General features: G+C 39.9%; 9 protein-coding genes across 14 annotated transcripts in view; 2 read left to right on the top strand and 7 right to left on the bottom strand.

The window, feature by feature from the left end:
- Positions 1 to 11,382, bottom strand: part of PLBD1 (phospholipase B domain containing 1) — a 58,518-nt gene extending 47,136 nt beyond the window's left edge. The window contains exon 1 of the mRNA XM_082635098.1: positions 10,872 to 11,382. Within this exon, the coding sequence (XP_082491224.1) occupies positions 10,872 to 10,971 (100 nt within the window). The 5' untranslated portion in view covers positions 10,972 to 11,382. The remainder of the gene's footprint in view (positions 1 to 10,871) is intronic.
- Positions 11,383 to 48,264: 36,882 nt separating this feature from the next.
- GUCY2C (guanylate cyclase 2C) lies at positions 48,265 to 163,104 on the bottom strand. Of its 5 annotated transcripts, none has more exons than XM_082635094.1 (28): positions 130,924 to 131,017; positions 130,313 to 130,491; positions 117,407 to 117,519; positions 115,995 to 116,059; positions 112,960 to 113,175; positions 110,499 to 110,620; positions 108,742 to 108,838; positions 106,615 to 106,732; positions 104,450 to 104,585; positions 95,638 to 95,723; positions 92,723 to 92,834; positions 86,308 to 86,389; positions 83,320 to 83,425; positions 79,439 to 79,501; positions 78,770 to 78,841; positions 78,206 to 78,310; positions 73,788 to 73,874; positions 72,524 to 72,656; positions 70,370 to 70,507; positions 69,476 to 69,564; positions 66,436 to 66,527; positions 63,919 to 64,077; positions 59,728 to 59,920; positions 56,176 to 56,350; positions 52,536 to 52,634; positions 51,914 to 52,008; positions 50,247 to 50,323; positions 48,265 to 49,132 (listed from the first exon to the last, which is right to left on the bottom strand). In XM_082635094.1, the coding sequence occupies exons 3-28, from the start codon at positions 117,473 to 117,475 to the stop codon at positions 48,958 to 48,960; spliced, it is 2,961 nt and encodes a 986-aa protein (XP_082491220.1). In that variant the 5' UTR covers positions 117,476 to 117,519; positions 130,313 to 130,491; positions 130,924 to 131,017; the 3' UTR covers positions 48,265 to 48,957. The 5 variants fall into 5 exon arrangements, with proteins under 5 accessions (XP_082491220.1, XP_082491221.1, XP_082491222.1 ...); XM_082635095.1 differs by having other exon boundaries at positions 130,313 to 130,466; XM_082635096.1 differs by lacking the exons at positions 130,313 to 130,491; positions 130,924 to 131,017 and adding an exon at positions 162,985 to 163,062.
- Positions 163,105 to 163,699: 595 nt separating this feature from the next.
- Positions 163,700 to 164,354, bottom strand: H4C16 (H4 histone 16; the record flags this gene model as incomplete). Its single annotated transcript, XM_082636130.1, has 1 exon — positions 163,700 to 164,354. The coding sequence occupies exon 1, from the start codon at positions 164,009 to 164,011 to the stop codon at positions 163,700 to 163,702; it is 312 nt and encodes a 103-aa protein (XP_082492256.1). The 5' UTR covers positions 164,012 to 164,354.
- Positions 164,355 to 166,357: 2,003 nt separating this feature from the next.
- On the top strand, positions 166,358 to 167,037 carry H2AJ (H2A.J histone). Its single transcript, XM_082635984.1, is given in 2 exon segments — positions 166,358 to 166,830; positions 166,833 to 167,037. Coding segments are annotated over 2 exon segments (441 nt in total). The 5' UTR covers positions 166,358 to 166,463; the 3' UTR covers positions 166,907 to 167,037.
- Positions 167,038 to 187,464: 20,427 nt separating this feature from the next.
- WBP11 (WW domain binding protein 11) lies at positions 187,465 to 202,931 on the bottom strand. Its single transcript, XM_082637082.1, has 12 exons — positions 202,751 to 202,931; positions 200,882 to 201,008; positions 200,329 to 200,360; positions 199,368 to 199,461; positions 196,114 to 196,310; positions 195,065 to 195,198; positions 194,656 to 194,855; positions 193,873 to 194,064; positions 191,485 to 191,589; positions 190,762 to 191,049; positions 189,654 to 189,836; positions 187,465 to 188,481 (listed from the first exon to the last, which is right to left on the bottom strand). Exons 2-12 carry the CDS (start codon positions 200,943 to 200,945, stop codon positions 188,048 to 188,050), a joined length of 1,923 nt encoding a protein of 640 aa, XP_082493208.1. The 5' UTR covers positions 200,946 to 201,008; positions 202,751 to 202,931; the 3' UTR covers positions 187,465 to 188,047.
- Positions 202,932 to 205,285: 2,354 nt separating this feature from the next.
- Positions 205,286 to 212,836, bottom strand: SMCO3 (single-pass membrane protein with coiled-coil domains 3; the record flags this gene model as incomplete). Its single annotated transcript, XM_082634434.1, has 2 exons — positions 212,813 to 212,836; positions 205,286 to 205,979 (listed from the first exon to the last, which is right to left on the bottom strand). Exon 2 carries the CDS (start codon positions 205,961 to 205,963, stop codon positions 205,286 to 205,288), a length of 678 nt encoding a protein of 225 aa, XP_082490560.1. The 5' UTR covers positions 205,964 to 205,979; positions 212,813 to 212,836.
- A 3,978-nt stretch (positions 212,837 to 216,814) lies between these two features.
- LOC309812371 (uncharacterized protein C12orf60) lies at positions 216,815 to 217,649 on the top strand (the record flags this gene model as incomplete). Its single annotated transcript, XM_082636101.1, is given in 3 exon segments — positions 216,815 to 217,141; positions 217,145 to 217,447; positions 217,451 to 217,649. Coding segments are annotated over 3 exon segments (726 nt in total). The 3' UTR covers positions 217,547 to 217,649.
- A 10,901-nt stretch (positions 217,650 to 228,550) lies between these two features.
- On the bottom strand, positions 228,551 to 232,260 carry ART4 (ADP-ribosyltransferase 4 (inactive) (Dombrock blood group)). Of its 2 annotated transcripts, none has more exons than XM_082636099.1 (2): positions 231,701 to 232,260; positions 228,551 to 229,299 (listed from the first exon to the last, which is right to left on the bottom strand). In XM_082636099.1, exons 1-2 carry the CDS (start codon positions 231,869 to 231,871, stop codon positions 228,568 to 228,570), a joined length of 903 nt encoding a protein of 300 aa, XP_082492225.1. In that variant the 5' UTR covers positions 231,872 to 232,260; the 3' UTR covers positions 228,551 to 228,567. The 2 variants fall into 2 exon arrangements, with proteins under 2 accessions (XP_082492225.1, XP_082492226.1); XM_082636100.1 differs by having other exon boundaries at positions 231,770 to 232,260.
- Positions 232,261 to 260,533: 28,273 nt separating this feature from the next.
- Positions 260,534 to 263,740, bottom strand: MGP (matrix Gla protein). The gene is made up of 4 exons (XM_082635645.1): positions 263,614 to 263,740; positions 262,130 to 262,162; positions 261,316 to 261,391; positions 260,534 to 260,911 (listed from the first exon to the last, which is right to left on the bottom strand). Exons 1-4 carry the CDS (start codon positions 263,672 to 263,674, stop codon positions 260,770 to 260,772), a joined length of 312 nt encoding a protein of 103 aa, XP_082491771.1. The 5' UTR covers positions 263,675 to 263,740; the 3' UTR covers positions 260,534 to 260,769.
- Positions 263,741 to 288,358: the final 24,618 nt, after the last annotated feature.

Genomic DNA, 288,358 nt, shown 5'->3' with positions numbered 1-288,358 from the left:
GTTCAAGTCCCTGGTTCCATGGGCTGCTGGAAGCCAGGACTGGGTAATTCTTCCCAGATGGCTTGACTTCTCCTTCTTCATGGTTGTTGCCTTTCTGCCTCCTCCAGCTTAAGGGGGGTCTCTTGCTTACTTCTTCACAAATGACATTAGATTCTTATTTTGCAGAAAAGATAGAAACTATCATCCGTGAATTCCTCAAATTCTTGATAATTTTGTGAACTGATCCTCACAACTCCTGTGTCCATCTCTCCCTTCTTGGTCTCCTCAATCCCTCTACCCGTGCTCTGGATCCCACCACTTTCCTTAGGTGGATCTCTCACTTTTATTAGGAACTTTGTTCCATCCTCTATCTTCTTGCTCCTGTACCCTAAAACTCTCTCTCTGCAGTGGCTCATTCCCCTTTAGGATATTAACGTGCTCCATTATCTTGCAGCTCAAAGCAAACCAACCACAGCAGCCCTCTCTGCATCACAAATGGAATCCTTTAATCCTAATGTCACGTGAATTTCTGAAAGCATTTGACCTTGGTGCCCACTTATTCTTAAAGCTCTTTCCTCCCATGGCCTCTGGAACAATCTCTCCTGAATCACCTCCTCCTTTGCTTGCCTTTTCCTATTTCTCCCATGGGTTCCTCTTTATCTTTACACCCAACAGCACAACGGATAACACCTTCCGGATGATTCCATCAGCACTAGAAATTAAAAATATCCAAAACAAAATTCATATTCTCTCCCAATCCATCCTCCATCCTCTGCTTTCTAGCTCTGTGATCTTTCAGCCTGAAACCCAAGTCCATCCAGGTTTCCTCTCTCCTGCATAACTCATGTTTAATCAAAACCTCCTAAATATCTCTACCACTAGTAAGTGCCTCTTTAGCTCTACATTTCTATGCTAGTTTTGGTAACACAACTAGTCTGAACTATGAAGAGGCTTTTTTTCCAGGTCTCTCTGACCTTTAATCCATTCTTCATACTTTGCCAGAGTGACCTTTCTAAAATGCAAAACTGATTTGTTTACTTAATTACCCCAAACCTTCAATGGCTTCTACTTCCTAGAATTAAAATTCTTTGACTTACCCTTTTGACATTCATGACCTGGTTTCTGCCTACCTATCTAGTTTCATCCACCACTCCATGCACTTTGTGATCTTGAAAGCACTGCACACACAGCTCTCCAACCTGTCATGAGCTGGTCCAGCACCTCTGACTTTGCATATGCTGTTTCCTATGTCTGACATTTTCTCCCTTGTTAAATGCCTAGCAATCTCAAAATTGCTATTTAAGACTCAGGAAGCAACACCCCCTTTGTAGGGACTGGCTTGCTCTACAAGCTCCATGTACCTTGAAAGCAGGTCTTCTTCCAGTTTTATCACATTGTAATGTAATTTATATGTCTGCCGCTGCTTCTAGCCTATGAACTCGAGGCCAGAGATTGTTTCCTCAGCACTTGATATGGTGTCTGACCCACAACAGGTGCTCAATAAACATCTATGAAAGGAAGGAAGACTTACGAAGAGACAGAAAAGAAAAAAGAAATGAAGAAAAGAAATGGTATGTAGTGCATTTATTTCTCTGCCTAAGAAACCACTGTACAGCTGCTCAGGTTAAAGACAAACTTATTAAGGTCATCAAAGAGGTGGGAGGAGGCCAGAATGACTCAGATTCTAGGCTGTGACTCAGTGGATGGTTGTTGTATCATCACTGAGAGAGGGAGCAGATGGGAAACAGGTCTGGGAGGGAATAGGAGTTTAGTTTTGGACATACGAAGTTTTTAGTGGTTAAGATACTATAAAGCTCAGATTAAATATTTATATATGGTTATCTATTTTCAACATTCAAAACTGACTCAGTATTTTATATTTTTTGATGCAAAGATTGTCTATGAAAGTGAGCACTAAAATTAGAAACTTAATACTAGAGCATCGTGGCACCTTGGCCTAAGAGGGTGATACACTGGGACTTGGTCAAGCTATGCTAATCAGCTAATGCTGATTATGACCCTTAAAGAATGATCTTGAGCGGGAAAGTCAATTCATGACCATATTGGTGGGCTTTCTTTAAAAACGGTAACATGGAAGTAATGGCATTGATAAACATAGGCAGGCACAGAATACTTGTCAACAGGCTTCTGGTGATGAATGAGTCTAATTGTTACTAAGTCAGTTGACCACAGTTGGACAATTGTGGGCATCATCCATAGATATGTCCTTTCTTCTCCTCCCAAATATAATAAGTATGTTTTCCAAACTGATTTTGGGACACAAATGCCACAGCCTCAGCCCCTCCCCAGATTTTCTCATGCATTCTCTCCCACCCTCACCTCCAGTGAGCTTTGTAGGAAATGAAAAAGGGTGGCTGTTTCACTGTTACTGGTACTACCTACTTTTCTGACCACAAATAATAAACTTCTGTAAATCTGTGCTTTTTTGACACTCATGTGCCCCCATGCATGGAAAAAAAAAACTTCTACCCAGTCCTCAAGAGAATTCAATGAGAAAAATTTACTGCTAACACACTGACCAATTTAGGAAATGCTTTGAGAATTAAGCCAAAATCTGAGTTTCTCCTGCTACCCCTAATTGACGTCCTCCATTCCTCAATGCTTTCTCCATGTATCAACTCTTCCTGGTTGCCCAGTCCCATGCTTTTTTCTGATTTTCTTAAATCCTCGAATAATTTAAGCCTTATGCTTTTCTATTTAAAAAAAAAATCTCCATGTTGTGAGGCGAATGGTGTGGAAAGGGTAATAGCAAAAAGGTAGAAAACTATCACATAATTCTAATCTGAATCTAGCTCGATACACGCTCTGTGAAGGCAGGGGCCACTTCTGCTTATGACCCTCTGTCCTGGGAGTGCTGTAGCTGGCACAGTAATGTTTCTTTGATGAATCTAGTTTAATTGTGTGTGTTCTTGACCCAAAAGTGAAATTTATCTGAACATTCACAGAAGTTAATCTAAAATAACTCAAGTCATGTGTCTTCAAGCTTGGGTAAGGAGCCTAGAGGACGTTCAGATGCCCAAGGGGCAAGGGCCACGTGTTGACATTTTCTCTAGAGTCATGAAAATGAGATTTAAACTTTTTTTTTTTTTTTGGCTGCGTTGGGCCTTCATTGCTGTGCGCGCGCTTTCTCTAGTTGTGGCGAGCGGGAGCTACTCTTCGCTGCGGTGCAAAAGCTTCTTATTGTGGTGGCTTCTCTTGTTGCGGAGCACGGGCTCCAGAGTGCAGGCTCAGTAGTTGTGGTGCACGGGCTTAGCTGCTCCGTGGCATGTGGGATCTTCCCGGACCAGGGATCAAACCTGTGTCCCCTGCATTGGCAGGAGGATTCTTAACCACTGTGCCATCAGGGAAGTCCCAGATTTAAACATTTTTAACATCAACATCCTTAGAATCAATGCACTTGATAAATATTTGTTGAATGAATGGGAATATTACTTTCTAAAAACAGAGTATTTTTCTTCTGTAAATAAAGATGAAAGAGGTCCCATCATTTTCCTATTTCTCTCTAAAAACCAAAACACCCAAATTGAATTTCTTTTATTTACCTGTTTATTCTAATATTTTCTGAGTTTTCAGTTGAAAAATAATTCCTAACCCTGTCTTAGAATTTGTAAAATAATCATAAGTGGCCTAAATCACTCTTTCCCATATTTGGAACCTAAGTTTGCTAGCACCTCATTTATGAAAGAGGAAGTAGTTTTCAACCCTGAGCAATACAATTTTTGCCTGATATAGTCAATCAGTTAGAGAAAAAAAGAAACATGAGAAAGCAGAGGCAGAATATGTCAGAGGAAAATATAAAAACAATAAAATGGCAACTTAATCTAACCAGATTGGTTTTAGCTAATAGTTTACTGACTGTGATTCTTGAATTGCGTTTCTCTTTTACGCTCAATGAGCATGGTCATTCAGGATCCCTCTGTGTACGTTGGCTTTGCACCTTTCCTTCTTCGAAAGAGCTTTCAGTAAATTGATACCTGGTTTTTAGATTTGCTTTGTCTCTTCATCAGAGTCATTAAGAATATAACTGATTCATGAATAATCAACCTCTAGGCAGCAAAACCGTAAGTAGGTATTTTAGCTCTCACTCCCTCCAGAAATCAGAGCCTGGGATTGTTGATGAAAGGAGAACTCTTTGGGGAAGTGCTCCCAGAGAACAGGAGTAGGGGGCCAGGAGAGTGAAACAGGGAGGGAGGGAAAGCAGGAGGGTGCATTTTGAGATGGTCCAAGGAGGTGTGCAGAATAAGCCTCTGAAGATCCCATCCCAGGGATGGAAGAGGGAGCATTTATCCAACTGCTCCCATCCTACATAGGTCAAAGGGAGTGTTAAATGAGGTGTTAAATCCTTCACTCTCAGGTTTGCACATGCTCCAGTGCTAAACAGTTATGATTTTGGAGAAGCTCTGAGGTAGAAGGCAGGGGGCTCCTGCAGTCTGGCTGAGGTGAGGTGCCTCAGCTTATATACGAGAAACTAGAATAAAAGGCAGGTGAGAAGATGTGAGGTGGGATGAATAATGTGCCTGATACACAAGGCAGGTTGAAAGGGATTAGTTTAAAAAAAAAAAAAAAAAGAGCTTCAAGGAAACAAAATACTAATACATAAAAATGCTGGAGATTTGCTTGGCTCTGGAATGATCTCTTTCCTTCATCTCCTAAAAATGTACCTATTCTTCATTGCTGGCTTAACTCAGAGTTCTTGCCAAAAGTCTTATCAACAGAAAGTCAACTTTGCCCCATTCTGATTCAGCACTCAGCTCACCGCTCATCTAGATCACTCTTTAGTTATATGTATTTGGTCCAATAAATTTCATTACAAACTTCTTAAGAATGAGGGGTAGCATCTTAAATCTCATTGTATTGGCTCCTTTGGGCTTAACACAATGCTTTATTATATGTCCACCTAAATCCCCAACTTTCACACTCGCTGGAGGGTCACCACTGGAGACAGATTCACATCACATCTACAGTATATTAATTCTTAATTTCTAATTGCAGATTAGAATTTTGATATCTTAGGTCTGGTTTGAGTAACTCGACACTAACTTATGTTGGAATTGTAGCTGTGTGTGCAAGACTGAAGGACAAATTTCAGAGCAAGACTGTCTCTCTCAATCAAGAGACTTTCACAATTTTCCCCAAGAAGATGATAACATATCTGTTGTCAATACAGACAGAGAGTTTCAAATTTTAGACTCAAGTTTCCTCATAATTTCACTACCTCTATTAGTTTCATTTTTTAACCACATTAAGTAAATTCCTGTTTCACAATAGTACAAAAAAACCTACATAATAACATTATTAATACATTTTCTAGCCACATCTTAAAGCCAAATTATCAAAAGATTGTGAAATATAAGTTGTAGGAGCAACTGGAATCTTCTCTATTAAAAAAAAAAAGGTGGTGGGCTTCCCTGGGGGCGCAGTGGTTGAGAGTCCGCCTGCCGATGCAGGGGACATGGGTTCGTGCCCCGGTCCAGGAAGATCTCACATGCAGCGGAGCGGCTGGGCCCGTGAGCCATGGCCGCTGAGCCTGCGCATCCGGAGCCTGTGCTCTGCAACGGGAGAGGCCACAACAGTGAGAGGCCCGCGTACCGCAAAAAAAAAAAAAAAAATGGATTAAAGACCTAAATGTGAGACCAAACACTATAAAACTCCTCGAGGAAAACATAGGCAGAACACTCTGTGACATAAATTGCAGCAATAGCTTTTTCGATCCATCTCCCAGAGTAATGGGAATAAAAACAAGAATAAACAAATGAGACCTAATTAAACTCAAAAGCTTTTGCACAGCAAAGAAAACCATAAACACTGTGAAAATACAACCTACAGAATGGGCGAAAATATTTGCAAATGACGTGACCGACAAGGGATTAGTCTCCAAAATATACAAACAGCTCATGTGGCTTAATATCATCAAAACAAACAACCCAATCAAAAAATGGGCAGAAGACCTAAATAGACATTTCTCCAAAGAAGACATACAGATGGCCAAGAGGCACATGAAAAGATGTTCAACATCGCGAATTTTTAGAGAAATGCAAATCAAAACTACAGTGAGATATCACCTCACACCAGTCAAAATGCCTATTATCAAAAAGTCCACAAACAATAAATGCTGGAGAGGGTGTGGAGAGAAGGGAACCCTCCTGCACTGTTGGTGGGAATGTAAATTGGTACAGCCGCTATGGAGGTTTCTTAAAAAACTAAAAATAAAGCTACCATATGACCCTGCAATCCCACTCCTGGGCATATATCCAGAGAAGAACATTCGAAAGTATACACGCACTCCAATGTTCATTGCAGCACTGTTTACAATAGCCAAGATATGGAAGCAACCTAAATGTCCATCAACAGAGGAATGGATAAAGAAGATGTGGTACATACATACAATGGAATATTACTCAGCCATTAAAAAGAATGAAATAATGCCATTTGCAGCAACATGGATGGACCTAGAGATTGTCTTACTGAGTGAAGTAAGTCACACAGAGAAAGAGAAATATTGTATGATATCGCTTATATGCGGAATGTAAAAAGAAATGATACAACTGAATTTATTTACAGAGCAGAAACAAACTCACAGACTTAGAGAATGAAGTTATGGTTATCAGGGGGTAAGGGTAGAGGGAAGGGATAGTGAGGGTGTTTGGGATTGACATATACACACAGCTATATTTAAAACCAGTAACCAGCCAGGACCTACCATATAGCACAGGGAACTCTGCTCAATGTTATGTGGCAGCCCGGATTGGGGGGTGGGTAGTTAGGGGGAGAGTGGATACGTGTATGGCTGAGTCACTTTGCTGTGCATCTGAAACTATCACAACATTGTTAATCAGCTATATTCCAATGTAAAATAAAAAGTTCAAAAAAAAAGATACCACATTAAAAAAAAAACTAGTATAGAAAGAGCACAAGAAAGTGTTTGAGTTCACACAGAGCGCTGTCTTCTTTTGGGTCTAAAACACTAAGACAATGGGGATGAGCTGTCAGAAGACTTAGTGAGTCTCAGAAAGACAGAAAAGTGTTGGGAAATTCTAAAGCAGCCATGGTTAATAAAAATTGCACTGTGGCAAAAATAATCAAGATGATTTCAGACAGTTATAACCCAGGAAAGTGTTTTCTGAAACAGCTGCTTAATGTGCTGGTATGGACCCCAACTCCCTGAAATGTTAGGCCATGATTAAGAAAAAATTCTGTTTTCATAACAATCCTTTTGCAATCCTTTTGCCTTATCAAGAGATCCACGATGCCTTTTCAGAGAAAAGCAACTCCAATGGCTGGTCAATTATATAGCCCCTACTATGTGCCAGGCACTGTTCCTCACAACAAACTTATGATATAGATATTATTATAATACCCATTTTACAGATGAGGAAGTTGAGGCATGGAGAGGTTAGATAATTGACCGAAGGTCATGTGGTTAGTAAGTATTGGAGCCAGGATTCAAACATAGGCAGTCTGGCTCTACAGCTTCTGTCTTGGAATTCCATCATCTCTCTCTAATACTTGACTTCCAAGAATGAAGACCTGCCATAGAAAGAGTGAACATATGGAGCAACTTCCTCAGGGAATCTGGAAATAAGAAAGTTCTCAGAGATAAAGGATCAATCGAGATTGGCCTCAGCCATAGGTCTGCTATATCAGTTAAGGAGACTGAACAACTCCCAGGACTCTAAACTCCTCGACAGCCACATAAAGGGATTAGCCTCTTTAGAGAAGCAATCTGTTAGTCTCATGTGGCACTGGTGAGTCATGGGAGAGTGGAAAAGGAGTTGGTGACCAGGTTTTTGGGCAAGCAGTGTCTGGTAAGGGGGACCCATGGGCTAACTGAAGTGTCCAGTCCTAGTGAGATGCAGATGAATCAGGTCCCCAGCCTAAGAATCCCTGATCTTCTTTTATCCTGTGTAGTTTGATTGCAGTGAGGATGTGCCTGGAGCAGGCTACACAAATAACCAGTCTGATAAAAATGAACAACAATTAGTATTCTGATGAACAGACGTGTGTTTATCAGGACAAATCAGCTTCCTTGTATCTGATCAGCTCTGGAGAACTGGAAAGAATGAATTCCTGGAGTCTAGCCCTGCAAGTCCCAGGGCCAGATCTGGAACCAGTTTTACCAAGGCACATGCCACCTTACGAGTCTCTTGGCAACCAACCCATCTCTTTCCCTGGTGACAACCTGACTGCGCTATACATACGACTTAGGAAAACTGGTAATTCCCTGGTGGTCCAGTGGTTAGAACTCCAAGCTTTCACTGCCAAGGGCTCAAGTTCAATCCCTGGTAGGAGCTGCAAGCTATGTGGCAAAAAAAAAAAAAGAAAAGAAAAGAAAAATTATACAAGACATCCTAAAAACACATGTGGGGCTTGAAAGTCTGGAAATATAAAGGCAATGCGATTATATGTCTGAAGTCTAATAGTTTGAAATATATGGCTAGGATGAATTGGTAGTTGTTTGCCGAGTTCTAGAATAATGAAACTACAACGTAACTTTCAAAAATTAAAGAAGTTGGTTTTGGATAAAGAGGTGTGTGTTAGCAGATATAAAATTCATCCCAGGGGGTTGAAAATACAATCCCTTTAGTGTTTATCGGGCACTCGTTAAATGCTGAGTACTGAGCTGGGCATTTCAGAGAGAACATGGAAAGCAAGGGGTAGCAAAGGCCCCATTTTCTGCCCAAAAGTTGTTGGCAGTCCAGCAGTTGAGGGTAAGACAAAGACCCCAAAAGCTGCACTAGAAAACAGGTTCATATGGGTGGAACAAAGGAAACAGAGACCGCATCTTTTGAGACAGTCGGGGTGGGCATCACCAGTCATTCCTCAATGCCATGATAAGACGTCTTTCTGGATTGCTGGGCACAATGCCATCAGGATCAGTTGCAGCAGAAGTGCCCTCACTCTTTGCCTTGACTCCCTCCACCTGGCATGGCTTCAGCTTCTTATTTGGGGAACTCAGTTTAAGAAGCTGTTTCTTGTCGGCTGGTATTTTCTTGAATAAACAGTGCCCCAGGGCCTCCCTGGTGGCGCAGTGGTTGAGAGTCCGCCTGCCGATGCAGGGGACACGGGTTCGTGCCCCGGTCTGGGAGGGTCCCATATGCCGCGGAGCGGCTGGGCCCGTGAGCCATGGCCGCTGGGCCTGCGCATCCGGAGCCTGTGCTCCGCAACGGGAGAGGCCACAACAGTGAGAGGCCCGCATACCGCAAAAAGAAAAAATAAATAAATAAATAAATAAATAAATAAACAGTGCCCCATCTTCAGAAAAACAATGTCTCCACCTCACTCCTCGGGCTGCCCCCTCACATCTACAGAAACATTTAAAACAATCCCAAGGGCTTCCCTGGTGGCGCAGTGGTTGGGATTCCGCCTGCTGATGCAGGGGACACGGGTTCCTGCCCCGGTCTGGGAGGATCCCACGTGCCGCGGAGTGGCTGGGCCCGTGAGCCATGGCCGCTGAGCCTGCGCGTCCGGAGCCTGTGCTCCGCAACGGGAGAGGCCACAACAGTGACAGGCCCGCGTACTGCACAAAAACAAAAACAAACAAAAACAAAAACAAACAAACAAAAAAACAATTCCAATAATCCAAAAGAAGAACAGAAAAGGGAGAGAAGATTCCGCCAGCACTCCAGACACAGAAGCCATTTCCATTTCCAGGGCGCTCCCTAGCCTGTCCCAGGTGTGTCCTAATGAGCAGTCTCAATGTGCTAAGGGGTGGCACGGGGACTTCACCACTTCCAGAATGTGCAGGCAAATCATGGGTCAGGAGCCTGGGATGGGTCACTTCTGAGCTCAGAAGCCCAGGCAGCTTCAAAGACTGGAAAGATTTAAGAATGGTAAGTGGGCAAGTTGCGAAAGCAAAGGCCTTGAAATCTGGTGACTTCACACACTTGTTGATGGAAGGTGGAGGAACAAGAACCAGTAGGTGCTTTTAGGAAGGGGTTGCTCTCCCGAACCCCACCCTAGTCTTGCACAAGGTCAGCACAGAAAAGGGATTAGGAAATAAAATGAAATGAATCCTCTCTTAATATTACTTTTCAAGTCTTTCAGGTTTTTTCTTACGTAATCTTGGTTTTACTCATTGGGAGTGAAAGTGACAAAGCCCAAACTTTTTTTTTTTTTTTTTTTTTTTTTTAGGCAAAGGGTCAGTGTCAATACCTGTAGGAATCAAATCGTTTTAAAACCTGTTTTACTAAGAGGGGAGTAGTCAAGTAAATGGCCTTTTGCATTTCAGCTCTGCCTTCATTGGCTGTGTATCTTTATGCAAATTACTGAAACCTCTCAGTCTCAAACTTTCTCATCTGTATTATGGGGATAATAAGCCTATTTAGGATTGTAGTGAGCATTATATGAAAGAACACAAATCCTTCCGCACGCTGCCTGGCACATATCAAACTGACAATACCAGGCTGCACTTCTCATCATTTTAAACCAGTCATTGTCAATTAAGGCAAAAAAAAAAAAAAAAAGAAAGTGGCATTCCGGGATCATACCTCTCTATGGTGCGAATAAATATATTCAGATGTCCTTTGGCTGACGCTTTTAGGACCAGCCAAGGCTTAGCAAAGCCAAGAGTCGTGCAGGAGCGAACCTATTTGTCTGCCAAGAATTCTGGCCAGCGCTTCTAAAGTTCGCAGAAGCACACACCCTATGCCCTCGTCTGGGGCCATACCCGAGCTCCAGCCGGGCTGGAGCAACCCCGGCAGAAGCGCGTTCCTTGGCGTCCACCCAGAAGCCAGACGGACACACCCGCGGGAAGTAAACTTGACCGGACTCTGGAGCTCACCGAGCGGCGCGGGCGCAGCGGGGAGCGCGCGGGCGTCCAGGGCCCCTCCCGGCGCCCCCCGACCGGGCTGCCCGCGGGACGCGCTGCTCACCTGCCAGGCCCGGCGGCACCACGGCGGCCAGAAGCAGCAGCAGCAGCAGGGCCGGCGGCGAGAGCAGCCCGAGGCTCCCGTCCGGGCTGCGGCGGGACATCGCTCGGCGGCCGCGATCTCCGCTCGGCTGGACCAGGCGGCTGTTGGCAGAGTGGTTCTGCGGCCGGTACCGGGGCGCAGCGATGCAGAGGTTGGGGCGTCCTTAACTTTCCTCTCTCATGAGCCCGGCCTGTTTGGGGCTTTTAGAGGCGAGGAAGGCTCACGTGGCCTTGAGGACAACCTTCTCCCTGTTGGGCCCCAGTCGGGGAAGGGCGGGTCCTTTCTGACCCTCTAGCGCCCTGTGGGCAGGGCTGGGACAGTTCCCCTCCTAAACTTCTGGGACCTGCCGAGGCTACGCGCTGCTTTCTCCTCACTCGTCGGGCGGTTTGGCGGCCCAGGGCTGGAACAAATCAGTTCATGTCCACACGGCTAGCCTCTAGGGCCGGCCACTCGTCTGCAGCAGCTGGGAGGAGACCCCCTGGCCGTGGAGAAATGCATACCCCTGCCTACACGCAGCTCCGATTCTTCGCCATTCTGGAGAGGTCTTCACTGGTCCTTCTAACTCCAGGATTAGTGCCCTTCCATCTCAGGCTGCTTAACCTAAATCCATTGGCTGTTGCTCAAGACTTTGGATCGTTTGCTTTTCTCTTCATTGGCTGGATCCACCACTGGCGAGTGATTCAGACGGGTCTGAAACCAGATATATCCCCAAACCCCCTGTGAAGTCCCCATTTCTATGCAGGATCAGTTGAAAGTGACATTGTGAAGTAGGCAAAACTATGCCTTGGGTAGCATTGTGAAGTTGGCAGAGGGTGCCCTAGGTGACATTGTGAAGTAGACACAGTTGTAGAGAATAAACATATGGACACCAAGGGGGGAAAGCGGGGTGGTGGTGGTGGGATGAACTGGGAGATTGGGATTGACATATACACACTAATATGTATAAAATAGATAATAAAAAAAATTTTTAAAGGAAGTTGTGCCACCCCAAATATTTCAGTCATGCTACCCTCCACCACCCTCCTTCACTTTATAACCCTTCCAATCCAAGAAGCAAGTGTTTGGATGCGATCATGTGTAAGATGCCTGATGCATGAGAGACACTCATTCATCTATTATTTAGTCATCAAATATTTGCTGACTTCCACGTTCCAGGCACAGAACAGTAAACAAGACAAAGTCCCTGCCCTCACAGAGCTTGCATTCTAGTGCAGGAAGCAAGTTATACATGTAAACAAATTAAGTGGATCAGGGTTTATCAGCCTCAGTGCCGTGACTTTTTGGGCCATGCAATTCTTTGTTGTGGGTGTGGTTCTATGCATCCTCTGGTCTTTACCCACTGGAACCTCCCTCTAAGTTGTGACTATCAGAAACATCTTCAGACATTGCCACACATTCCCCTAGGGAGCAAAATTGCCCTCAGTTGAGAATCACTGAATTCGAGGATGATAAATCTTGCCTTCTTTAAATTGTCAGTTTACATATCCAGGAGGGAGATGAGTAGCTAAACTCAGCAAAGCTGAGGGGAGGGGAACCAAAGAAGATGTTGACTGCAATGTTTTTATCACTTTGGTAGTAGATAGACACGTGTGGTTTGGGCTACTTACCACTCATTACCCAATTCCTATTACCAATTTTTCATGAATCTGGACCCTATTGGTTTTGAAGCTTCAGTGAGCAAGGGAAGAGATATGTTTCCACCAAGAGACACGATAACTGTTTCACTGAATTCGAATTTTAAATTTCTGCCTGGCCTTTATTGGGCTCCTGTGAAAGAAACGGGCAAGAATAGGATTATAGTGCTGGTCAGAGTGACTGAGCCCGACAATTGAATGAATATAGCACTGCTACTCAGCAGGAGGGGGCAGTAGAAGGAGCTCAGGGGAGTCCCTTGTACCACCACGTCCTCCTGAAAAGGTTAACTAACGTGCTGTGACCTCGCCTAGGCCGCCCCACCAGTGACTCAGGCCCCTCACTCCGATGGGCAAAGAACGCCAACCAGCTGGGATGCTGGCCCAAAGCAAAGGGAACAAGAAAAGAGAAGTCATGAATAACTAGAGCTGGGGGACCAGTTGTAGAAACAGAGACAGTGGCCTGTGTCTATGTTTCTTCCCTTGCTGTAACATATATGTGGTGGATTCAAAATTTTACAGTTCCAGAATAAAATGTACATCATGTAAATTTGGTTTTTGTCCAAAAGGTATGATTAACTTAGCATTCAAACACTTATCCATCGATGGTAGAAATTTGAGAATACCAAACTTAAGGTTACTCAGTCTCATTTGGGCTAAATTCTAAGCAAACGTCACCTCCTCCTTATTCTTTCCCCCTTTCCTGAGGTTGATCGTCATTTCAGGGGCTTATGTATTGACTGGGCATCTATTCTGTGAGTCATCTTCTTGGCTTGGTGGCCTCCAGTGAGATGAAGTTCATCTCTTCCGTCCTCCTTGTGGTACAGCAGTGGCAGGAATCCACTGTTGACATCTGAGGCTCTTGGCCTCAGGTCTGGATTCCTATGTGCTCTGTGTATTAGTTAGGTAATGACAAATAAACTCCCAAAGTTGAATGGAGTAATGCAACCAAAATGTATTTCTGACTCATATTCCAGACCAATGTGGGAGTTGCTTAGTTGCTGGCTTTCTTTCATGTAGAAATGTAAGAATCCAGTGTCCTTTCACCTGCGGTTCCACCATTCTCTAAGGCAGATGTTCTAATGTTTCCTTGCTCATATAGTGCCCCGAGCGTCTCAATAATACATTCTTGGGGCTGCAGGCCCAAAGAAATATCTAACAGTTTCTTTTATTGATTAGTTAGGGCCAAACAATTTAGAAGTAGTAATTTACTCGGTGTCCCAGATGGTACTATGTTTTCCTCAAAGATTTATAATATCTCAAGTGCCCCCTTTAGTTCACTGTGGTATGTCCTAATGATAATATTATTTCCTGTGAATATTTAGTATATCCTAGGTACCCCTTGTGAATTCATTGTGGTGGTCAAACTGTATGCAGGAACAATCACTCGGGGTCTTGGAATGTTTTCTTCCAGCCAGAGAAGGGGAAAGAATATGGGAAAGTTCTCTGCTTCATTCCACTGGCAATGACTAGACATACTGCCATACCTAGATGCTAAAGGGGCTGGGAAATGCAGCCTCCAGCTGGGATGTCACCTCTCAGTACGGAAATAAAACACACATTTTTTTGGAAGTCAGCCAGCTGTTTTTGGTACTCTTGGCAACCTCTCCAACCAGACTTGGATTCTGCTGGGTCCTCTGGCTCATTATCAGACCCCTCTGAGCCCTGTGGGGCAGTGTGTGGAGTAGGGAGTCAAAGATACTCCGACTTGGTGTGTGTCAGTCAGCCTCCCCAGATGCCACCTTCGGTCATTGCTTGCCTACAACTCAGATGTCACGTAGGAGACATAACTCCTTGCAAGTTCATGAGCTACGTTCTGGAAAGTTTACACATAACCTCCTCTGCTCTGGTAACTCTAGACCTCACTGGAGTTTCTATTACCAAATGTTTCCACATCCTACCCCATCCATCAAATAGGCAACTCAACCGCTAGAGGAAGGATGGTGCTGGTCCTTGTATCAAACTACTGTGTATTTCTCTTAACCACTCTTCAAACTTTTTAGTTGCTTGGATAAGAGTTATTATACATCCTTATAAATTATTACCTTACAAACATTTATTATCTACTAAATACCTTATTATACGTCCTTATTCCAATTTATTGTTCTTGAATATACTTTATGGCCTTTTATTTCAACTGTGTCTTTTAAGTGTCCAAGCCAAGCTTTTGAATATTTCTAAACATTTTTCTTTCTCAGGGGCACAAACCTTACATTTTAATGGCTTTGAAGATTATGGTTTGTGTCTATGCAAGACCACAAATTTTACTCTTTGATCTTTTTGTTTTCTTCTTCCTTGAGCAATAAGCCTCAGCCTCTTAGAATTAACCTAGTAGTGCAAAATTTACTAAGTTAAACATGAATTTCTCAGAAGAAGAATGTGTAGGGTAATATTTTAGACTACTATTCAACTTCTCTTCTGTATATTTACTTCTGTAGTTAATTTTCCCTTTCTTTTTTGTTCTTTTCCTCCATTATTTTTGTGTGTAGGTTGTTTTGGTAGTTAAACTGATCATTTGGTACTTGGGGATCAGAATATTGAGTTCAAATTGCTGCAGAACCAAAGAAAAAATGGACATTCCTCAGAAATCCTGGGCTCAAGCCTGATGCCTGCGGAGCTTGTTTTGATGACTTATTTTTTTTTATTAATTAATTAATTTATTTTTGGCTGTGTTGGGTCTTCTTTGCTGCACACAGGCTTTCTCTAGTTGCGGCGAGCGGGGTCTGCTGTTTGTTGCCGTGCGTGGGCTTCTCATTGCGGTGGCTTCTCTTTGTTTCGGAGCACAGGCTCTAAGCGCATGGGCTTTAGGAGTTGTAGCACGTGGGCTCAGTAGTTGTGACTCGCGGGCTTTAGAGTGCAGGTTCAGTAGTTGTGGTGCACGGGCTTAGCTGCTCCACGGCATGTGGGATCTTCCCAGACCAGGGATCAGATCCAGGTCCCCTGCATTGGCAGGCGGATTCTTAACAACTGCGCCACCAGGGAAGTCCCTTGATGACTTATAATACAATTCTGTACTGTCTGCCTATCCTCTCTTCGACTCATTTGCTCATGCTTTATAAAAGCTGCAATCCATTATAATTTCCAGACTGCAGGTGTCTTGTAAATTGGGTACAGAAAAGTGGGGCTGCCATTGGTCAGTGACTGTAAGTCCACTAGCATGTCTTGGCTTTGGGACAATGGTATAGGGGTGAGATGTGAATCAAGCATGGGCTGACTGAAGCAGAAGGAGCAGAGGTTAAGAGAGAAGTTTCTGTACAAATTGAATACTAATTAGATGGTTTATTATTATTATTTTTTTTTCTACAGATGACAACTATACATTTTTTACCCTGCTAATAGGCATCTTGGTCTCCATCTTTACTTCCAAAGAGGCTGAGAAAGGCACTCCTGAATACTTTTGGGGCCAAGAACATTTTCTGCATTGTTTAAGGGATGTAATCTTTTTTTGCCTGACAGCTATTTTTTTTTCATAATTTCTCTTTTTCTACCTCTTTTCTAAATTAAATGGCTATATCCTGGAGTAGCTGCCACCAAGTTCCTCAATTTACTTTTCTTCTCCCACTCTTAACATCTTAGCATTTTCTCCTCATTCTACAGACAGAAGTACAAATGCCAAATAAAAACAACTAGCAAAACACAACCCTTTCTTAGTGGTGTTTAACCTTGACTACGGATGCAAAATATTCCCGTGTTAAATGTCCCTGATCTTCTTTCAGGTTATAAGGAAGGATTTAAGCCTGAATGGGGTGTAACAATGGATAAATGAAAAGTGCTTGATCAATATTTGGTGAGTCGAGTTTGCTACTGATAATTTTCAAATGAAGACAGTAAAAACACAAATCATAGGCAGTTAATTCTTGGAAAGTGGCTACAAATTAACATGTAAATATAACCCGGGGTCAAAACTCAAGATAATGCTACTTGGAAAAGATCCTAATTCAGTCTAGCTGAGTAAATTAGATGAACATCTCCTGGATACAGGGAATTTTGTTATAAGCTGTGCATATCAATCTTTCAGAAAACTGCAGTTTGAGAAGGGAGTTCTGAGGACTGTTGCCAAGAGAAATTTGAAAACTGTCTCTGTTGAGAAACACACACTGTCTGCTAGCTCTTTCAATTTAAAGATTTCAACTTAAATCAGAAACAAGAACCAGCACAACATGGAGTTTGAAAAATATTGCAGACCGAGGGGAAAGGAACATCATCCTGAAAGCTCAGATTTCTAAAAGCTACCAATTTTAGGAACCCAAAGGAATTTTAGGGAAAAAATTTAGCATATTCTATAGGATATGTGAAAATAGCCTCTCTTTACCAAGAGTAGAATGTTTATAAAGAAAAACAGGTTGAGAAGAAGATGCATGAGATGAAAGGGGAGATGGATAGGATAAGAAAAGGTTGATGGAAAACTAAAAATTTCATAGTAGAATTGATATTTCCATTGGAGGCTAATAGTAAAGAGCAGAAATTGACACTGTTGAAAACTGAGTCAGTAATTTGAAGGAAAAATTGATGAGGCCCTCCAAAAATAGAAGGAAAAGATAAAAAGGAAAAGGGATGTCAAGGTGAGAGACACAAAAGAATTTAAAGTCCAGCCTAAGAATGATATTCTTAATGAAGATTAAATCAAATTAAATATTGAATAGAATAGAAGCACTGATCAAAACACTATCAAGAAAACTTTCCTGAACTGAATAAACAAACCTTAGTGTTTTTTCCTGATACGATGTGATGGGAGGTGCACAACATCACCTATGTAGTAGTCTTGGCAAAAATGTTTCACCCTAAATCAAATCATGAGGATCGCATTTGGCTGGGGCTAGCTTCATGGGCACATGACGTGTTCAGTCAAATATACCCCATCTCTCAAGCCTAAACCCGTCAGTCTATGGGCCCCGGTCCTGGAGGTTAAACCTTTAGTTTTAGGCTTATCAAAACCTTTGCTCAACAAAGGTAAGTCTCGCCCTAGGGGTAACTGCATACCAACTATTAAAAAAATAGTAGTCTCTGAATTGGTACATAAGGGGGGAAAAAAAAAAGGAACTGTGAACGTTCCAGTGAAGGGAAAATGGAAAATGTTACCTGCAAAATAGTAAAAATCAGATTGACGTGGCCGTTGAATAATCATCTGCAGACTTTGTTGAGAGAAAAGGTTGTGACCATGAAATTTTATACTGAGTTAATTTTAGTTCATGTGTTATGGTAACAAATGTTTAAGGACTCAGAAAATAGAACTTCTATGAATCATTTTTGAAAGAATTACTTTGATAGACTCCAACAGACTGAATGACAGGTCAAAATTAAGAAGAATAGGGAAGCCATAATGTAAAAATTTAGAGAAGAATCTTTCAGTCAGTTTAATAACTTCAGCACCCCACATTTAGGAATTGAGTGGGTTCTGTATTCTCAGGTGGATTCTTCAACCTAGGCAGCAGCTTGCCCTTGCTAATGATTCCATTAGCAAGACTGTGTTTTTTTCTGCTTCCTCTTCTTGCCCAGTGACACAAGGTGTATTTCTCAAGCTGCATTCTTCACAGTACAACCCAGATTGAGTCCTTGCTGTGGTTGATAACTTGTAGGTGCTTTCCTGTTCAGCACTTGCTACCAAGTAATTTTGTTGAAACAGTATTTCAACAAGAATTACATAACAGAAGCAAAGTTGCATAAAAACCATAATGGCCATTTTCATCGCCAAATAAACTGAGCAATGATTTTCTGCATCCTGACAACTCCTCTTGAATGGTGCATCATGTTTTTAAAAATTGGCTATGAAAAGCCAATGACTCAGGGGCAATCTATCAGCAGTCATGGAGCTCATTCTCTTACTGTTCTTCTTCTAGGGAATGATCAATATTTTTAATTATGCTTAGGTAGTGTGGGTCCTTTGGCTGAGCTAAACTAGGATTCATGTTTGGATGTGTCTGGTGAATGCATGAGTCCACATGTATCCATCTACCTGAATCGGGTTGTACTGAGGAAGGAAACTGGAAAAGTAGGTTTGTGTGTGGGCACCTGGGGGAAAGCAGAGCAGGTGGGGAGAAGGATGAGGGGATGGAGAGAAAAGCATGGTGTCTCTTCCATAATTTGCCTGCTTTGTTAACTTGGTTTCAGCTTTTGAAAGAGAAAGGGGTTTCAGGCAGAAGCAGAAGAAACAGATTTCAAGGAGTTTTTGATACTTGGGGCCATTAGAGCTTTGTCCTGATGCCGGATGACAGCATGGGCCATGGAGTGGAGAAAAAAAGCGCGGCTTCCACTAAGTAAAAACTGCATGGGGAGCCAAACTGCACTGACACTGTTAAGATAAAGTGGATATATATGGAAACCCTACGGTAATGCTATGAAAAGAGTCCCACAATGAAATAGTTTAATATCACAGACACCCGTTTGCAAGGTTAATGAAAGAATAATGGTGACTGGGGGGAGGAAGGGAATCAATTGCCAATTGTATCATAACCAAGTTTGTTTTACTGTATGCATATTTATATATACATTGTTATATACCCAAATGGATATTATTTTTAAATGGGGTTGGGGAAGCGAAGCTGGCTAAGCAAAGGAAAGAAGAGGGAGGGGTATGGGGACCTGTGTATGCATATGGCTGTTTGGCTTTGCTGTACAACAGAAACTAACACAGCATTGTGAAGTAACTATACTCCAATAAAGATGTATAAAAAAAATTATGTGAGCATATATATATATTTTTTTTTTTTTGGCGGAACGCGGGCCTCTCACTGTTGTGGCCTCTCCCATTGCGGAGCACAGGCTCCGGACGCGCAGGCTCAGTGGCCATGGCTCACGGGCCTAGCCACTCCGCAGCATGTGGGATCTTCCCAGACCGGGGCATGAACCCATGTCCCCTGCATTGGCAGGCGGATTCTCAACCACTGCGCCACCAGAGAAGCCCATGTGTGAGCATATTATAATGGATGTCTCTGTATGGTGGGCTTGGGGGTGATTTTTTCCCCCCACCTGTCAGTATTTTCCCAAAATTCAATGACAAGAATATGGCAGCTTTCTCATCTAAAATTTTAATTTTGCAATATCCATAGGAAATATCATTTTATATTAAAAAGTATTTGAAGGTGTCTTGACTGAACAAATCCTCTTACTAGATTCTAACTAGAATCAGGAGTTTTCAATTGGCTATTGTACACTTTGAAACATAAAGTATATTTCAGATCAAGCCTTTTCACTTTGAATAAACGCTTTAACAGTTCCATTCATATAATTTTCGTAGTTGTTATGCTGTTTTTTCAAAGCTTTTCAATTGCCAGAAGCATAAGTTGGGTGTATGAATCATCTAGGAAGCATTTTCAGAATAATCATGGTTGCTTAATGTCCTGCTATCAACCTGATCTTCTCTGGGCTGGGATTTCAAAAACCTCAGAAGACTTGAACTTCCCCTAGCCTGTGTTGTTGAAAGTTACCAGCCCATATGAGAAAGTTGAAATTTCATAACTTAGCCTTAGCAATATGACTCTATATGCCTTTCTATCTCATTTTATCTTTCCTGGGTGAACCCCCTCCTGCTTGACCACTGGATCTGAAATATCTTGCCCTTTCTTTCCATTTTTGATGAGATTGTTCTCCTAGCTTATCCCTTTCCTCTCTTCCTTTCCAAACAATCTATCATTTGAGGGTCAGCTCTAGGCCCAAATCAGACACCTTCAAATAAGCATTTTGGAACCCCTGGTAAAAAGTAAGTTTATGCTAGATACTGTAAGAGTCCCGGTTAGAAAGTTTGTGGCTACTGTCTTGGATTAAGAACTCACTATCTTGTAGTGGGATTTAGGTAAGAACACAAATCACTACAATGCAAGACAGAATAATACTAAGTGCCATGCAAGTAGGAGTTCTATGAGTTTCAGAGAGGGAGGAATGAGCTCTACTCTGAAGCTGCTTTCATCCATGTTGACCTTTACCTTCCCTGAACTATCATTGCACTTATTATTTATACCACTAATTTTGGCCCTTATTCTTTATTTCATGTGTGTTTTATGTGTTTGTACTTTCCTTAAACACCTTGAAATCAAGGGAAAGTCATAAGTGAATTTTGTTTGCCCCCAGAGTAGCCCAAAACAGTAGGGTACCTGGGTTGTATGGAATTGAATTCCAGCTTAGGTGGATTACATAACAGTGTGGATGACAGTCATGCAATCATTCCACTGGAGTAATGACTTTAAATGTCCCAAGCTTTAAGAAAGAGACCCCACTAAGTCTCTCCAAATAAACAATAAGCTAGGTAAAAGCAATGAGCTTGCTCTTTGATCTCCAAGATTGGTCCCTGGCTCTTCCTCTCAACCACATTTTGCTTCACTAGCTTCACATATGTATTTACATCCTGAAGCTCTTAAGAGAATGACACTCTGCCTTTTGAGCCATTCTGTTTTCCATCAAGCAACTCTTGTTGACACCAGGATCTGATGGCCTAGGGAAGGACTTGTTTTTGCTTCCCTTCTTATCCTTCTAACCTCCCTTATTCTTTTTTTCTTCTTTTGGCTGCGCCACATGACATACAAGATCTTAGTTCCCCGACCAGGGATCGAACCCGTGCCCCATGCAGTGGAAGTGCAGAGTCTTAACCACTGGACTGCCAGGGAAGTCCCACTTTATATATTTTAGATATAGGACTTTTACTAGATATTAGATCTGCAAATGTTATCTTGCCTGTCTTCATTCTTTTAACAGTGCCTTTGAAAGAGCAGAAAGGCTTAATTTTGGTGAAGCCCAATGTTTTCATCTAGAAGTTTTATACATTTAGGTTTTACATTTAGATCCATAAGGTTTATTCTGAATTAACTCTTGTACACTATGCAAAATTTGGTGAATGTGTTTCTTTCCTGCCTCCTTCCCTCCTTTTTCCCCTCCCCCATCCCTGCTCCCCTGCCTTGTTTGTTCATTTTCTTCCTTGCCAGCTCCTTCATCGTGGTTATGCCATTAAATTGTAATACATCTAAGTTCCTTTATCACTGTTGTTATTACAGCTTTAATCTGTCCTCCCTCCCTAATCCTGGTTTATAAATTATATATATTTTCTGAGTAGATGAAACCTTAACATGGTTCTAAAGGTCAGGACATAGAACGTTATACTCAGAGAACTGTCACGCCTCCCCTCCCTTCCCTTTTATCTTGCTCCAATTCCCACATGTTTTTTTACACTCCATCCCCATCTACCCCCTGTATATAACCAGTATTATTTGGTTTTGGTTTATCCTTCCTGTTTCTTTTTTTATAAATAAGCTGATATACCCATTTTTTCCTTTTTGCTTACTGAAAGATATCATACTAAATACTCTTTTACACTTTGCTTATTTCACTTAAAAATATATCCATGAGAGATGGGAACATATGTATATGTATAACTGATTCACTTTGTTATAAAGCAGAATCTAACACACCATTGTAAAGCAATTATACTCCAATAAAGGTGTTAAAAAAAAAAGAAATGCAAATCAAAAACTACAATGAGATATTATCTCACACTGGTCAGAATGGCCATCATCAAAAAAATCTAGAAACAATAAATGCTGGAGAGGGTGTGGAGAAAAGTGAACACTCTTGCACTGTTAGTGGGAATGTAAATTGATTCAGCCACTATGGAGAACGGTATGGAAGTTCCTTAAAAAGCTAAAAGTAAAATTACCATGTGACCCAGCAATCCCACTACTGGGCATATACCCAGAGAAAACCATATTTCAAAAAGATACATGCACCCCAGTGTTCACTGCAGCATTATTTACAATAGCCAGGTCATGGAAACAACCTAAATGTCCATCGACAGACGAATGGATAAAGATGTGGTACATATATACAATGGACTATTACTCAGCCATAAAAAGGAACAAAATTGGGTCATTTGTAGAGATGTGGATGGACCTAGAGACTGGCATATAAAGTGAAGTAAGTCAGAAAGAGAAAAACAAATATTGTATATTAGTGCGTATTTGTGGAATCTAGAAAAATGGTACAATTGAACAGGTTTGCAAGGCAGAAATAGAGACACAGATGTAGAGAACAAACATATGGACACCAAGGGGGGAGAGGGGGGTGGGTGGGATGAACTGGGAGATTGGGACTAACATATATACACTAATATGTATAAAATAGATAACTAATGAGAACCTACTGTATAGCACAGGGAACTCCACCTCGCTGTGCAGTAGAAACTAACACAACATTGTAAAACAACTATACCACAATTAAAAAAATAAATATATAAAACAAAGTAAAAAATAAAAAGAAGAAAGAGGAGGCAGACAGGGGAAAGGTTTTGAAGTTCCTCTGTCCACACAGTTTAACTCAAAAGCACGAGAATTCCATGCTTTATTTAGTTGAAAAAATTGTACTACTAAAAAGTTATTTGAAATTCATTGGCCTATTATTCAAATGATATGTAAAGAATAAGGTATTAAGTGATAATACAAGGATGAGGCAAAACTTTTGTTTCATTGGGAGTGGAATTTAGCAGGAATTGCTGTAGACAGAGTGACGCAATGTATCTCAAGGAACCTCCTGGCTGGGAGCCCAGATAGGCTACTACCAATGATGAAATTGCCTAAGTGATGTCACATGGTCCTCAGCTTTGATGGTGCAGGAAGTTGATTGTCAGCTAATAACAGATGACCAATCTCTTGAGGACTGCTTCAATTTAAAAATAGGAGATGAGGGACTTCCCTGGTGGCGCAGTGGTTAGGAGTCCTCCTGCCAATGCAGGGGACTCGGGTTCGATCCCTCGTCCGGGAAGATCCCACACGCCACGAGCAAATAAGCCCGTGCGCCACAACTACTGAGCCTGCACTCTAGAGCCCGGGGTCCACAACAAGAGAAGCCACCGCAATGAGAAGCCCGCGCACTGCAATGAAGAGTAGCCCCCGCTTGGCGCAACTAGAGAAAGCCCATGCGCAGCAGTGAAGACCCAACGCAGCCAAAAATAAATTAAAAAATAATTAATAAATAAATAAAATAAAAAGAGGAGATGAAAGTAAAAGCTACAATGCATTCATTTATAATAAGAAATAGGAAATTCGTGCAAACTGAAATACCCATGTTGTCGTGACTGGTACGTATGCTCCATATAGGCAGGCTAAGCAGTTGTCTTGAGATCCTGAAGTCAGAACAAAAAGAATTAGCTAGAGTGGGCAGCTGCCTGGTTCAGAACATGGACTCAATTTCCTGTTCTGATTCTTCAAAACCTCCATCTGTGTGATTTCTTAGGTTTAAAAATTCTCATGATTGCGGTTATTTGAAAGATGAGATCTCGGGAAACAGGGGTAGGTCTTAGGCAGATAAGCATCTAACCAGAATGTATTTTGGAATAGACACAAATATCACCTGCTGAGGTAGCATCGTAAGCGGAGGTGGTGTTGAGACGTCAGGGGAAAGAAATTAGCAAGGGAACATATACCTGCCAAATTAGTAGTGCCACGTCGGCTGTGGAAGTGGGATATCTCTGAACCTTTGAGAGCTAGATAAATCATATTAATATAAATTCAGAGTATTATGCATAGTATCCATTTACATAAAATAATTAAGTGTGGATGCATAAGTATGGATGTGTATATAAAATATTAGGAGCGGTTTTCCTATATAAAGAAACCTATGTGAAAACATGGGTGTTCTTTATTTTCTTTTTGCTTTATCTGTGATTTCAAAATTTTCTAGAATAAAAATGTGCTACTCATGCAATAAAGAAATAGAAAGTTAGAAAAAAGTAGCATGAGAGAAAAAAGACTGAATGTCTCCCACGTTCACTGGAACAGCTAATAGTAGTGTAGCTTGGATGGTGTTGGATGTGAACAGGTTAAGACAATAGGGAACACTAAGAAGGGTAGTGGAAAGGGGTGTGTTTAAAAGCATGTAGAAAGGGCCATGCTGCTGCACAGAAAGGAATTTCTTTTCGGTTTGGACTGAAAAACAGGAAGGGACTATTTTTAGGAGGAGTTTTAAATGCCCCTCCTGTTGGCAGAGCCAGCAACAAAAATATTTATCTTGCATAAAGAATGCACACATTATTTTTCGAGCACACTAGAGTCATTTATGGAAATCGATCATGTTCTAGGCTATCAAGCAAGTATCCACAACTTACAAAGAATTAATAGATCACAATAAAATTAAATCAGAATCAATAACACAAAGGTAACAAAAACCTCCCTCAAACATTAAAAAAATTTTAAAATACACATTTAAATAATTCATGGATGACAGAAGAAATCATAAGGGAACTTTGACAATACGTAGAACTCCGTGATACTGAAAATGCTACTTCTCACAACTTGTGGGATGTGGGCTTTTATAATGCATGTTTCTCTCAGCAAAGTTGTGGGGTGGAGCTTCCAATGTGTACTAAGGCATTTAAAGTAGGCCCATCGATTTCATCTTCTACATTATTTATATTTATGTGTGGAATGGTACCTAGTATATATTGCTTTGCCAAATTAAAAATGGCTTTTAGGGATGTCCCTGAAGGTGGTTAAGACTCCGCGCTTCCACTGCAGGGGTCACAGGTGCTATCCCTGGTAGGGGAACTAAGATCCTGCATGCCGTGGGGCATGGCCAAAAAATAAAAAAGGATTTTAATATAAGGGTCAATTTACAGACGTTAGTTTGATTTCAATTAGAAGTTATATGACAATTAAGTGACTGTTGAAGTTTTCCACTGGGAGCCAGGGTCGGGGTGAGTGTTCTCTTAGGACTCACTTCTAAGGAGTGTAGAAGCCTAACAAGGGTGAGTGAGTATGGTTGTATCCCAGATATCTTCCAGACTTTTTCAACAGGATTCCTTGAGAAAATCTAGCCCTAAAGGGCCAAAGACGTCTTTTGTATGTAATGAGTTAACCTGTCTCATGCATCTAGAATGGAGTTAGTTATGTACCATCTTTGGGGGAATTAAGAAAATAGTCACCCAAATAATTTTCTGCATCCTGTGATTTAGACGATGAACCCAAGTCGAAAAGGGCTGTGTGACAGTGGAGTAAATCCTGCTCTGGCCCTTCTGGGCCTTCATACCTCGGGTTAGCCCAGAGGATCTTCATCCTGGTTATGAGGCAGGTGACTGGGTAGTCAAGGGGAGCTAGGTGAAAGGGCTAGACCCTGGGCTGATGGCATGCATGCTTGAGAGACGCATCTTTGAGCTCATACCTAAGGTTTTTCCCTTGTCCTCAGGGCCACCCTGTGTCCTCCTTCAAAATCCTCTTCTTGGCTTTGGAGCCAAGTTAAAACAACCCAGTTCCTTGTATAAAAAAATAAAATAAAAAAAAGAGAACTCTACAGGACATAGGAAAGAATGATCACTGTCTAAGATTGAAATTGTAGCAAGAAAACAGAAACTTGGACACAACTCTCAGGGCATCACTTTTTAAAAAATAATAAACATTAGGAAAGTTCTGATTATATCACAAATACCAGTTCTAACAACCACCAGCATCACAATCACCTGAGATCCTTATCAAAAATACAGAGTCCTGGTCTCTATGACATCAGAGTTTCTACAGTAAGGCTTGGGAATCTAATTAAAGATGAAGAGCCACTGACTTAAGTAGATTTGTTGGGCATGTAGCAAAAGCCTTTACCCACAATCCTTGTTAGATCTTAATCAGGAGGCTCCAGAGTGGTTTCCTTTGATATACAGAAGACCTCTGCCATTTGTGGATTCGGTAACCATAGTTTAAATGATCAAAGACAGGTCCCAAATATCCATGACATGTAGTCATTAGGGGTTTCACTGAGGCACAAAGTCTAGATCAAATGGGAGGAAGTCAGCAGACGGTCCCAAAGACCCAGCATTGCAGCACGACTTTGTAATTCTCTTTGTTGGCATGCATTCTGTAGGAGGAATTATTTGCTAAAATTTAAATTATGATTTTAAGGATACACCAAGGTCTCAGGGCAGGCAGGAGTCTTTTCCGATCTGATAGCGAGGCCTTCACCCATTCTCCAGAAACTTCTTGAAGTTCACAAGTCTACTACTAATTGCCATACCATTGATTTTTTAATTTAAATCTGGATTCTATTTGCCCTCTGCAGTGTTTGGCTCAGGTGACAGGTCCCTATTTTCAAACATCCTCCTTTTTTGGTGTTTATGAGGCCACCTCTTATTTTCTGTCACTCATTTTCATTGACCTTCTGCTTCCTGCCTCTATAGGCAGGGGACCTCAAGTTTCTGTTCTCGTCCTTCATTTTCCACAGAGGTTTCATCTATCTTAGTGACCTTGTTGTGTGCTGGTCTCAGCCTATCAATAACCAATGTTATTGTTGTGGTTCTTATTATGATCTCAAGATGCCCTTCAGCAATAACCATCAGGAAACTCTGAAAAAAAAAATAAAGGCTCACTGCTTACAGGACCTAGAAATTACACAGCACACCTGAGGCTGCACAGTGTGATCACAGGTAGAGAAAGAGAGTTGAAAGCCTGGCATCCTGTTTTTACTGGGGTCTAGGGTAGGGGTCCTAGGGCTTTGCAGGCTCACTATTTATCAGTCACTTTAAAACATAAGAGCAGGAATTTGAAGTGTGGGAAGAGAAAAAACAAGTGGTTCCAATGGTCAGGTACTGAAATCAGTCAAGACCTCTAAGACAAAGGAGCCTCAGTGCAGGGAGGTGTCTGGCTCTTATCCAGTCATGTGGCTGGCGTGTGTTTATTCGGGATATCTGCCTTTGAAATGGTTGCCTCAGCAATCAAAGCGTAAGTCAGGCACTTGCAGTACAAAGAAGAAAAAAAGAAACATCTGTCAGGGTTTACACTACAGACCTCAACTAATACTTTGCAAATATCTTTCTAAGTTTACAGTAAGTGTCTTGTTATCATTTCCATTCTAGCATTAAGTTCCAATCTGTTCCATCATCTCCTAATTTGTTTATTCAATCATTTAAAAATATCTAACAAATAGTTTTGGCTTCCTATCATGCGCTTGGGATGTATTTGGGTGAATAAAACAAGGTCACCACCCTGCAAAAGCTCAAAAGCCATACTCAACATCACGTCTCCGGAGGTAACAGAACTTCTGTGTTCCACCAGGAATGTAATATCTTCCACTCATATTGGCGCAAAAACTTGGAGTTCCATTTGACTTTTCCCATTTCCTCATCCCCCAGTTCTAATCAGTCACTAAATCCTGTCGATTCTCTATTTGGATTTTCAAATTCTCATTGCTCTCATACCAGGTACATGACTCTGGTAACAGTCTGCCCACAGATGCTAAAAATGAAAGAGGCTTTTTGTTCTCTGCCATTTTATTGCATCTTCCTTGATGTAGACTTATCTTCCTTTGTGTCATTCTCTGATCGCCCATTACTTTACAAAAACCAGGCCAAAGCCATGAATGTAAAGTTCAAGGCCCTCTGTGATTTGACCCCATCTTCTTTTCACTCTCAAGCACTGCTACCACCTCTTACTGATTCCTTCAAACTGCTCCTCCCTCAGTCCTCCTCAGCTTAGGAAAGGGCCACTCCTTTCCTACGGTTCCTCAGGACAAATACCTTCAGTTGCTCGAATTGACCTTCACTCTTTTATCTCCACTTCTAAACTGTCAGCCAATCCTGCTGGATCTGCCTTCAGAATACACCCAGGATCTGACTACTTCTCATCCTCAATGCTGCCATACTAGGCAGATTGGATCTGGAGAACAGAAAGAAGATATCCAGCCCAGATAAATACAGAAGAAACTTATCTCTCTAAACTTCTGTATCTGCGTGACAGAAGAGTGAAGGAGGTGTAAGACAAAGGTCCTGCCTGCGAGAAACTTTTAGACCAATCAATGATGACTGTATATATATATATATATATCTCCAATATGACTAAAGAATAAATACAAGTGCCAAATGAGTAGTACTGAGAAGAGAGAGCGAATAATAACCCCAAAGTTTCAATTCCGTCATTGGCTTTGGTATCTGGGCAACCTATGTCCCAATACTGGCCTGTACTTTCAGTACTTGTGTAATGTTAGGCAAATTGCTCATCTTTATTGCTACAGAGTCTGTAAGGCAAGGATAATGGTTACTTAAGAGGTTGTAGTGGATTAAATTAAAGGATATCCCTAGTACCTATGTTTAACAAACATAGGAAAACTGAAGAAAGCTGGGGTTGCAGACAGAAATGGATGAGTTGGGAAAAGGCCTTTCTTTTTTTTTTTTTAAATAAGTGAATGATCTTTATTTATTTATTTATTTTTGGCTGCATTGGGTCTTTCCTTTCTCTAGTTGCAGTGCGCGGGGGCTACTCTTCGTCGCAGTGGCTTCTCTTGTTGTGGAGTACAGGCTCTAGGCGCGCGGGCTCAGTAGCTGTGGCTTGGGGGCTCTAGAGCACAGGATCAGTAGTTGTGGTGTGCAGTCTCCGTACCTGTGGCTTGCGGGCTCTAGAGTGCAGGCTCAGTAGTTATGGTGCATGGGCTTAGTTGCTCTGCGGCATGTGGGATCTTCCCAGACCAGGGATCGAACCTGTGTCTCCTGCATTGGCAGGCAAATTCTTAACCACTGCACCACCAGGGAAGTCCCGGAAAAGGCCTTTCTAATTTTGTAAGATCTCTGGAAAAAGGGAAATGGTTATCCCACAGTTTTAGATATCTTGTGGTTATTAGGAGGTTTTCCCCTTACAACTCCATAGATGGCTACTTCTGCTGAGTATCACCATTCTTCACAGAATGCTATTCAATTTCCCTGCTGGGCTTGACAGATTTAGAGACTTTGCAGACAGGCAGCCTTGGTTTCAAGCCCTGTCTCCACCAATTAGTAGTGGCAAGTTGTTGCTTTAAGTCCCCGGAGCCATAGTTTTCTCAGTTACAAAATGCAGTATTGCCGTGAAGCTTCATGAGATAGTGTTGATAAAGTGCCAGAGAGGCGTTCAAATTTCTATCTGATCTGCCATTCTTATGAGTGGAGCTGGACTTCGGAATCTCAGTTTCTTTTACCCTTCTCACCTAAAGCCTAATCATTTCCTATCTCCAGCAGCCAGCACTGTGCTACTTTTCAATGGATTTTACCCTTGTCCCCTGGGCCTCCCTGGTCACAGAAGTCTGGAGCAAGAGAGTCAAGAGGAGGAAGAAAAGAACAAGGATCTGCATTCATGTCTCCTGCAGGGATGCTCTGGTTCCACACTGGCTTTCATCCAGACTTGTGTCTAAATTTCTCTGCCTTGAGAATGAATAAAGTAAAAGGGGAAGGCTTGTGCCCCCCTTTTGAAATTATATGAGTAGCGCAGGATGTATCTATAGTAGGTCAAATCATGGCCCCCAAGATATGTCCATGTTCTGGGAATGTGACCTTATTTGGCAAAAGAATCTTTGCAGATGTAATTAAATTAAAGATCTTGAGAGGAGGTCATTCTGAGCTATCTGGATGGGCCCTAAATTCAATGACAAGTGTCCTTTTAAGAGAAAAGAGACAACGAGGATAGACTTGGAGAGAAGAGGAGAAGGTCAGGTAAAAACAGAGGCAGAGATTACTCCACCAGAAGCTAGAAGAGATGAGGAACCGTCTCCCTCGGAGACTTCAGAGGAAGCACGACCCCCAGACACCTTACTTTCAGACTCCGGTATCTAGAACTGTGAGAGAATAAATTTCTGTTGTTTTAAGCCACCGAGTTTATGGTTTTGTTACAGGCAGCCCTAGGAATCAGTGCAGTATCCAGTCAACGTTAATCAGAAATAATGCGTATAAGAACTACTGCTACTACTGTCTTCCATCTGTTGAGCATCATATTCACGATAGCAGTTTCTGGGAGCTGCAGGTTAGCTCCTAATTCCATTCCCAAGATGTCCACCCTCAGCAAGCCTGACGGTGATATAATTTAAAAAGACTACTTGGTCTTTGTCCCCTGTTCCTGGCACAGAGCTCCTAAAACCCTGAGAATTTCCTGAGCAGTAAGAGTATCTTTTGTATGCTAATGAGATGATCCAAGGCTGGGGGCCCCTAGATAGCTTCAGGATGAGGGCTGGTCACCAGAAAAACCAACCAGGGGATTAGAGGGTTAGAACTTTCAGACTTGCCCCTCCACCTCTGGGGAGAGGAGAGGGACTGGAGATTGAGTCTGGCTGCCATCTGGGTAGTAAGGAGAACCTGGTACAGTCCCTTCTAAGGAGATTCAAGAGTGGTCTCTGTTCTTAGTGATTCTAAATTAGAAGGGTGGGAGAAAGTTGGAAAACATTAGTTTGGAAAGTTGTAGCCAGGTGTTTGAGGAAACTAGAAGAATTCAGGATGCAGTCCAGTTTATAGGGAGAAAACAAAACCATTAAAGACTAAAATCTGATATCTAAAAAGGCGCAAAAATAATGTTTTTTCTACACTTGCCCCCATTTTTAATCAAAGATAATCAAAATAAAACTAATTTATTTGCATTAAACCTCATCTGATTATTTACATGAGTGCAGCAAGACTAGTGCTTGACCATATAAGCTTTTTAAAGACTGCTTTGCTAGGACTTTTTATAAGGAATAATAGATTGAACTCTTAAAAAATCTCTCCTGGTCAAGTAGCCAATCCAAAGTTCAAGCAGTTCCTTAAAGCTGTCTGGTCATATCTGAGTCTATGCATATCTCTCTCAAATTTGATACTCCAGTCAAAGCCTTGTTGATATAGTCAATATTTCCAACTGTGTTCTGTTACAAGGAGAACAGATTCTTACTGAATTTAGCAAATAACTAACTCTTTTGCCATGAAAAGAATACTTAACAAGTTTCCAAATTCTAGAGGGATTAGGTAGGAAGAAAAGGTAAATGTTTCATCTTTGTTTCCAAAGGCATATCTTACTAAATTCTTGATAGCTTTAAGAGAAAAGAGAGAAAGGTTTCCTTAAATCTGGAAAAGCAAAACATAAAAGAACGAGCAAAATTCATAAAAATTATAATCATCTTCATCATCTCATTTAGCCCCATGTTATTAATTCTTATTCTGCTTGAATTGTGTTTCCATTAATTCTAGAAATTTTTACCCAGTTCAGTTTTATGATCTTAAAGTGATCAGAAACCTATATTCTGCAGTACCTGTCAGAGTACTTTCTATGAATTTTTCTAAAGCTCAAATACCTTTGTAGGAACACTTTTGCAAAATTGTTATAGTAAACAATAATTGCCTGTAAATGACAAAAGGCTTAAAATGCCCATTGTTAAAGATCTGATGAAAGTTCATTATAATGGAATTGACAAGAAAATTTGGTTATTTCTGTGACACATAACATTTCAAGATAACTAGATTTATGACAGATAACGTTATGGCAGGACATATTTGAATTTTAGGAATTTTATACAATGTCCAGAACACTTATATTAGTAACATTCACCCACATAATATAACCTAAGGTTGATCATCACTTATTTAACAATGCTTCTCATGTACTTTAATATGCCAGATAAGTCTAATTAGTGTAACATCTCTCTTTCTATAAGGAGAAAGAATGAATCTTTTCAGATGTTCTAACTTGGGTTTTTCTAAGTTGGAAAAACCCAAATTAGTTCAAGGTCAAAAAGACATTATTTAGAATTTGAATTTTGGAAAGTTTGTCAAAAATGTTTTAAAACACTTGGTCAAATATAAGATCATAGGTCACTGTGAAACTATACTCAGTTATCTACTTAACCAAAGTGACAAAGACTTCAGAGGCAAATAAAGACAATTATACACTTCTGAGTAAAATTTATCTCTTTTCAATATTGAGAAGATAGGTTTACTTAAGTAATCAAAGATCCAATAATAAAGATAACATGAAGCACAGGAAATTATTTTGATAAAAGACAAAATCTTTGTTTTCTGGGTACGTAACTTAAAAGATAAAGAAAAATCTTTTACAATCTGTTATTATCAGAAGCAGACCAAAAGTCCAAGAAAACTTTGTAAAAAAGAGAAGACCAAATTATAATTTTGAACCAGCTTAATTTTGGTATGAAAGCTCATTTACTTAACTAAATTTATTTTAATTCATAGACTGTCCTGACTACACCTAAAATTTTTTCGAGTATTCCTTTTCCACAAACTTCCAAATTTTCTTTTTGCATACATACATTTTAGATTCATTTTTGTCCTATTTTTTCCCTTATTCCCAGCCAGGACAAAATTACTTTCTTTTCCTTTAACAAAATGCATTTCCATTCCTTATACCTAGTTTACTGAAAACACATATCTTTTCTTGTATATGGAAATGTTTTCCTTATTATTTTTAGTAGCTTCAATCACATATATTAGAATTATCTTTAATCCTTAGAAGCCCTTAATTAATTTTTAGTGAAAGCTAAGAAGTAAGCAACTGTAAATTGTCCTTTATATTACCATTCTGTGGCCTGGCAAATTTATACTTTTTGTAATTTCTGGAGGCATGCTTTTTTATAGTAAATTTCTCAGCTTGGCACAAAAGGTGTTTACTAATAGATCCAAATATGTCTAATTCCTCTATAAAAAAGGAAACAAAAAGTGAATAAACTTATGTCAGTAATTAATATTTCAGTCTTTTATTTAGAAATGATCTAAATATTCAATGAATTTCCCTCATTTAATTTAACTTAGCAAAGTTCTAAGGTTTTAGGTTATCAGAAAGATTTGGAAAAAATGGCTTAGAAAGTTTACCTAGAAACTCTTATCTATTTAATTTACTTGTTCTCAACATTTAGGTTAAGCTACCCACAAGAACTTCATGGGACATTAGACAGAGTCATCCATCATCCAAAGTTATTTTTCTGGAAGACAAATTTTGTAACAGAGATAATAGGACCTTATTTGATTAGTAAACCCAGGTAGAATAAAAATTTTACATTTAACATTGATAACCCTAAAGCCATGCTTGCTTTAATTAAACCAGCAAACTTAAACTAGCCTTAATACTGAATATTTTCCCAGATAATGTGAACCTGAAAAACATTTCGGTTAGTCGTTATTATATTTATAAGAATTTTTATGAATACTAAATTTATATAAGCACTTAAGCCAATTAAATAGAGCTCTTTTACAAACTATTAATTTTAGTAATACCATCCAGAGGTAGTAAATGCCACACATCTACAACACATAAACACAGCCAAACACAAAGAGACCTAATAGTTTTCATTTTACTAGTTATTGAAGAAGTTGGATCTAAGTTGTTGGGTTTTTTTTTTTCTTGATCCTAAGTTTCAAATGATCTTCCCCCCTTTCATTTTACTTATGATAAGAATTACACCCCTGAAGTTTGTGCTTCAACATTTACATCTCAGAGACAGAGGGAAACAATGTAAGTTACAAGCCTTTTAAGATAAAGAGGGGAGGTTTGGGGATTGATAAAAAGGAACAGTGAACTTTTGAATTGCCTCTAGAGCTGTCTTCCTAGTTTTGTAAAGATCTGACAGTTGCTCTCAATTCCATAAGAAATTGGGTTGAGGCTTAAATGATATTATGGATTGATCTATTTATCCAACTGCATTATCTTTAATTTCTTTAGGGGAGAAGGCTTTAAAAAAATTCCTATCAGGATCTGAATATCAGCTTCCAATCTCTGAGAAACTTTTGACCACAGAGCTACTTAAAAATTCTTTTAACTGTCTTGTCAGTTTTCAGCCAGGACAAACTACATATTTCTAGCAAAATTAAACAACTTCATGGACCCAAAGGCATCCTCAAAGAGGGTGAAAACGGTACTGCCTTCTCAAGATCCAGAGTCACTCCCAAAGAGAGCCAAAAGAAAGAACCAACAGCCTGCATGTCCCAGGGAGGCAGAAAGTCAGGCCAAGCTCTTTGAAAGGTAACTGTTTAATAGTCTTTTCAGCATAGAAAGGCAATTCAGACAGAGGACTGCTAGAATAAGTTCTCGAATAAAGGAGGATAGAGCGGAGCAGTAGGAATTACATCAGTCCTAACAGTCTTTTGTTTTAGGTGCCCTTTATGTCCTTACTTTTTTCATTTTAGCCTTTTGCAATGAATCTTTTAATGGGCTATTTTGGAATTTTGAAACATTTTGGAGGCTTCTTCATACCAATTAAAATATGTATCCCTTGTGTTTAAATGCACTTCTTAAATGATATTATCCAACTAAAACATTCCTCATAGTGGCCCCTGTGATTTCCCTGAGGGCTGGCAGCAGTTTGGTAGGACCCTTACCAAATGGTGTTCAACCCACATTTCTGCCGAGCCATATCTAGCCACACATGGGGTGCAACCCACATTTTTGTCTGGCCATATTTTGGGGCCCCCAACCTGATGGTTACCAAGGCAAGTTCTCAGGACACAAAATTCTAGATTGTCTTTAGCGAGATTTTGACCATTTTTGGTAGATATTTATAGCTTCTTGGACCATGTTCTTAAGCAGGTATGTAGGAAGGTGGCATGCTTAACTCTTTGGGTTTTAAGGATTCCCCCTTTTTTCTTCTTTAAAGAGAAAGTCTTGGGTCTTTCAGAGTCAAAATAATACATAAAAGGGATGTGCTGCTGGGTTGGGGATTGTGTGGTGTTTTGCAGGGTACCTCACAGCACAGAAATTTTCTTGAGGTTGGCAGGTGACCTAGTGTTGATCTAACCCATCCTGTGACCAACTTGTCCTAACACCAGAGTCTTTGGGTTAGGTGGTGAATATTCTAACAGCTTCTATTAAATGCTCTTCCCATGCTCACCAATTTTGTGATTTTTTTTTTTTTTTTTTTTTTTTACTTCTGAGATTCCCATTAGCTATAGCCTTTACTTAAAATTTTATTCACTCAAGGCCTCACACTGAACCCAGTCCCATTTAAATCAGAGCTAGTCTGAATCCAGATCTAGTCCGGTTTTTAAGTCAGACCCAGCCCAACTCTGGCCAATAACCCTGCAGTTCCCGATGTGGAACTGGGGATCTGGGGACAAAACCAAGGGCTGGGGTTTCCAACCAAATAAGTAACTATGGAAAAAGCCAATTAGATTAGGAGCTCCGTGCAAAGAGGGCAGAGCTGAGAACCAAGAAAGGACTTACCCGTGGGCCTTGGAAACGGTGAGAAAGACAGTAACTCAAACAGGTCACAGGGTACCACTCCTGTGTTTCTCCTTGTCTTTGAAGCTGTCGAAAGTCTCCCTCAGTCCCGCTGCTGCCATCAAACTATTAAAGAACAAAAACACAACTAAGTAAATTTAAGGATCAAAGTGGCTTTATTAAACAATTAATGAATCAGGCAGTATCCCATCTAGCAAATAGAAGGGAGTTCTGCTAAGCTGTACAAAAGGAAAGATTCTTAAAGGCAGAAAGGGGGAAAATTATTAGCAAAGAATGCATTATTTCAGGCAAGGTCACCTCCTAAAGGGAATGGAAGAGCCTATAGGAAGGACTACCTCACTTAGGGCTGACTAGGTAATTCCAGGTCGACTAGTTGAAGTTTCCTGAGGGGTTGGGACTATAGTTCCAATAGGTTAGGTATTAAGTCTTACTTTGGTGACATGGGCTTAGCACAAATGACTCCATTTGGGGCCTGTTGTTTCTTATTTACAACAATAAACTGGTAAACATAAAGTGTTTTCTCAAGTTCTGTGAATTGTCCTAGCAAATTATGGACCCTGAGGAGGGGGTCATGGGAACCTCTGGATTACAGCTTCAGTCAGAATATGGGTGGCCTTCTGGGACTTGTGACAGGCAACTGCTGTGGAGACAGCCTTGTGAGACCAAGCCCTTAACCTGTGGAGTCGGTGCTAAGTCGGTAGCTACTGTCAGAAAAGAACTGAATTGTTGGTCACCCAGTTGGTGTCAGAGAATTGGCTGTTGGTGTTGAGAAGAAAAAACTCACATATTAACTTTTGGGTTTTTTTTCTTAATTACTCTTTTTTACAGAAGAACTGCATCAGTTTTTCCAATGTATAGATAAATTCTAGGTCAGTTTTGTTGGCCTCTCCTAATTAACTACAGGAGCATGCATTCCTTCTTCACTTTAGCTGAGCTATGGGTCTGGACTCCTCTCTCAGCAATTTGTCCCTAGAGGGATATACTACTGTGTGCACATCCCTGGAAAGCCTGGGAGGCAGCTGTGACACTCTAGGTTATTGCTTCTGTGTTTTGGTTTTTTAATACTGAGGAGGATGGGTCCTAGTTAAAAACTTACGTGTGAATGTTTTCAGGCCTGACCGTAGGCAGTTCCATAGGCTCTCCCTGGCAGGCCTCACAGGGAACGTTGCCTGCCAAAGGATAGTTAAAAAATCAAATCAATTTAAATCACAGGCCTGGTGCACAGGCCATGCACTGCTATCTCTGGAGGGAGGTGAAGTCACGGTCTCAGGCCCTCAGGCCAGTCGTACTGTTTGCACATTTGCATTCCTGGCCCGGTGCCTTCATTCCTAGGTCTCTTTATCTGAAGCCTTGGCTAGAGAATCCCCCCAGGTGTTTCTGGGGAGGCCTCCTTATCAGGAGGAGGAAGAGGAAAACTTGAAGAAACTTTACCGCATTTTGACCCAGGACCCAGTACTTTTCCACTCCTAGCCCTGCTCCCTTGCCTGCTCTTGACCCCAGAGTCAGTAAGACAGCCAGAGCCTTTTGTTGGAGGCTCCCTCAACAGTGACATGATGTCATCCGTGCTGGTCCCCCAACCCTTAACAGGTGTGCTGTTCCATGGGGGAAATGCAACAGGGGGAGGTGGTGTTTCCTCTGGCCTCAGACTCTTGCTTATACCATCTCGGTAAATGATTAGAGGCTTCGCTCTCTTTGTTGGCTTGCTGCTTTAATCAGCTACACAGACAAGGAGCAGCTCAGATCTTTCTCCCAAGCCTAGCGAGCTCCTGACAAATCTCAGGCCCAGCTGACCTTAAGCCAAAGGATAGTTTAAAAATCAAATCAATTTAAATCACAGTTGCATTTCAATAAGCACATGTGAAGTGCCTACTGTACTCCAGGCACTGTGCTAGGCTCTGTGGCTATAGATGTATGAACCATAGCCCCTGCCTTTGAGGAGTTCACGGTCTGAAGGGGCCTAGAAGGTCAGCAGTTCACTTCACAGTGTGGTAAGTGCTGTGATAGAGGTAAGCACAGGGCGCTCTGGGGGGCACAGAGGATGGGCACTGAGCATGGAGGGGATGCATGGGGGTCATAGAAGTCCTGCAAGAGGAGATGATACCTGAGAGGAATCTCAAAGCACAAGTGAAGAATGTGGGAGAGATTTCTAGGCAGTGGAATCAGCATAAGCAAAGTCATGATCAATATCAGCAGTGAAATCATCAACCTGTGTTATTGATTACCTCCTATATGTAATGCTACAGGATAGGTTTTTGTTTGAGTTTGTTTTTTTTTTTTTTTTTTTTTTTTTGCAGTACACGGGCCTCTCACTGTTGTGGCCTCTCCCGTTCCGGAGCACAGGCTCCAGATGCACAGGCTCAGCGGCCATGGCTCACGGGCCTAGCCGCTCTGTGGCGTGTGGGATCTTCCCAGACTGGGGCACGAACCCATGTCCCCTGCATCGGCAGGCGGACTCTCAACCACTGTGCCACCAGGGAAGCCCTTGCTTTGTTTTTGTTTTGGGTGTTTTTTTTTTTTCTTTAAGGACTACATGGCTTCCTTCTCACTGGTTGAGACAGGTTGTTGGTGGCATATGGCATGTGCATATGAAAATGGAGCAGCTCATCCTGGAAAACTTAGAGCAATAAGAGAGGTGGCCGTGTTTGGGGAGGTGGTATTTTCAGCATGCATATGGCAGAAGCATCTGGTCCTTTGGGGCAAATGTAGTGGGTTTCTGGATTACAGTTCTTAACAGTGCTGGGGAGCAGGATCCTGTGGTGTTTCGCTGAAACAGTTCTCTGTTGTGACAATCCAGGTTTCATTTTTGCAGACTCCTGGTTTTGTGACCTCTAAGTCCGCTTCTCCTGATCTTCCAGAGACTGGGGGAGCTACCGATGAACTCCTTACTTTTAAACTAGCTGGAGTAGACTCTTTTCCCTGTAGCTGAGAAACAGGGCCTTCTCACTGGGGAAGAAGTTTACAAGCAACAAGGCAGAATCAAGGCAGGACACTGTTCCTCTGGAGAAAAAGGCTTCATGGAGGGGACTGGGTGGTGGGCGGTAGGGCTTCTTGCTCCCATGGTAATGCTGAGTCCCGTGCCCAACTTGCTGGTTAGGATTCACAAAAGTTCTCTTCCAAGTGGAGCCTGTAAGTGTCCAAGAGTAGCCTTTGTTCGGATGTCTTCTTATCAGTCAACCCAGGGAGCCAAGGGGGAGGAGGCAGAACGGGCCAGGCACTATCTGCTCTATGCCCAGTTCCTAGAAACCTCTTGGCACTACACTGTATCCACACACTGTCCACCCTTCTTGCTTTATGTAAACAAATGCATCAATACACAGAATCATTAAAGTTCAAAGTACTATACAGATCACCTCCTTCAATTCTCTTTGAGTCAGATTGAAACTGAGGTCCAGAGAAGTTCAGAATAATAGCTAAGATGAATATAGTTCTCTCTTTACAAAGCTTTCATCTATAAAAACTCCTTTGGTCTTCGCAGCAGCCCTGAGGGTTAAGCAACTGGCCCAGAAGCTCTTGGTTTAGCTTGTGGCAAAGCTGAGACTGAAATCTACATTTCCGAATGTATGGTCCTCTCTACTAGGGGCTCTGCAGACCGGTCCTGGTTTGCAATGGCAGATGGACATTGCCATAACATCTAAGCATGTGTTTCTGTGTTTTATAAAAGTATCATTCTCTGGTCAATTTGAAATGAAAAAGGGTCCTTGATCACAGAATCACAGAGTGAGAAATACTGCTCTATATAACGTTTGTTTCAAAGCTGAATGAGTGACTGAGTAATTTAGGATCTCTTTAGAACTTGCAGAAGGTTCTTGTGCAATTCCCACTCTTACGATCTGCCCTATCACAAACCACAAGATTTGATTATTTATTTCAAAAGAAATATGGAACTGGAAGCGATAACTCATGTCTTTTGTAACAAATGTGAGTTTTGAGTCATGAGTCTGACCAAATATTAGGACATAAACCAGGAGTGTGTCACTGGTTTCTCTGCTGTGAGCTCTATTTACACTGCAGTCAGGTTAATACATTAAACAATTTGATGGAATAATCTACACAATGTTAAACTGCAATTATTTAAAGGTGCTAGATAAGATGTGTTTTAACTGGGACTGCATTGTATGATATATGTGTATATGTAAGCACATACACAAAGTTTTATATTCTACAAAAAGACAGAAAAGAAGATAATGGCATTTTTAGCAAACATGAAAACAATGTGTTATTACTGCAAATACAAAGTCTCCATGAGAATTCTAGGCTAGAAAGTCTTCTGTTTCTATAATGGTTAACTTATCACCACTTAATAAAACAAGGTCATTTTCAGAACATATTATCCAACATCTGGTCCACCATCTGCTGGCTGAATAAAAATTCATGTGACTCAAGCACAAAAGGAGCAATTTCCCACATCACTTCTGTTGTTGTTTTTTTCTCATTTACAAAAACAAAGGCTATGTGATCACTTAAAAGATGCTCTCAGAAAGACACGTGTACTTCACTTGTGCAATAGGTAGGTTTCTGAAAAATATTTGCATGAATTATTTTTTCCTTGTTTTATTAAATCTCATTTTCTATGCATGGGGAACATCTAATTTTTAAACAAATTTTATTCTGAGTCTTTTTTTTTTTTTTGCGGTACGCGGGCCTCTCACTGTCGTGGCCTCTCCCGTTGTGGAGCACAGGCTCCGGACGCGCAGGCTCAGTGTCCATAGCTCACGGGCCCAGCCGCTCCGCGGCATGTGGGATCCTCCTGGACCGGGGCACGAACCCGTGTCCCCTGCATCAGCAGGCAGACTCTCAACCACCGCGCCACCAGGGAAGCCCTTATTCTGAGTCTTTCAAAAACATAGTAGTCCCAATTTTTATGGAATACTGTCTGTTATTTATTTTTTTAAATTTATTTTTAGAGTCGATGTATAACATTATATAAGTTATAGATGTACAATATAGTGATTCACCATTTTTAGAGGTTCTACTCCATTTATAGTTACTGTAAAATATTTGCTATATTCCCTGTGTTGTACAATATAGCTTATTTTATACCTAATAATTTGTACCTCTTAATTCCCTACCCCTATATTGCCCCTCCCCGTTATTTATTTTTTTAAATAATCTAAGCAATTAATGCACATAGTTTAAAGAATACGAATATAATCAGTGTTTATAATGAGAAGCAATGTCTCTGAGGTTGTCCCTTTTTACTATTTCTGTTTTTAGGTCTTCTGAAGGTGTCAGCATCAATCAAGCGAATATACCTATACTATTGTTTCTCGTTTTATCAATCCGACATTATCTGACTTCCTGCTAGGATAAACGAAGAGTTGGCTCACCTACAATACTCTCTACCTTGTTCTCCACCTCCTTCCATTATCAATGGTATCAGCGCCTCTATTGCTATAAACTTCCCTCTTAGAACTGCTTTTGCTGCATCCCATAGGTTTTGGGTTGTCGTGTTCTCGTTGTCATGTGTTTCTAGGTATTTTTTGATTTCCTCTTTGATTTCTTCAGTGATCTCTTGGTTCTTCAGTAGCGTATTGTTTAGCCTCCATGTGTTTGTGTTTTTTACAGTTTTTTTTCCTGTAATTGATTTCTAGTCTCACAGCATTGTGGTTGGAGAAGATGCTCGGTGTGATTTCAATCTTCTTAAATTTACCGAGGCTTGATTTGTGACCCAAGATGTGATCTATCCTGGAGAATGTTCTGTGTATACTTCAGAAGAAAGTGTATTCTGCTGCTTTTGGATGGAATATCCTATAAAAATCAAGTAAGTCTATCTGGTCTAATGTGTCATTTAAGGCTTGAGTTTCCTTATTAATTTTCTGTCTGGATGATCTATCCATTGGTGTAAGTGGAGTGTGAAAGTCTCCCACTATTACTGTGTTACTGTCGATTTCCCTTTTTATGGCTGTTAGCATCTGCCTTATGTATTGAGGTGCTCCTATGTTGTGTGCATAAATATTTACAATTGTTATATCTTCTTCTTGGATTGACCCCTTGATAATTATGTAGTGTCCTTCCTTGTCTTTTGTGACAGTCTTTATTTTAAAGTCTATTTTGTCTGATATGAGTATTGCTACTCCAGCTTTCTTTTGATTTCCATTTGCATGGAATATCTTTTTCCATCCCCATCAGTACCTCTACTGATCATCTCTAACTTCAAACATTTTTCATTTCCAAGTCCTTCAACCTAGGATAGAATCTCCTAAGCTAATTCTCATAGGGCCTATTTCCTCCAACTTTATTCCTAGAACTGGTCAAGTATTTTGTAGAATGTTCCTCAATTTGATTTTGCCTGATGTTTTCTCATGATGAGACTGAGGTTATGCATATTAAGGAAAAATATCACATAGGTGAAGAGACCCTCTCAAGACATTGTATGAGGGGGTACAGGATGTTGTTAATATGTCTTGTTACTGGTGAAGTTAGGTTTAATTATCTGGTTAAGGTGGTGTTGGAGGCTTTTCCACTTTGACTACTTTCCCTTTGTAATAATAAACATTCGAGGGGAGATACTTTGAAACTATACAAACATCCTGTTTGTCCTTAAACTGTCACCCACTAATTTTAGCATTAATTGATGGATCTTGTCTGTAAAAATTATTACTCTGGTATTCTCATAGCCATTTTCTTTTTCCTGCATTTTTCTACACTTCTTAATTGGATTATCCTATAAGGATAGGATAATCCTTATATAATCCTATATAACACCTCCTGTAAGGAGGTGTTATCTCATCTCCCTCATTTATTTGTATATTTAATCACATTTATTTTGGTATGGAATCATGGATATCTACTTTATTCTTTAAGTTTCATTATTTATTTTATTGCTAAATTTCTTCCAGCTTTAACCATTTGGGAGTTCTTTCAGGTTGGCTTCTGTGTCATTTTGACATGCCCCCAACTTTTTTTTGTTTGTTTTTGAGCACTTCATTACCTTCTGTCAACACAAGGTGCTCCAGGTTTATTTTGTATTTTTCCTGCCCTAGTCTTTTTTTTTTTAAGGGTATTTTTGTTTCTTGGCTGTGCCACATGGCTTGTGGCATCTCAGTTTGCCAACTAGGGACTGAATCCAGGCCACAGCAGTGAAAGCCTGGAATCCTAGCCACTAAGCCACCAGGGAACTCCCTCCTGCCCTAGTCTTAAAATGAATCACTTCTGCAAGGAGCCCTCATTCCTTTTGGCAATGGTATTTAGAAGCAACAATCTGGACACTAGTTGTGTTCATTGCTATTTGGCTGTCATGACTTCTAGGTCCTACCAGTGGGTTAGTATATAGAACACATGTACATTTATCTATATCTATCTATCTATCTGTCTATCTATCTATTTTGTTTTAAAGTCTACTTTGATAAGAGTATTGGTATCCCAACTTCCTTTTCATTTCTATTTGTATGGAATATGTTTTTTAATTCCCTCAATTTCAGTCTGTGTTTATCTTTAGCTCTGAAGGGAGTCTCCTGTAGGCAGCAAATAGACGGGTCTAATTTTTTAACCCAATCAACCACCCTATGTCCTTTGATTGGAGCATATAGTCTGTCAACATTTAAAGTAATGTCTGATAGGTATGTACTTATTGCCATTTTGTTACTTGTTTTCTCATTGTTTTTGTAGTTCTCCTCTGTTCTTTCCTTCTTTTAGTCTCTTCCTTTGTGGTTTGGTGACTCCTTTTGTGTTATCTTTGTGTTCTTTTCTCTCTGGTTTTTGTGTATCTATTATAGGTTTTTGATTTGTGGTTCCCGTGGACTTCATATACATTGAACTATATCTACTAGTTTTAAAATGGTAGTCATTTACGTTCATACACATTCTAATAGATCTACATTTTTTACTCTCTTCTCCTGTTTTGTGTTTTTGATATCATATTTTACATTTTCATGTTTATCCCTTAACTATTTATTGTAGTTATAGTTGATTTTTGTCTTTTAACCTTCATACTAGCTTATTTAAGTGGTTGATCCACAGCCTCTACTATATATTTGCCTTTACCAGTGGAATTTTTCCTTTCCTATGATTTCTTATTTTTTGTTGTAGCCTTTTCTTTTTTCACCTAAAGAAGACCCTTTAACACTTCTTTTAAGGTTGGGTTAGTACTGATGAACTCTTTTAGTTTTTGCTTTTCTGAGAAGCTCTTTATCTTTCCAATTCTGAATGATAACCTTGAAGGTATAGTATCTTAAGTTGTAGGTTTTCCCTTTTAAAACTTTAAATATGTCATGCCACTCCCTTCTGGCCTGCAAAGTTTCTGCAGAAAAATCAGTGGTTAGCCTTATGGGGGTTACCTTATATGTGACTCTTTTTCTCTTGCTGCCTTTAAAATTCTCTTTAGCTTTTGTCATTTTAATTATGAGATGTCATATATGGGTCTCTTTGGATTCATCTTGCTTGATGACTCTCTGTGCTTCCTGTACCTGGAAATCTATTTCCTTCCTCAGGTTCAGAGTTTTCAGCCACAATTTCATTAAATACATCTTCTACCCCTTGCTCTCTCTCCTCTCCTCTGGGACTGCCATAATGCTAATGTTAGTATGATTGATGTTGTCCCAGAAGTCCCTTAAGCTATCCTTATGTATCCTCATTTTGTAAATTTGTTTTTCTTATTGTATTCTGATTGGGTGATTTCCATTCTATCTTCTAGGTCACTTATGTGTTCTTCTGTATCAACTAATCTGTCATTAATTCCTTCTAGTATATTTTTCATTTTAGTTATTGTATTCTTCAGTGATGACTGGTTCTTTTTTATATTTTCTAGTTCCTTGTCAAAATTTCCACTGTGTTCATCCATTCTTTTCCCGAGTTCAGTTAGCATTCTTATTACTAATGTTTTGAACTCTTTATCTGGTAAATTATTTATCTCTGCTTCATTTAGGTTTTTTTCTTTCTTGTTCTTTCATTTTAAACAAATTCCTTTGTCTTCTCAACTTGTTTAACTTTCTCTGTCCCCATGAAATTAGTGAAACAGTTACTTATTGTGGTCTTGAAGGGGTGTCCTTGAATGGAGCATCCTGTACAGTCTCTGGTACCCAGTGGCTTTGGTGGGAGAGATGGATCTGAAATGAGCATGTCTTCCCACAGGTGTGCTGGCAGCCCCACCTTGGTAGGAGGTAGGGTTGGAGCTGGAGCAGCTAGAGCCAGAGGCAGGTGCAAGCTGGAGCTTCTCCTATGCTCAGTGGCTGTTATCACCCTGTCAGGAGTGGAATTGGGACCCAAGGGGCTGAAGCAGGAGCCCTGAGGGAGTTGGGTTTCTCCCAGATGTGGTGGTAGTCTCTACCTTGGTTTGCATCACAGCCAGGGCCTGAGGGTTTGGGGCTGCACTTTTGTGCTGGCTTCACTTTTTCCCTGGTATGTGTGACTTGGTTAGAGGCTGGGTCAGGGCCAGTGGGGCTGTTGCCACACTACTCAGCTGGTTTCACTGGTCTCCTACCTGGAGCTAGTTCCCCTCCTCCCAAGTGTGGACGGGAATGTGCGTGCTGGCAATGGCTGCCTCAGCCTTGGTCAGAGGCAGAGCCAGGCCAGGGTTTGAGCTGGCTCCATTCCCCCTAAGTCTGTGTACTCTCATGGGCAATGGTAGACTCCACCCTAGTGTTGATTAACACTAAGATTCTCTCTTGCCCCTTTTTTTTTCTTTTTTTTTTTTTAAAGAAGATGTTGGGGGTAGGAGTTTATTAATTAATTTATTTATTTTTGCTGTGTTGTGTCTTCGTTTCTGTGTGAGGGCTTTCTCCAGTTGTGGCAAGTGGGGGCCACTCTTCATCACGGTGTGCGGGCCTCTCACTGTGGCGGCCTCTCTTGTTGCAGAGCACAGGCTCTAGATGCGCAGGCTCAGTAGTTGTGGCTCACGGGCCTAGTTGCTACATGGCATGTGGGATCCTCCCAGACCAGGGCTCGAACCCGTGTCCCCTGCATTAGCAGGCAGATTCTCAACCACTGCGCCACCAGGGAAGCCCTCTCTTGCCCCTTTATCTGCTCCTTCTGAGCTTGGAGCTCCCCCAGAACCCTTCCTACCTTTTCCATCAGTCCTCTTCTACAATTGCTTTGGGCTACTATTCTCTCTTTTAGTCTGATCCCATCTGTTTTCTGTCTTTCAGAATTGCCTCATAATTTCTGGTTCACCGAGGATATTCTTTCCTGTTTCCCAATTCTTTATAGAAGTAATTTTCTGTCATTCTGGGGGTTTGAGGTGGGAGTGGGTGATTAAAACTAATGCCAAGTGTGGCATTATAATCTAGTCTCATTACTGATCACTGGAGCTGGAATCTCAGTGTATTATTCTCCACATCTAAATTCTCCTTTGGGAGACTGGCTACATAAATTATCTTGGGCAAATATTAAACCTGACTCTAATTATCTTCTGGGTCTAACTACCAAATTCCAGGAAATATGGAAAATGTAAGAACAAATTAAACATAACCATGAATATTCAATCAGCTAAATTCATTGAGGAACTATGTAGGAAAAATGACTCAATTTCTTCCACAAATAAATGTCATAGAAAAAAAGTGTGTATGGGTGAAACAATATAGGTTAAAAGAGACTAGAGTGATGTTTCAGGCATGTGTAAACATATGGACATTTATGGATCCCGACTTGAAAAAACTAATGTAAAATATTTTTTTGAAACAGCTAGGGAGATTTTTAATAAAATGAACCTGTTATTAGTTGATATTAAGGACTTTTCATTAATTTCATTTGCTATGATAATGGTATTTTAATTATGATTTTAAAAGAATCCTTATCTGCTAGAGCAGGGGTAAGCAAACAATAGCTGCAAATAAAAATAAACTTTTATTGGAACACATCCTGCCCATGGCCTTTCATACTGTCTATGGCGACTTTCGTGCTACAACAGCAGAGGTGAGTAGTTGCAACAGAGAGAGGGTTGCCTACCAAGTGTGAACTATTTACTGTCTGACCCTTTACATAAACTGTTCGTCAACTGGTTAAGGGGGGAGAGGGATAAGTTAAGAGTTTGGGATTAACAGATACACACTACTATATATAAAATAGATACACGACAAGGACCTATAGCATAGGGAACTGTATTTAATATCTTGTAATAACCTATAATGGAAAAGATCTGAAAAAGAATATATATATATGTTTATATATATATATATATATGTACATATAAAACTGAATCACTTTGCTGTATACCTGAAACACATTTTCTATCAACTATACTTCAATAAAAAAAATTTAAAAAAAGATGTATTGAGGTATTTATAGGTGAAAGAAAGGATATTGGAAGTTCTTTTAAAACAATCTGGTAAAACAAACAAAGTTGGTAGAAGATAGATGAAACAAGATTGGGAAAATATTGGTAATTCTTGAAACTGATGGTGACTCGATGGGGATTCATAAGCTATTCTCTCTACTTTTGTGTACATTTGAAAAATTCTATAATCAATTCTTGAAAAAAATCATCTTAAGTATGCTTATTGCACATGAAAGTCCTGTGTTTGAAATGCTTTAGTTTTGACTAATTAAGCAAGTAGAGAGAGGGGGGGAAAAACTGAAGGTAGAGGTTATATGTTGAAAATCTACTATATGAACCACTGTGCTAGGTTCTTGACAAATTTCATTAAAAAAATCATTATAACAACTCCTTGAGGTGGATATTATGATTAATGATTTATTAATGAAACAGAGGCTTGGAGACATTAATTAATTTACAGCTAGAAAAGAGCAGAGAAGGAATTTGACTGGTACCATTCTTAGTCACTGTCATCACTGGTGTTATACATCCACACTGTTAAGTGGACAAGCCGAGGCCACACATCTGTTTAAAGGTCAAGAAATACTTCACAACCATGTAGAGTCTATAATAGAATACAAACACTGGAGCCTTCAACTGAGAAGTTTTTCATCAATGCCCTGTGAGCATTAAAAACAATTTTCTGGTTGACCTTAGAGTTGCTAAGTTTGCCTGTTGTCAAGGATGCTGCTTGGTCCCCACACCCAATTATCTCTTTCCATTTCTCTCTCTCCTATAAGATTCAAGGTTTGGCAGAGACTGTATGTCTCTACCGCCTACATTAAGCCCAGTCCCTGGAATAAGAGGAGAAGGTCAAATATGTTTCCTGAATGAATGAATGACCAAGAACTTCCATGCCATGACCTCATCCCTGTGTATAAAGTCTCCTTGTGCTGGATACAGAGGCACAGACAGATTATAAACTTCCAGATTCCAAGGAAGGACTCTTGCTGCATATTACGTGTTCAACCTATATATCAGGAGATAATTTGTTACTTTTTTTTTTTTTTTTTTGTGGTACGCGGGCCTCTCACTGTTTTGGCCTCTCCCGTTGCGGAGCACAGGCTCCGGATGCGCAGGCTCAGCGGCCATGGCTCACGGGCCCAGCCGCTCCGCGGCATGTGGGATCTCCCCGGACCGGGGCACGAACCCGTGTCCCCTGCATCGGCAGGCGGACTCTCAACCATTGCGCCACCAGGGAAGCCCTATTACTTTTTGATTGTCTGCTTTTCCAGGTGATGGAGAAGACATAACCTGTTTCTTAATCTCTGGGGTGGCTTTTGTGGCAGAGGCCTGGGGAGGCATGATGTGGTTAGAGCAGTTGTTTTAGTGGTTTAGTGCCAGGGTGTTACATGCTTGTTCTTGCCCTTGCTGATACTAGTCTACTCAACCTGACTTTTGTCCTTTCCCCAGAGATTTCAAGCAGACGAGTCATGTTAGAGTGCCATTAGAAGGGGCAAGAGATTGCTGCTGGATGTGAAAGGGGGATATTTGCAGAGTTTGAAGTAATGTGTCTTTACAGGTAAACAGGATTTGAATTTAGCCCAGGTCTTAAACAGCTCCTATGGTAGAGGGCTAGACACAAAATTCCCACATGCACACAGGTAATGATAAACGTCAAGGTTCGTATCCCTGAGCAATGATGCCAGCTTTGCCCTCCTTCAGTGCAGGGGAATTAAGTCAGTTTTTCAGTGAGTGCAAGGCGATGGATGGTGCATTCAAGGAAAAATGGGTGGAATAGATGGAAACACATCCACAGACCCAGGAAACACTTAACTTTTATTCCTACCTCATATACTGCATATTTTCTGCAAAAATTACGAGTTAAATATAATTTAATGGAGACAAAGTACTTAAAATATAATTGTGACAATTAAAAAAAGAATCCTATCACGAATACAGAAGGAAAAAGAGCCAGTAAACAAAACAAAACAAAACAAAACAAAAATAGGCGAAATAAGAACAAAATCTCCTCAACTTTGAGATGGTACATTCATTCCTCTTCTTTCCCAGGTCGAAGCTCCCTGGGGTAACTGTTGAGATTGGGCCCCAGAGTAAAAGGTAATTATCGCCCTGAGGGCACACATCTGATTCACAGAAGCAAGTCTATGTTCCAGACAGGGCAGCCGAGGCTGAAGAGGTTGCATCGAAGTCTTCTTCCGTTCCACTGAGGTGTCAGGGAAATGGAAGCTTCAGGACACTTGAGGTTGTTGCCCAAGTACAGCTGGGCTTAGTTTGCCTGAGCCCTTAGACTTCACTGAGGTTTAAAAGTGGGTGCCCTCCTTGTCTGTCGTGTTCAGGTGCAAGTATTCCAGGATGCCCTTCTTGTAGCTGGCTACCCGGGTTGGTTTTCTGTTCCTTATCCCTGAGGCCTGTCTTTTCTGTAAAGAGCTGGCAATCATGTCTACAAACTCGGCTTGCAATCGCTGTTGGTTTTCCCTGGAGAGAGAGTGCGGAGGGAAAACGGATCTTCTCAGCAATTCATACAGACTATCCCTCAGCTCCAGAACCGCCAGTTCCATTCACTGAATACTTGTTGAACACCTATTCTGGGCTGAACACAGGAAGTCCAGAGAACACAAAATGATCCTTGCCTTCCCCTGATGAGCTTAAAGATCTGTCATCCCTGCTCTGTGTAGTTGTAGGAAAAGCAGGATATATTTCGAGCAGGAAATTATTGATATATTTCAATTTCAAAGTGAAACAACATGCTGCGGAATTCGGAGGCATGGTTAGGTTTACACATACCTCTGCAGGGCGGGGAAAGGAAGCCAGGAGGGTGCTAGGCCCCTGCCACCACGAAACTCTGAAAACGCATTGGTCCCACGCCTTCCTAGGAGTGTGGCTTGTCTGGGGAGGGCTCACAATGGGTGGAGGGTTTCAAGAGTTTAGAATGGCCCTGGGGTGCTCTTAATAAGGGGCCAGGTCCCCCGTGACCCAGGGACGATCTGGGTTGTCTTGGCATCTCTACAGTCTTCCCCATGTGTCTGGGTCCTGCGTCTAGGAGTCTGCAAAACAGGGTTTCTCCACCACAGCAAAAGCCATTCCAATGGCCACAGTGACTGATCGCAGTGGCCAAGGTGCAACTGGAAGACCATTTGAGTCATCTTTAGGGGAACTGAAACCGGTTACTTGGACCAGAAACCTGTCTTCCTCATCTCACGGGGAACACACGCTCCATGTGAAAACCCAGACCCGCAGTCCTGGAGCTGGGGGCGTTCCTGTTTCATCGGGTGACTCGGCAGAGCAGTGCAGGCACGGGAGGCAATGCAGTACAGTGTGCTCCACTGCTCTACTTTTGTTACGACCAGAGGGGCAGGGAGGGAGCCCTAAACTGTCCTCTGGTCTCCTGAGCAGGCCTGAAACCCTCTAGCAGTCAGAGAAGGGAGGTTTCTAAGCTTTTTCATATGTGTAGTCTCTCACCTTGTATTCATTGCATCACTGCCACTGGCAAAGCACTCGACCACAGTTAAACCGGCTGCACTCAGCACAACTTACAAAGCCAAGACCTCCCCTCCCCCACCCCTCCCCATCACAGCCGCAGGCAGCTTACGCGGTCGGAGGGGTTGGCAGGTTGTACTCCTGGTCCTTCGCCCCCGTCAGCCAGTAGGTGGTCTCAGTTCCTCTTCCCTAGAGAGAAAAGAAAGGTGTGTGCCATGAAGACCAAGACAGTCGGCTCTAGCCCATCGTTCTGACCCACCGTTCTGACAAGTATCCGTTTCCAAAAGACATTTCACCTCTGAGTTTCTCATCAGTGCCTGTATTTCAGGACAGCACCTGTTCCTGATATGATTTGCATTATCTGTAGATCGATCTTTATTTCTAAGTGCCTGTTAAAAAATAAGTCTCTCATCCACCAGATGTGTTTTTTCAAAGTAGAATTTTCTTTTTTCCCCAAAAGATATTTCAAAATATCACCACAGCAACAGCACAAGAGCTCTAAATGAAGAAGGAAGAACATTCATCTGCAATCCTGCTACGCCAACGAATCCAACTGGTTTCTGTCGTTTACGTTCTATTCTGGCCCTTTTTGTCCCAAAACTTTGCCACGAAACTTGTGCCACAGTTTCCCCACCTTAAGTGTGTAAATTATAAACGCATGTGCATTGTAATAAACATTCACTAAGTACCACTGGCTGGGCCCATCTGTAGGCTATAAAATAAAGGGAAACACAGGCAATTCTGTTTTTGCTAGAGCTTGTATTTGAAAAGGAGACTGGATGTTTGTAATTTTAAAAATCACTCATTCAAAACAATCGTGGTTTGGGGCTGTGTTTGGACTGTAATAATCCTTAGACCACTTCTGTTTTGGGGGGAACACCCTGCAGAAAATGTATTTACGGAGAATTAAAAAAGCGAGTGTGATGTTCGGACACAACTACCTAAAAGGAAGCTTTCCCAGTTGCCGTCAGAGTAGAGGCCAGCGGCCCCATGACTAGTAGAAGCAGATGGTCTTGGCTGATCATTGGCTTCAGACCAACTGTGAGTGCGGTTGCCTTCAACTAGCAGCCAGTGGGCCACCTGAAGACGCGCGGTGGCTCTCGAGGGCTGCTGTTCTAAATGTGCGGGGCAGCATGGCACATCTGAAACGGGGATTCTTACATCTCCCTGTGCATCACAGTCACGTAGACTACGTGTTTCGAGTACAGATTTCTGATCCACACCCAAGGAGAGTCTGACTCAGCAGGCCTGTGGGGGGAGTCCAGGCATCTGCATTGTAACAAGTGCCCGGATGATGCTGAGTCAGAATGTGGAGCCACACCTTGAGGTTCACTGGTCCAGAACCTCAGAAAAGTACAGCAAGAAAGGTGGCCTTAGAGAGTAGCAGCATCTCGCAGTAAAAGCGAGGACATAAGTGGGGAGAGGGGGACTTTGACTAAAGTAGTCCTGCAATAGACTTAGCTCTTGGGAGTGCAGGGGGAACTGTGGACAAACCTGGATACAGGTGAAAGAAATGGTGGTGGCATTTTATAACATAGTGGCCATAGTTCAAAACATCAGAAGGGGTCTTTGGAGTAAAGGAAAGTTCTGAGTTTATAGTCTTTGGTGGTAGCTTCTCCTACAGGGGAGAGTGGGTGATCATTGCGGGGAGAACAGGATAGCATTCTTCATTCTCATGCTCATCAGTATACTGAACATTGGCTATCCAGTCTCAAAGGAGGCATCCCCCGGGTGCTGGTGAGAGCTTTCTTCTGGGTGTTGTCTCTGTGGATTCCTTACCTTTAAGTACGTTTCTCCTCTCACTTCATACAGGAACTGGCGCTCCGTTCTCTTCAGGATGGATATTGTGGAGCCGCTCACATGAATTCTCAAGGCTGGAAATGCAAAATAGATAAATAAAAATCTCATCCGTTTTGAAAGCTATTATACGGCTCCATTTGTTCCCCCTTGAGCCAGAATATTTATTACAGGTGCTCTTGGCAGCTTAGATATTGTAGTAAAAAAAAAACACTTAGGGCTTCCCTGCTGGCGCAGTGGTTGAGAGTACACCTGCCGATGCGGGGGACGCGGGTTCGTGCCCTGGTCCGGGAAGATCCCACATGCCACGGAGCGGCTGGGCCCGTGAGCCATGGCCGCTGAGCCTGCACGTCCGGAGCCTGTGCTCCGCAACGGGAGAGACCACAACAGTGAGAGGCCCGCGTATCGCACAAAAAAAAAAAAAAAAAAAGTTATCAGTAAACGGCAATTTGTAGCAAGGACCGGATTGACCCAGGCTCACGGCCAGTCAGTGTGAAGAGTCATTCTTCATCTCACTGGCACTTATTCTGCATTTTATCCTACAATTCCCCTCTGCTGGAAGACAGAATCTCTGTCCTCTAAGAAAAGCACTCTCCCTTCTTACGGAGGCCAGTGGATTCCATCCGCGAGGCTGTGTTGACTGTATCTCCGAACAGGCAATAACGGGGCATCTTGATGCCCACAACTCCGGCAGCACAGGGACCTGAGAGGGACAGAAAGCAAGAGGTGGAATCAACAGAAGTCACAGAGTGGAGTGGCGGGGTGGGGGAAGGGGGCAGGCCTCTTCTCAGGGTCACGATGCACGATACCTCATTTCATGGAGAAGCGGTTCAAGGTGGGAAATGCGACCTGTGACTTTTGCTTTAAATCAATGTATTCAATGGAGGAGCACCATTATCCAAATCACACTTTCAGAAAGTATTTTGCTCTAGCACAGAGAAGCGCATTGGCAAGAAACAAGGCATCCAGAGATCCAGGCTACAGAGGTGTAAAGTGCTCCTTGAAATTATATATATATATATATATATGGATATATCCATATATATATATATATAAAAAGATGTATGTATGTATGTATGTATTTATTTATTTATTTTCGGCCACACTGGGTCTTAGTTGTGGCACACGGGATCTTTTGTTGCAGCGCGCAGGCTTCTCTCTAGTTGTGCTGTGTGGGTTTCCTCTCTCTAGTTGTGGTACGTGGGCTCCAGAGCGCCTGGGCTCTGTAGTTTGCAGCACGCGGGCTCTCTAGTTGAGGTGCGTGAGCTCAGCAGGCTTAGCTGCCCCGCAGCATGTGGGATCTTAGTTCCCTGACCAGGGATCGAACCTGCATCCCCTGCATTGTTAAGGTGGATTCTTTACCACTGGATCACCAGGGAAGTCCCCCTCTCTAATATATTAAATAGAAGGTTCTCAGGAAGGATGAAGACTATCCCACTGCTTGCTTCCTCTTCCAGCCACACAGCCCGGAGTGCTGAACTGCTGGAGGGCACAGTACACTCGAAGGCTCAGTGGGCCAAGTTTGTTTTATTCTATTTTTATTTAAGTCAGAGTAGCCTTTTTGGCATTGGTGGCCTGATGATGGAAGACCCAGAAGACAAGGACTTGGCATCTTCTTCCCTGAGCATTTCATGCACCATGTGAATACAGAATGGGGAGCCTGTGGCACAGGGATACCCCAAAAAGAAGAACAAAAGCCAAGGCAAGGCGATGCACAGTGGCGTATCAGGTAGGAAAGAGGGGTTTGCTCAAGCAAGCATTTGTGTGGAATGACGGAATGCAAAGGGCTAAAATTTTAGAAGTTAAAGATTAACTCAGAAACCGCAAAATCGGGTTTTGGATAGAGGTAACTATTGATTTTATGGTTGGCTGATTGGGTTTTGACCTCTATGAGTTTCTTGATAGATTCGTCCTACAAATACTCTGTTTATGAACACTGAAAAAATAAAAATACTGAACCCTCCTCTGTTAGGTTCAATGCAAAAAACAAAACAAACCACAAAGAAATAAAAAAACAAGCAAAAACAGCAGCAGCTACTTGATTAGAAGCTCTCTGAGCTTCCCAGAATCTAAAATATGACACAAATGAACTTATCTACGAAACAGATACAGACTCACAGACATAGAGAACAGCCTGTGGTTGCCAAGGGGGAGGGGGGATGAGGGGAAGGACAGACTGGGAGTTTGGGATTAGCAGATGCAAACTAGTGTATGTATGTATAAATGAATCACTTTGCTGTACACCAGAAACTAACACATTGTAAATCAACTATACTTCAATAAAATACATTAAAAAAAAAAAAAGATCTCTGAGCTTCCCAAGGCTGTGTCTTGACTAGTCACTTCAAAAATGGAATGATAAAACTGGGAAGGGCCTGGAGGTGGACAATGCCTGCAGATATTATGTTTTGTCTTCAACTATCAATATTTAACTGCAACCTTTTAATTTCTTAGGGATAAACCCGTCCCGGTATATGGGTCTACTATTTACTCTCATTCCAGCCCAATGTGACAGTGCCTGGGCCCTGGCAGTCACTCAGGCATTGAGTAGGTCACAGAGGACAAGAGAGGGGACCAGGACCCAGAGCTCCATTCTCCCTCCCTGGTTCCATCCGTTCTGCTGCTGTCCCCTCCTCCAGGCCCGACAATTTGCGATGGGTCAGGGAGATGCCGAACAGTTCCGTTATGTGTCTATGTAAACATCTACGACAATTTGGTTGTGACATGACTGGGGAAGGCCACAGCTATGTTCCTGGCTGTCAAAGATGTAGCAGCAGTTTTTAACTTCTATTTACTGTCACTCTGAGACTCTCACTGATTCATTACTCAGCCAAATATTTACTGTCTGACTCTGTGCTAGGCACGGTGGATACAGGATGACTTTTGCAAATGTAGTTGTCTGGCCCTCACCACAAAGCTGGGAGTGACCTCTTGGGTTTTCTCTACCCTGGGTCTTCTGTGAGGCTTGGAGGGCAGAAAAAGGGGCAATGACAAGAAATTATAGGGAGATGTGATTTACTTTAACACAAGGAAAGACTGTCTAACAATTACAACTATTTGATAAAGGAGTGAGCTGACTTTGGAAATACTGAGTTTTCAGGGAGTCCTGGGATTATTTATTCTAAATGTGGTTATATTATTACTTATCTTGGAATAATTTATGCCTTGTAAAAGATTAATCTAGATGACTTCTGAGTTCCTCTACCACTATATTTTTCTGCAATACCGTAAGTCCCTACATAGGAACGAGTTCTGTTCCGAGAGTGTGTTAAGTCTAATTTGTTTGTAAGTCCAACAAAGTTAGCCGAGGTAACCAACTAACACAATCGGCTATATAGTACTGTACTATAATAGGTTTATAATACTTTTCACACAAATAATACATAAAAAACAAACACAAAAAATAAAGAAAACATTTTTAATCTTACAGTACAGTACCTTGAAAAGTACAGTAGTACCAGCTACGTCACCGCTGCTTTTACACTCACTTCTGGACATCCTGGGCTCAAAATAAAGATACTGTACTACTGTACTCTAAACAGTGCTATACAGTAAAGTACACAAAAGCACAACCTCTTGTAGAGGATGCACGCATGTGACAACATACGCCAGATATGTGAACTAACTTACATGACTGGACACGCGAACGCATGTTTGCATCTTTAAAAGTTCACAACTTGAAGGTTCGTATGTAGGGGACTTGCTGTATTTGTAACTCATCTTCTCAAATCTCTACATTCAAGGTTGGATAAGTTTCACGGTCTTTAAAGTGATTCATGTACTTTCTGTACCACTGAGGGGTTGGGGGAACAAACGCCCTTTTATTGTAGGGATCTGACCAGATATGTTTTCCCCCTGTAGAGAACGTAATCCATTTAATATACTGTAATAGTTTAGTGGAAAAAAAGTACACAGAAGTTGGGGGTGGGGGAGGGGGAGGAATGGGGAAGAGATAAATGACATAGTAAATAGGGTGGTTTAAAGAGGAAGTCTGGAGCTTGGTATTTTAGTTTGTGGTTGGTGTTTATCATTCCGTGAGTGCTGTCATGGCTGTTGTTTCCTAGAACTCTCTGGAGACTAATTATAGGTCTAATTATGTCAGGATGTGTAACGGGACTTCGTATTTGGCAGGAGTAAACCTCATGTGAAAACTGATCACATCTGAAGATCCTTTAACCTTTCTGATTTAGCTGGTGCACAGAGGTACATACGGTTCTCGATTGCTGCAATGCTCAACTACATACCAGAGTGAATTCCAATGCGAATCCATATTGGGAGGCCGGGAAGATGCTCTAGCTCAAAGGTCCCCATGAAGCTGAGGATGTCCAAAGCCATCTTGGCAATGTCAATTGCATGCCGGTTGCCGTTTCTCTTAGGCAAACCACTAGCCACCATGTAGGCATCACCAATGGTTTCCACCTGTGGAAGTAGTTTCTCATCAGTGAATCTGCCCATTCTAACGGCACAAGAAATTAAACAGAAGCAGTTAGTCACATAAAAAATACAAAAATTTTCGAGAACTCAGTATGAGCATGGCCCTGTACGCTTTTTCTGGGACTAGTTCAAGACCAGTTCTATGCTAATTTCTTCAGGGTTTTTATAGCCTAGTGAAATAGTTGATAAAGCAACTATAAAGGATTTTTTAAAAATATTTTTTAAATTAATTTTTGGCTGTGTTGGGTCTTCGTTGCTGCGCACGGGCTTTCTCTAGTTGTGGCAAGCAGGGGCTGCTCTTCGTTGCAGTGCACAGGCCTCATTGCGGTGGCTTCTCTTGTTGCGGAGCACGGGCTCTAGGTGCACGGGCTTCAGTAGTTGTGGCGCACGGGCTCAGTTGCTCCGCGGCATGTGGGATCTTCCCGGACTAGGGCTCGAACACATGTTGCTTGCATTGGCAGGAGGATTCTTAACCACTGCACCACCAGGGAAGTCCCCACTATAAAGGATTTTAACCATATGAAAGTACTTTATAATAATATGAATCATCCAGATGTGATGACAATTGTATCAATGTTGAAATAATCTGAATGGTTTTATATAACTTTAGGAACATCTCTAAATACCAGAAAAGTCATCTTTGGCTCTTATCATTTTTTACAAACTATTTGACAAAAAAAAATTATAAAACTCAAAATGGATTAAAGACCTAAATGTAAAGTCAGACACTATAAAACTCTTAGGGAAAACATAGGCAGAACACTCTATGACATAAATCACAGCAAGATCCTTTCTGACCCACCCCTTAGAGAAATGGAAATAAAAACAAAAATAAACACATGGGACCTAATGAAACCTAAAAGCTTTTGCACAGCAAAGGAAACCATAAACAAGACCAAAAGACAACCCTCAGAATGGAAGAAAATATTTGCAAACGAAGCAACTGACAAAGGATTAATCTCCAAAATTTACAAGCAGCTCATGCAGCTCAATATCAAAAAAACAAACAACCCAATCCAAAAATGGGCAGAAGACTTAAATAGACATTTCTCCAGAGAAGATATACAGGTTGCCAACAAACACATGAAAGGATGCTCAACATCACTAATCATTAGAGAAATGCAAATCAAAACTACAGTGAGGTATTACCTCACACGGGTCAGTATGGCCATCATCAAAAAATCTAGAAACAATAAATGCTGGAGAGGGTGTGGAGAAAAGGGAACCCTCCTGCACTGCTGGTGGGAATGTAAATTGATACAGCCACTATGGAGAACAGTAGGAGGTTCCTTAAAAAACTAAAAATAGAACTACTGTACGACCCAGCAATCCCACTACTGGGCATATACCCTGAGAAAACCATAATTCAAGATGAGTCATGTACCACAATGTTCACTGCAGCTCTATTTACAATAGCCAGGACATGGAAGCAACCTATGTGTCCATCGACAGATGAGTGGATAAGGAAGATGTGGCCCACATATACAATGGAATATTACTCAGCCATAAAAAGAAACAAAACGGAGTAATTTGTAATGAGGTGGATGAACATAGAATCTGTCCATTCAGAGTGAAGTAAGTCAGAAAGAGAAAAACAAATACCGTATGCTAACACATATATATGGAATATATATATTTTAAAAAAATGGTTCTGAAGAACCTAGGGGCAGTACAGGAATAAAGACACAGATGTAGAGAATGGACTTGAGGACACGGGGAGGGGGAAGGGTAAGCTGGGACAAAGTGAGAGAGAGGCATGGACATATATACACTACCAACTGTAAAATAGACAGCTAGTGGGAAGCAGCTGCATGGCACAGGGAGATCAGCTCAGTGCTTTGTGACCACCTAGAGGGGTGGGATAGGGAGGGTGGGACGGAGACGCAAGAGGGAGGGGATATGGGGACATATGTATATGTATAGCTGATTCACTTTGTTATACAGCAGAAACTAACACAACATTGTAAAGCAATTATACTCCAATAAAGATGTTAAAAAAAATTATAGGTTCCTCTAAGACATAATACACTTTTTTGTACTATGATGATTGCAATCACTTTTCTTGTAATAGGTAGTAGACCTATTTATTCTTTGATAAATGTTCTCCCTTTTAATATTATTTTCATAATCATATACATAGTTCACGTGTGTTGGTTAGTTAACTTCATTTTGCTGAGTATCTCTAAAATGCATAATCATTTTCTATTCAACGGGAACTCTTGTTAGTATGGCTTTCTGATCTACATAGGGTGAGGACTGGGCTAAGATAAATCCTAAAAGGAAGTCCTCCCTGTGGGTAAAACCGTCATAACAGACTGTTACATGAATGACCCCTAAACTTAAGGATACAGAGTTTTAGTCATATTGTTTATCTCAGTAACCTTCAAAATAATCCATTGAGTTAGGTATTATTATGCCATTTTACAGATAGGTAGATTGAGACTTGCTGAAATTAAATACTATATTTTATGAGGTCATGCAATGAGGTGGGGCAACCTGGGATTTGAATAAAGGGCTCTAATTCTGAAGTTACTTGTTCCATATGCTCTGCTGCTTTTCCAACATGAAAATGTGGGAATGCAATTCTCCTTTACTCTTCTGATTCAGACATTATCAGCCCGGAACTGGCCAGCACCCTGGTCAGGCAACAGATCCAGCTCTGTTCTTTACTCTTCTTCGAATGATGCATGCTACTTCAGCAACAACGACAAAAGATTCCAATTCTCCTGAGAATAACTCCGGTGCCTTCTCTCCTTCATTCATAATCAGCCTAAACACTGCCCATTTTGTGAAGATGATGGAAGAGTAAACCATTTTCCCTAAATTTAACACCCCAGATTCATTCCTGCTGGACTGTATGTTGGGTCTTTCCTATGGGTCCTTAAAGTCACAAGGTCACTTCGACTTACGACCCTTCTTATTCTTCCACTTCCCTTCACTTTTAGCTCAGATTCAACCACTAATTCATTAAATCTTAAATTACAAAGGACAAGACCTGAGTAGAGCTGGCCTCTGTATCCACAGGTTCCGCACTGTGGATTCAACGAACCATGAATCACATATATTTAAACAAAATTCCAGAAAGTTCCAAAAAGTAAAACTTCAATTTGCCACACTCCAGCAACTATTTACATAGCATCTACATTGTATTAGGTATTATAAGTAATCTAGAGATGATTTAAAGTACATGGGGATGTACATAGGTCATATGCAAATATGCCATTTTATACAAGGGACTTGAGCATCTGGGGATTTGGGGATCCATGGGGGTCCTGGAACCAATCCTGGGGCAGAGGGGCTAGTGGGTAGCGACAGAGGACTGGGGCTGAACCATCATTCAGCCTATTAGGTGAAGTGGTTACCTTGTACACGTCGTGGTGATCGACAATGTGGTCAAAATTCTTATAGATGTCGTTGAGCATGTCCACCACTTCCATGGGGGTGCTGTACTTGCAGATGGTGGTGAACCCCACAATGTCACTGAAGTAGACTGTAACTTCCTCGTATAGCTCAGGCTCCACGATGCCTTTCTCCTTCAGAGACTTGACCACCAGCCTAGATGAGGAAGCGAAAAACAAGGCCTTCAACTTCAGCAAATTTCTTCTTCCCCTGCAGAAATCTTTGAGACAGTACTATTTGTCCACCAGGAATTCTAAAATTGGGGATTTCCAGTGAATTGTGTAGGAAGCAAAGATAGGTTGCATATACCAAATGTATGAATATACTGCACACACACATAACACATGTATTTGACCTCAGATGAATAGGAGGTTCAGTATTAATTTAATACTTGATTATAACACTAATAAACATGTACACATAACTGTAATACCTACACAATCCTAATACTTGCTCACTTTTTACCTATCGATAGCTTCTTCTAGATAGAGCTCTACATCCAGAAGCCGAGGAGAGTGTGTCATTGATGTAAGAGCTTGACTCACGACAGCTCTCAGATCTGACTTTCTCATCAGTAAATAGTTTTACTTCCCTGGCATATTTAACGTGGCCTTGTTTAATAGCACTATGAAGAAATAATGTATTTAAAATGAATTTTGATATATTCTAAACCTGAATTTATTTGAAACATTTTGGAGCAGAATTGGGTCCTTTAAAAAGCAACATCAATTACCACGTAAACAAGTTAAAATTCTGCTAAAACTGCACAAGTCAAATAGAAGCAACTTAGAATATCTCTGTTGAACAGATATAAAGAGCAGTATATCAGACTCAGAATTAAGAGAGAAGAACCACAAGAAGAGATGCCACACTTCCTTTATGTGCCAAGTTGCCTTTTCATTGAGTAAATGGGGTGGAGGGGTGCTGACATGAGGCTGCGTGTTCCCTGTCTGCCTTTGGGATCACTTGGTAAAGGATCAGAGTAGGGACCGCCTGCAAGCTGGGAGGTATGACAGAGGTCATAAAATCCCTTACTTTTCCAGATGAGAAGGCTGAGGCTTAAAAAGAAAGTAAGGGGAGTTCCCTGGTGGCCCAGTGGTTAGGACTCCATGCTTTCACTGTCCAGGGCCTGGGTTCAATCCCTGGTCGGGGAACTGAGATCCCACAAGCTGCAAGGTGCAGCCAAAAAAACCCCAACCAAATAAAAAAGTATGACTTGCACAAGGTCCCAGAGCCACTGAGGGCAGAGCCAGTGCTGGAACTCAGTAACTCCCACCCTTCAGGCTTTTAATTGCATCACATTCCTCCACAACCCAGGCCTCGGATCCTCGGGGTGATGGGGAAGATTTGGAGGTGTGCTGGCTGTAGTAAAGGAAGAAGGTCTGGCACTTTCCTGGAAAACAGACAGCCAATCAACCACAAGCATTCCCAAAACACATTTAGAGAACCTTCAGAGCATCAAGGGAGGTCCTTTCAGTTGGTACAATGATGAAATTTGGGAACTTGAAAACCATCCCTGCCGTGTGGCTGGTTAGATTCGCAGGGGCATGTCTGGGGTGGTGGTTCCTTACGTGCCCCATAGAAGGGTGCAGATTATTTGGAGGCTACACAGACTAATGATAAGATTGGATATTTCGCCATCTTTGCCCTTCATTTTACTGCTTATAGCTGAAAAGTCATATGAGCTTAGAAAATAGTATGTTACCTGAGAGAGAAACTAATGTTGGTGGATAAATGAAGGAAGGGCTATGACTTAACCTGGTGAACTTTGATAACAGGTTTTTGCTGACACAGTATACAGAGTAGGTGTCTTAGAAGTGCTTCCCACAGGTAGGTAGTTTTTTCCATAGGTAGAAAAAACTTCTATTTTAACCTGTTTCAAAACCCCAAGGAGTACTGTGAAATAAGTGTCTAAGTAGTATCTGGCTCCTACCTGCAACTTATTTACAATTTTGCTGTAATATTTATTTTGGATTCTTCTAGGTATCATGCATGTATATTTTAGTTTTCCTTTGCAAATATAAAGAACTTGTATATAAATGATCAAAGTGACTTGCCCTGTAGTCATTGTGTATTGCAGCCCTTGCTCTACAATCTTTGGTGATCCAATAGGAACATCTCCCGTCTAGTGGTCAACATGGCACACTGAACCAAGGGTAGGAAAAAATCCACGGTGCTGAGCCAGCTGTTTCAAATCGTGAGTGTCATTATTGGTTAAAACCATCAGTGATAAAAAGCTGGGAAGGCAGCTAAATCATCAGGATGTTGTTTTTGTCACAACTCAGCATGAAAGGCCGGCAAGGACTGATGCATTATATAAAGAACATTCACAGAGCACTAACAGAAACTGCCATCTCTAAAGTGAATAATAAGGGCTCCAGCCTATGCCTAGGTTACCAATGCCAGGCTGAGGGCACATGGGTTCTGCATTAGGCTTTCTTCAGGGCCAGATGGCTGAACAGGGCCTGTGTGTAACTCCTACCTCCTCATTCAGGCTTGTAGAAGAGAAACTATTTCTTTATTTAGAAAACAACTCATATGAGCTCAAAATCATTCCTTTATTAATGTAGAGCTGATATGCTCAATGAGCATGGGTTCAAAATAAAATAATAATTAATGCAAGTAATATATAAAAGTCGTAACTACTATGCATAGTAATAACAACCATGGACGTTACAGACACTGTGCTAAGTACCTTATATTGTGCACATTATTTTAGAGGATTCTTTGAGCCAGCCTATGATGGGAAACTGAGGCTTGCAGTGTTTAGGTAACTTGTCCAAGGCTGCAGATCACAAGTAGGTGGTGGAACCATGATTTGAAGTCAGGCCTAGCTGACCTCAGTTTCCATGATTTCACCCAATGCGACACTGCCTCGCTTATCCTTAATCTAAGAGGACAGTTTATCATTCATTGAGCAGAGAACATTACCTCTCACTTGTGACAGTTGTGGGTCCCTTGGTCCAACCTATTTCCCAGCTGTTCACATTTTAATTTCTTGCTTATCTTAACATTTCTTAGTTATTACCTGAGGACCAACACTTATGAAACGTTAAACTGGGATTTCAACCTTAATTTCTTTCTCTTCTGTCATGGTTGTAATATTGTTTCACAAAATTGAGATGAGCCCATAGATGCCTGTGTGATGAGACACCTGGGGAGAGTGGGACCATACCTTCTCCACTAAAGATGCTCCCACTTCTTGTAATTTGGCCTCTACTTTGAGGCAGACAGAAGAAAGCAAAGAGATTAACACTTAGTGCCTGAAAATGCCTTAAAGCTCACAGATTCTGTAGGAAAACTTTAATTTCCATTTTTGGACTGGGGAGAGACAGTGACTGGCCTAAGGTCCCAGACTTAGCAGAAGTGGCCAAGAGGTGCTGGAACCCAGGTCACTTTAACTCTACCGTCCATGCTCCTTCCATGGCACCACAAAACCACTGGAAAACAACCTCTTTCTTCTAGCTATTTAGACAGTGCAAACCAGGACAAGGCTTAGCAAGGTACATGAATTAAAAAAATTTTTTTTCTCATATTTTATCATGCAATATAAACTTGACTAAAATGCACTAAGTAACAACATGTTATATTTAAATCAGCACTAAATTAAAATGTTTGGTGGGAAATAGCATAATTTATTTTAATACACTCCAACTCAGTCTGAAGGTGAGCAGTTTATTTCTGAAGGTTTAGAGATTTTACCTATAACTTATTATTGAAACAAACAAATTTTTTGGTCTCCTTCTTCATCTTTGATTTTTAAAAATTCTTCTTCTTTAGTTCACAGTGTCATAGAAGTAGAAAATAAGACTGATAGAAACCACTCTAAAACATATGGCTTTATATACATAAAAAATTCAATAATGTTGTCACAACCTCTAATACAGTATGATTCTTATTTATTTACTAGCATCCAGAATAAATACATGTTCTGTACATATTAAATTGTTCAAGTATATCTAGAGCAGTGCTTGTAAAAGTGAGGTATATGCATTTTTAAACACAACAATCTGTTGAAGAATATGCAAAAGGGACCAATCCTATATAAATACAGAGAAAACCATCGCTAGACAAATATGCTTTGGCTTTTAGCCTTAATGGCTGAGCATGTCTGTGGAGTCTGGAAAATCACGTCCGCGGGAGGACTTCCTTACCTTGGGAGCAACATAAAATTAAGTCTGTCAGCCCTGTCCCTCTCTGCCTTGTACAGCTGTGTCCTTTCTTCCACCAGATGTTCCAGGTTTCGGGAATACAGCTGTAGACGTCGGATCAAGGTATCCATATAAGTTTCATTTTTTTGGTCATGGAAAAGGCTGTAGGTAGTGATAGATGAAGAGATCTCCATATTATCAAGAAAACATGAACATCCATTAAAACAATGGGCAAATATCATAAACAGGTAATTAAACAAAGAATAAAAATGACCAACAAATGTAGCAAAAAATTTTAACCCGAGGAAGGATCAAAGGAATAGAAATAACATTTTAAAAAAATAAAAACAAATGTTAGCACAATGGTAATCAATGTAGGTAAGATGGCAGAAAAATATACATTACAGCCTTTCTGGAGGGAAATTTGGTAAAATGTGTCACAAGCTTTAAGAATGCTTATGCCGATCGGCCCATCAACCCTACTTCTAAGAATTATCCAAAGGAAACAATCATGCATGTGCTGAAAGTTAACTACAAAGAAAGCCACAGTATTCTTCACAAGCAAACATTTAAAAATAATCTAAATGTGTAACAAAAAGTGACTAAAATATGAAACGATGGAATATGAATGTATCATTAAACACAAATTAGAATCGTGATACATACAAAGATGCTACCTCTATATTATTAAGTGAAAAAAGCCAGTTCATAAAACAGCAAAAATTATCATCCCATTTTTAATTTTTGAAAACTGGTGGTCATCTATTAAAAACCAGGTGATGTTTTTACTTTCTTGTTTGCTTATTCATATTTTCTAAAATTTTAATAAGGAGCAACTTGCAATAAAGGGAAATATAAGAAAAGGACCAAGAAAAGTAAAGCTGAGCCTTATATAGTATCTCCTCAGACAGAGTCAGGGTCCTAGAGCAAAAGCCCTAACTCTGGAGTATTTTGTTAGATCAAGACAACTTAGATGAGATGGCAGCTTTTCGTGACCCTGTGACACGCCTAGGTGCAGAGCCCAGTCGGGAGGCACACCGAGTCCCGCACAGCTGTTGTGAGGATTGGCGACAACATTCATGACACAACCGAAGGGATGAATAGATCATACCATTTCATTATCACAACAACAATTACAAGTCGCCATTTCTGTACTCAAAAAGATGGACTACATCATAATCCCCTTGGTGTGGGGCGGGATGTTTGTTAAAAATTGAGTACTTTTCTGAGTCCTATCATAGACCTATATGACTGGAAACTGCTAGGTTTGGGATTAAGAGAAATATTTAACAAGGTCCCTAGGAGATTCTTACTGGAAACCATTATGGAGTCTAGTTGGGTAGAAAGAGTGAGGGAGCAGGTGTAAGGGATGGATTATCTTATTTCATGATGAATTGACTCAATTAAAACAGTTTCCTCAACCTTGGCTGTGTATTTCAATCACTTGAGGAGCTTATTTAAACTCCTGATGCCAGCCTGCACCCAGATCAATTACACCAGACTCTCTAGGGTAGGACTCTGGCATCAGTAGTTTAAAAATCTCCCCAGGTGATTTCAGTGTGCAGCCACGTTGAGAACCACCATATTAAAGGCTAAATATCAGGGGCCTAGTTTTATCTTCACGAGCTTACATTTCATCTGTCACACATACAATCACATCTGCTCTTAGTAACAGGTCTGGGAAGGAATGAAAATAATAAATCATTTATTATTTCCTGCTCCTTTTCCACATATGACGGTTTAGATCAAACAATCAACAGCCACACTTTCATTGTCTTCACTCTACCGCATCTCGGTCCTGTGCTTTATTAAATTAGCTTCACTAAGAATCTGTGTCTTTGACTTGATGAGAACTACAGAAAGAGCTGGAAGGAACTGCAGAAATCATTCCAATTTTACTAGCAACAAAACTGATACCCAGAGTTCGGGTGTTTTGCCCAATGTCCCACAACTAGCTATTATTAGATACTAGCCTAGAAACCAGATCTCCTCTTACCTCAGAGCTATTTTTCTCACCCTGCATTGTATCTAACTCAAAACATGGGAAATCTAAAATTCAGTCTTACTGGATAACTGTATGTTACTTTTTTTGATCCTGAATTATAATCCGATTCATGGCTCAAGTGCTTAAGGCCAAAGTTGCTGATCTTAAGATTTTAAAACTGTAAGAAACTTTTTGATCTTCAGAATTTTCCAGGGTTTTGTGCAGATTTGTACTAGACTTCTAAATCCTAATGACCTGCAGAAGGGTCAGGGAACTATATTTTTAACACATCAGTCAGAATTTATTTTCTAATCAGGCAAGTTTTGCCCTTGAGTACAGTACTTAACCTTTCAAGTGATTATTCCCCCAAGAAAATGGTCTGTTCATCTCCATACCATTTTAATTTTTTTGAGACAGGTATTGTAGTCCTTGATTTTTCATTAGAAAAGATATTCTCATACTTAGCTGCCACAGAATGTCAGCTATTATTAGAAAAATCTGAAATTAGAAGGGAAAAGTAAAAATTTCAGCCATACCCAAATATCTTGGCCAGTGTATTCTCAATTTTCTTGAAGTCTGGCCTCTTTTCTGGATCTTCCTCCCAGCAGTTTTTGACAAGCAGATAGACCTGGAAGAAAGAAGAGGTGGAAGTGAAGTAAGTCAGAAGGAGAAAGACAAATACTATATGATATCACTTATAGGTAGAATCTAAAATACGGCACAAATGAACCTATCTACAAAACAGAAACAGACTCATAGACACAGAGATCAGACTTGTGGTTGCCAAGGCGCAGGCAGGGAGGGAGTGGGATGGACTGGGAGTGTAGGGTTAGTAGATGCAAACAATTATGTTTAGAATGGATAAACTACAAGGTCTTACTGTACAGCACAGGGAACTTTATTCAGTATCCTGTGATAAACCATAATGGAAAATACGAAAAAAAGAATACAAAAAAAAAGAATATATATGTGTATAAGTGAGTCACTTTGCTGTACAGCAGAGATCAGTACAACATTGTAAATCAACTATACTTCAATAAAAATGAATGAATGAATGAATGAACAGGTGGATCAGCTTAGAGGGTGGCATCCTATCCTATTCTGTTCTGGGATGGGAGTAACTGAAGCAGGGACTATTTTTAAAACGTCTCAACTCTGACAACGAGGATGAAACGGCCCGGCTCCCTGTGTGTATCTGTCACTGCCGCCTGCACTACCTTGCCTCACCCTTCCCTTCGATCCTAAACTAAGGAAAACGGAGATACCGATTTGGACCAGGTGGGGTTGATGGGAGAGACAAAATGCTTTACAGACGGACGTTTGCAGGCTTTGTGCGGGGGATGGCAATAAACAGCTGGGCTCTGTGAGTATGAGGCAAGTGACTCTAAATGAGTGAGGCTCTGTGACATTCGTTTTCAGCCATGCCTGACCATGGAATCGCCTGCGGAGCATTCACAAAACTTCTTATGATTTAGGGAGATTCTGAATTAACTGGTTTGGGAAGGGGCCTTGTTAGGGTTCTCAGATATAGCAAATAGAAATACAGGACACCCAGTTAAACTTGAATTTCAGATAAACAACGAATAGTTTCTTTAGCATAAGTATGTCCCAGATGTTGCATGGCCAAAGGACACTAACCTATACATTTTTAAGTTCCCCAGGTGATGCATTGCCCAGCTGCGGTGAAGAGAAGCGAGGAAGGGGAGGTATGGAGGGAGAAGGAGACGCGAGGAGGCCTGTGGAACCATCTTTCGTTTGATACCACTTGTTTGCAGCTTTTGTGGGATCAAAAAGCATGGTGAAAACCATTTGTTTTAAATAATAGGGCTTCCCTGGTGGTGCAGTGGTTGAGAGTCCGCCTGCCGATGCAGGGGACGCGGGTTCGTGTCCCGGTCTGGGAAGATCCCACATGCCACGGTGCGGCTGGGCCCGTGAGCCGTGGCCGCTGAGCCTGCGCGTCCGGAGCCTGTGCTCCGCAACGGGAGAGGCCACAACAGTGAGAGGCCCGCATACAGCAAAAAAATAAAATAAATAATAATAATAATAAAGTTTGTTCTTCACTCTGACCCCAAACAGGATCACAAATGGTACTAGATACAGTCCCTGCCTGCGTTCTTTTGCCTTAACGAGAGTCCCTGGGGAGGGACAGGACCACGGTATGGAACCGTGGTTGCCAGTATTCACCACTAGGTGATGCTGCTGCCTGGGAAAACGATCTGCTGGCTGATGCCTTAGCAAAGAAGCGACAGAAGCACTGACAATGGGCTGATACGGGTACCGCCCGTGAAACAGCAGATGCTCTTCAGGCACTGCCAAGTCTTGGAGTTTCGGGCCTGTATTCTGTTGGAACCAGCTACTAGATAATGCAATCGAATTCCTCATATCCAGTTCCAGAAGCATCCAGCCACACGAGTGAACTGATGAGGAGGATGCTTTGGTGAAAGAGGTTGTAAACAACATGTGGATATACTCAGGCTAGAAAGGAGGGTTTGAGAAGAGAGATGCTGATGTGTGGGGAGGAATCCAAGGATCCAGAAAAGCAGGAGGAAAGGAAGGCATGAGGAGAAGCAAGGAGAGAAGCAGATGTAGCTCAGAACCCTGGGTACAACCTGCCTTTAATGCTGAAAAAGAGAGAGAGAAGTAAAAATGGCCCATTCATGCCCAGCAGGGTCTGGCCATAACCACATCTGGCAGGTCGCTTGCAAATTAAAGCAAAATATTTTAATCTTTATCCTGCAAGAAACAAAAGTTGAAAAAAAAATTTTAACAACCATAAATATTTTTTAAACATTTACTTACCATCTTCTGGATTATAAAAGCTCAGATAAAATTCTAAAAAAGAAAATTAGAATTTTTTTTTCCCACAGGCCTTAAAGGCCTTTGTGAGGCATTACAAAAAAATTAAGCAGATACAGAGAAAATCTCCATTTTCTTCAGAGGAGGGATAGAAAGAGTGAAAGTACATTTCTCTATTGTTTCTAGATGTTGGCATATTTAGTTTTTAATCAGGAGGTAGTATTTATAAGCTTAATATGGGTATCACATGGAATCTTGCTCTTTTAGCTCCTAAAAATCGAGAATGTAATGTGTACTTGAGTTCCTTCCTGAGTTGGGAGTATGGTAGGCTGATAGCGGCTCCCAAGGGTGTGTCCTAACCCCTGGAACCAGTTACCTTATTTGGAAAAAGGGTCTTTGCAGACGTGATTAAGTTAAGGGTCTTGCGATGGGGAGATAATCTGGATTATTTTGATGGGCCTGATTGTAATCACATGTATCCTTATATAGGAGGGAAGTAGAGGGAGATTAGACAGACAGAAGAGAATGTGGCCTGGAAGCAGAGATTAGAGCATTGTGGCCACAAGCCAAGGAATGTCAGTAGCCACCAGAAGCTCCTGGAAGGAGCAAGGAATGGATTCTCCCCTAGAACCTCTGGAAGAAGCATGACCTTCTGACAACTCATTTCACACTTCTGGTCTCCAGAACTGTAAGTGTCTACATTTCTGTTGTGTTAATCCACCAAGTCTGTGGTCCTCTTGCAGCGGCCCAGAAAAACTCCATGCAGGGAGATATACTCACTTCCAGCTCTTTTTCCTCTGCTGTTTCCAGGAACAGATCAGGGCGGAAGGGTTTCACTCCGTTGGAATTCTCCACTCTGAAAATCTTCTCTGGTGGGGTAGGAAGAATTCAAATTACAAGAAAGAATGCAGCGTGAAGGAATTTTAGCAGCAGCCGCCAGACTCTGAATTGGTTCACCAACCCTGGGTGGGTACCCAGTGGGAGTGTGGCAGAGCCTAGGCCAGCACTTGACAGACAGATGTGAATGAATGGATGGTCCACCAGGCGAAGGGGTCTCATGCCCCCTTACACCCAGGAGATTACCTTAAGTTAAGGCTACTAACCCTTTAAAACTTAACTCAGAGACCGCTGTCTTAGGGAGGCTTCCTCTGACCAAGACCCTAGCCTGTCCTCCCTATATCCCTTAGCTACCTCCATCCCCCAGACAGGTAAGAGCTGGCACATAATAAGTGCTCAGTAAAGCGAGGACTGGATGAACGGAAGGAGACATTTCCTCCCCGAGAGGACATGTGACAAAACCATAGATCTGCTCTTAGTAAGAACTAAAATATGTGTTGTCCCGCTAGAGTGATCTCGTTCAGGTATGAAACAGACACACGTCCCTTATTGGAATCAGAAGGAAAGCAAGAAATTGTAAGGCGAGATTCTCTAACTCACAAAAATGCTGACGGTAGTGGCAGCTGGCAGTGGTATATCGTCCTATGCTTTTCAGAGTCCTCTAACGTTCATACTGTCACTGAATTCCTCCAACTAGCCCGTGGAGTGTGGAGGGTGGATGTGACATTGCTTTTGCAGATGAGGGACTGAGATGTGGTCACAGAAACCTCAGGGTCTCAGCCAGCCTAGAATTCCTGCTGGGTCCCAGAGAAGGCCCCCGAAGGGTCAGACTCTCACCCTTCTGGTCCCGACAGCTGAGCGTGTAGAAGGTTTCTCTCCGCAGGATGATCTCCTGGGCGATGATCCCATAGCTGTACACGTCTCCTTTCTGTGAGATGTTGGCTTGGCGCAGGTGCTCCGGGGCAGTCCACAGGTCTGTGCGTTCAGAATGGAGATCGCGAGGTTGAGGCGGGGTGAGCGGCCCAGAGGTCCCCGACTTGCTTTTATGTTTAAGTCCCTCTACCATGCTGATGCTGGTGATAGGGTAGAACACACACTTGCCTTCCAAGCTGACTAGGCAAGGCCAGGATTTGGGTGAGCAAATATGGCAATGCCTTCCCTAAAACTGCTTGGATTGTAGTCCTGAAACCCTCAAGGTCTACCTAGACTAGCTCCTGGGGTATAGGAAGTGCTCAGTAAATATTTGTGGGGTGAATGCAGTAGAATGTAAGAGGTTGAGGATTTAATAGCTTATGGAACATATGGCATAAACCTATGAAAGCCTCTATAAATATTTTAAAACTATATATTTAATGTAATATAAAACATTATCAATACATATATTGATAATGTTTCCTAAAAGAAAATAAACAAAGAGACCATCACTGATATTTTCTGGGTGTGACATACTGGCAGCCATGAAGTCAGCTATTATCCACGGATGTGTTTTCTTTGGTGCTCGCAGTATTATTTAAAAAAAGAATGCATACACTTTACTCACGTTTTACTAGTGTGCCTGCTACTCCTAGTGCTTTCTATCAAGTCTACTTCACACGAGTGAAGCACTCCTGTGTCCTGTGTTTGGCTCCTATAGACACTTGGGTTTTGGACCCCTATCACATATCTTATGTATAATAATGAGGGCATACAATTAGTTATCCTCCAACCTCCCTTGGAAGTTTTCCAGGATCACCTAGCTCCTTGCAGACTTTTTGAGATTTCTACCTTCAGCATTTTCAATTAAATAAACCTACAGATTCATGTGTTTTCAGTACGGTGAGATGCTTAAGATGAAGCACACTTTCCTCATTTAGTTTTCCATCCAACTGTTCACTGCCTTTTTGAATTTATGTCTTGTGAATTAATGTGGCTTGTGATTCATGAACAACTGATCCTAATGGTTAAACTTGTGGGAAGGGAAATAAATCTACTTATGCTAAAATTTCCGATAACCGACCCCACAGATAGGTAGGTATAACTGGATGATGTCCAAAAGGATCGGATTTGGCCTGCAGTTCATCTGATGCTGTGTCATGGTGAGTCATTTCATGAAGGTGAGTCATTTCATGAAAGAGATTTGCTCACTCCATGATGAGCACTGCTTGGCACACAGTAGGTCCTCAACAAGCACTTACTAGATTGAGTCCAATGTCCTAGCATCCTTGACGTGACTGAAGAAGTGGGGGGCAGAACTGTAATTTTTCATCCATTAAGGGAAAACTAGAGGATTCCAAAGTAGAATTAGAGGTAGAATTTAGTTTTTGGATCCAGGTAGTATTTTGAGGCATATATTGAGTCCTAGCCTTCTGAGGCTGTTTAACCCTGAATTCTAGTAAAGAACAGGTGAATGTTCAACATGAAAAGCCCTTTATACTTTACAAATCATTTTTTTGTGTGTTACTTTTTTGACCCTCATCACAATCCTGAAAGGGCTAAGTATGAATATGTTTTACTGATAAGACTTTTTTCTTATCATTATCATTTCTTATCATTATCACAGATAAATGAATGAAGTCTAGAATTGGGAAACTGGTCTTCAGCCTTGTACTCTATCTTCTTGGGCAAATCTCTTAACCTCTCTGAGCTTCAATTCTGTCTTCTACAAATGAAGAGGGTTCGATCAGACGATTTCTAAGATCTCTTACTGCTCTAACTTCTGTATTTTCTCATGAAGTCCTGCTTCCACAAGCCAATAACTTCTTCATGATTTCTCCCTGATATCAAGGGACACACAGATGAAGGAAATCCACAGAGGAGATTTGTTCAACTCGACAAGCATGCACTGAACACTGAGAAGGGGGTAGTGCTGGAGAATGACCCAGCTGATGCCTCTTACAACTCCAAGTGTTTATTTTCTGATCAGTATCACCATTTCCTGAACACCTTACATGGACTTGTGAGAAAAAAAAAATTTTAAGTGGGAAACTAGTAAAAATTTCATTCATGACAGACCTTTTCTTGGAGGTAAAATGGAATTGCAGCCAAAATCAGTTATCTTCACCACCATTCTACTATCCACCACGCAGTTGGTGGATTTCAGACGACCGTGGACTTCTGTCTTACTGGAGTGCAGATATGACATCCCCTGTAGTTTTTCAGATAACAGGAAAACAGAGATATGACACTTTTCAGCAGCTCCATTATTTTAAGGAAAGAAATGATGTTTTGAAATTATTTTGGCATGCAGATAGAATCACCATCAAATTTTAAATTTAATTCCATTAAGTTTAACTTAATGTTGTTAAAGCCCCAATATTTGCCTAAGCACTGCATCTAGTTTTGAAGTCTATTTAGGTGACACAGTAAAAGGCAATTGTTTGAAGACTCTGTTTAGTAGTTGTATATAATATGAAGCAAAGATTGATCCTGTTTTTTTAAAAGCGTTTCTGCTTACCACTTATTCTGTCTGTGACCTTGGGTATGTCTCTAGTCTTCTGCTACCTCAATGAAAAAACATGAATAAGGCCTTGCCTTCCTGAAGGGAGGGGTGAGGCTAGATTATTTCGTAAAGTCTAAATGGTTTCATTCTATTTTAAAATAGAATGTTTCATTCTGTTTTGAAAGAGGAAGCCCTTTATGGGCTGATGTGCCTTCCCCTGGTGGCCAGAGGTGGTATTGCAGAAACTGGTGTTTGGCCTTGATCCCAGGGATGAAATGTACCAAATAAGGTATTGTGTCACATTTTTTCCAACTGATTCTGATCCTATGTGACTTTCAAGTGATTTAAGACTGTATCACACAGCTTACTCTCGGGACTCGCTTTTCTTCACTCTTGAATGGGGCCCTAGTTACTGGTATCCACTTCCTTTTCATAGCACATCGGGGAAATATACATGTCCAGATTTATTATTGCCTCATGCAAGACGAATGCCTACCCTTAATATTTTCTCTTATGAAGATGAGGATTCAGTCATCTTCTCTGAGACCTTATGTGATTTTTTTACTTCCAGCAAATCTGTGAAAATATGTGCCCCAAGCCCAGTGTAGAAAGAATTTACTAATAAAAATAATAATGGCCAACATATATTGAATACCTGCTTGTCAGGTCTTATTTGGAGCACATGCATTGTTTCATAAAATCCTCATGACAATCCTATGACATAGGTACTATTTTTATTATCATTTTACAGGTGAAGAGACCAATGCAATAGCTCGCTACATCTGTCTTCCCAGATTTAACTTTCATAAATGTCTTTTGTGTTTGTGGGTCTCTTACCTTAGCAATGTCATACAAGACAGAGATCTTAAACTCCCAATCCATGAATGTACCATCAGGATAGGAAATTGTGTCATTTAAAACTTCCTGAGCAGGAGAAAAAGAAGAAGATGAGTTGTCTGAAGGAGGCTATTGTGGAAAGACTGTTACAGGCAAATAATGACTTTCTCATCATGAGGCCTTGGGCTCAGGAACAAGTTGGAACTCCATTGTCCTGGTTTTCCTGAACATGTGTTTCTTCTCTCCCTGATTTAAGAAACATTAGGTGGTTCTTATCCCAAGGAGATGAGCAGGAGATGGCCATAGATCCAATATACCAGTTCTTCCACTAGGAGTAAAGGAATGAGCAGGCACCTGCCAGGAGTGGGGTCGTGGGCTGAGACGCAGGCTCTGTCTCAGCAAAATTACCCGAGTGTTTTTCAACAAGGAATTGCTATTAGGAAATTCCTTCATTAGGCTATGTTTTCACTTACATGATCAACTGTATCCATTGGCTTAATACCTCTAAGTGTTTCTTCCGTTTACTAAGTCCTCTGTCGTTAAGACAGAGCGCTTGGACTTTCACGGGAACTGTAGGACCTAGAATTTTGAACTCACAGTATTAACGTGATGATGGTTCTATCAAGATACAGGGTTTTAACTAAGCTGAAAACTATTCTTCACAGTAAAACTCTAAACAGCACCCTAACTGAGAACCTAACAATAGTTTCTTGTTTGGGGAAAAAGCCCAGTTTTAACTCTGGTACTGCACCAATAGTTTCCAACAGAGGGTCCAAAGCCGTCAGTCATTTCAGGTAAGGAGCTGTGGATAGCAGGCCAAGTTAAGGGAGGAGTTCTGAGCAGACAGACCCTAAGTAACTCTTCCCTTGAGCACTGACATTTTTTTTTTTTTGTGGTACGCGGGCCTCTCACTGCCGTGGCCTCTCCCGCCGTGGAGCACAGGCTCCGGACGCGCAGGCTCAGCGGCCATGGCTCACGGGACCAGCCACTCCACGGCATGTGGGATCTTCCCGGACCGGGGCGCGAACCCGTGTCCCCCGCATCGGCAGGCAGACTCCCAACCACAGCGCCACCAGGGAAGCCCAGCACTGACATTTTTTATGTTTTTATTTGTTTACTATCTCTTCTCCTTACAAAAATGTCAACTCTGTGATAATCTTCATTTACTAGTGTATCTGCAACATCTATTAAGTGTTTGGCACAGAATAGATGTTCGATAAATGTTTATTGCATGAATGAATCAACTGTGCCTAAACAAGGTTAGCCAAGGTTGCTGTATTATTTTTTTAAATTAATTAATTAATTTATTTTGGGGCTGCGTTGGGTCTTCGTTGCCGTGCACAGGCTCTCTCTAGTTGCGGCGAATGGGGGCCACTCTTCATCGTGGTGCGGGGGCTTCTCATTGCGGTGGCTTCTCTTGTTGCGGTGTGCAGGCTCTGGGCGTGCGGGCTTTGGTAGTTGTGGCTCGCGGGCTCAGTAGTTGTGGCTCACGGGCTCTAGAGCGCAGGCTCAGTAGTTGTGGCGCACGGGCTTAGTTGCTCCGCGGCATGTGGGATCTTCCTGGACCAGGGATCGAACCCGCGTCCCCTGCACTGGCAGGCGGATTCTTAACCACTGTGCCACCAGGGAAGTCCTGGTTGCTGTATATTTATAAGATGGGAAGTATATTGTTTTTACTCTGTCTAGGGAGAGACTTTCTCATTTGTTTCCCCACAGAAGTAGTTTTCAGATGGGATTTGCCATGGGTTGAAGCCTAAAGGGATTATATCAGGGAGGGGAATGTAGTTTGCAAAGGCACAGCCTTTGCTTTGAGGCTCATGATACAAAGGAGTGGATAAGTTTCCTGTAGAAGCTTCTGTGTGGTCTGCTCCCAGCATGAGTCTGCAATGCCAGATGGGGGGCCCAGGACCACTCAGGTAAATGAAGTTTCCCACCATAGGGTAGAGAGTCAAAAACACTACACAGGGCTTCCCTGGTGGCACAGTGGTTGAGAGTCCGCCTGCCGATGCAGGGGACACAGGTTCGTGCCCCGGTCCGGGAAGATCCCACATGCCGCGGAGCGGCTGGGCCCGTGAGCCATGGCCGCTGAGCCTGCGCGTCCGGAGCCTGTGCTCCGCAACGGGAGAGGCCACAGCAGTGAGAGGCCCGTGTACCGCAACAAAACCAAACAAAACCAAACACTACGCATATGATATTTAAATGTTGGCTAGGCATTTTAGGGATTAAAAGACCGTGTGAAACCCTTTGACCAGGCTCTGTTAATTGGAAATTTCTGTTGCACTGAAATCAAATGAATCAGATATGGTCTAGCCTTTGTATGGAAAACACTGAATTTTGAAAGACCTGAAATTGTTATTATTAGGAATGTGTTTATTTTATTATATCAGCAGCAATTTAAACGATCACTTAAGCATCAATTAAAATGATCATATGGTCTTTCTCCAAAGACCTTTTGATATGATGCATTAGAGTAATATTTTTTCCATTCGTAGAATTAACTGTATCTAGTTGTATTACACTTTTCATATACAACTGGCTTAGTTACCAGTATTTTATTTATAATTTTTCCATTTACATTCATAAATGTAATTAGTCTTTAATCACATTTAAGTATCAACTTTATGCTAGCCTTGTTGAATGGTAAATGAATTTAGAGGATGTTCATGTTTTTAACTTTAGAACAGTATTTACATAGATGATGAGAATTATTCATTGAAGTTTAGAAAAATTAAGCTGAATCTTGTTTTCTTTGTAATGGGAGTGTTAATTTCTTCTATTGTTACTGACCTCCTTAAGTTTTTACTTTGAGTCAAGTTTTCATGATTATATTGTTTCTGAAGTTTTTCCTTTTTTTTTAAACATTTTTTTAACTTAATAGTCATGACATTCTTTCATAATTGAAAACATCTTTTTCATAGCTTTATTTTTTTTAATTTTCACTTTTGTGTATTTTTATGTTTGTTTTAGAGACTTAATTAGAAGTATGAGAAGCTTGTATGTTTTGTAGTTTTTAAAAAAATAAACAACTCATGAATGCACTTTAAAAATTTACCAGTTTTATAGTAATTGAATTGTGAAGGTTTCCTGTCCTTAGGCCATAGTTATTCTTCTAAATTTTGCATTGAATACTTAGATTATTTTTTTAAGAGAGAATAGCATTTAGGGATATAATTGTTTTCTTTGAAGATAGATTTGAGTTTATGCCATACATACATTTTTAAAGCTACATTTTTTTTTTTTTTTTTCTTTTTTGGCCACGCTGCGTGAGGCACGCAGGATCTCAGTTCAGGATCCAACTCGTGCCGCCTGCAGTGGAATTGCGGAGTCCTGACCACTGGATTGTCAGGGAACTCCCTCTTGTGTTTGTCTTTTTTTTTTTTTTTAATTGAAGCTTATTGAACAAAAATATTTAAGTTATTAGTTCAGCACTTTTTATTATCTTAAAATTTTATTGAATTATGAATGTTTGGACCTCTTTGAAGCTGCTGCTGCCCCCAATGTTAGTATTCTGGCTTTGTTGGGGAAAACACTGAGGTTTTTAAGAGATACGAGGTCGGAAAGGAGCCCATAGGTAGGGTGACCACAATTCCTGGTTTGCTTGGGGCCAGTTGCAGTTTATGTCTGCTGTTACCACATAATTATTGTTACCCCCTTTCATTCTCAAAGGATCCTGAGAATGAAATTATATGGTCACCCTACCCCAAGGTATTTAAAAGGCTGAAACCTCTTGTAACATATGCCTAGAAAGCGCTCAAGGTGAGCAGCAAATATTTCGATACTCTTTGAAGCAACTGTCCCGGTTTCCTTCCTGCCCCTCCCCCCCCTTCCTCGACACCTGACTTTGTTTTTTGATTGAATGCTTCTGTGTGTGCCTGCCCTTCTGAACTAGCCAATGATTGGATATTCTTAGCTCGATAGTTGGTTCTTCCCAAGAACTTGCCTCAGTCCTTTCTTTTTCTGCTTTGGACTTGTTCAGCCAGAATTCCTGACCCCATCTGGCAACTCCTGGGTCATCCTCAATGCTTCCCAAGGGAGACAAGGGTAGGATTTAGACAGAACTAGGACTTAGGAACAAGCCTCCTTGCTGTCGTAATGACCATCCGGTCTCCTTTTAATACGAAAGCAAGTATGCCCGTAAAATAAAATGAATCAAGAGGCAATCACTCTTCCACATCTGTTCTTTGTCTTTTCAAGTCTACATTCCTGAGTATTTCTTAGCTAGTTTTCTTATAAAGATATAATACGGATGACTGACAAAACCTGAGTGATCTAGTTTGACAAGCATATGGGCCCATACACTTTTCCTGATAACTCTCTGATATTATTTCACTGAGTGAGCCTTTAAAATCGCTACTAAATATTATTTTTTTGCATACGGTTGGCTAGTTAGGGAACTGGAAACGATCCTGGTTCCTTACCCGGAGGGATCCTCTCTCGCAGAACTCAACCACCCCAAAGATCATGGAATCAAGCTTCACCGTGCCGTAGAACTTGGTTAGGTTGTAATAGTCAATCTGTAGCAACTAAGATATAACATGTTTATTTACAAAGCAAGTCAGCCAGAAAGGAGCGCCTGAGTAAAAACTAATATGTTAATAAAACATGCCGTGTCTCAGATCTCTGGGAAGATGTACTGCTCTTGATACAATGAAGTGTCAGTTCATTTCCTACTGCACTTGGAATTACATCTTACCCCACAGCCTTTCTTTTGTCAGCAAGGGGACTTGAATACAAACCTTTGAGTACTCTCAAATCACATCAGGACCACTTTCTAGGACATGCCGACATGTTTTACACCATCAAACATCACCCTTCAACATATTTTGGTAGAATTTTCAGTGAGTATGGTCACCCATTTCTCGGTCTGAGGGCTTCTCTGTCAGCCTCCCCAATAACACCTTGCTCCACCAGGGACCTCAATGCTTGGGGAAAATGGAGTGAAGCTATTTCTCACTTAAAGGTGTTAAGTAAGGGACACATACCTTGTTCAATTCTATCTTCTGTTTCTCGGTGAAATTGCCATCGTTGTGCTTGAGATCCTTTAGAATCACTTGCTGCAAAGATCCATTGAATTAAGGAGATAATGTAGCATGACCACTCATATGCATGTTATAAGAATTTGCTCACGTGTCTATCTTTCCACAATACTGTAAGCTCTCGAGAGCGGTAACACTTTTATTGCTGTTTATATCCTTGGTAACTAGTGCCTGGGATATGGTAGGCTCAGATGGGAATGTTTCTTAAAAATGACTAAATGGAAAGGAAGGGAGGGAGGAAGGGAGGGAGGGAGGGAAAGAAGATACAAAACCCCCCTATGGGATTGTAATAGTCCCACTGCAATGAGCTGAAATATATACAGGGTTGCCTGGACTGCTCTGAATCTCTTTAATTTTTCCTTTTCCTTCCTTCACTCTCCCCCTCTTAAAAATTCTACTTTTCCTTCAATATACTCATGACTTGTGAGTGTTGTAACCCGTGAAGCAGAACCCTGTCCATCCCTGTGAAAGGCTCCAAGAACAGCCCGTGGGGTCAGCCCGGGCACCCCGGCCATCGCAGTGCCAACATCAGAGCTGGGGCGACAATGAGTCAGAAGGCCCAGCACCACATACCCCTGATTGAGAGTTCAGAAGAGCAGAGGAGACTAGAGTCACCTTTTTGTCGTATTTGCACTGTCGTAGTCTCTGGATTGTATCACGTCTCTTGTCATCCTCGATCTGGCACAAGGAAAGGCCAATTATTCCACAAGCTCCATATCTAGTCTTCCCCCCCACCCCCGCCAGACAAGGCTGAGAGGTTCTGCGCGTGGGCTGTATCTGTTGTAGTTTGCTCACAGCACTCTGGGCAGGCTCAGAAAAATTGTCATAATTGACTTGTGTTCCCTCCCTATCATTCTCACCTTCTCCCTCCAACGGTATCTTCCTTCCAAGTATCCGCCAGCTTAACCCTGGGTTTTCCTCCCTTCCTCCTGTGGCTTATTTCAGCCAGCGATTTCCTTTGCTTCCTTCTCTCTCAGTTCCCCCATCTATTGGGAACCATTGCCTGTAGCTCCAGACAGATGGTCTTAGGGGAGCACGTTGTGCATCTGAGTTGCGAACTCATGCCTAAATGCCCAAGTAGCAACGCAAGTGAGGACACTGTGCTGGGGCTTCAGAGGGCAGCCTCATCAGCTCTGGGTTCAGCCTGGAGTGGCCAGATCATCTGATTTGTCAAAAGAAGCTTGTAATATGGATTTCCTATGCCATTCCAAGATGTTTGTATTTGGTAATTAATTTTTTAAAAAGTTAAATATGGAACGAAACACCACACACACACACACACACACACACACACACACACACACACACACACACACACACACACACACACACACACACACACACACACACACACACACACACACACACACACACACACACACACACACACACACACACACCCCCCTGCAGGCTAGTATGGCTCTTGGTCTGCCAGTCTAAAGGCAGAAAAAAGATTGAGAACTATTGCATCTTTCCACTTGATCCTCATAAAAACCTGTGTATTATATTTTTTAAAACTTACTTCATAGGGACATTTTGAAAATGTGAGTGAAATAAGTTATATCCAATTCCAAGCATGATGCCCAGCACAATGCAGGTTAATAAATGTCACTTGTCTCCCCTTCTCCTGTTTCTCATTTTATACATGAAGTACAAAAGGGTTACACGAGGGGATTCCCTGGTGGCGCAGTGGTTGAGAGTCCGCCTGCCGGTGCAGGGGACGCGGGTTCATGCCCCGGTCCGGGAAGATCCCACATGCCGCGGAGCGGCTGGGCCCGTGAGCCATGGCCGCTGAGCCTGCGCGTCCGGAGCCTGCGCTCCACAACGGGAGAGGCCACAACAGTGAGAGGCCCGCGTACCACAAAAAAAAAAAAAAAAAAAAAAAACCAAAGGGTTACATGGGGCTTCCCTGGTGGCGCAGTGGTTGAGAGTCCGCCTGCCGATGCAGGGGACACGGGTTCGTGCCCCAGTCCGGGAAGATCCCACGTGCCGCGGAGTGGCTAGGCCCATGAGCCATGGCTGCTGAGCTTGCGCGTCCGGAGCCTGTGCTCCACAACGGGAGAGGCCACGGCAGTGAGAAGCCCGCATACCACAAAAAAAAAAAAAAAAAAAAAAAGGGTTACACATGTGGCCTAAGAACATATGGAAACCAAGCATGACTTCTGGTCTAGTATTCTTTTCACCCTCTCAGGCCTCGATACATCATTTAGACCATTTGAGCCTCAGTCCCTTCCTTATCTGGGCAATCCTAACTCACAGGGATGCCTGGGAATCAACTGAGACAAAGTTGGTGATGTTTTCTTGCAAAAGCAAAGGCGTTTTATCCTCAAATGAGTCCTCTGCATCGTTACCTTTGTTTTCTGTCTGTTGCTCCCCCCTGGGGCTTTGCTGACTTCTCTCCCTCTGGCTGCCTTGGTTTTCTGACCCTCTCTCTTCTAGCCCGGGATGCTTTCTTCATCCTCTCGCCCCTTAGTCTTGCTTCCTTATCCAGAGCTCGAACCACCGCCTGTCTGGTTGTGTGGCATTTTCCCCTCTTGCTGACTTTGCCTGACCTCCGTGGGCCTTCTCCCAGCCCTGCCGGACTCAGAGCGACGGAAGACCTCTCCATACGGCCAATTCCCAGCCGCCTGCTCCCTAGCTGGGCTGCACCTCAGAGTGACAGCGACTCCCCACTGCTCTGAATCACCTCTAACCTTCCTCCTTCTCGGTTACTGTCCCTAAGACCTATTCCTTAGCCAACTGATGAATTAACTCATAAGAATTCTGTCAGGCCTGACGAGGGGTAGATGGGGTATACTCCTAGGAGTATTTATATTTTAAGAAAACGCACAGAGACACAATGTTTTAGGCTTAACCCAAAAGAACCAAGTGCAATATTGGGGTTCTGAGGCAGTGGGGGAGGCTTGTGAGGAGTGGAGCCGTGGCTGGACGTGGCAGAGGTGAACCACGTGGGAGCCCATCCTCGTGTCACACCAGAGGCAGGGGAACACTCACTCCTTCTAAAGGTCTCCTCTCCCCTTCCCAGGGTACTGCCGGTAAGCCATTCAGGTCAATAAACTCTCTCTTTGAAAATCCAATAATCTGACGACTGTTTACATTTTACTGTGAATGACCACAAGATCGATTTCATCCTGACACTTGCCTGAGACAGATGGGTCTTTTTTTTTTTAATTTTAAAAATATTTATTTATTTGGTTAGTTAGTTGGTTAACTTTTTGGCCACATGGCACAGCATGCGGGATCTTAGTTCCCTGACCAAGGTTCGAACCCGTGCCCCTTGCAGTGGAAGCTCGGAGTCCTAACCACCGGGCCGCCGGGCAAGTCCCTGGTCTTTGCCAACAGCACCTTTATTTTTGTGGTTCAGAATGTAACAGGAGCATCGCTTTCGAGCATGGTGCACTTCTGGAGGATGGGAAGACCCAGTCCTTGCACAGCCGTGAGGGGACCTGAGGCACCAGAGTGCAGCGTGCAGGACTTGGGGTGGAATGCCAGGAGCTGGCGGAGAAGCTCCAAGCACAAACCTGACCCATGAAACAATTTTACTTTTGCTGATTCTAGGCAGGGAGGCACCCCAGGTCACACGATCCTGTTGGCTTGGCCCTACTCTGAGGGACCCTGCTCACTCCTTCACGTGGAGGTTCTGGGACTCCATCTCCTCTTAGTATGCTTTGGTATAAAACCTCTGATAAGGCTATGGTGCATGGTGAATGTTAGGATCGTGGTCCTCACGGTTACACAGACTGGGTTCAACTTGTGGCCACGCTCCTGAAAGTCTAGCCCTGTTGCCCCAAAGTGCTTGGGAACAATGAAATGGGTCAATGCACCTGGCACATAACCAGTGCTCAGGAAATGTTAGCTGTACCATTTGTAGAAATCTGACTCACTAGCTGTGTGTGATCCTGCCCTGCTTCTCAACCCTTTGCCCTTCAATTCTCTCATCAGCAAAATTATGATGATAAAGTCCATCTCATGAGGTCCTTGTGGGGAGTGGATAAGACCACTTAGGTCCCGCATCAACCTCAGTGGATGGGAGGAGTTATCATGGGCTGCTGCTGAGATTTCCTGGCTGAGGGAGAATGGGGGCAAATATCAGCAGAGACCTCTTTTTTCAGCAATGAGCAAGTAAGTCGCACGTCTTTTAGTCTAAGCAGAGTAGTTCCCCAAGGTTTAGAGGAACTCAAATGCTCTACCCATTTCCGTATCCCTTCCATAAAAAATTCTCACTCTGTGCATTTCTCTTCTGGGTCAAATGCAAAGAATGAGGAACACACCATATCTCAGCCTCCACCGAAGTGTCCACTGGTTCAAGTAGCTGACATTTACTGCAATGAAGAGCCAAGGGAAAGATAGGAAGCTGAGAGTTCGAAAACATCTAAGTCTTGGATTCTGAAACAAATGATCCTGGCCTGGAACATTTCATACCATGTACCAAAGTCTTGTCAAATCCCTGGCAAGTTGCACCAGCCCTTGCATTCACCAGGTAAGGGACACCTTACCTTTAGGCTAACATGGTTGGTCTCGTTGGACTCCAGGGGCAAGATATTTTCAGGAGGAATGTGGAACCACTTTTTCTGACGAAGTGCATGTTCTCTCTTGTATTTTCTGTGAAAGGAGTAGAACCAGCCAATAGGTTTGTATTAGTATTCATGCCATTCGGTTTCTGAACACTAGGAGAAATCTAGAGCTATGATGCCCTCAGGTGGATACGCGGTGAGTACAGCTGGCCTAATGGTGTGACTCCATGTTCTCCAAACTGGTGAGTGCTGGCCTTCTGTGGACCTGTAAGGATTTCTGATGGTCTTCTGTACTCTTTCTTTTTTTTCTTTTTCATTTCACTTTCTCAGATCCTTCACTAAGGCAACCCTTTATTATAATAAAAAATTTGAACTGATGTCACAGAAAGAGTGAGGCAAAAACAGAGGATACATCAGATCCCTAAATAAGCCAGTTCCTCTTCGGCATTTGTGCCTTTTAAAAAATCCATTAAGAAAATAGAAAAGCACAGAGAAAAATGTAACAACATGTAACCCAACATTCAAAATGTCAAGAATTTGTGATTGTTTCCCCCAGATAGTATAGACAAAGCAGCATTCTTGGGTTATAGGAATGCACACTCACAACTTTACAGACATTGCCAAATTGTTTCCCAAAGCGGTTGCACCAATTTGCCCTCCCACTGTGAAAATTCCCATTTCCTCCGTATTCTTAACAACATTTGGTATTGTTTAACTTTTTTTAACCCTTAGGATGTATGTGAAATGGTGTTTGTTGCTTTGCATTTCATTTTCTTGATTATTAGAGAGATTAAATATCTTTTCAAATATTTTCTAGCTATTTTATAGAGTTGCCTATTCATAATTTTGCCCATTTTTTTCTATTGCATTGTCTTTGCCTTATTTATTTACATGAGTTCCTTATAAATTCTGCAAAACAAATCTTTTGTCCTTTGATGCATTGCAAATGCTTTCTTCTGGTTTATTGCTTTATTGAGCTTTGCTGTATAAAAAGTTTTGATTTTTTTAAGGTCATGGTTATATTATTTTCTTCTTTGACTTTTCTTTTTTATCTTGACTGAGAAGTATTTTCCTACTTGAGACATAAAGTCATTTTCTATTACTTTCTTCTGAGTTTGCTTTCTCACATTTAGGTCTGTAGTCCATTTACAATCCATATGGAATGAACTTTAGCTTTGTGTATTGTTTCAGGTAGGGCTTTAATTTCATTTTTTTCATGTTGAGAGCCTACTGTTCCAACATCACTTCCCAACTGACTCACAATGTTCCCATTGTATGCGAAGTTCTCATGCTTGCTCGTGTCAGATTCTAGAATCTGTATTCTTTTCCATTGGCCTATTTGTCCCTGAGTTTGTCTTTGCTTGTGCTCATTTGACAAACTCCTACTCACCTTCTCAAGGTCATTGATGATGACTCTGTGAATGTCCCCTAAGCAGAAATGATTATTCTCTTCCTATGCTTCCATCTAACTCTGACTATTCCTCTATTAAGATACATATAAAATAGTATATTATTGGCCAAAGATTTTGGTCCTAAGACCTGGTGGCAAGTGGCGTGACTATTAGGGCCTTGAAGGCTCCCAGACTCTCATCTCTGCACTGCAGAAGACTCTTGGGACTCCACAGAGCCAACCGCCATTCATACTGAATTAGAGGATGCTATAAATCATTCACTACTTTTCTTGCATAGCTGTTGGAATGGAAAACTATAAGAATAAGATCTGTCTTCCATATCTCCTCATGGACACGGTATTGCTCTCGCCATTAGGAAGCCCTATCTCTGCCTTCCCTGCTTAGAGAAAATGGAAAATGCCTGTTTCCACCTGTTACTGTTTCTTACTTTGTGATTCATCCTATCTTAAGCTGACGCCCATTTGGACTTGGTGTCTGAGGGACAATAGCCACATCTGTGGCCCTGCTATTGGCTGCCTTTACTGTCCTCAAATTTTGGTTTCCTCTTACCTTCAACTAAATGGTCACCATACACTGTAAATCATCTCTTACATTTCTTGGTAATACAGAGTCACAGGAGTCAAGCTCTGCCTTCAGACTGAAGAGAACAATCTACCCGCTTTCTGGAGAAACCTTTAACTGACACGCAACAGACTGGACTCTCATCGTGAGAAGGTACAGTGACACACAGACCAAAGCATGTGATACATAGAGAAAAACTGTTGTCTGGTTTAGTTAGGAAATGGGAGTGATCCTGGTACTATAACGGGATAGAAAGTTTTGTGTGTTTAACACACACAGATTAGGAGGTAGTGTGGGACTCGCTCATTCATTTATATAGTCAAGAAATATTTCTGAGTATACAGACTATGTCTCTGGCACTGCACTAGGCTCTTCATATGTCCAAGCTGAGCAGAACAATCATGGAACTGATGATCAGAAGGCCTGAGTTCTACCTTTGGCCCAACACACTACCTGGTGATGTGACTGCAGGCAAGCCATTTGGCTTTCTGGGTCTCTCCTTCCTCAGGCTAAAGCAGGAGGTTTGGAATGGATGATTTCTAAAGCCTCTTCCGGCCTGAAAGTATGTAATATAGAGACTCTGAAATTGCCCACAATGTACTAATAAAACAGCAGAAATAGCTATTTCTACCTGTAGAATGCCTGGTATATGGTCACGATATGGACCTTATTTCAACTCCTCACAACAGTTCAGATGAGGATGCTGAAGCTGAGTAACATGTTTAAGCTGCTAATAATATGGTAAACACCACACGACTGGTAAAGCCCAGAACTGGGATTTGAGTTCACACGTCTCTGAGGCCAAAAGCTCTAATCCACCCACTGAGTAATATTCTGCCCTTGATAGAGTCTTTGATGCTGAATGCCTCCATGACCTTAGCTCTGTCCAGAGAGCTTCTTGTGAATGTATACTATCATCTACAGACATGACTTCTCCCCCTTGCCCCCCTCCCTCTCTGAGTGGGGAGCACAGCAGGGTAGAGGGGCTGGAAGTTACCTGAGCACCAGGAGGGCGATGAGCAGGAGCAGGGCCACAGCCCCTGTGAGAGTGAAGACGGCGACCATCAGCATTTGAGGGCCTGGGGCAGAAAAGACGGTGAAAATGGCACCAGTAAGGACCTTTGAAAGGACAGTGTGCACATCTCACACAATCCTAGTTGTGTAATGTAACTTGAGGATGGGGGAAAGGAGAGACCTTTTAAGGTATCCGTCTTTTAGAGAAAGACAAATATCATACGATATCACTTATATGTGGAATCTAAAAAAATGATACAAACGAACTTATTTATAAAACAGAAACAGACTCACAGACTTCAAAACAAACTTAAGTAAAAACAAACTTAAAACAAACTTAAAAACAAACAAACTTAAAACAGACTTAAAAACAAACAAACGTAAAAACAAACTTACGGTTACCAAAGGAGAAAAGTGGGAGGGAGGGATAAATTAATTAGAAGTTTAGGATGAACATATACACACTACTATATATAAAACAGATAATCAACAAGGGCCTACTGTCTAGCACAGGGAACTCTATTCAATATTCTCTTAATAACCTCTATGGGAAAAGAATCTGAAAAAGAATGGATATAGGTATATGCATAACTGAAGCACTCTGCTGTACACCTGAAACTAACACAACATTGTAAATCAACTATATTCCAATATAAAATAAAAATTAAATTAAAAAAGATATCTGTCTTTTATTAATCTCTTCATTGGTAATACAGATCCTGCATCCTTGGTCTATGAGGAAAACTGTGTGGAATGTGCCCCAAAGTGGCTTAATTTCATCTACCCTTATAGTTTAGACATCTCGTTTCTTACGGGAATCATCAAAAGCTACAAAAACATAAAATAGTTTCTGGCACACAAATAATTTTGGTGGGAAGACTATCTGACGTCTTTGAAACCAATATACCTAAGGAGGATTCATAGAGGAAGAAACAGACAACTGTTTTTCAATACAGAGAACAAATCGGAGAAAAAGTAGGACAGTGTGGAATGAAGAGTACATGACAATGTTGCCCACTGGTCCTTTCCAAGCTCAACCGGGTCATTGAGGGAAGTCAATGAAGAATGTAAGGAATTTGATTTATGAGCATGTAGGTGAAGCTGTGTAGAAGGAGGAATTTGAGAGACTCGCAGAAGCGTCAGTGGAATTCAGGAAAATGTGGATCCAACCCAACGAAGCACTGAAGCAGACTCTGAGTGTGCAGAGGCTAAGCCTAGATTAAGAAGGACAACAAGAGTAATACAACTGTACAAGAGGGCTTCCCTGGTGGCACAGTGGTTAAGAATCCGCCTGCCAATGCAGGCGGAGATCCCACATGCCGTGGAGCAACTAAGCCCGTGCTCCACAACGACTGAGCCTGCGCTCTAGAGCCTGAGCTCTGCAACAAGAGAAGCCACTGCAATGAGAAGCCCTCGCGCTGCAGAGAAGAGTAGCCCTGGCTCACTCGCCACAACTAGAGAAAGCCATGCACAGCAATGAAGACCCAATGCAGCACCCCCCCCAAAAAAAAACTGTACAAGAAAGTTGTTTTTCAAACATGCCTCAACAGATCCCTATTAGAATAGGAAGTTAGAGGGTTCAAGAAGAAGAAACGGAATGGATTCCAAGGAACAGATAGTGTGTAAGAAGCTGGAAGGTAATAGCAATATGGTGAAGGAGACAGGTTTTTTTTTTTTTTTATAGCATAAATAAGAGAGAACCAATCAGAAACTCTAGGGAAGGATGTTCAAGGAAGGCGCAATCTGAAAATAAAACGAGGTAAAATAGTTTGAGAATTTGGAATTTAAAAAATCCATATGTGTGTGTGTGTGTGTGTGTCACAAAGGAGAGACATTGGAGTTATACAGAAAGAAATGTTATCCTGACATGCTATCTAGCTTTATAAAAATAATAATAATAATGAAAATGTTTAGTAATTTTCAACTGATAGGTAAATGACAGAGGGCTTCATATGGCTACCAAAAAAATATTAGCAGCCCAGACAAATTAAAGCAAAATACAGGAGAATTTGGGAGGTGGGAAGGAGGTAGAAGAAAGGAAAGTGACACTAACGTCTTCATCTTACAAAGCTGTGAAGCAAGAACTTTTATATATACTTGATAGAACTCGAAGCTTATGCAAAATTAATTAAAATTACAAGGCACCAATAAATGTATTGACAAAAAGATATAACTATATTGAGAAGAGCTTAGAGAAAAGTAGGGCTAGTGAAAATGAACTATATCTTCATTTATCAATACAAGAAATAAATAGATAACATCTAAAGCTTATAAAGCAAGAAATATGTGCATATTATTTAAAAATATGAAAAAAAAACTAAGCAGAAGGGACTGCAAGGCCAGGGATGCACAGAGGTGGGACCAGGTACACTCACTTTCCATTATGAATATTTCCACTCTTGGCTTTTAAAATCATGTGCATGAATTTTTATACAATAAAAATATAATTAATGAAGGTGTCCCTGGAATGATGAGTGGTCAGATCTTATTCAGGTAGCACCTCAACACCTCACACTGTATTCTCTCTCATGGCACCATAACATAGACCCTTGAGGGCATGGCCAGTGTTCTGTCTGCTCATCCTGATACCTTTAGCACGCAGCACCAGACCTGGTACCTGGTCACGTATCAATAAAAAATTGCTGAATAAATAAATAATTGAATAAAAACTTGGCCCTGCTCATCTCACTCTCTGAGAAGAGGCAAAGAAAAATGCCCAAATAATATATGTAAATAAATTCACATAAAAAAAATCTCTTGTGCTATTAGACTTAGCTTACATGTCACATGTATTTTTGAACCATTTTTGTTTCATCACATTATGTCCTTCTAATGAACTAACCTTTTTTTTTCTGAGGTAGAGGGTTTAGTAAGGTTCATACTGCCACACCTTTCTATAAGGGATGAATTGGAAGGAGTTATGCTTTGCTAACTTATAACTTTGCCTCTCCTTGTTATTTTGTTTTCTGCTAAGGGGAAAATTTAACAGTGAAAATGTGAGCCCTGGGTTTCTATTCTCGTTAGCACAGAAATAAATTATTCCCTTGGAGGTGGAGCTGCATTGTGGGCATATTTGACTTTGGTGAATTCCGTTTATTACTACAATCACCACTTCCATCCCCATCACCACCACTCTCATACCCCCAACCCCACACGAAAAACAACAGTGAGTACGAGGAATACAATTTCAACAGTGCAGATGATTCTACTCATCAGTCTACTAAAATTACCCAGCCTCCAGACTACAGCAAGAGTTGGAGGAAATATCTGCTGAGTCCTTAGCCCCTCTCAATTCTTCCCTACTGTAAACATCACATTGCATGAAATATAATTATGATATTTAAATATACTACATACTATTTAAATATAGTAATTTTTAATTCAACATACTTGTAAATCACCCTATCGCATTAGTTCTGAGGTTAAGTTTCTGCTGCCCTCTGGTGGCTACTGTGGTTATCACAGCCTATTTAACTAGATAGATGGTGAATGCAGATTGAGTCTTATAACCCCAAGGTCATAGAACATGATCGTTGGAAAGAACTTTGAGATCAGCTAACAAATCTCCTGACTTAACAGAGGAAGATACTCATAGTTAGAGAAGTAAATGGACTGAAATGAACACTGTCTAGATTAGGACTGAATAGATGCATATTCATAGTTATCTCAAACTGTCTTTCATTCCTTCCTTCTTTCCTTCCTCCCTTCATTTCTCCCTTCTTTCCTTCCTTTCAAGGCACTGTGTTTGAGTAAAGAATGGACCCTACACTTACATGGTGTATGGTGTAAACAAATAAATGAGATATAAGTAATATGCTAGAAGTCCGGTGTAATAAGGGCAAGATCAATAACCTGAGATGCTAAGAAAAAGCTTAGGAAAGGTGAAATCCAAGTTACACATTGAGGATGAGTGGCTGTTTACTAGTTCTATGGGGGGTGGTGGTGACAGATTTTAGTCAGAGGGAGTAGCATCAATAAAGACCCAGGAGCATGAAGCTGCAAGACCCTTTCTTTAAGGAAGTAGGCAGAAGTTGAGAGAGTGGGGAAGAGATTTCAGGTAAGATGAAAAAGAAGGCTGGAGACGTGGGAAGATCAGGGACATTTTGTGCTATAATAAGTCATTTGGACTCTGAAGGCAAAGTGGAGCTGCCAATCGAAGGGTTACTTGGCAGCAGTTGGGTAATGCGACTGGATTTGCGCTGTCCCTCTGGCGGCAGTGGTGGTTGGGTTTGAGATGGGTAGGAGGTGGGGCTGAGCAGGAAGACAGATGGATGTCATTGGAACCCAGGAGGTGGCTGAGGAAGGCTTGGGTGAGGAACAGGAACCAGATCTGCGTTGTCCACTGCTGTGTCCCAGGTGCTTAGAACATTGTCTGGCATTAAGTATATATTTGTCAGATGAATGAAAAGACAGTGATGGTAGAATCTCCAGATGAAACGTTCTGTTACTTAGTTGACAGTTGTGTACACAGATGAAAGACCAGGCATGACTATCTTATTTGTATACTGTTTGAAAGACTGAGTTACTTAATTTGTAAAGTTTGAAACTAAATGTAATAGTTAAAGAATGAAAAGCTCTGGCTAACTGAATTTTCTAGTTAACTGAGGATGAAGTAAAGTTGCCCAGGATGAGGCAATGTCCCTGTCCTATGTAATGTAAATATTTAATGTGATCTCATTTAGGTAAATAATGAGAACTCTCTCAAAAATCATGTTTGGAGAAGTTCATTATTTTACACAGTACAGACTTTCTGTTTAATAACCAAAATATCTAAAAAACTTTAAAGAAATATATTAAAAATACAAACCCAACTCTGTCACTGAGGGCTATAATTAAGGAAAAAGAAAAATAATTTTAACTCAAAAAATTACAAAAGAAAGAAGCATAGAGCTGCAGAAGTCTGTGAGAAAAGAGATATATTCAAGTTTGGCTTGAATCTAGGAAGCTTGAAGATGGTTCTAGAGATAATTAAAAAGAAAAAAAAAAGCTTGCTAAAGAAAACAATCAACTTTAAAAAGCAATGATGACAGTAAATCATTTAGAAGAATGGGATCCCTACTTCCTACCTCTCTCTTTGCTTCAGTCAACTACCTCATGTCTATTGACTAAAAACACAGGATTGATTTTTAACCAAATTTGACTCATGGAACACAAGAACTAGAAACATAGTTACAGCTATAATGTAAACAAGCCCATTTAATCAGAACTGTTCTCTTCAGCCAGATCAACCTTTCATCCAGAGTTTCTGGCTGTAGAGCAGGGCTAGGATAGAAGTATTTCTAGTTTATAATTTTTAATATTTTTTAAAAATGGTAAATTAATAGAGTCATTATGGAAAATTTAGAAAATTAAGAAATATATAAAAAAGCAAAAAGAAAATCTAGAATACTATTACTCAGAGGCTACGACTATTGACATTTTAGCATATTTTTCTGCAGTCTTATTTCTATACATTGTTTTGCAAAGTTAGACTTTCATTAAATAAAAAAGCTGTATTACTTTACTCATAACTTCCAATGTCATTTAAAATTCTTTGTAAATAATTATTTTTAATTGGTTGCATGTTGCCCCATTTATGAATACATTGTAGTTTTCTAAGTCATTTTATTAATAATGTTTCCAGCTTTTTTTTTTCTTTTGCATCTTTGGGCATAAATATTTGTTCAAATTTAAACTCTTCTCCTAAAAATTGATTAGTAATATGGAATTACTTACTATTATTGTGGAAAGCCTTGGCCAAGCCAGCCATGGGCAGAGTGTCCTGAGACCTTGTTGCCCATGAGACACTCAGCTGGCCCTGTCCAGTGACAGTCAGTGTTATACAGTTGTATGGCAAGTTGCATGGGTGAAGCCCTAGCCGTGTTAGGGCTTTCATGACATGATGGGACCTCATCTCAGGTAGGAAGGTAACCATCATTATGACCCAAGTATGTGTCCTCTCAGGAAACGGGGAAGACTTCAGAGGCCACGCTCACTTACCACCCTCAGCCTAATGACATCGAGTATTCCTTGCTGAAGTATATATTCCATGAGCTTCCTTCAGTAAAATGTAAATGGAGTGAGACTATGTGTCTCTGTGTTCATTTTGCCAATTGCCAAATCTAGTTTTCTATAGGAAAATTTACGTCAAAGGGTAGGTAGGACACCCTATTAGAGACACCCTATATTAAAGACAGTTATAGCTAAATTAGAATGGAATATCTTCAGTGTTCTATCAGAACTGTAATATTATTCATTGGACAGAGACGTAAAGTCCATGTTTACAAACCTGGCAAATCTAATACAGACAATAAGCAAAACAAAACAAAAAACACAGGCTAATTTCATAAACCACAGAATTTACTCTCCTTACCAAAAAAACAATTTCAGGAAAAGAAACTTCACGAAGGATATCTTACCCTCGTCTGGAATATCATTAGGAAGTTTGTGGTTCTTCCAGATGAATGTGGGGCTCTTATCCACCGGGTTAGTCTGGTTTATGTGGGTGTCATAGGTCAAAAGAATCTTGTACTGTGTCGGGGCATGAAAAGAAGAAGGATGAACAGAAAAAGACATTTTAGAATGACTTCTGATGAGATTAACCGTGCTGCCCAATGACATTTGAATTTCAAAGCAATGTTTCTCAGTGAAACAAGGTAAATGTTACCAGCCAGGAGCTAGTCAAGATCCACTTGGTTCTCACCATGAACATGGATTTAAGCTCCTTGTGGGCCGATTAGTTTTCTGTTTCTTTATGACCATATGCTACAGCTGCCCAGCAGAGATTCTTTGGGTCTTTCTAGTTCAAGCCTTTCATTTTACTAATGTTAAAATAGAAGCAAGAAAACTTAAATGGCTAGCTCCGAGTCACATGACAAGGGAGGCAGCAGTGTTTTCCACAATATTAAGTTGCTATTAAAAGTGATGTCTTGGGCCTCCCTGGTGGTGCAGTGGTTGAGAGTCCGCCTGGCGATGCAGGGGATGCGGGTTCGTGCCCCGGTCCGGGAGGATCCCATATGCTGTGGAGCGGCTGGGCCCGTGAGCCATGGCCGCTGAGCCTGCGCATCCGGAGCCTGTGCTCCGCAACGGGAGAGGCCACAACAGTGAGAGGCCCGCGTACCGCAAAAAAAAAAAAAAAAAAAAAAAGTGATGTCTTGAGAAAATGCACCATAGCTAACATCCATTATCCATATTTATACACGTCAAGGGGCTCCTAGAGAATTCTACATTTCTTAAGTTCTGTCAATTACATAATTTTTGAATCTCTTCTAGCCCTATGCTCTAATGTGCTTTCTTAGACACGACACTCATTAGGTTTCCAAGATAAAAGGTTTTTTTTCAAGTAATCTGTCAATGGAAATATTAATATACCCTTAAATTACTGCTGCATATATTGAGTCAGTTTTGTAAGAGGCATCTGGAAAATGTTCATCCTTCTAAATTCACCACGCTCCCTCAAAACATTCTGGACAAAATTTTACATTCTCAAAATTATACTCTTAACTTGAAAACAGAATATAAACTTGCATATATTGAGGAGAGAAAATATCCTATATATTAGGGGCTGGTAGATTATATCTCTACTGAGACCTACTCTGGTTATGGAATAACTTATCTATAGCCCTATGTTTTGAGAATTAATCCCTGTTTTCCCCATAGATACATATCATACAGCACAATTGATGGCATTAGATTATTGAAAAGTTCAACTAGACTTGCCTGTGGAGACAGCAAGTGCACAGAACCACATTTTTCATTTTGAAGAGCAATCATAAGGCTGACATAGAATCTCACTGCAGGTATCTATCTGCCTCTCTCCAAGGGAGGCAAAGGCATCATCCCAGGTGCAAATAACTTAGAGGGGCATGTAGTTATCTCAGTAGTTACTACTAGAAACGGAAGTATTGAGCAGATTTCATTTTAAGGTATTCCCATGGTATGATGCCAAATACAGCATTATAGTAAAGGTTCAGTATAAGTAAAACAATGTAACTAAAAACGATGCATTACTTTTCTGAAATGCTGCTACCCCCGTCCTGAACTTCTAGTTTAACTTTCTCAATCTGAGCATCCTTTCTCTAGCTTTCCACATTTCGCATTATAGATGTCTTTTACAAAGCTGGGCCAATACATACAGTCAATATATGAGTTAGGGATGTCAGAATGCTCATATTGGAAAATTACATGAAAAAAAAAAATTTTTTTTCTAGTAGATTCCTGGTTATGTCAGGACCTAACTTCTTAAAGAAGAAAAGGTTTCTACCTACCATTTGGTTGGTTAGAACAGTGGCTTCTAGTTCATGATGGGCACAACTCTGGGTGACATAAAGGCAGGTATTTTTGTTTTTAAATTAAACGCTTAGCAGCCATCAACTATGTGCCAGATAAGAAGCTAGGCACAGGGGCTTCCCTGGTGGTGCAGTGGTTGAGAATCCGCCTGCCGATGCAGGGTACGCGGGTTTGTGCCCCGGTCTGGGAGGATCCCACGTGCCGCGGAGCGGCCGGGCCTGTGAGCCACGGCTGCTGGGCCTGTGCGTCCGGAGCCTGTGCTCCGCAACGGGACAGGCTGCAGCGGTGAGAGGCCCGCATACCGCAAAAAAAAAAAAAAAAGCTAAGCACAGGAGACATGGAGAAATGAGATCCACTCCCTTTCTTCAAAGAACCTACTATGTAGGTGTGTGAATCTATCTATCTATCTATCTATCTATAGATAGACAGATATGTATTATGTATATATAGTGTGTGAACATAAAGCACATATGTAGGTGTGTAAATATCTATCTATAGATAGATATGTACTATGTATATATAGTGTGTGAACATAAAGCATAACATTAGAAGGCTGTTTGTATGTGCCAGAGGGATTACACAATTAATGATTTTCATGAGACTTCAGAAGGAGAGAGAAGAGTTAATACTTCATTCAAATTTTTAGTTGTGGAAATGAATAAACAATTCTTAGGAAAAAACCGTCACCTTCTCATTGGTATCCCATCAACAGTCTGGTCTTTATACCAGTGTTTTCTGGGTGGGTATTTTTAATACAGTAAATAGAGTGGATATTCTGAATAAGAAGTTCTATGGGAGAAAATGTTTAAGGAATACAGCCCCAAGGGGGGCAAAATCGTAAATCTGAAATAAACTAACCTCTGGATTCTAAACATAAATTCTCTTAATTCCTTTGCTAGTATTGGGTTGGCCAAAAAGTTCGTTCGGTTTTTCTGTAAGATCTTAGTTACAGAAAACCTTTTGGCCAACCCAATATTTGCCTTCCAGGATAACCCTCCTCACCTAGTCACTTAACCCCAAGTTCCTGATAAGAAGTCAGACATACTTTGTTGGTGTCCACAGAGGTGTACAGAAGGATCATAGTACTGTCAATATCCCCACAGTCATCCAAAGTCACAGGACCCCCATGCCCTAGGGCAAAATCAGAAAGAGTTAGAGGCCATTGTTGACTTCTTGACTGAAAGACCAGTTACATCCTGACAGAGGGTATAAAATAGATTCAAATTGCTCTATTTTACTGAAAAATTATTGACCTTAATGATGTAATCTGAGGGCATCTGGATTGGTTCTTGGCCCTGAGATCTCTGAAGGATATTTTTATAAGAGATGGTATTTAGTTAGAAGGAAAATTCTTTTTCATTGCATTTAGAATGATGATACTAAATGTAATCAGTCAGTAGATTTCTCTTGATTATTAGTGAAAAGTTTTTGTTGAGAGTATTTACTAAACTAGTGGCAGAGTGTTTGTCACTCTATAATCTAACTTAGATTGTAAAAAGGTCAAAATCCTTTCACTACCATGTATTAGCTGAACACATTGAAAAAGTTAAGTTGAAAAAGTTAAGTTATTTGAGTCTCAGTTTTCTCAACTATGAAATTATAGCCATATAGGATGAGCCTATGAAATGGCTGTTTAGGTAAAAGAAAAAAATTGATCAAATATCAGCAATTTCACATGGTTCAACATAATAGCTAATACTTATTTTCTGTTTACTAGACCAGGCTCTGTGCTAAGTGTTTTATTGCATTTATCATTTTATTCTTCCCCAAATACCATGACATAGAAGCTGTTATTATCTCCATTTTATTGATGAGAAATCTGAGGTCAGAAATATTACTAACATGTTCCAGGTTATAGGTACAGCTAGCAGGTGACTAATTGCCGCTTATGATCACAGAGCTGCAGGCAAAATGGTGGCAGCCACTGCCATTGCATCTCCCCCATTGTTGAAGCCCTTCCCCCTCTGCTGATTGTGACTGTCAAGGGATGTAAAGGGTTGGTGCTCCCCTCAATCCCCCTTTGTTTTTCTCTTTTTCCCCTTTGAGAGCCAGACGTTGAAGACTAGAATATTCAAACAACTGCATATATGAGGGAAATTAGAAAGCTACTACACATGCCCAGGGGAAGGCAGAGGCTCAGAAAAGACCTGAGAAGACCTTAAGTTTATATCTCAGGCTGATCCTCAGCAGAGATAGCCTACAACAATAAAAACAAAAACAAAAAGCAAAACCAAAAAACAGCAAACCCTGGGGAATGAGAAAATTCCCCATTCCCCATGTGATTTCCAGGATTACAAATTATTAGATTCAAATGTCCAGTTTTCAACAAAAAACACAAAGCATACAAAGAAACAGGAAATATGGTTCATTCAAAATAAGAGGAAAAAAAAACCCAATGGAAATTATCCCTGAAAAAGACCTGATGGTGGATCTACTAGACAAAGGCTTTAAAACAACTGTCTTATATGACCCAACAATCCCACTACTGGGCATATACCCTGAGAAAACCATAATTCAAAAAGAGTCATGTACCAAAATGTTCATTGCAGCTCTATTTACAATAGCCCAGAGATGGAAACAACCTAAGTGTCCATCATCGGATGAATGGATAAAGAAGATGTGGCACATATATACAATGGAATATTACTCAGCCATAAAAAGAAACGAAATTGAGCTATTTGTAATGAGGTGGATAGACCTAGAGTCTGTCATACAGAGGTGAAGTAAGTCAGAAAGAGAAAGACAAATACCGTATGCTAACACATATATATGGAATTTAAGAAAAAAAATGTCATGAAGAACCTAGGGGTAAGACAGGAATAAAGACACAGACCTACTAGAGAATGGACTTGAGGATATGGGGAGGGGGAAGGGTAAGCTGGGATGAAGTGAGAGAGTGGCATGGACATATATACACTACCAAACGTAAGGTAGATAGCTAGTGGGAAGCAGCCGCAAAGCACAGGGAGATCAGCTTGGTGCTTTGTGACTGCCTGGAGGGGTGGGATAGGGAGGGTGGGAGGGAGGGAGATGCAAGAGGGAAGAGATATGGGAACATATGTATATGTATAACTGATTCACTTTGTTATAAAGCAGAAACTAACACACCATTGTAAAGCAATTATACTCCAATAAAGATGCAAAAAGAAACAAAAAACAAACAAAAAAGAACTGTCTTTAAGATGCTCAAAGAACTAAAGGAAGGCATGGATAAAGTCAAGAAAATGATGTATGAACAAAATGTAAATAGTAATAAAAAGGTAGAAAACCTAAAAAAGAAACCAGAAAGAAATTCTGGAACTGAAAAGTGCAGTAACTGAAATAAAAAATTCACTAGAGGGATCAAAGGCATATTTAAGCATGCAGAAAAAAGAATTAGTGAACTTGAATATAGGACAATGGAAATTATCAAGTCTGAGGAACAGAAATAAAAAGGATTGAAAAGAAGTGAACAGAGTGTAAGGGACCTGTGGGACACCAGCAAGCAGACCAATACATGCATTGTGGAAGTCCCAGAAAGAGAAGACAGAAAAATGGGTAAAGAGACTATTTAAAAAAATAATGGCTGAAAACTTCCCAAAATTTGATGAAACACGTGAATATAAACATCCGAGAAGCTCAATAAATGCCAAGTAGGATGAATTCAAAGAAATCCATGCCAAGGCACATTATAATCAAATTGTCCAAAGCCAAAGACATAGAATTTTGAAAGCAGCAAGAGAGAAGTGATTCATCACATATAAGAGATGTTCAATAAGATTTATAAGCAGATTTCTCATTATAAACTTTGAAGGCCAGAAGGCAGTGGGCTGATATATTCAAAATGCTAAAAGAAAAAACTGTCTATCAAGAACACTTTATTCAACAAAGCTGTCCTTCAAAGTGAAAGGAAAGTAAGACATTCTAAGATAAAAGTTGAGAGGGTTTGTTACCTACCACTAGACCTGCCCTGTAAGAAATGTTCAAGGGAGTCTGGCAGGTTAAAATGAAAGAACAATAGACAGTAACTTGAAGCCATGTGAGGAAATAAAGATCTCAGTAAAGGTAAATACACAAGCAATTATAAAATCTAGTATTATTGTAAGAACAATGTGTTACTCCACTTTTTGTTTTCTACATGACTTAAGAGATGAACAGGGCTTCCCTGGTGGTGCAGTGGTTAAGAACCCGCCTGCCACTGAGGGGGACGTGGGTTCGAGCCCTGGTCCAGGAAGATACCACATGCCGCGGAGCAACAAAGTCCGTGCACCACAACTACCGAAACTGCACTCTAGATCCCGCAAGTCAGAACTACTGAGCCCACGTGCCTAGAGTCTGTGCTCCACAACAAGAGAAGCCACCACAATGAGAAGCCCACACACTGCAACAAAGAGTAGCCCCTGCTCGCCATAACTAGAGAACGCCCACGCGCAGCAACAAAGACCCAGCACAGCCAAAAAAAAAAAAAAGAGAGAGAGAGAGAGAGATGATACATTAAAAAAAATTAGTCTAACAGCTGGTATTACTGTAATTTTTGCTTGTAACTCCACCCTTTGATTTTGAAGCAATTTAGGAGACTAATGCTTAAAAAAACATTAGTTTCCTACTTGGACACAAAGTATAAAGATGTAATTTTGCAACACCTATGTCTGAAAGGGATGGGAATGGAGCTATTAAAGGAGCAGAGTTTTTGTATTCATTGAAGTTAAACTGGTATAAAGTCAAACTAGAGGGTTATAATTTTAGCATGTAGTCCCCATGGTAACCACAAAGAAAACAGCTAAAGCTCATACACAAAAAATAAGAAAGGAATTTAAACATTTCACTATAAAAAATAAACAATATAAAAGAAGACAGTCATGCAGGAAATGGGGATAAAAAAGCTATACAGCATATAAAGAACAACTAACAAAGTGACAGAATAAATCTCTCCTTATCGGTAATTACTTTAAATGTAAATGGATTAAATACTCCAATCAAAAATAGAAATTCACAAATTGGACTTAAAAAGTGATACAACAATATGATGTCTATAAGAGATTCACTTTTGATCCAAAGACAGAAATGGGTTGAAAGTGAAAGGAGGGAAAAGGATATTTCATGCAAATAGTAACCAAAAGAGAGCAGCGGTGCTATACTAATATCAAATAAAACAGACTTTAAATCAAAAAAGTTTACAAGAGACAAAGAAAGAAATTCATTCTATATTAATAAAACATTCAATAAAGCAAAAATATATAACAAGTATAAACATTTATGTAACTAACAACAGACCAACAAAAAATATGAAGCAAACACTGGCACAAGATAAACAGTTCTACAATAATCCTTGGAGATTTTAATACTCCACTTTCATTAATGGATAGAATAATAAGAGAGAAGGTAAGTAAGGAAACACAGGACTTGAACAAAATGATAAACCAACTAGATATAAGAGACAAACTACAGAACACTCTACCCAACAACAGAACGCACATTTTTCTCAAGTGCCTGTAGGACATTTTCCAGAATAGACCATATGTTAAGCAACAAATTAAGTCTCAGTAAAATTTAAAAGATAGGTATCATACAAAGTATCTTCTCTGACCACAATGAGCTGAAGTTAGAAATCAATAACAGAAGGAAAACTGAAAAATTCGCCCATTTGTGGAAATGAAACAGCACACACTTAAACAACCAATGGATCAAAGAAGAAATTACAAGGGAAACATTTTAAGACCTAGAGATAGATGAATATAAAAATACAACACACCAAAACTTATGGGACACACACAGTGAAAGCAGTGCTAAGGGGAAATTTATAACTATAAATGCTTACATTAAAAAACAACAAAGGTCTCAAATCAACACCCTAACTTTACAACTTAAGGAACTAGTTAAAAGAACAAATTAAACCAAAAGCTAGCAGAGGAAGGAAGTTGTAAAGATTAGAGCAGAGATAAATGAAATACAGAATAGAAAATCAATTGAGGAAATCAATGAAACCGAAAGTTGGTTCTTCAAAAAGTTCAACAAAATTGACAAACCTTTAGCCAGATAGAGTAAGGAAAAAAGGAGAAGACTTGAATTACTAAAATCATAAATGAAAGTGGAGACATTACAACCAATTCTAAGGAAATAAAAAGGAATATAAGGCAGTACCTTGAGCAACTGTATGCCAAAAAATTTGATAACCTAGTTGAAATGAACAAATTTCTAGAAACACAAAACCTACCAAAACAAAACCATGAAGAAACAGAAAATCTGAATAGACCAATAACTAGTAAGGAGACTGAATCAGTAGTCAAACATCTCCAGACCCTCTACCCCCTAAGAAAGGGCCCTGAACCTAATGACTTTACCAGTGAATTCTACCAAACATTAAAAAAATAATTACCAATCCTTCTCAAAATTTTCCAAAAACCTGAAGAGAGAGAAACACTGCCTAACTTATTCTATGAGGCCAGAATTACCCTAATACCAAAGCCAGACAATGACACTAAAAGAAAACTACACACCAATATCCCTTATGAACATTGATCTAAAAATCCTCAACAAAGTATTTGTAAACAGAATTCAATAGCATATTCAAAGGAGAATACAACATGACCAAATAAGATTAATTCCTGAAATGCAAGGATGGGTCAACATATAAAAATTAATCAATATAATACACTACAAGAGAATGAAGGAAAAAACCACATGATCATATGAATTGATGCAGAAAAAGCATTTTACAAAATTCAATACTTTCATGATAAAACACTCAACACACTAAGAACAGAAGGAAACTACCTCAACATAATAAAAGCCATATATGAAAAACCCACAGCAAACATCATACTCAATGGTGAAAGACTAAAAGCTTTTCCTCTAAGATCAGGAACAAGGCAAGGATGCCCAATTTCACCACTTCTATTCAACATAGTACTAGAAGACCTAGCCAGAGCATTTAAGCAAGACAAAAAAAAAGGCATCCAAGTTGGAAAGGAAGAAGTAAAATTAACTCTGTTCACAGAAAATATGACTCTATACGTAGAAAACTCACAAGATTCCAAACACAAATAACCTTTTATAACTAATAAAAAAGAGTGCAGCAAAGTAGCAAGATATCAAGTCAACACAAAAAAATCAGTTTCATTTCTATACACTAACAATGAACCATCAGAAAAGGAAATTAAGAATACAGTTTCATTTAAAATAGCATCAAAAAGAATAAAATACTTAGGAATTAACTTAACCAAGGAAGTGAAAGACCTGTACAATAAAAACAACAAAAGATTCCTGAAAGAAACTTGAGAAAACATCAATAAATGAAAACACATCCCATATTCAAGGATTGAAAGACTTAATATTGTTGAGAAATCAATATTACCCAAAGCAACTGACACATTTAATGCAATCCCTATCAAAATCCCAATGATATTTTTTTCAGAAATAGGAAAACTCATCATAAAATTCATATGGAATCTCAAGGGACCCTGAATAGCCAAAACAAATCCTGAAAAAGAAGAACACAGCTGGAGGACTCACACTTCTTGATTTCAAAACTTACTACAAAGTTACAGTAATCAAAAGATACTGGCATAAAGTCAGACAAATAGACCAATGGAATAGAATAGAGTGTCCAGAAATAAAACACTGCATATATGGTAAAATGATTTTCGACAAGGGTGCCAAGACAATTCAATGGTTGAAAACATAGTCTTTTCAACAAATGGTGCTGGGAAATTTGATATCCATATGCAAAAGAATGAAGTTAGACCCTTAGATAATGCCATATACAAAAGTCAACTCAAAATGCAGCCACAACTTAAATATAATACGTAAAACTGTAAAACTCTTAGAAGAAAACGCAGGGCAAAAGGGTTGCAACACTGAATTTGGCAATGATTTCTTGGATGTGATACTAAAAGGCATAGGCAACAAATGAAAAAGTAGACAAATTGGACTTCATGAAAAGTTTAAAAATTTTGTGCATAAAAAAACAGCACAGTGAAAAGACGTCTCATACAATGGGATATATCTAATAAGGGATTAATATCCAGAATATATAGAGAACTCCTAAAACTCAACAATAACAACAGAAAACAACACAATTCAAAAATGGACAAAGGACCTGAACAGACATTTTCCAAAGAAGATATACGAATGACCAATAAGCACCTGAAAAGGTACTAGACATTACTATTCATTAAAGAAATGCAAGTCAAAATGACAATGAGATACCACTTCATACCCATTAGGATGGCTTATATATCTCTCTCTCTCTCCTCATCAACATACACACACACACACACACACACACACATATATAAATAAAAGTGTTGTTGAGGATGTGGAATATTGGAACCCTTGTGCACTACTATTGGTAGGAATGTAAGATGGTATAGCCATTGTGTAAAACAATGATGGTTTCTCAAAAAATTAAAAATAAGATTTCCATATGATCCAGCAATTCCATTTCTGAGTATGTACTCAAATAAATTGAAAGCAGAGTCTTGAAGACATCTTTATACACTGATGTTCATGGAAGCATTCTTCACCTTAGCGAAAATATGGAAGCAACTCAAGTTTCTATCGACAGATGAATGCATAAGCAAAGCGTTGTATATAATATGATGGAATATTATTCAGCCTTAAAAAGGAAGGAAACATATCCTACAATATGGATGAAACTTGAGGACACCATGCTAAGTAGAATAAGGCAAGCACAAAAAGAAAAATATTATGATTCCACTTATATGAGGTACATATAAATCATAATCGTAAGATTACATGGTCAAAATTGTAGTAAAAATCATAAAGACAGAAAGTAGAATGGCGGTTTCCAGGGGCTAGAGGGAGGGGAGAATGGGGAGTTATTGTTTAGTAAGAAGAGAATTTCGGTTTTGCAAACTGAAAGAGTTCTGGAGATGGAGGATGGTGATGGTTGCACAACAATATGAATGTACTTAATGACACTGAACTGTACACTTCAAAGTGGTTAAGATGGTAAATTCTATGTTATGCATATTTTACCACAGTAAAAAAACTGAGACAAAATGCACATAAAGTCACTGGCAGAACTTGGGATACAGGGAATGATTAATGACTCTCCCTCCCTCCCTGCATCTTCAGGGGAGCAGAAGTGATCTCTTCCTGTCATTGTCCTACCCCACAGATGCTGGTACAGCCCTCAGTCTTTACTGATGGGTGTCTGCTGCCCTCTGAAGCCAAGAGAAGAAGGCTCACTCTGCAGCAGGATAAAGGTTTTCCAGAGTAAAGATTTCAGGCAAGTTAGAGAAGTGAACCGTCATTTGTCTTTTATGTAATACACATTAAATCTAAAAGGAAATTTCTTCCTAATACCTGGATGAGATCTGGGAAATGAAAGACAGAAGTTTCAATAGGGGTTTGTGTAGAAAAGGAATGTTGATCCATGTGGTTCAGAGGGACATGTACTGGGAGGTTTTGGATGGCATTGCTATGAGAGGGTTTTTAGTTACAGACGTAACACAGGGTCCTTGATCCCTGAAGGACAGAAAGGGAGACATGGAAGGACGAAAATCAAACTGCAGCTACTTCTCTTCTTGCTGGTCTCTAAGCAGAGTCAGGACATCACTGCCAAAACGCCCTGTGATGAGCTTGTTCATAAGTATAGGGCCTGAGCTACCTGCTTTCTTTGATATCCAAAGATTCTCAAGTTCTGAAGCATAAACTGGGGTCTAAAGATTATAGCATCCCCAAGGTTTATGCAATTATGTTTGCCTCCAATTAAGTTAAAGGTATTGAGCTGTTCATCCGTTTATTGCCACACCCTCTCTTTCCTTCCCAAAGTCTGCCCACAGGGCCCATATTTCATCAGATTCCTCTAGAAACTGTTAGGTAAGTGTTGTTTGCTCCTAGGAAACCGGTACCTTCAAAAGTGACGTTCCTGAAAGCATGAGCAAATTTAGAGGTGGTAACTTCTTTTCCATTTTCAAGAAATATCTTCAACATGTGTCCAAAGAGCAAGACTCCATTAAAGTAGGCAGCAGCGAAATCATCTTTTGCCTGAATGGTAAAGGAAAATCTTAAAATGAGTTCCAAGAAAAAAAAAAAAGATTCTGGTCTTGAACCTGGAGAAACACATTCTTGGGGTCAGCAGGGTAACTGGAAAGGTGAAGGAATATTAGGGGAATTGTAGGGGTGGTCTTAAAGGAAGTTTTGGAAAAACTTTTCTTGGGCCAGGGCTCTTTATCATCCCCACGTGACAATTCTGTCCTCTCTTGGGATCAATAAACTGCAAACCCTGCCTTTAGGGAAGTATATAAAAGCAGCTGCGCTTCCTCCTTCCCATGATGAGAAAATATTTTACTTCGACCAGGAAGGACAACATACAGCATTTTCGATTCCTGTAAGGTTTTATATAGAAATAATGCTTTCATTTAAGAGGAAAAGAGAACAGCAACAAAAACAACCCCACTGCCTTTGAGCATCCTGGTGGGGTGGGAAGACTTTTGATTGGATGATACCATTGAATTTGCTTTGGAGATAGTCCTGATTGGGTGTTAGTTCAAGCCACAAAGGTCTGCCCTGGGGAACATAAGAAGGGGGTCAGAACTCCTCTGCCTTTGCGACAGTTGTGTGGTTGTCTTCACAGAGATGGGCTATGGCTTAAACGTTCTGTGCCCCCCTGAGACCACATGAGTTCTGTCAGCTCAGACACTTTGGAACTCCCACCTGTGAAGAATCAGACTTTTGCTAGAGCCTAGAAGCTGTGCAAATGATATGTGAATACTACATCCAGAAGTATATTTGCTAGAAAATATAAAAAGGAAAAACTAAAACACTTCTCATTGGTTTCAGTGTCTTTTGCTGAAATCATCCCTTCATGACATGAAAAGAATCAGTTAAGACCCAGCCCCCAAAGGGGTTGCAACCCCTAATTTTGGCAGGGTTGCAAAACACAGGGCTTAGAACTGCTAGTCTAGGCAAAACTGTGATTCTCTCAAAGGTCCCCAACTTTCCTCACTGCTCTTTGGGCCTTGTCATCCCAAAGTTGTTCAGGGTCCTCAGGACAGACTGCCCCTCCACTTCCCTCTCCAAACCTGCTCTCAACCGTGTCTGAGGGCAGAAAACATCCGATGAATTTAGTCGCGTTAAGGTGCAGTGACTGATAAAACCCAAAGTGGTATTAGCGGCAGGGGTCTTGCATTTAATTGAGACATTAATGATTTTTTAAAATATATTTTTAAAATTTCTTTATTTTCTTCCACTGTGTCTGGTCTTCTTTGCAGCGCGTGGGCTTCTCTCTAGTTGTGGCGTTTGGGTTTTCTCTCTCTAGTTGTGGCGTGCGGGCTCCAGAGCGCATGGGCTCTGTCTGCAGTTTTTGCGGCACGTGGGCACACGGACTCTCTAGTTGAGGCATGTGAGCTCAGTAGTTGTGGCGTGCGGACTTAGTTGCCCCGTGGCATGTGGGATCTTAGTTCCCTGACCAGGGATCAAACCCCCGTCCCCAGCATTGGAAGGTAGATTCTTTACCACTGGACCGACCACCACGGAAGTCCTGAGACATTAATGATTTAATGTCCGATTGGAGGTTCTTTTTCTGGGACAAATGCTAAACCAGATGGGATGCTGGGATAAGAGGAATAAACCAGGCCTCGCCTGGACAAATTTGAACAATGGCCAACCTAATTAAAAAAAAAAGGACAATGTCTTAACCTAGGAATATGTAGCTCTAGAGGTAGAACTGTGATATCAGGGCCAGCAGAAAGTTGCTTTAGGATGTAGGGGACTTCATTTATCTTTCATTGTTTAATTTCTACCTCCCCTACGTTAGCAGGGCTTCTTCTGATCTTCCCACACTGTCATTTCTGTTCTGATGTTCCAGCAGTGTGCAATTTGCTGCTGATCTATAGCCTAGCACAGTGACCTATAGTAACAGTATTAGTAGCAGGAATCCTGCTATTGGCCTCAGTTGAGCGAATTGGAACAAGTGAAAAAAATGAATTGCTCATTTTAGAATTTGGTCCCAAATGGAAGGATGATATTTTACCCTTGCCAAAAAAATAATAATATATATGTATATGAAGCTTACCAGTGATAAATTCTTGGAGAAAGAGCTATTTGAGACAGAATTTTCAGGAGGCAGTGTCAGAACAAGAACATTTTTCATATAGTCAGGGGCTGTAACATTGTCCATGAAGTAGTGGTCACTGGAATAAAAAGTACAAGTTTCTCATGAAAATTAGATTCCTCCAAAAATAGAAATGGAGCTTCTACAATTCATACAGCAGCCTTGAAATAGTTTAAAACATCTTTTTCCTGCAAAACGTTCTACTTTTCCCAGATAAGTTCCTTCTACACCTGCTACCCTGAATAGCAGAAATTAGGCAGCTGTGGTTAACATACACAAATGGAAAGGAAGATCAGAACACAGATACTTATATGAGGAAGCTCTTTTGGGGGCTCTGGGCACATAAGCTTGTTTTCAAGGCTTAATGACTCTTTGTTTATACCTGGAAACTTTCTTTTCCGTAAGTGCTCGTAACACTTTAGAGATTTAGGGATAGGACAGAGAGAAATTTTATGAATTAAATTTACTTTCCAGATGGTGAAACATAAGCATGAAAAGACTAAGCATTTTCTCTAACACTGTAAGCTTCTTAACATTAGATTATCGGTCCTTGTATCCTCGACTCCTAGACAGTATTTGGTACACTGTGGACCCTCAATACCGTCTGGGATGGCACTGCCAATCATATGGGTCCCAAGCTTCCTAATCATTTTAATGTTTTAATATGCAAATAATCCAACAAGCTTGAACCGCTGTAACTAGGATGACCATCATTTAATAGGCAAACAGTAGGTGAACACATCTATGTACAGAGGACTGTGTTGAATAGTTTGCGCATATTGTCACATCTAATCCTAAAAGCACCCTCATAAAGTAGACATTTTTATTCTCACTTTACAAATGAGAATCTCAAGATATACTAAGTAATACCCAAGATTCAAATGAACCAGAAGTGTCAGAGTTAGAATTTGAACCCAAGTTATGTCTAGTTTCAAATGAATCTATCTCATGAGCATTCCGAAACAGACCCAGAGGTCCTTAGGGAATAGTGACAAAAGAATGCCAACACTTTGGCAGTTGATTGAGGATTTGCTAAAAATAAAATTACACCAGGCTTGTTACACTGAGGTCTCCTTCCAGAGGGCAAAGCAGCTATTGAAAGCAGCTATCAATGTGGTTGTAGGAATAAAATGTTGATCATTTTGCCCTCTTTTTCGTATTCTGCAGCTAAAAGGCTCGGTTGACTAAATTATCTTTGTGAACAAGATAGGCCTGCAGTTCCTATGCTTCATTTTTCTCAATACTGGGACAAGTGCATTTAGTGTGGGTGAAATGACTAGGCTAATATGATATAGTGCAGGAATAGCTTCTGGTCTGAATACGGACAGGGAATGATTAATGATCCAATCAGATAAGTGAAGTCATATGATCTAGCTGATGGGGCAAGGGACACAGGTGTACCCGCAACACCTTTTTTAAGCCTAATCTGACTCAGATATTACCTTTGCACAGTTTGTTTGTGGGGTCTCCAACCATGTTAGAAAATGAGTAGTAAAAAGAGGGAATATGATAAAAGGTAGTTTCTGTTCTCCAGAATTTCCTCCCCTTAGTTCCAGATAAGCGCAGAGGAAAAGATCACCACCCAATGACTATACCACAGAGGGCAAAGAATAACTGTGTAAATCAAATTCACTTAACGGGAACTTTTCTCTTACCGAAGGTGGCTGAAGGAAAAATAATCTAGGACCAAAGACCATTAGCAATAGAAGGCATAGATAGGGCCCACGTTCTCAGAAATATGATTGGGATATTAGTTGATTTATTACTGCCCGGAAAAAAAACACCTTAAAATCAGGCTGAAGACCAGGATCTTTGTTGAATGAGCGTGCGGGTTTAACGGGGATTTCATAAAACTTTTGTATTTGACATGATAGTGATGTCAAAGGTATACATCCCTGCTAAAGCTATAATTCATTAAATAAGAATGAGGGTGTGATAAAGAAGAAATGAAACACTGGTTAAAGTATTATCTGCATACAGAATCCCATTTTAGGCTGTGCAAAACGTGAGAAAAGAGAATATCTTCCAGAAATCCTTAGAGTATTTCCTTTCTGAAAGGAGGAGAGTTCTTCCCAACATGATACCTACTTGAATAAATCCACGAGAATAATGACAGTGTCTTCAGCCGCTGCTTGGTCACCCTTGAGGACGTTGATGGTGTTTGGTGTACCACACACAACAATCACTGCAGGAGACAGAGTAAGACAGGGAGAAAAATATACAGTGGTCTACTCCCAAGCAGGACGGGAACCAGGGGCCTGAATGTGAACCCAGGAAGGCCACGCTACATTCGTGTTTTAAGATGAACACCAGTTCCTCCAACTCACTGCCCCCTCCTTTTATGTCTCATTTACAGTCACAGAAGAAGAGGAGAACTGCATGGGATCTTAAAAAGAATCATCTGGTCCTTTCCCTTAATTGTATTGATTTAAGGAGACTGTAGCTAAAATGTCAATGAGATAAAAAACTGGTGGATGAATAATTCTGATAGTCAAGTAGCTGAGTCTGGCTTAGTGCTTATTCCATTACACGAGGCTGGAGTAGTTATAGAAGCTATTTTCAGGGGTAAGTGAAGGGCACTGCCACTTGTAAAGTAGCTGGAAAAGATATAAATGAACGTGAGAATTTATGAAGTCTTCCTAAGCACCTTTCCTTGGGTTTTGGTTGCAGCTTCTTAGCTCAGAACTCAGTGATCGAGTTCCAGTCTGATTCTCTAAGCTCTCCTATCCACTGCAGTCAGATTTCCCAAATGCATGGCTTGATGAGTAAGATGAATAAGCTGGGAGACACTTCATGAGATCTGTTCACACTGTGTTGTCCAGTTGAACCGTAAACACTTTAGGGACATGAATCATCTTATATTTCTTGTTCCCCATATCTTGGTTAACGTTTTGCATATGGTAGGCTCTTAATATGGCAAATGCTTAATTATAACAGCAAATGATATTTCAAGCGATACCAGGAAATCCTGACAAGCAAGAACATTTCCTCGTAGAAAATTCCACAGTTGATTCCTTTGCTCCTGATATATTCTTATTTGCAAAAAGAATTCTGTGGGAAGTGAAATAAATCACCAAATAACTTAGTATTCCATTGGCTTTTCACACTTGGCCTATAACTGAGAGATCATTAGGCAGGTAAAATACCGACAGAGTAAGGCAAAGTGAGACAATCCTTGCCTACCTGGTAGTTTTTTTTTTTTTTTTTTTTTTTTTTTTTTTTTTTGCTGTACGCGGGCCTCTCACTGCTGTGGCCTCTCCCGTTGCGGAGCACAGGCTCCGGACACACAGGCTCCGCGGCCATGGCTCGCGGGCCCAGCCGCTCCGCGGCATGTGGGATCTTCCGGGATCGGGGCACGAACCCGTGTCCCCTGCATCGGCAGGCGGACTCTCAACCACTGCGCCACCTACCTGGTAGTTTTGCTTAAGGCTACATATCAATAAATACATCCTCTTGGTCACCAGGGGACCAGGGTTCAGAATATTTGAGAATTCGTCACAAATCCAACAATATATTAGATTGTGGTGAACTTAAAAAGCAGCTTACTAATGGTGGATCGTGATATCATTTTTGGCTTATAAAAGCTGGATTTTAGCATCATCATTACTTTCATAATGTTAATATATTTGCTCAACATTACTTTGCTAATTTCTCTCAGAGGATAAGGTTTTAATCAGCAAAAGGAACAGTATAACGGAGGTGCATGCAGCTACAGATCTCTGCAAATATACAAAATATACAGTAACGATGATAGCTCTGTGGTGGTAGATTTGTCAAAATGACTCATAGGGAGGTGGCAGTTGTGTGGACGTAGCTGGCCAAAAATTATCTTCATGTCTTCTTACCATTGCTTTTCCTGTTCTGGCCCATTAAGATATGCTGAAACTCATCATCTCTTCTCAGCGTCTCCCTGAAGGTAAGTTTCTGAGAAAAATGGGAAACACTACTCTCCAGAGCATTGAGGTACCTAGAACAGAAAAAAAGAGAAACTCTAAGAAATCAGCTTAGTTTCTTCATGGCTTTCCATGTTGTTAGCTCACTGTTTACAGAACTGTCCAGGGACTCGTTCACCTAAAATTCATTTCTACCACTAACACAATAGACAGTACACAGCATGATACCAATGGTTAGGACTAAGGACATCTAATTTAGGGAAAGTTTTAGGGAATCTTCATGTATATATACAGATAGTAGACATTTGGCAAATCCCTTATAATGGCTTCTTGTTATTTGCTGAAGGAAGACTATTCTGCTTGTCCCATTATCACAGATAAATGGAAACTTTTGAATCTATAGTACAAAAATTCAGAGTTGATAGGAATAATTTCTCCTACTGTGTGAAACGGACTTTTGTGTGCTCTAAGTTCATCCCAGAATTTCTAGGATGCTACCTTAGGGTTGATTCTTGTTGTTCCCTGGATGTGTGTTCCCAGTGGTACCCTATTTTAGTCCTCTGAATGCTTTGGTGGAGAGCTACTGCAGACTCCTTCAAGAGGTTCTTTCTGCCACCTTTGCTGGAGTTGTGTGAGCCTTGTGATTTTATTTTAGCAATGGTACCCAATATCCTGTTCTCCCCACCACCCTTATTCCTCTGAAAAGCTGTGAGAGAAATGATTTCTAACTCGTGTAGGACAGGCAGAATGCATATTCTCTGCTATCATATGTTGCACGGTAATATGACAGCATTTACTTCTGGTCTCCCTTCTCCTTACCTGTAAAATGGAGATCATAGTACTTGTTCTCTTTTCTTTAGAGGGTTTATTTTCATGAAAATATATTTATTGGGACTTCCCTGGTGGTCCAGTAGTAAAGAATCCACCTTACAATGCAGGGCATGTGGGTTTGATCTCTGGTCAGGGAACGAAGATCCCAAATGCTGGGGCAACTAAGCCCGCGTGTCACAACCACTGAGCTCGCACACCTCAACTAGAGCCTGAGTGCCGCAACTAAGATCCGACACAGCCAAAAAATAAATAAATAAATGAATAATAAATCTAAAAAATATATATATAAATACTTATTGCTAGGTCACTTATGCCATTTGGGAAGAATTAGAAAAAAATTTAGTCGATGTATTTACGATTACATAGACACTTTATGTCAATCACATTGAGACAACAAAATAAATCAGATCACTGTTAACTAAAAAACTCTATGAGAAAATGCAACTTTTGAAAATATGTTTAAAAAACATTTATTCAGAGTTCTCAAGACATGTAACACACTCCATATGATTCCTTTTTATTAATATGAAACATTAGCTGCACACCCTATAGAATAAACGTTCATTATTCAATTGAATCTGTAGAGCTCATATCCTAAGACTGTCGGCCTCAACATCAGACTCTCCTTCTTACACCACTACGTTCTAGTAGTTAATAACAATTTAGGTAGAGGTCAGGAAGAACATTGTGGCCACCTTGAATAACTCCATGCACTCCTTTTAGGAAATAAATATTAGGTAACTTTTTAAACATGTTCTTGAAAAGACATTTTTCATGTGCTGTACAGCAAAACTAACACAACATTGTAAATCAGCTATACTTACTCCAATAAAAATTCTTTTAAAAAGAGACGTAGATGTAGAGAATGGACATGTGGACGCAGTGGGGAAAGAGGTGGGTGGGACGAATTGGGAGATTAGGTTTGACATAAATACACTACCATAAGTAAAACAGATAGCTAGTGGGAACCTGCTGTATAGCACAGGGAGCTCAGCTCGGTGCTCTGTGATGACCTAGGTGGGAGGGAGGTCCAAAAGGGAGGGGATATAGATATGCATATAGCTGATTCACTTCGTTGTACAGCAGAAACTAACACAACACTGTAAAGCAATTTTACTCCAATTAAAAAAAAATGGCTTCAAACCAAAAAAAAAGAAAAAGAAAGTGCTTAGTGCAATGTTTGGCAAAAAGTAAGGACTCAAAGAAAGTTGCTGTTAAAAAAAAACAGACATTTTTATCTGTTGCTACTGATTTAGATCATGGAATCAGTGAACTGTTGTACACTTCCAAGTGAAATTTCAATTTGACCTAAAGTTAATGGGTATCTACTTCAGAGAGCTATGCTTAATATACGTAGTTCAAACAGGAGTAACAAACAGCCTTATCTAAATATATCTACAGCTTAAGAATGAAATCAATTAAATGTAAGCTATGTACCACTTGTGTGTAAGAAAGTGGGCTGGTTTCCATTCCCAATGCTACTATTCATGGAAGCCATGTCTGATAGTAACTAGTGGCCTGCTGAGAGTTTATGGCTTCTCTCCCTGCTAAGTGCCAGAAGGATATTAATGGTCCTGCTTACCAGAAACAGTCCTCAGACTCGGTACCATTCTTGAAAACATAGGCAGTGTTCCAGGAAAAAGTTTTGAATGGAAAAGAATTGACCTTCCAAAAGTCAGCGAAGAAGTACATCAACTTCCTGGCTGGAGACATCAGCCTGGTTAAAGTTTCTTTGTAGTCACACGTCAATCCAAAACTTCCAGCTGAAATCATGGGGTAGTTCAAATCTGTGTCAAGGCTATGCCAAGAGGTGAGAGAGAAACCAGTATCAGGATTAACCTAAGTAGTACAAATAAGATCCCCCTTTAAGCGTTTCAGCATGTGGGTATAAATAACAAAAATGAAACAGGGTCATTCAAGCAGGTGTTCCATGTATATAGGTCTGTCCCTCACAGGTGAATCTAAAACAATATTTACTGAACGTATGCTATGTTCTACGCATACTCTGGGTGTTTTCTTGTATATGTGGCTTGGTTACTTTGATTTATTCTAAAATGAGTTGTCATTTGGGTTGTCCTAACATCTAGGCTAGGACATATGGACTTTGGGGAGTAGGGCAGAGAAAAAATAGAAAATGGGCCACCATAGCTACTACAAATGTTGTAAAGCCCAGAAGATGCCTTCTGCAGCTTCCCTCCATGCATTGCCTTATTTCCAGCTCTTCTACAGACGGCCTTTGAGACAGACACCACCTGAGGACCTTACTGTTTTCCTTCTGCTGCTTGGCACACGGGTCTGCTTGTGGTCCCTTAAACATAGCAAGCTTTATTTTCTACCAGGGTCTTTACAGATGCCAGAAATGCTGTTCCCCTCTGTCTTTGCCTGGCTGATACTTACTCATCCATCAGGCCCTTAATGAAACATCTCTTTATCCATCAGGAGAGCTTTCCTTGATAACTAAGACCAGGAATCATGGGTGAGAACCTGTTTAATATCTGTCTCCTCCACCAGACTGCAAGCGCCACGAAGGTGGAATCACGCCCAGCTTGTTCACCGCAGCATTTCCGGTCTGCCTGCTTTATGTGTAGATGCTTAAGATATATTTGATAAAGGGAGGAAAATGATCTCCCCTTCCATCTTCGGTGCTCCACTGAAAGGTTTCACTTGGGTGTCCTGCTTGCATTTCAAACTCCTAATGGCCACAGTTAAATCTGTCTCTTATTTTTGTTTCTCAAAACTGTTCCTTATTCCTGATTTTCCCATTTCTTTTAGCGTTTTGATATCTCAAAGCCTTTTCAACTACTTTTCATCCCACACTCCAATATCCCATCAGTTATCAAATGCTATTGATTCTACTTTTAAGTATCTTTAAGGCGATCCTCCTATTGCAAGTCGACTGCTTTCTCACTAGTTCAGGATCTCCTCCCCCCACCCCCACCCCCACTGCTGATTTTCCTGTCCTCAGTCTCTCCTGGTGGGCTCCAGCCTTTCCTCTACACTGTTGCCAATTCTTCTTCCCCAAAGTTGAGCTGCTTCTGATGGCACTTCCCTGCTGTTTTAGTGGTTTCTGATGCAAATCTAATTAAAAATGCTTCCCTCACTTAGAACTCATGACCACCCAAATATGGCCCTATTTAATTTTCCTAGTTTTATCCCTACTACTCCTCTATACATCTCTTTCACTCCAGTTAATAGACTTTCACACATTTTCTACACTTCCCTGATGCTTTGCTTTTACATATACTTCTCCCTCTGCTGGCTGGGATGCTTATCACCTCATCTACCCATTACAATTTAACCCATTCTTCAACACTCAACTCATATACCATCTCCTTCATGAAGTCTTTCTCCTCTTGAAGCTTAATTCTCCCAATCAGAGGGACCATTTCCTCTGTGCATCTATAGCACCTTGCTTGTACTTCTCTAAGGGAACCTGTCCCACTCTGCCTTGTATTGGTCACCAGTGTCCTTGTCACCTTCTCTATTTTACTTAATTGTCTCCACTCTGACACAACAAAAATGCGTCTTTGCACATGGAAGTTCCTCATAAGTGGTGAATCAATGTTCTACTTCTCCTTTCCTTCTGGGCACACTCTCCAGCAATATCAGTAAATGGTCAGGTAAGATGACAGTTGGGAATGAGCACAAGGAAGGTAAGATTCTGTATTCATCTGCACTTTGGTACAGAAGATGAGGTCAAATGTGCTTCTGTGGGGTGTCTATGGTCTGTGTGGGTTTGAACGTCTGAGTCTGTTTATACAGCTGGGTGGCAGGTGTGAGAAGCAGACTTTGCAACAGAAATTTCAGAAGTCTAATGTCTACCCTTCAAAACCTACTGCAAGTGTTCCTTCAGCATAGTTTTCTCTGTGTAGACAGAGGGTGATCCTTGATTCACGGGGAGATGGAACATGTGAAAGAAAGGCATGTGAGAGGGATGTGGATTGGGGGAGAGGTGATCTGGCAGAACAAAGTGTTTTGCAGTGAGGAGAATTACACTGAGTGAAATGATCGAAAGGGATGAGGGCGATTTTCCCAAAGCCAGGAAGTATTTTCACTCTAAATACAGTGGAAGCTTTTTCTTTTTTTTTCTAAGCTGATAAGGGCACTGTGCAAAGTACTTTAGTATGTTATGTATATAATCCTCAAATAGTGCTTTGAAATAGGAACCCCGCTACCTTCCCTATTCTTACAGCCCTAAGGAGGGAACGGAGCCCTGTTAATGCCCTAGGGTGCTGCACTTTCTTTTGTGTTTGGGTACAGTCTGCCCATACTTCTGGGAAGATTTCCTTTATTCAACTCTCAAAACATCTAAGTTCACTATCTTCCCTGTTTCCCGCCTGGAGTCTAACTTTTCACCTCTACCTTTTTGCTTTTCAAGCTCAGATGTTAGTAACTGAACCGGAATATCTACTGTCATCCACCCCACACTGAGCAAAGGCTGAGTTACCCGGATGAGGGAATGACATTTATAGAGGGACTGTGAAATACGAGGGCCCTGGCACCCTCAATTGTATTGCCTTGACTAGATTGCTGTTTGATAAGTCATTTAAATCTTGATATGATGTCCTGACTTCAATTCACAGGGGCATGAAAACAACAACAAACCAAACTACTTACAACATCTGGTAGGTGGAATAGGTACACGTGGGCCCCATGAGGACACATCCCATCTGTTGGTTCCTCTGTAGGAAAAAAAATAACAACCAATTCCTAAAACGAAAACTATTAATCAATGCACAGGAAAGAACCAGCAAGGGGAAGGCTCCCAGAAGGCTAGAAAGCGGGTCTCTCGAGATGTTAGAATGTAGAGCAGAAAGGAGCCGTGTGCATGCCTTGGGCTGGGCGAGGGCCAGCCAAGGGATAAAGGGGTCCGAGAGGGGAGAGGCTGCGGAGGGAGGGAAGGGCATCCCACTGAAGGTGAACTGACTGAACGTGAACCTGGACTCTATCAAGAGGAGGATGTCCAGTGGTGGAGAGGGACTGGCAGACTGTCACATTAGCAGTTATCTGTAGGCCAAGGGGTGAAGAGGCTAGATTTGGAGGTGCTGTGGAGGGACAGGGCAAGTTTCAGGTTCAGAGAGAGCTACAAAGTGGGGCTGGAGAGAAGAAAATGCAGTGTGGCCAGGTGGGAGACTACAGATCTTAATTCCACTCTTTCTCAAGGGGAAACTGATTAGGAGCATTCCATCACTGGTGTTGGGGAATGAGGTGGGACCTCCCACCTGCGGAGACAGGGAGGAGGCACACCTGTTTATTAAACTCCCCTTGCTCACTCCCTGCCCTCCCATGATCAAGAATGACCACTTCCTGACAGGAGTGCGGCCAATCTGGTCGATGTGATGTTATTGATCAGAGCTTCAGAGCCATGGATCTGTGCCCAGTGCTCAGCTTCCTGCACGGCCTTCCCTTAGGTCTCTGTACCAAAGGGACCTCTCACACCCTACCTGCCTCTAGAGAGCCTGGACTACTCTTCAGTTCCAGAAAGCTCTGGTTGGGGATGGAGTTGGGAGGAGGAACTAGGCAAGAATCTCTCTCTTCCCATTTCTACGGATTGACATTACAGTTACTACTTTAAAGTTAGGTGTCAGATTCAGCCCTTAAGCAATAAACCTGTGACCGTGTATATGGTGATGACTTGTAACAGATGTCTGATGTAAGGCTTTAGAGTATATTTTTTAATGGGGCACCTCAGATTTTTCTTGAGGGACACGAAGGCAAACCAGTTAATATCAACACTTAAATTTTTTAAAAGTTCTAAAAACAGCTGAAAACAAAATAATTCCCCTCCATACCACTGAACGTGTACAGACAGAACATAGCTAAGGTTCTCCCCGCTTTCCTGGATTCCTGGAGGGTGCCTGTCACTTGGGAAATAGACGGAGATACAGTGGGAGCACCCGGTCTCCAAATCACTCAGCTGCATAGCTGGAGATGATGTGAGAGATCCTGGCGGGCCAGCGCCCAAGCTCACGCTGTGGCCCTCCTGCGGCAGGAGGGTGTGAGCTGACTCTGCAAAGGCAGATACTCACTGAAATCGTCCTGAGTAGGTCGAAGCCTTCACAGGTGCTACTCCGGCAGTCATTGGACTTATAAGCCATACCTTCCGAATAGATAAAGGTGGCATTCACGGTCACATTTAGGCCTATTATCCAGAAATGAGGGGAAAGAGAAGACGAGTGTTATTTCTCAGGAAGTTTATACCAGCCACGAGACTTCATTTTTCTACCTTTCTAGAAAAAGGAGATCTAGAGAGGTAAGTTAACTTGCTTAGGGTTACCAGCTGGCAGGTAGTGGAGCTGGGTTTTGAACATAGGGCAGTCTGATTCTGGAACCAATATGCTATAGATCAGTGGTTCTCAAAGCGTGTGCCATAGACCCCTGAGGCACCTTGAGACTCTTTCAGGAGGTCCATGAGGTCAAAACTATTCTATTATTTTAAGTCATTCACGAGCATATAGTGAAGTTTTCCAGAGGCTACATAATATGTAGTATGGCAACATTTTAATTGCAGAAGCAGATATCAGAATCCAACCATTTTCTATTAAGCCTGATATTAAAGGTTTGCTAAAATGTGAATCTCTGCCACTTTTCTCACCTACTTCTAGTTTTTGGTTTGAGAAATATGTTTTCTTTAATATGAAATTTTATTTACGTTAACAAATTCTTACAATTGTTATTCTAACTGCATCAATAAGAAAATATTTTGGACATTTTTCAGTTTTCATTTCCCATATAATAAACATTGATAAATGTAACATAAATGAAACTCTTTAGAACCCATGATTATTATTTTTTTTTTAATTTATTTTTTTTTAGATGTTGGGGGTAGGAGTTTATTAATTTACTTATTTATTTTTGCTGTGTTGGGTCTTCATTTCTGTGCGAGGGCTTTCTCTAGTTGTGGCAAGTGGGGGCCACTCCTCATTGCGGTGCGCGGGCCTCTCACTATCGCAGCCTCTCCTGCTGCAGAGCACAGGCTCCAGACCCGCAGGCTCAGCAGCTGTGGCCCACGGGCCCAGCCGCTCCGCGGCATGCGGGATCCTCCCAGACCAGGGCTCGAACCCGTGTCCCCTGCATTAACAGGCAGACTCCCAACCACTGCGCCACCAGGGAAGCCCCCATGATTATTTTTAAGAGCGTAAAACGCCCTTGAGGTGGGAGGTTTGAGGACCACTTCCGTAGAACATACTGTAGGAAGCTGCTGCCTCTCATCACTATGGTGATGCGATGTGTTTTTGCTTACTTTTATCTCCTCAAGTCCCAAGTGATTTCTCAAGAAAATACTGAGCACTTTTTAGACAATGGGATGGGATGACTTCAAATCAGGCTTCACTTTTGAGATAACGGGATGACTTCAAATCAGATTTGGGGAGATACAAGCAGTTCCCTCCAAGTGCTGTTTTCATCCTTGTCTTGCTGGCACTCCCCCCAGAACACCATGAGATCTCAGTCCTGGGGAGGTTAGTAGAACATTATGGAATACAGGGTGATCTCAGAATGTTCTCTCTCAAATCTAGGGCTTTGTGGATGGGACTGGACCAAAGTGAATCTGGATATAGACGCTGGAGTCTAGGAAATGGACCCCCTTAGCACATGAGAGCACATGGAGGGTATGGACCAGGTACATTTAGCCATGGCACATACATCCTTGGGAAGCTGATTTCCTAAGGTTGAAGGAATCTTTTTTTCATGTTTTCCACCAAGTCCTATGTATTCTTCAAAACCCACAAAGCTTTCCTAAGTACTAGGGAAAAATATTGCTCTCTTGCATTTGGACATCACCCACATTTGAACTCTTTCTTTTCTTCAAATTAGCCCTTAAGTATACCGTCTTAAGCTTTTTCCCAAATAACAATGCTTAGTATGTTTAGACCATATATCTATCATTCTCTCACAAGCTGCACTTCTTGAGTTTACTATGCCTGAACATCTGTCCGACAAAACGTATCATCAAATGTAGAAATCTGGGCATCAATGTTTATTATTCTTTCACACACCTCCCCTTCCAATTCTCCTCTCATTGAGTCCATTTAAAAACCTCACCATTATTGACTCCATTTTACAAATGAGATGAGCGAACTTAGAGAGAATCAGTAACTCACTCAACGTCACTTAGTACACGATGGAGCAGAAATGCTGATTCAGGTGATATGAGTTCAGAGATCAGCATCTTACCAATGTACCATGCTGTTTATTTTATATGCCTGGTAACATGTTCTGACACCACAGCAACAAACACAATATCAACGTCCTTCACAAGCACAACAGTAAGAGTAGCAAAAATAAAACAACTGCCATTCATTGAGTTCTTACTATGTATTAGTCAGTGAATTAGGTCCTTTATGTGAATCTCCTCATTTAACTCACACCACACCCACAGAAGGAAACTACTATTTATTGTGATTTTACAGGTGAGGGAACTGAGGCTCAGAAAATGTAAGTAGGTTGCGTGAAGTCACTGGTGACAAATGGGTGGATAAAAGGCTGGAATATGAACCAAGGTCTGTCCGATTCCAAATCTCTGCTTCTAACCAATGTTCCACTACCTTACTTTCACGAGCAATGGGTGGGTAAACATCTTACAGTGGCGACATGATACACTCTGTGGAACCTGACAGATAGGGGTTTGACTCTCATTTCAAGCAGACAACTTGTATGACTTCAGCAAAGTTATTAAACCTCTGCTGTGAAACAGTGTCTGCAGTGTTGATCGTACAGAGCTGTGGCGAGTAAAGAGATTATCTATCTTACTTAGTGCTTGACAGGTACTCAAAAAACAAGAACACCAAGTTCAGGGAGACCAAGGGAAATGGCTCACATGAGATTGGCAGGGACTCCAATTCAGGTCCTCAGACTTCGAATCAAATGTTCTTTCCACTACACCACACTGCCCAGGTAAATAAGGGGATTTTACTAAATGACCTCCTAGTTCCATTATAGCGCTAGATCAGATCCATCCATTTATATGTGAATCCAGTCTCAGAAAGGACTGAAGCACTGTATATTGCACAGAAGACAGTTATTACACATATAGGATACATGATCTATGATACCTACTGCTATTATTACCACAAGTTTTAAATAGAGAAAATTAAGACATCCTCTCCTTAGAACCACAAATAACCATTAAGGTGTATGAAATACTCGTTGACTCAGTAATTATACTTATGGCAATCTCACCTCAAAGCATGGGAAAAAACTATGTACATGAAAATGTTTATTGTAGTAGTTTTTAAATAATGGTGAGAAATTAAAAACAATGGAATGTCCTACCATAGGGAATTATTACATGATTTGGGAGGATATCTACTCTAAGGGGTATTGGTCATTCATTCACATGATGCTATGAAGATTATGCAGCTCTAGGAAAGCCACTTGTAGAATAATGTGAAATGAAATAAGAAGGACAGAAAATTGTTTCTGTGCCATAGTGACCCCAACTATGTTCTTAAAAACAAGAAACTCGGAGGCATATGAAAAGATACTGGAAATATCCAGGTGGCTGGAAATTATCAGGGGTGACTTTTTCCCCTTTATTCTACATGTTTTATCTACTGCTATAGCTTATTTTAATAATTAAGAGATACATGCAAACTAGCATATATAGGATGGATAAACAACAAGGTCCTATTGTAGAGCACAGGGAACTATATTCAGCATCCTGTGATAAACCATAATGGAAAAGAATACACACACACACACACACACAACTGAATGACTTTGCTGTACACCAGAAATTAACACAACATTGTAAATCAACTATACTTCAATAAAACATTTTAAAAAGTAAAATAAAATAATTTTCTTATTCCCCCCAAAAAGGAGATACAATAAAGAACTTCAACACTGAATTTGATTGCAAATTTATCATATTGACTGTATCTTATAATAACAGCCACCAGAGATGTAAAGAGTGAATAGACGGATTAAAAATCCCAGTGAAAGATTTAGCACCTGGATCTTTACTTAATTCATCTCCTTAACTAGTAACCCTGTGAAATCTCAGATACAGACCAAATCTTGCCTCTGAGAAGCTACAGAAGGAAACATAATGCCTTTCTGATGTTGAGTAGTTTTATCTACTTAAATCCAGTTAAGTTAAATCCAGCTTTAGCTGGGACATTTCACTGCTGTGAACACCTGGGTTGGGGCCATCCCAAAAGCAGAGTAGATCATGAGTGAACTCATTGAGGTAGGGCTCAAATCCTTCTCTTTGAGGATCTATTGCCTTGAAATAGAAAAGGCCTGTGGGCCAGGCCCTTAGAGAAGGTTGGGTGATCAGGCAAAGAACACAGGTCTTGGCTTAGAAACCCTCTGACCCCAGAGGTGGTAACAGGGAGGAGAATTCTGTTACCATCTTCTTACCAGCTTCAAGCAGACGCTGTCTCACTACTTCCATTCCCGCATTCACCACATCTATCAAGTTAACCTGGGACGCTGGGAAGGCCGAGTTGTTCATCATCAGGACATTGATCTCGTAGTTGCCATTGCGGCATTTCTGACTCGCTTGGGAGGTCCAGAACAAAAGCCCTGGTCGGAGGAGCAGTGACCACAAGGCCAAGGCCAACAGTGGCGTCTTCATGACCTCCCTCACCTCAGCACCATACACCTTGCTTTACTCTGGGCTTTCAGGGAAGCAGAAACTCCAGCTGAACAGCCTGTCACTGGGTCCCTTGGTCTACTCTTCCCCACGCTTCTTTCTGGTCACCCCACTGGTCACGTGGACCACAGAATACAGCCTCCCTGTCGGTAATTAGCAGCTACATTACAGTAGGAGATAAACCAAAGTTCACTTTGCGTGTTTGCTCACAGATAGGTCAGAGTTATAAACGGGGAGATTACCTGCACCTCACCCAATAAAAAAAACATCACTGGTGACACATCACTGAGAAGAGGGAAAAGAGGAAGAGGGCAGTATTGCATATACCAAAAACGCTTTGTAAAGTGGAAAATAAAGGTCAAAGTGTTTAAGGCAAGCACAAATATGATAGATTATTAGCTTTTAGGTTATAGTTGCACATTGAAACTGAATCCTTCACATTGAAACTGAATCCTTAACTAGGAAGATCTGTGTTTCACTCACCCAGTCAGCAACTATTATTGAGACTTCACGGGGCATTGGAAGGGCACTGGGCATACAGCCATGAATGACATGGATACATTAATGTCTTCGTGGAACACATGTCTTCTGGTGGGGAAGACAAACATTAAATAAATAATTATGAATAACTAAACTCAACAATGAAAAACAGTGCAGAGTGCTGTGGGAGCACATGGCAGATTAACCTAACCTATTCTGGAAAGTCAAGGACACGTCCCTGAGAAAGTATCCTTTGAGCTGAGCCCTGGAGGATGAACAGGAGTTAGCTGAATGGAAAGTGAGGGAGAGCATGTGAGGCTGGGACAGAGCTTGTGCAAAGGCCCAGAAGTGGGAGGGGGCAAGGATATTTGAGGAACTGAAAGAGATACAGTATGGCTGAAGTGAAGAAAACTAGTCCAGTGCAGTAAAGGATGCCAGAGGAGTAGGCAAGTATAGGCCAGAGGGTTTCCTGTGAGCCATTAGGAATTTGGAACTTTACCCTAAGTCAAGAAAGGGACATGATCAGATAAATTTTGTAAAGAGCACTTAGGCTGCCATGGAAGAAATGGCCTAGAGAGAGGCAGGAATGGGGTCATGGAGCAAATTAAGAGGCTGCTTCTGTGGTTTAGGTGAGAAGTGAAGGGGGCCAGATGAGGGCAGTGGCAGTGGAAGTGGGTTCAAGAGACATCTAAAAGGTAAAATGATAAGAAGATATTTCACCGGACTTGGGGCATTAGAGAGAGGGAGGAGTCGAGAGGGACCCGTTACACACTCAGCTGGGTGGATGGGAAAGCTGTTGACCGAGCTCTAGGATTTTGAAAGCAGCAAGAGAAAAGTGACTCATCACATGAAATGGAACCCCTATAAGACTGTCAGTGGATTTCTCAGCCCATATCTTGTAGGCAAGGAAACAGTGCAATGATATGTTCAAAGTACCTGAAAGAAAAAACCCTGCCAATCAAGAATATTATACCTGGCAAAATTATCCTCTAAAAATGAAAGAGAGATAGAGTCTTTCCCAGATAAGCAAAAACTAAGATAGCTCATCACCACTAGACCTGCCTTAAAGAAATGCTTAAGGAGTTCTTCAAATTGAAATGAAAACATACTAAACAGCAATGCAAAAGCATATGAAAGCATAAATCTCATGGCAAAGGTAAATATGTTAAAAAATGCAGAGTAAAATAATACTGTAATGGTGGTACCTAAGTTATGTTTAAGCTTAATATAAAAGTTAAATGATAAAAATTTGTTATTGGGCACACAATATAGAAAGTGTGGGGACAGGAGAGTAAAAGTACAAAGTTCTTGTAGGCAATTGAAGTTAAGGTGTTATCAACCTAAAATATATGGCTACAACTACAAGATATTTTACGCATGCCTTGAGCTAACCACAAAGAAAAAACTATAGCAGATACAAAAAAGATAAAGAGAAAAAACTTGAAAGCAAATCATTACAAGAAAACCATCAAATAGCAAAAGAAGACAGCGAGAGAAAGTAGCCCTACAAATTTTCCCCAGAAGTAACTCTATTTACAGTTTAAAACTGACCAAATACAATATATGAAATGATAAATTCAATCAATCACACTGGTCGGCCGCCAAAAATATTTTTTTAAATTTTATTGGAGTATAGTTGATTTATGGTGTTGTGCTACAAAAATTTTTAATAAAATCTGGGCTGTTGCCACTCTTCAGGTTAACTTGAATGGCCCTCTAGTGACCTACCATGTCCCAGCTGATCACACCTCTACACTGGCAGTTGCATCCCCCACTGCAGGGCCTACAAGGAGAATGGACTTCCTCAGATCATGACGTGAAAGAGATCTTGTGAGTGATCATGGGAAGGCTGCCTCCAGACCTCCTGGGACGGGACAGGAATTGCTTGGTGTAACACTCCCTTGACTTAGCCTTGCCGGTTCTACTGTTCATCCCAGGTAAAAGGAGAAATGCATTCTGGGTACTCAATGAACCAGACATTAATAGAAGGGATTAGTAAAATTGAATGGGACAGTATTTGTGATTCTCCTCATTTTATAGTAGACCAAAACCTGAAAAATAGGCTGGTTCTAGAAATCCACTCAGTGATTGAAACCAGAAATTATGCTTCTTTTACCAGAAGCAGGGGAGAGAAACAGAGTGATAACCAGAAGTGGGGAAAGGGTTATGAGAGGATTTTTAAGGGTGAAAGTTACTTGAGTTATTTAAATGTTGATAAGGAGCTGGTGGAGAGGGAGAGGTGGCAAATGTGAGAGAGGAGGTGTAAATGATGATGGCTCCAAGAAAATGAGAGGCAATGGGATTCCAAACATGGCAGAAAGAACAACTCTTCCTTATAAAAGGAAGAACGTGTTGTAGGATGATTGTGTATGTTCCTGAACAGAACTTGGATCCACCCACCTAGATACACAGCAAAGCCAATCTACTGGGTTGTGGTGAAGGAAAGCACAGTGTTTACTGCAGGGCACCCAACAAGGAGAATGAGCAGCTAATACTCAAAGACCCAAACTCCCCGATGGTTTTCAGAGAAATGTATTTAAAGACAGTGTTGGGGTGAGGGTCACAGGGTGTGTGATCAGCTCATGGACACTTTTCGGATTGGTAGACGGTAAGGTGACAGGGTGGTGTTTCAGTAATCCTGATCATCAATTTTCCAGCTCCAACCAGTCTATGGTCTGGGTCCATATGTTCAGGGTCAGCAGTTTCCACCTGGTCGGGGGTCTGGTTTCCATAAGAAATAACTTAAGAATGTGTGTCAGACACTGTTATCTGTTTTTCTCAAGGAGAACTAGGACTTTATGACCCAATCCTTCAATTTTACTTATTGCTTAAGTTGTTATCACCTTCCTTGCTTGACTGCCTTTTCTTAGTTCCCGCTTTTGCCACTCCTTAAATGATTAATTGCTTGAGACTGTTTTCTCAAACAGGCCAGGGAAAATAAGGTGTTTTTTTTCTAAAGGTGGGAGTGGGGGAACATGGAAGGGTCTGGAATCACGAAGGCCCTGCAGGGATCTGCTCGGTTTCATATATACACATATATTTCTAGACTTGTGGGCTGGAAGATGAGATCGTTTATGTATGATTGTTTAAATTTATTTTCTGAAGGTGGTGAGTCATTGGCTGAGAATGAAAGGAGAGCTGGGCTAGTTAGAGGCTTGAGAAGGGTGGGACTTGAAAAGTTACTGTGATGAGTGAGAGAAGGGACTGATAAGAGATGCGTCCTAAGGTTGTTTGTCAGTGGTGAGATTGAGTGACTGAAAACTGGCCCTACTCAGCCCAGCTTTATGATTTTCTCTAGCAATGTTTAGTTGCCCAAAAGCAGGTACAGGAAAGTGAATGGTCGGGCTTATTCAGGTATGGTTTTTCCAGGTAGGTGCAATGAAAGAACAAATGGATAAAAAAAAAATTGAACAAAGTCAAAAGAGTGGAGAGATGCACTATAAAATCTAAATTGAATAACAATGAAGTGCATGCAGGAGGGGAGTGAGGGGAAGGCATAAAGAAGAAGCTTGAGGGAATTCCCTGGTCGTCCAGTAGTTAGGACTCCATGCTTTCACCGCCCAGGCTGTGAGTTCAATCCCTGGTGGGAGAACTAAGACCCTGCATGGCGCGCGGCATGGCCAAAAAAAGAAGAGGCTTGAAGGGATGATGGTACAGTAGGCAGGCAGAAGTACAGGTGGAAAGGGGACAGCTGAAACAAACAGCTGGAAGGGTAGTGTTTGCATTAAAGGGTGGATTTTCTGAAGTACTGATTTGAAAAGTTCAAGGTGGCTGGGGGGGGGGAGGAAAATGTTTTTGAACAGAGGAATTTCAGGAACTCAGAGTCCAGTCTCTTGGACAGGTCACCTCCTGGGTATGAAAATCAACCAGACTGATAGCAGGCCCTTGTTGGGGAGTAATAAACCAGGGAGAACATCCAGGACTTCCGTAACTGACAGTGGTTGATGAAATGGGATAGAGAGTACCCTGGCTAGATGGTACATGCCTCAAGGGAACAGAGGTATTTTTTTTTTAATTTTTAAATTATGAAGTAGACCATACATGTAAAGGCATATCTACAATGAATATATACAAATTAAAATAATAAAATGAACACTCATGTACATACATTACAGCCTAAGGTATAAAATGTTACTAGAGCCTTTGTACTCTGTGTGCCCCATCCCTAACACATCACCTCTGCTTCTCCCAATCTAGCCATGAGGTGTATGGAACAGGCCATGAAGAGATACAGGATACTGAGGCATGTGTTGAGCATGGCGTAGCAATATGGGGATGAAAAACGGCTAGAGAAGATATGACCTCAAGTACTCATGTGTGGGGGGATGAGTGATGTGGAATAAGGTGGGTTCAATTCTAGTGTCTCCTGGAGGGAGGACGGTAGATGTTCAGACTTCATAGGATTCAGCTTTGATTCAGAAGGAAGGCACTGGGGTTATTTTATGGGGGAGTACGTGGTGATGGGTGACTGAGAGTGGTCAGGAGTGGGTGCCCCTGGATACTTTTAGTGGACGTTAGGAAGAATGGAACAGCAGGCTGCAGAGAGACACACGGCCATCACAACGGCGATTAACCTTTGCTACTGTGGACTCAAACTTGGTTGTCTGTTAATATGTTGCTATTCCCACTTCCTGTGGTAGGAGAAAGAGTAGACTGCTTTTGTTTTTGTGTTTTGATTTGGTCTGCAAATTGCAAATATGAAAAAAAAGCCACCGTCAAGGGATGGACGAAGTTGTAACTGTCAGGTGCGTTTAATTCAGATGTGAAGACAGAAGGCAGATGCAGTTCTGGGAACCCTTTGGTTATAGCATGGAACCAGGAAGATTTTCAAAAGGGAAGGAACAAGATAACAGTCCTTTCTGGATCCTTTAAGGCAAACATTGTGTGTCTTCTTTATGTTGTAAAACTACCAGCATGTAGATCATGATTAAAGAGAGGCAGGTTCTGCTGGGAAAGTTTCAAGGGTCAAAACAAATAATGGAACACTAAGTTGGCAGATTTATGAGATATACTCTTCAGTAGAACACAAAAGCCCTAAAGATATGAGGAAAAAGAGGGAAATTACTCCACATGGGGAGGGGCAGCTGCGCAGGTCACCTGCATGTGCCACTCTTTCGTTTCTGGCAAGACTTTGGGTCTCTTCTGTATGCTTCTCATTAAGATCCCCTGCTCACCTTCAGGCCTATCGGAATACTTGGCATCTCTACAGTCTGTAGCAGTCCTAGGCTTCCTCTCTCCCTACCTCAGTGCAGATGCAAAAGTGAGTTTATGAACTAATGTAACTGATAGAACTAAAACGTGCAAGTATTTTTTTAAAATAAGCACAGAAGTAGAGATTCTGATCTGGATTTATTGAGGAAAAATGGCTACAGTAAAGTACTTCTCTTTTTCCAGTGTTATTGAGAACTAATTGGCACACATCACTGTATAAGTTTAAGGCATACAGCATGATGGTTTGCTTTACATATATTGTGAAATGAGTACCACAATAGGTTCAACTAATAACCGTCTTGCCATATAAATACAATAAAAAGAAAAGAAAGGAGGAAAGAATAAAGGAAAAAAAATCTCCTTCTGATAAGAACTCATAGAATTTATTCTCTTAACAACTTTCCTATGTATCATATAGCAGTGTTAGCTGTAGTCATCATGCTGTACATTAGAGTATTTCTGAATGGATGATTTAATAGACGCACCAGATTAGCTGAAATACACCCTGAATGCCTGCAGCCAGTGGACGTGAATACTGCTCCTTCCAATTAAGTCATCTGCTTACCAAGGGTCCCTTGCGTTTGCGCCCAAATGTGCCAAACATATTTATTAAATTATGTCCTTAATTAAATGTTATGTAATCTGATAAAATGCGTACAAAAACTGTTGGAAATCTTAAAGCAAATTACTAAGAAAACTGCTGTGGCGAGACTGCTATAAAACACCAGGGAATAACAAAGAAACCTAAAAGGAATTCTGTCCTTAGAGAACTTGTCAATTACCTTAAAACATCAAACACCAGAAGCAGTACAAGATGCACTAGGGGTGTGGTTTACTTAAGAAAGCTGATACGGGGGGAGGGACAAATTGGGAATTTGGGATTAACAGATACACACTACTATATATAACATAGATAAACAACAAGGACCTACTGTATAGCACAGGGAACTATATTCAATATCTTGTAATAACCTATAATGGAAAAGAATCTGAAAAAGACACAACTGAATCACTTTGTGTCACAACTGAATTACTTTGCTGCATACCTGAAACATTGTAAATCAACTATACTTCAATGAAAAAAAGAAAGAAAGAAAGCTGATACAGAGCTCCAACCTGGCTGCTTATGCTCAAAGAATATTACTTGCCCTGACATCAACCAATGGGTGAATAAACAAACATGAATATGTTTTGAGATAAAATACAACTTTTAAGGTATAAATATATAATTTTTAATGATTCCTAGTTTAACTGTTTTTTTCCTGTGAAGGAAATCCTTACTGGTCCTATTCACACAGGATAACATAATGCCAGATGGGTTCAGGTAACTAAAAGGCTATATGGTTTTGCTGAGCACTCAAATGGATTTGGTTACACAAACCTTCTGAGTTAGGCATAGAGAAATATAAATTGCTTTACATAATAAAATGAGGAAAATGTGAAGTTCTCAGGGCCAATCCAGGAACAAGGGAATGAGAAGGAGAGATGGAAAGAGATAAAGGGAAAGAGATGGGAGCTACATAGAAATAAATGGCCTGTAGGAAAGGCCTAGTGGGATGCGGGCTGAAGACATTCAAGAACAAGGATGTATAAAATAAATAAGAGGTTGCTCGTCATTTCCTTGAGGAAAAGATGCTTTACTTCATCCATACAACAGATATTTATTGAGCACCCTCTAACCGTTCTCAGCATTGGGGTTACACAAATGAACACGTTTCTGTCTTCATGATAATTGTATTCTACCAGGAATTTAAAACTGATAAAACTGGGTAACGGTTCCCAAACCTTCAGTCAAGTCTGTGCCAGATACGACTTGCCTAACTTTTGGGAATTATGGAAAGGTGGTCATATCTGTGTCTAGATTCATGGGGTAAGAACAGGAGTAGGATGGCTAGGTGATTCTCAGAAGCAGGAGTCTGAAGTCAGAGATGATCATGGTAGTTTAGGACTTCAGGGTTTGATGGAATATTGGGAAGTGTTTCTGAACTTTCTACAAGGATGCGATGAGAGTCAAAGTCATGTTATCTAGATCACAAGGTCGGGTGACCCGACTGACACCCAAATCACTATTGTACACTAGGGTTGCGTATCTAAATCTAGCACCAGTGCCTGGGCACTTGAGGCTGACAGGCTTGTTTCTTTTCCTTGTTAAGCCTGTTTCCTCTTGTCTTCCCCTCTCCCATTCTCAGCTCCGTGCTCTGTGATGACCTACAGGAGTGGGATGGGGGTGGGGTGGGAGAGAGGCTCAAGAGGGAGGGGATATATGTATACATATAGCTGATTCACTCTGTTGTACAGCAGAAACTAACACAACATTGTAAAGCAATTATACTCCAATAAAACAAACAAACAACAAAAGAAACTCTATTTAAACCCTGAGCAATGTCTTCCTCTCCCTCCTTCCCCAGCCCATTTTGTACAGTCTTCTCATATGCTCAGGAAAGGCTGGAGTAGGTCATTGTTATATACTTGCAGGGGCAGCTGGAATTCTGTTCAATTTCCTAGTGACTCTCGGATTACCTCCTCTGTCCAGGTGGCTAGTTTTACCTACTTAGGGAAATATGTGCTGAAGACAGTAGTCATGCCTCTCAGCTGCAATAAACTCCTCCATGCTCTGGAAACAGCTTTGTTTGTTTTCTCTTACCTCCAACACACGGAAGGAAACAGGCTGTAGGCTGCCAAGAGTGGTTGGTTGGGTTGATATGTCAATTCTGAAAGAGGAACTCTGTATTCTCCTGTAGAGAAGCTGGACATTACTCTTCCCCACCACGCCAAGGCAGCTGAAGGATTACTTCCTCCTAGTTATACGGGTTAAAACAATAGCTTGGGAAAGAAGGAAAAAAAGTGATCAGTCCCCTGAAGTGTAAACGCCTTAGGAACAGAGTAATTATCAGTTTTGTTTATTGATGCTTCTTTACAAAGTTGGAAAGGTAAGGCAAGCATTTAAAGAACAGAATTGTATATCCTAAGGTAAAGAAGAGCATCTTTGAGTTTCAGGAGGCAGTTCGATATTCTTAAACAAAAAACCAAGACCCACCAAACTTGAAGCTGGATTTGAATCATGTTTCAGCTGTTTGTTAAGCATATGAACTTGAGCAGATTACCTACATTTGCTGATCTTTAGTTTTCTTATTTGTAAGATAAATTGAATTTCTATTCTAGCCAGTAAGCCTGAGCTGTGACCCTTGTTGCAGTTTGGATGTGGGTAGGTATGCCAGATGATTGATGGGATTTGCCCAAACAACACTCGCTCACCTGGGGTTGACAAGTCACACTATAGGTGATGCATTCCCAGGGAAACAGCCAAACAATATCTTCCATATTATTCAAGCCTGTCTCGAATCCAGTCCATACAGACCTTAGTTCAAAAGAGAAAAAGGCCTGGAATAAAAAACTGGAAGAACAACCTGATACAGAAGTCAGTAGAATATTAAGTCATACATATAATTGCCTAGGGCCACTCTAACAGGCTCTATCACACAAAGAAGAGGGATGTCGTACCTCACTTGATCAAAAATTGGCAGCCTGCTCTGGCACTTTGAGAGTCCTCCAGGGTGGATGTCGGGATTGCTGGAGCTGTGGTAGCACCCAGTGGGGGACTTCAATGTGTGAGCAAATTGCACTCACCAGGTGGCAGAATCCACTGGAGACCCTCATGCTCAGTGGGCCCACAGCAATTCCCAGGACAAACAGACTTATTGGACAATATTCAAGACATGCCTAGCAACTTCTAGATATATTCACAGGAGCACCAGCAAGTGAAAATTAAGTTACTACTGTTGCGTGAACTTCACAGATTCTAGCACAAGGAAGTTTGGTTTAAATTAAAGCAGAAAATGGTATTAGAAGGTTCCTGGCACCTAGATAGTTATTGTTATTCCTTGATGCCCTTCTCTGAACGGCACAATCAATTGCTCCTTCCTTTGTGCTACTTTTGTGTACAGTAGGAATACCTTCTCCAACTTTAATTGAACGTTTATTTAATTGAAATTAATAGAATTGAAAAAGCAAAGTATATGACAATTTCACTTTATTAGAAAAGAATAGTTATGGAAAGAAATTTCAGTTGTATTCAAGAAATAATTATGTGGCTAGATGTGATTAAAAAATTGTCCCTAAGACAAACATTTGGATCTACCACAGGAACAAAAATGTAAACTACTTTTACTTAGATATACTTCTTTATATTTAACAGTGAATCAGCAGGATATATTTGAAAGAAAGAAGTTCTGAAATGTAGAGTGGTAGATATTCCTTTTCACCTTATGTATGAGATTAGGAAAAACGAATTTGTCAAATGCTTAAAACTTGGCAAAATTATTTGAAGGATGAACAAATGCCTGATGAAATAGGATTCGATGGAAAGGGATACGAAGATCAAGGGGAGAAAAGTCTTATTAATGCTTCAAGGTTGCAGAAACTGGTCGCCCAAAGACACATCATATCAAATGTATTAGATGCGACCACATTTAATATATTTGATATGTATCATTTTTCTGTAAAACATTTTTTTCTGTAAAAAGTTGAAAGGAGTTTTATAGTTTTGCTATCAGTTTTGATTTTCTAGTTTTTTTTTTGAATTTGGAGCCAAGACTTCTTTCTTTTAGGTCTCAAACACTTTTATAGGCTTTTAAAACACTCAGAGGTCTAGACAGTGACAGACTGTCCCTGATAGGTAAGGATGTTAAATAGACTGTGAGAGGGCTTCCCTGGTGGCGCAGTGGTTGAGAGTCCGCCTGCCAATGCAGGGGACACGGGTTCGCGCCCCGGTCCGGGAAGATCCCACGTGCCGTGGAGCGGCTGGGCCGGTGAGCCATTGCCGCTGAGCCTGCGCGTCTGGAGCCTGTGCTCCGCAACGAGAGAGGCCGCAACAGTGAGAGGCCCGCGTACCGCAAAAAAAAAAAGACTGAGAAAAAAAACCAAGCCCATTTACAGCTCACACCCACAGCATCCCTGTGAAATAAAAGGAGAGACTAAGGTGTTTATCAGAGAAATGGAGGCCAAGAGTCAACAAAACAAAGTACAAAGCTGTAAATTTGTCGGGAAAGAATATATAATTATATTGAGGATGTGAATGTAGAGGCTAGTGAGAATTCTTGACATAAATTTAGAAAGTTGCAAGGGTAGTCTGAAACACACACGTGAAATCAGCAGGAATGATAACAATGATACTGGAAGTTTGGATTTTGCTACCGAACCAAACTTGGGTCTGCTTGCCTGCACATAAAGTCAACCTACTGGGCTGTGATGAAGGAAAGTGCACTGTGTACTGTAAGGCGCCAGACAAGGAGTCTGGAGCAGCTAATGCTCTAAAAGTGCAAACTCCCCAGTGGGTTTCAGGGAGGCATTTTTTTTTTATTAGTTTCTGCTTTATAACAAAGTGAATCAGTCATACATATACATCTGTTCCCACATCCCTTCCCTCATGCATCTCCCTCCCTCCCACCCTCCCCACAGGGAGGCATTTTTAAAGACCAGGTGAGGGAGGAAGTCACAGGGTTGTGATCAGCTCATGCAATTCTCTGACTGGTTGACAGGGTGAGGTAACGGGGCAGGGTCACAGGTTTAACATTATCAATCCTCAGGCTCCAATAAGTCTGGGTGCTCATGGTCATCAAGTAGTTAACTTCTTCCATTTGGTGGGAATTTTAGCATCTGTAAAACAACTCAGGAAATGTGCATCAGATAACTGTTACCTAGGTACTTCAGAGAGGAGTTAAAGCAGAGAACCCGAGGGGAGGGGTCTGCTCAGGAAGGCCCTTCGCATGCCCCCCACCCCCGAACTCAACACCACAAAGGGGTGGGCTGACACCTGAGCCAACCCTCCAGCCCGACCCCTGGACACACCTCTACCCTCACCCCATATAAGGAACTAGCTCGCCCCATCCGCTCAGGGAAGCAAGCTAGCAAGGTACTGTTACTTGTTCTCGCTCTCCGCTGCTGCAGCAGGAGCCCCAGTAAAGCCTTGCCTGAACTTCTTGTCTGGCCTGTGATCAATTTCTATTGATTAAGGAAGGCCAAGAACCCTGGTTGGTAACATTTGGGTCCAAGGCCGCTTGGGTAGTAAGTAGCAGAGCCAGAATTTGGATCGGTTTTGCCACATTCCAGAAGCCTAGCCTTCTCCACTCTGAGCTTGTTACTTGAGACTGGGGGCTGGGAGCTGGTGAGGAGGGCAGGTGGTGAAACATCTGGAAGCCAACGAATTAGACGGACTTAAATAACAAAGAAGTAGTTTATGGAAGCAGAGTGAGGAAATTTTGGAGGGAAATAAAATTTGACACATAAAGGTGTAAAAGAGTATAAAAGGATAATAGACACAGGAAAGCAAAACAGGTAAAGGGAAAATGGCAAAACCTTGAAAGTGTTTAATTTATAAGGATATGATTTTGTGCCACACAAGGCATTTTGTTTAGTTAGCTTTTATGAAAAAAATTGTAAAAATGAACTGTCCCAGTACTTGCTATTGGAGGCAGGGGAGAGAAATAATTTTCCCTCTACTCTTCTGAGTTCTTAGCTGAGACCCTTGTAATTAAGGACAGATTAACAAGAGAAAAACAAACAGAAGGTTATTAATACGTATACGTGAGGGAGATAAGAGGTACAAATTTCCAGTTGCAAAATACATGATTCACAGACATGATATGTACTGTGTGGGGAATATAGCCAATAACTATGTAATATCTTTGTATGGTGACAGATCACAGCTAGATTTATCATGGTGATCACTGTGAAATGCACAGAAATATTGAATCATTATGTTGTATAACAGGAAATAACATAGTGCTGGAGGTCAATTATATTTCAAAAACAAACTCATAGGAAAAGAGATCAGATTTGTGGTTACTGGAGGGTGGGGGTGTGTGGGAAGATTAGATGAGAGCAGTCAATAAGCAGAGTTATAAGATAAATAAGTCCCAGGGATGTAATGTACACCATACATATAATTAACACTGCTGTATGTTATACATGAAAGTTGTTAAAAGAACAAATCCTAAGAGTTCTCATCACAAGGAGAAATATTTTTTTCCATTTCTTTAACATTATATCTATATGAGATGATGGATGTTCACTAAACCTATTGTGATAATAATTTCATGATCTATGTAAGTCGTCATTAAGCTGTACAACTTAAACTTATACAGTGCTGTATGTCAATTATATTTCAAAAAAACTGGAAGAAAAAATACAGTAAAACCTGTTAGAATAGCTAAAAACAAGTAAACAAATAAATAATAAAGTATCTTTTCAAATCCTCCCTCCCCCAAATACAAAACAAAACATATATTTTATGTATATGGGGTAGATTCCCAGGGAAAAATGAGTAACTTATAAAATGGCTTAGAATTCAGGCTTAAATACCATCTTAATAGGGAAAGGGGAGGAGGGAGGTAGACCTCTTGGGGAGAGTAAATGATTTTTAGGAAAGATGAACGGACCTTTAGACGAATAGATGGGAAGTAGGTTAGTTTGCGACACAGTCTGTCTGGCTGCGGTGTCCACTTTTATTCTCTTCTCCTGTGACAAGAGTCAATCTTCCCTGGTTGATGAAACTCCCAGGGAGGGGATTTATGACAATTGAACTGCTTTTGAGGATCTGTCTTTAGGCAGATAAAAGGAGTTCAGAGAAAGCCCCTGTTTGTATTTGCTGTTTTTCAAGTGACTACAGCTCAAAATAATCAATATACCAAAAGGGGCATTTTTGGGGTGGGGGGGGTTGCATAGTCTGTTATCTTTCAATGTCTACACTTTCCTCCTAAGAAATCTCATCCATTGCTTTATATAATCTCTAGAAGGTGACTGAACTTAAGTTTACATCTTGAACCCTGAACTCTTCCTGAACTAACTCCAGATTCAAATATCTGTCTTGATATTTCTACTGGGATGTGGAATAGAAGCCTCAAACATGGCATGTCTAGAACAGAACTCTAGATTGCATCACCCTGTATCATGTTCCTCTTCCAGTCTTCACCATTCCAGGAAATGGAATCCTCATCTACCCTATTCAATCAGAACCCTAATAGTCATCCTTGAGTTCTTTCTTTGCTTCATCTTCCACATCCAATAGGGTATGCAAATCCTATCAGCTATGCTGCCACAGTATTTCCCAAAAAGGCTCACTCCTTCCCTCTCCATTATTACCATCCTAGTCCAAACCATCATCTCTTGCTGAGATACTGTCAGAGCCTCCTAACTTGTCTCCCTACTTTGGCTTCTGTCCTCCTAAAATCCATTTCCTACACAACAGCCAACAGATTTTTTTTAAAAACTACTAAATCAGATTATGTATTACTGCTTCCTAAAACTCTCAGTGGCTTGCTGTCATATTTATTATAATAATAATGACCACGTATAGTATTTACCAAGAGCCAAACATAATCTAAGTGATTTATATAAATTAACTTAATCATCACAAAAATCTATGATATCAGTTTCATTATTATTCTTATTTTTCAGATGGGGAAACTTAGGCAAGACCGATTAAGTAATTTGTCTGAGGTCATACACATGCTGAGTGTTGGTTCTGGGATTCAAACCTAAGCAATCTAGCTCTAGAGTCTGTGTTCTTTAGCAGTACATTGTACTGTCTCTCAACAGAACCTGAATTCATAAATTTACATCTCCAGTTCTTAAACTTTTGGATCTCAGGACCCCTTCTTAAAAATTACTGAGGACCCTAAGAGCTTTTGTTTATGGGGTTTTAATTACTGATACTTATTATACTGAAAATAAAAGAGGGCTTCCCTGGTGGCACAGTGGTTAAGAATCCGCCTGCCAATGCAGGGGGCACGGGTTCGAGCCCTGGTCTGGGAAGATCCCACATGCCGCAGAGCAACTAAGCCTGTGCACCACAACTACTGAGCCTGTGCTCTAGAGCTGCGAGCCACAACAGCTGAGCCTGCACGCCACAACTACTGAAGCCCATGCGCCTAGAGCCCGTGCTCTGCAACAAGAGAAGCCACTGCAATGAGAAGCCCATGCACTGCAACGAAGAGTAGCCCCCGTCTGCTGCAACTAGAGAAAGCCTGTGCACAGCAACGAAGACCCAACCCAGCCAAAAATAAATAAATAAAATAAATTTATTTTAAAAACTTATTTTAAATAATAATGTTAAACCCATGACATGTTAACATAAATGCATTTTTTTGTTGGTGTAGCCACTATGGAAAACGATATGGGAGTTCCCTAAAAAAACTAAAACTAGAGCTACCATATGATCTAGCAATCCTGCTCCTGGGCACATGTCTGGAAAAGATGAAAACTCTAAGTCAAAAAGATACATGCACTCCAACGTTCATAGCAGCGCTGACTGCAATATCCAAGACACGGAAACAACTCAAGTGCCCATCAACAGATGATTGGTTTAAGAAGATGGAATATTACTCAGCCATAAAAAAGAATGAAATATTGCCATTTGCAGCAACATGGATGGACCTAGAGAATATCATACTAAGTGAAGTTAGTCAGACAGAGAAAAACAAATATTATATAACTTATATGTGGAATCTTAAAAATAACACAAATGAACCTATATACAAAACAGAAACAGACACACAGACATAGAAAACAAACTTACAGTTACCAAAGGGGAAAGGAGAAGGGATAAATTAGGAATATGGGATTACAAACTACTACACATGCAATAGATAAGAAAGAATTTACTGTATAGCACAGGGAACTATATTCAATATCTTGTAATAACCTATAATGAAAAGAATTTGAAAAACAATATATATAATTGAATTACTTTGCTGTACACCTGAAATAACACAATATTGTAAATCAATTATACTTCAATAAAAATATATTTTTATGAAAAAATCTGTATTTTCTTAAAATAAAAGCTGATGTATAGAGTGATTTTGTTTTGCATTTTTGAAGATCTCCTTGATGTCTCTTTTTTGTTTGTTTGTTTGTTTTGGTTTTTTTTGCGGTACACGGGCCTCTCACCATTGTGGCCTCTCCCGGTGCGGAGCACAGGCTCCGGACGTGCAGGCCCAGCGGCCATGGCTCACGGGCCCAGCCGCTCCGCGGCACGTGGGATCCTCCCGGACCAGGGCACGAACCTGCGTCCCCCGCATCGGCAGGCGGACTCTCAACCACTGTGCCACCAGGGAAGCCCCTCCTTGATGTCTCTTTAATAAAAGACAGCTGGATTCTTATATTTACTTCTGCATTCAAACTGTTTTAATTTGTTGTTTTGGTTGAAGTATATGAAGAAAATCTGGCCTCACAGGCATGGACATATATACAGTACCAAACGTAGGGTAGATAGATAGTGGGAAGCAGCCGCATAGCACAGGGAGATCAGCTCGGTGCTTTGTGACCGCCTGGAGGGGTGGGATAGGGAGGGTGGGAGGGAGGGAGACGCAAGAGGGAGGGGATGTGGGAACAGGTGTATATGTATGACTGATTCACTTTGTTATAAAGCAGAAACTAATAAAAAAAAATCTGGCCTCACATAGATATGCAGCTGAAAAAGGGGGGGGGGAGGAATTTTCATAACCTTTTCAGATATCCTTTGATTTTATACCCAAACTTGACAAGTGATAGTTTCTCAAAGGTTAGTTGAAATTTGAGATCTGGAACCATATCAAGGAAATTTCATACCCTGATATATTAAAATCTATTGAGCTATCATGCACTTTGATTGAATCTTTCACACACGCATGATTTTTAACATCATGAATCAGTTAATTTGGAAAATACTGTTTCATTGAGTTCTGCAGATTTTTCAAATTTTAACACATTGCATAATATAATATCAAAATATAGCATTTGTCGTATCACTGTTGGTCTCATTAGAAAAGTCAAGTATCAAGAAGATGTCAAGCTCATGGTAGCAGATACAAGTTTTCCAAAATTTTAATTTTTACTTGTATGCATGACTTTTTATCATCGGTAACAAATACTGTCAGCTGTGTTCCTTGAAGTGACAGTCTCACTTTGCTTACTTTTTGAGAAAATGTCTGCAAACATTCAAATCTGAATAACCATCATTTGTCTTTCAAGTAAAAATGGTTTCCATAAAAAGGTGACTAGTTCAGCTTGCAACTCAATCATGCAAATGATATGTGATGGATGAAGACTATAATGGATACTAGTATAGTCTGGGTATCACTACCTTGATGTGCTGAGGTTATAGTAGTTTTACCCACCATTGCTTCTGAACTATTAACACTAATGTCAACAAAGAGAAAAAGGCAAATAAAATGTTAGTATTCTTTTGAAAATAGTTTGACTCTGTGACCCTGTAAAGTGTCTTGTGACCCTTTAAAGTGCCTTTACCCAAGGAGTCTACGGACCATACTTTGAGAACCACTGTTTTACATGGTAATTGACTTGCCAAGTTGCATGTCTCCTCACCTATCCTGCTCTGCCTTGCTAAGTTCCACTCACTTAAGGACATCTGCATCAACTGTTCCCTCTGCTGGGAACTCTCTGCCACTGCTATCTTTACTGTTATCAGATTTCAGCTCAAATGGCACCTCCTAGAGACACTTCTTGTGATTAACCAATTTAAGACACCTCGCTCCCCTAGTCATTCTCTATTATGTTACTCTGCTTTACTTTCTTTATAAAAGTTATCAAAATTTGATATTATCTTGTTTATTAATTAATTTGCCTCCCCCATTAGAACTTAAGGTGTAGGAATTCAAGGAACTGAGCTGTCTTATTCATTTCTGTATCTCCATCTCCTAGAATTGTGCAGTCAAAATTTAATAAATATTTTAAAAGACCTTGAGGAATTAAAAGTTGATATTGCAGTAATTTGAAAAGCATTATAAGGTGGTTTATAATAGTTTTCAATATTAATCTCCCAATGACTATTAACTCCTGACACTTTTCATAGTTTATAATCAACTTTAATATTCTCTCCACACCAATATAGAACTTGCATTCTTTTATTTTCCCCTTCCCATTATTACACTTGGATGGAATGCAAAATATTTTAGGATATAGATGAAATTAGAAAGGCACTTAAAATATTCTTCTTCTAAAAAAAGAAATTTCTTCCACAGTATTTTTAGAGCATAGTGTGTGTAAAGGTTAATATCTATGAACATGGTCAATTTGGGGTATTAGACATCTTTAGTATACTGAGTCTTCTTATTCAGGAACATGCTCGGTCCCTTTACTTACATCTTTATTGATGCATCTAAATGAATTTTACTATTTTCAACATAAGTATACTGTACACTATTAGAATTATTCATAACTACTATATATTTATATATGTTTGTTGTTATTGCAAGTAAATTGTAAGTTGTGTTTTTAAAATGTCTTATTGTTTATGGATAGAAATTTAAATTTTTTTGTATTGATCTCATATTGGCAAACTTGCTAAGTTCTTTTATTACATACTAATAGTTTGTAGATGAAAGTTTTTTATATATGAAAGCACATCATTTACTAAATGATTTTTTTCTCTTTTTATTGTATTGCTCCTAATAGATCTCGGAAGATTGTGCATCTTAGTTTGCCTAGGTGGGTTGGTAAGATAGTTTTTATACACTTATTTTCTCTCTTTTCTTACTTACTGTTTTCACCTAGCAATACATATCTTCTTATATTTCTTATTCTAAAGATAATGATTTTTGACATTTCACCATTAAGTATGAAATTCACTGTAGTAATTTAGTTTTTATCTTTTAGATTCTTTTTATCATGTTAATGACATTTCCTTCTATTTCTAGGTTCCCAAGTTTCTAATCATAAACGATGTTTTAGTTGTATTGTCTTTATCTATTGAGATGATCAAATGTTTTTTTCTACTTTTATTTTTTCAGGAGGAAATTATATCATTAATTTCCTCATGAAAAATATTATATTTATCATATTGAACTATTCCTGGAGTAGCTGAATCCTGGAGATAAACCCAATTTGGTCATTATATATATTTATTTCTTATTTATACATTGCTAGATTTGGTTTGCTATTATTTTATTTGGATTTTTGCATCTTTGTTTTGAGTGATATTGGTAATTTATCTTTATAATATGAGAAAGTACTGCCTTTGCCAGGTTTTGGTGTCAATCTCATAACATGAGTTGAGGAGTATTGTTTCTTTTTTTTATTCTTTGGAAGAGTTTGTATTGAATATAAGGTTGAAATAATCTGTTCTTGAATATTTAGGGAGGGTGAGATTTTTAAAAACAACACAAAAAAGTGAAAATCACAACGGGAAAGCTAGTTTTTTTCTCCTACACTAGAATTAAGAACTTCTATTCATCAAGTGCACTGTAAAGAAGAGTAAAAATAACTGTAGTATGAATAATTGCCGAAGGGTTAACATGTGCAGATTACCTTAAGACACCTACAAATCAGTAAGAAACAATCAAATATAAAAATGATCTACACAATTTAATTCTAATCGTTGTCCCCTCTATTCTGTTCTACCAACCTTATGTAGGTAACAAGTTTTAATTTTGCTTTAATCATTCCAGCTTTTTAAAAGCATAGATGAATATATATTCTTTTTTAACCTTTTTTCTTGTCTACTGACATCATTTAATGACAAAAATCTTAGAACTATGCTCATACCTGTACAGAGATCTTCATTCTTGTTTTTTAAATAACTGCATAATATTTCATCATGTAATTTTTTATTGTTTATTTAGGCAGTCTCATTTTATTGAACATGATTTTTTCCCAATCCTTGGCTACAAATATTGCTCAAATGGGTAATTTGTATACATTATTTTATAGCTGTATAATTGTATCTGAGAAATAGATTCCTAGAAGGGAGATGTTTGGGTCAAAGAATAAATGCAAGCTATAGTTTTTGTGTATATTGCTAGATTTACCCACTTTGGCCTTCATGTGAGGCACTCCCACCTGTAATATGTGAGACTACCTGGTTCTTCACAGCCCCTCATACAGAACGTGTTGTTAAACTTTTAGACCTTGGGATACTTAATAGGTGAGAAATGATATTTCAGATTTCTAATTACATTGCTCTTATTAGGAGTTAAATTAAGAATTGTTTTATAAGTTTAAAGACATTTTTCAACAGATATACAATTTTAGGGTGACAGTACTTTGAAGATATATTCTGCAGTCTTCTGGCTTCCATTGTTCCTGTTAAGAAGTCATCCGTCTAATCATGAATCCTTTGTCTTTTCTTTCTAGAGGTTTTTAAAGTCTTCTTGTCTTCTGGCTTCTACAGTTCTACCGAAGTTTCTAGGTTGATATTTATTTTTATTTTTCTATTTGGGATTTATTGATACTCCTGATTATGAGGATTGATTTCTTTGATCACTCCTGGATAGTGCCAACTACTAGCTCTTCAAATACTGCCTCACTCTCATTCCATCTCTTCTTGCCTTTTGAAAGTTCTATTAGACAGAGATGTACCTTCTCTGTTTCTTTATACCTCTCTCATAGTGTTTTATTTTTCCCTATCTGTTCTGCATTCTGGATCATTTCTTCAGATTTATCTCCCAGCTCTCCAACTTTTTTTTCAGCTATGCCAAAGAAGATGCTTAACCTGCCCATTAAGAGTTTAAATTTAGGAGCTGTATCTTTAATTTCTAAATAAGTTTTACCTGTTTTCTAATCCACTAAGTATGTTTTGGAAGTCTATCTTTTTAATAATGGTTTCAGGTCTCTTTTTTTAACATAATAAATTCACTTATTGCATGCTCTGTAACTGCTAAATCCAATATCTGCAAACTCTGTGGCCTGATTCTGCCATTGTTTCTTCTGACACTTGTTTATGTAGTTGTTTGTGTGTGGTAGTGTTTTCTATTGGTATCTCATTTTGGGGGGAAATTTATCTCTGTAACTTTTTGGGGGCTTATGTATTAAATGTGTTAACCCAGGGATTATTTTTCACTTGCTTTCATCAGTTGTCTTAGAGGTATTACTAATCAGAAACATTTAAAAAATGTTTTTACTTTATTTTTTTAAATTAGACTTTTTATTTTGAGGTAATTGAAAACTTACATGCAATTCTAAGAAATAACAGAGAGATCCCATGGATCCTTTACCCAGTTTATCTAATGGTAACATCTTGCAAAACTATGGTACAATATCACAACCAGGATATTGACACTGACAAGAGTGAAGCATCTCTCAAGTTGTTCTTTCATAGCCATACCCATTTCCCTCCTGCCATCCCCATGAGAACCTCTAGCAACCACTGACTGATATGTTCTCAATTTCTATATACTTCTTTCAAAAATGTTATATAAATGGAAATACACAGTATATAACCTTTGCGGATTGGCTTTTGTTCACTCAGTATAATATGGAAATTCCTCAGGTTGTTGTGTACTTTAGTAGTTTATTCTTTTTTATTGCTGAATAGTATTCCATGGTACAGATGTACTATAGTTTGTTTAGCTGTTCATTCAGTTAAAGACATCTGGGTTGTTCCAGTTTTGGACTGTTACAAATAAAGCTTCTGTGAACAATCATGTACAGGTTTTTCTGTGGATATAAATGTTCATTTCTCTGGGATAAATGCTCATGAGTACAATTGCTGGGCAGCATGGTAGCTGCATATTTAGTTTTGTAAGAAACTGCCAAGCTGTTTTCTAGAGTGCCTGTACCATTAAATTCCCACCAGCAATCTATTAGTGATCCAGTTTCTCTGCATTCTCATAAGCAGAGAATGTTAGTGTGGTCACTATTTTTTTTTTTTTTTTTTTTTTTTTTGCAGTACGCAGGCCTCTCACTGTTGTGGCCTCTCCCGTTGTGGAGCACAGGCTCCGGACATGCAGGCTCAGCGGCCATGGCTCACGGGCCCAGCCGCTCCGTGGCATGTGGGATCTTCCCGGACCTGGGCACAAACCTGTGTCCCCTGCATTGGCAGGCGGACTCTCAACGACTGCGCCACCAGGGAAGCCCAGTGTGGTCACTATTTTTAATTTTAGCCATTCTAACTGGCTACAGTGATAGCTCATTGTGGTTTTAATTTTCATCTCCCTAATAGGTATTGATGTTGAACATCTTTTCATGTGCATATTTGTCATTTGCCTATCTCCTTTGGTGATACGTATGTTTATGTCTTTTGCCCATGACTGTCTATTCTTTTACAGTTGAATTTTGCGAGTTCTTTATATATTTTTACATACTACTGTTCTGTCCAATATGTGGTTTGCAAACATTTTCCCCAGTCTGTAGTTTATTTTTTCATCCTCTTTTCAAAAGGTCTTTCACAGAAAAAGAATTTTTAGTTTTAAGTCTAGTTTATGGAACTCTTTTATGGATAATGCTTTTGTGCCAAGTCTAAGATTTCTTTGCTTAGCCTTAGATCCCAAAGATTTTCCCCTACTTTAAAAAATAGTTTTACGGTTTTAAATTTACATTTAAGTCTATAATCCATTTTGAGTTAATTATTTTAAGTGAGACTGAGATGGAGGGTCGTTATTCATTCATTCACTCATTCATTCATTCCTTTATTTGCGTATGGATGTCCAATTGCTTCAGTATCATTTGTTGGAAAGGCTATCTTTCCTCCGTTGCATTGCTTTTGCAGAAAGAGAAAAACAAATACTCTATGCTAACAAATATATATGGGATCTAAAAAAAAAAGGGTTCTGAAGAACCTAGGGGCAGGACAGGAATAAAGATGTAGACGTAGAGAATAGACTTGAGGACATGGGGAGGGGGAAGGGTAAGCTGAGACGAAGTGAGAGAGTGGCACTGACATATATATATTACCAAATGTAAAACAGGTAGCTAGTGGGAAGCAGCCGCATAGCACAGGGAGATCAGCTCCGTGCTCTGTGGCCACCTAGAGAGGTGGGATAGGGAGGGTGGGAGAGAGACGCAAGAGGGAGGGGATATGGAGATATATGTGTACTTATAGCTGATTCACTTTGTTATACAGCAGCAACTAACACAACCATGTAAAGCAATTATATCTCAATAAAGATGTTCAAAAAATCATAGTTGTGCAGATTTAGTTTTGGATTCTCTGTTCAGTTGTAGTGATGTATAGATTTATCCTTCTGCCTTTAACAAAGTCTTTATGACTGTACCTATATAATAAGTCTTGAAATCAGGTAGACTGATTCTTCCTACTTTTCTTCTTTTTCAAAATTGTTTTAGCTGTTGTAGTTCCTGTGCCTTTCCACATAAATTTTAAGATAATATTGTTTATGCCTTCAAAAAATCTTGCCACTATTTTGATACAAATTGCACTAATCCTGTATACCAACTTTGGAAGAACTGACATTTTTACTATGTTGCATATTCCAGTCCATGAACGTGTATCTCCATTTATTTGGATTGTATTTGATTTCTTTCCCCAGAGTTTTCTAGTTTTCAGCATACAAGTAATACATGTGTTTTGTTAGATTTCAAAGTATTTCATTTTTTGAGTGATTAGAAATGGTGTTATATTTAAAATTTTGGCGTCCATGTATTCATTACTAGTACATAGAAATACAATTAATATTGATTTTGAACAGTGTAACTTTGACCTTGCTTTGTTTTCAGTCTTGGGGAAGGGAAGGGGAGAATTCAGTATTTCATCAAGTGTAATGTTAACTATAGTTTTGTTGTAGATGATTTTTGTCAAATTGAGGAAGTTTCCTTTTATTCCTTATTTTCTGAGAATTTTTATCATAATGGATCTTGAATATTGTCAAATGATTTTTCTGCATCTATTAATAATATTATGCAATTTTCTGTTGATATAATAGATTACATTAATTTTCAAATGTTGAACCATCCTTGTTTTCTTAGAATATACCTAATTAATTATGCAGAATTCTTCTATATTGTTGAATTATATTTGCTAATATTTTGATAAGGAATTTTGCCTCTATATTCATGAGGGATATTGGTCTGCAATTTTCTTCCTTCCTTTCTTCCTTTTCTTCCTTCCTTCCTTTCTTTCTTCCCTCCTTTCCCTCCTTCTCTCCCTCCCTCCTTTCTCCACTTCTTTCTTTCTTTCTCAGGATAATATTAGGCTTACAAAATAAGACAAGAAGTATTTCCTTCTCTTTTATTACCTAGAAAAGATTGTTTAGAATTGGCATTAATTCTTTTAATGATTTGTATAATTCTTCAGTGAAACCATCTGGGCCTAGAGATATTTCTTCTGGGAGACTTTTTTAAAGTGTAAATTCAATTTCCTTAATAGTTATAGGTCCGGGCTTCCCTGATGGTGCAGGGGTTAAGAATCTGCCTGCCAATGTAGGGGACACGGGTTTCAGCCCTGGTCTAGGAAGATCCCACATGCTGCAGAGCAACTAAGCCCATGCACCACACGTACTGAGCCTGCACTCTAGAGCCCGTGAGCCACAACTACTGAGCCCACACACCACAACTACTGAAGCCTGCGCACCTAGAGCCCATGCTCTGCAATGAGAGAAGCCACCACAATGAGAAGCCCATGCACCGCAACGAAGAGTAGCCCCTGCTCGCTGCCGCAGCTAGAGAAAGCCTGCACACAGCAACAAAGACCCAACGCAGTCAAAAATAAATAAATAAAATAAATAAATTTATAAAAATAGTTATAGGTCTATTAGCATTATCTATTTCATTTTGGATAATTTGTGATAGTTTGTACTTTCTGAGGAATTGACCCATTTCATTTAAGTTGTCAAGTTCATGTGTATAAAGTTTGTTCCCTTACTATGATTCTAGCATGTGCAGTCTGTAGTGCTAACCCTATTTTATTCTTGATATTGGTAATTTGTGTCTTTTCTCTTTTTTTATCAGTCTTGCTAGAAGTTTATCAATTTTATTGATCTTTAAAAATATCCATGGGGGGCTTCCCTGGTGGCGCAGTGGTTGAGCATCCACCTGCCGATGCAGGGGATACGGGTTTGTGCCCCGGTCTGGGAAGATCCCACATGCCGCAGAGTGGCTAGGCCCGGAGCCTGTGCTCCACAACGGGACAGGCCACAACAGTGAGAGGCCCACGTACCACAAAATAAATAAATAAATAAAAATATCCATGGGGAATTCCCTAGCACTCCAGTGGTTAAGACTCAGGCTTTCAGTGTGTGGACCCAGGTTCAATCCCTGGTTGGGTAACTAAGATCCCACAAGCCACGTGGTGTGGCCAAAGTTAAAAAAATAAAAAATTTAAAAAATAAAAATTAAATTAAAAAAATTTAAAAACCCATGGTTACATTGACTTTCTGTACTGTCTTTCTGTTTCCAATTTCATTGATTTCTGCTCTTATCCTTAATATTTCCTTATATTTGTCTCCAGATTTTCTTCGCTCTTTTTCTAGGTGAGAGCTTAGATTATTGATTTGAGGCTCTTGCCCTTTTCTAATACGTTTATTTAATTTTATAAATTTCCCTTTTAGCAATGTTTTAGCTATATCCAATAAACTTTGATATATTTTCATTTTCTTTCAATTCAATGCCCTTTTCATTTCTTTTCAGGTTTCCTTTTTGAAGAGGACCATGAAGTATGTTGTTTAATTTTCAAACATTTGTAGATTTTCCTGTTTTCCTTCTGCTGTTTTTAGTTTGATTCCACGATGGCAAGAGAACATGCTCTGTATGATTTAAATTTTTAAAAATGTTTGTTTTATGGCCCAAGATATGGTCTATCTTAGTACATGTTCCTTGGGCACTTGAAAAGAATGTGTATTTTGCTATTTTGGGGAGGACTGTTTTATAAATGTTGATAAGATTCTGTTGCTTGATGGTGTTGTTGACGTCTTCTATATCCTTGCTGGTCTTCTGTCTAGTTGTTCTATCAATTACTGAAAGAGGGGTACTGAAGTTTCCAGTTATAATTGTAGATTTGTCTATTTTTCCTTTCCCTTCTATTTGTTTTTGCTACACATATTTTGCAGTTCTGCTATTAGATACAGACACATTTAGGATTGATATGTCTTATTGGTGGATTGACCCTTTTATTATTACATTATATCCCTCTGGCTCTGGTGAGTTTTGTTATGTTTCTCTGAATTCTGCTTTATCTGATTTTAATATAGACACATATGCTTTCTTTAAAGTTTGTGTGATATAAATTTTTACATCCTTTTACTTTCAACTTGCCTATATCTTTATAGTTGAAATGAGTTTCTTATAGACATCATATAGCTGGGTCATGTTTTCAAGTCCACTCTGCCAAGATTACTTTTAATTTGTTTACTTGCACCATTTACATTTAATGTAATTATTGATATGTTAAGGAATAAGTCCACCATTTTTTACGTTTGTTTTCTACTTGTTCTCTGTTTTTGTTGTTTCATTTTTATTGCCTTCCTGTGGGTTATTTGAACATTTTGTAGAATTCTATTTTGGTTTATTTGTAATGTTTTTGAGTGTATCTCTCTATATAATTTTTTAAATGGTTGCTCTAGGTGTTATATACACATATAACTTATCACGGTCTATTGATGCCATCGTTTGACCAGTTCAAATGAAGTACAGAATCCTGACACTCCTTTATATCTCTTTACCCTCCCCATTCATAAACAATCTTATTAAATATTTACTCTACATATATTTAGAATCACACCAGATACATGTTAAATTTTTGTCTCAATCATCAAACATAATTTAAGAAGCCCAAGAGAACGGAGTCTATTGTAATTATTCATATTTTTGCTTATCATATTCTTTCTTCCTTTGCGATGTTCTGTGATTCCTTCTTTCATTGTTTCCTTTAAGTTTAGAGAACTTCTTTGAGCCATTATTTTAGAGTGGGTCTGCTGGTGACAAATTCTGTTAGTTTTCCTTAATGAGAATGTCTTGATTTACTCTTCATTCCTAAAGTGCATTTTTGCTATATACAGAATTCTGGGTTGTCAGTTCTTTTCTTTCAGCATGTTAAAATTGTTGTGGCACTTCCTTCTGGCTCTCACAATATCTGATGAGAAATGTGCTATCATTGGAATAGTTTTCCTCTTATATATAAGCTGTCACTTCTCTCCCAATGCCTTCAAGAATTTTTGTCCTTAGTGTTTGGAAGTTTGACTTTAATGTGCCTTGGTAGGATTTGGGGGGTTTTATACTCCTTGGAGTTTACTCACGCCGTTGAATCTAAGTTTATGTCTTTTGCCACATTTGGGACATTTCAGACATTATTTCTTGGAATACTTTTGCAGCCCTCCTTTCTCTTCTCCCTTGACATTCTAATGACAAAAATGTTGGATCTTTTGTTATATTCCCACAAGTTCCTGAGGCTGTTTGTTTCTTGTTCTGTTTTCTTCCTATTATTCAGATTGGGTAATTTCTATTGTTCCATCTTCAAGTTCACTAATTCTTTCCTCTTTCCTCTACATTTTGATTTTGTGCCTATCCACTGAGTTTTTATTTAAATTAATTTATTTTTTAGTTCTAAATTTTACATTTGATTCTTTTAACAGACTTTATTTTTTTACAGCAATTTTAGATTCACAGCAAAATTCACAGCAAAATTTTAGATTCACAGCAAAATTTTAGATTCACAGCAAAATTTTAGATTCACAGAAAATACAGAGAGTTCCCATATATTCATGGCCACCACACAGCATGCAGTCTTGTCCACTATCAACCTCGCAGCATCATCACCACAGAGTGGTACATTTGTTACAATTGGTGAGCCTAATTTACACATTATTATTACCCAAAGTCTACAGCTTACAGTTCACTCTTGATGCTGTACATTTTATGGGTTTGGATATAATGACAAGTATCCACCAACATAGTATCATACAGAATAGTTTCACAGCTCCAACAAATCATCTGTATAATTCTTTTTCCTATCTTCTATTTCTTTGAAGAAATTTTATTTTTTCATTTGTTTCGAGTGTGTTTGTAACCTCTCATTAAAGTATTTTTATGATGGCTGCTTTAAAATATTTGACAGATGATTCTAACATCTCTATCATTTCAATGTTGGCATCTATTGATTATCTTTTCATTCAGTTTGAGGCCTTTCTGGTTCTTGGTATAACATGATTTTCTATTGAAATTTGGACATTTGGATATTATACTATGAGACTCTGAATTTTATTTTAACCTCCTGTTTTATCTATCTTCTTTGGACATCACTCTGGCAGGGAAAGGGAGAGACATAGCCTCATTACTGCCAGGTAGAGATGGGAGTCTAGGTTATTCACTCATGCCTTCTTACAGCCCAGCAAGGGTGGAAATCCGAGCTCCTTTTCTGGTAGAGGTGGGGTGAGACAACAGTTTTTCTTTGGTATTTGGCTGGAGAGAGTTGTTACTGTCTAAAACTTTTCTGTCTTGTTAGGCTTCCCTTTCCTCCAGCTAGAGAGAGCAGGCTTTTGTTGGGCTTGTTTTGTCTGCATTTGTTAGTGTTTCCAGTTTTCTAGCTTCTGCAGTTCCAAGACTGGGATCTACAGGCCAAAAAGAAAACCCAGAAAACTCACCACTTTGTTGTTCATTGGATTCTGAGTTCCCTCATCAATCTGTCTTTTTCTCTCCACCTTTTAGAGTCTTCTTTTATTTGCTTTATATACAGTGTCCAGGGTTTTGGTGTACTTAGCAGGAGGAACATGGCAAACTACATCTACCCTACTATTTTGGAAGTGGAAATCTACTATTGAATTTTGTCTTTAATTTTCTTCCTTTACACCATGACTAGATTGGCTCCCAGATCTTTAACTGAGGAATAAACAGTTAAAGACCTGAGATGGCAGGAGTTGCCCAAGTTTGTGAGGGAAAGAGAAAGGTGGTTAGCCTTAAATGGCATTATTGGCCCAGTGCAAAGCTGTTCTGTGAGTATGAGGGTCACAGAAAAGAAAGAGGATAATAAGGAAAGTGCACAATGAATATTTATCTGCATATCTTCTTTACAGTGTGGGGGGAGTGTTTGAACTGTGAGTAATGCAATTAAGACTCTTCTTTTGCCAAGAAACTGTATTAGTCTAATTTATATATGAAACAGAAAACTATTTTGCACACAAGATGAATTTTGTATTACTAGTGCAACAATTAGAAGATAAAAGGAAAGAGAAGACAATTTCATACTTAGGTATCTAAGATTCTGTAAGCTTTTCCAGAATCAAATTAAGGTAAGTAATTAAAGCTTTGATTTCATAGCAAAGTATTTTGCAGAAAGTTATTTAAATAATTTACATCCTTTATTTTTAAACTATCGAAACAACTCAGTCAAGGTAAGAATAAGCCCAGCTTAGTTTATGTCAAAATTGATGGATTAATAATTAATAAAGTTTACTAAAGTGAGATATCCATTAGAGATTAGCTCATGAAAATATTTAATACAGAATAAACTGCCACACAGGTAAAAAAAGGTATTTTATTTTTCACTGTAACATGTCACACTTCCTTTCACTTTCCTTTGGCAGCAGAAGAAACCTGAAGAGGAGGTGGTATCGGTAAGTAATATAGAAGATATGAGAAAGACTGCTGGAAATACTCCCACCTGCTGGAAGAAGGAGGAAAATGCCAGACCTTTAAAAGCTGCCACTAAAATTTGATCTCTGCTGCTAAAGACATCTATAATGATTATAAGGCCTATCCCTCCTTTTTCCTGGCACCACAATTTGTACAGCTATCTGCTAATCCTCATGCTAACATGAGCTTCTGGGAGGCTTGGCTCCTCCCCTGCTCCAGGAGGTGACTCCTAATTAACTGATTCAGTTGCAGTGGTCTCATTGCCTTTGTAATGATGAGCTTAGGCATGGCCATGTGACTTTATTCTGGCAAGTGAGACATGTGGGAAGGTTTTTTAGGGATCTCTGAAAAGGTTTCTTTGCTCTTAAAAAGGAGTTATGAGTTATGAGATGGTCTTCATCTAACTCAAGGCTCCAAATGCTGTCTATATGCTGATAACACCTAAATACATATATTTCTAACCTTGACTTCTCCCCTAACCTCAAGAATTTTATATATAACTGCTGACTTGACATTTCCACCTGGATGTCTAATACATACTTTAAATTTCTCATGTCCAAAACTGCACTACTGTTTTCCTCAGCTCCTCTCTCCAGTCTTGCTCCTCCCCAAGTTGTTCTCATCTCAATAATTATAACTCTACTTCTCTACCACTCTCCTTTCTCAGGTCCTCCTTTTTTTTGTTGTTAATAATACCACTTTTTAAAAATTTATTAGTTCATTAATTAACTTTTGGCTGCATTGGGTCTTCATTGCTGCACGTGGGCTTTCTCTAGTTGCGGTGAGCAGGGACTACTCTTTTGTTGTGGTGCATGGGCTTCTCACTGCAGTGGCTTCTCTTGTTGTGGAGCACAGGCTCTAAGTGCATGGGCTTTGGTAGTTGTGGCATGCAGGCTCAGTAGTTGTGGCTCGCAGGCTCTAGAGCACAGGCTAAGTAGTTGCGGCACACAGTTGCAGCACACAGGCTTAGTTGCTCCGTGGCATGTGGGATCTTCCCGGACCAGGGCTCGAACCCATGTCCCCTGCATGGGCGGGTGGATTCTTAACAACTGCGCCACCAGGCCCTCCTTGATTCTTCTTTTTCTTTTATATCCTACATCCAATTCCTCTCTAATTTCCAATATGTTGGCTCTACCTTCAAAATACATTTAGAATCAAATTACTGCCATTGGTCCAAACTATCATCATCTCTTGTATTCTCGCCTCCTACAGTTTATATTCCTCACCACCAACAAACTAGCTCTTTTAAATTATAAGCCAGATCATATTACTCCTCAGCTTAAGCTCCTCCAGTGGATCCCCATCTCATTCAGAATAAAGGGCAATGCCCTTTTAGTATCTTAAGCCAACAGACCCTCTGACCGCATCTCCTCCCGGTCCTTCTTTAGCCAACTCTGCTTGACCTTCACTGGCCATCTGGGTATTCCTTGAACATACAAGGCATGTATTACGGTATGAATATTTGTGACCTCCAAAATTCATATGTTGGCGCTCTACCCCTCAATATCATGATTTTTGAAGATGAGGCCTATGGGAGGAAAGTGAGGTTAGATGAAGTCATGAGGATGGGGCCCTCATGATGGGGTGAGTGCCCTTATAAGAAGAGACACCGGAGAATTTGCTCTCTGTCTCTCCCCACGCATGCACAAGGTCCTTCTAGAATGCAAAACTTGGATATATACTTGGCATTTAATGTGGCATGATTTTCAAATTAATCTCCAACTAAAACCATGGCTTCATTTGTTTCTTCCTGGCAACAATCTCTTCGGTTGGTGACTGAAGCAAATTTCACTGAAAAACCCCAATTCACCACACACCAGGAATTAGTCTTTCAGTGGGTCTGAATATATGTAACTTTATCAAAGACAATGGCTCTCTGAAAAGATCTAGACAGATTGAAGGTGCTGTACTGGGTTGTATCTTTCCTATGAGCTAGTATTGGAGATAATATTGAAATATCAATATACACTGGTAGAGGTAATTAATGACCAAGCAGAAATTAAAATTCCTTATAAACATTTCACAGATAACAAAAAAATGGAAATTGTATATGCTTCTGGGTAATTACTACATTACTGTCACTAAAATTATAAATTGCTGTTTCTCAAAATGGATCTTAAAAAAAAGTTAACAAAGTAATATGAGTATATGGTATCAAAAGAAAAAAAATGTTATGATGTCCTTACAGATATCTCAGCCCCACTTCACATAGGAATTTTAAGTTCAATCCCCTTTTTTATAAGTTGAGAATATTATTGCTTCTTTCATTTCCTCTATGGTTCCTTCATATCTTTCACTCCAACAGTGTAAAAATTATATTGTCCAGATTGCTAACAGTTACATTCTACTCTGCAAAGACCAAGGGAAAAAAAGCCTGCCATGTGATTAGCATAAGAATCTAGTTTCTGCTATCCATTTTGCATGAAGCCAAATAAAAATTCTAACTCTATGCCTCTGGAACTAGAAAAAGAAGAGCAAACTGAGCCCAAAATTAGCAGGAGGAAGGAAATAATAAAGATTAGAGCAAAAATAAATGAAACTGAGAACAGGAAAACAACAGAAAAGATGAACAAAACTGAGAGCTGGTTCTTTGAAAAGATAAAGAAAATTGACAAACCCTTAGCTAGACTAACCAAGGAAAAAAGAGAGAGAACCCAAATCAACAGAATTATAAACGAAAAAGGAGACATTACAAATGATACCACAGAAATGCAAAGGATCATAAGAGACTACTGTGAATAACTATATGCCAACAAAATGGACAACGTAGAAGAAGTGAAAAAATTCTTAGAAACATACAACCTACCAAGACAGAATCAGGAAGAAACAGAAAATCTGAATAAACCAATTACTAGTAAGGATATTGACTGCATAATCAAAAATCCCCCAATGAGAATGAAAGAAAAGAACTATATGATTTTCTCAACTGAGGCAGAAAAAGCATTTGACAAAATACAGCAACTGTTTATGATAAAAACAATCAACAAATTAGGTGCAGAAGGAACATATCTCAACAAAATAAAGGCCATACATCAGAGGCCTAGAGCAAACATCATACTTGGTGGTGAAAGGTTAAAGTCCTAGCTAGAGCAATCAGGCAAGAAAATAAAATTAAAGTTATCAGAATTGGGAAAGAAGAAATAAAATTATTTCTACTTGCAGATGAAGACAAAACCAAAAAACTGTTAGAATTAATAAATGAATTCAGTAAAGCTGCAGAATATAAAATGAACATAGAAAAATCAGTGGCATTTCTATATACAAACAACAAATTTTCTGAAAAAGAAATTAATCCTATTTACAATAGAATCAGAAACAATATAATACTTAGGAATAAATTTAACCAAGGAGGTGAAAGAATTCTATTCTGAAAACTGTAAGACACTGATGAAAGACATCAAAGAAGACACAAATAAATAGAAAGGTATCCCACGTTCATGGACTGGAAGAATTAATATTGTTAAAATGTCAATACTACCAAAAGCCATCTATAGGTTTGGTGCAATCTCTATCAAAATTGCAATGCCATTTTTTACAGAAATAGAAAAAAAACCTCCTAAAATTTATATGGAACCACAAAAGATCACAAATAGCCAAAGGAATCCTGAGAAAGAAGAACAAAGCAGGAGGCTTTTCCTGATTTCAAGCTATCCTATAATACTATAGTAATTAAAACAGTATGGTACTGGCATAAAAACAGACAAACAGACCAATGGAAAAGAACTGAGAGCCAGATATAAACCCAAGCATAAGTGGTTAACTAATATTTAACTAGGGATTCAAGAATACTCAGTGGAGAAATGACAATCTCTTTAATAAATGTTGCTGGGAAAGTTGAATATTCATGTAAAAAAATGAAAATTGATCCCTATCTTATACCACTCCCCCAAATTAACATGAAATGGATTAAAGACTTAAATGTAAGATCTGAATCCATGAAACTCTTAGAAGGAAATGTAGGAAAAAAGCTCCTTAACATGGGTGTTGGTCATGGTTTTTTTTGTAAATCACACCTAATGGGAAAAAATAAACAAGTGGAACTGCATCAAACTAAAAAGCTGCACAGCAAAAGTAACTCTCAACAAAGTGAAGAAAACCTACAGAATGGGAAAAATATTTGTAAACCGTATATCTCAGAAAAGGTTAAAATCCAAAATACATAAAGAGCTCATAAAGCTGAAAAGCAAAAAAGCAACTAATTCAAATAAAAAATGTCAAAAACCTGAATAGACATTTTTCCAAAGATACACAAATGGCCAACTGGTACATGAAAAGATGTTCAACATCACTAGTCACTAGGAAAATGCAAATTAAAACCACAATGAGATATCACCTCACACCTGTTAGAATGGCCGTCATAAAAAAGACAAGAGATAACAAATGTTGGTGTGGACGTGAAGAAAAGGGAACCCTAGTACATTGTTGGTGTGATTGTAAATTGGAGCAGCCACTATAAAAAACAATATGGAGTGTCCTCAAAAAATTAAAAATAGAACTACCATACAATTCAGCAATTCCACTTCTTGGAATATATCCAAAGGAAATGAAAACACTAACTTGAAAAGATATCTGCACCAAGGTTCATAGCAGCACTATTGAAATAGCCAATATACAGAAATAACCTAAGTGTCCATTGATGGATGAATGGATAAAGAATGGAATATTATTCAGCCATAAAGAACAGTGAAATCCTACCACATGTGACAACACGGATGAACCTTGAAGGTGTTATGCTAAGTGAAACAAGTCAGACAGAAAAAACAAATACTGAATGGTCTCACTTATATGTGGAATCTAAAAAACAAAAAAACACAAACATACCAAACTTATAGAAAACAGAAAAAGAGATCAGGGATCAGATCTGTGGCTATAGAAGAGGGGTGGTGGGGGGCAGAATTAGAGGAAGGTGGTCAAAAGGTACAAACTTCTAGTTATAAGGTAAGTAAGTACTAGGAATATCATGTACAACATGATGACTATAGTTAACACTGCTGGATGATATACAGTTATTCCTTGAATTACATGGGTTTAAAATGCACAGGTCCACCTACACATGAATTTTTTTCAATAAATACATATTACATTACTATGATCTGTGGATGGTTAAATCCACAAATTTGGAACCGAATGAGGAGGCCGACTGTAAAGTTATAGGAGGATTTTCAACTGCACGAGGGTTGGTGTGTCCAACCTCTGAGTTGTTCAAGGTCAACTGCATAGGAAAGTTGTTAACAGACTAAATCCTAAGAGTTCTCATCGTGAGGAGGATTTCTTTTCTTTTTATTGTATCTATATGAGATGATGGTTCTTAACTAAACTTATTGTTGCGATCATTTCACAATATAGGCAAATCAAACCATTGGTGATGTATGTCAATTATTTCTCAATAAAACTGAGAAAAAGAAATAAATTGACATAATCCAGAACACCACCAAAAAAGCTCAAGAAAAGATATGGATAAAACCATGTTTGATCATACCACAATAAAATATTTAATCATAATTTTTTCTTATTTTAAAAATATGTTTACCTCAGAAAATTTTTAAATATGTTTATATTATACATGTTTTGTGGCCTCTGCTTTAAGATGGGACAATTCAGAGTTATAATTCCCTCTCCAGAAACTCCTGTGGATCAGACCAAGGCTAGACTTTACCTGCCCTTGGAAATAACTTCCTTTCCCTACCTGGCTTCCACTGTGCCCTCACATTTTCTTGAAAAGTACTCCCTCAGTAAACAATCTGCACCCAAGCCCTGTCTTAGGCTCTGATTCAGGGAAAGCAGTTCCCTAATGTGAAGAATAAGTTGAGTCAGTAGACTGAAAAGGAGTTACCACAGTCATGGAATACAAGAACAAAATACCTTCAGATATATCCTGGTAAAATGACTGAACTCCAAGGATAAAAATAAAATCTCACAAATAATAAATGAATAAAGGCCAGTGAACGAGAATGGGACTTCTTAGCTGCACATTGGAAGCTGATGGACCATGGAACACTATCCAGACTTCTGAGGAAAAAAAGAGCTACAACTTAAGGGTCTATATATCATTTAGGTAACATTTACCAGCCAGGGTGAAGGAAAGATATTCCTAGAGCTACAAAATTTCATAGACTCTATTACCCACATACCTCACCTAAGGAAAATTCTTCAAAAAGGACTACTCAATTGAAAAATAAATCAGGGGACTTCCCTGGCAGTCCAGTGGTTAGGACTCCGTGCTTCCACTGCAGGAGGCATGGGTTCAATCCCTGATTGGGGAAGATGCTGTATGCTGCATGGCACAGCCAAAAGTAAAAAAAAAAAAAAAAAAAAGAAAAAGAAATCAGAACAGAGACTTCAAAATCAGGGAAGGTGAAGAAGAGAACAAATAGTAGTGAGCTATGATTCCTGCAATGTATGTATAATTAAGTCTGAGTAGATAATGATACAGTGATTGGGAATTTGTAATATAAATGCTACATAATGATTCTTGAAAAAAAAAGGCACTCTGCAAGAGAAATCATAATAGTCTAGAAATAAAGTGCTAAATCATCTCAACAAATCTTTGGAGTTGACAGGGGATATAAAGAAGAAAATAAAACTATTAAAAAGATGTTAACCTGTGAGTAAAGGCGGAAGGCGGGGAAGTACATATATTCTGAAATCTCCACTTTCTGAGGCAGGGGGAACAGTGAAGGGGCTGGATGTGCAAAAGCTGGTATTTTATAAAAAGGGTAAAGAATATGGTTTAACTGTGCATGTCAAAAGAGAATGTAACCAGTAATAAAAAATACAGTATTACTTCTAAATTAACAAAGAAGAAAGGGGAATATACATTCTGCCAGTTTGGTATTACTTTGGGGCGATTAGTAATTAGTAATAGAAACCTGAAATAACAGGGTCTTACCGACGATACAAGTTTATTTTTTCCCTCATGCCCCTGAAAGTAGACCACTCAAGACTGACAACAGTGGCTTCACGAGGTCATCACTGTCCAGGCTCCTTTAATTTTTTTGTTCCAATATCCTGAATATTCGACTTCCTTTTTCAATGCCATCTTCTAAGTGCTACCCGGCCATGATTACTCCCACACTCCAAGAAGAAAAAGAGGAGGAAAAGGGAACTACAGAGGATCTCTCATCTGAGTTACCCTCCTTTTTAGTCAGGTTTCCCAGAAGCTCCACCCACAGCTTCCACCAGCCATACGGCCCTCCTCTCACCACAGGGGCCTTGGAAATACAGTTTTTCTCCTGAGTGCATTATCACTCCCCCAAAAATTTAGGTTCTGGTATTAAGAACAAACGGGAGAATGGATAATGGATGTCTGCCAGTGATGTCTGCCACAGTGTCGTGATAAAACCAGTAGAAATAGCAAAAAGGAACAGCAATAGAAAAACATAAAGATGGAAAGAAAGAATCACGTTTATAGTTGTTTAAATGTGACAATGGACTGAATTCTATTAAAAGCTAACTGTCAGATTAAGTTAAAAATATAAAACCACTATAAGTTGCAGAGAAACAAAACTATAAGAAAATTATTTCCTAAAAAGGCTGAACACAGGCAGCACCTTCCTCCAGTTTCTTTATCTTATTCTTCAGTGAATAAACAAGAGTTTTGGGCTTCCCTGGTGGCACAGTGGTTAAGAATCCGCCTGCCAATGCAGGGGACATGGGTTCGAGCCCTGGTCTGGGAAGATCCCACATGCCGCAGAGCAACTAAGCCCGTGAGCCACAACTACTAAGCCCATGTGCCACAGCTACTGACCCTGTGCTCTAGAGCCTGCGAGTCACAACTACTGAGCCCACGTGCCACAACTACTGAAGCCTGGGAGCCTAGAGCCCGTGCTCCACAACAAGAGAAGCCACCGCAATGAGAGGCCCATGCACTGCAACAAAAGGGTAGCCCCCGCTCGCTGCAACTAGAGAAAGCCCGCACACAGCAAGGAAAATCCAATGCAGCCAAAAATAAATAAATAAAATAAATAACAAAACAAAACAAAACAAAACCCAAGAGTTTGGCAGCAATGATTATGACAATGAAGATGAGTAAAGATGATGCAGAATTGCAGGTATTTAATTGAAAATATAAAAGTATCTCTTTTTTATATATCTAGAATGCCTAATTCAAAGGTTTAGCAAATTGCAAGATTAATATAAAATTTATCTCTAAGATAGCTTGCTTTTAATCAAATTTCATATATCCCATAAGAAAGTATTAGACACCAAGTACTTATTGTTATGCACGATTATAATCTTCAAGATAGTAAAGCAGTTGTTCAGATTTTGGGACATTATTATTTGAGTGAGCTCAAGGAAAAGTTTTGTGAAAGATAACCTTAGAATACAAAATATGTAGGTATTTATGTATGTAAGTACAAAAATATTTAGGTAGAATTTTGGATTTCATAATAAGCAAACTTATTTCTTATATCAGAATATAATCATTATCATAACGTTTAATGCCAGTTATTAAAGAATTACTTAAGGGTAAACATCAACTACAATTTTTGTTTGTTTATTAAGTTTTTAATATTCCACATATGATATTTAAGGTAGCCCTTCTCTGCACCTGTCAGGTCACTTTGCTGACCAATAAAAATGGTTAAAGAATCTGAAAAGACAACCAAAACATAACCTCCAGGGCAGGTCAAGGCAAATGGTTTACTAATAAATTTAAGGGACAGATAATTGTCATGGTATAAAATCTTTTCAGAAAATGAAAATATATGGAAAACAACTCATTTTAGTAAGATATGTTAACATATTATCAAATAGATAATTTTCCCAAAATATTAATAAGTGCCTATGAGTATTCCAAATTCTAGGTCTGAGGTTCTAGGGGTACACATATGAATCAGATTCTTGCTTTCAAGGAGTTCACAGACTAGTCAGGGAAAACACATAAATTCAAATGCTGTAGTTAGTGAAATCCACTTACAGCAGTTTGGCAATCTACACAATCTGAATGAACCTTCTAGCACAAACACTGCATTATTATGGCCAGAAGAAAATAAGGGAAATCAAAGAACAAAAAATAAAAAATAAAAGGACAGTGAAATAACAACTGAAGGTGAGAGGTAAGCAAGCCTCCACTCTAGGGTTGCAATGGAGAATAAATCTGTAAGGAGGCGAAGTAGAATATGAGCCTCTTCAACAAGCTGGGACACCCACAGGGCACTAAAATGGTCACAGGTTGATAGCAGCATCCAGCCCAAAGAAGAAGAAACTGTTAATTTTCTGTGGAAGGCAGCAATGCTCAGTTAGTTCCTCAGGACTCCCACAGGTGATCGTCAACCATATATTAGTTTAGAATATATATTTGCCAAATAAATAAAGTCACAAGTCTTCATGTGTTGTAGACCGCCATGAATTGACTGTGTTTATCGGTTCAATGTGACTGCCAAATTATAACACACCGTAATTTATTCATCCAGTCTCTTGTCCATGTGCAGCTGGTTTGTTTTAGCTACTGTGAAGAGCTCTACCAAGAACTTCACTGAACATGCACCATGTACATAAGTGCTATCATTGCCCTTGGGTAAATATGCAGGAATGGAATTGCTGGTTCAGCATAAATGAGAATCTATTTTCAAGTTCACAAGACAATGACAAAGTTTTGTTTCAAAAATAGCTGAATCACTTTATACTCCTACTAGTGTTATAAGAAATTCTGTGCAACACTTACTATTGTCATTTAAAAATTTTTTACCAACCTAGTGAATGAAAAATTGCATTTCACTGTGGTCTTGATTTGCAATTCCCTGATGACTCAAACTGAACATCTCTTTTTATGCTTATTGGCCATGTTTTTCCACTGTCTTTTGCTCATTTTTCTATTGGCTTGTTTGGACTTGGTTTCAATTTATATCCAACTGTTTACCTGGTCCATTACATTATTCTCAGGCAACAGGACAAATTAAATATCCAACATTAGAATGTTTCCCAAATACATCATGCCTAGAAATTACTCTGGCATTAGTTCACACTGTTTGCTCCCCAAGCTTGCTGTGGCCTTCTCCTTCCCCAAAGGGCCTTCAGCTCAGAACAAATGTTACCTGATCTCTGAAGACACCCCTAGGCCTGATAAAATTTGTTCTGTACACCAAGAGCGTTTCATTCATGCCACTCCATTATAGCAAACCACCTGTGTACCACATAGATGTCTTCCCCTTCCCTCGCTCTTTACTTGGAAAATAGAAGCTTCTTGATGGCTTATTTATCTCTGAATCTTCAAAAGTTAACAGTTCTTGGGACAAAAGAGGCATTAAATGTTCAACTTCAGAAGAGATGACTTTGCTACAGGATCTAATTTCAACAGCATTTCATTCACATTGTAAGAAAAGCCTTATAGAACAGCTTTAAATTAAGTTCTTTAACAAACGTGTAGGAAGGCATTTTATTAGTCAACTTCAGAAAATCTCAGTCAGTTCTAGTTTCAGGTATCTTGCATTCTCAAATCATGTGACCCAGTTTTGGTTTGGAAAATGATGACTTCAGGACTGGACACTACCATGGGACTCATACTCACAGACAAAAACAAAAGATTTCTCGTGTTCAAATAATTTGGTCATATTTTATAAAGTACATAAAACATGAACAAAAACAAAAAAGCTGTGCTACAAGGGAAAATAAAGTTCTACTAGACAGGTTCAAAAAAATTGAGGCCACCATCAAAAATATAAACAAAAAATTAATTCCAAATAACTTAAATACTTAAAGAATATTTTAAATTATCATACGAATACTTATTTTCATGCTCCACTGCAGTCCCACCTTCATCCTCAATAATCTGATTCACACTAAATTGGGGATTTAATAGGTACATTACGTATCTACTCAAATTCACTCATTCGCTCACTCAACAAATACAACGGCACAGAAGTGCTGCTTCTTTTTAAGTAACTCAGGGGTTTTTTCACTTGAATTAAAGAAAGTTGAACTTATGGGACTGTCTCACTGCCCCAGAAATTTAATTAATACCAGCACCATGGATACACTTGAGTATGGAGTAGAAGAAAGCACTTAGAAGTGAAATGTCAGCAAATAGGGACGGGAGCCTCCCTGGCAGAATTAGTAGCACATAACGGTTAAGGTCAAAGCGTGCAGCATCCAACAGGGCTGGGTTCACATCCTGGCTCAGTTCTGCCCCCCACCCCGTATCAGTTTCCTCATCTGTAAAATGGTAATTAATAATAAATAATTCGTAAATTTGCTGGGGAATCAAATGCAATCATGGAATACAATTTGTCCCAAAGTGTCTGATATTCAATAAATGATATGATGCCAGTCTCTGCTGAGAGAATACAAGAAATGTTTCCCTGGCTAGAGTACATATGAGATATATTGATATATCGCTTAAAATGAGATACACATACATCGCAGTCAAGGGTGGGAAATTACCCCAAAGCCAATCCAGGCAACCACCTCTAGGAAGCTAAGTGATTTCACGATGTCTAGACAAGCCGGAGCTGGGGGAGATCAGTTAAGGTGCATGGGATCACACCGCATTTGGGGGCCTTAAGCCCCTTCCCCATTTCCCTCATATAAACAGGTTAGTTAGGAGTGACAGAGCCAGGAGTCGAGCGAGGCCCTTTAATGACTTCGGTTCCCGCCTCGCCCCGCTGGCGGTCCCTGCCTACGGCACGCAGGTGGGGCGCCGTCTCCAGCTCCGCCGGCGACCCAAAAAAGCGCCCGCAAACGGACCGCTCCTTGCTCTCCCGGGAAGGATCACTGCGTAGGACTCCACGACTACACAGCTCTCTCGCCACATCCTTTTCACTGAACCCCTTAGAACCCAACTCGCCTCCTCTCTCCTCTCCTCAGCCCTGCCCGCGATTCGGAAAACGACTTTTACTAGGAAGTGAGGGTTTATCTCCCGGCTGCTACCGGGCCACACGACCCTCTCTCCCGAGCAACAGCAGCGCATGGATGCTGGGCAGGACGCTGCCCTGCGCCCCGGCCACGCTGCCGGCTAACTCCTGGATTCCTCACGTCTAGGAGTTCGAGCACCGCCGCAGGGTACGCCGGGATCGGAACGCTCACCTGCTCGGCGCGTCTATCTTTGTGCAGCTGACCCACGGCTAGCGCAGGGGCCGAGGGCTCAGGCCCAGCCTTGGACTTCGCCCACACGCAGCCACCCTGCATTCAGCGCCTGAGCTGGGTTACCCCTTACAAAGTCAGTGAAAAAATAAAATATTCACACCCGGCAGACTCCGGCGCGCCACACTAGGCCTGCACCTCGAGCTTTCCTATTGGACGCCGCGATATCCGCGGTCTCAGAGACGGGGCGGGGTCGACCAGCGAGAACCGCCCCCTCTGCCGCCTCCTATCCAATCGGAGGAGGATAGCCGGCTCACCCTATTTGCATACAAGCCATTCTATATATGCTCAGGGCCCAAAGCCTCCGCCGCTAAGAAGAGTCTACCACTTGCAAGACGTGGGTTTCGAAAGGTAGCTATGCCTTCTTTTACCAAAAGGAATCCAAGGTCGGCAGTCCGGCTCTGAAACAAAGAACAAGGTCACTACTGCCCTGCGCCGCATTTCCCAGGCTACGTTCTAAGCGCGGACGCTGGGTTCCCCGCTCGAGCTCTGCTGCTCACACCTCCCCAAACCTCAAGCCTAACCCCAATTAACGCTTCATATGAAGCACCTATATGCACATTCACACGGCAGTTTAAGCGCTACCAACTCTTTTCTTGACGTTTTGAGGGCCCTAAAAAGGGCCTTTTGGGATCTGGAGATAAGCCGCAGGCACACCTCAGCCGCCGAAGCCGTAGAGGGTGCGGCCCTGGCGTTTCAGCGCATACACCACATCCATGGCCGTGACCGTCTTGCGCTTGGCGTGCTCCGTGTAAGTCACCGCATCACGGATCACGTTCTCCAGGAACACTTTGAGCACTCCCCGGGTCTCCTCATAGATGAGGCCAGAGATGCGCTTTACACCACCACGGCGAGCCAGACGGCGAATGGCGGGCTTCGTAATACCCTGGATGTTGTCCCGTAAGACCTTCCGGTGGCGCTTAGCACCTCCCTTACCCAGCCCTTTGCCACCTTTACCTCGGCCAGACATCTTTCACGACACACGACTAAAACCGAAAAGCAAGCTGCTAGTAGTTCTATGAGCTGTGAACCTGGGCTTATAGTTCCTTCTAGCGGACCTGTTTGAAAACCTCAAGAAAGTGGGCGGAGCTATAGGCTCCAGGAGATTTCTTTCTTTCTTTTTTTTTTTTAATTTAAATTCTCTCCCTATAGGGCTTCCCTGGTGGCGCAGTGGTTGAGAGTCCACCTGCCGATGCAGGGCACACGGGTTCGTGCCCCTGTCCGCGAGGACCCCACATGCCGCGGAGCGGCTGGGCCCGTGAGCCATGGCCGCTGAGCCTGCGCGTCCGGAGCCTGTGCTCCGCAACGGGAGACGCCACAACAGTGAGAGGCCCGCATACCGAAAAAAAAAAAAAATTTCTTGTTTGCTTATTTGGGAAAGTTTTTCTTATTTTTGCCATGAAATTGAGGAAAGACTCGATAAAATTTATTTTGCCTTTTCTCTCTCTCTCTCTCTCTCTCTCTGTAGGGCGCGGGAATTCTAATTTTATAGTTTTCAAACGGAATGCTTACTCTTATAATACCATTCTCAGACTAATGTGAAAATCAATAGGAACCAGGAATGCTTTACTACATGTTAAATTTAAAAGCAGTTGCTTTACACCTGTGGATCTTTTTAAGTCACTAGCTGGGGTAGAGAAAATCTTTTAATGGTTCTTTTTTTTCTTTTGGGGGCTCCGTGGAGAAAGAACTAAAATCCTTTCAAAAAGTCTAACCTTACCCATTCCCCCTCAATCCCCCCAGACTTTTCCCTTGAAGATTTTTCTGCACAGTTGGCAGACTTTACTGCCTCCGCCGCCTCCAGCCGAAGCGCGTTTTTTGCTTTTCAATCAAATAACTATTTCTGTGATTATTTAGTTAAAATACTGTAATATTCTTATTTCATTAAAACCCGAGGTTCTCACTTAAAAATTCAAAGTTCTTGTAGAATAATGGATGCCATGATCGTGGCTTTAGTGATTTATACTGCAGATCCCCAATTAGGAGGCTCTCCATTCTTTTCTTAAGAGAATCCCTGAGCAAAAATGAAACTTTTGTGTAGTGTCGCCCCTCTAGGAGATAGGACTGTCTGTCTTCCCAAAAGGGTTTACTGCGATAAAAGGCAGCAGTATTTAGAGGATGATTCATAACTCTTTCCCAGGTACTTAACACCTCGAGGAACAAATATTTTAGTAAACTGTGCTCCCTGTCCCTAGTCCTGATGAATAAGCCTTTCCAGCAGGAAAGCTTTATGGTAAATATTTATATATACCTAAATGCTTATTATTTACCTATCCTTTCCTATCTCCATAGCACAAAAAAGTTACTGTTATTGTTGTTAAAGAAGAATTAAAAGAGCTCTCAGAACACTGTCCGGATGGCTGGAAAAAAAAAATCCTAAATAGTCAAATTGTACCACATGATTTTAATCCTTGACTCAAAGAAGAAAAGTCTTGAAGAGTCAGGATTCTTGTAATGATAAAATAGGTTGGCTTTTAAATATTTACTAAGAAATCAAGGTTAGAACATTTTCAAGTTAGAGATCTCTCTTGTTTACAAGAATAAAAGGTGTCCATAATAATAATAATAAGTCAAAAATAGGGGGCATACCCTGCGACCTCAAGTGCTAGAGGCATTTCTTGCTTCAGGCCTTGTACTTTAGTCCGGATTTTTTCTGTTTCTTACCATGGTTTCTTAATTTTTATTTATTTTTGGCTGCATTGAGTCTTCGTTGCTGCGTGCAGGCTTTTTTTTTTTATCTAATTGCGGTGAGCAGGGGCTACTCTTTGTTGCCGTGAGCGGGCTTCTCATTGCAGTGGCTTCTTTTATTGTGGAGCATGGGCTCTAAGAGCACGGGCTTCAGTAGTTGTGGCATGCGGGCTCAGTAGTTGTGGCTTGCCGGCTCTAGAGCGCAGGCTCCGTAGTTGTGGCACACGGGCTTAGTTGCTCTGTGGCATGTGGGATCGTCCCAGACCAGAGGTAGAACCTGTGTCTTCTGCGTTGGCGGGCGGATTCTCAACCACTACACCACTAGCGCCAGTAGGGAAGCCTGGTTACTTAATTCTTAAGACGTTATTTTCCTGGGAGTGAGCGAGGACGTTGAAACCTCAGGATCTTGTAAGTTCAACTGACCCCCTAAAGGCGGAGCAGTCGGGCCCAGGGTATTCATATGGGAGGTTATGTAAATGAGGGTTAGCAGTTTTTCTTTTGATTGGAGCAAGATGGAGAAGGCGGTCCTTCTGCCAGCGCTCTAATTGGGAAAGAGGCTGCCTGTCATTGGTCACCGGAGCCGAGGTTGTTGCCGCGCCCAATGGGAAGGCACTGCCTAGTGTCAGCAAAGTGTTGGTGGAGGCAGTTCAGATGTGGTACGTTGCCCGCCCATTCTAGGAACTGGACCGCTGGGTTTTTTTTCCCCTAGCTGGAGTTTTAGGCGAGAGACAAACATGTCTGGTCGCGGAAAGCAGGGCAGCAAAGTGCGGGCAAAGGCCAAGTCCCGGTCCTCTCGCGCGGGCCTGCAGTTCCCGGTGGGCCGAGTGCACCGACTGCTGCGCAAAGGTAACTACGCAGAGCGAGTGGGAGCCGGGGCGCCGGTGTACCTGGCAGCGGTGTTGGAGTACCTGACGGCGGAGATCCTGGAGTTGGCTGGCAACGCCGCGCGGGACAACAAGAAGACCAGGATAATCCCTCGCCACCTGCAACTCGCCATCCGCAATGACGAGGAGCTAAACAAGCTGCTGGGGAAAGTGACCATCGCCCAGGGCGGCGTCCTACCCAACATCCAGGCCGTGCTGCTGCCCAAGAAGACGGAGAGTCAGAAGGCGAAGAGCAAGTGACCCTGACGCCGCCCCAGGAGAGCTGGCTTCCTCAGCAAAGGCTCTTTCCATAGCCACCCCGCAGTGTTTCTGAATACGGTTGATGTTATGGAGGGCCGGCGCGATCTAGTGGGGAGGTGGGCGGCGAGGGGCCCATTAGGGTCGGGGGCCAATAAAGTCGGTGAAAGTTGTCTGGTCGAGAGAACTGTGTAATCGCGGGGGCCTGCCGGGTGGCCCAGGGGGCAACCGGGAGGCCTTTGGAGGAGGTACTGGTGGGTCGGCCTGATCCACTTTCTGGGCTGCTTTGGTCTGCAGGTCACCCTCAAGGCGGACAAGAGAGACCAGAAGGGACCCACTGGCCTGGAGGTGGGCAGAGTTGGGAACTCTCCCTCCTCGCCTGAAGGCGGAGGAGAGACAGAGTAGGTGCGAATGCGGCTGGGGGAATTATTTTTACTTTCCCTTCCCAGGGCCTTTGCTCCCCTGCCCTGTTTGGGCAGTTCAGGAACCTGTTCTAGGAAGGAGGCGGTGGCTTCGAGCTGGTCTTGGGCAGGAAGTTGTCTCTCCGGCCATACTTTTCAAAAGGTAAAATAACTTGCCGTCTTGGGAGTGTGGCCCTGACGACGCGGTGTCAACAGATTTTTCTTGGCCTGACAGCTGTTGTGTTTTCGGTATCAGATATTTTTATGTACACGCTTATGTTTACATTTCTTTAAAATGAAGGAAACATCCAGGAATATGTGTAATACGGAAGCTTGAGTCACGAGGTTGGAAGTTTGTTCCCCTGACACTCATGTTGCAGAACAGTGCAGCACCTTTCGTCATGAGTTTCATATGCTTATGAGCTTTAAAAATGATTTTCTCAAGTTTCTAGCTTCATAATGGTCTTATCTCCACCATATTAGATTCCTGTGGAAATGTAATTGGTTTGATTTTGCTTTATAACAACAAATCACCCTCTTGATGTCCCTTATGTTCTACCACTAGCCTGAAGTAATGACCTCATTCCAACAATGCCTATTGGGGTTGTGTTGCTTAATGGCACAGTAACGCTTTAATAAATATGTGAGATGTGAGAAAAGGCAAGGACAGATGATTTCAGATCAGGAATTTGAACGTTACACACTAGCCATCCAATCTGTCCTTAATTGACCCTTCCATTTCACCCTTTTCTACAAGCTTTGTCCTGGCCCTCATGGTCCACAAAAAAAGATCCCCGTTTAGATTTTACATCTTTGGATTCATCTTTCCTGTGAGTCAGAGTTGAAGTCTTCTTGAAAAAAAAAAAAAAAAAAAAAAGAGTATGTCTTCATCCTTGGTAGTATTGTAGATGGCCCATTTTCTCACATGGACTGTCTTTATTTCTTCCCCAATATTTATTGAGCATCTCTATATGCCATGCACAGTACTAGGTGTTGGGTGATGGGGTATAGCTGTAGATGAGACCAACTAGATTTTGACTCTGAAAGCTCACTTATTTGTTCAGTGTCCTGAAGGTAGGACACTGAACAAATAAGTTACTATCAGAGAAAGATTTCCCTTCAGCTTCCACTAGTACTTGTGTCTCTCTGTTGCTTGTGGAATGAACGTTGGGATTACTTCTCCCATGTGATTGAAGTATACAAAGGTTAGGCCACACATACCCGTGTTCGGAGGCCTAAAGTAATGACCTCATTCCAACAATGCCTATTGGGGTTGTGTTGATTAATGGCACAGTAATGCTTTAATAAATATGTGAAATGTGAGAAAATACCAAGGGTATGTACCCAGGGCAGTTTCCAAGGTGTCCAGCTGTTTACTCCACTTACCACCTTCTATTCAGAAGGCTTCCTCATATGTAAACTAATAGTCATAATACCTATTTTGATGACTGAGATTGTTCCTTTATTGCATGCCAGATATTAGATGCTCAGTAAATTGAAAGAAGTACCATTTTCTACAGGGATATAGGCTTACCTTTATAGGTTAGGGAATAGGTAACTGTAGTTAATATGATTTTGTTGTTTTTAATGCCCAATTATCAGGAATAGTTCTCATTGTTACCACTTTGTGGAGGGATGGGCAGTGGAGGGAAAAAAAGTGCGAATCAGGTGCTGGTTTTGACATTTATGTCTTAATTTCCTAAAAAATTTGAGGCACGTGAAAGATTATTACCAAATGGTAAAGAAGTTAGGATAGGACATTTATAAGATAAACTTTTCCCTCTAAAGATTCACAGGAGTCTAACCCTGTTACCTGCAGATAAAAACAGGCCAGATACAAGGTACAGTGATGCCTCCCATCCTCATCCTACCTCGACCACCACTGTCCCAGAGATTCTTAGGCTCCCCTTAAATACTTCCCCTGCTGCAAGCTTCAGTCAGTCCCTCACCATTTCTGTTTTTGAGGGGTTTTTAAACCTGAATAGTTGATTGGCAGTTAAAAATGCATACTCCTTGCCAAATCAGTTGAGCCTGTGGATCTTTGATGCACAAACAGTTCTTGCCAATGTATGATTGTTAACTTAAAAGGCCAATATTTTTTCAAGCACGACACCTGATGGAAGAAGATTTAGGACAAAAACTGGTGGGACCTGAATTCTTGTCCTTCGTAGATTTCTAATCCATAGTTGTGTGTGTATACACACATGCGCTTTCCCGTGGAGATAAGCCATTCAGCGTGGCAGGCTGTGACTTGGCCAGGATTTGTTCATTCTTTGTTTTTTCCTGCAGGGCGAGTCTTGCCTTTGTGTCCCTGAGAACTGGTCTGTTTAGTTTTGTCTGCCTGGAATCAAAAGGTTTAGTCTGGCCCCATAACTGGTGATAACTATATGCAAACTCTTCACAAATCTCCTTCCGATGGTTGAAAGGTCATATACTATGGTGTTTAAGAACTTTTACTCTCTGGACTGAGACCTGGGCTCAAATCCACTCACCTCCTTAGTAGTTGGGTGATTTTGGAAATGTTACTCAATCTCTTTAACTCTCAGTTTCATCTATTAATTGGGCATAATAATAGAGTTACATCACTGGATCTGGGGGAAGAGTTAATGAGATAATGTAAATGAAGGCACTGAGCTTCCCATATAGAAATGTGCTCAATGAATAGTAACCACTAGTATGTGAAACTGGATTTAGAGCAAGTAGCAGTAGTCACGGGACCTATTGAAATTAGTAAACATCTGGCATTCTAGCAATTCTGTGACTTCTCATCTAGTGCACCATAAAAACAAGCTTAATGGCTGTTTTCCTACCTATAAGACAACTACAATCCAGTCTATAACAGAAAAGAGAGTCGTAAATAGCGAAATGAACCTTGTGAACCTGAATTTGTATTTTTTCCCCCTTGAAGGACAACCTAGTTTGGAATTAGTATCTTGTTTTTTTTTTTTGCGGTACACGGGCCTCTCACTGTTGTGGCCTCTCCCAATGCGGAGCACAGCCTCCAGACGCGCAGGCTCAGCGGCCATGGCTCACGGACCCAGCTGCTCCGCGGCATGTGGGATCTTCCCGGACCAGGGCACGAACCCGCGTCCCCTGCATTGGCAGGCGTACTCTCAACCACTGCGCCACCAGGGAAGCCCTAGTATCTTGTTAAATGCACCCACTCAGATTAAAAATGGAACCTGTTCGTTCAACAATTTATTGAGCATATGTTACATCTATGATTGATAACTGGCTCTCAAGAAAAATGATTATCATATAATTAGAAAGATGATTATAATCTAGCAGGCTACACGTTAAGAAAGGGAGATGCTTGGGGTATTACAGTGACGGAGAAGAGGCACCTCTGTTTCTCGGCCTGGTGGAGAGAGTGGCATCTGAGATGAGTCTAGTGCAAGAGTGAGCCTGACACGACAGAGTGTTCTAGGCAGAGGGACAGCACGCACAAAAGCATGGGGGTCAAAAGACAATATACCTGCGGCCGGATGTGAGTGAATCCAGGGAAGAAGGTCTGGCCTGGAGATAAGAATCTGGGAGTCACTATTAACAATGGTCTTCATGGGTAAAATCATCCAGAGGGAATATAAATCTAGAGAATATAGGGAAAGGTGTATAAGTGAATCTCTGACAGGGCGTGTGGGATCTGTGAGGTGTAATCTCCTGTTGAGGAAGAGCAGCCTTTCAGAAGATGACAGGACGCAGGCTGAAAGAGAAAGCATCAAGGAATGCAGATTTTTCACAATTTGGATCGCTGTGCTCCCAGACACTTCCTAACTTGTCTTCATTTTGACATGTAAGTAGAATATGTTCTTTAAAAGTTATTACGGGGCTTCCCTGGTGGCGCAGTGGTTGAGAATCTGCTAATGCAGGGGACACGGGTTCGAGCCCTGGTCTGGGAAGATCCTACATGCCGCGGAGCAACTGGGCCCGTGAGCCACAACTACTGAGCCTGCGCGTCTGGAGCCTGTGCTCCGCAACAAGAGAGGCCGTGATAGTGAGAGGCCTGCGCACCGCGATGAAGAGTGGCCCCCGCTTGCCACAATTAGAGAAAGCCCTTGCCCAGAAACGAAGACCCAACATAGCCATAAATGAATGAATGAATGAATGAATGAATGAATGAATGTTATTACGTTGTCCTACCCAGGGAACGCTGGCAAGCTGGCTTACTTTACCAGTGGCACTGGAATGGAGATGCATTTTCCCCTTTGCATTTTCACATTGCATATACAGAAATTAGAGGGATATATATATATATATATATATCCCTCTAATTTCTGTATATGCAATGTACAGAATATATATATATATATATATCTCGTGACAGCAAAAACATTTTTAAAATTTTTATTTTTTTTAATTTTTAAATTGTTTTGGCTGTGCTGAGCAGCATGTGGGATCTTAATTCTCCGACCAGGGATTGAACCTGTGGCCCCTGCATTGGAAGTGTGGAGTCCTAACTCCTGGATGGCCAGGGAAGTCCAAAAACATTTTTTTACAAAAGCCGAGAAGAATATTGGCAAAGAACCATTTGAGAATATATCTTTTGTTATCATCCCATATATTTGAATACAGTTTTTTACATATTTTAATTTTAATCAATGTTTTAAGTTTCAATTTTAAAGAAGTTATAGGGGCTTCCCTGGTGGCGCAGTGGTTGAGAGTCCGCCTGCCGATGCAGGGGGCGCGGGTTCATGCCCCGGTCTGGGAGGATCCCACGTGCCGCGGAGAGGCTGGGCCCGTGAGCCATGGCCGCTGAGCCTGCGCGTCTGGAGCCTGTGGTCCGCAACGGGAGAGGCCGCGACAGTTAGAGGCCCACGTACCGCAAAAAAAAAAAAAAAAAAGAAGTTATAGAAATGGTGGCAACTTTTTATTTTTTTGACTTATAGTTGATTTACAATGTTGTGTTAGAGCAACTTATTAATTCACAAAGCCAATGTAGGTATTTTAGAATGACTAAAGCAGGAGAAATTTGACCCTGACAAACTTAGTTAATGTTTAAGTGTTAGGTTCCCAAGAGAGGGAAATGGAGAGTAAGAGGAGCAAAACAAAACAAAATGAAAAAAGAAAGGAAGCTGGCTGGCTTCAGGCAGATACAAAATTATCACTGTAAAGCTTTATTTTGTTTTCTCTACAGGGAGAGGAAAGAAAGTTTAGGTGTTGAAAAACAGATTTTAACATATATATATATATATATATACACAAAAAAAAAGGTTAACGGTGGGTTTGGATAGTAACTGGGGTCTTTGATAATTTTATCAAGCCATGCAATTAAAAAGCCAGCACTGCCTAACTCCAAATTATGGAAACAAAGGAGGGATAAGCCCTACATTAAACAAAATTATCTTTCTTTTAGGCAAACCAGACAAGCAAAGTGCTCGTAAGGGTTTACTTGCTTTCTGTTTTAAAGTACTTGTCAAATGAACTATCTTGTTCATGTCAAAAGCCCAGGGGTCCCAGATGTTCACAACTATTACTGAGTTGAGAGTCCTGGTCCAAGGAATTAGCACTTTAGTTGAATCCATAGTTACGTCTTTGCTCTTCAGCCAAAGACCACCAGGAACATACCTGTAGTTTAACAAGTTGGGTTTATTTTTCTTTGTAGCAGGGAGCACACATACTGGGGAGACGTGAGGTGTCTAATATATTAGAAAGGATTTGTTATAGGGCTCGGGTTTGTATAAGATATAGGTCTGGGGCTTTGCCCAGGATTCCATACTGTGTAGGGAACAAAGGTAAGTCTTTGATTTGGTAGCTTAATACAGCTAATCAGGTACAAGGAAGGAAGTGAGGCTAAAGCTGTAATAGGTGAAGATGCTAATGCATATGGGCCAACACAGGGGGCTGTTTGGTCATTTTTGTGGTTTGGACAATGCTTATGTTTTTGTGTTCATATGTGATACAGAGATCTCTTGGTTTTGTTTTGAATTTTCACAGTAGCATGGCCTTGTGTGTTGTCGGTGTCATGTGAAATGGTTTATGTTCCACGTAATACCATGGTACAGCTATGTCAGGCCAACTCCTAGTAACGCCAGGGTCTAGCCAATAGTCCAGGCCAGTTTCAAGCTGTCATGGGCTGTTTTCCCCTCTCTCAATAGCTAAAGAAAAAAGCGTGACCCTGAGAAGAGGACTTGCTCAGCAGCGGAGGTAGACAGGGACATCCAAGGCGAATGTTGGCAGTGTCCAAGCACCACGCAAAAGAGGGAACCACTGGACTTCCTTGGTGGCGCAGTGGTTGAGAGTCCGCCTGCCGATGCAGGGGACAGGGGTTCGTGCCCCGGTCCGGGAGGATCCCACGTGCCGCGGAGCGGCTGGGCCCGTGAGCCATGGCCCCTGAGCCTGCGCGTCCGGAGCCTGTTCTCCGCAACGGGAGAGGCCACAACGGTGAGAGGCCCGCGTACCGCAAAAAAAACCCAAAACAAACAAACAAACAAAAAACAAAAAGAGGGAACCACTGCCTGTGGGTATTTCAGTCCCACATTCATGTACTTTAAACATCCAAATCCTCTGACACCATCCCCTTGCTTTCACGTTCATCAAGGAACGTTCTCTCTTGAATTTATCTTTTTGCGTGTCTTCACATAGGGTAAAAATGTCCTGGTATTTTTCACATGATAGTTCATGTATCAATATTTCTAATAATAAATTGTTTTAAATTTAAATTATATATACTTTATATATATATAATTATACATGATTTTAATATATTTAAATGTATATATTAAGTAAATACCATGACCTCACTTTTCTCCCTTCTCCAATATCCTGCTTCCCATTGTCCGGCCCAAAGAGAATCCAGTCAGTTATTCTGATTTGAACTTATGCCAGGAAAAAAAGCATTCAAACCAATAAAAATCTAGGCATTTATCTGTAAGCTTGCTAAGTCTTGGTTTTCTCATGCATAAAGGTAGGATAATAATACCTTTTCCTTATCATAAAGCATTTAGTGACTGGTGTGTGGTAAGAGCTCAATAAATTACTGCTACTGTTGTGATCATTACCTTATATTTTCTACTTCGATTTTCTCTTTCCCTTTTGTGTTCCCCCGTCTCTCAGTGTTTATGGTATATATCCCCTACCTGCCTTCTAAACTTCACACTTCACCTGCCTACTTAAGATCGCCATAGTTTATCTCACTGGGGTCTCAACCTCAGCCGTTCCAGACTGGACCAGTTCCCTTCATTCCACACCCGCCTCTCCCAGTCCACTACCTAGGTTTGAATTTCTGCTCCCCTAGTTGTGTAACTCTGGGCAAGTTATCTCATCATTCTTCACCTCAACAGACACATCTGTCAAACGTGTACTAGCTACCCCACAGGGTTGTAGTAAGGATTAAATAAATTAATACATGTAAAGCACTTCTGAAAATGCCTGGCACACAGTAACGTTCCATAAACGTTAGCTGCTGGAGTCATCTTTTTCCTGCTGTTCATCATCATCACCCTCAATAAGCCAGCTTCACAGCCTTTATTCGCTGACTAACGACACTGCCAGGCAACCAAAGCCCTAAGCTGGCGACCCCACGTTCCTGTTTCTGTTTCTGCCTCATCCCCTACATCAGACTGGTTATCCAGTCTTGTGCTTTCTTCCTCTGGAACAGACCTCTCGACTCCTCCCCTCGACCCTCCCGTGGTGGTCTGGCACTCTTCATCTTTCCCCTATGGTGGGGAAGGATGCATCTTCCCACCTGGGGGCTGTCACCTTGCAGCCAATCTGTCCTCTCCATCACAGCCATAGGTCTCATTCTGAAAAGCAAATGTCATTCTAACAAACATGTATGTACCATGCGCCAAACTGTTCTGGGAGTTTTAGAATATTAACACATTTGTAATCTGTATTCGGTGACTTCTCTGTCTTTTATATATTATTTATTCAACACACCCTCTGTTGAATATTTATTCAGGTGCTAAGTCAGCCAGGGTCCTGTCAGGAAACAGATGGCATGCCCAAATGTGATTTTAGGACAGTTTAATGAAGGGACTGCTTACAGTGATGCAGGGAAAGCACATGGAAGGGCTGGCGACTGCTGGGCTCCACCACCCTCGGCTGATGGAGTGAAGGGGTGTGGTCACCAGACCTGGTAGGAGAAGGTAGTGTCGAGGGGCCCGCATGACAGGGAGAGTCAGGAAGAGCTGACCCAAGGCAAGTATGCGGGGAGGGGCCAGGGGAGTAATTCCCATGACCTCACTTTCCTCCCTTCCTCCTCCTACACGGTGCTTATTACCCAGCCTAAATGGATGCCAAAAGGTAAGAAACCCCATTAAGGCCGTTTCTACAGTTCATCCTCCTTAGGGGCATAGAAAAGGGTGGAGTCGTGTAAACGGGGGATCCGGAGGGGCGGACCCTTAGTTATACAAATATAACATGAGCAGGCACCCACTGCTATGGGGAGGAATGTCACCGGACCTTTCCTAGCACGACAAAGATTATTCCCCTGACAAAAACCCTTGATACACAGTGTTCTAGCAAGAGCAAACAGGACAGATGGAATCCCTGTGTTCCTGAAGCTTCCACAAAAGTAGACCTTAAAGGAAGTCTATAAAATTCGTAGATTCCAGGGTTTCCCTGGTGGCGCAGTGGTTGAGAGTCCGCCTGCCGATGCAGGGGATGTGGGTTCGTGCCCCGGTCCGGGAAGATCCCACATGCCGCGGAGCGGCTGGGCCCGTGAGCCATGGCCGCTGAGCCTGCGCGTCCGGAGCCTGTGCTCCGCAATGGGAGAGGCCACAACAGTGAGAGGCCCGCGTACCGCAAAAAAAAAAAAAAAAAAAAAAATCATAGATTCCAGCCTATTCTGCCGTGTTTTCATATATATATTCCACTTGCCAGCCATACAAAAGTACTTCCTGTCTCTTCCAGCGGCAGGGGGTTAGGAGTGCAGGGAACTCACACCCACTTTTTGCTTCGGGAAAGAACTAGTTCATGCTTAAATCTCACTGCAAAGAAGCCTGGAAAATGTAAAAGAGCACACGGAATCTTTTAGTGAGTACCACTGCCTCTGTCAGAGTTTCTGAGTATTTTTTGCTTACTTCCTAGTTCTTAGCTTTGTTCTATTTAACAAACCCCTAACATAGTTGGCCAGTCAATTGCAGTTCTCTTGAGATTTTTTTAAGAACAAAATGACACACAGAAAATGTATCATCAGCTAATACGCGTAAGCCAACAGCCTAACCACCCGCCAGAAGGAGACTGAGAAACATTCCATAGATTTTTGTTAAAGGAATTTGTGCCAATAATTTTACAACTAGGTTGTGAAAGTGGAAGTAAAAAGACTGAACTTTCCTTATGCTCTCGTGTGCCAGTTATAAATTTATTGCCTCTGGGCTCCAAATTCCAACTTTATACGGGCTCTGTGGTAGTAGTTGGAGTTCCTCTGGGCCTGCCTTCCTTACAGAAGCGTGGTGCTAGGCTCTGTGGGGAGAGAGCACTGAGTGCCTTTGCAGGAGGGAAGGATGACTCTTGCTGGCTCAGGCTGCTGCCCGGTTGTGGTGGGTAAGCAGTGAGGGGGTGAGGACACCGGGTGGCTTCTACTCCAGCCTCGTGCCCAGAATGCACATTCCCTGCACGACCTCCAGCCCTGACTCGCCCTGGGGACCACCTTCCCATGGCCCTCCCTAGGGGGAAACCACACACGCTGGGCCTTCAGCCTTCAGTGGTGCCCTGACTCCCTCACAGGCCCACCTGTCCAGAGTTTCTCTCTCCTGGGTCCCTCCCCACGTGGCTGTGGAGTGTGACCGGCCACCTGCCTGTACAGCAGGTTTCACACTTCAGAGGCAGGGTTGAGTAGTTGTGGCAGAGACTCTGTAGTTCCCAAAGCCGCAAATATCTATGGAATGTTTGCTGATCCCTGTTCTGGTCTATCAGTGGAAACAAACACACAAAAATAAAAAGTAATAAACACAAAGCATCTTTTAAAACAACTTCTGTTGCTCTATTTGGTTTTTCTCCATAAAAGTGGTACTTTCATGTTATTCTTTACTTCTTTATGTTAACCCTCAAGTTTTTAAAATGAACATGTATTTTTATGGATAAACTCAGTACAAATATGGATTTAGAAATACCTCCTCCTGTGATTTGGGTTACTCTGTAATAAGAATGGTCTTAGGAGCAAATGTTGGATTTGTACTCTGCCTGTATTTTAATTCCCTCCTCACACAAGAAAGCCAACAGCCGTTATTTGAAGGTATGGGTTCCTTTTACAGTAAGTCTCTAAGTATGGCAACATTTATCAACTCATTGAAGAAAGCCAGGCCTTCATGAAAATAATATGGCCTTTTCATTTGTGGATGGTATATTTCATGAAACCAGGCAAGATTTCAGAGCTATACTAATGTTCTTTTTTCCCCTCTCCCTACCTGAACTTTGGCTGTCTCCTTCCTTCTTTCTTTACCTCACTCCCCAGTTTATTGGGGTCAAGGTCGCTGGGTGCAATGATAATGAATAATGTAGTTAATTGTGTTCTTCTTTGGACTGTAATTTTTCTTGAGATTCAATGGATATAAACACTACTGCGTTCTAATTTTCCTCACAAAATATTGATACAAAAAGTTGTGAAAACATTTTTTGCATTTCGTAGCATTTTTAAAGTGTTAATTTTCCTACATATCAGTTATTTATCTCCTGCACATGTAGTATAATTCTTACTAAATATGGATTCATTATGGTAAATGACAATAGAAAACATCTTATTTTTAGGCTTCAGATGGCTAAAAAGGGGAAATACTCTGAATAGGATAACAGATCAAGGAAAAATATGTATTTGGGGAGCCATGGTTTTTTCTTTGAAAACTTTTTTTCTCTAAGGAAAATGTTTTATCTATTTGGTTGCAGCATCATTAAGGTAAGCAGTTGATACTTAGTATTTTTAAATGTTCAGAGAAAACATTTTCATTTATTAAAAATAACTATAAAAAGGTAACATATAAATATTATAAAGGTCTGATGAGTATGCCTTTGCCAGCACATGGCACATGCAGACCTCAGATTATCTTTTTCCAAATTGTTTATTAGTGCAGGTTAAAAAAAAGAAATTCTTTTAAAAAATTATTATTGGTAAATACTGTATTCAAAGTATGAGACAGAAGTACCATAGACATTGATGTTTATCTCCTGAAATTTCCATAAGAGCCATGATAGTAGAGACCTCATCTGATGTTCTTACTACTGCTTTCCTAGCACCTAGCTCGCAGCAGGCACTCAATAACAATCCGTGGAATAAATAGTTTGTACTCCCTCACGCCTCCCCAAACCCTCAGGTACCATCAATTATCCTCTCATTCTCCAACCTCTCTCTCTACTGGCTATTGACCCTCAGCAAAAGGAACAGGCCGATTAAGGAAAACTCCTCTTCTCACCCAGTCTTGGCCACTTGCCCTATCCTCCCTACTTTTGCTTCACAGCCAACTACAAGGCCTTCTTAGAGACAAAAGAACTGGAGTAGGTAGTTATTTTGGTCTCACAGAAGTCCCAACTCCCAACTTTACCAAAAGTCCTTATTTCCAGGAATGTAAAGAAAAGCTTCCCCACAGTTCATTTATACCCTCCTGAACCCAGGACATGGATGTGTAAAGTTATCTACAGCTTTGCTCAGGAACAGCTTTGAGCTCCAGAAGTCCTGTGATAAGGCCTGTCCTCCAAACTGATTCTGGCTGAGGAACATTCCCAGGTATTAGACCTGCTCCAGTTTGCATTCAGGACAAAACAGAAACGTGCAGTTCTACATGGGGTGGTGACTGTGGCATCTTCTGTGATCTGAAGAATGACTTGAATGCAGTAAAAAGGAGTTTAAAACTAAAAAAATGTCTCCCAGCTAAATATAAATAGGGAGGTATTTTAATAAAGAGCACAAACTAGAATATGCAAAATGAGAATTGCAACTAGACCTTAGATGTCACCTCGGGCTTTATGCTGATTCCATGCCATGTGGTGATCCTTAATTCACACTTTATAGTACCTTAAAGGGATTTCAAAATGGTGTTAAGGAGCAATTAATGTGTAATAAAGTAATACTTGGATAAAGAAATGGTAATACTTATCCATATACCTGACTGAAGATTTATATCAGGCTTACATTTTATAGCAGTGATCTAACCAGAACAAACATTTTTATAAAACCATGATGTAAATGACAAATACCTACCCAGAATCTCCCTAGAATCAGAACTGCTGATTCTCCTTTCTTGCAGATGCAGCTAACACATGAAATGTGCCAGATTTTACCAGCTAAAAGAATTTTCAGAAGATAAAACTAGCAATATTAGGAAATGACTTTTATGATAAACTATTATATACACAGCTTCCTTAATGTGAAATAGAAATCTCACCAAGAAAAAACACAAATTTCAAGCAAGAACACTGTTGCACACCAAATACCAAGGAGTAATTGTTTATGCTTAGATTAAAATTTTGATTTGATGATGTAATTGTGTTCCACCTTTGCATCTAAACAAAGATTCGATTCACCTGCTGACCCACACTGATTATACTAAAAAAATAATAATAATAATTCCAAAGTGGTCTATAGACTGCTTTGGCAGGATTTGCTTTAATCTGAATAAATAACTTCCAAAAGTCACGTACACAAAAGATCTCAGAATAAAAATTTAAAATCCATCAAAGAAATCAGTTGTAAAAAAATAAAAGGCTTATTGTATTATTGTACTACCTTTTTAGGATATCACCAATTTTCAATGGTATGGGATTCACACGAAAGGCGTTTAAGATACAATGGAGAGGGCGGAGTCAAGATGGTGGACTAAGAGGACGCGGAATTCTTGTCTCCGTGCAACTAGGGAACCTACCAGGCACCGGTGGCAGACCACGCACACCTAAGGGGACAGGAGGAACCCCCAGTGACCGGGTAGGACATGGGGCATGGGGGGAGTGAAGGGGGAGGAGAAGTGGAGGTGGGATGGGACTGGCCCCTTGAGGGGTGGCTGGGGGAGGGGAAGGGATCCTACACCCAAAGGGGGAAATTGGGGGACCACTGGGAGGACAGAGGGTCAAAAGGCAGCATGGCCAGGTTTCCCCTGCCCACTTGGGCCCCCAGGAACCTGCTGAGATCCCGGGCCTGATCCTCTGCCCACTGAGGCCCCCTCCAGCCACACGAGTCCTGAGGGGGTGGGAGGGCGGGAAGGGGGAGCAAAAGTAAGGGCCGGACCTCTGGGACAAGCACCCCTGAGGGGTGGCTGGGGGAGGGGAGAAGTTCCTACAGCCAGCAGGACCCACTCATGGTTAGGGGTCCAGCGGGGATCGGGGAGACCCTGGGGGAGGTGGAGGGGTAGGGGCACAGAGGAACAGAAGGGAACTTGGCCAGTGCTTTCCCTGTCCACTTAGGCACCGGGAAGCCTGTTGGGCTCCGGGCCTAATCCTCTGCCCTTGGAGCCTCCCTCCTGGGGTGCAGAACCCAAGCCCTGCCCCTACACACCCACCCAGGGCCCCACCCCTACACTCGGAGACCCCCTGTGAGACCCCTGCCAATGCGCTGGGCCTAAACCCCACCCACACACCCTCACCCAGGGCCTTAGATCCAAACTCCAGAACTCCACAATCCAGAGGCCCTCCTTCTGAAGTGCTGCCTCTCCCCTTCTGCTTAGGTCCTAAGCAGAGGCCCTGCCCCACACCTGAACATTGCCCTGCCTAGGCCCCGCCCCACACTCAAACAGCAACCCCCACCGGCCTAGGTCCCACCCCACCCTAAATCCCGCCCCTGCATAAGTTCCACCCGTGCCTAAACTCCGCCCCCATAGCCAAGGCTTTTTTTTTTCTTTTCTTTTTTCCACTTTTAGATTGGGGTTCTGTTTTACCTTGTTGATTCATTGTTCTTGGTTCTTTTATATTTTTATTTTTCCTAATAAGTCTTTTATTTTTCTAATTTTATTTTATTCTTTATACTTTGTTATTGTTCTCTCCTTTGGGCTTGTTCCCCCCACCCCCCTTTTTTTTCTCTTTTTCTGTTGTGGTTTTATTTTACCTTGTTGCCGTTGTTTCAATTATGTTTTTATATTTCCTAATATATTTTTTATCATTCTAATTTTATTTTGTTTTTTATTCTTTGATATTGTACTGCTCCTTTTTTTCTTTTTTCTTTTTGCCACACCACGCAGCTTGCGGGATCTTGGTTCCCAGGCCGGAGGTTGGTCCTCAGCTTCTGTGGTCGGAGCTCTGAGTCCAAACCACCAGACTAACAGAGAACCTCAGACCCCAGGGAAAATTAATTGGAGTGAGGCCTCCCGAAGGTCCTAATCTCAGCACCAAGACCTGGCTCTATCCAACAGCCTGCAAACTCCAGTGCTGGATGCCTCAGGCCAAACAACCAGTAAGATAGGAATACAGCCCCACTTATCAAAAAAAGAAAAAAAGAATGACAAAAAAATATGTTACAGACGAAGGAGCAAGGTAAAAACCTACAAGACCAAATAAATGAAGATGAAATAGGTAAGCTTCCTGAAAAAGAATTTAGAGTAGTGATAGTAAAGATGATCCAAAAATCTCAGAAACAGAATGGAGAAAATACAAGAAACATTTAACAAGGTTCTAGAAGAAATAAAGAGCAAACAAACAGTGATGAACAACACAATAACTGAAATTAAAAATACTCTAGAAGGAATCAATAGCAGAATAACTAGGCAGAAGAATGGATAAGTGAGCTGGAAGATAAAATGGTGGAAATAACTGCCAGGGAACAGAATAAAGAAAAAAGAATGAAAAGAGTCGAGAACAGTCTCAAAGACTTCTGGGACAACCTTAAATGCAACAACATTCGAATTATAGGGGTCCCAGAAGAAGAAGAGAAAAAGAAAGGGTCTGAGAAAATATTTGAAGAGATTATACTTGAAAACTTCCCTCACATGGGAAAGGAAATAGTCAATCAAGTCCAGGAAGTGCAGAGTCCCATACAGGATAAACCCAAAGAGGAACATGCTGAGACATATTAATCAAAATATCAAAAATTAAATACAAAGAAAAAATATTAAAAGCAGCAAGGGAAAAGCAACAACTAACATAAAAGGGAATCCCCATAAGGTTAACAGCTGATCTTTCAGCAGAAACTGCAAGACAGAAGGGAGTGGCAGGACATATTTAAAGTGATGAAAGGGAAAAATCTACAACCAAGATTACTCTACCCAGCAAGGATCTCATTCAGATTTGACAGAGAAATTAAAACCTTTACAGACAAGCAAAAGCTAAGTGAATTCAGCACCACCAAACCAGCTTTATAACAAATGCTAAAGGAACTGCTCTAGGCAGGAAACACAAGAGAAGGAAAAGACCTACAATAACAAACCCAAAACAGTTGAGAAAAGTAGTAGGAACATACATATCGATAATTACCTTAAATGTAAATGGATTAAATGTTCTAACCAAAAGACACAGATTGGCTGAATGGATACAAAACCAAGACCCATATATATGCTGTCTACAAGAGACCTACTTCAGACCTAGGGACACATACAGACTGAAAGTGAGGGGATGGAAAAAGATATTTCATGCAAATGGAAATCAAAAGAAAGCTGGAGTAGCAATTCTCATATCAGACAAAACAGACTTTAAAATAAAGACTATTACAAGAGACAAAGAAGGACACTACATAATGATCAAGGGATCAATCCAAGAAGAAGATATAACAATTGTAAATATTTAAGCACCTGACACAGCAGCACCTCAATACATAAGGCAAATGCTAACAGACATAAAAGGGGAAATCGATAGTAACACAATAAGAGTAGGGGACTTTAACACCCCACTTTCACCAATGGACAGATCAACCAAAATGAAGATGAATAAGGAAACAAAAGATTTAAATGACACATTAAACAAGATGGACTTAATTGATATTCATAGGACATTCCATCCAAAAACAACAGAATACACTTTCTTCTCAAGTGCTAATGGAACATTCTCCAGGATAGACCGTATCTTGGGTCACAAATCAAGCTTTGGTAAATTTAAGAAAATTGAAATTGTATCAAGTATCTTTTCTGACCACAATGCTATGAAACTAGATATCAATTACAGGAAAAAAACTGTAAAAAATACAAACACACGGAGGCTAAATAACACGCTACTAAATAACCAAGAGATCACTGAAGAAATCAAAGAGACAATCAAAAAATACCTAGAAACAAATGACAATGAAAACACGACGATGCAAAACCTATGGGATGCAGCAAAAGTGGTTCTAAGAGGGAACTTTATAGCAATACAATCCTATCTCAAGAAACAAGAAAAATCTCAAACAACCTAACCTTACACTTAAAGCAATTAGAGAAAGAAGAACAACCCCCCCCCAAAAATTAGCAGAAGGAAAGAAATCACAAAGATCAGATGAAAAATAAGTGAAAAAGAAATGAAGGAAACAACAGCAAAGATCTATAAAACTAAAAGTCCGTTTTTTGAGAAATAAACAAAATTGATAAACCATTAGCCAGACTCATCAAGAAAAAAATGGAGAAGACTCAAATCAATAGAATTAGAAATGAAAAAGGGGAAGTAACAACTGACACTGCAGAAATACAAAGGATCATGAGAGATTACTACAAGCAACTGTATGCCAATAAAATGGACAACCTGGAAGAAATGGACAAATCCTTAGAAAAGTACAACCTTCCAAGACCAAACCAGTAAGAAATAGAAAATATAAACAGACCAATCATAAGCACTGAAATTGAAACTGTGATTAAAAATCTTCCAACAAACAAAAGTCCAGGACCAGATGGCTTCCCATGCAAATTCTATCAAACATTTAGAGAAGAGCTAACACCTATCCTTCTCAAATTCTTCCAAAATATAGCAGAGGGAGGAACACTCCCAAACTCATTCTACAAAGCCACCATCACCCTGATACCAAAACCAGACAAAGATGTCACAAAAAAAAACTACAGGCCGGTATCACTGGTGAACATAGATGCAAAAATCCTCAACAAAATACTAGCAAACAGAATCCAGTAGCATATTAAATGGATCATACACCATGATCAAGTGGGGTTTATCCCAGGAATGCAAGGATTCTTGCAAATCAATGTGATACACCATATTAACAGACTGAAAGATAAAAACCATATGATCATCTCAATAGATGCAGAAAAAGCTTTCGACAAAATTCAACACCCATTTTTGATGCAAACTCTCCAGAAAGTAGGCATAGAGGAACCTACCTCAACATAATAAAGGCCATATATGACAAACCCACAGCCAACATCATTCTCAATGGTGATAAACTGAAACCATTTCCTCTAAGATCAGGAACAAGACAAGGTTGCCCACTCTCACCACTCTTATTCAACATAGTTTTGGAAGTTTTAGCCACAGCAATCAGAGAAGAAAAAGAAAGAAAAGGAATCCAAATCGGAAAAGAAGTAAAACTGCCACTGTTTGCAGATGACATGATACTATACATAGAGAATCCTATAGATGCTACCAGAAAACTACTAGAGTTAATCAATGAATTTGGTAGAGTAGCAGGATACAAAATTAATGTACAGAAATCTCTTGCATTCCTATAAACTAATGATGAAAAATCTGAAAGAGAAATTAAGCAAACACTCCCATTTATCATTGCAACAAAAAGAATAAAATACCTAGGAATAAACCTATGGAGACAAAAAACCTGTATGCAGAAAACTATAAGACACTCATGAAAGAAATTAAAGATGATACAAATAGATTGAGAGATATACTATGTTCTTGGATTGGAAGAATCAACATTGTGAAAATGACTATACTACCCAAGCAATCTACAGATTCAGTGCAATCCCTATCAAACTACCAATGGCATTTTTCACAGAACTAGAACAAAAAATTTCACCATTTGTATGGAAACACAAAAGACCCTGAATAGCCAAAGCAATCTTGAGAAAGAAAAACGGAGCTGGAGGAATCAGGCTCCCTCACTTCAGACTATACTACAAAGCTACCATAATCAAAACAGTATGGTACTGGCAGAAAAACAGAAATATAGATCAGTGGAACAGGATAGAAAGCCCAGAGACAAACCCATGCACATAGGTCACCTTATCTTTGATCAAAGAGATAAGAGTATACAATGGAGAAAAGACAGCCTCTTTAATAAGTGGTGCTGGGAAAACTGGACAGCTACATGTAAAAGAATGAAATTCGAACACTTCCTAACACCACACACAAAAATAAACTCAAAATTGATTAAAGACCTAAATGTAACGCCGGACACTATAAAACTCTTAGTGGAAAACATAGGCAGAACACTCTTTGACATAAATTGCAGCAAGATCTTTTTTGACCCACCTCCTAGAGAAATGGAAATAAAAACAAAAATAAGCAAATGGGACCTGAAGAAACTTAAAAGCTTTTACACAACAAAGGAAACCATAAACACAACGAAAAGACAACCCTAAGAATGGGAGAAAATATTTGCAGATGAAGCAACTGACAAAGGATTAATCTCCAGAATATACAAGCAGCTCATGTAGCTCAATATCAAAAAAACAAACAACCCAATCCAAAAATGGGCAGAAGACCTAAATAGACATTTCTTCAAAGAAGATATACAGATTGCCAACAAACACATGAAAGGATGCTCAACATCACTAATTAGAGAAATGCCAATCAAAACCATAATGAGGTATCACCTCACAGCGGTCAGAATGGCCATCACCAAAAAATCTATAATTAATGCTGGAGAGGGTGTGGAGAAAAGGGAAACCTCTTACACTGTTGGTGGGAATGTAAACTGATACAGCCACTATGGAGAACATATGGAGAATCCTTAAAAAACTAAAAATAGAACTACCATATGACCCAGCAAGCCCACTACTGAGCATGTTCCGTGAGAAAACCATAATTGAAAGAGTCATGTACCACAGTGTTCATTGCAGCACTATTTACAATAGCCAGGGCATGGAAACAACCTAAGTGTCCATCAACAGATGAATGGATAAAGATGTGGCACATATATACAGTGGAATATTATTCAGCCATAAAAAGAAACAAAATTGAGTCACTTGTAGGGAGGTGGATGGATCTAGAGTCTGTGATACAGAGTGAAGTAAGTCAGAAAGAGAAAAACAAATATCGTATGCTAACACATATATATGGAATCTAAAAAAAAAAAAAAAGGTTCTCATGAACCTAGGGGCAGAAAAGGAAAAAAGATGCAGACGTAGAGAATGGAGTTGAGGACACGGGGAGTGGGAAGGGTAAGCTGGGACAAAGTGAGAGAGTAGTGTTGACATATACACACTACCAAATGTAAGACAGCTAGTGGGAAGCAGCCGCATAGCACAGGGAGATCAGCTTGGTGCTTTGTGACCACCTAAGAGGGGTGGGATAGGGAGGGTGGGAGGGAGACGCAAGGGGGAGGGGATATGGGGATATATGTATGCGTATGGCTGATTCACGCTGTTATACAGCAGAAACTAGCACAACATTGTGAAGCAATTATACTCCAATAATGATGTTAAAATAAAATAAAAGAATCGACACTATATATTAAAAGCTAAAATCAATAAAAGCAAAAAACTGGGGTGACTACTAACTGGACACACACACACAAAAAAAGCAAGATACAATGGGAAAGTAAGACCAGGTATGTCTAGCCTAAACGCAATGCACAGATTGTCTCACTGTGTGTATACATATGGTGTGTGTCTTTGTGTATGAAATACACACTGTGGGTGCCTGGATAAATCACACGAGCCCTTTAGTTCCAATACCTTCCTCTGTAAAATGGGGAAAATACCTCCCCAGGATTACTGGATAGGTATTAGTTATTAAAACACTTTGTAAAGAAAGTATCAATGCAAATTAAAAGTGTTGGCATTCTCATTCATTTTCTGTGCTTCTAATAATAAAGGCTCATATAAATGACAAATTCAAAAAAGAAAAAGTAGCAGCCTTTTCTGGCTGACAGTTTAGAAATGATTTAAAAGAACCTTTTGCCATTCACTAGTATCAGTTCACAGAGCTCTGGAGAAGAAAGTAATCTTTGAGAAGAAGACTCATGTTTTTAGCAATACATAAACCCTCTCAATTTCTCCAAAGCCAATATATAATAAACCTAAAGGAAAATAATTATCTCTTCTTCATCCTTTAAAATTTAAAGCTTAACGTGTTAACCACACTTTCAATAAAATTCTCATTCCATACCAGAAATGGTAGTTCCTTAAACCCAAGTTTTAAAGTTGCTTCTTTTCTGCCCATAAAACAGATATTAGGTTTATACGTTATCAGTAACACAGAGGATATCTTGGTGTAGGACATTTATTTATTTATTCCACGAAACACTTAAAGTTTAGGTCAGTGGGAAATAATTTTAATCAAAGAATTGTACATTTTCTTCCCACATATCTTGGTTTGTATTAGGAAATGACATTGTGATCCATTTCACTACAATATTACAAAATATTTACAAGAAAATATTTAAAATAACTCAAACATGAAAGGCAAGATGGGGTGAAACTGGTTTTTTAGAAATCTCTGCTCCAGTGCCCAGAGCACACAAGAAGAGAATCAAAACAAATAAGTAACAAAGATCCCCTTGATGACAAGTTTCCAAGGAACTGGAGTAGGGGAAGAAGTGGGATGAAAATGGTGGTATGAAAGGGGATGGATGTTAGCAGCACTGCTTCAATAACCAATCTATTTTGAATGAAATACCCTCTTTTATATGCAGTAAATTCTGAACAAGGCTAAACTTTAGGATATTCCTTGAACTGAAATTAAAAATACCCTGACAGTGAAAGTGGCTCTTTCACCTAAGTTGAATAAGGGCCTCTCTCTCCATGAACCACTGATGTGAAAAGAAGCCTGTTCTAGCATCAAAAGCTGTCACAGCAGCCCTTCCATCTCTTTCATGAACGCTTCATAAACATCATCCTTAGTTTGTACTGAGACGGGAATAGATGGACCGGATTTGGGGGCTGCTTTGGCAAGAGGCACAGCAGAATCATCCTCTGACTTTCTCTGGGGAGTGGCAGTAGCCCCTTTATTCTCCCGACGTACCCTCAGTGCGGTGGGCACAAATCGAGTAATCTCTGCCTTGGGATTAGTGATCTGTGGCTTGGCACTGATGGTTGCTGTGGCTTTCTTCTCAATGGTGGCTGCGCTTGTATCATCCGCCTTGGGTCGCTGAATCAAGTTGGGTGGAGCACTTAAAACCCCCGGGTTCGGCAAAGGAGCTGGTGGGAAAAGCCCAGGTGGGGCAGGTCCAAGTGGAGGCACCAAAGGTGGGCGCATCATGCCAGGACGAGGTGGAGGGATACCTAAATGAAGGAGAAAACGGGCAGATGAATACCACAAGAATAAAATTTAACTACTATTAAGGATGTTAAAAACATAGGTTGACAATTTTTTTAAATGGACAATTTACAGAAAATAAATCATGTTGTTTGCTATTTGAAACTCAGGAATATATTCTGATAGTAAAGAGTATCTTTTATAAAACAGTATTCACCTTCTGTTTGTATCCCTGTACTTATGTTTTTTCCTCTCTCAATAATGTACTCCTTTAAACTATAAAGTAAAATTAACAATATCAACTGGTTTCAAATATGATCTCAAATTGTCAAATCTGAAATTCGACAGCCCAAGATTCTATTCTACCTGTAGACCGCAGATGTTATCAGAACGAAGGTTGGGGATTTGATTCCCATCCGTTATTTACTGATTTGCACAACACTCCTCCCCCTCAAAAGGTAACTCAATGGATAGGAAATATAATTTTAACCCTGGGATGAGAAAATCTAATTACAAAATGTCACCATTACTGGAAAAGAATTCACGTCTTATTGTTGGCCCAGACATACCATCATCATTTACCAGGAAGTGCAGATTTAATTTCTCCAAATGCCTTTTTTAAGATTGTGAGTATAAAATACCAAATTTCATCAAACCTAAGATGCTATTGCTTATACAGACTCATAATTATTCCAAATACCACTGAGAGAGAAAAAAAAAGTCCAAGTCCAAGCTGAGGAGCTTAAAAGGAGACCTTCACATTAAACTGAGACAGTCAGTGTAGTAAACCATACATACCTGTCACATCTAAGAAGATCACAAGGAAATTTGCATATCTAACCTTGATACTGGGTAAAAAGAATGGAAAAAAACATCTCCCTTGTGATTGTAAACTAAGTTGATACTCATGCAGATGTATGGCATGACTTCACAATTCTAAGTGTAGTCCTAAAAAAAAAAAGTCTTAAATGAAGAATTTAATCCAAAGCGTCCTCTGGCTGGAAAAAGTCCCTCATGTGACAGGTAGAATCAAAGGCAAATACCATCTGGAAGAACTCAACTTCAATCTATGCCAAAAGCAAATAAAAAACACCATTTTAAGATACCCCTTGATTTCAGGATATTGAAATGTGAAAATGTCTTAGAGCAAATGAGATATATAGTAGACAAGTTTTTGTCATAGAAATCAATGCCTCACCTGGAGGTGCAGGGGGAGGTAACCTGGGTGGGGGTCCCCGAGGAGGAGGGCCAGGAGGCAGACCTGGAGGTGGACCGGGCGGAGGGCCAGGGGGTCGACCTGGTGGTGGTCCTGGAGGTAAAAGTCGGGGTAAAGGCCCTCGGAGCCCTGGCATTCCAGGTGGTCTCAGGAATGGAGGAGCTCCTAAAAAGAGAAAAGTGATTAGTTAATGTCAAACAAATATATTTGAAGTAGTAACTGTGGTATAAGGTGACTGAGATTTAGTTTAACTTATCACTTTAACCTGAAATCAGGTAACTTTAACATTTATTATGGACCATTTCTCTTTATTTCCCAGCACTGACAAAATGCATTCTCAATCACAGCTCTGCTGGGCTGGAAATATATGAGGATGAGACTTCTTAAATGGTTCCAATATAAGCTGAAAATGGAATATAGAGCAGGGTGCTTTAAGGATCCCCTGAAACTCATTAAGATATACAGACAAAGATCACTGAGAATGTCATAAGAAAGGTAATTTTGCTTTGCACCAATCAGAAGAGGATGAACTCAACTGAAGATTTAATTGGCTGACTACAGGATGAAGGACTAAAATCATAACTAGCCAACAAGTTTTACATGTTGTTTCAAATTGTAAATAAACTTTTTTATACTTTTAAGCCAAAGACTCGATTAACACTGATGACTCTGTCTCTAACTATAATGATTACACTGATATCCAAAAACTCCCAACCAAAGAAGGATACGCAACAGTATTTACTGTGCTCTAGTCCTGCTTGCTACCAGCTCAGAACTGGGTCAACTTGTCATAAAAAGTAGTACTAAAGAAACCCCCAGTTACATACTCCAGGTTTCTGCCGACTAATGTCAGAACTAACCCTGAAAAAGGAAGAGTTTTGGAGAAAAAGATGGCTGTCAGAAGTACTATGACTTGCAAACAATGTTGTAGGAATGAGCAAGTTGTGCTTATCCTTTGAGAATCTTGATTTCTTAGGGAATTACACTAGGAGGAAACAAGAAATCATCAACACTAATGATGTATATTTTTTGAAATGACTTCACTGTAACCACATTTAGACTTATTTATTTACAACATGTAAGTGCTTACCTGGAGGTGGTCCAGGAGGAAGGCCTGTAGGTGGTCCAGGTGGCCGTAAAGGTGGAGCAGGTGGTGGTCCAAGAGGAGGTGGTCCCGGCATGGGAGGTGCTTGTATCTGAGAAGGAGGAACAGACTGTGGAGGAGCCTGCTGCTGTGAAGAAGCAGATGTGCCATCAGAAAGAGATTCCTCCTTATGTTGTTTTTGTGACTGCTTTTCTCCTTCAGAATCATCAGAATCTTCATCATCATCTTCTGAAAATTCCTCTACTTCTCGTCCCTCCTCAGGGATTTCCTGACCTGAAAGAAATTTTAAACCAGGCACATGGAGTTGATTCATTTCTTACAGCCTGTAAAACAGTGATGCCTGAAACACATGCTCAATAAATGCTTTCTTAAAATTAACAATCAAGTCTTCTTCAATAAAATACTTAGATAACGCAAGAATAAAATAGTATTCTACTTATCCATGCTAGTGTAGCGGAGTGGAATGAGCCCAACTTTTAGAACAAGACAGACCTGGACTTAAAAGCCAGTCCAACTACTTACTAGTCATGTAACTTTGGGCAGCTGAACCTTGACTTTTGAAAAACAAGGATTATGTCTCCAAACCTTGACTTTTGAAAAACAAGGATTTATAACTTGATTGCTGACATATTAAATAGGAAAATATATGTAAAGCAACCAGCAGGAGGAAATACCAAAAGGTGATTCACTGTTCTTTCCCTGCCTTACCTGCCATTCGAAGCATCATGGCTTGAAGAGGAGTCAGCTCCTTCATGCTCTTCTTCTTCTTCTTCCTTGATTTCCCAGGCATATCTGCAAATCGCACACTCAGACCTAAAGGGTCAGAGAAGGGAGAGTGGAGTGGACTGGGATCAACAAAATTCCGTATATGCTTACTATAAGACAAACGCTATAAAGTAGTAGATATAATTGCTTCCCACTACTTGGTAGAGAGACATAGCCATATTAAAGATAGTAAATCAAATGCCAACTGATGGTAAGTATATGCTACAGTGATTTCAAAGTTACACATTTAAAAAATTTAAAGAATACTATTAACATCTTTATGCCAATAAAATCAAACACCCAGATTAAAATAATAGATGATTTTCTAGAAAAATATAAATTACTACCATTTTAATTTTTTATGTTCTGGTCTTATCACTTCTTTGACCAATTATATTTTATATTTCTAGAAAAATATAAAATATAATTGGTCAAAGAAGTGATAAGACCAGAACATAAAAAATTAAAATGGTAGTCAAAGATCTAGCCCCTCAAAGGCACCTGGCCCAAATAATTTTACGAGAAAATTCAGCCAAACGTTAAATTACATAAATTTGCTGTAAAAGGGCACAGGAAAAGATAGAATGTTACCCACAACTTGAAGCTAGCATAACCCTAATACCAAAACTAACCTGCTGGCCAACATAAAATACAAGCAAATTGAATTCAATAGTGTTTTAAAAGAAGATACATCATAAACATGCAGCATTGGTCCCAGAAATGCAAAATGGTTTAACATTAGAAAAGCCATGAACATAATTCATTACAATAAACAACTGAAAGAAAAATAATAACATCCCAACAGATACTTACGAAGTATTTATAATAAAAACTCTTAGCAAACTTAGACTAGAAGGAAACTTCTTAACCTGACAAGGGCTCTCCACTAGACACCTAACCATGCTAAATGGTGCAGTATTAGTAGCATTCTTATTCTTAGATGGTAAACATTTACAGGAGGATAGAAGTTCCACATGGGCAGGGCTTCAGTATTATTTACTCTGCATCCTTAGTGTCTAGAAAAATGCCTTGTATATAGTAGAAACTCAATTATTAGCTGAATGTCAAATTATAGTTAGGATAACCATTTCCAGCACATGTGCACTGATGAATATATATAAGAAAAACTAGTAAAAAAAAAAAAAACCAAACAAACCTAACTAGTTGGCTGAAAAAAAGGAAAATGAGGTAAATGATCGCAGTCTAGAGAAAAAAAGAACTGCTGTGGCTCTAGCAACTTTATATTGATATTTTTTTTTTCTTTTCTTTTTTCTTTTTTTTTTTTTGCGGTACGCGGGCCTCTCACTGTTGTGGCCTCTCCCGTTGCGGAGCCCAGGCTCCGGACGCGCAGGCTCAGCAGCCATGGCTCACGGGCCCAGCCGCTCCATGGCATGTGGGATCTTCCTGGACCGGGGCACGAACCCGTGTCCCCTGCATCGGCAGGCGGACTCTCAACCACTGCGCCACCAGGGAAGCCCTCTATTGATATTTTAAAGTACTAGGTCCTACCTAAAGTGTCCTCTATCATTTTTCATTACCAGCTCTCTCTATCCACCCCTTTAAACTAGCTTTCTGGTTTGCAATCATGATTCTTAAGAAATATCAGGAGAAAGATTTATCATTAATACTAATATCAATAGTAGTACTAATATATACTGTGTTGCAGCCTGCAAAAGCAATTACCAAAGAAGCTCCAAGACTACTGAAATGTGACAAACTATACATTTTGTAAATTTTCTTGATGAATGCCATAGCTTCCTCCTAAAAGTATATGTAACTCAGTCTGAATTTATCATAATCAAACAAACACATAACACACATTATGACATGTTTCCATTAAATCATGACTCCACTCACAGGTGTATCTTTATGTTAACTATGGTTCTCGTTCATGTAAGATACCACGAGCACAGAAAATTTAAAGGGCTTTGAATGTAGATATTTAAACAGACTCATTAAAAACAAACATGTGGTTTTCTTCATACAGTTATGTGGTTATTCTCCTCTCTTTCCTATACATATCCATGACAGGACATCTTTATGCTGTTGAATAGCTAAGAATAGCTATCTTTTCCTCCCAAAGTGGACTTTATCACATAGGCTTTTTTTTTTTTAAATTACATATACTGCTTAGATCCCCCCCATAATTATCCATCTAGTACTTACTATGTGTCAACAACTTTGAGATTTTAGAAATATAAAGATGAATAAAGCATTGATCCCTCCTTTCAAGGACCTCACAATTAGCTTCACAGATCCATGAATAAATCAGGACCTTCAGCTTGTGTGCTTCTTATTGATCAATACCATGGAATTTTCATCTGTACATACCTGACTTCTTTTCTTCATTGTTTTCTCTCTCATTATCATCACGGTGCAAAAATTCATCCCCTTCACTTTCTCCATCTGATCTGTCAGTGTCGCTGTCATCAGTACTGTCGTCATGCTTATCTTGATCCATGTCTTCAGGATAGCCGTCATCTTCACTGGTGCTGGAAACATCATCATCATGACCCCGTTGAGCTGAAAAGGGAGGAGGAAGCCAGAAACAAGTTATATATGTGGATCCTCCACTACATGGTACCCCCAAATACAGAAAATCAGGCTATTTAACTCAAAATAATTTGTTTTAAAAATTTCTATGTATGATCTCAGCTATTCATAGTCTGACAATATTTTCACTTGACAATCATTTTAAATTCTTTTTGATAATGTAAGATTTTTTTTTAAAGGTTCAAATTTGAAAACAGATTCTACTTAGAAGGTTATATAGACATGCACATACACAATCATTGTGACTGTATTCAATGATGCTCTAGTCTGATAATGATAAAGCTAAAAGGGAAACGGGTATCCAAGTTATCCAAGTCTTAAGGAATTGATGGTAAGAGAGTGACATCTTTAAGAAGTCTAATTTAAAACACAACAAACATTTCCATACTTCCTTATGCAGGCTGCTTTTACGTGGGTAGATTCTATGATTTACCCATCTGTTGGTATGTACGTGCCATCCTCATTTATTTCCCAAGCTCTGAGGGTGGTGAACAAGATGGTTAAACAGCCAACATAAAACATGATAGTGGAAAGCTTCTAAGAGCAAAAGGAACTCCTTACCAAGTTCGGGACTATACAACATGTCTTCATCTCGCCTACGAGGCGGAAGATCTAGGGCAAAGCCCACTTTACGGCCATATATTTGCAAGACTTGAGGAGGAGGTGGACCAGGGGGAGGACCAGGAGGCTTCCTGCCAGGGGGCAAACGTGGAACGCCATGTCCAAGAAGAGGAAGTATAGAAACTGCCCGAGTTGGAGGTCTGTAAAGAAAATTTACAGTAATCACATTAATGACGTATCTACTTCCTCTTCTGAACAATTTTCAAAGGATTTCTCATTTCATATCTAATCAAATGAGGAACTGCTTACATCCCCACTGTCCTTTATTTCCCACTGCATTACTTTTGGCACAGGACAGTCAAGAGACGCTTTTACTACACGCTATTTGACTCTGTTACCACTTCCTTACCCATAGGCTGAGGTCTTCTTAAGGATGGAGGGCGGCTGGGCGCCAGGAAGTGGGATGTCCTGGATCAGGATGTTGGAAGGAGCGTGCGGCATATCTGGCAAAGGAATGCTCTCCACCTCCACATGCTGTGCATTCTGAAACAGGGAGAATCTTTCAATAGATAAGAGTAATCCCCAAACTCAACACTAAAAATTCAACATCAGCTGTTTCAGAACCTGGATTTGCTTTCCACCTAACATAAATATCATGAAAAACAAGAATACAAAGCTGCAAGTCAACGTTTCTAAAGACTGCCAATCAACTGAAACTTCAGAATAATATATATTCAGTGGTAGAGCATGGGCTCTAAGATTCGTCTGCCTTTGCTGAATTTCTGTCACATATGGGCTGTATGACTTAAGCAAGTTACCTTAGCTTCCTTATCTGTAAAATGGGACCCATACTACCTACTTCACCAAAATTATACCATTTGTTTTTTTTTTTTTACATTTTTATCTTGAGGCAAAATTTACAATGAAATGTACAAATCCAATGAGTTTTGACAAATGCATATACCTCATACTCCCTCCCAATCAATCCCTAACACTGTCCCAAGGCAACCACTGATACAAAATCTTTCCTCCATAAATTAGTTTTGCCTGGTGTTCATACAAATGGAATCATAACCATGAAGAAAGGATCACGTTTTTGAGATTTATCTATTAAAAAAATTTGTTTAAATCTCATGTTGTTTTGAGTATCAGTTGATCATTCCTTTTGATCATTGAGTAGTATTCAATTTTATGAATATATAACAGTTTATCCATTATCTTCTTAAAGGACAGCGGGCTGTTTCCACTCTTCAGCTATTACTGTATTGGCAGGTAGATCAATTTCTCTTGTACAAATACACAGATTTATATTTGCTGGCTAATGGGGTAGGTGTATGTTTAGTTGACTAGAAACTGCCAAGAGGAGGAAGTTCAACACTATCAGGTCTCCCATGAACAACTTTAAGAGCAGATCTAAGCATAAAGTTTTAGTTTAGCTCTGAAAAGAAACTTGATTACCTTGACAGCATCAAAATATTGGCTAAGTTGAGCCCTCTTCTGTTCATATTCTACTTCTAGCTTTCTCAATTCTTTGTAAATATCTGGATTCTCTTTCTCATAGAGTCGTAAAATACGTTCAAAGGTTTCACGTAGCTTTTTACGCTTGTCTTTCAGCACTTTCTCATTTAACTGTGGCTGTTGCACTGGGTTAAACTCTGAGAGAAAAGAGCAGATTATGAAATTAAATACAAAAAAGTCACTCTGTCTAGGTATCAATAGGCTATATCATTTAATAAAAATCTCCTTATATGTTAAAACTTTTCAAAAGGATCCAGACACCAGATATATTCTTGTCAAAAGAAATGCACTATTTATTAAAATTCCACCCCTTTAAGAAGGCCATTAATTTTACTTTCTTTTCTAAGAAATGTCACCTAATTGACTTTATCATCATTGTAATAAAAATCAATTTTCACTCCTCTATGCTAACAACCTGATACAGTGAAGCTTCAGTCAGACAAACCTGGGTTTACATACTACACTGGCTCTGTCATTTAATTCTGAGATCTCTGGCATTTTACTTGAATTCTCTGATCTTCAGCTTCTTCATCTGGAAAATGGAGACATCAACTACTTCACAATCAAGCTCTGATGATCAAATGAGACCACAAATAAAATATCCAGTGGTGTCTGGCTTACCACTCAACTATTACTTTTATATGGGTTAGTGTTCCTTGTCCAGCTACCATATAAGCCTTTCTCTCCCATGTGTTCAACATGGGGCTTAATTTCAGGTTCCCGAAAGGGACCAAGAGAGATTAGCACAGGACTCCCAGGCCTGCCTAGTCAACCATACCTGCCTCCCTCCATCCCCCTTGCCAGTAACTGACTCAGAGATTAATCGGTATACGATCCAAATTGGGACCAGATCCTCCTCTGAGATTTTAAATATGGGAGAGAGAAGCTCTCACAAGCAGGAATGAAATAAAACTAGAGCAGTCTATGGCCTCATCTCTCAACCACCACTAATTCCACACACATATTCCACCTTCTATACCAAGAAATTCACTAGCAGTATGCTGACAGAGAATGGTCGGACAGATGGACAGTCTTGCTAATGATATCTGGATTTTTGAGACAAGGTTCCCTCCAGGATTTCCCAATTATGGGAGTCAAGGTATACTTTTTTCTACTTAGTTTGTATTGAGTTTTATAAATTGTAATTAGAGCTCTGATGAATAGTGTTCCTTCCTCCTTTTTCTTAAAAGAATCACAAGCTTAATTATCATCTTTCTTAAATCCTATTAACTATTAACCTTGATGACTTATTCAAATCCAGAAGTATGGCCTCAAACCACACTATTCCTAGTGTGATTAATGAAAGTGCTAAATGCTTGACTTTAAATCCCAGCTCTGCCACTTCCTAACAGTGTAACCTTGAGAAAGGTACATAATGTCTCTGTGCCTGTGTTTCCTCATCTGTAAAATAGGGCGAATACACCTACCCAAAACAGTTGTCATGAAGATTAAATGAAAACGTGGAGAAAAAACCTGGTATATAGCAAGGTAAGAGCTCAATAAGCCTCAGTTATTACTATACAATTTGGGGTCATTCAATAGGTAATATCCTGACATCCTAGGGCTAGGAATTGTCCCTACCAATATTTAGAACAGGCAACAAGTGGAATCAGTTATAGCTGAACTGGGAAAGACGCAAGATGATACAACCTGACCCAGAACTCTTGCCCAGGCTCTGCCACATTATTTCAGAAAGCTTGTAATACCATAACCCCACATAACTGGATTTTTTGGAACCCCATTTAATGCATCATTGAGAAGTTCCGCTGTATCTCTTTTACTCACTATCTCTGTTTTTTAGGCAAACCACCAAACTTGTTTGGAAACCTTTGTAAACAAAACTTGTAAAGATCACTTTAACATGCAATTAAAAAAAAAAAACGGCAGGGGGCAGAAGACAGAATTGGCAAAAATTTGACAGCTGAAAAGCATGGAGTTAGCTAGCTTGGATGTTTGAAAGCGACTAAAAAAAAAGGAAAATGAAAAACTCCATGTTCTAAAGTTAAGAGAATGGGCTGAATACGGAATCCATTTTGTGACTCGTCCTCTGTATTAATTATAACTACCTAAGGCCATTTTGCACCATTCTGACTCCTACTTTTACTTAATTGTATAATGTTCTGTTAAAAATACTTTCTAGGATTTTTTTCCTCACATACCTGCAAGTATAAAGTATATAAATAAGGAAGTAAAGGTTAATTAAATATGTTATAGGATCTTTGGAACTTGGTAAAACTGCATTCTATTTTGAAGAGGTTTTGGTTAAACTAAAGAAACTTTTTTTGTGAGTTAGGATAAAACTTCCAATGGCAGCATCACAGATGATTCTCAAGCAACTCAGATACAAGAAAAGACAACATGCAATTATTTCATGTGATTCCAGTTATGACAAAGCAGTGATATTGAAGATGCACATGACGAGACTGGATAAAATTATTCTGTAAAGTGTGAAAAAGGAAGAAATCCTAATATGATAGTTTTTAAAATTTGATTTTAAGTATTTGATTTCTTCTATATCCTTACTAAGTGGTCAATTATCTTTGCATATTCTCATTGGAAAAGATGGGAAATTGACTTATATTCACGGTGGCCCAATATTTAGATTTACATGGTAGTTGCCAATATTAAAATACAAAACAAAAAAAACCCAAGGTGATTTCAAAATCCAGACTTAGTATTCTCTTAAAAAAATGAGCGAGTCAAACTGGGCTTTTGTTAACTTATAAAAAACAATTAGCTAAAGCTAAATAATGGCTTCCCTCTTATTCTAGATGAGCTTTCCAGTTTGTAATAGCCCCTCACCCCATTGTTTTTCTTTTTTTTTTTTTTTTTTTTTTTTTTTTGCGGTATGCGGGCCTCTCACTGCTGTGGCCTCCCCCATTGCGGAGCACAGGCTCCGGATGCTCAGGCCCAGCGGCCATGGCTCACGGGCCCAGCCGCTCCGCGGCATATGGGATCCTCCCAGACCGGGGCACGAACCCGTATCCCCTGCATCGGCAGGCGGACTCTCAACCACTGCGCCACCAGGGAGGCCCACCCCATTGTTTTTCTAACACTAAAACTAAATCTAAGCATCACATGCCATAAGCTTTTCTATATTTCTTGTGTCTGTGCTGTTTCACTCATTACCTGCCTGCCTCTATGTATCACACTATTATCCCTGTTGTAAAATCCAGCCTCTTATCAATTCTTACCCATTTCATCCAATTTTTCCATGTCCCGGATAATTTGTTTGGGATCCTTCATCTTTAAAACTGCAGCTCGTACCATCATGCGCTGTTTTTTGTTCTTAGAAAAATGAAAAAGCAGAATTTAAAGAAGCTGAACACTCCTGAGTTTTCGTTTCAATTTGTTTCAACAATCCATGTAAACTGAAGTTGAACTTCTCCTTGGTTTCTGATCACTTGTTTCAACCACCAGAAACAGAGTTATGTAATTAATTTCTTACTCCCCAAAATGTTTCAACTTCAGACAAAAAGATACATGTTATTTATTAGAAGTGTTTTCTTAGGCAAGTATTTCTTTTTAACCTTGTGAGATTTTAGCAGTTACTTAAGTATTTTAAGGGTTTTTTTCCTTAAAACAAAGTTTGCAGCTAAATTCTAAAATTATACATTAGAGAAAAATTTCGCGGAAATTTAATGTCAGCAATGAAACAAGAATAAACAGCTGAAAACTATTAAAAAACTAGGTTCTCTCAATGTGTTAAGGTATGATACTAAAAAGTAAACCCTTTCTTATTCTGGGGAAGCTTTTTGCCACAAACTCAACAACTACATAATCAAGAAAATGGATGTACAAAGCTATTTATCATCACATTTACTTCCATTCACTAACTCAGTGGCTTCTAACAAAGCAGTATGTTATAATAAATAGCGAAAGAGAATTATTTTTTAAAGTATTTATTTAAGTCACTGGGAAGGGTAATCAAATAAACCATGTTACAGTAACCCATCATGAGCTCATCTACAAAATTATTTCTGTTCAGTTTCTAAGTATAGTATTTTGGCTTAGTAAAATCTTACAGTTTGTTATGAGAAGCATAAAATATCTTTTCTGGCAAATAATTGGAAATGTTTTCTAAATCCACTCATCTCAAATAACAAGATGTGCCAAACTACATTTATATCTAATAGGATGATCCTGAAATCGTACCTTCTTTAATTCTCTCTTCCGAGCTTCTTTTCCTTAAGAGAGGGAGAGAGAAAGAATATAAAACTTTAAAATCCTGAGCATTAGCATTTTCTCCAATTTAATACAGATTACTGTCGGAGGTTGCCCCGTGCGCTGTAGGATACTTAGCAGCATTCTTGCCTCTACCCACTAGCTGCCAATAGCACCCTTCCAATTATGTCAACCAAAAATGTCTCAAGACATTTTTAAGTTCCTTAAAAAATAACTATGAATCTGAAAAGGTGCCATAAAATACTAAATAAGAACTTGCAAAACAATTTGTTCAAAATTCCAAATACAAAGAGAATTGCCAATTCTACTTTGCAAGTCAATCAAATTAGAAACACGGGTACTAATTTTTTTTCATGCTTAAAAGTTTTAATCATTTGCCCACTAGAACACTAGATAACTTTATACAACTAACACCTCCTAACACTGCTGATCTTATAATTAAGAAATAATAAAGTACCCTCCCTAAAGCTTACAATTTTTACCACCCCCTCTTCTTCATTATTCCACATTAATGGACACTTACTGGCTTGGTCTGTGGGGTTCATAAATTTTCCACTCTTGGTGGATGATGTAGATCTCCGTCCCATGTTGACAATTTGTGTGGTTTACTTGCTTGTTTAAAAAACAAAACAAAAACTAAACCTAAAAACCTGCAAAGACAAAAAAATAGCTTATTTTTCCTAGATTTACAAAATTTCTTCCTTTTTATATTTATAAAATTTTTTTCCTAACAATCTCTGAAAAGAAACTTTGATTATTAAGACCTTGTTCTTTCCCTAGTTTTGACATTAGTGTGCAGGAAAGACAGCTTCAACTTCTCTAACCACAAAAAAATAGATTCCTATTATTATTTATAACAGTAATGGGTCTGAAGACCACTATGAATATCATTAAGTCATCAATTAACTTTCTTCTCTGGATCACAGCACTGACTCGTCAACTGAAAGAAATCAATCAAAAAATGCTTCGACAATATGACATAAACCATGTAGATGAGAAGCCATTAGTTCTTTTCCTATATCCTCCCTTTATTTACATGTAGGGTGAAAAAGGAATAAAAAGGGAACAGAGTAATGATCTGGGCTCAACGACAAATAGCTCAGTCTTGCCTTTCTCCATGGTTTCTTGGCATGTATTCCCATCATCTCGAAGACAGTAAAAACTCATTAATTTAAGCCTATTTAATTCAGATTTAGTTCTAATTCAGATGTAATTCCTGACTCTCAAGCAGAAGCTTAAACCATAACTAAAAACACAAATATTCAAAATAAAGTATTGATATTATATGAGAGATCTTCTAAAAACATCAACATTAAGATATTTTATTAATAATGCCTACTTGACTCCTGGTTTGTATTTTTTAAGGTAACCGAAAGAGATAACTGTGTTTGAGGAATCCTATTTTATAAATCAACATTTTAATGAACCGAAACACTATTATATCCCTTCTTCCTGTTATTCCAAATGAATGAGGTTTAGCTTTTTGATACTTGCTCTTTCCAATAATAAAGGGTGATAAATTTCTTTCCTTTTGAAAGCAGACACTTTTCAAGGGTGGGAAAGGTAAGATCATGAGGTAGATTTTTTAGCAGACCACAGAATTACACCTTCCCTTCATGAAGATTTTGTCAGGCACGTTTATTGGTTAATGCGTCTTTCAGCAACTGTTCAACTGCCTTGCTTTCTGCTAAAAGCTTCCAAGCTGTTCCAGTGGCAACTGATTTGCCCTGTCAACGGTTTCCTTCTCAGAAAAACCGGGAGTGAGGGAGGAGGTAGCGGAAACAGGCAAAATTAGCACAAATAGAAGCTCTTACATCTTCGATGGCCTGGATCTTTTCTGCCTCCCTCTTTGAATTACCCTCAGGCCCGTGTTTTTAACCCTCCTCTCCCACGCCTGAAACCTCGAATAGATACGAAGTACAGAAAATTTTTACAGAAGACACTGGAGTCTTAGTCTGCATGCACAGACTACTTTTCTAACTCAACGCAGAGGCGATAGGGAAATGGGGTCACGCGGCTGTTCAGGGAAACTCTTAACAGTCAAAGAGTCTACAAAGGGACGGAGCCCAGGTCCACCATAGGAGCCAACAGCGTTAGCAGCTGCCAAAACCACAGCGACAGTTGCCCCTGACTCGAGGTGCAGGACATCAAGCCTAAGGCAACCAACCGGGCAAAGTCAGGAGGCGGCGCTGACCGACCCGGGCGAAGTTAGCCGCTTGACCGCTGGACGCCGCGCCGCCCCAGGGGATCCCCTAGTCCGCGATCGCGGAAACCCCAACTGCTGAGAGGAAGAGCGGGGCGGAAGGGCCTGGTGTCCCCGAGGCAACCGCGCGGGCCCCGGGAAGAGACGGGAAAGATGAAAAAACGGAGTGGAACGATCCCGCACACTCACACTTCTGCTGGGCTCCTGGGACTGTGAGAAGCGGGGAGGGGACGATTCTCGGCCTCTTTGACTTCGTAGGGCCCTTCACCTCTGCCTCTCAGTCAGCCCCCCACCAGCCGCCATCTTGAAACCTCGCGCCCCTCCGCCATCCTTACGTCATTTCCTGTCCCTACGGCCGAAGATCTCCGCGTTTCTTCGCCCTGGCACCATAGAAAGTAACCAAGAACTGCAGGACCAGACTCTCTTCCGCTACAATACAGTACCGAATTGGTTGGTTATAGGCTAAAAGCCCGCCTTCACTACGCAGTACAAGAGCTTCATGTTGATTGACACTTACCTAGCCCAATAAGAATATGAAAATGAAGCGTGGGGGATATATGATTGGCTAATGGGACCACTGTTCTACCTCGCCGCAGGCATTCTGACCTAATTTCCGGGAGCTCGATTTATTGAGACTACAGAGGCCTGCGGATAACTGACAGGGAAATGTTTATCGCTGTGTCTGTCACCTTGAATTGTGTTTTGTAGGTTTTTTGTTTCCTTCATGACGTAAGCGCGTGCGATCTTTCTGGAGCTTCCGTTTGAAAACGAATCCCCGAATGATGCACTTCGCTAGCGTGCCGTGCGCCTGGAAGTTCAGTAGTTGTTTTTACATAAAGAATATTTGTAGACCTAAGCAATTCAGTGCCCGTGTTAGAATCCCAGAGTGCTAATCTACAGGGTTAGTGGTTTTGAAGAGGAAACATGTGGATATTTGTACAATCAGTTTTAAATTTACGAGTGTGGAGGTTGGTTTATATTGGCTTTTACTTTCTGGTCTTTTCACCCACCAAAAATCCTTTATGATGTCACCATACAAAGGGGATTATTCCCTTAGCTCTAATCTTCGTCCTTTCCTTATCTTCTATCTGCTCTTTAAGACTCCTCCCATATCTTTTCCCCCTAAAGGTGAGTTTAAACATTAAAAAAATATCAGTACTATCACTTATAGGAAAATGTTAGATATAGGCCAATTCTTACTATCAGTTATAAATATTCCAAAATCTTGACGGAGATACGTATTAATTTTTAGAAAATATTTAAATATGGGCTTAACCGATAAGATTGATCCCTTACCTGAACTAACCTTTGTTTGAGAAAATTCTTGATTTGGTTTTAGACTGAATTCTGAGTCCACAAGAGCAGTAACAAGGTATAAGTTTATGAATCAGGTAATAAATACAAAATAAAATTTAATTTTGAAGATGAACTAAATTGTGACATTTTGCAACTAACTTATAAAAGCAATGACAAGGTAAAGAAAAGACTACATTTGAAAAACTATAGTATATCATGTAGCTTTTTACGTTTTAACATATGTTGAGCTTTTAAAATTTAAAGACATTTCTTGTACTTGGATGCAAGAATCAACTGTAACGAACATTCTTGCATGAATGACTTTTAAAATAATTTTGTAAGTAGAACCTAGGAGTCTCAGTGGGGAGTAATTGGTTGGTGAAGTATTTAGAAAACAAACACTTGGCATCTTCAGAAATTCAACTGAACCATTAGGCCTCTGTAGCCTTGGGATTTTCCTGAAATTAGATAATTAATGAAATGGATCACCTAAAGTTTTATATAGCAAGGGAAGCTTCCTCCTTTCTGCTAGTATTGAAAATAAAATTTCGCTTTTTAAAAAACTCATAAAGTAATAAATTACAACTTTCCTTTAAATGACAATTCTTAAAACAGTAAGTAGCAGTTTCTTCTCCTGCATACTAAATTCATTTATAAAGCTGGGATTTGCTTGTTTGCTTGTTTTTAAAATGTTCCAAAGTGTTCAGACATTCACTTGAGGGATATTTAATCATCACACCACAGTTGGTCAGGGTTGATTGCAACTATAGAAACAACTTTTATCTTTTATAGTTTTAACTTTTCCCTCTTAAAGTTCCATCCAGATTACAGTGTGTAATTAGTAGAAGTTTACAGAACGATTGCCTCCTTTCATCGTTGATGTAAATTGTTACAAACCATATTTCAGTCTCTTCCAACTTACAGAAAATTGGATTTAAGCTGATGGTCAAAATTACGGTAGTATTTCTATTCCATTGGAAGGCTCAGTGTTTGCATGTGGGCAGAAGTTACTAAGTATGTCCCTTAGAACTAAATGATGTCTGAGCTGGTGATAGAAGTGAAAGTCTGTGCATTCAATGCAAATTTGAAGGATTTTGACTGGCAATTAGAAAAGGAAAAGGTAACCCCTACACCTGCTGCTCTACAATAGCATTCACCCTAATGTTGATCTGTAGAGCACAGTGAGAAGACATACCAGGATGTAATCTTTTACTCACAGGGTCTAACACCAACTGATCCAGGCATTCATCGTTGTTAGAAGACTCTCTAGAGTCATCTAGTTTTAGCATCTTTGAGTCCTCTTTCTGAGTTGTTTATGGTATTTATGTCTATTTGGAAGCTTATGGAAAATGAGCCTAATCAAAGAAGCAAAACACTATTATTGAGAAAGAAGCAGAAAAATATTCCAGTGGCAAATAAAGTAACTGTTTATTTCATTTGATGTTTCACTGTGTTGGTGACCTCAATAATGGCATTATGATATTTTTCTGAGGCTGACTTGAATTCCACCAGATGCTTCTCATAACTTTTGATGGCTTCTTGAAGCTGTGTTTTCTCCACTGCTCCCAGGATGGCACGGAAGATCATATCTATGCCAAGGCCAAGAACAGCAACTCCTATGCTACCAAGGAGAGAAGCACCAATTTGAGCTAACACAGTGACCAACTTGTTAATTATGCCAGTTGTGATGTTTGAGCCCACGAGTTTAACAGCCACTGCACTGGCAGCAGAAGTAGCTTCTCCCAGGATGACTGAAATAACCTTTTGTACTATTGCAATTTTCTCGGTTTCTTTTTCCTTAATATCCTGAAGTTTTCTATAAAGGGTTGGCTCTAGTTTATCTTTTAGTGCTTCATCAACCTTTTGCAATTCTTTTTGGATTTTCATCATGGCTTGGATGATGATATCACAGTTTTCTTTGATGGTCGCATCTCTTTTCATTTCAATGGAGGCCAGCCTGCACCCTAAGTGCATATTTAAAACCCCAATCAGCTTATTGGTGGCATGGAAGCTGTCAGATAAGCAGTCAAGGAGCTCCTGGTGAAGACGATTTACTTCTTGTCGCCTTTTTGGGTTCTCTGGGTAGAGGAAGTCACTTTGAGCCATATTTCAAATATGATCTCTGAAAAAAAATAGTAAATCTTTACTAGAAATCTTGAAAAATATCTGCTGGATGTATAGATTTGACCAGGAAATCTTTTACTTTATGAATAGCAAATTAGTATGCTATCTAAGGAATTTCTCAGAAAACTCAACAAGTTCTTCAAAACAATTTTTTGAAACTTGGAGTCAGTGTATGAAAATATGGGTGACATAATACAACTTGATGCATTAATTATGGCATTAGATCTTGTGGAGGGGGGGAGATCCTAGATAGGAAAGATTTGTGTTTATCTAGCATCTGATTTTTAATAAATGTGATTATTTCCAAGTAATATTTAATAACATATTTGAAATGGTTAGCTCTTGATTACCAGTGCTCCTTAATTTCCTCAACCTCTAGTCACCACATTGAATAGACCAACCAGGTTGATTTTTCTAATATTTGGAATTAAATTAGTAGGGTCAGAGGAATATTAAAATCTCTGAGTTTACAGGGCAATAATTGCTAATTTTGTTTGTATACTCTGTTATCTTAATTTACAATGTTCAAAACACTCTTTATGTCTTTACAGGTCAATTATTTGCTCTCCAAACCTAAGAGGCATCCAAAGGCAACACATATAACATTAGAATGTTTACCAAAAAATCCTCGTGATAACAGTTTATTTTCAAGATTCCTTAGATTAAAATCTCACTTGGAAAGACAGTGGGCATCATGGAAGGGACAGGGCCGTTCTGACTATCTCTCTGGTTCTCCACTGGCAAATCTTATAAATTAAATTATTTAGAATTGTCTATATTACACTTGACCATTATTCAGATACGCTAGAGTTAGCCTCAGAAAGAAGATAATGTCATTTCACAAAGGTATTAGGGAATAAGTAGCAAGAGTACATCACAGAATGAATAAAATAAGCCTGGTGTTTGTAGCCTGCTTGTGTCTGTACTTTGGGCTCAGAGAAAGAAGGAATAAGCAACACCCTTCTGAGTGAATTTGGGTGAGAGTTTGAAGCTAGTGAGAACAATGTTCCTCAGTATGCACACCTGGAATAGGCTTACTATGTGCCTGACACTTGGATATTTCATTTGAATTCTTTGGAGAAAAGAAGGAGAAAATGGGGTCCTTTATACCTGTGTGGGATCTGGCTCATCCTCTCTTTGTGTAAACAACATCCTAATTAATCTGGGCCCTATCTTTCTAGGACCATTGTTCTTAGCCTAGATATTGGGAACCTCAGAAGCACGGGGGGAAGGAATGAACATGTTTTCTCTCAAGAAAGTAAACATGAACATAACCTATCCTCCAAGTTATAAAGATACAGTTTGGAAATGGAAAGGGGAAAATTTTTGAAAATGGATTAGGAACATAATAATTTTTGCTCTTAATTTTAGGAAGATGCACTAGTACCCCTGGTGGAATAAATTGTATCATGGTTAGAAATTCATTTTTATCTTTGATTTAGATACAGTACACACACACATACACACAAACACACACACACGTGACAGATACAAATGTCCACAAATTAGAATATATCTCAATTCCATTTAAAGAAATTGTTTGTTAAAGGACTATTAAATATTCCACAAACTCACCATTGGGTTGCAAACTGCAATTCGATAACCACAAATTGGGACTTTGATTTTCGCTTTTTTCTCCTAGAAATTTTACGTTAAACTGTTTTCTTTTTTGGTTCCTAGTTTTCAGATCTTATCATGAAATGAAAACTCCAGTTTCTGACTTTGAATTTAGAAGATCACCAACTACATCCCCATTCAGATATTTAGGTGAGAGGAGTCTTTCTTACCCTGAAAAAGTGGGAAATTTCTCTAAAAGCTGTCATATGCCATTATCTGAAGGCATAGCTTTTAGAAAAGATGTGTAGTTCTATTTACCTCAGGATAAACACATGGAGAGATGAACCTTCCTCCTTGATGGGAGGTTGAATGCTTCCAAGTGGTCAGTTCCTTCCCAATTAATTCATTGTTTTAACACAACTTGACAAATTAATCATAAAATACATCTGAAAGACTAAATAGGTGAGACTACTTACTTTTTTCAGGATAAGTAATGTTGGGACTTTTTCCTCCTCAAACATTAAAACAGTATAAAAACACAATATTAACAAGTATTTTATAGGTGCAAGAGTAGGTGGAATCATGGAACAAAATAGTCCCCAAAGAAGACCCTTCTATACATTTGACTTAACATATAATAAATGTAGAATCTCAAATCAATAGAAATTAGTATTCCATAAATGATCCTGGCATAATGGGCTAGCTTGTGGGGGATTAAACATTAAAAATATCAGTGTAACATACGTAAAAAAGATCAAATGATAAAATAGCTAGAAGAAAACAGATAATTTTCAAATGTATATGGAGGACTTTATAAGCTTAAAACCAATGGGAAAAAGTCACACAAAAATTTGACTAACAAAGATGACCACGTAAGAAGGACTGAAAGCAAACTGGTTAAAATGCAGGAAATATTAAAAAGTATTGGTTTCTAACTAGTCTTGTTATTAATACAGAAAACAGTCATAATCTAATAGGTAAACATGCAAACAACTCTGAACAGACAGTAAAAGAAGAAATAGTAGTAATTAATTGATGAAAAGTTTCAGTCTTACCAGAAATCAGATACAGTACTTTTTCAACTACAAAAGTAGTATTTTCTTCCCTTTACATATTCAAACCCTTGCACATGCTCTTTTATACCCTTCTTCCTAGGTTGCAGATATCCATAATTTTGTGCCAATAACAAGTCTGAGTAAGAGATATCATGATGTGCTCAGAATTATTTTTCACATCTAATGAAAAAAGACTTATTTTTCTGAGTCAGGCTTACCTTCTTTTTTTTCTTCCTTGGGGAAGGGGACTGAGGGTTCCTTATGCAAAGAGATCTTCAGCAGCCCTGCCACCACACCTGCCCCAGCACTGAATACAGTTTAAAATTACTTCCATCCCAACTGTGAGATAAATGCTAGAGAATTAGGTGGAGGAGAGGTGGGGTTTGAAGGTGAAACCAATTAATTATGTTTGGGACAAGTGAAATTTGAAGAGCCCGATGAAGGAAGTAATTTAATAATTCAGTAGCAATTTACCTAATGGAGAGTAGTACTTTACTATTTATTATAAGGTAGTATGCTAGGCTCTGTAGAGCATACAGAAATGAAAGAGACATGGTCCCTGCTTTCGTGAAATTTCTAATCTAGTTAGGAAGTTAAGACAGATTTAAAACTACAACATCAAGTTGAAAGCACTACGTCATACAAAGTTATAGATAGAGGTGGTGCTTGCCTTGTGCAAATTCAAATTTTAAAGAACTCACACTTTGAAGTAAGACAGAGAAAGACAAATATCGTATGATATCACTTATATGTGGAATCTAAAAAAATGGTACAAATGAACTTATTTACAAAAGAGAAGTAGAGCCACAGATGTAGAAAACAATCTTATGGTTACCAGGGGAAAGCGGGGGTGGGGGAAGGGATAAACTGGGAGATTGGGATGGACATATATACACTACTGTATATAAAATAGATAACTAATAAGCATCTACTGTATAGTACAGCGAACTCTACTCAATACTCCGTAATAACCTATATGGATAAAGAATCTAAAAAAGACTGGATATATGTATTCATATAACCGATTCACTTTGCTGTACAGCAGAAACTAACACAACATTGTAAATCAACTAGACTCCAATAAAAATTAAGAAAACGAAAAACAAAACAAAAGAACTCATACTTTAATAATATTTACACTGGGGTCATGTGGAGACAGTCCGTCATCTAGGGAGGGTTAACAATTTGTAAACTTTCCAACTGACACTCTTAAATATGTGCTTGATACTTAGAGGAGAGGTTATACACCACTTGAAAAATCTTAGTGTGCAGCATTTCAACTATCGCCCATGACAATTTAGTTCTGATGCTTGAATTGCTTACTTGTCTCAGCAAAACAAAAAAGGTCTGCAATTAGTTGGAGTCGCCCTTCTTAAAGATCACAGTTGTTACTTAGGCGTGCCCCAAGTGATGTCTTACCAGTGATATATAGTACTGTACCTGAGAGGAGTTCTGGGCCATACACTCTCCTCTATCTTATTGCATTTTCAGGGCTGATCTTCTAAATATTGACTTTAAAGTTCAATCTTTTAAAATCATTTTAAAGTCATTTTAAAAAATGACTTTTAAGATGGGCATCAGCAGGTAGCTAAGTGGTGTACTTAATCCAGCTCTGATCACCTGCATCTTTTGTACGGCAGATCTGAACTTTTACACTATTTGTTATAACATGATAGTGCTCCCTGTCAGTGATGGGCAGTTACCATCCACTTCTGTACAGCCGAATTTGTGCGGCTATTTGAGCATTTTATTGTAGTGGTTCATGAAATAAGTTCTAAAGCGCCCTGGGGCAGCCTGATGGGGAGTTGCTAGCCAGCAGGTGGAGCGCTTGGTCTCTGGCACGCCAGTTTCACCCCAGCCTTTGCTGAAGCAGCTATGCTTTCTTTGCTGCTCTATCTGAGCTGTGGGTGGGAAAAGTTTGTGTGATGAGAGAGTTCTTTTGCTCAAATAAAGTTCGGAAATCACACGTATTTTGGCTTGTTATTTTATTTAAAAAAAGGAAGTAAACAAATCTGGAAGCACTGATACTTGATCTGCTCATCTTAGGAACTTGGAATGAAAACAAAGACTAACTTCAGATGGATTCTTATTGGACCTAACTCATCAATTTTGTTGAAATAAGAAGTAAACACTCATGATTAAAGAGCATATAAGAAATGGGAGAAATATACTGACGACTGTATCTAAAAGTTAAAGTCTATTTAGTGATACTATACAGTTCTTTTAGATTTTCAGGAAAGGAACCACCTTGCAAAATAAAAATGTATTGATTATCACATATGTAAGTAAAAACTTCTCAGGATACTTTTGTGAATAACAGTACTGCATTGACTGTCAAGTGTTATAGGAATTTAAAGAGAAACTTTAATATGGAGGTCATTAGAGGAAGATTCATGGAGGAAGTGACAGGTGATTGTGCATTGATAGACGGTAGAATTATAACATGATGAAATTAAAAGATTTGATAAAACAAAGTATTTTAAAATAAAAAGTTTATAGCAATGATATAAAAACACTTTAATATGTAGGAGGAAAAACACCTATAAACCTACCATCCTGTTTTTCTTTTATTATTCCTTTCCAAGGTTTATTTAAATGCATAAGTATTTTTACCAAGTTGTAATAATAAGAAATAAAATTTCATCTTATATTAATTTACTTAAACACTTCTCTTATTTCTAGTTTTATAATTATTTTATTGGTTATATAAAATATATTTATATTTTATAAAGTATTTCATATATCTTTACCATAATTTAACAAATTCTTAATTGTTTCACTGTCTTAATATAAGTATTTTAATACACATAGTTCTTTTTCCCCTCTTCAATTATCTGGATTATTTCCTCAGGATAAATTTCCAGAGGAAATTCAGATTATATAAATATACGATTTATGTAATCAATAGGAATAAAAATTTATATTACTTTTGATATGTATTGCAAATGCATTCCAAAAACTTTTACACTGACATCAAAAATAAATTTTTACAGCAGGACACTGGGTGTGTTTCAAAGTCAAAGACAATTCTGTTAAATATTACTGGTTTGAGGAGCATAAGGTCAAATTGAAGGGTTCTTACCTTTGTGGAAATCCATCCTGAAAAAGTTAATGATGAAATGATACTGAGGTTTGCTTCCAAATAATCTAGAAGGCAGATTGGAGTAGCTTCATAGAGGTAATAAGATCAAACTGGTTTTGATACTTTTTGAAGCTGGGTTATGGGGGTGTGGGAGTCTATTATATTATTGTCTTTACTTCTGTGTATGTTTGAACTTTTCCTATAATAACAATTAAAAACAGAAAGAAAGAAAGAAAGAAAAACCATGACCCTGTCCAAGCTTCTGATGTTTGGTCATTAGTGCTCTCTGAGGTTTTACCTTTCTCCAATGTGTCTCTTGTCCTCACTACCCATATAGGGTCCAGCTATCCTGCAAGGTTCACTTATCTGGAAGTGTGGGTATAGGGTATGGGCAAAGTCAGAAGCTTTTCAGGAGAAAATAACAGCTACTAACTAGTTCTGAGCTTCCTTCCTTAATTTAAATCAAAACCATGGCCTTTCATTAAAAAAAAAACAAGGTTGATCATGGTGTGATGACACTCTGATATAAAGTCTTTAAAAGAATATTTCTGACCAGAAAACAGAATATCGAGGTCATTCACCAGCATTTATCAAATGTTCACTTGAGAAACCTCTGCCATATGCCTTGAGTAGACAATGTTCCTTGCTCTCAAGAAGATAACAGTCTATTTGGAGACACACAGCAAAGGCCCAGTGATATTTAAATGTAATATAGCTTATGAAGGAGCATAAGCACTATACATTAACTAGAATTAGATCACACATTCATATTTTCTCAGATACTGAATGCTTAAATTAATGTTAAAGACATAAAAGGAAATGTTACATTCCATGTAAACAACACACATTCACATAGGGGTCATTTCATCCTTATTCTTTTCTAAAATTGATGTCTTTACTACTTTGTCATCCCCTCTGACTTAATTATATAAGCTGTTAATTTTCTTCTTTCTTGGTGTCTTCAGAGACATAAATGATCACCAGGAACATGTCATGGGATCTGCTTTAAAAAAGTTGTTTTGTTGCTTTATTATAGTTATGACTAGGATTCAAGTCTGACCTGTTACTGCAAACACCCTTTAATATGGAGAAACAGAGTATTATATCAATACTGATAGAAATACCCATATTGCTTACCTTGTTGTGTTTCTGAGTTCAGTGGTCCCAGCAGTTGTTGGGGAGTATTGTTGCAGTGCTTTTTCATCTGGTTTCAACTGGATGTTTCTAATGGAATGTGATGACTTACAGGCTTTGCTAGTCTCTGCTGGGTCCCTCTGCCTGTCTGGTTCATCGACTGTTTCTGCATGGTTTAGTTCTCAGAATTCTTTTATTTTCTATATTAATATAAAATTGGTATATATTAAGTGATATTAATTATAAGTAATAATTATAATAATAATTATAAGTAATTAGTGCAATGGTAAAACATTAAAATTTTTGTTCTTTAATGGACTTTTTTATTGTTGAAAAGTGCTATCCAACTGAGCTAATTCAATTCAGTAGACAAGATGCCTCTTTGATTGAAGCTCTCAGATTTTGGGTTCCCATCATGTCAACTTTTCCAGATATTAAACTTCCTTTAGCTTCTGTTGCATTTTGTACCTGTTGCTGATTGATCTAAGTTCTCAAGAGATATAGATGCAGATATTTTCAGCCAAATTTAGTTTTTTTGTGTGTACTCTTCTTTCCTGGCTGGAAGTTCTGCTCTTTATCACTATCTCTCTTATTATCTTGGTTAATTGTCTTGACAATATAAAAACCTTAAAGATCAACTTGACTCTTTTCCCTTAAAGCTTAGATCAGAGTCTCCCATGCTTCTTTCTCTAGATTCTGTCCTAATCCCCACTGATTCCTCTACAGCAAAGACACATCAGAAGCAAGAAAATCACGCAGCCTCAGTATAACTTACTGGAAAGACCATGGGCTTTAGAATTGTACAGTCCCTATTTTGTGTACCCAGAGTACCACTTACGAGGCATGTAACCCTGGGAAAGTAATTTAATCTCTCTACTTTTTTTCATAGATGTCATGTGAGTACTAGTTTGTCATTTAGGGATTGGCATAAAAGGAATATGAGATAATAAATGTAAAACACTTGGCACAGTGCCTGTTTTATGGCAAAAACTTACTAAATGATAGCTATTCTTATGTTAACAATAAAAATTCCTGTTGTTATTGAGTGGATAGAGGATTTGGAACCAAGATGCCAGCTAGGAGACTTGTATTGTAAAATCTAAAGGTGCTGCCCTATAGTTCTAAAGAAGGACCAAGTGGGGTATTAGTTTACTTTTGTCCCTCTGGGTCATTTTGCATTTGACATAGCCTAGGGACCACCATGTAGGAACATGGGAAAAAAGGGAAAAAAGTATTGTGGCCAGTGTAGCCAAAGTATGTATGTATGGATAAGTAGGATTTCAATAGATGTGTAAGGAGGTGGGGTATGAAGGAGATGATGCAGGTGAAAGGAAAACTGTGGAGCATATTCAGGGAACAAAATTAATCCACTATGCTGGTGGCACAGAGTATATGTGGGAGCAGTGAAGGGAAGGCAAGTAGTGGAAAATTGAGAGCAGTTTGTTGATGACCTTAGATGCCATGCTAGGAAATTTTATTTTATTCTCTAGGCAATACTGAACCATTGAAGGTTTTTTGTTATGGGATAATATTAGGAGGTTTGGATTTCAGGAAAGTCAGTTTATACAAACTGGATTAGTGGGTATGGACAATAAAACATGGGTTACCAACTCCAATGCTTATAGTAACTGGACAAGATATGTAAGTAATTGAAACACTTAGTGTAAGACAATAGGGTATAGAGGGTGAATGTCTAGTCTAAAGGGGACAACCTCAGCTCTAGGAAATTTCTCCAGCTCAGAAAAAGGACTTAATGTTGCCAGTTAATTTCATTTTTTCAATAATCAGTAGAAATCCAGATTTCTATGTTTCAATTTTTAAATTTGCAACTGATAAAAATTTTGAAAATACACTGTGGTAGGTCAAACAAAGCATATCTGCTGGTTAGATTTTGCCTGTGGATTGCCAGTTTGTGACCCCTTGACAAAAATATTGAGATAAAATGTGAGACCATTAAAGTTGTCTAGATGAGAGTTACCTGGAGTAGTAGTTATGGGAATGGAAGGGAGGGGATGGATTGAAATAAGTTCAAAGGGAGTTAACAAATTTTAGGGACTGATTTAGTATGGGGAAGAGAAAAGGAAAAGGGATTTGAGCCTCAATAATGAGGCAAGGATTAAGAGGAGAAAGTGTTTTCTGAGGAGATGAGAGCAGTTTTGGATAATTGTATGGCATATACTGGTGCAGTCACTATGTGGAGATGACCAGTAGGTAGTTGGAAATGTAGATCTGGAGATCGGGAGAATTGCTGAACCTACGCCATGAAGTTTAGGAGTCATCTGCATACAGATGGCGTTTGTAGTTATGAGATCTTGAAGGGAGAAAGTGTACAATATAATGAGGACAAAAACACAGCCTTGCGGCCCTTAGGAGACTGGAAAGGCATTGGTGGTATAAGGAAGAGAAACCTATAAAATAAATAAATGCTTAGAGAGGATATAGAAGGACCAGAGTTATACAGCATCATGGAGCCCTCAAGAGGAAAAAATCTTGAAGTAGGAAGAAGTATTCAGCAATTTCAATAATGCAGAGAACTCAAGATGGTTAAGGCCTGGAAATAGGCCAAGATATTTGATAATTAGAAGTTATTGATGCCCTACAGGAAAATAGTGAGGGATAGAATAAATTACAATGATGTAAAGAATCTCTGTCTTGAGAAATTTGAGAATTAAAGGAAGGAGTGAGATGGAATCATTACTTGAAGAGAAATCAGAGTCAAGCTTTTTTTTAAAACTGAATAGGGCAGTTTTTTTGTTTTTGTTTTTGTTTTTTTGCTGCGCCATGTGGCTTGCAGGATCTCAATTCCCTGACCAGGGATTGAACACAGGCCACAGCAGTGAAAGCCTGGAATCCTAACCAGCTGAGTAGGGAACTGAGTACGTACATAGTTAAAGAAGAAGGAAAAGTAAAGAGGGAATGATGGAGGATGCAAGATGTATTAGTCAGCTTGGGCTGCCATAACAAAATACCATAGACTGGGGGCTTGGACAACAGAAGTTTTATTTTCTCACAGCTCTGGAGTCTGGGAAAAATAAGATCAAAGTACCAGCCAATTCAGTTTTTGGTGAGGGCTCTCTTCCTGATTTGCAGGCAATCACCTTCTTGCTGCATCCTCACAAGGTGGAGAGAGTGAGGGAGGGAGCTCTCTGGTGTCTCCTCTTATAAGGGCACTAATCCTATCGTACCAGGGCCCTGCCCTTATTACTTCATTAACCTTAATTACCTCCTAAAGAACCTGTCTCCAATTACAGTCATACTGGAAATCAGGGTGTCAACACATGAATTTTGGGAGGACTTCAGTTCACAGCACAAGAGAAAAGGGGAGATGATTGATAGAGCAGAATTCTAGAGGAAATACCAAAAGAGGATTGTGAACATTGGTTAGAGACATTAACATTTTTCTCTATTGCAGAAGAAGACGAGTTGTAATGAAAGTACAGAAAGGACAGGACAGACAGTGGGTGTTTGTATTAGATGGTCTTGATCTTCTTTGGAATATTGCATTCTCTACCTCCTCAGTCTGCTGTTATCCACCTTTCAGAGTTACTTGATAGTTTATATATTCTGTCTGTGATTTTTAGTTGTCATCAGTAGGAAAGATTGGATGGAGTGTGCTTGCTCTATCTTAACTGAAACCAGAGCCCCTCTATGTAATTTTTAATGTTTTACCCAATCTTTTTCACTAGATTGGATGGGTATTGAGGGTAATACCTGCGAATACTGTCATTCCGTATGTCAGCATATCCAATTCAGGATCTAGCATGCAATATTTGATATGTGGTTTAAATTTAACGAAACCCCCCGATTCTACTCTGTTTTAATTATTTTTTTATTAAAGCACAAGATCATTTCTGTTTTGAAGCTTGTATAACTTTCCAACCTTTGATAAGAGTTATTCTCATGTTCAGATTATATTTTCAGTCTCTTTATGGTTGACAAATATACTTTTAGTTTCCATTTGGATGACTACTTGTTTTACAGTGCTGAAACATTTCTGCTGAAGAAATGTCTTCAGGGTCAGAAAAGGATAAAGAAAGGCTCGTTCAAGCTGCCAAAATGTTCTTCTTTCACATGCACGATCTTGCTTCCTTCACAAATGCACTCACCGAATTGTTTAACAGCAGTATGAACACTCAGATCTTCTTGATGGCTGTGAAAGAAGATGGTAATGTTAAGGATGTCTTTGAACAGATGCTCAAAACTTTTAAGGAGATGCAATCTGCAGCGGTGGCAAAGCAGGACAGAATGCAAAGTGAACTTTTATGTTCCAGGATTGCAACAACTATGTGCTCTATGCTTGAGAAGAGTAGCAGTGTAAAGGAGTTGCCACAGTAGGCCAAAGAAATGTTCAAAAATGTCCATACACCGGTCATTGCCTCTGTGATGAATAATGGTAAGATCCTGGAGAGTTTGGAATCTTCTCTTTCACTCTTGATGAAATATCCCATCATGAATCTTCAGTTAAGTGACGTCTATAGAAAAGACACCAAAGAGCAATCAGATGATACCACATCTGAGAAAAGCCCAAGTCCTGGCCCATCCAAAGCCACTACAATAGACACCTTGAAAAAGTTGCAGGATGCACTAAACACTGAGAATGCCAAGGATACCATCGAGTCAGCTGCAGATCAGATGGAGTAAATTGTCAAAACCATGGGACCAATCTTAGAGATCCTCCAAAAAGCCATAAAAATGATGGAAACCAAGTTTTCTGTGTTTAAGAAAGCCAAGGACTAGTAGGAATGCAACAGTAGTGTTCATTTCTGTCAGAAAACCGATTCAAATCCTGCGAGCTTTTATAGTACTTTCTAAGACCTTGGATGCCAGACATGTGGTCTGTTGGGACATGAGTTTGAAGAATAGTCACCTGGCAAACCATTTACCTCAAGTTTTGCTTTATTCAAATAAAAATAAATAGTCAAAGAAACCCTGCTTGAAATGGCAGTTATTGAAGAGAATACATAGTTCAAAAAAATCAAATATGGTATTATATTTGAGGATGTTTCTAAACATTGTATTTCATCTTATTTTTTTTTTTTTTTTTTTTTTTTTTTGCGGTATGCGGGCCTCTCACTGTTGTGGCCTCTCCCGTTGCGGAGCACAGGCTCCGGACGCGCAGGCCCAGCGGCCATGGCTCACGGGCCCAGGCGCTCCGCGGCATATGGGATCCCCCCAGACCGGGGCACGAACCCGTATCCCCTGCATCGGCAGGCGGACTCTCAACCACTGCGCCACCAGGGAGGCCCCTGTATTTCATCTTAAAGCATAATTGAAATAACCCTCAACTAATTCCCACTCTTAGTAATTCTATTTCTAGTTCCTACAGTGCGAGTTCCAGGTAGATGTATACACTATCACTAAATAATCTGGTTCAGGCCTAGGAACAAAACTTTTGCATTTTTGTCACTCATATATCAGTTTCTGTACACTTCAGTGGCTTGCCTATCATAAGCCATCACTAAATACTTTTGATATAATTTATCCAGAAGTTAATAAGAATAATGAATGAGGAGTAATAGCATTTTCTTGCCTATGTGAATAAGATCAGAGCAGATGGGTTATTCTTTGTCTCCTACTGAAGTCTTATGATTAGGAGATAATAGAGGCTGAAAAATGGAAATGCTCTAACATTTTACACAAAAAAAGACCTAGTGCTTGTTATTTGACCATAATAGAAGTAGGATTTCTGAGACGTGCTTGTATTGGGGAAAAATTAGACAAATCCATTTGCCTACCAAAAAGTATTGAGCTCTCATGAACTGCAAATGAGTGTATGCTCTCAAGATTGCCATATTTCAAAAACAAACAACCCAATCAAAAAATGGGTGGAAGACATAAATAGACTTTTCTCCAAAGAAGACATACAGATGGCCAAGAGGCACATGAAAAGTTGCTCAACATCACTAATTATTAGAGAAATGCAAATCAAAACTACAATGAGGCATCACTTCACACTGGTCAGAATGGCCATCATAAAAAATCTACAAGCAATAAATGCTGCAGAGGGTGTGGAGAAAAGGGAACCCTCTTACACTGTTGGTGAGAATGTAAATTGATACAGCCACTGTGCAGAACAGTATGGAGGTTCCTTAAAAAACTAAAAATAGAACTACCATCTGACCCAGCAATCCCACTACTGGGCATATACCCTGAGAACACCATAATTCAAAAAGACACATGTACCCCAATGTTCATTGCAGCACTATTTACAATAGCAAGGATGTGGAAACAACCTAAGTGTCCATCGACAGATGAATGGATAAAGAAGATGTGGTACATATATACAATGGAATATTACTCAGCCGTCAAAATGAATGAAATTGGGTCATTTGTAGAGATGTGATGGACCTAGAGTCTGTCATACAGAGTGAAGTAAGTCAGAGAAAAACAAGTATCGTATCATTAACGCATATATGTGGAATCTAGAAAATGGTACAAATGAGACTATTTGCAGGGCAGGAATAGAGACACAGACATAGAGAACAGATGGGTGGACACAGGAGGGAAGGGAAGGGTGGGATGAATTGGGAGATTAGGATTGACATATATACACTACCATGTGTAAAATAAATAGCTAGTGGGAACCTGCTGTATAGCACAGGGAGCTCAGCTCGGTGCTCTCTGATGATCTAGATGGGTGGGATGGGGGAGGGAGGGAGGTCCAAGAGGGAGGATATATATGTATACATATAGCTGATTCACTTCATTGTACAGCAGAAACTAACACAACATTGTAAAGTGATTATACTCCAGTTAAAAAAAAAGATTGCCATATTTCATATGATACCTAATAGAAACTTTGTTAAGAACAAGAAAGGCAATTAATAACTCTAGTTTTATTTTTTTCTTCTTAAGAAGTATGGAATTTACTACTTACTTTAAAAGCAGTTAATTCTAGTTCGCTATTGGAATTTTCCTTTCGAGAATACCTAAGATTTTTTCTCATTTAAACATTTTTTTTTTTTTTTTTTGTGGTACGTGGGCCTCCCACTGTTGTGGCCTCTCCCGCTGCGGAGCACAGGCTCTGGACACGCAGGCTCAGCAGCCATGGCTCACAGGGCCCAGCCGCTCCGTGGCATGTGGGATCTTCCCGGACCGGGGCACAAACCCGTGTCCCCTGCATCGGCAGGAGGACTCTCAACCACTGCGCCACCAGGGAAGCCCTAAACATTTTTTTGTTTAAAAATTTATATCCTATTTTCTCTTTAAAAAAATGCTTGCTTCTTATCTAAATCTCAGAGGAGCTAAGTAGCCTGGACTTTCAGAATTCAAAGGTATGGAACTAGCTCTCACCTTCACCCCATTTAGCCCAATTAGTAGGGTCTTTAGAGACCTAGCAATCCCCCATCACCCCACTTATCTTGTCTACTACCTGAAAGAAGAGTCGGAGAACATCCCCAGCTGTGAAGTTCGATGATTTATACTTCTTTTTAACAGTTTGCCCATAATGGGGACTCAATATATCTTTGATATTTCCCTGGTAATTAGATTTTTTTTCTTCTTTATCTCCACATGCATACACTTGTTTTCCTAACAAATGTGCTTAAATTTGTGATGAAGGCTTAAAATCTAATTTGCCATAAAGTCCTCCGTGAATTAACATATGAGTTTAAATTCTAACTTTTGTAATATTTTAGAAGAAACCTGTGTGCCACACCCCATTACTGGCAGTGAATGAGATTCCACTAACATCTTTCATTAACTTTCCCTTTTGTTTCTTGGGTTTCTACATTGGTTTGGTCTTGAATGCTGATAAAAATCTCTAAAAAAATGTAAAAATAATAAAATTGTTTGACATCAGGGAAAAAAATCTCTAAAGAAATTTTACACCTTTAGTATGCCTCTGGGGCTCAACACTTTCTCATTTGATGAATTTGTCCTTTGCCTTCTAACTCAAGAGTCTCTGATTTGTTCCTAATATTTAGGATCATTAAATTAAAAATAAGGGAAAATCATTGTATTCATCATAACACCCCTTCAATTATTTGAGATAGAAAATTTAATTCAAATTATTGAAGCAAAAATATAATTTATTGATTTATGTAATGAAAAAGCCCATGGTATACAGTTTCAGGCACAGTTGGATTTAGGGGCACATAGACTCTCACCAAGATTCACTTTCTTTTCATTTCTCATCTCTTCTTTCATTGTGTTAGCTCCATTCTCAGGAAGATAGGGTCTCTCTTCTCAGTGGCAAGATAGCTGCTAGCGATTCTAGGCTCATATTCTGCTTTCACTATTCTCCACTCAAAAAAAAAAATGGCCCCCACCCCACTCCCAGCCCCAAAAGTACCCTGATTATGTCTCACAGGCTCAGATTGAGTCATTTTCTATCCAACATGAATCTCTGTATTCATGAAGAAGAAATATACCTACAGGTCTACCCATAGGCAGTGGACTGAGCCAGCTCTGAATCAGTTGATAGCTGGGCAGAATGATTCTCTACAGGGATTCAGGGCAAAAGGGTACAGGGAAGGCAAAAACCACAACCTTTTTTTATGCTCTACTTTTGGAAGAGATGATGACACAGGTCAAAAACAAGAGAGAAGCAATAACTACGGGAGTAGGGATGCACTTTTTGCTGGAAGCTGTGAAAAAAAAAAAACATAAAAAGAGTCAAAGATGTTTTAGGTAGCAGAGATTTTTTTAAAAAACCACCTCATTTCTCCTTTGGTTCACTTTAAACTTCGAAAATTCCTAACAAAAATATTTGAAGCTAGCACTTTTAAAAAAATTAATTTATTTTTTATACAGCAGTCTCTTATTAGTTATCTACTTTATACATATTAGTGTATACATGTCAATCCCAGTCTCCCAGTTCATCCCATCCGCCCTGCCACTTTCCCCTCTTGGTGTCCATATGTTTGTTCTTTACATCTGTGTCTGTATTTCTGCCTTGCAAACCAGTTCATCTGTACCATTTTTCTAGATTCCACATATATGCTTTAATGTATGATATTTGTTTTTCTATTTCTGACTTACTTCACTCTGTATGACAGTCTCTAGGTCCATCCATGTCTCTACAAATGACCCAATTTCATTCCTTTTTATGGCTGAGTAATATTCCATTGTATATATGTGCCACATCTTCTTTATCCATTCCTCTGTCGATGGGCATTTAGGTTGCTTCCATGTCCTGGCTATTGTAAATAGTGTGAAGCTAGCCACTCTTAAAAAAATATTCTCTCTTAGAGTTCTCTAAATGACAGCTTGCTTATTTTGCAGATGATAAAACAGGTATCAAGAGGTTAAGAGGTGTACCTCAGGGTACCCAGCAAGTTGGGGGTAGAGATCTCCGGATTTCCCATCTTTATCATCATCAGCAGCAGAATTATTACCATTACCATCATCCCCATCTTAATTATCACCATCTTTATCACCATTATGAAAGTGAACATTGATTAAAGGCTTATTCTGTGCTGGAATCATTTTAAGCACTTGCTATAAATTAACTCATTTAATCCACACAAAAACTATGAGGCATTTATCCTCATTATCCTCATTTTTTAGTTAATAAAACTGTGACACAGAGATGTGAAGAAACTTGTCAAACATGACGCATCTAGTAAGTAGTGTAGTCAGCCATCAAACTTAGGCAGTCTGGCTCAACTCTGTATTTTTAACCACTGTATTATCTCTCCATATATCTCATGTACATTCATCAAATTTTTTTTATTACAAGGTGAGCAAAAACAATTCATGCAGTCCTGTTTGGGGTGTGTGTGTGTGTGTGTGTGTGTATACTGCCTACACATACACACTCTTCATGGGAAAGGTTAGCAGCCACTAAGATGTGGTTGATGGAAGAAACACTGAAATATAAAAAATTATTGTCAGGTGTAACTACTAACTGGGATTACAATGGGATAAGGATATAGAATGAGATGGAAGATGTAAACCTTCAAAAAAATGGTCTAGGGCTTCCCTGGTGGTGCAGTGGTTAGGAGTCTGCCTGTCAATGCAGGGGACACGGGTTCAAGTCCTGGTCCAGGAGGATCCCACGTGCCGCGGAGCAGCTAAGCTCGTGCGCCACGGCGGCTGAGCCTGTGCTCTAGAGCCCACGAACCACAACTACTGAGCCTGTGTGCCTAGAGCCTGTGCTCCACCATAAGAGAAGCCACTGCAATGAGAAGCTTGTGCACCGCGGTGAGGAGTAACCCCCGCTCGCCACAACTAGAGAGGGCCCATGTGCAGCAATGAAGACCCAATGCAGCCAAAAATAAAATAAATAAAATAAATAAATAAAATTTGAAAAATGCTCTAAAGAGTGGAATCTCCTTTTCAACCAGCCTTGCTGATTATTTAGCATAGAAAAGACATTTGAAGTAGAAAATCATTCAACTCTGTGATTGCCTCAATTGTTTGATGACCATATTGTTTGATAGGATGATCAGATGATGGGGAAATACTTTTCCATTACTTCCACATAATATATAAGATCCCTTGAGTTTCCTGGAATTTCTATTTGGAAAATTACCAACAGTAATTTTCAAAACCCCTCTTTTCTTAGATAAGAAAAATTAATAATGCATACTTATTTCTAAGCTTTTGTCAAAGTTTGTGTTAAAATTGTATTATCTGAATTCTCACAGGGACCTAGGAACAATCAATACCACTTTAGCAGGTCACTCCTTAGAATGATTCTTAAGCATTTTCTGTTTTGTTTTCTCTTCATTGAGGCTAGAGATCACAAGGACCTCTAACCCCACCCTTTCTCACTTTTTCATAGGATAAGATTCTACTGAAGAGTTGTCTGCAACTGATTGACAAGGAAACAATATAACAGAGAAAGATCATGATTTGAGGGTGTGATTGGCTTTAGTATTGAAGTTCTACCCCTAGATGCTTGACTGTGATCATTTTTGTTACTTTCACTGGGCCTCAGTTTTCTCATCTGTAAAACGAGAGCACCTCCAGGGTTTTGGAAATACTATGGTCACAACCACTACTCTTCACTTTGCTTCACTGTGGTTATGCTAATGTCCAAGTAAGAGACAAACATAGAGACATTACTATGTGGTAATCATACTCATCCTTCAAAACCACCTCTTAAGCACCCTTCATAATGACTAGGATATTAAAAATAGCTTATTTTAATTTTATTTTCTCAGGTTAAAGTAACTTTTCTTTCCTAACTCTCTTGATACTCTTTCTCTACCTCTCATACGGTCATTATCATTTCTACCTCACATTATTATTATTATTATTACTTTCACACAGGCAGACAATATATTTAGGAGAATAAATGAAAAAAATCTGTGACTTAAATTAATTACAATCTACAAACTTTCTCATTTCAGAACAACTCACAGTAACTTTACTTTTGTATCTGTCTTTACTTTTCTTCTAGACTCTTCAATGCTTTTTATTCCTTTTGTCCCTAGGACAGTACTTTTCAGATTGGAGGCTGTGATTCTATTAATGGTTTGTGACATCAGTTCAGTAGGTCATGGCCATCAATCTTTAATAATGTAATAAAATAGGTTAAGATACAAAACACTAGTTAAATGCATGTGAAAAGATCAACTATTATCTTGTTATATATACATTGGTGTGAACATATTTGTATATTTATATGAATGTGAAGGGTGTTTATAATGTCAATAGTCAGAGTCACAGAAGATTGAAACCAATTGTAAGTTCTCAATAACATTTTTGAATGGCAAAATAAATCTCCTGAAAGTGACCTACAGAGAAAATTGTCCTGGACTTTTTGTCAGAAAAAATGGGAAACGGTCTCACTTTTGTTATTTATAACCTGCTTGAATAATCTTACAAAAACCATTTAACCTTTCTAATCCTCAGTGTTCACATTATTATAGGGGGGTCAATAGCCCAAAGTACAGGTAGTTGTAAGAATTAAACAGATAATGTGTGTGAAAGCCTTTTGTAAACTAAATTTCTATAAAAATACCATTTGATTGGTGTATTATAACATGAATTTGGTCACCTCTGCCTTAGGTATACAGTCTGGGGAGAAATGCATAATTATTATGCCTTTTATCACATGAAGTCTGAATCTGTGTGTTAGATTGTTCAGAAATGCATATTCAATCTCTTGAAAAAAAGCAAAAAAAAAAAAAGGTAAAAGTGACATGCAGTATATCTAGTTAATCTTATTTGGTGGTAAATGTTATCTATAACCTCTTTCTGTCAATATTTAGAGTGATGAGTGTTATTCTTTTAGAATATTGTCTATGGGACTTCCCTGGAAGTGCAGTGGTTAAGACTCCGTGCTTCCACTGAAGGGGTCCAGGGTCCGATTCCTGGTGGGGGAACTAAGATCCCGCAAGCCGCATGGCATGGCCAAAAAAAAATGTATTTCTTCCGTCTCTTCCTTTCTTTCTATTCTAACTGTCAATATTACTGAAGTAGACATTTGTGTCATTAAACTGTTATCCCAGCTCCATGTGCAAAGTACTTTCCCAGAATTTTTCAATTGTGTTTGAGAGGGTGGGTAACAAGTGCTATCACAACATTCCCTCCAGGCAAGTGTTGCCCCCATATTATAGATGAAGAAACAGGCTCAGAGTTGTCATTTGCACAAGGCCACAGAGCTACTAACATATGCCCAGCTCTCACTGGTTCCACCATCTCTGCTCTACCCATCATGCCCTGTGGTCTCCAGATTCATCCAATTACTCATTCTTTCATCCATTCATCTGAGACAGACACGCTACTTCGAGGTAAGCGTGATGCCACAAATTGGGAAAATTACTTTGGGATAATTGAAGCCCAGAGTAAAAGAAAATAGGAAACAGTAAGTTAATAAAATAAAGACTTATAATGGTAATAGTAATAGTAGCTAAAGAGTTTTGATTACTTACTTACATGTGTCACATATGGTTCTAAGACCTTTTGCATGCGTTCCTTCGTTTTCTCTTCACCGGAATCTTACAAGGTAAGTTTTATTTTTAAAAATTATTCCCATTTTACATATAAAGAAACTGAGGCACAGAGAGGCTAAGCCATTTGCTTGTATTCTCACTGCTAGTAACTGGCAAGATTAACATGCAAAACCACACTGACTACAAACAATTGACTACATTTTTTTCTAGAAGCATGCTTAAGAATTTTAATTATGTGAAACATTTTTGCAAATAAACCCCTCTTCTTTGTGAATCCAATGATACAGAACAGAGCATGTATTTGTGTGTCTACAGATTTTTGGCACAGATTATTTCGCTGAAAGAAGCAACATTTAACGACAAATAACTAACATAACATATTTTGAGTCTTCCACTGGGCCTGAAAACATGTTTCTATGGTAACGAGTATAGGTCATGTAAGGGGTGAGAGAAGAATTAGAAGAAAAAGCTATTAGTTTAGAATGTCTTAAACAATTTTTCTTTTGCCAACTCACTCCCGTCACTGTGTTACGCTACCAATTTGACCTCTTGACTCTTTGAAGGCCACAGATTCCTAGGAACTCTTTGAACTTGAGAACTTCAGTTACAACTTAATGGAAGCAATTTTGAAATACATTGAAAGACTGGGGAAGCTCTGCTCTTTAATCTACTGTCTCTCCATTGGGAGAACTGCTGTGTCCCTGGCTGACCTATTTTAAGTGCCTTCATGTTGTTTTTCACATATTGCGTCTGTCAGATTAAAAGGGAACCGGAGAGGAAACATAAGTCACTGGCTCATAGGGACTTCTGGGGACATAGAATAGTTTGTGGCTTCTGCTGGTGAAAAAATCGAAAGGAGAAGAAAAATCCCGAGAGGATTCCAGTTTCATGAGAAATTAGATTCTGTGAATTCCCCGGGCTGAGGTTAATGGTTAGTCCAGGTGATCGGTCAGAAGTCAAGTGGGCAACAGCAGCCATCTAGAAAAACAGGGCTGGGGAGACCACTGACCTTACTCCCTCCCAGTGAAGGACTCTCAGATAAGAAAAACAAGCCACCTCCCTTCTCCCATTGTTCATGTTTGCATCAATCTAATACTGCTCCAGGATGTTGGAATAAGCAGAGTGTTACTTATCAGTTAATGGAAATGACTGTCTCTGGCCTTACAGATAGGCCAGAGTGAGCAGGACCTTGACCTCAGTGTGGATGCCAGTTTGAGGACATTTGCAACACTGCAGCCCTGATGTGTGGAGAAACGCTGACAGGCTGAATTATTAACAGCAGCAGTGATGATGGAGTAGAGGAAGATTCGGGAATATTTCAAAGGTAGACCCTGTAGCTGGGTTGCAGTTGACTTTGAGTGTAAGTGAATGCACATGTGGATAAGGACAGTCTTCCTCTTTCTGAATCAAACAGGGTACAGCATTTTCTACCGAATTTGCACAGCATTTGCTCTGTCAAACGACTGTGGCTGGCAACATACAAAGATAAAATGGAATCAGCCACATGTTTTTCTAAAAAGAGACTAACACATATTTTTATTGTGATAACTCTAATTTCTCCTGCTTTGGTTCATTTTTCACAATATCATCAAGGCTGTTGCTACAATACTGGTCTGATTGATACTCCATTCCTTACAGACTTCTAATGGTTTCTCACTACTAATAGCATGAAGTTTGAAAGTCCTTGGCATGGAATACAAGAGTTTTTTTTAAAACAATCTGGCCCCATCAGAACTCTCCAGCCCCTGTCAGTGTCCTACTCCCTTTCTACTCTTGGCCTCTTCCTCTGTCTTACACACCCTACATTCCAGCCATCCAGAATTTCAAAATTTCCCTGAAGATACCAGGCTGTTTGAAATCTCTGTGATTCAGTGTATGCTTTTTCTGCTTGAAATGACTCTTTCTCTCTTTTTTCACTGAAAACCCCCATTCCTACTTCAAGTCCCACGTGGTCTCCTATTGTGAAGCCTTCTCACTTTCCCCAGAGAGAACGAGCATCTTCCTTCACCAAGCAACCATAACTATTGCTTAAACATCTGGTGTATACTTAGTGCTTTTGTGTGTAGACATTTGTTCATATTTCCACTTCTCATTAGACTAAAAATCCTCCTAGGGTAGTAATTTTGTTTTATTCATTTTGTATCGCCTGGGTCCTCCTATCCCAGTTCCTGGAACAGAGAAGACGGTTAATAGATAGGAGTGGATGAATAAATCACACCTCCTGCTTTATTTTTAGCACTTCTTGTTCATGAAATGACCACGACAAAAAATGAGCTTGAGGGAGAAGGTAAAATGCTATGTTTTATGCACTACCTTTTCCAGTACAAATATTTACTCTCTGTCTAGAATGCCCCGTATATCTGTGCCATTGCAAAGCACATTTCCCTACAGGTAGTTGAGGAGAAAGAAGAGAGGAGAAACCAAGAAACAAGGTGAGTTTTCTCTAATCTGCCAATTCCACCATTACTGAAGGCCAATATCCATGTTTTTGGCCTTTTTCCCCCAAGCTCACTCAGAAAAACTACTTGTATGAAAGAATAGTGATGTAGAAAACAAATTTATGGTTACCAGGAGGGAAAATGAGGGGAGGGATAAATTGGGAGATTGGGATTGATGTATACACCCTACTATATATAAAATAGATAACTAATAAGGACCTACTGGATAGCACAGGGAACTCTACTCAATACTCTCTAGCGACCTATATAGGAAAAGAATCTAAAAAAGAGTGGATATATGTATATGCATAACTGATTCACTTTGCTGTACACCTGAAATGAACACAACATTGTAAATCAACTATACTCCAATAAAAATTTAAAAAAGAAAAAAAATTAAAATAAATAAATAAATATTTCTTTGACAAGATTAAAAAATAAATGGTGGCCTGCAATCCTGGTAAGAGTGGATTCAATTTGGATCAATAACAATACCTTTTAACAGCTGACAGTTATATATGCTCTGGGTCCCAGCTGACTGCAATTGCAACCAAGTTCCTCTTGGGTGGTAGCTCGTATTTACAACTTCAAACAGCTCATAGGGAGGGACCAGGACCTCCTTCTTGAGAGAGAAGTCTTGTACAGGTGCCCCCAGGCAGGTCAATATGGTAAATAGAGTGTGGTTCCCAAACTTCTGTGCCTCTTCTCTCAGGAGAGAGGTGGAGAGGAATTGGCCAAAGCGAATGGTGGCACCCATGGGGGCTTCCAAGGAAATGCCCTTCACCTCATGGTGCACCTCATAACACAGAGAGTCATTCCTTGTGACAATCTCTTTCCTCAGCAGCTGGATTGCCGTGGTCAGGTAGTAGTGTAGATATTTGAAATGGAATGAATGTTTATATTGCTGGGGAGACCCGGCAGCACTGGCCATGGCTCTGGAGAAGTCTGAACGAACACTGTCGTTCGATGAATAAACCAAGATGGCCACAGCATGTGCAATAGCCATGTTCTCAGGGAGAGCTTTTCCTTGTCTCAACCAGGTTAAGTGTGCACGTTGCCAGACCCTGTGGTAATTCCTACGAGATTCTACTTCTTTTGTAAAATAATCCCCTTGAATCAGGTCCTCCATGACTTGTTGGCTGCAGCCTTGGTACTGATCATCAAAGGAGCTTGGTGCCAAGTCAAAGTCAGTTTTAACAGCGACCTATAAGGAAAGAAAAATCTTGATTTTAATTTTTCAAATTCGATGGTGAATCTTGTTGACCTGAAGTAAATAGAGGGCCAGGTATTTCTCCAGCAAAGATAGATCTATTCAGGGTCAGCAGAGAGTTGCAATTCAGGTTCTGTGACTGCGGTGCGCCATGTACAAGTCCCTACAGGGCAAGGGAAGAAGAATGCTTTCATAGAGAAGAAAAGGAAGATGGGAGGGTATAGGAAACAAAGAGTTCATGGCTTTACATTCGCCCAGTCCTTGCCAGGAAAGAAGAGGTGTTTTTCTTCTTCCTGTTGGACTCTGCTATGTCGCAGGGCATGAGAGCTCCCCTTTCTGGTCTCCTGACTCTATTTAATTGAGGTTTCTGTTTTTAAAATTTTTATGGTGTGGTAGCAGATTTGCTACACTGTGTAAGACCAAGTTGTCTGCTCAAAATCAGTATGTAACCATTACACTGATCCAGTCCTTCCTGTATCTGTGACCCATGCTAGATGTTGAATTTGGTTTGACAAATATTAATGAAAGCATAAAAAAACCCTCATCTTCCCATGGAGGAAGTAACCCTTTTAGTATCAATGAAAAGTCTTTTTGCATATTGAGTATTTTGAAGAAAAAATTAATAATCAAAGTTTAATTATACTAGCTGTTTCCTCTCCTAAACCCTTCACATTCTCACATTGGGTGTTGTAAGTAATACCTCTTTTATGAAAACCTAAAACCTATATTAAGTCTTTGACTTTGATTTAAGAAAAGACTTAAGTGATGAGTAATGTCGGGTTCTCCAAGGGGCCCCCCAGTAAATGACAACCCTCTCCTCTGCTCAGGACTTGAACTATGAAGGCTAAAACATAATTTTTACTACTGAATGAGAACATGTTGGAGCACCCATCTTTAGGTCTAATGGCTGGTGGACTTGTTAAGGGTAAACCCCAGAACGAGCTGACTTGCCCACTTAGCTGTAGGCAGTATTGGATTGCAACCTGTCCAGGTGAAATTCTTGCCATGGGAGGAACACAGAACTCATGCCTTTTGCCATTGGGTTAATTCCCAGGAGGAAGAAGAGCAAATACAGCATATCCATTTACTCTTCCTGATGTTACCAGTCAAGTAACGTCTGTCCATCTCCAGGGGAACAATGTGAGGAAAGGGTTGGACAGAGGTCAGTGGGGTTCCTGGTAAAGTCCTTCTTCTTAGAAACCAGGAGTGGGAAAAAGGCATTTTCTCATGGGTAGCCAATGGAATATTACTTATTGATACCCAGTGCATATTAAATCAAAGTTAGAGATTTGAAGACAAGTTCATTAAGTATCATCCGTCCATAATTGAGAGCCATATTTTTCAGTTATCTAAATTTCAAGGTGTTTCCTTCTTGGCAAAGAAATGATGCTTTCCTAATAAATAGTACTTACTAAGGAACATATTAAGAGATAAAATTCCATCCAGTGAATGTCAACAGTGTTGTAGCTGGAACTCAAAATCATACCATTTGGTATTTTTACTATGTTATTTATGGTGAGAAGTCATCTAGTTGTGAGTAAACTTGAACAAAATTTTAAGACTGCTTAAGTGATTTTAACCAATAATTCTTTATAGCAGATTTGCAAATAGTTCTACAGAATCTATTTAAGGCAAAACAAAATAAAAAATATCTTCTATCAAACCTTGTAAACTCCAAAACTTTAATCTATTACTAGATATCAAATGGGTATTCTGTTTTCTTTCTTTCTTTCTTTATTTCTTTTTTTTTTAAATTGAGAGTTATGTTTTATTCAGTGGGAATTTTTAGGATTTCAAGCCCGGGAGATGGCATCTCAAGTAACCCCGAGAGAACTGCTCTGAGGAGGTGAGTGGGGAGCTAGGATATATAGGAGTTTTGTAACAAAGGGCAGGTACTTGGAACATCAAAAGATTACTGTTAATTAAAGAAGACCAGACATTAAAATGAAGGAATTTAGTGCTTTTCTATGTATGGGAAGATGCAAGAGTCTGGGTTCACTGAAACTGTTTTCTCTTAACATTAGGTTATTTTTCATTATATAGAACTTTATAATGCCTCTTTTGAGTTGATCCATATGATACAAGATAAAGCCAAATAGACTTGGTTGATTTTGCATTATTTGTCCTACAGAAGCAACGTTTTACTTAAATTTTATGGAGAATCAAGAAAAAAATGCTATGCCTCTAGCTTCTGTGATGCCAAATCTGTAAACTGTAAAGCACGCCACAATTTTTAATAATCGTTTTCAACCCTCTTTGCCAGCATTATTTGTTAGTTAAAATGTCTAAGTGAAATTACATCCCAAGGGACTAAAGGTCATCTAAAGGTTGCACCAGGAGAATGCTCCATTGGAGCCCTGGTCATAAAGAGACCACCTCCTCCATGGTAACTCACCGTGGGTCTCTGCAGACTTGAGCACAGCAGCAGGAGAGGAAGTTGCCCTCTTAGGAGCCAGATTCTCACCTCAGGGGCTGCAGTATTTGGGAGAAGACTCCTCCTGCATCTTTTGGTCAAAAGGCAGCATTTGTTGGTGTTAAAAGCACATTTTCGTCCTTGCAGCTTCATCCTGAAATCAGTTCTCAGGGTGCTCCTTTGGGGTTTCCTTGGGATGAGTCTCAGCAAGAACCTTCCTCGCCAATGTCTATGTTGAGACTTCTGTTGACCACCACCAACTAGCAGTTTCCAAGGGAAGAAATCAACTCCAACTCACTTGCAAAGCTGAAATCTCTGTTGAATAGCCAGACTTGTGCACCAAATAAGGGATTCTGAAGTGAACTCAAATTAGTTTCCAACTTAAAAAAATCCCGATCTAGTCTCTATGCAGGGAAATTCCAAAGTCTTGTTAAGGGTCTGGCTCACCAGCTTAGCCTTAACTTTCTTAAGAAAGCAGGAAGGAGCTTCCTTGGTGGCACAGTGGTTAAGAATCCACCTGCCAATGCAGGGGACACGGGATCGAGACCTGGTCAGGGAAGATCTCACATGCTGCAGAGCAACAAATCTCCTGCGCCACTATTGAAGCCCCACGCCTAGAGCCCGTGCGCACCGCAACAACGAGTAGCCCCTGCTCTCCGCAACTGGAGAAAACCCACACGCAGCAACGAAGACCCAAGGCAGCCAAAAATGAATGAATAAATAAATAAAAGATAAAAAAGGCAGCAGGAAAAGGCATGCACTGTATGGTGTTTGGGGCCAAGTGGTTTTATCTTGAGCTGCAGCATTTGAGTGATATGATTGGCTCGTGCAGGTCCCTGGGAAGATGTCACCTCAAGGTGGGCCTATGTTGGGCTCATCTGGTACTGCTGATAGGCCCTGCCCAGAAGGGACTGCCATGAAGCAAAACAGTAGGGTTACTGCCAAAAAGAAAGCTCTCTTTGCTGCTTTTCCACTGCACATTTGAAATTGTCCATTCTAGAAATTATACTTGTTCAGATCACAGATCTTCTATATTTTCTCTTCTAAAGGCATCAGATTCTCAATCCACACTATTTCAGTCTGTAGCGAATCCAAATGACTACTGTCAGAAGACAGCCTCTGAGCAGCTGACAGCACTCAAAAGTAGGTGACATAGATCAAGGACAGGTTCCAGGGTGCTGAGTTCATTCAGCATAAATGTCCTATGAAACACTCTCTCTCAGACACTTCCTTTTCTAGTCTGAACAACCTTCCTCTGTTCCCAATCCTTGGGGTAATGTTTTTCTTGCAAATCTTTCCCACTTACACTTTCTGATTCATTATTTAACTGTGAAGGGAAATGAAATCTTGTTCTTGGAAATTCTGGTATTTTTTTCAGCAACAGTAAATATTTTTAAACTAAATTTTCTGATCATCACAGCAGTTATGTCTCATAACGAAAGTTCAGAATATCTAGAAAAGTATAAAGGAGGAAACAAAATTACCCATAACCCATCATCTGGAGAAAAGTACTATTTAGATTTAGATTTTGGTTTTACACACACACACACACACACACATTCCAGGACTGAAATAATGTGTGCAATTTTGCATACTGTTTTTTTCCCTTATTTTTTTTCTTCTACATCTTATGTTTCCTCTTTTAAAAAATTGAGGTATAGTTGATTTCTCTTAATGTTTTAATGTAAGCATGTCCGCATGTAACTTAATACTTACTGAAAACATGTTTTTTTGTGGCTGTACAATATTCTACCATCAGTGTTACTATGCAGTGAAATATGAGGTGGATCCATGGACTATACTGTCACAAAAACAGATTGGTGAATAGGACACGGACTCTTGAGAAAGACACGTCAGTTCAATTCCTGGCTCTCCTACTTGATGTTTGACCTCATGCAAGGTACTTAGCTTCTCTGTTCCTCAGTTTCCTCATTTGGATTTTTGTTTTGTTTTGTTTTTTCGGTCTCACCGTGCAGCATGCAGGATCTTAGTTCCCTGACCAGGGATCGAACCCGGGCCCCCTGCAGTGAAAGCCCGGAGTCTTAACCACTGAACCACCAGGGAAGTCCCTCCTCATTTGTTGAGGGGAGATAATAATAGTACTTACCTCTCTGAATGCTTTGATACATTTATAACCCTTTAACGGCACCTGGCACTGAGAAATTTTTTAATAAATAAAACATTATTATTTGTACCAAAACATTGTTATTTGTACCAAAGTTTATTGAATAAATGTATTACATTTAGCCTGTTTTCAACTTTGTACTATTATAAACAATGACTTATGGACATGTTTTGGACACAAATCTTTGTGTGCTTTTCTTCTTGCAATTTTAAGGCACAATTTAGAGATGTGATCACTTACCAATGAAATGTATATAGTTTTGGACATCATTGAAAACATGAGTAGTGTATGAAAATATCCCTTTAAGATTTTAATAATTCTTAAGATTCCTTGTTATCAACTGTTAATTTGGGATACTGAGGTTTTATGAAGAGAACTAAAATTAGAGTCCAAAAACTTGGATTATGGGTCTAGTTCTACAGCTTGGTAGCTGAGTTTACTTAAAAAAAAAAACCCCTGCAAGCTGTGCTGAACTTCAGTTTCCTTAACCTTGTAGAGTTGTCAAAAATAAATAATGTGATAATAATTACCTTTTCTGGAGAGTGTACTGTGCTTCAAGACCTTTTGGTATGTTATCTTAACCCACAATACAACTATAAGGAAGAGATATTTTAACCTCCACTTTATGGGTGTATTTGCTGAAACTCTGTGACGGCAAATAACTTGTCAGTGATCGCAGGCGGTTTCCTCTTACCTCCATGGCCCACTGTCTCCAAAAATTCTAAAGGACTGTAAGTGTCATTTTTTTTTTTTTTTTTTTTTTTGGCCGTGTCGCTTGGCTTGCCGGATCTTAGTTCCCCAACCAGGGATTGAACGCGGGCCCTCGGCAGTGACAGCGCCCAGTCCTAACCACTGGACGGTCAGGGAACTTCCCTGTTAACTGTCATTTTATTACTATTGTCTGTAAGGATTTTGTTGATTTTCCTAATGTGACTGTCGCTTCCAAAATAAGACCACTAGGGGGCAGCAGGAACCTTTGTAACCTTTTTGTACAGCTGGAATTTAAAGACGGGGAAGGGAAGGGGAGGGGGGAGGGAGGGAGGGAGGAAGAGCGAGACAGAGAGACAGAAACAGAGATAAGAGACTGAGACAGAAGAAGGGAAAGAGAGAGGGAAGCAAGAGAACACCAACAATATCTGGGGTAGGGAAAGGCCACAGGTCTGGTGTGTGAGTGTGTGTATATTTTTGATTCAAATAAAGTTTTCTGACAATGTTTAGTCATTGAAAAAAATCATCTTTTGCCTTGAGGGCTATTTTATTAAAGTTCCCATGAGAAAATTTAATATTAGTACATTTAGAGCTTGATGTTCACCCAGTTACCATTTTCTTAATGATGCCCAGTTCTTCAAAATGCAATCTGCTGTCTTGATGGCTAAAAGGGATATGGGTCTTGAAGTTGTACAGAACTGTGTTGGTATTTTGCTTCCATGATTTCCCAGCTTCTGTGAATCTGAATAAGTAATGTCAGTTCTCCGTCTCAGCTTCTTTATATATAAAAGCCGCGATGACAACACCACTCTTGCAGGGTCATGTTGACAATGAAATTGAGATACTCTGTAAAATATGGAATGGATCCATGAACTCTACTATCTCAGAAGCAGATTGACTGATGAATAATAGAACATGAGTTCTTGAGAAAGATACTTCGGCTCAATCCTGTGCTCTATTACTTCCTTAACGTTTGACCCGGGCAAGTATTTTACCTTTCTGCTCTGCAGTTTCCTCAGTTTCCTGATGCCACTGACACTTAGCAGGTGCTCAAAGCATGTTGGCTACTCAGATATTTGAAGACCAACAACTCATAGGGTGTTTAACAAAGTGAAAGTTAATTTCTATTAAATTTTTTATAAACAGCTGTTTAAGAAAATGTTCTGCTGATATTCTAGAATACATTCTGAACATTCTAGACTAGTTTTCTAAAGCTACTTTCGGAGCATGGGTTGAAGTAGTCACTAGAGAGCCTCTGAGGGGAGGTTGGTGGGGCATGTATCTTTTGCCACAGGCCTCAAGGTTTGGAAATGGCTCTTGGTATTCCTTGTTTGGATCTTACTGAACGCCTTTGGACCTGAGTTAATTTAATGGAGGCACTGCCAGAAGCCCTTGTTATCCAAAAGAAAGTAGTTTGATAGTGGTCTCAAAATTAGGTAGTCAGGATGGTTTTAACATTTTAACTTATCTGTTCTCTTTTACCCTCAAACTCTTATCAAAGTGAGCAAAACTCCTTCAATTATTTCATATTTTTTATAACTTTTTATTTAGATAAAATTTTCAACTTAGAGAAACATTGCAAGTTTCTATACAAGGAACATATGTATATCCAAGGAACTCCCATGCCCTACTGTAACTGAGCAGGACCCTACTGGGGCTTTCCTGGTACAGACCTGCTCCATTTTTTCCTGCCCCTTATTTTCTGCTGTAGCTCCTCTTTAAAGTACACAGATAATAGTATCTCATGCATTTTTCCTGAGTTTTTCAGATGCTAAAAACCACCACCAAATGGAAGAAATTAACTACTTGATGATCATGAGAATGTAGCCCCCAGACCTACTGGTGCCTAAGGATTGACAAGGTTAACTGCCCTCTTACCTCACCATCAACCAATCAGAGAACTGTACATGAGCTGATCACATACTCTGGGACACCCCTCCTTCACCCGGCCTTTAAAAAGGCTTTGCTGAAACTCTTCAAGGAGTTTGGGGTATTTTTAGGACATGAGCCATTCTCCTTGCAAGGCCCTGCAATAAACCTTTCTCTGCTCCAAACTCTAATGTTTTGGTTTATCTGGCCTCTGTGGGTCAGGCACACGAACTGCATTCATACTATCCACATTCATCGATTGCTGATATTATATTTTGCCCCACTTACTCTATCATTCTCTCTTTTTTTCTAAACCACTTGAGAATACTTTGCAGACATCATGCCCTTTGCTAATCGATAAACTGAGGCATATTAAAACATTTTAGGAGTTTGAGCAAAAATCAACTCAAATTGGGCAGTTGCCAAACAGAAGTGGTTAGGAATGCTCCACTGAGAGGAACTGGGGAGAGACAGAGAGAGAAAAGATGAAAGCAAGGCAAGGAAATTGTTTGATTGGCTGTAGCTTAGCATCTGTCATATTTGGAAAAGCCTCATTGGCTGTTTGTGATGAGTAGTTCTTGGGTTTTGATTTCTCCACCTTGAGGCCAGTACAGACTTAGGTTTTGGCTTGTTTGCATAGGCTGCCAAGGTACTAGCACCATCTCAGTCTCATGGCCTCCTTGTTTAATTAATTTAACACCTGTAGGCAGAAATTTTTCCCTTCCTCCCTTAGTGGGTCTTTGGCGGGTCATCTGAAAATTAAACTGATGTAAGACAAAGTAACAGGAGAAAAACAAATTTAATTTTGTATGTGTGGGATTCCCATAAAAAATATGAAATCCAAAGGCAGTCAGGTAATTGAGGCTTGTATACCATTCTGGCTAAGGAATGGGATATGGCCCTAGGGCTTCAAAGAGGAGGAGGGCAAATCACAGGAAGATGAGAAGCGCAGATGTTTGGTAATTAGATGTTTGCCCTGCCAGAGAGATAAAAAGTTATCTCTGATGATAGCTCTCTTTCCGTCAGGGCCCTATTTAAATTCTTTCAGGCAGTGAAGAGAGGTAAAAGGTTCCCTCGAGTCTGCCGGGTCTTGGTTGCCTTCAGTTCAGAATAAACCACATGCCAAAGTGACACATTTTGGGGAGAACTATCTTGCTCCCCTTGGCACACTTTACCCTTAAATACCTCAGAATTTATTTCCCAATGACCAGGACATTCACTTACACAACCACAGTGCAGTTACCAATATCAAGAAATTTAAGATTTGTACAATACTATTCTGTAATCCATAGTCCATACACAAATTTCATCAACCGTTCCTATAATGCTCTTTATAGCTGTTTTCCAGGATCACAATTTGCACTTAGTTGTCAAGTCTTTTTGGTCTCTCTAAACTGGAACATTTACTCAGTATTTATTTTCTTTTCTGACCTTTACATTTTTGAAATGGTTATTTCGTATTTTGTTTTTTTGTAGAATGTCTCTCAATTGAGGTTTGTCTGTTATTTCCTGATGATTAGATTCAGGTTATGCGGTTTTGGCAGGGAAATCACAGAAGTGGTGTACTGTTCTCAGGAGACACTAGCAGCCATTGTTTCAATTTTTTTTTTTTGCAGTACGCGGGCCTCTCCTGTTGCGGAGCACAGGCTCTGGACGCGCAGGCCCAGCGGCCACGGCTCACGGGCCAAGCCGCTCCGCAGCATATGGGATCCTCCCGGACCGGGGCACGAACCGGCGTCCCCTGCGTCGCCAGGCAGATTCTCAACCACTGCGCCACCAGGGAAGCCCATGTTTCAATATATTTTATAACAATTGTTCAATTACTTCATTATGAAGCAAGTTATCTAACCTTTCTCATTTCCACTTTTTTTTTTTTTTTAAAGCATAGTACCTTAGTGTTGGGACAGAATTTTGTAATCGTCTTGCACCCAGTGTGAATCTCCTTCTCAGCATTCTTGACAGAGTAACTTCTGCCATGTACGTTCCTGTGATACTGTGATTTATAATAAATATATATTTGGTCCGGTCCATGGATACTGGCACACAGCTCCTAAAACGGAATTCCCTAAGTGATAAGAGCTATGAAGCATCTTTTGTTTCCAGTTCCTGAAATAGCTCCAGAGCCATAAAGGCAAAATGGGTGTCTTTTTTTAATTGAGATAGAGTTGATGTACAATATTATATGTTTCAGGTGTACGACATAGAGATTCATAATTTTTAAAAGTTATATCCTACTTATAGTTATAAAATACCATGTTGTGCAACATATTCTTGTAGTGTATTTATTTTATACAAAATTTTGAAGACCTAGTTGGGATTGAAGTTACTGAAAGTTACTTCTATTTCTAGGGAGGGTCCATGATCCCAGATAACTCTTCAGAGCAGTTCCTGGATGGACAGAGTAGCAACAGAGAGGACCTGCAACGAACAACAGGACCCTGGGCCCTGGGTCCCTCCAAGGGGTCCATATGAGGCAGCATGTGTGGCAGTAGGGAAAAGAGCAGTTCTGGGCTTTCCAGAGGTGGAATGAGGGAGCTCATCTGTGGGAAACTGAGGATGGCAGAACCAGGAGAAAGCAGGAAAGAGCAGTCCTGGGACATGAGCAGCTAAGCAGTTTCATTCCAGTGAGGTTTCAGACATTTCTATTTGGGGGTGTTCACAGACTTTTTTTTTTTTTTTTGCGGTATGCGGGCCTCTCACTGTTGTGGCCTCTCCCTGGGGGTGTTAACTGAAAAAAAAAAAAAACATGCACAACCTGAGTTGAGAATTATGTTTTATTTGGCGGATTTACAGAGGACTTAAGCCCAGGAGACAGTCTCCTCAGATTGCTCTGAGGGACCACTCCAAAGAGTTAAGGGAAGAGCCAGGATATATAGGAGCCTTTGCCAAAAAAAAACCCACCAGGTAGTCGGATCATCAAAAGATTACTGCTGGGGCTTCCCTGGTGGCGCAGTGGTTGAGAGTCCGCCTGCCGATGCAGGGGACACGGGTTCATGCCCCGGTCCGGGAGGATCCCACATGCCGCGGAGTGGCTGGGCCTGTGAGCCATGGCCACTGAGCCTGCGCGTCCGGAGCCTGTGCTCTGCAATGGGAGAGAGGCACGCGTACAACAACAACAACAACAACAACAACAAAAAAAAGATTACTGCTAATTAAAGAAAACCAGATATCTCAAGTTAATGAATTTAGTGCTTTTCTATGTGTGGGAAGGTACAAGAGTCTGGGTTTACTGAAATTGTTCCTTTGGTAGGCACCTTAACTATCTAGGCCCAGAATCCTGTTTTCTCCATCCTGAATCCCCTCAGGGTGCACCGTCTGGGGTTGCTGCAGAGGCTGACGGCTTGATGGCCCGCAACATGCTTTGTTTACTGATATGGCAGGACATTCTTTGTCTACAGGGGTTTAAAAAGTGTGTGTGTGTGTGTGTGTGTACATGTATGTGTGTGATAACATATTTTGGGCAAGTATTTTCCATGATATAAAGTTTTCTCTTGAGCTGCGTTCCTTCATTTTCTGCACGTTCCCCACTTTAGCACGCGTCTTGATTGAAGTACTGCTTGTTTCTCATGTACATCCAACTTGCTAAGTAGACTGAGGTTTCTGACCTACAACAGCAACTCTCTGCCTTCCATGGATTAGTAGTTGTAAATTTAGTTCCACACTCACATTAGCTCCCAGACTCCTTAGACATTAAGATACTTCTCTTTTGGTATAAGAGTTTTATATTCAAGAATTTTTTCTTTACACCTGTTCATTAAGGTGCAATGTATCAGAGGGCTTTTACGAAGTTTACATCTGTTTCCTGTGTGGTCGGCCCTTTCTTTTTTTTTTTTTTTTTTTTGCGGTACGCGGGCCTCTCACTGTTGTGGCCTCTCCCATTGCAGAGCACAGGCTCTGGACGCGCAGGCTCAGCGGCCATGGTTCATGGGCCCAGCCGCTCCGCGGCACGTGGGATCCTCCCGGACCGGGGCACGAACCCGTGTCCCCTGCATCAGCAGGCGGACTCTCAACCACTGTGCCACCAGGGGAGCCCCGGCCCTTTCCTTTTATTTCCTGTATGACATGTCTCTACTACTCAAGGCAGAAGGGTGTAATTCAGGGAGGATGAACTTTACTCTTCCCTGATGGTCACAGTGAGTAAATGCTTCCTGGGGCTCACAAGTCTGCCTCCTGAAGTTTTCTTTTAACCTATAACCCCACCAAAGATAAAGGCTCTTATCTAGCCTCCCATTACTCTGGGATCACAAACCACTCCCTAGAAATATAATTAAGTTCCAGTACTCTCAGTCCTGAGTGCATCTGGAAAAATTGGAGGCTTTTGTCCTCAACTAAAAACCGATGGCCTTTCTCCTCCACCCAGGTGTCCCTTCTCAGAGAGGTGAAATCTGGGTTTCCTGTCCATTGCTGGTCCTTGAGAGGTGGGAAGAGTAAGCTATTTTGTCATGGATGATGAGGAGAATAAAAAATCATCCATGCTACAGCCATTTTCCTCCTAGGTTCTATGAATATTGAAAGTCAAATCTATTTCACCAATTTAAAGATGAATTTTCTTTGAAAAACTCCAATCTTCTACTTGAAAAGTTAATATCATAATCATAATATTAATCTTATTCTATACAATTCATAACTCTGTCCTTATGCTAACAGAAATTTGCTCTCCCCCTGCTCTGACATGTTACAAATCTTCTTACACTAACAATGAAGGGTACAAACATACATCACATTTCTCAATCATTAGTTTTTTGTTTGACTAGAGGGGGAAATGTTTGTCTACCTTACCCCAAATGTAATAACATATCAAATAACACATATTATTACATCAGTTTCATCTAATCCCAATCCATTCACTATTGTTTTAAATAACTTCTCATCTCTAGGGGCCAAATCCCACACACACACCCTCCACTGCCTCTGTTCTTTTCTAGTATTTGAAGATTCTGTCTGTTCTTTCAGGTTTCCCTTTCCAGACTTAATATTCTGACTCAACTGTTCCTCAGACTATCATCCTGGCCATCTTCCTTTTTCTAAATTCCAGTAAGTCAATGACTCCTGTAAATATGGCAATAGGACACCACACATGTATCTAATCAATGGGGCTAAAGGCTTCTTTTGTTCTGAATGTTTTCCTTCACTGATGCAACCTAAGGTGAAGCAGCTTTTTTGTGTAACTATGTCATTTTTTTCACTTGCTGAATTTGTACATATTAGAAATCATAGCGTCATTCGGACATGAACTTCTATTATTACGTCAGGTATCACTGATCCCATGCAACTGTAAATTTGAAGTAGATTTAGCAAGCTCACTTTTATTTATTTATTTATTTATTTATTTATTTAATGATGCTAGCTGATAAAAAACATTTATGGAGCAGACAGTCTTCCAGAAGCCACTATTCATTATGAGTGCAAGCTCACTTTTCAGGACCTTACATTTATGCATCCTTAGCCCCTCTATTTTTTTTTTTTTTTGTGGTACACGGGCTTCTCACTGCTGTGGCCTCTCCCGTTGCAGAGCACAGGCTCTGGACACACAGGCCCAGCGGCCATGGCTCACGGGCCCAGCCGCTCCACGGCATGTGGGTTCCTCCCAGACCGGGGCACGAACCCGTGTCCCCTGCATCGGCAGGTGGACTCTCAACCACTGCGCCACCAGGGAAGCCCAGCCCCTCTATTTTAACTTGTCAATGCCGTCACAAATCCTGATTCTAATACAAAGTATTACAGCAATAACTCTTGGTTTAGTTTCCTGCAAAAACTGGAATGCCATTCTTTTCATACCATCATTAAAACATTAATTAAAATATTAAAAATAGGGCTTCCCTGGTGGCACAGTGGTTGAGAGTCCGCCTGCCGATGCAGGGGACACGGGTTCGTGCCCCGGTCTGGTAATATCCCACATGCCGCGGAGCTGCTGGGCCCGTGAGCCATGGCCGCTGGGCCTGCACGCCTGGAGCCTGTGCTCCGCAATGGGAGAGGCCACAACAGTGAGAGGCCCGTGTACCGCAAAAAAAAAAGAAAAAAAAAAATTAAAAATAGCACGGGGTTAAGTAGAGATTCCTGGGCATAGCAATAGGAATTTCCTTTTAGGTTAAAAATGATACATTTTAAGGCCCTTTTTAGTGATACATCAACCAGTTCTTCAACCAGGTTTGAACACACCTAATTCTGCCCATGTCTTAACCAGGGATCGCAACTTGTCAGTTGAATTCAAAAGATGTTTTTCTTTCTTTCTTTCTTTCTTTTTTTTTTTTTTTTGCGGTACGCGGGCCTCTCATTGTTGTGGCCTCTCCCGTTGTGGAGCACGGGCTCCAGGCGCGCAGGCTCAGCGGCCATGGCTCACGGGCCCAGCTGCTCCGCGGCATGTGGGATCTTCCCGGACCGGGGCACGAACCCGTGTCCCCTGCATCGGCAGGCGGACTCAACCACTGCGCCACCAGGGAAGCCCCCAAAAGATGTTTTTGACTTAAATAATTCAGGTGGGTCATGCATTCTTCATTTAGCCATAATTCGTACCTTTCAGTCTTAGACTAGCTTAATAATACATGTTACCTATTTACCTAGACTCTTCAGACATTTGTAGCCCTTTCTGAATCATTCCACTTAGGGTAAAGAAACCTTAAAAGAATGTCATCACCATGCTAAAAATGAGGAAAAAAAACCCAGACATCTACAAAATCATAAAATTTCTGGAATCCGTGAAACAGCCAGGGTCACAAGACAGAAGAGGCACCGTTCTCAAGCTCTTTTCTAAGCCTCCACTGGGTGTTCATGAAAAAGATTGGGGGCAGGACAAGAGAACAGAGAAATTGCCCCCCTTGGTGATGAAAACAGGTACAAAACTTCTCTTATTTGAAGCAAAGCCATCTGCCTCGAGTGGACAGGCAAGGAAACCTGTCTGTCTCAGGAGCCTGTGGTGATACAAAGAGAGGTCTACAAGCATTGGGAAGGGCTGGAAACTCTCCCCGTGCAAGAACACCCTCATAGATACCAGGCAGAGCTGGTCTGCCCTGGTGGGGGGATGAGTGGGTATGAGTGCTGAGATAGTCCCATCCCAGAGGTCAGGTGCAAGAGTCCTTCTGAGTGTGAGGCTGTACCAGAACTGAGAACCCCTTCCCCTACCTCACCGGGAGCCTAGCAGCAAGTAGCAAACCACAGCTGGCTGGAGAGAGACAAGCCCCAGGTCCAGGGAGTGCAGGCTCAAAGGGCCTGCTCAAAACTGAGAGCAGAACAGAAACGCTGAGGAAACCCCTCAGGCACCTCAGACCCCAGAGGAAGCACAGGCTAACAGCAGCTCACCCCTGGAGGATGCGAAGTCTATGGTACACTGAAGGCACCTAGAGCAAAACAAAACTCAAATGCAGCTCAACTACTGACTATGGTGACATAATCCCAACATTAAAGCCTGACAGATGTGTGTCTATTCAGGGCACAAATATAACTGACCTCTGTCTTCATTGTTTTTTCTACACCTAGCATCTAGCATTCAACCCCAAATTATGACACATACACATAAAACCAAGAAAAACAATCCATTGTCAAGAGACAAAGCAATCCACAGAAACAAACTTATAGATGATCCAGTTGGTGGAGCTATTAGATAAGGACAAGAATGTAACTGATTAAGAGGTTTAAGACACGCTAAACGTTTGTCAAATGCTTTCTTGAAATCTAAATATTACACATCTCAACCCTCTTAATTCAGCTGCCATCTTAGAAGTCTCTCTCCATATTTGGGTCCGTTTTTCTCTGAACCTCTTGAAACCTACTTCGTTAGAACCTGGTCTATGAAGTTTATTAAAGCAGATTTCTTCATACTAATCATCTTGTTTGTTTGGCTTAATTCTCTAATTTCCCTCACCACTTGGTTCAGGTACTCTTCAAATATTCTCTATATAACTTTAAAAAATGTATTGATTTGATTTGATTGTCATCACTTCTGCCTTTTCTTCTGTCTCCCAAAGCACTTGACATACTGGATGTCTCATGGTTTCCATATTTTTTAGCTTATGCCACAGGTTTGCTTAATTCTCTCTTGGGTCCTCCTGAAACCTTTCTAGCCTTTTAAACTTTGCTATAATATCCCTCCCATTCCTGTTGTTTTTTCTTATGTATTTTGTAGCTATTACTATGGATCACATCACTATAACAATTATAGTTCATTCATTTTAATATATTTAATTTGTTCTAGAATTTGACATTTTATTGTCAAATTATTTTATAGGTTCCATGAAGCTGAGTAGAGAGAGGAACTTTTAATTCAGACGAGCCTTTGAAATTTCCAAGTGAGCCCAAGTGATCCCCAAGTTTCCCATATATTTAAGAGCTAAATGTGTTAGCTAAGTATACCTTTGCTTAACTGTATATGCTTTGGAGGAAATGGACAGTGTTTTAAGGGTTTGCTGTCTTTGTCTCCTTTTCTGAATAATAGATTTCTATTCAGTATGTTGTTATTGTTGTTCTTAAAGGCTTTATTTTTTTCTAAAAAAAAAAGGTTGTGTGCCTTGTGTTTTTAATGGCTTGGATGATTCTGTACTGACCCTTCTCTGTCCTGAAGAACGATAAAAAATGTTGTTTTCTCCTCCTCTTTAGTGCTATTTTTAGCCGGGTCCAGCCACTAGTTTCTACTAATAAGTAAAGGCCTGTGGGTCTACCATCCTTAGAAAATCATATTATCACCCTAATTTAATATGCAGCTCAGATCAAACAAATACTCAAGTAGCATTTTCAGAGTTGTAAGCTTCATGAGGACAGAAACCATAGCTTTTGCTCACCGCTCTATCACTTAGGCTTGTAATAGTGCCTGTCACCTGAATAGGCCCTCAATGAATTATTTTTGTTGAATACATTTTTTTTGTATGTGTGAATGAAGCAAACTTTGCTTGCCAAGTACCATGCTAAGCATTTTCTAATATATTCTTACTTAATCCTCCCCATGATTTTGTGAGTAGGTTTTTAGTCCCTTTTTTACAGATGAACAAGTTGAGACTCAGATAGGTAATGTAACTTGCCCAACATTGCTTAGCTACAGCAAAGCAAACAAGATTCAAAACAGGTCTTCTGACTCTCAGTCAGTGAGTATTTACACTAAACGCATTAAATAAGAAAGCTGAACATGGCCCTCTAAAACAACAAAACCACCACCTACATTTACTGAATACTTTCTATAAACCAGATATTGTGCCAAGTTCTGTATATGTTTAATCTCACTTAATTCCCTCAGTTGCCCTTTTTGGTAATAGTATTATCATTATTTCAAGTTTACTGAGGTTTGAAGGAATCAAAGGAACTTTTAGCCTTCTTCCTAGTTTCTGTTATGTCTTATTTCCAGATCCTTTGTTGGGGTGAGGGCAGTGGAGAGGTGTTTTGTCCTTACTCTCCTGACTTGAGTTTATGACCCTTTGCATTCTGAATCTTATTTTCCTGAAGTGGTGATACAAGCCTGTTTTTTTTTCCCTAACTAGCAGATTTTTCTGTTTGATTCTTGTCCATATGAAATATGGTACTTAGAGTCTCCTTTCTGACTCAGCTTACTTCTCGGAACATCACAGGGTTTGTCAAGTTCACAAACCCTGATGAGCAGAGTTTGGGATTCTCTGACCTAATCTTGATGAAGTCTGGACACGGTTTTAACACTTCTTGGCCAGCCCTGTAGTCTTGATGTTTAAGTTCATCATCTCATTCAAGTCCCATCTGATCAAAGGACACAGTGTTTAAGAGACAGGCACATGTGGGCTTCAACACTGATTCTACTTTTTCTGATCTGATGACACTGAGCAAATTACTTATCCTCTCTGAGTCTTAGCTTACATTTTTGGAAAATGGAGTTAATACTATCCACCTGAAATGGTCACTATTAGGACAGAATGAACAAAGTTTGTAAAGTGTTTGGGACAGTGTCTATTATATAGGGAGTGCTCAGTGAATGGCAATTATGACCACAGCTTGTATTACTACAATTATTATTGTTTAGAGGGAGGTTGTCTCGATACAAATTGATATCTTTATTGTTCTTAACACTATAGACTAATCATCCGATCAAGCCAGTCATAATCATCTATCTGCACAATAATTTTCTGACAAATGGACCTCACTTTTCATATACCATGTTTTCAGCTGTATTTAATCAGTTGACTGCTTAGCAAAGACCTTGGGGAGATGGGTGGAGGCAAAAGAAATTTAAGTATCAGAAGAGGGGTCTTCAGTGTTCTTTTAAATTTTAAAATATATAATTCCTTTAAGTTGCAACTGCTCAACATTTTATTATTGTTCTCTTTTCTTAAGTAACCATGAATGTTTCAGGGGCTATTATTTTTTTTCTTATAGAAGAAATATGTACATTTTGCAAATAGATGCTTTGTAGTTTCAGTAAATAGTATAAATATTTAGTATATTTAATTGTAAAACTGCTAATTGATAGACACCATATCATTGTTCCCATGTAAGGAGCAATAAGAATATTTTAGCTGAGATATAACATAGGTTTTCTGTACCTGGCATACAGCTTCATTGTCTAATTAATAGTTTTTTCCCCTTAATTTAAAAAATATGCCTTTAAATGTTGTTTCAGGAGGGAAGATCCATGGGTAAAACCCTAATTACTGTCAAGGAAAACATAATTTTCCGGCCAACTTAATATAACCACACAGTTCGACATTCATGTAAGTTGTGCACAAAAGCAGAACTGTACTATAATATTGAGAAGGAAAGTTTTGGTCAAGCTGGTGCCTCTGGATTTTGACTGTAGTTACATAAACATTGACATTATGTGACTAATGGCCGGGAAAACAGCTACTCACACCAAAAGTTCAGGGTTGGCGTTGTTCACTTACTGGCCTAGTGAGACAGCTTACTATAATTCTCTCAGTGATTTGAATTGTGAGGTTTCAGAGCCAGCTGGGGAAGAAGATTTGGGCAACTAAGCCATGATCTTTTCTACCAGCTCACGTGTGCCTGATAGTTCCTAAATTAATAGAGCTAAGATTTCAGACTATAGGGATACATCTCAAAAAGCAATTATCTATGGAGAGAATGATACATTGACTTTCATGTGTCAAGGTACCTAAGACTGACCACAGATTATTTCCTGACGGGAGATTTTTGATTGGGCTGCAGTTAAAGGGGCTGACACAGGGTCACCCTTTACCTAGAAGTAAGGGGTGTGTGTGTAGGGAAGTGCAAACAAAAGGGAATTGAGAGACACTAACGAAAACCAAACACTAACGAAAACCAAACTATTTTAGGATTTTACCTTGAGTTGGTCCTTTGTGTGCTGAAGAGTCGTTCATTCTCAGATTTAGAAGTATTGGAATTATTAGAAAACACATAGATATATGAATTAGTACATTTTCATATTTTTGTGTATAGTATAGAGAAAACTCCCATTTTAAAGACTGGAGTTAGAAATTCTTTTAAAAAAGGGAACTGATTTATGATCTGCTAAAAAGTGGTTGACGAGTATATATTTTTACAAGTTCTATATAGAGAAGTATTTTAGTGTCTATAAAAATATCTAACCTGGGTCAAGAATTCTTTTTATGAATGTTTTTCCCGCTCATATACTAAATTTGCACTCAGCAGTTTAAAAATTTCCATTATCCAATTTGATTCTAATAATAGGACATAAAGTAGGTAGAACAGACATTATTAGCCTTTTTTTCCAGGTGTGTGTCAAATAGGCTAGGTGACCTTGTTAAGTTACATATAACTAGTATATGTGAGGACTAGGCATAAGACCCACATCTACTGTTCACTGCTTTTAAGCCCAGATTCATTTCTACTACAAGGCATGGACCATAGCAAAATAAAATGTGCTATACATGTTTTTATTAGTTTAATTATGTTTAAGATTATGAGACACGAGATGCTTAGAGAATAATAGAAATTCTTTCCTTCCTTGTCAAACTCTTAACTGTCACCTGCATTTGACCACATTTAATTCACAACCCATGGTGAGGTTATAACGAGACCTAAAGAATTAAATCAGTCATCTGAAAAATAAAATACAAGCTCCAAATATGCCTACCTCACGGACAGGTTATCTGTGCGTATTAACAAAGAGTCAAGATACAAATCAAGAGACAATGCCAAATAGTTGCTTAATTTTATTTCTCTGATTATTCACCAACCTAATAGCTCAATTATAATCATTTCCTTATTTGACTAACTTCACATGCTCAATATCTGTCCTAGAGTACTTTACTTCCTTTGGCCTGTTTTTTTGTATCTTCTACTGTATAATCCTCTCCCTTTTCTGAGCAAAATGAAGGCTAACAGCTGGTTTTATGGAGATAAGTATTGACTTCATATATCTCTCCTTTTTGAGAACAGGTAGAAATCATAAAATATTAAGGTTTGAAGGTTCATCTGGTCTAAGTGACAATCCACTTCAGGAGTCTCCTTATCTTTGTCCCTGTCAAGTGATATTATTCCCATGTTTAAATATGTCCCATGATGAGAAGCTTACTCCACAGCCATTTTCAAATTTGAACTTTTCCCTTAGATTTTGCATTCCTTGAAAAAAATATTTCTCCCTGTCTTCTTTTCCCTTTTGTTCATAGTCCTACCCTTAGGATAACGTATAAGTCTTTTCTGTTCCCACATGCTGTATCTTCACCTTTGTACTTAGATGTAATACATACCTTCTCTGCTCCAAACCAAACAGAAGTTACTTCTTCAAACTTTGGTCATATAGCTTAAAGTCTCTTTTTGTTTGTTTGTTTATTCTCCTCTAGACATAGTGCTCTTGATTTCCAGAGCTCATCTCTGGGCTGTAAAATAGAGCTATAAAATGAGCCAGGATAAAGACAGCCATTTGGATTTAAGGGACATATATATCTGAGTTTTCTAAAGGGGAGTGGTGGGTCCCTTGAGATCACGGTGGGAGGAAAGGTCAAGCAAAGGAGGGGGTCTACTCTTCTAATTTAGACATTCTTTGGTTCTAGTGACTGGGGTGGAAGAGGACGTGAAAAGGTATACTGAAAATAAATCCCAATTAAGCTTAGAGAGGAACAGAGAGGTACGAAAGTTCTTGGAAACCTAGAGGCTTATAAATATGCTTACTGGAAAAACTGTAGTATATGTAGGGCTAATTCTAGAGCTTGAGTATCTAAATACCTAGTTTATCCATCAAGATCTTATTTAGCCTCTGCAAGAAGTATCTGTTTGTCTTTAATATGAAAGTGATAAATCATGTCATTGCTCAAAATTCTAAGGTATGTGTATACCAGGTGTGCACAAACCTGAATTGTAACTTTGAAGCTTTCAAATGGCAGCATTTAGAACCCCAATTCAGCTTGTGGAAAGCCATGGAAATATTTTGGTTTGGTTTGAAGCCTTCTTTACATCTTCCAGGTCACTGAGTACAAAGGAAAAAAAACCCAACACTGTACATATTTTTGAAGCACAGGTTCATTTTCTCCTCTTGCAAAGCTGAAATTGAATTATTTGATTTTGTCCAAGGGACCTAATTTGTTCTATGACAGGAGACTGATGATCGTGGAAAATGCTTTTTAGACTGATTTCAAACATGTGACTGTGATTACCAAGGAAGTCTTATCAGAAACTGAAAGATGACTGCAAAGGAGCTTTTCCTTCTGAACACTTTTTCTAGCATTAGGGCTGGGCCTTCTCTTTATGCTGTTGAAAGTTTAGTCCGTTTGCAAACATTGTCCAACCTTAGTTTTGCCTTTGCAAAAAGACTCCCAAAGCTTCTTGCCTGTAATGAATAAGGGGGTATCCAGGTATTGAAAATTGTGTTCCAGTGCTGGTTTTGCTCTTATCCCAAAGATTACTTTAACCTATCAAATTTTTAGTTTTAACACCTCTTGATTATGGATTATAATTCCTGTTTTGCCTACAACCCACAGATGCTGTTAGTACCGGTAGAGATAATGTATGTATGTGAAAGCATTTAAAATAAATCCGTTTATAAAAATGGGAGATTAGTACCATACATCCAGGGCTCCTTGGGCAGAAGTAAGGGCAGAGCCTGTATGGAGAAGACCTTCAATTGGGTTTGCACTGAGATTGCTTCTCCTTTTTCTTTCATTACACACACACACACACACACACACACACACACACAGGCACATGTGTGCAAATACAGTTTCTATTATAAGTCTGCATTCATAGCTGACGTTCTAGAGGTTAGGACTTGCATGCTTCTCCTTCAGACCAATCCTGACTACTTTATAGATACCGGGAAAAGGCAGGGGCTCCAGAAACTAGCAATTCCTAGGCATCCAGATAATCTTCAGGTTCCCCTTTATATAGAGAATCCCTCAGGGACCAAGTTGGTCTGGCCTTCTTTTTCCTTTTACTCTTAGTTTATAGCTTGAGAAACCTGCTTAGCTGTTCAGCTGGCAAAAGAAGGGCTTTTACTTGTCAATAGACTAGGTTATTACTCGATAATATGATTTAAGAGGTACTCTGGGGGCAATAACCCAAAGCACCTTGCTCGGGAGCCTGTCTTGCTGCCTTTAAGGACACCATTTGAGACTAATTTTTTTGTGACTCAACACAGTCCTCTCCAAATTCTATTTTTAAAATGCAGACATCTCTTTGGAAAGACAAAGGTAAACTTGTTTTGGCCAGAAGTGGGAGGGAGTAGACAGAAAAAGAAAAACTGGAAAGGAAAAGTATGGATGCTTGAGACAATATTTTCCTTCTTTGTCACAGTTCTATCTCAGACTGACCTGGTCTCAGGTCATCCAATGCAAAGCACATGTTAGTAAATACCTAACATGGACTTAAAACTCTGGGGTGGGAGAAGTGAGTAAGGCCTAGCCTGGAAATCCTCTAAATTGCCCTTCATCCAGGAGACTTCATCTGACTCATTGTAAACTTTTAATGAAAATTAAAATACCTAGAACTTGGTAGCAAATGAATAAATAAATAAATAAATGCCTGATTTTAAAAAATGGGCAAAGGTCTAGAATAGATATTTCTCCAAATAAGACGTATAAATGGCCAACAGATAAAGGTAAAGATACTGACACTAATCATCAGGGAAATGCAAATCAAAAGCACACAGAGCTATCACCTCATAACTGTCAGGATGGTAATTATCAGAAAGACAAGAAATAAGTGTTGGTGAAGTTGTGCAGAAATTGAAATTCTTGCACACTGTTGGTGGAATGCAAAATAGTGCAGCCATTATAAAAAACAGTATGGCAGCTCCTCAAAAAATTAAATACAGAACTATCATATGATCTAGCAATCCCACTTCTAGATCCAAAAGAATGAAATCAGGATATTAAAGACATAATTGTATTCTCATGTTCACTGCAGTGCTACTCACAATAGCCAAGATGTGGAAACAAACAAAATGTCCACTGACAGATGAACGGATAAAGAAAATGTGGTACGCAATGGAATAGTATTCAACCTTAAAAAAGAAGGAATTCTACAATGTGCAGCAACATGAATGAATCTTTCAACATTATGCTTGGTGAAATAAGGCAGTCACAGAAAGGAAAATACTGCATTATTCCACTTATATGCAGTATCTGAGATACTCGAATTTGTAGAATTGAAGAGTGGATGGTGATTGTCAGGAGATGGGTGGCGGGATGAAGAGTTACACATCAAGGGACATAAAGTTTCAGTTAAACAAGATAAATAAGCTCTAAAGATCTGCTGTACAGCATTGTACCTTAGACAGCAATAATAATGTATCGAACATTGAAAATAGTTGAGATGGTCGATCTGATATTAAATTGCTTACCACAATAATAAGGTAATATAAAAGAAATTGTATAGCTTTGCTGTCTTAGAATTATGGCAAATGGAATGTGTAGCATTGGGTCACTGGTAACATTTTGCTTGGTAAGTGAAATAGAGAGAAGAATTAAGGCCAAAATATTTAAAATGATGCAATATAAGAAAAAGTTTCTATCCTAACATTTAGTTATCCAAAAATGAACGAGTACATCATGTGACCTAGAGAATTTTGTAACACTAGAGTTTTAAGTGCAAACTGCATGATCATCTGTTACTGTATAGCCATATTGTATGGCATAGAGCAGGTACATGATAACTGTTTGTTAAATGTTAAATTCATACTAGCCATGCTACAGAAGGAAAGAGTGAGAGGTTGGGCTTGACTGAATTCTAAAATACGTTGTGCAAGATGTTGATCAATGCCTTCTGAAAAGAATATTCTGTTGTCAAATTATTTTGTGAACCCCTGTGTTAAATAGACTCAGATTCCTTTATTGATGGACCACACATCATATATGAGGGCTTCATATATTAAATCATATCTCTCTCTTTCACTCTCCAGATATATATATATCCCCAAAAAGGGGTTTATAAAGTCTACAGAACTTATTTGAGCATAAAACAACTTTTGGCAGGATGCTGACGGGAACATTGTTCTTCAGAACACACGTTTGGAAAACTGGTCTAAATTTGCTTCATTTTTCTTCCAACTCTTAATTCCATTTTAGATTTTCAGAGAGATGGGTGTTATTTGTCCATATGCTTCAACTAAACTTTGTAGTTCTAGCCACCTTTTCCTGGATACTGTGGCAATTTTACAGAAGTGTGCTTATCCGTTTAGTGAAAAATTTATCTCCTCTTTCTCAGCTCTAAAATGTCTTCTTTGGTATGCTCTCATGTTTGAGGACTAATTCACTCATATGAGTACGTCACGGCACTTGAGATTTTCTTTGAGTACTTTTGTAATACAAAATTATTACCCTTTAGAAACCTCTCCAAGACTCCTTATAAGAAGGAAAATTCTCTCTTGGGATGTTTAAACACATGCATCCAAATATATGCAGATTATTTTCCTACTTTATTACAGGTTTGTTGTCAAAAGAGTGGTTATTATCACTAGGTGAAATAGGTAGAGACAAATTTTGTATATTGCTTTCTCCAAAGTAAAGGAATCAGAGTGTTTCTAGGTAAACACCATAAAAATCTCCTGTATGAACTGAGAAAAAGGCACATTTCTTCAACAGTATTTTCAAAGCTTAACCTCACGTTTTAACAACCCCAGATGACTTATGTTTCTGTCTTTCTTGTTTGTTGGTTAGCTTTCTATGTTTGAATTCACGGAAATAAGAGATGTTTATTTCTCTAAAGAAATTAACAGATAAATCTCATAATGCAGTCACATAAAGGAGTCTGGTGGACAGTGGGGAGCTACATTTTAAAATCAGAAAAATTGGGGCCAATTTCAATCCTAAGATGAATTTAAAGCCCACCAAGAGGTTTCCATATCCTCCTTCTGCTTTACGTGTGTGTGTGTGTGTGTGTGTGTGTGTGTGTACCTATTCGTAGACTGAGCAATTGAGCCATGACACATTCTGACTGTTTAACAGTGAGGTAGCAGGAGAAGGGAAGATAAGAAAGAAGTAGTCACAAGACTGAAAAATATCAGTGTCAGGGGAAAGGGGCTAAGGCGTTTATGCCCTTGCATTGACCAGTTTTGGAATGTGGACTGTTTCTAGAAAGGGGCAAGCTGCTCTCTTCAGCTCAGGGCAATTTTAGGAGAGAGACTCAGCTACATGCAAGCCATCAGCTGCCAGCATCTGAGGGAATGAGTGCCTCAGCCCTGAAGAAGGGATCTGGGGAAAACACTGCAGCATCAGTTACAGTCCACACTTGCTCTGTTACATCCACTTGCTTCATGCAGTATGTTCTAGGAACAGCTTCTCCAGGATTTTGGTTGGTCCCTTTTCCAGGAAAAATTTACAAGAGATAGATTCTAGTCACACTTTTCTGGATACTATGGCTGTTTTATAGAAATGTATTTCCCAGTTTTAGTATAACAACTATCTTTGTAATTTCTCCTCTGGTATATTCACATGTTTGAAGTATAATTCGCTCCTGGAGCAAGTTAGTATACTTGTGAAGGTTAGTGTAGTGAAGGCTACAGCCCCTGCTCCTGTGGCTGGTCACAAGGCCACTACTAATACTCATTGTATTCCTCTTTAACGGCCCATTCTAGATTCCCTCACTCGTAGTTAGCGCATCTCGTTGTCTAGATGTCTAAGTTGGTAAGTGAAATAGACCCTCATTCCTGAGAGTGTGAGCTGATCACCATGCCCTTCTCAGACCATGGCTGATATACTTGTCCATTTACTGTTATGAATGGGCAGAGAAATATCGAGATATATTACAGTGGCTTACCTGGATAGCAAATGTGTTTTTCCCTTCTTAGATTCAGAAACCCTATCTTCTCCTGATGAATATGCTCAACCATCCCCTTTAGGAAAGATGACTCCTTTACTTGCTAACTGGTCTTTTATCATGAAAAGCCTGAAGGGACCAGAGAGCAGCTAGAACTTAAATGGGACTCTTCCAATGTCCCTGGTGAAATTGTTCTCTCTGTATGAACCAGGATTTCCAGGCCCACAGATATTAGAATTTTAAGGATAGAAAATATAAATTCCTCATCTGAGTTACAAAATATGATACATAGAGCCACTCCTGCTTTCATACCTTAGCTCTCAGACCCATGTATTCTTCCTGTTGGAAACATACCACTATATAATGCTTGGTAGTTTAGGGTGTATAACACATCCTGCATAAAGCTGCCCCATTTTTTAGGGAAAGCAGAGTAGATTAATATGTTCTGGTCTGAATTAACTTCAATTGCCAGGGATTCTTACTGGGGGAGGGGTCATGGAAGCAGGTTTATCTGGTGATAGAGAGGTAACAATGTCTGGGTTCCAGAGAAGGACCATCTAGGATGGAATAGAACCCTAATTCATAAATAAAAAACCAGAGGCAATCTAGGCAAAGTTTCAGGGTTCCAAATCAAAATGAGTTTAGGATAGAATTTACTCTCATTAGAGTTCTGCATTATGACAAGGAACTAGGCCAGAAACAGTAGGATTGAGAAACTGAAGGAAAGTCTACTAATGATGGATAATCAAGATACTCAAGAACTGGGGTGTAGAACATCAGGTTACTTGCAGATTTCTATTATTAAAAAGGTAGACGTATAGATGAAAATAGTGCTTGAACATACTACACTACTGCTATATGAGCATACAACTTTAACTGCATTCTAATGTGGATACTTTATTATTACATAAAAGTATTGGTGTAAGAATTCCAAACCCAGTTGAGCATGAAAGCTAAGATCATGATTTTCCTTAAATCAGAATGAACTTCCCTGGCCTAATCTTCTGGAACTGCATGCTCTGTCAGCATAGGTAGAAGAGAGGAAGAATGGAGTGAGTACAAACTGGCCAGTGCTATCAGAAGTTTTTGATTATAAGTCCTGCTGGCTGCCTTCAAGAGGGACTGTCTTGTTATTTCTTAATATCCAGAGTATAGTGCATTACAATAATAGTAATAGTACAATAGAAAATAACAATAGAAATAGCTAACACTTATTAAGCACTTACCATATGCTAGACAGTGTTTTGTGCACTTTATATATAATCATTTATTTAATGTTTACACCTCTAAGGTGGGAACTAGAATTATCTTTTTTACAGATAAGGAAACTGAGGCCCAGCAAGGTTAATTAACTTAACCAAGAATTTCACAGTTCAAAGTGGTAGAGCTGGGAGGCCTACCATCAAAGTCCTTATTCTCAAATGCTATGCCAAAATCCTAAATTGCTTTTATGGGAAGGGAACAGAGCATCCTGGATGTGTTTAAACACTCTTTGGTTCCCAGGACGTACTACTCCATGAAAGGCCTTACCAAGATCATTAATGGGGAAAAAAAATAAGACCTTTGACCTATCACTTCATGTGTCTTAGCTCTAGACAAACCAGAATATTTCAAAAAAGAAATAGAACTGAGAAGGTAGATAAAATTCTGACTGAGGTAGAAACTACATTAAAAATAGCTTCATCAGTTGGGGAAGTGGGAGATTGTTACACATATATGGATCATTTATAAATAACCCTTTAAAAAATCGGCTTAATGGGGCTTCCCTGGTGGCTCAGTGGTTGAGAGTCCGCCTGCCGATGCAGGGGACACGGGTTCGTGCCCCGGTCCAGGAAGATCCCACATGCCACGGAGCGGCTTGGCCCATGAACCATGGCCGCTGAGCCTGCACGTCTAGAGCCTGTGCTCCGCAACGGGAGAGGCCACAACAGGGAGAGGCCTGCGTACTGCAAAAAAAAAAAAAAAAAAAAAAAAAAAAAAAAAGAAAAAGAAAAAGAAAAAATCGGCTTAAGGAATTAGATTTTATGAGGTCAGGACAAGTGAATTTCTCAAGAGAATAGAATTACCTGCCATTGCAATAGTCATTTAGTCTCTAAGCTCTCAAATTACTCGTGTAAAAGAAGGGAGTTGAATTAGGTTATTGCTGAACTCCTTGCCAGCTCAAAAACTATGAATCTAATGTTGTATAATAAATAAAACAAGAGGTCTGGAGCTGAAGGACCCTGGTCTCCCAATTTACTATCTGAATGTCTGTCATAGGTCTGGTTCCTGGGAAACAAACTTTAAGACTTGGAAGTCTGTATACAGATGGTTTATTGGGGAGTACTCTTGAGTATAACAGGAGAGGGGAGAGGGAAGTAGGAGCAGGAAGAATGAGCATTTGAACTCTTATGCAATTGCAATAAATGCTTCAGCCAAGTCTACGGGGGACTCTGAGGCTGGGATGACCGTTTGGAGTAGTTGTGCCTGATAATGGACTTTAGGCCAATAATAAGTCTCAGGGATGGGGTTTACCTTCTTTCTGGAAACAAATAAAGAAGCAGACAAAACATATAAAGCAATGGTTTTCAAGGCCTTGGACATCAAGCAATGAAAGAGAGTGATCCCTAGGAGCTGGGAAACAAACAAAATGAGTCCTGTGATTGCCACAGCTTATTATCTTAAGAGAATTTCCAGACCATGGTTCAGGGAGGTGGGACCAAGGTGGAATCTAGTGGACATCATGAGGTGAAATGGAGTTGTATGTCCTGGGATAATATGGTCGTTATAGTTCACATGACAAAATACTGGAGAGGACAGAGTGTCTCTGGATATCTGTGGAGAGAACTCCTCATGTAGGCAGCAGAAAACTGATTGGCACATATATGTGGGGAAATGACCATCCAAGTGGAACAGAGGGAACAGTGGTTGACACTAACTCAGGGCTGGGATTATTGCCTATTCCTACCACCCAATCATGGGATACTGGGTGCAGTATTCAGAAGGTCTTGCCTCGGTATGGGGGAAATAATTGTCCCTAGACTAAATGCTGCATTGGTCTCACTTTAAAAACAAAACTTAAAATGATCAAGCTTTTCCCAAGTGATTTAACTGCATCCTAGAACAAAGTTCAAGAATACTTACAGAAATACAGGGATATCTAGCACACGAAAAGGTACAGTTTGCAATGTCTGTGTCAAATAAAAGATTAACAGGGGTTCAAAGAAGTAGGAAATTATGACCCATAAAAAGTAGAATAATTAATCAAAATCAACCTGGAAGTGACTCAGTTATTGAAATTAGCAGATAAGGACATTAAAATAGTTATCACAACAGTATCCAAGATGTTAAAAATGTTGAGACATGGAGAATACGAAAACACCCATATCAAACTCTGGAGATGAAAACTATAATGACTGAGATGAAAAATACACTGAAAGGGATTAACAGTAAATTAGATATTGCTGAAGATAACATTAGTAAACTTGTAAATACGTTAAAAGAAACTGTCAAAAATGAAACACACAGAGAAAAAACTACTTATGAAAATGAAAATAACATCAGGAAGCTATGGAACAACTTCAAGTGACCTAATTTGCATGTCATTGCAGTCTCCAAAGGAGAAGAGGAGCGAGGGAGGGAAAATATTTGAAGAAATAATGAGTGAAAATTTCTAAAGTTAATTCATTTCAAGAAGGTCAATAAATTCCAAGAACAAGAAAAATAAGGAAAACCACACGAAGGTGCATCATAACCAATTTAGTCAAAACCAACGATAAAGAGAAAAACCTTAGAAGCAGCCAGAGATAAAAGACACAGTGCATACAGAGATATAAAGATAGGAATGGCAACAGATTTTATATCAGAAACATTGTAAGCTAGAGGACAGTGGAACAATATCTTAAAGGAATTAGAAGAAAAAACTGGCAGCATAGGTTTCAATCTACAGTGAAAATATCTTTCAAATATGAAGGCAAATTTTTAAAACTTAAAAAATCCAGCAGATTTTTTATGAGAAAATGTTAAACTATGAGAAATGTTAAAAGAAGTCCTTCAGACAGGAAGAAAATGACACCAGATGGAAATATAGATGCACAAAAGAATGAGGTCACTGGAAATGGAAATTACATGGGTAAACGTATGAGATATTTTTGTATTATCTAAACCTCTTAGAAAATAATTGACTGTTTAAAAAAAGTAATAAAAAAGTATTGTAGGATCTATAACATAGGTAGAAGTAAAATAATAATCACACTGTTTAGACTCTTTACATATGAGATTATTGAGATAAGTTTATGTCTATCATCTTGCCATTTGTTTTCAATTTGTCCCTTTTGTTGTTTTGCTCTCCTTTTCCTCTATTTTATTTTCTTCCTTTTGGATTACTTGACCTTGATGCAAAAGAGATGGGAAACAAATAAGGTAAGCCCTACAATTGTCCCAACTTCTTAGAGAGTTTTCAGGCCATGGGACAGAAAATGAAACCCAGAGAGAATGTTATGGCCTTCCTAACTGCTGCCAGTATATCTGGTGACCATGTGAATAATGCCTCAGTTTGAGTGGCATGCCACTGCATTTACTACAGTGTCTTCAGAAAGTTACATCTCTGAGTTTCAGTTTACCTTCTAATATGTATTACTCATCTTCTACATTTTTCTAAAATCTAATGAGTTACTGCATGCAATAGAGCTTAGAAAATTGTAGAACACCCATCATTATATTAATACGATGATGGGTTAAATTCTATGACACACGTGATGAATTTAACAGTTTCAGAATTGGCTGATCACTCCCAGGCATGACTAGTCAGTCTGGTTTTTTAGCTTTCATTGAATACCCTTTGTGAACAGACATAGCAACAAGGCTATAGAGAGAAAAGAAATTGTAGTTACAGTGCCTGCACTCAAAGAACTTACCATAATGTTAGACAAACAAATATACATAAAAAGAAATTTAATCAAAACATGAATTGAATAATATCTTTGTACTTGAATCCTTACATAAATTCTTTTTTTAATTTTTACTTTTGTTAAAGTATAGTTGATTTACAATGTTGTGCCAGTCTCTGCTGTATAGCAAAGTAACTTTAAATACATTCTTGAAGCACTGGATACTGGCTTGAGTAGTGTGATGGGAGCTGGGTGAACTTAACCATCACTGATTTCATAAAGTACTTGAATCTTAAGCTGGGTTTTGAAGGCATAGAAAGATGCTACACTAAAGAGATGAAGGCAGTGGGCCTACCAGAAGGAACAGATGTAGGGGTGGACATGCACCAGTCCTCATGACAGAGGCGAACAAGGTATGAATTGGGATTGAGAAATCCTGGGCTCTGTCCTTAACTACCAAGCAGGAGACTCTGGAGCCTCCTCATTGGCAAACCAGGCTTAAGGGAGCTCTAGAATTTTGTATGGCTCCAAAATTCCATGATCAAATCTTGTAAAAATGTCTGGTCATTTTGAAAGCACTCATATTTTCTTGGCTCAAGTAAGAGTCAAGACTGTAGCATCTTAAGGTATGATAACATTCAGGTTAGGGTGATGAGCCAAGGTACAGAGTCTGGAATCCACATGGAAGGAATTTAGGAGTCATTTAAAGTTTGGGAGCAGGGGACTTCCCTGGCGGTCCAGTGGTTAAGACTCTGCACTTCCAATGCAAGGGGCACGGGCTCAATCCCTGGTGGAGGAGCTAAGATCCCACATGCTGCACGGTGGCCAAGGAAAAAGTTTGGGAGCAGGAAAATCATATGACTGATCATCTATGATGTTTGAAAATCCTGGAAAACATAAAATACGAAGCAGTGATTCACTGATCCCAAGGTAGAGAGAGTCTAGACAAGTTATGGGTGAGTGAGTGTCTTCTAAGATTTGTTCTTCCTATGCACTTATGCTTCTAATCAACATTAGAATACGATTAGCAGACTCTACTGTTCTGGGCTAGGTGGGCCTTGATTGAACTATTTCAGCATTTTCCCAGAAGAAATCTGACTCACAAAATGTAAATATCCAACCAGAAGTTTATTATGGAATAATCACACATCTTAACTTCCCTTTGACCTTCACTCCACTGCACTTTCATTACTTTTCAACTGGGGGCAGGAAAGAGGAGTGCAGCCAGACAGAACATTTAAGGAACAATTAAGCAATTCGTATGTGTCTATATAGTTCAGTGATGCTACTGCAAGGGAATACAAAACCAGGCACCAGGCTCTGGAAAGAAAATTTTTCCAATCTCATTTGGCCCCTGGGCGCTGCCGGAAATAACGATTGTAGGCGGCATTGTATCCATAAACCATGGCATAGCGTTCACAAAGTTTGAAGTCATCACAAGCTTCCCTGTTGATCTCATATGCAGGTTTGCTGTGTTCTCGGATTCTAGAAAGTGAAAGAAAAGAGGGCCAAATTGAGAGGCATAAAGAAAGTAGAGAAATGAGAAAAAGGAAAAGAAAAAAAAAAAAGAAAATATCGTAGAGAGATCTCACTCATCCCCCAATATGAAGAGATACTTGTAGAACAGGGAGGAAAGGTGGAAAAGGGATTTTATTTTTTAATGAAAATAGAAATTTTCTTTCTGTCTTCCTTTTCCTCCTCCCTCCCTCTCCTTTCTGGGCCTTTCACAAAATAGTCTTCTAGAAATTCAATTGTTTTCTGTACGTTGTTTTTAAATTCTTTGACTTGGGAATATAATTAGAAATAATATATATGATGGAAAAAAACCCATTTCTCACTCCATTCAGATCTGGGAAAGATGACCTCCCCCATCAAGTTTTGTCACCTACCTCTCTTGGGCTTTCAACCTCCATCTCTGTTGCGGGGATATAAAGATATTAGCATTTCTTCTGTTAATGAAGGGATCTTAAAATAGAAAATAAGTGCAGTTTTAGGGAAACAGTTGTTGAAAATATTTCCATGAATATTCTCTGACAAAAACATATTTGAAAGCTCATTCATTCAAGCATTTCTTGTAACTAGAGATCTGTGAAAATTAAATGGGTAGATAAAGCAGATTTCATAAACTGCCTGATCCAATACCTGATTTTGGTATTCCTACTCACTGTGTTTTTTATTCCTGTGAGGAGAAATTCTCTCTGTCCTGAGGCCTTGTTAAGCATAATTTTAGATTTCCAGTAAACAAACAGTTTAAACATCATAAAAATAATGAACAAGTTAAAGATGAGAGTGATATGCTATTTATTCCTATACTCAGTCTTTTTAAGTTGCTATTTGATAGCATCCAACTGCTGATGCCTGTAGTCTCCCAGCGGACTCGGCCTCCAATTCTGTACTTTGTCATTTGTCATTACTCCTTGTTTTCCATCTGTGTGGTTGATGTGGTACCGACTTAAAATTTCCAAATGATATTTTATGGCTCCTAAGTATGTTGAAAGCATACTTGCCATCTTACATTATTTCCAACTTAAAACATTGCTCATCTGGTGATTTTTATAGTTGAATTTTTAAATCTACTTTAGTTTTCCAAACGAGACCCTCTTTTCCCTCCCTGTTAAATATATTATCTTTTTGTCTATTTAAGAACTGGGATAGATACTTCAATACATGAGATTTCAATAAGGAAGTCAAATATTCACTTACTGATTTCATAGGATTCCATGCTTTCATAAGATTCTGGAATTGAAAAAAAAGACCCATTTTATTGTTACCTTTCACACACAGCAACAGTCGAAATACAAGGGAGGAAGGGGAGGGAAGAGCCAAAAGGATGGGAGAAATATATTTAGCAGCGTGGTTATTACAAATTTCAGGCATTTAGGATTTATGAGTTGTTTCTCTAGCTCTGTCCTTGCTGGGATATCTCTACTCTTTAGTTTTTCCGGTGTTGAAGGAGCTAGTGCCCGTGGTATTGACTAAAATGTCCCAAGGGCTATGAAGTCTTTAGTCTTGAGAAATAAGACAATTTAAGCGCTGCACACAAGGCTCCAGAGAGCCTTCCTTGATTAATTTGGGACCTGTCTGAAAGCAGGGCCAAGGAAGGGACAAAGGACCTAGAAAACAGGCAAGTTTCTCCAGGGAGGCTGGGCAGATGGCTCAGCTTGGCTTTCCCAAGACAAGTTTCTAAGAGGTTCTGAAAGCCTCTTAAGAACCTATGTTAAATTGACAGCCACAGAAACCACTGGCTTCAGCTGACATCTCACACTGGGCACAAGGCCAGTTCAGAAAAAGAACTTAGATGATGCCAAAGCAACAGTTTTCTTCTTTCTACCACTCTCCTGGGCACAGCAGGTAAATTTGGTAATAAGAAGCTCATGTTTGTAAGCAAGTGAATATGCTTGAAAAGTTAAAAAGAAGGTGAAGAAACCAAATCTTCTGACACAGAAAACTGGTGAATAATTTCAAGAGTAAGAAGCAAAATACAGATGGTTATTAATATAATTTAGCTCCAGAATACCTGGAATATCCAGATAATTGAAGCATAAGACTGAATGATCCAAAAATAATTTTGCTTCAGACTTCCTTTCATTAGCTTTGAACAGACACAGACATATTTAACAACACATAGAAACCAAGCAAAATTTGTCTTTTAACAATAGAAACTAAGAAATCGATTTTTCTCTGAGGTTCTTTAAATGTAAAACTTTATTTTAAAATTCATCCACTGAAGAAATATCGGAAGTTCATGAGACTGTCTTGCTCTTAGAGAGAGCTATACATAAAACTTCATGTGAAAACTGAATCTCTTAAAGGTGAGTGATTCATCCAATACCCTTAACCAACTGTTATCAAAGTCTAAACAAACATCCTTAAAAAAATGAGAGCTTAGGGGCTGGGAAGCTGATATCTTCTTTCTGAAACAGCAGAATTTTCAAGCGTAGATTGACTTACCATAGAAAGAACCTGCCTGCTAAGTTACTTACAATAGTCTGGATATTGAGGATATAAAAAAGACTTGATGGAACAGATCAGTGTTCAAAGGGTTTGGGAAATGTTCAATTCATAGTCCTTTAAGATTATAATAGAGAAAGGGGGAAGAAGAGGAGGAGGGAGAGGAAAAATCCATGTAAACTGAAGTCAGAGGCAGAAAAGAAAACAACAAAGAAATGGCAGGAGAAAGTTCTCACCATAACACAGAGCTGCAACAGCCAAGGCAGCCAGGATGGAGAGAAGGAGCAGGGTTTTCATGGTGTCTCCCGGTCGCTCTCACTGTCTTGTGCAGCAGTGGTGGAGAGAGAGGCCCTACAGGGTGCTGGTGAAAGGCTGTGGAGTTTTTATAAGAATCAGAGCAGCTGAAAGGGGAGGAACCAGTGGGAGGAGGCCGGAGAAGGTGGGGACTGGTTGGCACTCAACTAGCCCTGGGACTTTTCCCAAATATTCATTCCTTACAGATATTATCTACTCCGGGTGAACAGTTTTCCCTCACTTCAGGACCCGACTGCTACAGCAGCTGCTGCCCTGGTACACAAGTTGTGGCCACCCTATGTCTGGGTCAGAGCTGGCACAGGTCCACGGAGAAGGGAGTTGCCACAAACACATGTTTGCCTTTCTAATTCCTTCTCTGGTCTGCCCTCCTGGCTCTGACTTTGGGTCTTTCAGGTTTGGTCCATAAACAGAGCCATAGTGTTCTGTTTGCTCCACTGATGGATGGATGAGAGGCTCTGGGGGAGAAAGGACTTCACTTTTTATGCTGGCACTAATTTAGAATTATTTTTCCAGTAGGGCTAAACTATTAGTCCTAACCAATTGGGAGTTCGCCTGATGATACAGCCTGATACATTTTTCCAGGTGCTCAGGACAGAGATGGCCAGGGACCCCCTGAGTTCTGTTTCCTCAACTGGCTCTGTAACAACTTGCCCATCCAGTTTTGGGAGTTGAGCTCACACCTGTGCCCTGATGCTCTCTCAGGTTGGATATCACTCATCTAAAGTGCAGCAAGGATATGAGGGTACCCATCTTGCATTTTCTGAAGGCACTGTCTTGATCATGAATTAATTCAATATGCTTTAATGAGTGGCCGATGAGATGCAAGGTACCCTGCTAGGTGATGCGGGTGACGTAGAGACAACCAAGACAGTCCCTAAGGAGGTAAGTAAGAGCTACTTACTATTCGCTTTGCTCTTTAGTTGTCCTGTATCCTCCAACACAGATTTTCACAAACACACACCTCCACTGTACCATCAGAACCAGTGGCACTGTTTCTTTTCTTTTAGGAGGAAGATTGCAATTTGGTGTCTCTGGTTGTCTTGTAGACAGAGGTCTTTTATTTTTTAAGCTCTTGGACAATCAGAAAACATTTTCTATCAGATGTGTCTCTGTTGCCTGGGTACCAAAGAGTCTTCTTGGCAGACAAAGAGACTTGCATCACAGAGCAGCAGATTGTAGAAGAGGTAAAGTTGCAGGACCTCTAACTTGGGCTGGATCAGCAAAAGGGCTGGGATGAGGGTGGGTGGGTGTACTTTTCAATAAAAAAATTTATTTCTAAGAGCGGTGATGAACAGCTAGGTAGAACCTCATGCCTCATTCTTTTTGTCTTATTGGGATGGACTTACCCTCCCAAACCCCAACCTGTGAAGAGCTTTTATAAATAATAAAGGATTTCCTGTTAAAGGAAAAACTCAGTTGTAGTCTGAAGGATTACTGAGTTCTAAGGGACCAATAAAATTCAGGTTTTCCCTCCAGATTTTTTCATATTGAGATATATACTTTGGGATAAAATCTTAAAAAAAACCTCAGAAAGAAGACAATGTATGATCATCTTTGATAAATTCAACCACCACAATTTATACTCACAAGATTGGGGGTTGTTTTCCTCTTTAAATCACAAATTTGCTCTCAGTGTTGGCTTCTGTGCCCTTTTTCCAAGGTAAATCATTCAGATCATTATATTTGCAAAAGCCAGTTTACTACATGGCATGGTTCATATAGCATTTTATATGTACCCAACTTAATCACTAACCCCCAATCATTATAATTTGAAACAAGTTTAATTCCAATGTTTCACCCTAAAAAGAGTAGGCTACTCACCTCTCACCCCCATCCCATCTCCAGAATTAAAGAGGATTCTCTCTTCTCCGGCTACAAACACGTGCTTCGTAATGTACACTAGCTCTATCTTTCTCCAGTCGGTTCTAGCAGTCCTCTCTACTCCCAAATGCAGATGGCATCTGTGCTCTGTCAGTCTTCTGACCTCACAATAGTTTATTTTTACAATCGCTAAGTCCAAACTTGAAAATCTTACATTTCTCTTTCCAATTTAAGCTTCACCTTTTTCACAAATTATCTTAAATACTGCTTCCACTGGTTTTCCTAAAGTTTACGCATCTCTCTTTATCATCTTGCTTTTTGTAAGGTTAACACTTTCTCTTGGAAACTATCTCTCATGAGCCTGTTATCTTTCCTTTCCACTGTTTCCATCTATGCCTGGGTTCTCCTATGCTCAATCCCATTTATATATGATTTGTAAAAATGATCAACATGTGTGAGAATTCAGAGCTCTTCCTTTTCTCTCCTCCTGTGTTACTCCGAGTCTCAAAGACAATTTTGTATGTGTCAGCTCCAGCCATGCATTCTTTTTTTTAAAAAACATCTTTATTGGAGTGTAATTGCTTTATAATTGTGTGTTAGTTTCTGCTGTATAACAAAGTGAATCAGCTATACACATACATATATCCCCATATCTCTTCCCTCTTGCATCTCCCTCCCACCCTCCCTATCCCACCTCTCTATTTGGACATAAAGCACTGAGCTGATCTCCCTGCTATGCAGCTGCTTCCCACTAGCTATCTATTTTATATTTGGTAGTGTATATATGTCAATGCCACTCTCTCACTTTGTCCCAGCTTACCTTTCCCCCTCCCCATGTCCTCAAGTCCATTCTCTACATCTGCATCTGTATTCTTGTCCTGCCCCTAGGTTATTCATAACCTTTTTTTTTACTTAGATTCCATATATATGTGTTAGCATACGGTATTTGTTTTTCTCTTTCTGACTTACTTCACTCTGTATGACACTCTCTAGGTTGATCCACCTCACTACAAATAACTCAATTTCGGTTCTTCTTATGGCTGAGTAATATTCCACTGTATATATGTGCCACATCTTCTTTATCCATTCATCTGTCAATGGACACTTAGGTTGCTTCCATGTCCTAGCTATTGTAAATAGAGCTGCAATAAACACTGTGGTAGATGACTCTTTTTGAATTATGGTTTTCTCGGCGTATATGCCCAATACTGGGATTGCTGGGTTGTATGGCAGTTCTATTTTTAGATATTTAGGAACCTCCATACTGTTCTCCATAGTGACTGTATCAATTTACATTCCCACCAACAAGAGGGTTCCCTTTTCTCCACACCGTCTCCAGCATTTATTGTTTCTAGATTTTTTGATGATGGCCATTCTGACCACTATGAGGTGATACCTCATTGTAGTTTTGATTTGAATTTCTCTAATGATTAGTGATGTTGAGCATCACTAATCATGTGATGTTGGCAATGTGTTTGTTGGCAATCTGTATATTTTCTTTGGAGAAATGCCTCTTTAGGTTTTCTCCCCTTTTTTTATTTTTTATTTTTTATTTTTTGCTTTATAACAAATTTAATCAGTTATACATATACATATGTTCCCATATCCCCTCCCTTTTGCGTCTCCCTCCCACCCTCCCTATCCCACCCCTCCAGGCGGTCACAAAGCACCGAGCTGATCTCCCTGTGCTATGCGGCTGCTTCCCACTAGCTATCTACCTTACGTTTGGTAGTGTATATAAGTCCATGCCGCTCTTTCACTTTGTCACAGCTTACCCTTCCCCCTCCCCATATCCTCAAGTCCATTCTCTAGTAGGTCTGTGTCTTTATTCCTGTCTTACCCCTATGTTCTTCATGACATTTTTTTTTCTTAAATTCCATATATATGTGTCAGCATACAGTATTTGTCTTTCTCTTTCTGACTTACTTCACTCTGTATGACAGACTCTAGGTCTATCCACCTCATTACAAATAGCTCAATTTCATTTCTTTTTATGGCTGAGTAATATTCCATGGTATATATGTGCCACATCTTCTTTACCCATTCATCCGATGATGGACACTTAGGTTGTTTCCATCTCCAGGCTATTGTAAATAGGGCTGCTATGAACATTCTGGTACATGTCTCTTTTTGAATTATGGTTTTCTCAGGGTATATGCCCAGTAGTGGGATTGCTGGGTCATATGGTAGTTCTATTTGTAGTTTTTTAAGGAACCTCAATACCGTTCTCCATAGTGGCTGTACCAATTCACATTCCCACCAGCAGTGCAAGAGTGTACCCTTTTTTCCACACCCTCTCCAGCATTTATTGTTTCTAGATTTTTTGATGATGGCCATTCTGACCAGAGTGAGATGATATCTCATTGTAGTTTTGATTTGCATTTCTCTAATGAGCAAAGATGTTGAGCATCCTTTCATGTGTTTGTTGGCAGTCTGTATATCTTCTGTGGAGAAATGTCTATTTAGGTCTTGTGCCCATTTTTGGATTGGGTTGTTTGTTTTTTTGTTATTGAGCTGCATGAGCTGCTTATAAATTTTGGAGATTAATCCTTTGTCAGTTGCTTCATTCGCAAATATTTTCTCCCATTCTGAGGGTTGTCTTTTGGTCTTGTTTATGGTTTCCTTTGCTGTGCAAAAGCTTTGAAGTTTCATCAGGTCCCATGTGTTTATTTTTGTCTTTATTTCCATTTCTTTAGGAGGTGGGTCAAAAAGGATCTTGCTGTGATTTATGTCATAGAGTGTTCTGCCTATGTTTTCCTCTAAGAGTTTGATAGTGTCTGGTCTTACATTTAGGTCTTTAATCCATTTTGAGCTTATTTTTGTGTATGGTGTTAGGGAGTGATCTAATCTCATACTTTTACATGTCCCTATCCAGTTTTCCCAGCACCACTTATTGAAGAGGCTGTCCTTTCTCCACTGTACATTCCTGCCTCCTTTATCAAAGATAAGGTGACCATATGTGCATGGGTTTATCTCTGGGCTTTCTATCCTGTTCCATTGATCTATCTTTCTGTTTTTGTGCCAGTACCATACTGTCTTGATTACTGTAGCTTTGTAGTATAGTCTGAAGTCAGGGAGCCTGATTCCTCCAGCTCCATTTTTCGTTCTCAAGATTGCTTTGGCTATTCGGGGTCTTTTGTGTTTCCATACAAATTGTGAAATTGTTTGTTCTAGTTCTGTGAAAAATGTCAGTGGTAGTTTGATAGGGATTGCATTGAATCTATAGATTGCTTTGGGTAGTAGAGTCATTTTCACAATGTTGATTCTTCCAATCCAAGAACATGGTACATCTCTCCATCTATTTGTATCATCTTTAATTTCTTTCATCAGTGTCTTATAATTTTCTGCATACAGGTCTTTTGTCTCCTTAGGTAGGTTTATTCCTAGATATTTTATTCTTTGTGTTGCAATGGTAAATGGGAGTGTTTCCTTGATTTCACTTTCAGATTTTTCATCATTAGTGTATAGGAATGCCAGAGATTTTTGTGCATTAATTTTGTATCCTGCAACTTTACCAAATTCATTGATTAGCTCTAGTAGTTTTCTGGTAGCATCTTTAGGATTCTCTATGTATAGTATCATGTCATCTGCAAACAGTGACAGCTTTACTTCTTCTTTTCCGATTTGGATTCCTTTTATTTACTTTTCTTCTCTGATTGCTGTGGCTAAAACTTCCAAAACTATGTTGAATAAGAGTGGTGAGAGTGGGCAACCTTGTCTTGTTCTTGATCTTAGTGGAAATGGTTTCAGTTTTTCACTATTGAGGACGATGCTGGCTGTGGGTTTGTCATATATGGCCTTTATTATGTTGAGGAAAGTTCCCTCTATGCCTACTTTCTGCAGGGTTTTTATCATAAATGGGTGTTGAATTTTGTCGAAAGCTTTCTCTGCATCTATTGAGATGATCATATGGTTTTTCTCCTTCAATTTGTTAATATGGTGTATCACGTTGATTGATTTGCGTATATTGAAGAATCCTTGCATTCCTGGAATAAACCCCACTTGATTATGGTGTATGATCCTTTTAATGTGCTGTTGGATTCTGTTTGCTAATATTTTGTTGAGGATTTTTGCATCTATGTTCATCAGTGATATTGGCCTGTAGTTTTCTTTCTTTGTGACATCCTTGTCTGGTTTTGGTATCAAGGTGATGGTGGCCTCATAGAATGAGTTTGGGAGTGTTCCACCCTCTGCTATATTTTGGAAGAGTTTGAGAAGGATAGGTGTTAGCTCTTCTCTAAATGCTTGATAGAATTCGCCTGTGAAGCCATCTGGTCCTGGGCTTTTGTTTGTTGGAAGATTTTTAATCACAGTTTCAATTTCCGTGCTTGTGATTGGTCTGTTCATATTTTCTATTTCTTCCTGATTCAGTCTTGGCAGGTTGTGCATTTCTAAGAATTTGTCCATTTCTTCCAGGTTGTCCATTTTATTGGCATAGTGTTGCTTGTAGTAATCTCTCATGATCTTTTGTATTTCTGCAGTGTCAGTTGTTACTTCTCCTTTTTCATTTCTAATTCTATTGATTTGAGTCTTCTCCCTTTTTTTCTTGATGAGTCTGGCTAATGGTTTATCAATTTTGTTTATCTTCTCAAAGAACCAGCTTTTAGTTTTATTGATCTTTGTTATCGTTTCCTTCATTTCTTTTTCATTTATTTCTGCTCTGATCTTTATGATTTCTTTCCTTCTGCTAACTTTGGGATGTTTTTGTTCTTCTTTCTCTAATTGCTTTAGGTGCAAGGTTAGGTTGTTTATTCGAGATGTTTCCTGTTTCTTAAGGTGGGATTGTATTGCTATAAACTTCCCCCTTAGAACTGCTTTTGCTGCATCCCATAGGTTTTGGGTCGTCGTGTCCATTGTTTCTAGGTACTTTTTTATTTCCTCTTTGATTTCTTCAGTGATCACTTCGTTATTAAGTAGTGTATTGTTTAGCCTCCATGTGTTTGTATTTTTTACAGATCTTTTCCTGTAAGTGATATCTAGTCTCATAGCATTGTGGTCGGAAAAGATACTTGATACAATTTCAATATTCTTAAATTTACCAAGGCTTGATTTGTGACCCAAGATATGATCTATCCTGGAGAATGTTCCATGAGCACTTGAGAAAAATGTGTATTCTGTTGTTTTTGGATGGAATGTCTTATAAATATCAATTAAGTCCATCTTGTTTAATGTATCATTTAAAGCTTGTGTTTCCTTATTTATTTTCATTTTGGATGATCTGTCCATTGGTGAAAGTGGGGTGTTAAAGTCCCCTACTATGATTGTGTTACTGTCGATTTCTCCTTTTATGGCTGTTAGTATTTGCCTTATGTATTGAAGTGCTCCTATGTTGGGTGCATAAATATTTACAATTGTTATATCTTCTTCTTGGATCGATCCCTTGATCATTAGGTACTGTCCTTCTTTGTCTCTTCTAGTAGTCTTTATTTTAAAGTCTATTTTGTCTGATATGAGAATTGCTACTCCAGCTTTCTTTTGATTTCCATTTGCATGGAATATCTTTTTCCATCCCCTTACTTTCAGTCTGTATGTGTCTCTAGGTCTGAAGTGGGTCTCTTGTAGACAGCATATATATGGGTCTTGTTTTTGTATCCATTCAGCCAATCTGTGTCTTTTGGTGGGAGCATTTAATCCATTTACATTTAACGTAATTATCAATATGTATGTTCCTATTCCCATTTTCTTAATTGTTTGGGGTTTGGTATTGTAGGTCTTTTGCTTCTGTTGTGTTTCTTGCCTAGAGAAGTTCCTTTAGCATTTGTTGTAAAGCTGGTTTGGTGGTGCTGAACTCTCTGAGCTTTTGCTTGTCTGTAAACGTTTTAATTTCTCCATCAAATCTGAATGAGATCCTTGCTGGGTAGAGTAATCTTGGTTGCAGGTTTTTCTCCTTCATCACTTTAATTATGTCCTGCCACTCCCTTCTGGCTTGTAGAGTTTCTGCTGAGAGATCAGCTGTTATCCTGATGGGGATTCCCTTGTGTGTTATTTGTTGTTTTTGCCTTGCTGCTTTTAATATGATTTCTTTGTGTTTAATTTTTGACAGTTTGATTAATATGTGTCTTGGCGTATTTCTCCTTGGATTTATTCTGTATGGGACTCTCTGTGCCTCCTGGACTTGATTAACTATTTCCTTTCCCATATTAGGGAAGTTTTCAACTAAAATCTCTTCAAATATTTTCTCAGTCCCTTTCTTTTTCTCTTCTTCTTCTGGAACCCCTATAATTCGAATGTTGGTGCGTTTAATGTTGTCCCAGAGGTCTCTGAGACTGTCCTCTGTTCTTTTCATTCTTTTTTCTTTATTTTGCTCTGCAGCAGTTATTTCCACTATTTTATCTTCCACCTCACTTATCCGTTCTTCTGCCTCAGTTATTCTGCTATTGATCCCATCTAGAGTATTTTTTATTTCATTTATTGTGTTTTTAATCGATGCTTGATTCATCTTTAGTTCTTCTAGGTCCTTGTTAACTGTTTCTTGCATTTTGTCTATTCTATTTCCAAGATTTTGGATCTTGGAAATAGAATCTTGGATCATCTTTACCATCATTATTCTGAATTCTTTTTCAGGTAGACTGCCTATTACCTCTTCATTTGTTAGATCTGGTGGGTTTTTATCTTGCTCCTTCTCCTGCTGTGTGTTTTTCTGTCTTCTCATTTTGTTTATGTTACTGTGTTTGGGGTCTCCTTTTTGCAGGCTGCAGGTTCGTAGTTCCCATTGTTTTTGGTGTCTGTCCCGAGTGGCTAAGGTTGGTTTAGTGGGTTGTGTAGGCTTCCTGGTGGAGGGGACTAGTGCCTGTGTTCTGGTGGATGAAGGCTGGATCTTGTCTTTCTGGTGGGCAGGTCCACGTCTGGTGGTGTGTTTTGGGGTGTCTGCGGACTTTTTATGATTTTAGGCCACCTCTCTGTTAATGGGTGGCGTTGTGTTCCTGTCTTGCTAGTTGTTTGGCATAGGGTGTCCAGCACTGTAGCTTGCTGGTCGTTGAGTGAAGCTGGGTGCTGATGTTGAGATGGAGATCTCTGGAAGATTTTCGTCATTTGATATTATGTGGAGCTGGGAGGTCTCTTGTGGACCCGTGTCCTGAAGTTGTCTCTCCCACCTCAGAGGCACAGCACTGACTCCTGGCTCCTCAATTTGGGATGATTTGTTGTCTATTCATGTATTCCACAGATGCAGGGTACATCAAGTTGATTGTGGAGCTTTAATCCGCTGCTTCTGAGGCTGCTGGGAGAGGGTTCCCTTTCTCTTCTTTGTTCTCACAGCTCCTGGGTCTCAGCTTTGGATTTGGCCCCGCCTCTGCGTGTAGGTCGCTGGAGGGCGTCTGTTCTTCGCTCAGACAGGACAGGGTTAAAGGAGCAGCCTCTTCGGGGACTCTGGCTCCCTCAGGCTGGGCGGGAGGGAGGGGCACGGAGTGCGCGGCGAGCCTGCAGCAGCAGAGGTTGGCGTGACGTTGCACCAGCCCGAGGCGCGCCGTGCTTTCTCCCAGGGAAGCCGCCCCTGGATCCCGGGACCCCGGCAGTGGAGGGCTGCACAGGCTCCCGGAAGGGCGGTGTGGACAGTGACCTGCGCTCGCACACAGGCTTCTTGGCGGCGGCAGCAGCAGCCCCAGCGTCCCACGCCCGTCACTGGGCTCCGCGATTTCAGTCGCGACTCGCGCCCGTCTGTGGAGCCACTTTAAGCAGCGCTCTTAATCCCCTCTCCTCGCGCACCAGGAAACCAAGAGGGAAGAAAAAGTCTCTTGCCTCTTCGGCAGCTCCAGAGTTTTCCCGGACTCCCTCCCGGCTAGCTGTGGCACATTAGCCCCCTTCAGGCTGAGTTCTCGCCGCCAGCCCCAGTCCTCTCCCTGCGCTCTGACCGAAGCCCGAGCCTCAGCTTCCAGCGCCGCCCGCCCTGGCGGGCGAGCAGACAAGCCTCTCGGGCTGGTGAGTGCCGCTCGGCACTGATCCTCTGTGTGGGGATCTCTCCGCTTTGCCCTACCCAGGTATGTGGGGAGTTTCTTGCCTTTTGGGAGGTCTGGGGTCTTCTGCCAGCGTTCAGTAGGTGTTCTGTAGGAGTTGTTCCATGTGTAGCTGTATTTCTGGTGTATCCGTGGGGAGGAAGGTGATCTCCACGTCTTACTCTTCCGCCATCTTACCCGGAAGTCCTCTTCTGCCCATTTTTGGATTGGGTTTTTTGATATTGAGCTGCATGAGCTGCTTGTATATTTTGGAGATTAATCCTCTATCAGTTGCTTCATTTGCAAATATTTTCTCCCATTCTGAGGGCCGTCTTTTCGTCTTGTTTATGGTTTCCTTTGCTGTGCAAAAGCTTTTAAGTTTCATTAGGTCCCATTTGCTTACTTTTCTTTTTATTTCTATTTCTCTAGGAGGTGGGTCAAAAAGGATCTACTGTGATTTATGTCATAGAGTATTCTGCCTATGCTTTGCTCAAGTGTCTGGCCTTACATTTAGGTCTTTAATCCATTTTGAGTTTATTTTTGTGTACGGTGTTAGGGAGTGTTCTAATTTCATTCTTTTCCATGTAGCTGTCCAGTTTTCCCAGCACCACTTATTAAAGAGGCTGTCTTTTCTCCATTGTATATTCTTGCCTTCTTTATCAAAGATAAGGGGACCATATGTGCATGGGTTTATCTCTGGGCTTTCTATCTTGTTCCATTGATCTATTTTTCTGATTTTTGTGCCAGTACCATACTGTCTTGATTACTGTAGCTTCATAGTATAGTCTGAAGTCAGGGAGCCTGATTCCTCCAGCTCCGTTTTTCTTTCTCAAGATTGCTTTGGCTATTCGGGGTCTTTTGTGTTTGCATACAAGTTGCGAATTTTTTTGTTCTCGTTCTGTGAAAAATGCCATTGGTAATTTGATAGGGATTGCACTGAATCTGTAGATTGCTTTGGGTAGTATAGTCATTTTCACAATGTTGATTCTTACAGTCCAAGAACATGGTATATCTCTCCATCTGTTTGTATCATCTTTAATTTCTTTCATCAGTGTCTTATAGTTTCCTGCATACAGGTCTTTTGTCTCCCTAGGTAGGTTTATTCCTAGGTATTTTATTCTTTTTGTTGCAATGGTAAATGGGAATGCTCCCTTAAATTCTCTTTCAGATTTTTCATCATTAGTGTATCGGAATGCCAGAGATTTCTGTGCATTAATTTTGTATCCTGCTAATTTACCAAATTCATTGATTAGCTCCAGTAGTTTTCTGGTAACATCTTTAGGATTCTCTATGTATAGTATCATGTCACCTGCAAACAGTGATAGTTTTACTTCTTTTCTGATTTGGATGCCTTTTATTTCTTTTTCTTCTCTGATTGCTGTGGCTAAAACTTCCAAAACTATGTTGAATAATAGTGGTGAGAGTGGGCAACCTTGTCTTGTTCCTGATCTTAGTGGAAATGGTTTCAGTTTTTCACCATTGAGAATGATGTTGGCTGCTGGTTTGTCATATATGGCCTTTATTATGTTGAGAGATATTCCCTCTATGCCCACTTTCTGGAGGGTTTTTATCATAAATGGGTGTTGAATTTTGTTGAAAGTTTTTCTGCATCTATTTAGATGACCGTATGGTTTTTATCCTTCAATTTTTAAATGTGGTTTATCACATTGATTGAGTTGTGTATACTGAAGAATCCCTGCATTCCTGAGATAAACTCCACTTGATCATGGTGTATATTCTGTTTAATATGCTGTTGGATTCTGTCTGCTGGTATTTTGTGGAGGATTTTTGCATCTATGTTCATCAGTGATATTGCCCTGTATTTTTCTTTTCTTTGTGACATCTTTGTCTGGTTTTGGTATCAGGGTGATGTGGCCTCGTAGAATGAGTTTGGGACTGTTCCTCCCTCTGCTATATTTTGGAAGAGTTTGAGAAGGATTGTGTTAGCTCTTCTCTAAATGTTTGATAGAATTTGCCTGTGAATCCACCTGGTTCTGGGTTTTTGTTTGTTGAGAGATTTTTAATCACTGCCTCAATTTCAGTGCTTGTGATTGGTCTGTTTATATTTTCTATTTCTTCCTGGTTCAGTCTGGGAAGGTTGTGCTTTTCTAAGAATTTATCCATTTCTTCCATGTTGTCCACTTTATTGGCATATAGTTGCTTGTAGTAATCTCTTATGATCCTTAGTATTTCTGCAGTGTCAGTTGTTACTTTTTCTTTTTCATTTCTAATTCTATTGATTTGAGTCTTCTCCGTTTTTTTCTTGATGAGTCTGGCTAATGGTTTATCAATTTTGTTTATCTTCTCAAAGAATTAGCTTTTAGTTTTATTGATATTTGCTATCATTTCCTTCATTTCTTTTTCATTTTTTTCTGATCTTATCTTTATGATTTCTTTCCTTCTGCTAACTTTGGGGTTTTTTTGTTCTTCTTTCTCTAATTGCTTTAGATGTATGGTTAGGTTGTTTATTTGAGATATTTCTTGTTTCTTGACGTAAGATTGTATTGCTATAAATTTCTCTCTTAGAACTGCTTTTGCTGCATCCCATAGGTTTTGAGTCATTGTGTTTTCATTGTGATTTGTGTCTAGGTATTTTTTGATTTCCTCTTTGATTTCTTCAGTGATCTGTTGCTTATTTAGTAGTGTATTGTTTAACCTCCATATGTTTGTATTTTTTACAGAATTTTTCTTGTCATTGATATCTAGTCTCATAGCATTGTGGTTGGAAAAGATACTTGATATGATTTCAATTTTCTTAAATTCACCAAGGCTTGATTTGTGACCCAAGATATGACCTATCCTGGAGAATGTTCCATGAGCACTTGAGAAGAATGTGTATTCTGTTGTTTTTGGATGGAATGTCCTATAAATATCAATTAAGTCCATCTTGTTTAATGTATCATTTAAAGCTTGTGTTTCCTTATTTATTTTCATTTTGGATAATTTGTCCATTGGTGAAAGTGGGGTGTTAAAGTCCCCTAATATATATGTGTTACTGTCGATTTACCCTTTTATGGCTCTTAGCATTTGCCTTATGTACTGGGGTGCCACAGTGTTGGGTGCATAAATATTTACAATTGTTATGTCTTCTTCTTCGATTGACCCCTTGATCATTATGTAGTGTCCTTCTTTGTCTCTTCTAATAGTCTTTATTTTAAAGTCTATTTTGTCTGATATGAGAATTGCTACTCCAGCATTCTTTTGGTTTCCATTTGCATGGAATATCTTTTTCCATCCCCTCACTTTCAGTCTGTATGTGTCCCTAGGTCTGAAGTGGGTCTCTCATAGACAGTATATATATGGGTCTTGTTTTTGTATCCATTCAACCATTCTGTGTCTTTTGGTTGGAGCATTTAATCTATTTACATTTAATGTAATTATTGATATGTATGTTCCTCTTACTATTTTCTTAATTGTTTTGAGTTTGCTATTGTAAGTCTTTTCCTTCTCTTGTGTTTTCTGCCTAGAGAAGTTCCTTTAACATTTGTTGTAAAGCTGGTTTGCTGGTGCTGAATTCTCTTAGTTTTTGCTTGTCTGTAAAGGTTTTAATTTCTCTGTTGAATCTGAATGAGATCTTTGCTGGGTAGAGTATCCTTGGTTGTAGGTTTTTCCCTTTCATCACTTTAAATATGTCCTACCACACCCTTCTGGCTTGCAGAGTTTCAGCTGAGAAATCAGTTGTTAAGCTTATGGGGATTCCTATGTATATTATTTGTTGCTTTTCCCTTGCTGCTTTTAAAATTTTTTCTTTGTATTTAATTTTTGATAGTTTGATTAATATGTGTCTTGGCATGTTTCTCCTTGGATTTATCCTGTATTGGACTCTGTGTTTCCTGGAGTTGATTGACTATTTCCTTTCCCATATTAGGAAGTTTTCAACTATAATCTCTTCAAATATTTTCTCAGTCCCTTTGTTTTTCTCTTCTTCTTCTGGGACCCCTATAATTCAAATGTTGGTATGTTTAATGTTGTCCCAGAGGTCTCTGAGACTGTCCTCAATTCTTTTCATTGTTTTATCTTTATTCCGCTCTGCAGTGGTTATTTCCACTATTTTATTTTCCAGATTACTTATCCACTTTTCTGCCTCAGTTATTCTGCTATTGATTCTTTCTAGAGAATTTTAAATTTCATTTATTGTGTTGTTCATCATTGTTTGTTTGCTCTTTAGTTCTTCTAGGTCCTTGTTAACTGTTTCTTGTATTTTCTCCATTTTATTTCCAAGATTTTGTATTATCTTTACTGTCATTACTCTGAATTCTTTTTCAGGTGGACTGCCTATTTCCTCTTCATTTGTTTGGTCTGGTGGGTTTTTACTTTCCTCCTTCATCTGCCGTGTATTCCTCTGTCTTCTCATTTTGCTTAACTTACTGCATTAGTTGTCTCCTTTTCGCAGGCTGCACATTCGTACTTCCTGTTGTTTTTGGTGTCTGCCTCCAGGGGGTAAGGTTGGTTCAGTGGTTTGTGTAGGCTTCCTGGTGGAGGAGATTGGTGCTTGTGTTCTGGTGGATGAGGCTGGATCTTGTCTTTCTGGTGGGCAGGAGTGCATTCGGTGCTGTGTTTTGGGGTGTCTGTGAACTATTATGATTTTAGGCAGCCTCTCTGCTAATGGCTGAGCTTGTGTTCCTGTCTTGCTAGTTGCTTGGCATGGGGTGTCCAGTACTGGAACTTGCTGGTCATTGAGTGGAGCTGGGTCTTAGCATTGAGATGGACATCTCCGGGAGAGCTTTTGCTGTTTTTTATTACAAGGGGCTGGGAGGTCTCTGGTGGACCAGTGTCCTCAACTTGCCTCTCCCACCTACGAGGCTCAGGGCTGACACCCGGCCAGAGCACCAAGACCCTGTCAGCCACACGGCATGTTCTATCAAACTGTATATGATATGGACTTCCCTCGGGCTCTCTCCAGCCATGTATTCTTATGAAGAGGAGTTGAACTAACCCGATGGGTCCTTTTATCTTTGGCTGCAATGGGTCTTCGTTGCTGCACGTGGCCTGTCTTTAGTTGCATTGAGGAGGGACTACTCTTCCTTGTGGTGCGTGGGCTTCTCATTGTGGTGTCTTCTCTTGTTGTGGAGCATGGGCTCTAGGCACATGGGCTTCAGTAGTTGTGGCATGTGGGCTTAGTTGCTCTGTGACATGTTGAATCTTCCCGGGCCAGGGCTCGTGGTCCCGTGTCCCCTGCATTGGCAGGTGGATTCCTAACCCTTGCATCAGCAGGGAATCCCTCGATGGGGCCTTTGTATCAAAAAAGGCCAAGATCAACTCATCAGAGAGAAGAGAGAGAGGTTCATGTGAGACACACATTCATACAACCCATTTTTCAGTGTATATGTCAAGGGGCCAAGACCCTGATCAGCACAATAAGTTATTTTGTCCATTACAGTGCACAGAACAACAGAGGGAGAGACACTTTCTTGGAGAGGTTCACATGCTCTGAAAGAGGCCGGAGCCCAGTGCCCCGGGCCCTCATTAGCTGGACCCCCCTTTTCTTTGGTTACGGTGGCCTCAGAGGCAGCTGTTTCCTCTAATCGATCCGCTGGCTTCTCCTCTTCCTCCTGGGGATAGAGGTCCAGGTGCTACTGCCTGCGCTCCTGCATGGCACGGAGCTGGTCTACACAGTCCGACCCCTTGACATCCTCTGTGCTGCAGTGGAAGCAGGAAAAGGCCACCTTGAACTGTTCCCCATGCGGGCCGCTGGCCATCCCCCCAAGGCATGGGCAGTTCCAGCTGATGTTGTCTTCGTGGGGCAGGATCAGTGCGTGCTCCTCATATGGATCATTGGGGTCGTCGGCCGCCAGCTCCGCGTTCCTTGGAGTTTCACGGTCTTCTTTGGTTACAAATATGCGATCCTTCCCTCCCTGCTGGCTGTAGGCCATGGTGAAGCCCGGTGCCCCGACCTCGCGGCGATTGCGGAGGTGGCCTCACGCGGTGACCTCTCCACTGCAGGGTGGGTGGCTTTGGAGCGACATTTTAATGGGCACTCAGCAGTACTTTTGTTTGCAGAACATTGCAAAAAACACTGAGGAGAAGCTCAGACTTCAGGGAGAGAATGGAGGAGGGGGAAGGTTGACAGAGCTGCCAGGAATTACTGTGGGGAGAAGCTTCTCAGAATGGTGTGTCCTGGAACATACACCAAAAGTTATCCCTTTTCTATAGTATTTCTATGACTAAAATAATGGTACAGTAATAATGGAGCTAATATATATCCCCACCAATTCCACGTTTTCTGCTCTCTGTCCTTTCTCATCCTTTCTCTAAATCTTTTTCAGACTGCTAGGCATGTTGTCTTTTTGAGAAGTTTTCTTGGCTCCTGTTAGATTTTTTTCTTTCAGTTCCATGAGATTCAGCTTTATTTACAAAATGTTGGTTTTACGAGTTCATATTATTCTTTTTCTGGCGGCTCTAAAACCCCTTCTCTTGCCAGTAAAGGGAAAAAGGCAAAGAAGAGTTAGGAAGCAGCATCTCTGAAGATAAAAAACAGAAATCACTATCTAGGACATCCAAAGGCAATGAATTGAGAAACATCTAGCCAATTTCATGAGACAGTGCTGACCTCTTAGTTCTGTTCTTTTAAGGGAAGCCCCTTGCATGGATTCTACATCTCAGATTTATTAATCCACATAACTTCCCATCCATCAAATCCCTGTCTTAATTTGTATTAGCTGAACTAAATGAAAATCAATCTTTGTTGAACTCAAGTTTGGGAGAGCATCTAGGGAAGGCTGGGCACAAACTTCTGGGGAAAGGCGAAGAAGTCTGGAGGTTAGCCGAACTCTTGGTTCAGAACAGCTGTAATTTTTCTATTCTTCCTGTACAGATGATTTCCTCTACCCTTTTCTTTTCTATTAAAAGCTTCATTTAAAAAAATATGATAGCAGATATCAAATAAAATTATACAACTATCCAAGTAATATTGATATATCATACATCATCTTAGCTACATACTAAGTACTGAGATAATCACTTTTTATTCACTGTGTTCTTTACTTCTCATAATAATCCTACATACTGAGTATAATTACTCACATACATGAGAAACTTAAGGCTCAAAGAGGTTACTTTTTTTTTTTAATGAAAGCTTCTTTATTTATTTATTTTTGGCTGTGTTGGGTCTTCGTTTCTGAGAGGGCTTTCTCTAGTTGCAGCGAATGGGGGCCACTCTTCATTGAGGTGCGCGGGCCTGTCACAGCCTCTCTTGTTGTAGAGCACAAGCTCCAGATGCACAGGCTCAGTAGTTGTGGCTCACGGGCTCTAGAGCGCAGGTTCAGTAGTTGTGGCTCACGGGCCTAGTTGCTCCGCAGCATGTGGGATCTTCCCAGACCAGGGCTCAAACCCATGTCGCCTGCATTGGCAGGCAGATTCTCAACCACTGAGCCACCAGGGAAGCCCCAGAGATTACATATTTAATCGAAGGTCACACGGCAATTAAATGGCAAAGACGGGATTCAAACACAGGGCTGTCTGATTTAGAAGAATATGATTTTAACCACTGATACAATCACACAGTATTCCCTAATGTTCTGATACTTACTTAAATAATTCTGTGATTGTGTCTACAGGGATCCTTGAGTTTCCAGATGCAGAGCTAAGGATAAAATTATACAAAGATATACATACATAACATAATAATTTATTCAATGTCCTTTAAAATATGACAATAGAAATTAAGGATTTGCATATTGCCCCTTAATCCCAGATAGTTAAATGACTTGTAAAATCAGAGAAAGGGATGCATTAGGTATCGGAACCTAAGTCCCTCATTTCTTTATCCAGCACTCTGCACACTAAATTGTCTTGTCCAAACAAGCTCCAACTCAAATATGTTGCCTCCTAAAACTTACATCTCACTTCAGGAATCACCAAGTCTCATCCCAGTCTATGAACACTCATGTTTGCTGACTGTCATCTGGTTTGGTATAAGAATACAGGCTCCATGGTGTCTACAAAGCCAACTTCTACAGTTACTTAGACCCCAAGCAAAACTGGAAATCTGGGCTCAATTTACAAGATGCTCCTTCAACTCAGAGCAAAATAGAGAACAGGTTCTGCATCTCCTATCTTGGCGAGAGATGAAGTTGGGAAAGGCTGGCCTTTTTCTCATCAGACTCTGGATGCTTCCTCTGAGAGAGGTGTGAAGTTAAAGTCTGGGGAATTTCTCCCATGGTACCACGGCCTCACCTGGAAGGCAAGGGGCCCTTTTAGATCTATTCTACTTCCTTCCCACACTCTGCCACATCCTTGTATTCACCTTTAATAATTCCAACTCACCGACATAAAAATATTCCTTCCTGCATTCAGGAAATTTACAACAGCAAGAAATGGAGCCAAGTAACTTGTAGGAACTGAAGGAGATATTGGTGACTGTCAGAAACAGGAGGCTTGAAGGTAGGGCTGATAAAATAGAATATGAGAAGGATGAAATGGTGTCTCTGAGTAAGACGGAAGCAGAGCAGGAGTATGTTAAGCATTTGTAAAGATGTGAAGGGAAAGGACAGGATGATAGCTTTGTTCACCAAATCACAGTACACAAGAACGTGAGAGCACAGCTTTAATTTATAGAGAGTAGTTTTAGGGAAGATAGAGCAATAGCTTTAAACAACAGCCAATGATTCAAGAAAAATTGAAGTAAACACAATAATGATATCATTAGTTATTAACAGAAGTTAAAACTAGTTAGCCAGGCTTCCCTGGTGGCGCAGTGGTTGAGAGTCCGCCTGCTGATGCAGGGGACACAGGTTCGTGCCCCGGTCCGGGAAGATCCCACATGCCGTGGAGTGGCTGGGCCCGTGAGCCATGGCCGCTGAGTCTGCGCGTCCGGAGCCTCTGCTCTGCAATGGGAGAGGCCGCAACAGTGAGAGGCCTGTGTACTGCAAAAAAATTAAAAAAAAAAATAGTTAGCTACTTTTAAAGTTGACATGAGAAATGAAAACATGTTCCTCTTTGACCTCCTTCAGTCAGAGGTAGATATCTGGATGGACCTCTGTCTAATCCAAAGGTATTCCATCTATGTGGAAATTTAAATTATTCTTAAAGTGATTTTAACTTTAGGCAATAGATTGAGCAGAAGAAAGTCTGCTCAATAGCTGAATAACTATTGAATAACTCAAATCAACCAAACGTCTTCTGTACTCTAGCCTGTATCTTTTTCACCTAGTCTTTTATTGTTTTCTCAAACACAACAAACAAACAAAAAATTGGAAGGACTGACAATCCCCTGTCTTTATTCCATCTTGGTTTTCCCTCCATACTTCTGATAGTTCCTCAGACAAACAATCATCATATAAGCTAGACTGGATTCCGAAGAAAGGCCCCATGGAAGGTAAGTAACTCTTCCAGCTGAGGGATGTGACTTTTGGAAACGACCTAAATGTCTATCAAAAGATGACTGGATAAAGAGAATGTGGTATATATATATATGCAATGGAATGTTATTGTGTGACAGTCAACAAGTTACTTAATTTCCTGAGCCTCACATCTCTCAGTGACACAGTTAGGGATTACAAAACTTGACTCACAGGACTGTTGGATGGATTAAATAGGACAACACATGTAGAGCACCTCCATTAATCACTGGTATGTAATGTCATGGAGTTCACACACACACACACACACACACACACACACACACACAATGTTATTTCCAAAAAGATAGATTTAACTCCATTGGTTTAGTGTTATTTTGGTTTTCCCCCAATAGTCAAGGAATAGATTGTTAAGAATGACCAAAGCACAGGAGAATAGACAAAAAGTGGGAGTGACTGAATCAGCAAGGTCTCGTCCAATGGGAACTAAATTGGAAGCTGAAAGAGCTCCATTTAGTTCTGACACTGCCACGCAATGCCTATGTGACTTTTGAAAAAACTCCTTTCATTCTCTTTCTAAACATGTGTTGAAATAGACTGCTATAATTATGTGCTTCTTGATTATTTCATCCTTGGAATAGATAAACAAGATAGAGAAATAATTATATAATCCAGGGTTTGAAGGAACAATGTGTTCTTAATGCTATCTTGAAAGTGGTTCTTCCAGGGCTGACTGGTGTTTGGGTGTCCACCCCTGAGCTTGAAAACCACTAGCAAGATGCCTTGCAAACATTTCACTCAAATCACCACCTCCCAGCTGGCCCTCTTTGCTGTCATTTCCCAGTGCTGTCAAATAACTTCATTCATTCATTCATTCATTGATATGCTTTGAAATCCTTGGGACAAAAAAAAAAGCAATCTTTTTAGCCGGGGTTTGGTCAGTGGAGAAAAGTCTCATGGCAGAGATCTGAAACTCTACAATTCCTCTCCTTTGTTTCATCATCTAGTCACTGCAAACCCTGGAAATAGGATGAAATTCAGAAAAAGGTGGAAGAGGACAGAAAGAAAACATTTCCAGGTTAGTAGTAGGGAGAGTATAGTGCAGAAGACGCCTGCAGATCAAGGTAAGAAGTGAACAGGCTGTGAAATTAGAGATGGTTTCCACCTCTGACTCCTCCCTGGAGAATTGTGATGGAAAATGCTGCAGTGAAACGTGGGTTGGGATGACCAGTGGAAATGTAATTTAGCCTGCCCACTGCTGTTCACTTAAACAGCCCAGTAGCCAGTGCTTGTCTGAATCTTGGTGGCATCACCCCTGACTCTGATTCTTCCAATTTATCATTCTCCCTGTTTCCTGTCTTTCTTGTAATCCTACATTATTTCTTTCCCGCCACTATGAAATTTTAAAAGAGATTTTGTTGAGGGGATGAAGGGATTTTTCACTGGAGTGCTTTCTCTGACTTTTGGTAGGAGATAAATGAGTGCAAGTAAGAATGGGATCAAAAGGAAGGGAAGAGAAACTAAAGGGAACAAGATGTAACTTTTGGGTTTGTTTTGTTTTGAGAGAGCAACAGAAGGGCAGGAGAAATGGATATGGGGTGGGGTCCGGGATGAGTAAGGAGGAGAGTCTGGCGTGAACACTTGTTTTTCTTGCTCTCCCATCAGACTGCGAGGTTTCTGAGGTTACCCGCTGGATCTTTTTATTTTCTTTAATTTATTTTTTATACAGCAGGTTCTTATTAGTTATCTATTTTATACATATTAGTATATATATGTCAATCGAAGTCTCCCAATTCATCCCCCCGCCCCCACTGACTTTCCCTCCTTGGTGTCCATACATTTGTTCTCTATATCTGTGTCTCTATTTCTGCCTTACAAACCAGTTCATCTATACCATTTTTCTAGATTTCACATATATGGGTTAATATACGATATTTGTTTTTCTCTTTCTGACTGAGTTCACTCTGTACGACAGTCTCTAGGTCCATCCATGTCTCTAAAAATGACCCAATTTTGTTCCTTTTCATGGCTGAGTAATTCCATTGTATATATGTACCACATCTTCTTTATCCATTCATCTGTCGATGGACATTTAGGTTGCTTCCATGACCTTAGCCACTGGATCTTATTCATCTTTCTAACATACAACAGCTGCCCAGTGCTTGAATTGAGTCAGTATCCTATCCCTCTTATGTCCCCAATTCTCTGGTGACACAGTAGATAGTGGAAAAGAGCATGCGTTTTGGAGTCAGCAGGACTGAAATTGAGTTCTACTCTGTCATTTAGTGATCTCTGCCATTTCTCTGATTCTCATTTTCTTTATCTGAAAAAAATGGGGGTGCTGATGGAAAGTAGTTTATAAAGTTGTAGTGAGGATTAAATAAGATAATGCATGTGAGCATCTAGCCGGCACAGTGTTGGCATATGGTAAATGTTCCATGAAAATAGTTCTTCTTCTTCTTCTTGCTAATTAGCGATGTGACCCTGGATAAGTCATTTCCTCACTGTAGCATGTGAAGGATGACAATTGTTACATAAATTGTTGTAAAGATTTAATGAGATAATCCTTGTAAACTACCCAGTAAGAGTCTGTAATATAGTAGTTGCTCATTAAATGTTAGTTCCCTTCCTTATATTCCCAGCTGTCTTTCCCATTCTTTTCTTTCACTTTTCCTCTGAATGTAACCAGTCCTCTAGCCAAACTGAACAACTTGTTCTAAGACGTCCTTCAGTGTTTGTCATCACACCTTTGCTCATTGAATTGCATAATCTCTTTTCTGCACTCCTGTCTCTGTCTACTGCAGCCCCGGGCATCTTTTAAGGCTTATCTCAAATACCACCTGCTTCACTATGTATTACATAAGTAAGCTTCCCAACTAGGTTATGTCTCCTTCCTTAAACACTCCCTTAGCATTCTGTTTTATTTCTTTAGTAGTGCACACCTTCTTCCTCTCTGAATTACAGGCATTTCTGTTCTCCGTATGTGCCACACACCCTTTCCCCAACTATTGATGGTACAATCACAGGTCTCCTCCCCTTCCCACCCCAGGCACATTTATCCACCAGGGGACAACTGACTATCTAGGGAACTGTCATCTCTGGAAAGACTGGATTCTTTCTTGCTGAAAGAAGGAAAAGACTCTCTTGCTGAATTCACATATTGAGTTAAATGCCTCTGGTGTGTCCTCATAGTAACCCTAGGACACCCTTTCCTAAATCACACCTGGTTTCATTGCAAAATACTGAAATTGTCTGTTTACATGACAGGGACCTACAATGAATTTTAAGCTCCTCAAAGGGAAGTCAGGGCTTGTATTCTATTCATCTTTGTAGCCCTAGTCCCATATACATTGTCTTACCTGAAAACCTTGTTCAGTGCTTGAAAACTGTAAGAGCTCAGTGAAGTTACCCTTAACAATCCACTCCCACAGTCTATCATAACACACACTAAATATATCTCTGCTGTTTAGTTGAAGTATAAATTTAATTCCTTGCAAAGATAGGAAATTGCTATAATCTGAAACACAAAATAATTATAAGTATGCTCAAAGAAGGGAAAAATACTATTTCACTCATATTTTTTCTACCTTTGGCTTATATGGTAATCCAACTATTAAATTAGCTGATTATCCACTTTGTGAAATAGCAGTGTTCCCGAAAAATTTTCAGACGATAACATTGTAAAATCAAATTATAGTGTAAGTACAGGAAAAACTGTCCTTTCTCTTCAAAGAAAATCACTTGAATAGCAAGAATTCCTCTGGAAGAATAAAACAAGAAATGTTCCCTTACTGTGTGTGGGATGTAAATTTTCTTCTTGAGGGTTTTTCTTTCCATGTAGATTTTTACACATGGATCTGCTGGAGCGAGCCTGTATATACAAGTTGAGGTCATAGAGAGAAACTGACTCCATGTACAGCACCAAACATTTGCAGATTACAGATATAAGAATTCCAGTGGGGCTTCCCTGGTGGCTCAGTGGTTGAGAATCCACCTGCCAATGCAGGGGACACGGGTTTGAGCCTGGTCTGGGAAGATGCCGCATGGTGCAGAGCAACTAAGCCTGTGCATCACAACTACTGAACCTGTGCCCTAGAGCCCGTGAGCCACAACTACTGAGCCCGTGGGCCACAACTACTGAAGCTCACATGCTTTGAGCCTGTGCTCTGCAACAAGAGAAGCCACCACAATGGGAAGCCCGCGCACCACTACGAAGGGTAACCCCCGGTCACAACTAGAGAAAGCCCATGTGCAGCAGCGAAGACTCAACGCAGCCAAAAATAAATAAATAAATTTATCAATCAATCAATTTATTAAAAAAAAGAATTTCAATGGACAGAAAACAAGAGAAAATAGGAAGATGGTCAAAAGGCCATCATAATTAAATAATTAAATTAACTACTTTTTCCATTAAGTTAAAAAATGAATAATATTTATTAAACAGTTTCATTTCTTTCTTGTCTTCGCATTTTTTCTGGTTCACCAAAACAAACCTCTCATCTATGCCAACTATCTTAAAACAAAGCACAATTTTTGTTAGAAAAGGAAAAATGTGAATGTCTTATCATCTAGAAGTAACATACAAAAAGTTCATTCACAAAAGAAAAGAGACTAAGGCTATCTCCTCTCTCTCTACGTGCAATTTTTTTTTCGTTCCCTGAACATTTGCTGAATAGCTGAAAGGAAGAAAATTTTGTGCCATTTTTGCTTTTCCCAGAAGTTGTGCTGTATTTCTTGGAATGAATTTCAGTACTTTCTTTCCATCTTCAGATGACATATGAACTTTCTCACAAGGTCAGCAGCCAGAGCTGGAGGATTTGTGGGGATACACATTTTGAAGCCAAAGATTCTTGGGAACGAGAAAAAACTCGAATACAGATATTGGCTGTTCTCTATACCGTGGACTCTTGAGAAGAGCAGGGCTTAAATACTTAATATTTTGGTTCCAGGAATAAATCAAATGGACAATGGTGCAAAACTAAAAATGTTCCTGGGACAATTGGAGGTCAGTTGGCAACTTTAACTTGGACTTCTCAGCCTCACATTTGGTCTTCATGTTGTGCTTTGTACCTAAACACACCCCTTCGAGGGCCAGGCACAGTTCCTCTGGCTGAGATTTTTCCTGTGTGTGCTCAAGGAGAAGTAAAAAAATGGACCCACTGCTCCTCATGCCAGCGTGTCTTTCTGTTGCACAAAAAGAAAGCAACCACATGGACTGCCATGAAGAGATTTGGCAAACCTGGCTTGTAGGGTTGATTTCCATATGGTGTAAGATTAGAATTAATTATTCAAACGAGGGCAGTTAAAGAACCCTCAGGCATTTTGAATGTTCTGAAAAAAAAAAAAAGCTCAAGAAAGGAAAAGATACTGGAACATTTCAGTGAATATCTAAATAAATTTATACAGGCCTTGGCATATAACTTATTATTTAAACTATCTAATCTAGGACTTAAATGATACCTTAAAGAAAAAATTCCCACTAGTGACATGCACAAAAATTGATTTAAAAAAATAGAATATATGCATACAAAAGAAGCAATTCTTATTACTCTTCAAAGAGAATCAGGATAAAGAGTATGCAAACAACTGAGCAAGTCTATAATAAAAATCCATAA

This window comes from Mesoplodon mirus (genome assembly GCF_964341445.2).
Source record: "Mesoplodon mirus genome assembly, chromosome: 11".
NCBI lineage: Eukaryota > Metazoa > Chordata > Mammalia > Artiodactyla > Ziphiidae > Mesoplodon > Mesoplodon mirus.
This window is presented reverse-complemented; position numbering and strand designations above follow the sequence as displayed.

Excerpts from the sequence above, each read along its gene's own strand:
- MGP (XM_082635645.1), bottom strand. The coding sequence starts at position 263,674 with ATGAAAACCCTGCTCCTTCTCTCCATCCTGGCTGCCTTGGCTGTTGCA. Across the intron at positions 262,163-263,613 it reads TGTTGCAGCTCTGTGTTATG|AATCTTATGAAAGCATGGAA; the intron begins GTGAGAACTTTC and ends TTTCAATTCCAG. Across the intron at positions 260,912-261,315 it reads AGGTTGAAAGCCCAAGAGAG|AATCCGAGAACACAGCAAAC; the intron begins GTAGGTGACAAA and ends TTCACTTTCTAG.
- ART4 (XM_082636099.1), bottom strand. The coding sequence starts at position 231,871 with ATGAAGCTGCAAGGACGAAAATGTGCTTTTAACACCAACAAATGCTGC. Across the intron at positions 229,300-231,700 it reads CAAGTCTGCAGAGACCCACG|GTCGCTGTTAAAACTGACTT; the intron begins GTGAGTTACCAT and ends CTTTCCTTATAG.
- WBP11 (XM_082637082.1), bottom strand. The coding sequence starts at position 200,945 with ATGGGACGGAGATCTACATCATCCACCAAGAGTGGAAAATTTATGAAC. Across the intron at positions 191,050-191,484 it reads CATGATGCTTCGAATGGCAG|GTCAGGAAATCCCTGAGGAG; the intron begins GTAAGGCAGGGA and ends AATTTCTTTCAG. Across the intron at positions 189,837-190,761 it reads TCCTCCTGGACCACCTCCAG|GAGCTCCTCCATTCCTGAGA; the intron begins GTAAGCACTTAC and ends TTCTCTTTTTAG.
- GUCY2C (XM_082635093.1), bottom strand. The coding sequence starts at position 163,086 with ATGCAGGGTGGCTGCGTGTGGGCGAAGTCCAAGGCTGGGCCTGAGCCC. Across the intron at positions 78,311-78,769 it reads AGAAGATAGAATTGAACAAG|TTGCTACAGATTGACTATTA; the intron begins GTATGTGTCCCT and ends GTTATATCTTAG. Across the intron at positions 50,324-51,913 it reads GAGGAGAAACGTACTTAAAG|GGAAGAGGAACTGAGACCAC; the intron begins GTAAGGAATCCA and ends TTTTCTCTCTAG.